Source organism: Aristolochia californica, unplaced genomic scaffold (genome assembly GCF_029961685.1).
Source record: "Aristolochia californica isolate CCGP_79_NKW_82.1479 unplaced genomic scaffold, dmAriCali1.0.hap1 SCAF_11, whole genome shotgun sequence".
NCBI classification, from domain to species: Eukaryota; Viridiplantae; Streptophyta; class Magnoliopsida; order Piperales; family Aristolochiaceae; genus Aristolochia; species Aristolochia californica.
The window spans coordinates 2,501-251,790 of record NW_027181782.1 but is presented as its reverse complement, the minus strand read 5'-3'; the positions used below and the strand labels follow the sequence as shown (position 1 = coordinate 251,790).

The 249,290-nt window shown below is 39.9% G+C and overlaps 12 protein-coding genes and 2 pseudogenes across 20 annotated transcripts; 6 read left to right on the top strand and 8 right to left on the bottom strand.

The window, feature by feature from the left end:
- Positions 1 to 259: 259 nt before the first annotated feature.
- On the bottom strand, positions 260 to 4,894 carry LOC137943911 (clathrin light chain 2-like). Its single transcript, XM_068789352.1, has 3 exons — positions 4,110 to 4,894; positions 1,180 to 1,333; positions 260 to 1,023 (listed from the first exon to the last, which is right to left on the bottom strand). Exons 1-3 carry the CDS (start codon positions 4,568 to 4,570, stop codon positions 535 to 537), a joined length of 1,104 nt encoding a protein of 367 aa, XP_068645453.1. The 5' UTR covers positions 4,571 to 4,894; the 3' UTR covers positions 260 to 534.
- A 50-nt stretch (positions 4,895 to 4,944) lies between these two features.
- On the bottom strand, positions 4,945 to 23,960 carry LOC137943909 (RNA polymerase II C-terminal domain phosphatase-like 1). 4 transcript variants are annotated; one of them, XM_068789345.1, is made up of 17 exons: positions 23,282 to 23,960; positions 22,254 to 22,730; positions 20,935 to 21,145; positions 20,599 to 20,759; positions 20,450 to 20,520; positions 20,191 to 20,296; positions 20,037 to 20,120; positions 19,324 to 19,917; positions 19,189 to 19,240; positions 18,463 to 18,596; positions 18,297 to 18,353; positions 11,199 to 11,295; positions 10,624 to 10,847; positions 10,357 to 10,440; positions 7,762 to 7,827; positions 7,329 to 7,402; positions 4,945 to 6,679 (listed from the first exon to the last, which is right to left on the bottom strand). In XM_068789345.1, exons 1-17 carry the CDS (start codon positions 23,534 to 23,536, stop codon positions 6,571 to 6,573), a joined length of 2,856 nt encoding a protein of 951 aa, XP_068645446.1. In that variant the 5' UTR covers positions 23,537 to 23,960; the 3' UTR covers positions 4,945 to 6,570. The 4 variants fall into 4 exon arrangements, with proteins under 4 accessions (XP_068645446.1, XP_068645448.1, XP_068645447.1 ...); XM_068789347.1 differs by having other exon boundaries at positions 18,297 to 18,350; XM_068789346.1 differs by having other exon boundaries at positions 20,599 to 20,756.
- Positions 23,961 to 26,759: 2,799 nt separating this feature from the next.
- LOC137943921 (wings apart-like protein 2) lies at positions 26,760 to 39,618 on the top strand. Of its 2 annotated transcripts, none has more exons than XM_068789364.1 (13): positions 26,760 to 27,523; positions 31,684 to 31,783; positions 32,040 to 32,379; positions 33,327 to 33,439; positions 34,156 to 34,284; positions 34,503 to 34,596; positions 34,744 to 34,866; positions 35,844 to 36,439; positions 37,125 to 37,369; positions 38,317 to 38,389; positions 38,752 to 38,849; positions 38,937 to 39,018; positions 39,253 to 39,618. In XM_068789364.1, the coding sequence occupies exons 1-13, from the start codon at positions 26,967 to 26,969 to the stop codon at positions 39,334 to 39,336; spliced, it is 2,634 nt and encodes an 877-aa protein (XP_068645465.1). In that variant the 5' UTR covers positions 26,760 to 26,966; the 3' UTR covers positions 39,337 to 39,618. The 2 variants fall into 2 exon arrangements, with proteins under 2 accessions (XP_068645465.1, XP_068645464.1); XM_068789363.1 differs by having other exon boundaries at positions 38,317 to 38,470.
- A 527-nt stretch (positions 39,619 to 40,145) lies between these two features.
- Positions 40,146 to 43,993, top strand: LOC137943923 (lanC-like protein GCR2; annotated as a pseudogene).
- A 1,009-nt stretch (positions 43,994 to 45,002) lies between these two features.
- On the top strand, positions 45,003 to 45,752 carry LOC137944451 (NAC domain-containing protein JA2-like). Its single transcript, XM_068790137.1, has one exon. The coding sequence runs from the start codon at positions 45,003 to 45,005 to the stop codon at positions 45,750 to 45,752; it is 750 nt and encodes a 249-aa protein (XP_068646238.1).
- Positions 45,753 to 52,095: 6,343 nt separating this feature from the next.
- Positions 52,096 to 53,676, top strand: LOC137944450 (uncharacterized protein At4g19900-like). Its single transcript, XM_068790136.1, has one exon. The coding sequence runs from the start codon at positions 52,096 to 52,098 to the stop codon at positions 53,458 to 53,460; it is 1,365 nt and encodes a 454-aa protein (XP_068646237.1). The 3' UTR covers positions 53,461 to 53,676.
- A 7,865-nt stretch (positions 53,677 to 61,541) lies between these two features.
- On the bottom strand, positions 61,542 to 63,008 carry LOC137944757 (uncharacterized). Its single transcript, XM_068790496.1, has 5 exons — positions 62,912 to 63,008; positions 62,608 to 62,825; positions 62,299 to 62,469; positions 61,978 to 62,213; positions 61,542 to 61,891 (listed from the first exon to the last, which is right to left on the bottom strand). Exons 1-5 carry the CDS (start codon positions 62,979 to 62,981, stop codon positions 61,642 to 61,644), a joined length of 945 nt encoding a protein of 314 aa, XP_068646597.1. The 5' UTR covers positions 62,982 to 63,008; the 3' UTR covers positions 61,542 to 61,641.
- A 468-nt stretch (positions 63,009 to 63,476) lies between these two features.
- On the bottom strand, positions 63,477 to 65,745 carry LOC137944180 (protochlorophyllide reductase-like). Its single transcript, XM_068789752.1, has 5 exons — positions 65,626 to 65,745; positions 65,405 to 65,503; positions 64,369 to 64,903; positions 63,913 to 64,271; positions 63,477 to 63,822 (listed from the first exon to the last, which is right to left on the bottom strand). The coding sequence occupies exons 1-5, from the start codon at positions 65,674 to 65,676 to the stop codon at positions 63,667 to 63,669; spliced, it is 1,200 nt and encodes a 399-aa protein (XP_068645853.1). The 5' UTR covers positions 65,677 to 65,745; the 3' UTR covers positions 63,477 to 63,666.
- Positions 65,746 to 74,208: 8,463 nt separating this feature from the next.
- Positions 74,209 to 75,714, top strand: LOC137944675 (dof zinc finger protein DOF3.4-like). 2 transcript variants are annotated; one of them, XM_068790391.1, is made up of 3 exons: positions 74,209 to 74,600; positions 74,700 to 74,803; positions 74,894 to 75,714. In XM_068790391.1, the coding sequence occupies exons 1-3, from the start codon at positions 74,550 to 74,552 to the stop codon at positions 75,516 to 75,518; spliced, it is 780 nt and encodes a 259-aa protein (XP_068646492.1). In that variant the 5' UTR covers positions 74,209 to 74,549; the 3' UTR covers positions 75,519 to 75,714. The 2 variants fall into 2 exon arrangements, with proteins under 2 accessions (XP_068646492.1, XP_068646491.1); XM_068790390.1 differs by having other exon boundaries at positions 74,700 to 75,714.
- Positions 75,715 to 78,499: 2,785 nt separating this feature from the next.
- LOC137943901 (uncharacterized) lies at positions 78,500 to 89,234 on the bottom strand. The gene is made up of 7 exons (XM_068789332.1): positions 86,869 to 89,234; positions 82,563 to 82,653; positions 82,017 to 82,174; positions 81,822 to 81,873; positions 81,236 to 81,318; positions 80,958 to 81,051; positions 78,500 to 79,379 (listed from the first exon to the last, which is right to left on the bottom strand). Exons 1-7 carry the CDS (start codon positions 88,651 to 88,653, stop codon positions 78,811 to 78,813), a joined length of 2,832 nt encoding a protein of 943 aa, XP_068645433.1. The 5' UTR covers positions 88,654 to 89,234; the 3' UTR covers positions 78,500 to 78,810.
- Positions 89,235 to 94,112: 4,878 nt separating this feature from the next.
- Positions 94,113 to 95,903, bottom strand: LOC137944449 (ethylene-responsive transcription factor ERF054-like). The gene has a single exon (XM_068790134.1). The coding sequence runs from the start codon at positions 95,901 to 95,903 to the stop codon at positions 94,602 to 94,604; it is 1,302 nt and encodes a 433-aa protein (XP_068646235.1). The 3' UTR covers positions 94,113 to 94,601.
- A 2,679-nt stretch (positions 95,904 to 98,582) lies between these two features.
- LOC137944612 (uncharacterized) lies at positions 98,583 to 100,308 on the bottom strand. Its single transcript, XM_068790307.1, has 3 exons — positions 99,970 to 100,308; positions 99,195 to 99,400; positions 98,583 to 99,017 (listed from the first exon to the last, which is right to left on the bottom strand). Exons 1-3 carry the CDS (start codon positions 100,057 to 100,059, stop codon positions 98,771 to 98,773), a joined length of 543 nt encoding a protein of 180 aa, XP_068646408.1. The 5' UTR covers positions 100,060 to 100,308; the 3' UTR covers positions 98,583 to 98,770.
- Positions 100,309 to 104,588: 4,280 nt separating this feature from the next.
- Positions 104,589 to 121,259, top strand: LOC137944445 (homoserine kinase-like; annotated as a pseudogene).
- Positions 121,260 to 121,668: 409 nt separating this feature from the next.
- Positions 121,669 to 203,444, bottom strand: LOC137943898 (protein MOR1-like). 4 transcript variants are annotated; one of them, XM_068789326.1, is made up of 55 exons: positions 202,953 to 203,444; positions 202,655 to 202,760; positions 202,392 to 202,515; positions 195,032 to 195,111; positions 194,745 to 194,922; positions 193,316 to 193,380; positions 180,120 to 180,202; positions 179,898 to 179,983; positions 179,672 to 179,785; positions 175,503 to 175,622; positions 174,968 to 175,070; positions 167,494 to 167,630; positions 167,298 to 167,363; positions 167,038 to 167,155; positions 166,908 to 166,945; positions 164,360 to 164,434; positions 164,142 to 164,246; positions 163,834 to 163,939; positions 163,621 to 163,733; positions 163,390 to 163,477; positions 162,701 to 162,801; positions 162,411 to 162,518; positions 161,404 to 161,509; positions 161,247 to 161,326; positions 160,263 to 160,409; positions 160,090 to 160,165; positions 159,799 to 159,923; positions 159,199 to 159,309; positions 158,956 to 159,105; positions 158,761 to 158,835; positions 158,579 to 158,663; positions 158,381 to 158,496; positions 158,202 to 158,297; positions 157,964 to 158,038; positions 147,499 to 147,594; positions 138,123 to 138,224; positions 137,942 to 138,043; positions 129,448 to 129,630; positions 129,187 to 129,298; positions 128,618 to 128,694; positions 128,444 to 128,523; positions 126,698 to 126,763; positions 126,491 to 126,617; positions 125,213 to 125,335; positions 125,045 to 125,122; positions 124,728 to 124,886; positions 123,776 to 123,934; positions 123,588 to 123,685; positions 123,317 to 123,473; positions 123,127 to 123,243; positions 122,876 to 122,971; positions 122,695 to 122,766; positions 122,325 to 122,619; positions 121,911 to 122,211; positions 121,669 to 121,788 (listed from the first exon to the last, which is right to left on the bottom strand). In XM_068789326.1, exons 1-55 carry the CDS (start codon positions 203,113 to 203,115, stop codon positions 121,752 to 121,754), a joined length of 6,156 nt encoding a protein of 2,051 aa, XP_068645427.1. In that variant the 5' UTR covers positions 203,116 to 203,444; the 3' UTR covers positions 121,669 to 121,751. The 4 variants fall into 4 exon arrangements, with proteins under 4 accessions (XP_068645427.1, XP_068645428.1, XP_068645429.1 ...); XM_068789327.1 differs by having other exon boundaries at positions 121,911 to 122,202; XM_068789328.1 differs by having other exon boundaries at positions 121,669 to 122,211.
- Between the last annotated feature and the right edge of the window lie 45,846 nt (positions 203,445 to 249,290).

Here is a 249,290-nt window from a genome sequence, read left to right as displayed (position 1 = left end):
GAAGTAGAAAATTAAATTCCATGCACATTTCAAAATTGGGGTCATAACAAGAGGGATTACTGCCAAAGCCACTAAAATTGTTTTCAGGTGACCAGGATTTTCATACAGATGATCGATCACAACAAGAACGATACCCTCCAGATTATAAAAGAGAAATCAAAACCCACATGAGACCAGGCACTATCAGGATAAAATTAAGATAAGACACATTAATATGATTTTTTTTTTTTTTTTTTGAGAGCAGACACATTAATAAATATATGCATGTCAAACCCATCATATGAATCTCTCACACTAAAAAATCGTCAGTAGGTTGGATTACAAACACATTCAAGAAATAGAACAAGGTAACTACTCTAGTAACAACAAAACAAGTTGGGGCCAAAAGAAAAGTGGGCTGTCAAGAGCCACCTGTGGAGAACCTATAACATGATGTTCTACAGAATCTTATTCCCAGTAAAATGCATTAGAAACAGGAAGAATTAATCAACAGAAGCCAGAGGCATGATAAAGAAGCACCATAACCTCCATGATTTACTCTGCAGCAACCAGCTCAGATGGGGCCTCAGGCTGGTCCTCTGCTGCAGCAGGAGCTGCCTCCTCTTTAGCCTTGGTTGGGCTACCAGCGGCTTCTTTACCTGCTGTTGATGTGGCTTCAGCTGTATCTTTCGTTGCAGCAGCATCTTTATCCTTAGTTGCACCATCTTTATCTTTGGTGGCACCTTCTTTATCCTTTGCTACTGCTCCTTCTTTGTCTTTGGCTGGTGCAGGGGGTGGCGGTGGCTTCATATGAGGTGGGGGATTGTGTTTGAGCTTCACCAATATCTGACGCAGCCTTGAAAGATCAGTTGGTTTCCCAGGCTTTGGCCCCTGAATGACCACAATAGAGGGTTTCTTTTCTTGTTCCTTCTTTCCTCGCCTCCTCTCAATCGCAGGAACCTCATTGGGAACGAGTTCAGCAATTGCTTTCCAATAATTCTTGTCAGCCTCCTCATGGAACTTCTTTTGGCTCGCTAGGTAGAGCTGTTCCAGAAAGCACAGAATCCACCTCAGAATACAAATATGACATAGATTATAATAAATGCCAAACAAGAGAATCAAATGTACATGCACAATGACTCAATTCTCGGTGTAGTAACCAAATAAGGAGATAAAAGAGTTTGTAGCTTTCATTTCTACCTTTTCTCTCTCTCTGTTCTGAGCTATGTTTGTCTCACAGGTGGTTTTCCTCTTCTCATAGAAAGCTCTCTTGTAATCTTCAGCCTCCTCAATGATTTGGTTCAGCATCTCCTTTTCTTTTTTCTCCTTCTCCTCAAGATGAATTGCATTTAGACTGTGCAAGAAAGCAAAATTAGTTTCTTATAACCACTACTGCATACAAATACAAGTCTAAAAAAGAGGTTTTCTTCACAAAGTAGCCTTCCTTCAGAAATATTTTCAACATTTCTGTAACCACAAGCTCATGCATCAGTTCTTTTTCTTTTTTTCTTTTTGTTGAAGGTATCCCAATCTTATGCTCATACGCATCCTATATCACTGGACAGAGCTCAAACAAAATTAGAGATACAAATACATAGTGAATCATTGTTGATGCCAAAGAATCACAAAGAATAAAAAGACATCAAATTTTTTAACATAAAGACATCAAAATAAGAAAAGGCACAATTTTATTAAAATGGCCTGAAAGCAAGAACATCAAGAGAGGGGTTCCCACAATGAAAGATTGAAGGGAGGCTCACAATTGATAGATCTATGGACATGCGTCCATTTACAAATAACAGGATGAGACAAATCCTGAATTTCAAACAAGGTACAACAGTGACGCTAAGGAGGATCTTTGGCACCAAAGCACCAAGTAATGACATCACTGGAGTCCCCTTTGATGTGAAGTTACTCTTGGAATTTTCTCCAGAAGATTAGGAAGGCATGTCTGAGTGCCTGAAGCTCTCCAAGGTCGAGTCAAAAACACTAAGGAGGCCAGCATAAGTTGCCAGAGTCTCCCCCAAGGCATTTCTAAAAACTCCCCCAAAACCAAAGAGACCAGGATTACAAAGCGAGCAACCGCCAAAGTTGATCTTGATGCAGCCCTACTAGGAGGAGTCCAAACAACTAAGAGGAAGGACTTTCGCAGGCCAAGAGAGGACAGCAACCTGCACCAAGTTACTTGTGAGGAAACTGCAATGAATATCATCAAATAGCTCAAGGGAGGTGAGCCAAGAGACAATAAGATTGAAAAGCCGATCCACCACTGCATTCCAGGAGGAAGAAACTTGCTGGAATTGCCACTGGTTCCTCTCATACCAAATGCCGCAAGGAATGAAAACAAGACAAGCCTTGAGCATAGTTTTCCCAAAGACGGGAAAATGAAGATCCATGCCAAGGCTGATTAAGCCACCAAGCGAGCTAGGAAAGCACAACAAGATATCAAAGAGCTTGAAGAAGTATTCGCCAAGAAAATTTGCTGTGGATGAATAGATGATTGATTGTTTCATCAGCATGGCCACCAAATAAGCATGTCAAACAAGGAATGGTGGACCTCGGTGAACAAGGTTGACTCTAAGATCTTGCCATGCAACACACTCCAAAGGAAGAATTTGATTTTTGGGGGGCAGAAAGGGACCAAGAAGAAGCAGCAAGATGAACACTACTGCCATGCAATGATAACAGATTGTAGCAAGAAGCCACTAAGAACTTCCCATCCAGGTCAGGGCACCGGATCATCTGATCAGTACTAGATTGCTTGATTAAATATTGAACAAGGAGGGGAGTAAGTTTACTGATATCAACAGTTTCCGCATCAAGTAGCTCTCTCCGGAAATAAGAGCTCCAATTGATATTCTGCAGACTGTTATTGGTGATGAAGCTAGCCAACAGAGCATTGGAAAAACTATTAGAAGCCAAAATGTGCCACCTGTTTTAGATGATGCTAAAAGTGGCCTCATCCTCCTGATAAGAAATTGGATCTCCACATTTTCTGGTTTTCTCATAATTGTCAACAGGTTATGAAGGGCAATTACAACTAGTACTAAGAACATAGGCCAGTCCATTACTTTCATGCTACAATTTCTAAAGTTTGTGCACCAAAAGCCAAGATAACAGAAGTCTGGGGCATTTGTTCCAGCCATTAACTGATATTTTCTTAAACCATATAACTTTTTTTCCTCTATAACATTGAGAAAGGGAATTTTATTGAGATGAATCCCATAAGGTACCAGTACACAAGGACAAAAAGCACACACTATAAATTAAAAGATTTGATTCCCTTCCACTGTCACATAGCCCTTGCTTAGGAACCTAGGGTTCCATGCTTTCACCAAGCTAGACTCAAGAACAAGCTAGAAAGTACAACTTATAGTTGATAACATTTTAAGCAGAAATCACTCCCAAGGATAATAGTGAAAGAAATCCACAACTAAGGAGAGAACCAAGCAAAGGAAAATATATTCATCAAGAAATCATTTATTTCAGACAGTACATCTATCATAACTTTTTCTTGTGAAGACATAAGATACTTTAAGAAGCACAAATCCTAAAGTATATAGGTTTCAGATCTGAGATTTTATAAGATGCACATGACCAGTGGATTTGCTCAACTTCTCACATTTCCATTTCTTCTTAAAATTCTAATACATCTTCTGAAAGCCAACCATTCAAGACGCAAGCAACTAGAAAACGGGGGGCAAAAAGATTTAAAGAACTGAAAGAAAAATCAACTGTATTGCAGGAAAGATGCGGTGGCTAGAACTATGACATGAGATAAATACCGATTATCACTCTGACGCCTATTTTGTAAGTCCACTTAGATGAAACATGAATGTAAACACCACATTACATTTCATGGACATTTTGCCGTTGGGTCCATAACGACGAGGATCACAGTCAAAGCCATAGAAACTTGTTTTCAGGTTATCAGGAATTTCATATAGCCGACCACGTCTGGGAGTTATCAGATCTATGTATTGCGGAAGGCGAACATGAGTTGAATCGAAAGATCTCGATAAAATAAAGCTGGCATAACAATGCCCCATAAGAAATACATTCATCCTCGGCTCCCGCTCACATTTAATAAGCTACAGCAGGAAGAACGGATCGAGAAAAAAGAAACTCACCGTCGCCATTCGCGGAAAGCAAACCCTTCCTCCGGCTGCATTTCAGTGGGAGGCGGAAGCACCGGGCCATCGGTGGAAAAGATACCCTCGTCGAGCTCCCCGTAATTCCCATTGGTTTGTGGAATGGAGTCAAATGGCGGGGGCGAGTACGCCGGGGTAGGCTCCTCCGGAGCAGAGTTAAAGCCGTACATCTCGGGCGAGGGAGGAACACTGTCGTCCATAGAAGGAGCGGAAACATGGTGGACGGGGATTTCGTCGTCGTTGCCAAAGCCGGAGTGGTAATCCGACTGAGGAAGCTCGTCGAGAACGTCTTGGGGGTCGTCGGGAAAGGCGGAGTAGGACTCGTAGCGCTGAGAGGGAAGGCGAGGATCGTAGCCGATGTAGCCATCGTCGTCGAAAGGACGCGCGGTAGAAGACCGGACGTCGTCGCCGTCATTGCTGAAGGTGTCGAATGACGACATTTTTGGTTTCCCCCGAGATCTGATCGGCACGCTGAACGACCGACCAACGAAGCTTTTCTTCGGAAGAGGGTAAATATGAAGAGCGCGGAGGGTCTCGCACCGAGCAGCGAACGAAAACGAAGGAAAATCCGAAATGAGCACTGAAGAAAAAAGCCATTAAAATGCGCTGATGTGAAATGACCCGAACGTCCCCGTCATTCTCTTACCTCCAAGCTCTGACCAGAAGAAATCTACACTACGAAGATGCAAATTCTCTCAATTCTTGCTGCCTTCAGAGAAGCAGTTTTTTTTTTTTTTTTTTTTTTTTACCAAATGTGTGGTTTTGAAATAATGTTTAATCGAGTTTTCTTTTACGCTTACTAGAATGAAACAGAGATTTCAATCGTCCAAAGTGGAACAAATTACAATCCATATAAAGAATTCGTTAGATTCTGGGTTTTGAATGAGGGATTCAGTTAAATGATAAAGACATGTAAATGCTAGCTTAGTTTTTACTTAATGGTAGTTGTAATCAGATGATTTTTTTTTTTTAAAGAATTCGAATGTTGGCTGCATCACACTCATAGACGACCCTGTGCAATATTTACAATGGCACACAACCCTAATGAACAAAAATTACAAATAGCAGAAGAACATATGTAGCTGCTGGAGCCCCATCCTCCAAAGTCTGCTTCGCACACACTTTCTTGGGTTGCTGTGAATATATCAGCTCGATGCATTTGGCACCACGCAATTGAAGATTAACAAGAGGAGCCAGTGTGAAATCATGCTCGGCATCCCATTACCTGTGGCCGTAACAATGGACAAGGATCTCCCTAGGAATGGTTTCTTCTTCATGGCTACTGCAGACAAATTTGCAATTGAACCATGAAAACTTCCTAAAGGGTTCTCCATTTCAGGAAACTCATGAGCAAGTCTGTTCACAATGCAGAAGGCACTTCAAGAAATTCCACAAGTGTTCTTTCAAGCTTTCACTTCCCAAATCCTTGCAGATCCCATGCACAAATAACTCGCAGAGTTCCAAAAGGATCGATGAAGGGAACTGCTATAAATTGCTTCTTCCAAGCGCCAGATTTCAAAACAACAGCCAACAAGATCCCGGATCTCTAATACAAGATGTTTGCTAGAAACTGCAAAATATGGGTAACTAGTGTCTTGAAAACAATCATCAAGACACATGGTACAGTGTAGTCCAAAAAAAAGATCCACACAAGCTGTGGGCAGTATGTTGTACCTCAAGAAGATCAATTGAAGATACTCCCAGTCCCTAACATCAGGGCTACAAGACATTTTCCCAACATTGGGGAGTTCAGAGAGGATGAGAAACAAGAAAGCTTACACAGAAGTAAAACACACCAAGAAAGTCTCTGCAACATGTGCTTCCAAACATGAACTTCTCCGACTTTTCAATCATTTCATACCTTCACCGAACAGGCTAGCATGAAACAACATTTACCTCAGGCAAATTCTTTTGACTCTTGAGGAAATGCAGACTATAGGCTGTTGCAACCTCCAATCGATTAAGGGCATGAGCAGAAGCTGAGAGACCATATAATTGAAGAAATATTAGAAAAGACAGAAATGAATGTTTCAGGCTTTTGTTCTTCTTTTTTTTCTTCTTCTTCTTCTTCTTCTGCTTCTCCAGACAGAAAGGACAAGCTTGTGATGATCCAGAGAAGATTAAAACTTAGCCAGCTGCTGTTGAAGAGCACTTGCAAAAACATCAGATCCAGCTTCAGGTTTTTAAGGTGTCCAGACATACACACAATTTCTCACTGTCAATAAACTACGAAAATGATCAAGTGAATACTTTCAGGAGAGGGCAGTTCTCTCAGAAGCTAGCGTTGAATCATCCTGCTAGAGAGAACAACAAACACATGTTTTCTGCTGTCTCAGAAAATACTTGTCAAGGAGCCCAATTGTGATGATTGATGCTCCCACCACCCTGCTGGTATTCTATGATACACATGTTTCAGACAAAATGGTCATTGTTCAGTTTGTTAAGGCACAGGTGGTCCGTTTTTGGAATATCTGATAGAGGATGGTAATCGTTGCAATATCAGAGGCAACTCAGATTTCAGCCTTTTGTTTGGATTTGTCTGCAATGACCTGAATGAGAGCAAAGGAGAAGATAGAATGAATATAGAGTCATTATTGACAAGTGACATAGACATTCAGAATAAAACCATAGAGTGCCAAAAAAAAATTCAAAAAGGATGCAACCAATGCAGAAATCTAAACATGAAATGGCAGAAATGGATTCCCAGACAGTTATTTAACTTTTTTATAAAATTAGTGACACATAGGGGATATCCATAGTTTACCAGTAAGATGACAGTCAATTTTTTTGAATTCCCTTAAGTATGTCATTGTCCCATCAATGTGATGGTGGCTAATACTTATCCACCTCCATTCCACCGAATCATTTGCTAGCTTCAATGTTAGATCAGCCTTCCACAAGTGTGTGTTCCTCCATTTCTTTTTTTCTTTTTGAAACAGTGGTAATTCATTAAAAAAAAGGGATTAAACCCCAAGCAGAGTGTTCCTACATTTCTTTGGTCCATGACAAATTTCAGTTTCCAGCTCTTATCAGCTATTGGAACATCTAACAGTGTTCCATCTTCTTTTGACATCAAACATTCTTTTCAGCTTCATGAGAAATAGATTTCATCAAGAAAAAGAGGAATGAACGCTCCGCACAAGGGGGAAGTCAGTATAATGAAAGAAAATGAACGAAAAGCAATAGAAAAGTACTCGCCTTGGAGAGCCTAGTCGTTTTTGACTGAACTGACCAAGCATCAAATTTAAACTCCTAAAAGCCTCCTCAGCAGCCTGGACAATAACATTGATATTCGAATGAGTAAAATGTTTGTCAAACAATTCTTTTAAATTTCTTTAGGCTTACAAGAAAATAAATAATATCAATTGGAACTATTCATGAAGGCATAACCATAAAAAAAAAAAAACATGACAATGGATTACGCATAGAGAACTGGCTGACTGGTTTCTTTTCTACAATTTCCTGTTACCATGTGGTCAAGCAAGAGTGATCATATGCTATGATAACAAAATGCACTTAATTTTATGGTCATAGAACTGAGAAAAGAAAAAGAACCAGAAAATAATGTGCAGATACAAAATTGCAACACAATTATATAATTTGGTAACAACTGGAAAACAAAACAGAGTACCTGCAGCTTAGCTTCATCCCATGTTGATCCAGTTCCCTTCCCTAGAACTTGCCCAGCTACTTCAACCTAAAAATAGCCGCCACAAGCAATAAAAATAAGTACTTTGAACAATCAGTAGCATCAACAGACAAATTTATGTAGAAAAACACCATCTGAAATTTTCAATTTGAATGACAAGAGCAGAAAGACCCGATTACAAAACCAAATTTTCAAATAAAAAGACAAAGGCGAGAGAGGGGGAGTCACCCAGGGTAAGAACTTTCCATGGAGAGAGGGAGAAGGAGAAGATGATGGCAAGAGAGGGTGACAACAGAAGGCAGCAATTAAGGACAACACCAAAGGGCATCGAGAACGTGGGCATCATCTGCTTCGGCAATCAGGGGGTAGAAAGACTGATAGTTTGGAGAGAATGGAGGGCAAGTGGTGGCGAAAAGAAGACAAAAGTCTACACTGAAAGAAATTTGTTCAGGAAGAAAGAAAAAAGGTTTCACTATGAGATAACAGTGGTGAAGATGGAAGAATTGGGTAGGGAGCAAAGACATCACTTAAAGATTTCTGTCATAAACGGTGAGAAACAATCATTCATTTGAATTTCACTTACAATTGGTCATTCCTTCACTTTACAATTTGAGGCTATCACATCAGAAGATACTAATTGAGTTCAAAGTAAAGACATTTGGAAGGATAATTCTCATATTGTCCTTTCCGTTTTCCAATACAGAGGTCGATTGGAATGCAAGATTACTCAAATTTGAGATTCACTTGTATTAGCAAGGATTTATATTCCTCAATGTTCTGCTGATGGATTTGGTTGGTCTGAGTTTTATGATGCTTTGAGATCCTTCTTTCTCACTGCAACTCAACAACATATTCAGCCAGCCACTCTGAAGTTGAAAGCAACTTCATTTGATCCAAAATGCTGGCCAACTATTCAAGAAAATATATCAAAAGATGTTACCAGTCTTCTTCCACCTTGTCTGTTATCGGAAAGAAGGAGAAATTTAGGTTATTCTGTTTTCGCAAAGGTGAAGCAGAAGTTAAAAAAAAAGCAATGAACTTCGTAAATGGATCTCACAGCATAGGGATTTATGTATTTACCACAAATCTCTTTTTTGTTCATTCGGTTGTCATGTGCAGAAGATTGTAGTACACTTCTATCATCCTCGAATACTACTTCCACAATTCCATGTAGCCCAATCTCTGTTTGGAGCAATTCCATTCCAACAGGCCCATTTCGTACTTGGCTACATGTCATTGGTTTACCAGCTGAACTTTGGCAGAGGAGGTCTTTCAGGAAATTGCAGTAAGTTTATCGACAGATGGATGAAAATACAAAGCATTATAGAAGAATGGATTATGCTCGAATTCAGATTCTTCCAGCAAGACAACCTTTGATCAAAATGAAACTGAACCTTTCAATGGGGGAGGAATCATTCACCATCTCTGTTCAACCGGAGGATGAAGATCAATCTTCCATCTCAAAACCTGGCAAGTCAGACATGAATGAGTTACCCAAACTCAGCAACAGGATCTCGCTCAACATAATGAGACTCAGAATAAGTTTATCTCTTCCTTCACTGCCTCATCTTGTTAAGGAAGGTAACAGGCTGGAAGTTCAAATTTTGAATTCTGAATCCCAAAAATCTGCAGGAATCTGATCCATATGGAATGCAATACTTCAATTCTAGATCTTCCCGAGAATGGAGTTACATTGCAAGCTGGGATTGTTGACCAAATTTCTGCTGAAATCTCTTTGGATAACCACCAACTCCAATCTGCCATAAATACCTCAACCAGTTCTCCATCAAACCTTCCACAAAATCACATACCGATAATTGTTCCATCAACTTTTCCAATCAATATTCCACCAAACCATTCAACAAACCACTTTCCCAAACTTTCGCTTTCCTCGAAATCTTATCCAAACCATGTTAAGTTGTAGAATCTAATTAACGCCTCACGCAGAGTCAACACATGGATCGATATATCGTGGTGTTTTTATAGATTCGTTCAAGAGAATCTTGACCTTCTTTCAAGGCCTATTGGTATCTTTGACTCTTCTTCGACAGAGCTTCTAGCTCTTACACAAGGTCTTTGTATTTTGGTGACAAATATCAAAGGCAGCTTCATGTTGAAGGAAATTCTAAAAGTGTGATTAGTTGGTTTGACAGCAAGAAATCTCCTCCCTGGCAACACTGGCTTAGTTTCTATGAGATTCAAGACTTAGCAAGAATTTTTGTTTCTAAATGGATTTTGATTCCTAGATCAGCTTAATAGCTTAGCTGATTCTATAGCTTCAATCTCTGTCCTGGCTTGCCTTTTGGCTTCTTAATATAATTGCACCTTTTCTCAAAAAAAAAAAAAAAAAAAAAAAAAAAAAAGAGTGTGCCTGATTTATCTAAAAGAGATCGCCTAAGTTTTACAACTAATTCAAAACAACTCAGTACAAGAACTTGCTCACCCAAAGAAGTGAACAAATATCAAGTTTCATACCATTCCTACATAGGTCAGGCATGTTTTGAATCCGGCAGAGTTATAATTAGATTGCATTTCACACCTTTGCAATTTATGAACACAAAATGCAGAGTTGCTAACCTCTGCATATACTTCCTCATCATGACTTGACCCTTTGGAAAGTGAAGTCTGTTGAAACTCCAGGCTGAGGCCCTCCACCATGCACTGAAACAAAATATCACCATGTGACTCATGACACCAAGCTTAATTTTAAAAATGAACTATTTTTAGATGTCTATGTGTGAGTTTGAGTGAGTGAGTGAGTGAGTGAGTGAGTGAGTGAGTGAGAGAGAGAGAGAGAGAGAGAGAGAGAGAGAGGAATAAGATGCCAAATTCTGGGTATCTCACTAATTCTTTGAGGGCAGAAACAGAAGAGACTGATGTGTTAGATCGCTCAAGCCTCTGATTGAGAAACCTGGATTGCTCTGATGTACTTGGAATAGGTGAAGCTTCATCCTTAGAAAATCCTGGATGTCTGAGAGAACTAGAATCACCAAGAAAACCATTCTCATTTGCATGGGAAAGCTTGTCGAAATCACCAGGATCGGGTGAAATTTGTGATAGATACGTATCTGCAGAGCATCATCAGGAGTCATGATCATGAAAGAGAGTAAGCATTGGATAGATCACTGCATCCAAGTAAGAGCTAAAGAGTATATTAATGCCTCAGTGTTTTATGATCATAATTTTCCTTTGTGCCTATCTTTATCTCAGACATTTGAGGATGGAAATGAGCAAATCAGACAAGGCTAATCTCACAAGAGATGGAAAGGAAAACAAAAACTACAAGGAGAAATAATACAGAAGTCCAAATGCTGGATAGCAAGTTGATAAAGAAGACATAATTCTTCTTGGATTATCTATAGCATGTTTCTTTTTTAACTACAAGCAGCAGATCATAGGGAAGCTAGGTAGTTTCTTACTAGCCAAATTCTTTAACGAGCTCTCTGCAGCCTTTTGCTGTGCTTCCTTTCTTGTTTTTCCAGTTCCTTCACCTATTTTCTCCCCAATAAACCAGACCTAGAACAAAACAAAGTGAGTATCAAATTTTAGAAGAATGTGATTTCATGAGAAAACAGAACCTGATGAAATATGTTAGCATTATGTGCAGAACATATTTGTAGTATAGAAAATGGAGAAAGATAAATGACACATGATTAAAAGCAAATTTATAATCATCAGCCATCTGAAATAACACGACAAACGGCATATGTGGACAAGATCGAATCAAGTTCAAGAGACAATTTAGTCATACAGTCAAACTAAAAACAGGAGAGAGGCAGACAGACAGACAGACAGACAGACAAACAGATAAGGGTAATGTCTACTCGTTAGAAGTTTAGTTAGATGATTACTACCAATTATCTTGTTAACTGATGAATCACCCAGATAATATAACTTATTGTGAAATTATGAAATAAGAGGGATTGTGAGAGGAAGAAGAGGAGAAGTATTGAATTTATGGAAAAGAGAAAAACTTCATTGACTTGATGTAATCAGAGTACATGAACCCCTATTTATAATATAGGAAAATAGTAGAGTCCAATTACAATTAAACTACCCTTGTCCCAATCACACCCAAACTCTAACATTTAAAGATAAGCCCTAGCATAATTAAATAACTCAACATAAATAGAAGACTAACATAACTAAAACACCTTTAAACTGAAACTCTTCTGTGAGACTTCTGTAAAACTCCACCATATAAGTTCTGGCTATGTGAGACTTCTTACTACGAGAGTCTTGTAAGAACCTTCCATATCTTCTCTTCAACAAGAAGAAAGGAGGAGAGAGAGGGCAGCAGCAAAGAGAGGTCTCTCTTGTGATTAGGGTTTTGGTCAACCCCTAATTACCTTATACAGTATAAAATAGAGTGTAAGGACAATAATGCCCCCACTCAATTAAACTTAATTACACCCTTATATCCCCTTCATTACACCTCCTAATTACATGAAATGTAAACTATATAAACTATCAAACATACTGAATAAGATAAGTCTATTTCTAAGAGGTGCAGACAGTGAGAAATTACCAAACTACCCTTCTATAATTGTTTTCAACACTTATTGTCGAAGAGCAAATATGGAAGAGTCTTACATGACTCTCACAATAAGAAATCTTATAGAGCCAAAATTATTATGGAAGCAGGTCTCACAGAAAAGTTTCAGTTTATAGGTGTTTTAGTTATGTTAATCTTCTATTTATGTTGAGTTATTTAATTATGATAGGACTAATCTTTAAGTGTTAGAGCTTGGGTGTAATTGGGACAAGAGTAGTTTAATTGTAATTGGACTTTACTACTTTCCTCTATTATAAATAGGGGTTCATGTACTCTGATTACATTAAGTCAATGAAGTATTTCTCTTTTCCATAAATTCAACATGGTATCAGAACAAGTTCTGTGAGTTGACTCGGTCAACCCACTGAATAATGTGATCCTTTTCTGATTTATTATCTCTAACAGTTTAGGTTCGTATTTATCTTTTTTCTCTCTTTTCAGTCCCTATACCAGTTATTTGCTTTGCATTTTCACCTCTATACTGAGCTTTTTATATTACATATTATATATTGGTGGAAAGATATTCGAGTCTACTTTCCAAAGAAAAATGAATGTTGGCAATCGGTGTTTTCTACAAAGAGAAATCAGTATTTGAAGCAGCAAAGGTCAGATTGCAAGAGAGGTTCGAGTAGTAGCAGAAGGGTTCAACTTTCGAGCCGGCTTATGCCACCAAGAACAAGACTTTACAGGGAGAATTATATAATCAAAGAAATATTTGTAAGTCTATTTTTTTACTTATTCAAACAATTCTTAGTCTGAGTTTTCTATATGGAGATATCGATATTGGAAGAGTCAATGGTTGCTGGCCAAAGAAGAAAGAGTACTTAGTTCGGCTAGATTATAGATTCCGATATCAATCAGATTATTTTTCTAAAAAGAAGTATATTTTATGAACAAATATTACACCTGGATGAAAGGTATTGAAGTCTAGTTTCAGAAGGAGAAATTTTCATGTCAATTTGATATATATTTAAGGAGATATTCACATTGGAGTCAGCAAGGGTCTTGATACAGAATAAAGAGAATCAAGAGATCATAAAAGATTCAAGAACGAATATTTTTATGTCAAAATTGATATAAAATTAAAGATATTTGAGTCTAGTTTCTTGATCAAGAAACCATTTGTGATTCTACGCTATATTTTTGGAGATATTGATATCAGAAGTATTAAAGCTTCCTTATTCAGGGTTGGACTTACACCAGATTATTTCATGTGTCCTTATTAAGGACTTTCATTATTTGGTACATATTATTTGGGCATTGGCCCATATCTGTTGTTGCTATTGTGTGTCTTTGACTGAGACATTATTATGGAAGAAGAACTCCTTAGTCACTTGCCTTAGGTTCATTATTTGCTGACTTTTGTCGGCATTGGTTCGTTTGATGCGGAATTTGAATTTCTTAGAAAAATAAAGCACATGGTGGCCTCAGCATCTTATCTTCCTCTTTACCCATTACCCATTGGTTATTTGGCAGCCTTTCTCCTACCATCCTTTATTTGACTCTCACATACCCCTTTGAGCCAACCTCTTGTGTGTAGCTTCAGTTGGTTTACCTTTATTTATATATATATATATATGTACCCACGGGTCTTTTATCGCCTTCTTGTGAATGACAGGCATTACCCACTTAACACCCTTTTCTACCCTTTGAGAGTTTGTACCTGGTGTCATACTTATACTTGGAACATCATGATGAAGGAGCTTATTACTACATCTATGTTATTTGGTTCAACCTGGGATCACTGCCATTACCTCTCAGTTTGAGGGGGAGAAGTAGAAGAAGAAGTACAAGAAAGAGGTATTTTATTCCATATGTTGTGGTAATTTTTATGTTACCAAAATATTCAAGAAAGGGAGAGCACAAAAGATGACATTTTTGCATCTATGAAGAATTGTATTTGTGAGGAATTTTTTTCAGCAAAAGAAAATTGAAGACGAAAAATCTTTTTCATTGCAAACTGTAGTTATAAACTCCAGCTTGAGGGGGAGGAGTGTTGAAGAGCAAATATGGAAGAGTCTTACACGACTCTCACAACAAAAAGTCTTACAGAGCCAAAATTATTATGGAAGCAGGTCTTACAGAAAAGTTCCGGTTTAAAGGTGTTTTAGTTATGTTAGTTTTCTATTTATGTTGAGTTATTTAATTATGCTAGGACTTATCTTTAAGTGTTAGTGTTTGGGTGTAATTTAGACAAGGGTAGTTTAATTGTAATTGGACTCTACTACTTTTTTCTGTTATAAATAAGGGTTCATGTACTCTGATTACATTAAGTCAATGAAGTATTTCTATTTTCCATAAACTCAACACTTATAATAGACCCGCTGATAGGCATCACCTCCTGGCCAAGTTGTCTATAATGTACCAACATGGTACCTGCCTCTTTTCTTATAATTTCTTTTTCTGAATGATCTACTAGTCATACTCATAAACATGAAAGGATGGACATTGTACAAAGGTGAGATTGAGGAGAGAAAAGAGAGAAATTGAGATAGAATGGAAGAAGGAGAAGGAAGAGACCTGAATTTGAGTCTCGACCCCCTCTTCTATTTATTAAGTGAGATTTACCAAAGTACAAAAATGCCCTTACATACATAAAATCACTTAAACCCTTATATCTCCCAATTTACATAACCAAATTACATGAAATTAAGCCTAGTAACATAATCAAACAAGTGGTATAAGATAATGTAGATTTTAGAATCATCTGCTTATGTAAAAAGACCAAAAATACTCCTTTGTAGCTTTCCTAACAGACATAAATGTAAACCTTGAACATGTAAATCAGCCTCGCGGTGAAAATGTGATAGACCCCAAATTAGAGGGTGATTAATGGGTCAGGGGCATTTTTGGAATTTAATTAATGGGTCAGGGGTATTTTGGGAATTTAATAATGTTAAGTGTTTTCGGGAGGGAACTTAGGAGGGGGACGAAGGGAGAAGGGGGATCGTCATTTTGAGTATTCAGAGGAGCGTAGCTTAGGGAGAGTACTGGTCTCTCGAATACTAGGGTTATCGGTCACTATTTCCAGCGAGTCTTACATCGATTTCGACAGAAGAGTTCCCGTTCTTATCATGGGTCGTATTCGCATCAGGAGACTATCTATCGGGGAGTATTCTCGTCAATTTGGGTGATTTCGGTAAGGAAGGGAAGGTTCATTGTTATTTCTTTCGTTTTTTTTGGCTTGAACATCTTTATTCCTGCTTTGGGGTATATCATTTGGTATCAGAGCAAGGTTGGGTTCGCATCTGGAGTTCGGCAGTGAAAAGGAGTTTCTGTTTTTTCGATTTGGCACTGTCTGAAATATTAGAGGTTTTCCGGTGCGTCGTCAGCTAGAAGGGGGTTTCTGTACATTTTCGGCAGTAGGGATCGAAGCATATTCTACCGGGAATCGAGAGTGAGTCGAAGGTGATTTTCGACTTCGGAGAATGGTCGGGAAGAAGAAGAAGAATAAAAAAAAATCATGGCGACTACCATAATGGAGTCCAGGGTGGAATAGGTGGAAGGAATCATGAGTTCCGTAAGGGAGGAGGTGAACTCGATGAAGGAAGAGATTCGGAAGATTCCGGCCATGGAACAAGGGTTGACGGTGCTGATAGGGCGTGTTGAGCAACTCCTGCGTACCCAAGAGGAGCTTAACCGAAATCTGAATGCGCAGAGTAGGACGGCGAGACAGGGGCTGGACTCGGCAGTGGGCGATAACTCGATCCAGAGAGGTATCGGACATGGAAGAGATGGTAGCGAGGTTGATCGGAATCGGCAGAGCCGATATGAAGTGCAACCCAGAAAGTTAAGAGTTGCCAGTTTTTTAGGGAGAAAACCCCGATGACTGGATTTACAGAGTTGAACGATATTTTTCGCTTAACCGGGTATCTCACGGTGAAAAACTGGAAGCCGCCATAGTATGTCTGGAAGGGGAGGCATTAAAATGGTTCAAGTATGAAAATAACAAGAGGGAGATCATGAACTAGGAAGAATTTCAGTCCTTATTGCTAAAAAGGTTCCGCAGTTCTGAAGATGACTCTCCTTATGAGAAATTTCTGGCGTTGCAGCAGGAGACCACTGTGAGAGATTACAAAAGGCGATTTGAGGATTTGGCTTCCACGTTGGACGATATTCCAGAAAAGGTGTTGGAGTCCAACTTTGTTAATGGGCTTAAGCTAGAAATTCGGGCCGAGGTGAGGGTGTTGGAGCCCAATGGGTTGGGAAAGACCATGGAGTTGGCCCAAATGTTGGAAGAAAAAAATAAAGTTATTCAGCAGACTCGGTTTGGGCTGGGGACTCCAAACCCAGCGGGGACCATAGTTGGGAGTAATGGGAGTACCATATCCATGGCAGAAACGACGAAACATGGGATGGAGAAGAGGACGCCATTCAGGAAACTCACGGAAACCGAAATCCAATACCGGCTAGAGCGGGGTTTGTGCTACCGTTGTGATGAAAAATTCTCAGTTGGGCATAGATGTAAAAACAAGGATCTACAGGTGATGATTTTACAAGAGCTGAACAACGAAGTTATGGAGGATGGCGATGATGGCAAGTGTGAACAACAGGCCGAAGTGGATAGAGCGGATGCTCACATGGTGGAGGTGTCGTTGAACTCAGTAGTTAGATTAACACTTCCGAAGACTATCAAGATTGCGGGAACCATCGGAGCAACCAATCGTCGTGCTCATTGATGGTGGAGCAACTCATAATTTTATTTCCACTACAGTGGTAAACAAACTGCACCTGCCTTTATCCCCAACAGCCAAGTATGGCGTTCAATTGGGTACAGGTGAGGCAATTCCCAGGGAAGGCATTTGTAAGGGGGTTCGATTAACTCTTCAAGGCATAGAAATCGTGGAGGATTTTTTGCCTTTGGAATTGGGAAGCACCGATGTGATTTTAGGTGTACAGTAGTTGGCGACCTTAGGCGGCACATATACGAATTGGAAAACACTTGTTATGAAGATTCGATTGGGTAATGAAACGGTCGTGTTACAAGGAGATCCCTCCTTGCAAAGAACTTTGGTTTCACTCAAGGCGATGATGCGAACTATTCAGCTTGAGGGACATGGGGTTCTTGTGGAGTTGGGCAGTACAACAGTGGCAACGTCACAACCTGCTGCCATTCTAACTATACGCCAAAAAAAAAAAAACAGACAGGGCGGTAGCAGTTGGAGTTTTTAGTGCAATGGAAGGACCTCCCGGAGTTGCTTGGGCGGATTTTGAGGCAATGAGGCTCCAGTTTCCTGTTTTTCACCTTGAGGACAAGGTGAAAGTTTGGGCGGGGGGTAATGATAGACCCCAAATTAGAGGGTGATTAATGGGTCAGGGGCATTTTGGAAATTTAATTAATGGGTCAGGAGTATTTTGGGAATTTAATAATGTTAAGTGTTTACGGGAGGGAACTTAGGGGGGGACGAAGGGAGAAGGGGGATCGTCGTTTTGAGTATTCAGAGGAGAGTAGCTCAGGGAGAGTATTGGTCTCTCGAATACCAGGGTTATCGGTCTGGTGACTATTTCCGGCGAGTCTTACATCGATTTCGACAGAGGAGTTCCCGTTTCTTGTCGTGGGTCGTATTCGCTTCAGGAGACGTATCTATCGGGGAGTATTCTCGTCGATTTGGGTGATTTCGGTCAAGAAGGGAAGGTTCGTTGTTATTTCTTTCGTTTGTTTTGGCGTAAACATCTTTATTCCTGCTTTGGGGTATATCAAAATGACTACTTGTTGCTGTCTTGGTCTTTTTTCAGGACTCCTTTACACATGTTTACATTGCTAGTCTAGAGATTGGTGGAATTTGCTTGTGAAAGTAGGATAAGAAGAAACAACTATAAAAAAAAATGCTTCAGAATTTTAATGCAAAAGTTTTTTTAAAACATTTTAATAAAAATTGCAATTCATGTTTTGATATGCTACCTAATTTAATGAATTATACAATTCTGGCATAAAATAAGTATTACGAGTTACATTAAATACCTCAATCAAAAATTTCAATTTTGTAGTAGCAGCCAAAGCTGGCCTGAATTCCACCTGCTATTCAAACAGACAAACGACCAAAGAATGACCCCATCAGTCACATAAATGTAAGATACGGAAATATCAACTTCATGCCTTATCTTAAATAAGAACCTTTTATTAGTACCTTGCTTCCACATTTAATTGCAATTTCTTTCAGGGCTCCTGCAGGTGTTTCTGGATATACTGCAGCAGCTCGTCCAGGTTCACGATAAAGATCTCTGCTGCTAGAAGATGTTCGGCCCAGTGGCATTTCATCACCTTCAATGTTCAGATTCTCTCAATTAAACAGTAGAATTGATACCAGGAAGACCAATAAGGACATCATCCTTAATATTCACTCTGAAGCAGAGAAGCATAATGTTTCACCTCATGCCAACTATAGGGCACATTGTATGAGTTGCAATCACAAGAAGAAAAGTTTCTTCCATTTCATCTGGTTTAAGCATCAACATTTAATATCGGGATACTTAAACCTTCCATTGGCCTCTGCAAGGCATTCCAAGACTCAAACATAAACTCATCGTGCATGTGCCTTGCACATTGGTAAAACCAATCTTCAACTTGGGCAGTTGTCAGAAGTTATAAGGGAAAAAAATTCAGGGGGTAGTACATACACACAAGCAACACATAATCCACTATCAAGGGAACATGTGCGCAAGCTACACATATGTATTAAGGGTGCGCAAAGGGTTGTGTTTTATGTGTGTTTTTGAATGTTGCAATGGAGAAAGAGCAATGAAAATTCAGAGGATCAGGTATCAGTACAAAACATGCACGATGAGAATGAAGCACAATATGACATTCCCATGTAAAGTTACAGTTTTACAAGCTTTTCAGGCAAAACAATTACCCGGAAAGGAACGATAATTTGAGAGTGCAAGGTATTGATCATCTCCATGTACCTATAAAGAGAAAAAAGCATTAGGATACCTATATTACTCAAATTCACATCAATACGAAGATTAGAAGTTGGATGAACAATCACCTGTTTAGGCAGTCTCTGATTTTCATGAACTCTTTCGGAAAAAGCTGAATTCTCAAAGCCACGAAAGAAAGGTGGAGGGTGAGGTCTGTGCTTATCAAAATGAAAGGGTTCTGGCTCCAGTTGAAATTCTTTAGGACCTCTAGTGAGTTTTCTTGGGCTCATATCTTCTTCCAATGTAGGGTAATAGCCACCACGTGAGTGTACAGGTGGAACAGGAACCTGTGGTGGAGGACGGACAGAAAAAGGAGGTGGTGGTGGTGGAGGAGGAGGATCACTCTGAGGTTGTTCTCTCATATCCTGTCCATGTTGCAGTATTAACAGCCTTCTTCTAGTATCAGGATCCAATTCAGACTCAGGGACTTCCCCTTCTTCTCTGACAGGAGACCCTTGCATGCTAGGATCTGGATCAGGAACCACCTGCTTAACTGATCCAATAGGATTAAGGAAATGTTTGGTATGCAAAGGGTTGAAAATTTGAGTTCCAAGTGTAGCTGCCCCGCCCGTAGGAGCTACAACAGGCTGAAGAGCGGGAGTCTTAGGCCTAACATCAAGATTGGTTGCAGAATAAACAGGAAGAGACTGGCAATTCGCCTCCTGAAAACAATTGGATTTCAAAGGCTTGTCAATACCATTCTCCGTGGTAGAGCAAAGGCTTCTAAAACCTCATTCTTCCACAACATGTAAAGAGCAACAGGAAGATGAAGAAAAATGACCTTCAATCTCCGTTCCACCTCAGTGTCAACCATACCATCAAAAGCAAGTGGATCTCTGTTTCCATTTGAAATAGAGGCATCACCCTGCACAGTAGATGGGTGATAAGCAAGTATGAAAAAGAAAAATCATCTACTGAGCATTTTCACGCTTTACCTCAGATATTAAATAATTGCTAACATCTGGGGCAGAAGGAAAATCAGACATATTATCTTCATAGAGCACATCAGAAATTTGTTGTAGAAGACCCTCATCAAACTCTCTGTCAAAGAAACTAATGTCATCCACAAAGAGGGGGAAAAAAAGCCACTAACCCTCCATTCATATTAGAGAATTACTTTTCAAGACATGATTAAAGAATCAATATTGGAAACAACAATACCAAAATATATCAGATAGAGGTTTGAAATCTTACTTGAAGAAGATACCTCTAACATTGCATGCAACATTGCGAGCAACACATAAAACTGGCACAGCATTATTAGCCTACAAAGGTGGAGTTAAAGAAGGAACCGGATGGCACAGAATTAATTGACTGCTAAACACTGGTAGGACATGAAATACCTTTGCTTGAGGAGCATAGTAAGGAGCAAATGCAGGAACAACATGGACTCGAGGTTGATCCTTTTCTTCCCACACTTTCAACCGGTCATCAATTACCAATGCCATTTTTGGATGGCATATCCCATTCTGAAAAACATTGAGCAGCGACTTCTTTGAGCCTACTAGGGAAGGTTAAGCTTGTCAGTGCACAGATTAAAGATATTGTGGACTCATACAGCTGGATCAAAGAGTTCATCCAGGTAAATAAATATAGAATCAGGAGAAAAGAATAAACCTAGTTCATATACACAACCACCTAGAATAGAAGGGAGTAGCAATATGCTAAATTCAGCTTACCAGATTTGACACACACAATGCGATCTAATAGTTTTTTAGGATTGATCAAATTAGAATCTGGATCAAGAAGCCTCCACATTTCTAAAGCATAATCTCTTTCAGCCATTGTGCAAACATACACCTCAAAGCGCTTGCGACCTTTAGCAGTTAAGTAGCTTCTGAGATCCTCCCATGCAGGCCTTCGCCTTACAAGAACACTAGTATCACGAATCTACAGAAACAAAACAAACTTATTTTCAAAGGACATCGATGATTGAAGGATAAACAAAACATAACTAAAAGAGGCTTTCTAATGAGTGATACTGCAGTCTTGAATCAACAAACAAATTACTCTTGAATTCCAGTCAACATTGGCATGTGACAAGAATATCTACAGTGAATCATGCATTTTCTCTATCTTCCTAAGTCAGAAAAGATATGGACCAACAAATCCAGGAAATTAAATTCATTGAAGACCAATAGATGAAAAAAAAACCAGATGAAAACCTCTCTTTGATTTTGTCTAAAACCACGAACCTAATGAGATAGTAGGGAACAAATGACAAGTTGATCCTTATATGGAATTCAGATGGCCACCTCTCCCAAAAAAATATAAAAAACAAAAACAATTACAACTGCGAGGAGAAGCTTAGGCAGTGGATTTTTTTGTTTTTTATTGTAGAAATGATTCTCAATAAGCTTGAATACAGTCTCTAGCTAAGCACGTATTATCCTCACATCAATAAAGCAAGGCTATTCCAATGGTATCTGGAATCCTTTCAAATAAGTAAAGCCAGCTAGTAAATGCAAGGATTCCATCCTTAAATTTTTCTTTTTCTTTTTTTTGAGAAGTGACATCATTAATGGCCAAAAGGCCAGCTACAACCAGGGGGGGATCAAAACAATGAGAGATCACTGATCAACACCCTCCTTGGCAAGATTATGAGTCAATCCGTTAGCACACCTGTCTACATTTACAAACTACACTAGTGGACAGATTACAAATCTCAAAAAAAAATCTGGATATGGTGCCAAGGAGATTTGCCGGACTTGGAACACCAGCTTATGACTGCTTGAGAGTCTAATTCAACCTCCGATGGCACAGTCAATTGCTGATGGTAGATCCATAGCCCATGCAAGACTGCATTAAGTTCTGCTGAAATGGAGTGGGAATGTCCCAAAGGACCAGAAAAAGATAGTCAAACTCACTTGTATTTCCTTATATTGTCAAACTGAAAACAAGTTGACTATACCACATTCAGTAAAACTATAATAATGATCATAATAATGAATAATAAATTAAAACTAACACAAAGAATTTGAGATGATAGATTTCTTACCACAGGATTGATTCTGGTTAATATAATGTTCCGCTCGTGTAACCTTATGAGTGGCCGAACAATGGGTTGGTGATTGTCAGATAAGGGTGGAACAATCTCGGATTGGATTTTAATCACCTTTCCATTATCAATGACCTGGTCATTTTCAGCATATTGTTTCAAGATATTTTTGTCATCCTGATAACGCTTGACCTCCGATAACATGCCCGAAATGCGCTGTGGGTCCGTCTCACTACTTATTTTACGTTGTAAAGCATCAATTCTGTCCTCAAATGAGCGTAAAGTGTTGGCAACTATGAGTGTTTCATCGAGGTCAAATACAATCCCAAGGCATCTGAGGTTGAGCATGACGAGACAAGAGTTATAAAGCCCGGGCATGACATTAAAACCCCAAAAACATGAATAAGTTTCAAGATTCTTCCGAGAAGACATCGCCACCAAATGTAGCTCCTCTTCTCCTAGGAGCACGACTGCAGTCTGCAATGGTCAAAGCAACAAATATCAAAATAAGCATATATAAAACTCAACATCTTGAACAAATCATTAGCAGGATTCTTCTAATAGCAATCTTAAGCATCACAAGCTTATAATGCTACCAATTCTTTTCAGGAGGTAAGTGAAGTAGTGGAACAATTTCTCAGTCTTAATGATGAAAATTTTCATGATTTGTAAACACCACATTTTAATAAGTAAAAATAACATTGAACATTTTTGGGGGGCAAGTGCTTGCAATAGATTAAATGTAAGTTAATAGAATAAATTGATACGAAAAATACAGTAAGATGTCCAGGTAAAGATACCAAATAAACGCAATTCTGTTTTAGCATGTAAATATTCAAATTCAAACTTAGAATTAAAATAAATAGTAAATAAATAAAGCTGTTTTAGCATCAAGTTCAGCTCCTGTGATAGACTGTGACGAGTTCACTGGATTTCGGATTCTGAGGTCCCTGTCGAAGCTGCCCAGTCGAATGAAGTATTTCTGTCAGTTCCGTTTCATAGTGTGTCAAGTTGGTTTGTTTGGATACCTTGTTCTCTCTGAGACAAGCTGAGTGCAAACTAAACAACGGCGATTCTTCTGACTGCAACTTGGACTCCATTTTGAAGCAAACGGCGCAGGAGGCGATTGTGTGAAGAACTGCCAAAGGTGGGCATCTCTCGCTTGGCGGAGAGAAATGTGAGATCCGAATTTCCTTGTTCGACATGTCGATGATCGGATTCTGAGGGTATATATCAACTTCCCCCAAAAGGGAATTCCCTTGATAAACCACCGACGTGATCATTTCAGGAGAAAACTCTAGACAAACCTCTGCTCAGTCTCGGATCTGGAGTTTATTGTAATAAAGGGAAAAGACAAAGGCCCTCGACGGATCAGATCAAAAACCCTAACGTTTCTCAACTTTGATTCTTTTCACAGTGATGGGTTCAACTTTAGAAACGAAAAATGGATCCTCTCTTGGAATTTGCGTCTCATCAGTCCGAAAAATAGACTTAGATTGGGAAATTTTGCAATGATTTCGTCCCGATTTCTGACGTTCTGGCGATTTCAAGAATCACAAAGAACGCCGTCCTTCAGCTGCAGTTTTAGCGATTACCCAAAAAAAATAAAAATAAAATTTTTCCTTGCTTTCGTGTTTTTACGAATCTCCGCACCAGCTGAGGAGGTGGTATCAAAGTTTCAGACTTTTCGATCAGTCACGGCGCTAGGGTTCCAGGGAGAAAGGAGAAAAAGAGCAAAATTATAACTCAAAAAACCCAAAAAAAAGAAAACCTATAAGGTCAAGCTTTCCGACTCGGTCGGTACAAACAAGGAAATCGGTCCGATGTCACAAGGAGGAGTTAGTCGTCATTTTCTGAAAAGAGTGGGCCTCTTCTTGTCATTTCACTTAATTTTGCAAGAAAAATCTAAAATCTTTGAGGAAAATATGCGGTGATTTTGCCAACAAAATATAACTAATATGACCTGAGAAACCTTAAACCCTAAACCCTAAACTCTAAAACCAATACACCCGGCCTAGGCCCTAATCGAGACTCTAATTCTACAGCTAGGGTAAGTGTTTGGTTTTTCCGATATATCTTTTAAGTTATTAATATTTTTAGATAATCTTATTAAAATTCAAAATTTTTAAATTATAAAATTGTGAGTTTAACATATTTTTTAAGTATAGTATTTGTATTCTCAAAATCGGAGACATCTCCTAAATTATCGTCTTGCTACTATGCCTACCACTATTTTTAGTGGCATACCAAAATATGTTACATCTTATATATCATGAATGAGTATTATTCATTATACCTTTCAATTGAATATCACAATTTGCATTATCTTTAAGGAGTTTAGATTTACTAGTATATATACTAATAAGAGGGTTATTTCTTTTCAAATATACACAGATAATTATTAGAACCTAATTATATGAAGAAATATATTACATTCACCTTCTTTATGTGATTGAAGATGACCAACCCATTAATAAATAACTAAGTACTAACAAATATGACTCATACTTTTGATTTTAGTTAATCCTTGATTGAGTTGAATCTAAAAAAAAAACATTGCTAGAATGTTAAAGAAATCAACCACAAATCAATCATCCATCTGCCATCTCTTCATGCTCCATTTCGTGCAAATTTTTTTATTTGGACTGCATGCTGGAACAGAGTCCTTACGTCGGACACCTTAATTCGAAGAAGTGCCTATGTCCTATACCATCTTTGCCCCTTTTGCCAAACTTCTATGGAGACTATCTCCCACATCCTTCTACATTGCGTATATGCCTTTTTTTTGTGTAGACCACCCTTTTAAACAAAATCGGTCTCCAATTATGTTCCTGTGATAATTTCCCTTCAACCATCTTCTCGATTACAAATACCAACCTTCCAAAACTCGAAAAAAATATTAATATCTTGTTATGTGGGGCATCTTATATAGGCATTATGGAAATAAAAGAATAACCGAAAATTCAACCTAAAGTTTATTTCTAGATAAATATTTGTTGAAAAATTACTAGGCAAGTTATTTCGTGGATTTTATTGTGAAAGGAATTTTGTGATCATCGAGAAGTTTGCATCGAGGAGCAAACTTCTGAGAAAACTGACATGTTGTAGCTAAAAATCCTTTCTAGCAATGCCCCCTCGTATGGCGAGTTGGTCCCCTCCCCCTATTGGCCATTTTAAGTTAAACTTTGATGGTAGCTCGTACAGATGTTCGGGCCTTGCAGGTTTTGGTGGTGTTGTTCATGATGAAAATGAAATTCTTCTCTTTTCTTATGCCATGCCAATTAGAAAATCGGATTCTACAACGGCTGAATTAACCGAATTATTAAACGGACTTCGGATTTTCAAAAGTCGTGCTTTTGGGCCCCTCTATATTGAAGGTGACTCAAAAGTTGTTATCAATTGGTGTGCAAATAAAGAACGTCCTCCGTGGCGGCATTGGGATATGTATTACGATATATGTAATTTAATTTATTCTTTAAGTTATAAATGGAATTATATTCCTAAATTTGCTAATCATTAGCGTACACCCAAGCTAAATTAGGCGTCTCTCTCCAACACCTTGTTGTGGAAGGAGACACTGTCTAGCAAGGTATTGTAACCTCTTTTTTCTTTTAATTCAGCTCATACATCTCATTTAAAACAAAAAATGTTAAAGAAATAACAATTCCACTAGAAAATTATAATACTTTAATTTCACGACACATCAAATTTTATTCCAACTAAATATATATCACAAATAAATTTTATTTTACTGTCAACAAATAAAATTATCAATCTTTATCGTAACATGATCGATTACTACTGAATAAATCCCTATAATTTTTTCATTAATACATTGTTTTTCAAATTAATCTTCTCATTTTTTACAGTGCTTTTAAGTACATTAAAATGTTTTTTTTTGTCCCTCATATGTGACAATTGACATATTTTTCAAATAAATTCAAATTTATATCTCTCTAGAGTTGGACAATTCTTAAAATTACCATATTAACTTTTAACCTAACTTTAGATATGAACATGATTACTTTCGCATTTCCAATATATATATTTTCCATAAAATTGGAGCTCACATGTAAATAGAATATAAAACTGTACGAAAAGACGACCAAACCTTACATTACTTCACTTTTCTGCTTTAATTAATTAATTAATTAATTAATTTAATCCTCATGTGGGCCCAAAAGGTCCGATATGTTTGTGATTCGCTAAAAGTTATCAATCCAACGGTGCAAAAGGGTTTTCAACCGACTATGGGGCACGGAATAAGACAGTCTCGAGTGGCACGGAATAATTTGTTTATTTATTAAGCATTAAAAAATTCTGGGGCTTCTTCTCTGGTTCGATTGTTCGAAGCTTCCAATCAGATTTGCAGAATATTTTAAATTAAAATAAATAATGTTAATTACGAGAATGACCTCCTGCAGACCCCATAAAAATGAGCCAAAAAACACAGGTACGAAATTTGAAAAACAAAAATACCTTTTTCGGCTACTTTCAATAGGGGCCGAGAGGAGGCGCAGTGAGGAAAAGAAGAGAGTGTGACAGCCTTCAACGGCCACGGCACTCCGTTAATCGGGTCTCCTCTTCTTCGTGCGACGTCTCAGTTGGAGCTGATGTATTTCGTCGCCGAGGAGGGATCGTAGAGTTGTTTCTTTTAGTCCTTGTTTTTTCTTCTTGGGGAAGAATTGGTTGGAGAGATCTTGGCAGCTGAAAATGATCGTCCGGACCTATGCGCGTCGCAATCGGTGCATTACCAGGAGTTTTTCTGAATCGAATTTCAATAGCGGGATGGACAACGGCTTGCACGACTCTCTCTCGCAGGAAAGCTCTGAAGATGTCTTCAGCTTTGCGTTTTCATCTCAGGATTCTTCTCCCTGGTCATTCGATTCTGATATATATGGTTCGTCCTCGAGCCGGGAACCAGAGTCTCAGTCCCTCATCCCTCCTCGCCCTCTTGGAGCTCGTAATGCGTTGCAGGGTAAGAAGATCCGGAAGCCTAAGAAATCGAGAGACGTGACTCGGGAGCCGGGAGCGTTGAAGAACCCTATTTCCGGAGGTTCCAAGTTAGTTAGGACTCTGTCCGTGCCTCCAACTTCAACTTTGATGGAAGCCCAGGAGTTTGGGGAAATGATGGAGCATGTGGATGAGGTTAATTTTGCGTTGGATGGGCTCCGACCTGGACAGCCTTTTCGTGTCTGCCGTGCAAGTCTATTATCTTTGTTGTCAATTAGCACGACTTCTCAGCAGCGTCGTCTTCTGAGAGCACAGGGGTAAGATTGCTTGTCGTCCTTGTACATTTCTCGTTTACTTAAACTGTCCCCTTTCTGTTTAACTATTACTGTTTAGCATTGCCATGAAGAAAGCAATTTCTTCCATATCTATCTGTCTCAAGATAATTGGTTCACCACTTAACCGAAATCTTTTTCAAATAAGATGTTCTTCTTTGGAATTTTTTTACTAATTATTATTTAGGGGTAACTTTGTGATTTACGAAAAAGGGAATTCTTGGTATGAGGATGTTGAGTTTATGGAAAAGAGAAAAACTTCATTGACTTGATGTAATCAGAGTACATGAACATCTACTTGTAATAAATGAAAACAATAGAGTCCAATTACAATTAAACGATCCTTGTCCCAATTACACCTAAACTCTAACACTTAAAGATAAGTCTTATCATAATTAAATAACTCAACATAAATAAATGACTAACATAATTAAAACACCTTTAAACTAAAACTCTTCTGTGAGGACTGCTTCTATAATAATTTTGGCTCTATAAGATTTCTTATTGTGAGAGTCATGTAAAATTTTTTCATATTTGCTCTCAACACTCTCCCTCAAACTGGAGTTTATAAGTTCAGCTTGTAATGAAAAGGATTCTTGGTCTTCAATTTTCTTTTACTGAAAAAAATTGTTCACAAATACAATTATTCATAGATGCAAAAAACTTTGTTTTTTGTGCTCCCCCTTTCTTGAATATTTTAGTCACATAAAAATTACGACAACATATAAAATAAAATACCTTTTCTTGTACTTCTTCTTCTACTTCTCTCCCTCAAGCTGGGAGGTAATGATAATGATCTCAGTTTGAAATAAATAACATAGATGTAGTAATAATCTCCTCCATCATAGTGTCCCAAGGATTGCCAAACGCCTAGCCAAATCAACTCAAAAGACCGGTTTTTTGGGTTGTATTGGCTAGGCATTTGACATGGTATCAGAGCTGGGCACCACGTTCCGCGTTCGAATTCCGGCGGAAGCGGTAGGGAACGGGAACGGTGGGTGTCAGAGCTGGGTGGTTACGTCCACCTGGGTGATTCTGTCCACCACTGATGGGTTAAGTACTCTGCTTTTCGCACTTAACAGACCGGTCTTTTGGGTTGTATTGGCTAGGCGTTTGACAAGGATTTAACCCTAAACTGGACACAAACTCTCAAAAGGTAAAAATGGGTGATAAAACATAAATCGAAACCAACATCAAAAGATTTCGAACAAAAATAGTGACAATAATCACTAAAGTGGGTAGTGCATGTCATTCACAAGATAACACTAAAAAATCCAAGGGTACCAATAAAAAGTCTCAATAGACTTAAAAACACCTATATATATAAAAAAAAAAAGGTAAAACAACCGAAGCAACACACAAGAGGTTGGCCCAAAGGGGTATGTAAGAGTAAAAAAAGGATGGTAGGAGGAAGGTAATTGAAAAAGGGGTAAGTGAGATATTTTCCTGATATTGTTGATCAATAACATTGTTAAGGAATAGTCCCACATGGATTAGTGAGTACAAAGATCTTGAGTTTATTAGTTGGGAAAGAGGTTTCTTAAGTAGGTTAGTCATTTTGGGATGGGTGTGGGACTCAACTTCACAAACAGCAACTCACAAAGTGACGCAAAAAATTCGGCTTAAATTCAGATTTTTCAATGCAACATAATACCAGCATGATCTTTGATTCTTCCAATGCGAATATATCCTTAAATATAGGTCAGGTTGACATGAAATTTTCTCCTTCTAAAACTAGACTTAAATATCTTTCATCCAAGTATAACTTCTCTTCATAAAATATACTTTTTTTTAGATAAATAATCTGATAGATTTCGGTCTCTGTAATCTGGCCGAACTAAGTACTCTTTCTCCTTTTGCTAGCATGACCATTAACTCTTCCAAGATCAATATCTCCATATAAAAAACTCAAATCGAGAATTGGTTGAATAGGTAAGAAAATAGACTTACAGGTTATTTTTTGGATATATAGTTCTCCATATAAAGTCTCGTTCTTGATAGCATAAAATGGCTTGAAAGTTGAGACTTTCTGCTGTGGCTCAAACCTTTATTGCAATCTGACCTTTGCTGCTTCAAATATAGATTTTTCTTTGTAGAAAACTCCGATTGCCAAAATTTGTTTTGCGTTGGAAAGTAGACTCGAATATATTTCCGTAAATATATAATATGCAATATGAAAAACTCAGTATAGAGGTGAAAATGCAAAGCAAACTACGGGTATAGGGGCTGAAAAGAGAAAAAAAATAGATACGAACCTAAACTGCTAGAGATAATAAATCAGAAAAGGACCACATTATCTTTGTGGGTTGACTGAGTCAACTCACAGAACTTGCTCTGATACCACGTGAAGTTGGGTCCAAAGCCTATCCCAAAAGAAGGCTATCCGTTAACATACAACAAAGACCATTCATAAGACCCCATAAAATAAAATGTGTCATGCATGGGCCTGTCCAAGTCTCTGCACCCAAAAATTCTGCATTCTTTCCAAGCAGGACACAAGGGCAAAAAAGGCCAATGCAACAACTTTGCATATCATCACAGCAAGCACCGATTCCTGAGGACCACTGAGTTGGATCATGGCTGACTTGCTGATGAGAGGAAACGGTGCTCCTTGGAACCGTCTCAAGTTCTAAATCTGTTTGATCCAATGGTATATAACGGGGAGTATAACCGCTTTGCCCCTTCATTTTTATCATCTTAAGGATAAAAGTTACAAAGAACTGCAGTCCTTAGTTAATCTGCAAGATTGTCGAAAGGGAAATCAAGGAGCAAAATCAAAAACCCTATTTGTATTGGCTACAACAGCATAGATCAAATATTTGTTGGGACAACTAAGCAAAAAGTTAAAAAAAAAAGAGAGCAACAGAAAAACGAAAGAGCTGTCCTCAATTTTGGCTTTGTTGGTTAAACCACTAATTTGAATCCCGATTTACTTGTTGGTTAAACCTGGCTCTGATACCATGTTGAATTTATGGAAAAGAGAAAAACTACATGGACTTGATGTAATCAGAGTACATGAACCCCTATTTATAATAGAGGAATGTAGTAGAGTCCAATTACAATTAAACTACCTTTGTCCACCTAAACTCTAACACTTAAAGATAAGTCCTAACATAATTAAATAACTCAACATAAATAAAAGACTAACATAACTAAAACACCTTTAAACTGGAACTCTTCCTTGAGACCTGCTTCCATAGTAATTTTGGCTTTATAAGACTTCTTATTGTAAGAGTCATGTAAAACTCTTCCATATTTGCTCTTCAACAGAGGACAACTTTTACATCCTAAAGAGGAAAAGGAGGTATAATTCCTCGTAAAAAAATGGGTTTTTTTCACCGTCTCCATTGGTGAATTTGCTGCATCTCTATGGAATTACTTAGCCTAAGTGGCCTGTTGAAGTTAGCTCATTCCTCCCAAAATGTCTAACAGAAAATTAGATGACCTCTTCCCACCTAATGAATGTAAGACATATCTGAACCCAAAGCAATGTTCCCTCAACAACTTGCGGTCAAAGACCTATATGGACAGCTTGCCTGAGACCTGGAACAAAGGTACAACCACTGAATGGTAGGACTTCTTGCCTAGCAACACTTCTCCTCATGTCTAGACCTATATGGACAAAATGACCTAAAACATGGAGTAGGTATGCACACGGGCCAAAGACAACCCACATATGTGCCTAATAGAAAATAGACATGGTCTTGGGTTGCTTACATGCTAAAGTTAGGTAGTTTTTTCACCAAATGACTTGCGAAGTTTAGAGGGTGTTTTTCCAACTTATACACATAGGATCTTTCCAAACTAAATCGTGTGAGACTATTTTAATGAACATTGGGTGAGACTGTTTACTAAAACAACTCTCATTCCTAGACTACTAGCCTCAGACATGGAGCACAGTTACAACCACTGACCGGTGGGACTTTTACTCACCAACGAGGTCAATCTCTTGTCTTTATCAGAGAGGCTCTTTATCTAGTCCAACTTCTCAGCTCATATGCATCCTTTTGTTAATTTGCATGTTTGTTTTATGTGCTTGTTAAAGTAGCTAAGGATCTTCAAGAATTTTGCCTCTTTTCTTACACTACTATTTGTTTAGATGGATGCTTCTCCTCAATGTATTCTTAACTTAACTATATTTTCAGGATGGCCAAAACAATCATTGACACTATTCTGAATCTCAGTTTTGATGATTCTCCAAGCATTCTTGCTGCGGCAGCTCTTTTCTTTGTTTTGGCTGGTGATGTAAGTCTTCTAATTTTATATGAGCATGGTGATACCTGCTGCATGGTATTCTCTGGTTTACATCCCCGACTTGTTTCATGTTGCATGCATACATTTGTGTAGCTTATGAACTTTCTAAATTTAAATGTAACATAAAATTTAAAGTTTTGTGGGTGAAAATCCTGATAAATTTTTATGCTTGTTCAACTAGTTAGCCTTAGCTACAAAAGAGGTTTCAGTAGCAGTTACTCTAAATGTCGTGGATGTTTTAATTCAGGGCCAAGATGATCATCTGTTAGATTCACCTCCATGTGTACATTTCCTTCTCAAGTTATTGAATCCACCAACTGCTGACTCTATTGATGGTAAAGTGGCAAATATTGGGGGTAAGCTTCTGTCAGTGTGTAGAGATCCTGGCTCGCTCAGAGGTATGGCCAAACGATTGGACTCTAGCTCTGGTGCTATAATTTCGAAAGTTCAGGAAATTCTGCTAAGCTATAAGGAGATAAAGCCACTGACTGGAGATAATGATGGGATCGAGAGGCCAGAGTTGAACTCAAAATGGATAGCTTTGTTGACATTCGAGAAAGCTTGCTTATCTACTGTTTCTCTTGAAGGTACAATGTTAAACATGTTTCTTTATCAGTTGTCTAGATTGTAAAATTATTGGTGATTTTTCCTTTCTTTTTCTGTTGTTCAGGCTGTAAAACTGTTGTCGATTTTTCTAGATTAGACTTCCTCTTTTTAGTGTTGCCATAAGCATTGTCTTTAGACTTGGTGCACAAAACATTTTTCTTTTTTTGATGTTTTTTCTCTTTGCTGTTAATAATGACCATCTTTAATTTGTTGAGGCTGGAATTCATTGTTGATTCCATCTTCTTTGAATAAAAATGTAAACAGAATTTGTTGTTTGGTGTATTTGGGAAAGATCTGTCTGGTTTTTTATTACGCTTCACATGCATTTGGAAAAGATTTAGGAAGTAATTGCATGGTAGCAAAGGTTGTGTTCTTTGCATTACAGCCAAGTGTACTGTAAACGTAATACTCCCCTAACATTACCTCCATGGCCTGGCCTACAGTTTTTCTATGTCTGGTAATTAGGAGATTTCAGTCCTGAACATGTTCAAATATGCCTAGTGATACCTTTGACTGCTAACAAATTGAATCTGTCATGAGCCATTTTGCATTCAGTTTGTCAGGCCAAGGCATCTCTTTTTCATTAAAAGATATGAAACAAGTGTGAATAAGACAAAATTCTCCTTCCTTTCTGTGGAGTCTCTTAAAGACATCTGTAGGTTATCCAGATGGGGAAGCTTTATTTTTACCAATGGAAGTGATTGGTAAAAAAGGAAGTGATTTACTTTAATTTGGATAAATATCTAGATTGAGTTCCGTTGGGTATTTTTTGTATGATGGCTATTTAGAAAAAAAAGAAAAATAAATTGTGGGACAATGTCGGAGCCAGATTTCAATATATCTTGCAAATATCTTCTTCAAATCAAAGATATTTGTTTGTCCGAATGTATGATTTTTTTACGTCTAGTGCTGATCTATAAATTTTCAGATACATCTGGTACAGTGAGGAAGGTTGGAGGTAATTTTAAGGAAAGATTACGAGAACTGGGAGGGCTGGATGCTGTTTTTGGTGTGATTGCTGATTGCCACAGAACTATGGAGGTTAGTGATCTTTTCATTTTCATTTCAGCTGGAATATAAGTCTTGTGGTTAAAGTACAGAATATTTGTACCCTGGAATTTTATGATTTATTATGTAAATAAGGTATAAATCCATCGAATATAATTTGCACTATCATATATCTCCATATTCTTTTGAATAGGAAATTTATGACTGATTACATTGTTGTCGTTTGGATGAGTGAAATGGGGAAAGTAGGTACAAAGCTTTTGTCTGTAATTAGGAAATAGGAGTGTCAGTAGTTGTTTTGCCTGATCAGTAGCATACTTCTTTTTAAAAGCATCATAAAATTTATGTGTGCATCAAGTTATTTGTTGGGATGCTTCTGTGGTTCCTGTATGCTTTATGCTTCCAGCTTTTCTACTTTTATGATGGGAAAATAATTAACTCGAGAGAGGGCATAAATTTATTTAAGAACTATTTCCAGCCTTCTTTTTGATTGATGGTTTCTGATATTATTTGACTGAGTTAGCTCCTTGTCCAGGGCATGATCAACCCAGATTGATTCTGTATCACATGCATGCATCCCTTCAGAGCAGATATGCATATGGAAGAAACATATGTTTTTTCTTGTCCTTCTCTGATACTTGTGATTTTCATTTTTTGGTTTTAAATAATATATTTTTTTAACTAGCTTAAATTGATGTCATTTCTTTTGGAGTTGTTAATTTTGATAAGTTGTAAACGTTTTTCTGCAGGCTCAGTTAAATCACGAATCACCTTCCTCTCGGGATTTAAAAGATGATGCAGCTTGTCAGAGTGTTGTGCTACTTTTAAAGTGTCTGAAGATTATGGAAAATGCCACCTTTCTAAGCAAGGATAATCAGGTATAAGATAGTTATGGAGATTGCTGTTCTAATGGTTGAAAAATGAAGTATCTTGTGCATTCAGAGATAGTCATGGAGATTGCTGTTCTAATGGTTGAAAATTGAAGCATCTTATGCATTCAGAGATAGTCATGGAGATTGCTGTTCTAATGGTTGAAAATTGAAGCATCTTATGCATTCAGAGATGACTTTCTGAGCTGTGTTTCTTTTTCATGTAGAACCATTTGCTAGAGATGAGAGCTAAATTAGGCTCTGAAGGGTCAGCAATGTCTTTTGTTGGACTCATAATAAGCACGACCAAAATCCTATCAGGTTAGTAGAAAAAGCTTTTATTTTTTATTTTTTTTGTTGCATTCTCTGATTAGGTTCCATCTTATTTGGCTGAACCATCTAGAAAAGTAAGTCTTATCTTATCATGCTTTTCAGTGAACTGATCATGATTCTGCCATTGCCTTTTAGGTTTATCTTTGCTTCACAGTTCTTGCTGCATGTCTAGTGACGAGAAGTCCACTAGTATCAGTAATGGGGTGAATGGTCAGTCATGTCATGTTTCTGATGCTAAGGTCAACTCCTGTGGCAAAGGTACTGCATAGTTGAATTTTCTTTAGATCTCTGAAGGTAATTCTTTTACACTTATCATTTAGAGGTACCTGCTTGATCTGTAGAATTTTGATTTTATTCAGCGAAGAGGTTCTTCTTGTGAGAACCTTGAATTGAAATGTTTGAATTATGTCATTATATTGTCAAGGTCCCCCTCTGTAGTTAGTGTTCTATTTGTCTTTGGGCTTTAACGATACTTGCCAATTTGAGGAAACAAAAATTAAGGTAGCCCATTGTTACTGTATTAGGGTTGAGTACATGTAGCCTCCTTTTCATTATTTTTTATCAAATTCTTCCTTCACAAATAGGTGTCATTCTTCAAATCTTCCTTTACTACCTCTATCCCTGTCAGTTTCAGGCTTCTTCCACTACTTCATGGTCCACACTGGCAAAGCCCTTCTCATGGAGGCTCCTAAGGTTTTCATAGAACATGTAAATGCTATTTCCAATAACTTGCTCTTACTGTCGCAATCTATTAGTTTTACTCCTTGTTATTTGTGCCTTCTAGTTTTTGTACACATTATTTCATGTTCTCATTTACACTATCCTTGTATTCCTTGTTTTTGCTACTTCACCGCTGAACATTCTGCTTGCTAAAGCATGGCGGGTTCAACAACTGTCATTTAAAACTGTAGTCACACTTTTCATCTATCACTGGTGTAATTACATTGTTTAGGTATGTTAGAGCAGTTCCTTTCATGCTCATGATAGTTTTGACAAGAGCAGGTATCAATGCAAAATATGTTAGATTGGGCATTGGTTTTTGTCTAGATGGAAGGCCCATCACCAAAAAGTTGCTTACAAATTACAAAGAAAATGATTTTTTTTTCCAACGATAATGCTGTATCCAATGTGGATCTTGTTACTTTGAAACTGGACAATTCTTTTGTGTGTTGGTTTTTAATACTAGTGATATTATGGTTACATAATCTTGCTTGGTTTTCTGCAAAAATCTTCAGGTGAAGTGGATGGGATTTTATTAGATGACTTCATTGGAAATTGCCACACTACAGAGGCATCCTCTTTTCAAATGCTCTCCAAAGTTTCTCAAAAACGTCAAAGGTTGTCTACATCACGGTTGAAAATTTCATCTGGTTCTGTGACTTCGAGTATGTTCCCACTCAATGTTCCTTCAGTAACGAAGGGAACCAATTCTCCTCCAACATGTATGTCTAATGGGATATTGAAGGGCTTGAATGGAGCAAATTCTATTTCTAATGGTTCAAAGGTGGATTCTGTTGGTCTTGGTGAGAGAAACCATGGTTCTGTAGAGAATAAACTTGTAAACCTGGAGGATAGTCAGGATCCATTTGCTTTTGATGAAGATGATATGAAACCCTCGAAGTGGGATTCCTTGAGGACAAATGCATCTGGGACCCAAAAGAGCAAAAAGCTAGGTTCAGCATTGGACCATGGGCGTGTGTGGTGCCTAATAAATAACAAAGAGGAATCATTTGTTGAGGGAAATATATGTTCTTTTGAGAATTCAAGCACATCCGCAATTGAAGCCGAAGATTCTAATCTTTTGGCTGATTGCCTACTTACTGCAGTTAAGGTATCTGATTATATGATTTTAAAATATGCAATTTGTCATAACATTTGTTGTTTCATTCCACAGAGTAGCTATAAAATAGATGTAACCATGCAGTTAACTTCTTTGCCTCTATCAACTTGGTGGAATAGTAAATTTGATATTACATTCAATCAGCAATCACAACATTTCAACAATAACTTTGTGGCTGTTGTTATAGTTAGATTTAGTGTTGTGTAATTATTTTTTAAGTTGAGCCTATTATTACAAAATAACTTGCCAAAGTTAGGAGACCTCTTCTTAACTAAAAGGATATGATCTTCCAAACCCAAAGTTAGGAGACCTCTTCTTAAAAAAAAGATATTGATAATCCAAATGTGGATTAAGTATGGCTTGAAGTTCTTCCATACATCCTTGTTTGGTTAAAGTTGCTCTTTCTGCAGATTATCTTTACACCTGAGTTATTGGCAGGCGACGGCCTTATCTTTTGTTTAAATGATTGCTTTCACAGTTTCTTTACTAGATCTGGAGGTCTGAATCAAAGCTTTCTAGGTGACAACAATTTAATTAAAATAATATCTCTTTTTTTCTTTTTATCTTCTGGTTATATTATTTATTTTATTTTATTTTATTTTTTCTTCTTGATACTCTTTTGCTTCACGCATACTCAAATGTTGGGGTGTCATATTTGTTGCTCAATCCTTGGCAGGTTTTGATGAACTTAACAAATGACAATTCTGTGGGCTGTCAACAAATAGCCTTTTGTGGAGGACTAGATACAATGGTGACCTTGATTATTCGCCATTTCCCAATGTTTGATTCTGTCTCATCTGGCATACATACTACTGTTTTTTATCATTTGGAGAACAAGCATCTGCATGATCAAGAATTAGATTTTCTGGTAGCTATTTTGGGTTTGCTTGTCAACTTGGTGGAGAAGGATGCTCAGAACAGGTTATTTGTCCCCATATTGCTCTCTTTGTATTTATCACTCTACAAACATAACAATATTTGTTTTCTTATTTGGCCGAAAACATTCTTACTTTGTCTCCTTTCCTCTTTACCTTGAGTGAATCGGGACTTTGTCACATAGTTCTGAAAGATTTTTAGTGGGTCTGGACTGTTCAAAGTGTGTATCATGCCTTCGTGCCTTCCTAACGGGAGTGAACAATGTTTTGAAGTTTCTGATTCTCAGCTATATAAAAAAACTTATTGTTCCCTGTTCTTTCCTGTTCTGTGATGTTGCTTTTATTTTCTTAGTTTCATGTCAATACAATAAGTTAAGAAGCAAGATGTCGCACATGGGGTACGAGTAGGAAAATTTACTTTTGCTTGAATCTGGGAGGTCCAGATTCAGAGTTTTAAGGGGAATAATATTTTTTATTTGGTTGGAGTCACTAAGACAAACATAAAACTATTAATAGAAGTTTTTTTTTTTTTTTAAACTTAGAACATAGAGACAGAGAGAAGAATCAAGAAAGAAGAAGAGAAAAGGAAAATCTTCGAGAAGGGAGAGTGCATGAAAAATGAATAGGGGGATTGAGAAATTTCAGCAATTGACACTTCCTCTTAATCACTTTTATATTAGGTTTTTTTCAAAGGAAAACTTGTACACTTGGTTTAACAAAGTACAATAAGAGTAATATACTTCAGCATATAAGTAATATGTTAAACTTGTACACTTGATTACACTTGCTATTTGTCTTTACTTTTTCGGAATTCAAAATGGGTAATCTTTTTTGTTGTCGTTAATCTTACAATACAATTAAAAAATGGGAAATTTATCATTTGTTTATTTTTATCATGATGGTTTTAGTATCTTCATTTTAAAAGAGGTAACTTAGGAAAATATCCTATTGCTATTTCAATAAACACTAACAAGGATGAAATTACTGCTGCAGATCAAGGCTTGCAACAGCCAGTGTGTACTTACCAGGATCCAGAAGAGTTGAAGGCAAGGCAGATCAGATGGATGTAATTTCTTTACTTTGCACAATCTTTTTGGCCAATCAAGGGGCTGGTGAGGCATCTTGTGATGCGAAGCTATTGCCATGGGTTAGTAGCTTGGTCCAAGTGTCATGAATTTTTAAAGAGCATCCATGTGAATTTGTGCTTTCAACCACATTAAATTTGGTCTTGCTATTGGCTGTTAAGTTCCTTTAGACTCTTGGGCATTAATGTGTAATCCTGCTTCTATTTCAGTACCACATTCAGTTGTGGCAGGCTAAATAGGCACCTGCGAATAGCAGGAGGGGGTTTAGCCTGTTATTGATAAGGAGATTTCTCGAAAGGCTTACTTGACTGAAATTTTAATTGCTTCAAATCTTTCTTTACAGAATGATGAAACTGCTCTGTTGCAAGGGGAAAGGGAGGCTGAAAAGATGATCATTGAGGCTTATGCAGCCCTGCTTCTTGCATTCCTATCAACAGAAAGGTATCTTTGAGTGCCTTCAGATTTCTGTGATGTGGCTCTCTTTTCCAATTCTTCTGTAGTTATGTTGGCTTTGTTTTGTTTCAACAGCACAAAAGTCAGGGATGCCATTGCCAACTATCTCCCTGATCACAATTTGGAAGTTCTTGTACCTGTATTGGAGAGATTTGTGGTAAGTATTGTAACCTTTTTGTATCATATTACTGTTCCATGTTACTTTTTCCCTAAATGGTATTTGTTTTGCGTCCATACACTCTGGTTCATGTCAGTGAAGGAAAAAAACATTTGTTGAGGTGATTCCAGCATCCTCATGATAAACCTATTAGGACCCATTTTAAGAAAAAAAAAGCCATATAACTGATGATCTGGTTCATGCCTTGCTGACATGAAATATTGGCATTTTCAGGCGTTTCATTTGACCTTGAACATGATATCACCTGAAACACATGCTGCTGTAACGAAAGTAATCGTATCATGCAGAGGACTCTAAACACTCGGAACAGATTCTGTACATTCTTCCTCGTCTCTTGTGCCCTTTCTCTCAACCTTCTATCTTATGGTCTAATTCATTGTCATTACCGGAGAATGACCAGACCAGTGGGCTGCAGTGCCCCCTGACTGCCATTGTATTTTGTTAATTCTTCAATTTTTTCACTGTATGTTGTTGAGTATCTCCCATTTCAGTTTTGCAATGTACTCTCTTGTATGTCAAAACAGATGGGTTCACGTTTGTATATTAGTGTCTAGTAATAAAGAATCGTGATAGTTTTTCTGCTCTCTTGTCCCTCTATCGTAACAGCTGAGATTCTGCTTGAGCCTCGTTTGTTTCTTAACTGCAAGTCATTGGCTTACATTGACTATTTATGCGAATCCAGTGATTTTTCCTAATTTTAATTAAAATTTGATGAAATAAAAAATTATCAAACTTATAAGACTGGAATTAATAAATTATAATTATTTTACTAACTAAAAAGTTTTTATTGTTTGTATCGTTTTTGGGTTGGATAATAAAACGAGCTCCGTATTGTTTTAATAAAAATTTATGTAAAAAATATAAAAATTATACTTTTTAATTACTTCACTTTTTTTGAAAGTTTATTTTATTATTTATTTATTTCAATAATTTTATAATTAATTATTAGTTATTTTTATATGGTACAAATATTAAAAATTTTATTTTATTATTTATTTATTTCAATAATTTTATAATTATTTTTTCTGTTATTTTTATATGGTACAAACATTAGAAAAAAACGCACCTCCTTCTTCAGTCGGTCTTCGCTTCCATTGTAGAGAGAAATGGCCGAGAGTAGGTACTTTGGGAAGGACATGCCGGAGTTCGTTGCCGAAACTGAGGAAGCCGTACCTGGCGATTCCCTTCTCAAGCTCCTGGCTATGCCTTATATTAAAACGAAGGAGAGGTTCCTCAGAGCGGCTTTAAATCTTAAAGAAACGGTAAGAAACCGTTATTACATCCTCTTCTTCTTGGGATTTCTATTTTTCCTCGTTAGCTGCCTATGATTATCTTCCTTCTGTTCATAAAGTTACCAATTCTTCGACTGATTGAGTTAAATGCTGTACTGATAAAGATACTATAGTGTCTTTCCAACTCTAAAAAACAAGGCATCTTTCCCAACTTTTCCGACGGTGGATGAATCGTTTCAAAGAGTTTGTAGTTCGTTCTCGTAATTATTGTGGGAATAGGTGTACTCTTGCTTTTCGTTGCGAAATTGGTGCTATTGCTTCTTATGCGTACTAGAGATTGTCAACAGCTGGCATAATGAAGTTGTTGGAGTTACTTTGCTATTTGTTCAGGAAAGCTTAAACTTTGTTGTGGTTGAAATTGGTGGAAAGAAAAACTTCCTCTCGTTCAATTTTTTTTTTCTTTCAGATTGTCAAGGAGACCATCAAGTCCACTGGTCGTCGTGTAAAAGATTACACACTTTACACTGGTGCGCTTGGAACCGCTTTCTTACTCTTCAAATCGTACCAAATCACAAAGAACAAAAATGATCTCGAACTGTGTGTTGACATTGTTGGTGCTTGTGAATCTGCTTCGAGAGGATCGGAGTAAGTGCATTCTTAGCGGCTTCCATTGCTTTAGAATATACTTGTTTCCTCTGTGCACCTTGGCGAGATTTGATTCTCATTATATGCATATGTAGTAGTGATTTTGGCTGTATGAGAAGTTTGTTATCTTGGAGCAAACGCCTGTGGTTCCCATGAGACAATGATACCTATTCTTTTGGGTTGAGCATAAATTGTTTGTGGAAATACTGAAAATTACTCACCAATTTGGATTTTCATTGATTGTGTCTTTGCGCGTGTAGCCTTGTCACATTTATCTGTGGGCGAGAGCTGGAGTGTGTGTCCTTGGTGCTGTGGTGGCCAAGCACTTTGGAGATCAGAAATTGCAGGACCATTACTTAAGGCTATTTAAAGAGGTAGCTTTAATCTGTAAGCTCTTGACTCCAATATTTGATCACTTCCACCGCACCAACTGATAACAGGAACTATCCTATTTAGTTTGGATGTGTTGTACTTTATAGCGAGAGTTTCTTTTCTTTTTTAATATTATGGGTTACTGAATAGTGGAAATGTCTAACAACATCAGCTGAGTCACATGCACTAATGGCTGCTGTATCTGATAGTGTAGTGGATGGGCAATGTTATTCTGAAAATGGATTCTTTATTACATTAGCCGTTTTCTTTCTTTTCTTTTCTTTGCTGTTTTTTATTTTATTTTTTTGCCCCTCACGTTTTACCAGCATAACTGCTTCTATTTATAGAGATACATGAATAGACTTTCTGTGGGCTAGTGCCTACAAGAGGGCAGACACATTGTGCTGCTTTCATAACCAAGGGGACTATCTACTTTTATGCGCAGTCATTCTATTGTACGCTGATTGAAAGTTGTAAATGAATAACCCTTTAAGCATAATTTAACATTACTAGCTGGTCTTGATCTCCTCAGTATCAGGCATGGATAGTTTGTCAGTCATGTGTGCAATAGAAAGGCTACATATTGGAAATGACTGATAACATATTGTAACGGTTACTTCCTTGAGGTTAATTACTTGGGTAGTTCATAAAATTTCTTCTTCAGATAGATTCAAATGCCCTATGGTGTTCCAAATGAGCTGCTATATGGGAGAGCTGGCTACCTATGGACGTATTCCTTCCTAAATAAACACATTGGGGATGAAACAGCCACTTCAAAACATATGGTGAGCCTACCTGATGTCCTTGGTTTATTCTCTTACATTCTTAGATTTATAAACATATATATATATATATATATATAAGTATGCACAGGTTGAAAACCTATAGTGTGAACTTGGACTATTTAGGGTGCAATTGTGAAAGACATGCTTAAAGAGGGTAAGTTATTAGCAAAAGATGGGAACTGCCCATTAATGTATGAATGGCATGGAAAGAGATACTGGGGTGCTGCTCATGGGCTTGCAGGAATCATGCATGTGCTTATGGACGCAAAACTGAAGCCTGAAGAGCAGGATCGTGTCCAAGGTGCCCTCTGCTACATGATTCAAAGTTGCTTCCCAAGTGGTAACTACCCATCTAGTGAGGGCTCTGAACAGGATCGCCTAGTGCATTGGTGTCATGGAGCTCCTGGTGTTGCACTTACCCTTACTAAGGCAGCTCAGGTACGATCCTGATGTTATATTGTATACATAGAAATTATGTATGTTACCCTGTCCTGAATTCTAATACCTTCTTGAAAGTCCAGGAAAAGCTTTTATGCTTGTGAGCAAGCAAAAAATTTAATGTAAAAATAGAGCTGGACAGTCTTCAAATCCATTGAAGTTATTTATAAATGCCAACTACTGCAATCTTGAAGAGTATTTTGCTATCCAAAAAAGAAAAGTATCTTCATGATCATGAGTATTAGAAGTTGTAAATTTGACAGTAAGGATTAAAATGGAATGTGAAGGTTAAAATGAACTGAAAACGTTTTAGCTTGTTGGGTGTTTGTTAGACTTCAACAAGTCAGATTCACTCTAGTAAAGTCTGCGGAGTTTTTATTGTCTGTTAAAAATTTGCTAGGAAGGGAAAAAAGTCTAGTCTGATAAAATGTGATATGGTAAATTCATTGAGAAATAGAGTATGCAATCAAGCATACACTAGCAATATTATATAATACTTCCCTTAGTAGGTACAAATTGTTCTCTGTTCCATGTTGATGTGGGTGTGAATCTTGACATAGGCACAAACTCTAAATTAAGAGGGTCAAAATAGAAGCCAAAGTGGACGTTTGATGAAAAACAACTGATGTATGCAAATATGAAAAATAAAAAATAATATAAAAAATAAAAATAATATATAAATTGCAAACTGAAAATGGGTCTTAGGCAACAGGATTTTTTGGGTAGAAGAAAAGAAATAAAAGTTGGATGGGTGGAGGGGATGAACCAACACTAGGAATTCTCAAGCAGAAGGAAAATTTAAATGTAACACCAAGTATTTGTTATTTATTTTGAGTGCAAACTTAGCATATTTTATGATCATAAAGAGCCTTAAAAAGTCAACCCAGCAGATTGCATACTTAATAGTAAAATAATTTTTAAAAATTCTTGAAGATTGAACTATACATGGATGAGTTAAATAATTATTTCTTGTTCCTTACGAAAACTATACCTCAGGTGTTCAAGGATGAAGGATATGAGAAAGGTGCTATAGAAGCTGGTGAAGTGGTGTTAAAGCCAGTTGGAATCTGCCATGGCAGTAGTGGAAACGCGTATGTTTTCCTCTCACTATACCGGTTAACAGGTGAAGTGAAGTATCTATACAGAGCCAAAGCTTTTGGCTGCTTTTCTACTCGACAAAGCTGAGAGTCTGATATCCAAGGGTGTAATGCATGGAGGAGACAGTCCTTATTCATTGTTTGAAGGTTTAGGTGGCATGGCGTATCTTTTCTTTGACAGGCTGAAGGTTGGAGGGGAAAAAAATGAATGTAGTCCTAGACAGAGTGTGTTGTGTGTAAATATTTCTATTGGGGGGAGTAGTTGCTCTTGTGAATGTCCTAACAATGGAAGCTTATGCTGTTTGTATGAAGGTCGTTTACTGTGTAAAGCAAGGATGGTTTGTATTGATTTGCTAGTCGATAGGTTTAGTAATTGATCTGTTAATTAAACTCCCACTATGTATGAAGCAGGGATGGTTTTTATGTCCTCTTACACATAGATGGGACAAGTATTTAATTATTCTATCGTCTCTTTTCTTTCAGTATATTATTAAAATCATTTTTATTTCTTCAATATTTATATTAACTTAACTAAATAATAATAATAATAATAATAAATTATTAAACAAAAACATAACCCCTAATAGTTCAGATTCAACGGGCCCAGCGTGATCTCTCTTTGAATGTCTACTCAACGGACCGATTGTGGGATCTTCATCGCTGCTTCTTCCCTCCAAATCCAATGATAGCTCCTCCAAGTCCTTGTTCTTCAAGCTCAACCCGGAGGAGGGCCCACGCAGCACCAAGGAAGAAGATGATTTGAAGACTGTCTTTGTCTTCTCCACAGCCGGTCCTTCTAATGTCGGACGTCAGTCCCCTTGTCGGACTCGACTGGCAGTTAAACGCCGTTAAAAACCAAATAACAGTAAGTAAATAAGCGGTTAATATGCAGATAACAGAATTTCAAATGATCTAATAAGATGCGGCAGTTATTCACGCATCCAAACCGATTTGGAAATAAAATTCACGGCAGTTGTCAAGGCATCCCAACCGATTCGGAGACGCGTTAACAATTTTTTCTATCTTTCTTATTTTATCCTTTTTCCCATTTTACACGTGGGCCCGACTTCGTCTTCGTCTTCTCCACAGCCGGCACTTCTAATGCGAACACGTCGGACGTCAGTTGCGTATAAATTTTGACTGGTTCAGATAGAAGAGATGACTTCACGGCTTCAGACAGAAATATAACTTCACACTTCAGTCCAACGACAGTTGCAGTACCACTTCCAGCAGCCCCGTCGCCGTCGCCGTCGCCACCACCATCACCTCCATTGCCATTACCAGCAGCCCCGTCGCCACCACGTCAGCTGCCCGTGCAAATTCAGGTGTCGATTGGGTTCGGATTCGACCCAACCAATGTCGAATTGGTTTGTTATTATCTTCGCAAAAAATTGATGAAAGAAGATTTTCCGTTGCGTAAGGTCCTCATCCATGAGGTTAACCTCTGCCTCTTTCATCCCAGTACCTTAGCACGGAACTATCGACCAGCCAGCGACAACCAATGGTACTTCTTCACACCTAGGGAGCATAGGTATATCAATGGAAACTGCCCCAATCGAAAGGCCGCCAACGGTTTTTGGAAGGCCACCGGCTCCTTCGAGAAGATTAAGCACCAGGGTCAAGTTATCGGCCGTAACAGGTCGCTCGTCTTCAATGAGCGAGACTCTAAGAACGGGATTAAGACGAACTGGATAATGCACGAGTACGTCTACGATGGGTTCACCAAAGATAATCAAAAGATGTTCCATTCTTGGGTTTGTTGCGGAATTCACGACAATGGCAAACTCAAGTCTTCGTTCAGTGAGCCAAATAAATCATACTATGCACCAGGACCATCCGCTCATCTACAGATTGGCTCCTCGCACTTGCCCTTGCCAGCTCCAGTAGACACCTTGCCACCTCCAACCTCAGACTCCTTGCTCACCCAAATTCCACAGGCTGTTGCAGATTATTCTAGCTGCTGCCCTGTTACGAGTACCACACCGATGAAGGAAGTCTACCCATCTGATACACATACTGGCACGACGACAATAGATGCCTTGTCAGACTTCTCACAGGTCACTGGCCTCTCCGAGACGGACTCTGGTTTCTTTGACGAGAATTCTGATGATTTCCTACACGACCTCGACTATCTCTTACAATAGAATTTTTTTAGATGGAAGTCGATCATTATTTCATTCATTTTGTACTATTAATATCTTCTTCTCCATGTATAGAATAAAAAATGGTTTATGTGTAAGCATATGAAATTTCTTAATATCAATGAGATAATCTCTTGCTTTTGAAAAACTTAATATGTTTTGGGAGGTCCAGATTCATCATTTTAAGCTCAATCGGCAGTCCGGCCCATGCCCATCGTAACGTCCTTGGCTTCCACAGCCTTCTCAAGAAGGTATTCTTTCGTCTGTCCGGCCGCCTACTAAGTATAATCGGCGGTCTTCTGGCCGGCGCTAACAACCGTCTCCTTAGCGACGTGATAGGCCTCCTTACCCTTTTCCGCAGCGTACTCACACCCTTGGTGACCCTTCTCCAAGGTCGTCTCCTTCAAAGCAGCAGCCTTGTCAGCGGCATAATCAGATGTAACATGGATCCCTTGTGTGGTAGCGTCTTTGGCCTGGACACCAATACGAAAAGAATTTTTTATTAAATTTACGGCTATTTCATCATCAATTACTATCTCAAACATTCAATCAATGACTATTTTAGTCTTTGATCCACGATTAAATGTTTCGTACTAAATAATTTTTCATATTGGATCAATCGTGATAATTACTGATGCTTATAACACAACCAATCCTTCTTGCTTGTCAATTAACTTCAAAGTGGGCATACTTTACCTTGTTGGAATCAGAATTCCAAAAATAAAATTGGTAAGATAGAACTCTGTTTTCAGAATTGGGTGAGTTTGGAAATGACAGAAACGAGGAGTTTGCAAAGAGAAGATTGGGCCATAAGAGCTAGGGGTGGTATTGTGTCGAGCCAAACTCTAACCTGTATATGTTCGAAGTGAACTTGATTTAAATATTTCGAATTTGAGTTCGAGTTGAAAACAGTTCGAACCTAAAATTATATGGGATGGAGCTTTACGAAAATTGAGTCTGTCTCAAGATAAGTATATTGACACTCTTTTGGATTGGTTTCACATGTCCAACTGTATACAAGGTAAAATACCTTATGATAGCACTAAAAAGATGAGCCAGGTGGATTGTCCTTCTCACCTCTAAGATAAGTTGGACGAATCTAAGTATCCATACGCTTCGACTGTGGGGAGTTTTATGTATGCTCTTATATGTACAAGACCTGATTTTGCTTATGTTGTTGGGATTCTTAGCCGGTTTTAGGCTTATCCAGGTTTCACTCACTGGGAAGGGGTAAAATGGGTAATGCACTATCTACAACGAACAAAGTCATATGTTTTGACTTATCAAGCGAACAAGTTGGAATTGGTTGGTTATTCCGACTCAGATTATCAAGGATGTATTGATACTTGAAAGTCTACTTCTGGTTTTATCTTTATGTTTGGCGGATGTGCCATTTCTTGGAAAAACAAGAAGCAAGACTGTGTCGCGCAATTGACCATGGAGGCAGGCTATGAACTTCGCTACAAGGGAGGTTGACTATCTTCGCAAATTCTTGCGAAGTCTTCTAGTGGTAGATTGTGTAGAGCGACCTATTCCTCTCTTTTGTGATAATGCATCTGCTTTTGCTATCATGAAATATCCAAAGTAAACATATCGAAGGAAAATACCACTACATATAATACATGCTGAGGAAGGAGGAAGTTGTTATTTATAAGATATCTTCTCTGGACAACTTAGTTGATCCACTAACCAAGTGTCTTCCCGTGACCAGTTTCACTTTCCATGTGGGGAACATGGGTTTGATTTGTTTATAATTGATGAGACCAAGTGGGAGAACATTGTTTTGTATGCATTGTGGTCTCAATGATTGGTAATACTATGTATGTCATGACATTGTAATTTATATTCCATGGAATGATTTTGAAAGAATACATATGTTTTTGTGTGATAATATGAGTACTCAGTGTATGCCTTGAGATTCAGCTTCCCTATTAGGTATGCACTTGTACATGCATACGTGAGGGTCTCAATAGGGAATGACGGTTGAGTCTCTAAATTGTCCAGGCCAATGGGATTGTATAGGCACAGTTTCCTTTACGGCTAATACTCATGCTGGTATAGAGTTTTACCCTGAGCTCCTTAGGTACTAAGTATGCTATGGATGGTGAGATGCCTTGATGTCCAGCTTTTCTATTAGGTATATACTTATATGTATATACGGAAAGGTCTCAATAGAAAGGTAGGGTTGGATGTCTAAATTATTCAGGCCTATGGTATTGATTAGGCACAGTTACCTTAGTGGCTAATACTCGAACTGGTACAGAGCTTTACCTTGAGTTTAGGTCCGAGTATGCTATGAATGGAGACCGTTGAACTGGCAAATTTGACAAGTATGAATTTGGTTTATTCCCGATCCTTGGATATCTTAGATATATATTGTGTAGGCCCGGGTTAACTACAAATGTATATTAAAGTGTTTAAGGTAATGCCTATAGTCATAGTATGGTTTTATGTGTCAAGATTGATTTTTCATGTTTTTTCGAAAATCGGAATTCGAAATGGATTTGAAACCAAGTCGGAGTTTGTTGGAATTATGGTTTCCAGTATATTATTTATAAGATAAAATTACCATGATATTAGAGGCGTGGGGCCCACTTCTAGATGTTATGTCATTGAATGTTCAGTACAGGAATAATGGCCAGCACATCCCCCTGTAGAGGTAGATTCATTGGGTGCATTGACTGGACACATCCCTTGGGCATAAGGAGATGTATCTCTCTTGAGGGGATGTATCTCTCCTTAGGGGATGTATCTCTCCTTAGAGGATTTATCTCTCCTAAGGGGATGTATCCTTATGAATAGTCATTAGTGCCACACCCTTTGGAAATCTATAAATTCCTCCATGGTCATACAAGTGAGGCTAAGGCTAATTGCACACCCAGTTTGACTGAACGGGAGCAAACTTATCACTTGTAAACGAATTATCAAAGGTTATCTTGCGCACTTCAAGTTCTATTTATATTCTTCAAGATGAAAGGTATGCTCACTTTATTCTTATTATTTCAATTCTATAATATATGTATGGCTCTCATGATAAGGAAAATTATGGAAGAATTTAATATCTATTTCTATGATATTTATTTTATTATTATTAGACATCAAGTCTAACACTTTTCTAATTTAAAAGAGTCTTTGAATGTTAAACATATTAATCTAGCTGATGGGTCTATCTTTTCAGTTCAAGGAGTTGGTACTCTCACTCATGCGTCTTTCTTACCTCCTTAGTCTACGTATTTCTTCAATTCAAGCATTGCTTGTCTCTAAATTTCCTTTGAATCTATTTTTCGTTAGTCAACTAACCAAGTTAATGAATTTTTTTTACCTTTTATCTTACTCATTATGAGTTTTAGGATATGACAACAAAGAAGAGGACTGGTTCCAATCATGAGGGAGGCAAATTGTATTATTTGGAGAGCCACTTGCTAGATAATACTCTATATGCATTATACTCTACAGTCTCACCTCTACAATGACATTTGAGATTAGGTAATCCATTGCTTGCAAATCTGATTCAACTCGTTCATGAAATAAATAAAGAATCAGTTTGCTACTTCAATTCATATTTTGCATAATGATAATGGTCTTGAGTTTATGAATCGAAAGTTTGACCTTTTTTGTCAGAGTCAAGGATTATTCATCGTACATCTTGTGTTTAGTCCTCAACAAAATGGAGTAGTTGGATATAAAAATCATCATTTGTTAGAAGTGACACATACATTGATGTTTCATAAAAATGTACTGTTTTTATTATCTCTTTGTGTCGTCAAGTGTGTCTTCTTAAGTATTCTTGAAAACAAAAATGATACAAATATTTTTCGTCCCTATATTCTCCATGAAAACCTCTAGAGGATAGAGTGTTGTTTCGTTACAAATCATCTACTAGATTTATTTATAATTATATAAGGCATATTATTAAATATAAATTATTAAAAAACGTAAAACATATTATTTATTTACTCAATGATCTTAATCACAAGTCACACTTGGAAATTGCATAAAGTTAGATGGTCTTTTCTATTACATACGAATAATAATCATTCTCTTTTGTATGAATTTTTTATTTTTTCTATACTTTTTAAAGTCTTACCAGGGGTAACTTAATACTCTTTTTCTTTGGAAGGTGTCATAGACTAATAAGGTCCATAAAAGTACGACTATTTAAACTACATAAAATTACAATTTAAAATATTTTATAATTCTTAAAGACCATTTTAATATGAAAAATATTTATTTCTTAAAATTTATGAAAAAAATTAAGACCCTTAAATGAAAAAAAAATACAAAAAATTAAAAATAAGAATAATTAAGTAATTTTAATAATTTTTTTAAGATCCAGTTATGATGCTACCTTAATTGTCCATTAGATTTGAATAGTATTTAGAAAATACCCAAAAATCAGCCCTAATAGAAGTCAATACAAAAAATGAAAAGTAAAAAAAAAAAACTTGAAAAAGGAAACATATCCAATAAAAGGCAAAATGGAGAAAATAATTTCTTATACAAAATAAAGTACATATTACAAGGATAAATATGTCTCATAAAAGGCAAAATAGAGAACTTCCTATACTTGTTGTACATAGGAGGAACTACAAAGTAAGAAAGCTTACTGAACGGAGCAAAAAACTGAAAATGAACGTTGAGACGACTAATAAAAGCTAATATTGTAGCCTCAGTTGTTGAAATTTGCAAAGAGTATATCAAAATCCGCATCAGAAAACGATATCGAGTAAACAAGAAATCGATAAAAAGGAAATAGCTTGCTCTCGCAGAGAATCGGAATAATCTTTGAATGACTATTTGCTTTGAAATAAGAAAACGATTGTAACAGTTGATCAATAATTATGTTATAATAAGCGTACGCGGGATTCTGCTGCTCGATCGTAGTAAGAAGAAACAAACTAATCGCGTAGCAAAGTCAAGCTGATAGACAAATGGAGACGATGACAAAGACGCCGGTACGTGTAGAGATGCGGAATTATAAAAAAATGGGAGATACGTAATCTCACCCCAGTTCCCCAGATTCTGCAATAAAAAAATATGTTAACGTGTCCGGTAGATTAGTCTAGGTAGGCGAAATGGGTTTTTGTTCACGGAAAGGATCGAGAGGAAGAAACCGAAAAGAACCCACGATGGGTGTGTAAAAATGGGGATTGGATAAAGTAAACGATCTTCCAGGTCGAAGTTGCAGAGAAGAGCAGATTTGAGTTTGCCCGTCAGGTATTCGGTGAAATAACGGCGAAGTGGTCCTCTCCTGGGCTTGGTAGCTCCCTCTCCCTTTCTGGACAGGTGAAGAAATCAATCTGTGCGTTGTCCATGTGTCCATCGTGCTTGTCACCTGTAATTATGCCTTATCAATCCCTCTTTTTTATCCTTTCGCCATTAGGAGCAGAGCGTGAAGCGTCGTGGATGGATAAGCAGTTCAGTCATGCGGAGTGTGAGAAAAATAACAGAACCCCACGACGCCACTCCCATGCTTCTTAACAGTAAATCGAGCTCCCTCGATCCTCATTTTCTTCCACATTTGTTTCCCCTCTCAAAATCAGATATAAACTTATCGACTGAGCCCGGACTCTCCATCTAACCTGTAACGGAATCGAATTGATAATCGCGCATGGGGGGACGACGACATTGTAGAAAAGTAGAAACCAACTGTAAAGTTTTTGTTTGTTCTCTTCATTTACATTGATTTGCGTTTGAGCTTGAAATTTAAAAGTTTTAGTTTTCGTTCCAAGGAAAGAGGTTCCGGCGGACAAACGGAAGATCTTCCGAACTCACCGAATTAAGAAATCAGAACGAACGAATCCCTATGTCTCTTCCCATTTTTACCTCAACCAAGAGAAAAATATAAGAATAATAAGTTTTAAAATAAAAAATACAAAAATAACAAAAAATTAAAAATAAAAGAAAATAATTATTTATTTATTTATAATTACGCAAATGCTCCCTTGGAGCATTAAAACACATTTATTCGAGTAAAAAATATCTGATAAGTTAGAATCTAAATTATTTAGAGGCTTATTACCATATTATATTAATAATAAAATCATAAAAAAGAATCTCAATTCGCCGAGCCGAGTCCGGTTCGGTCCGGCCCCGCTCTTTCAGGTTTGCTGTCCACTTTAAAAGCTTGCCTGTCGCGGCCTCGTAAAAAGTTAACTTTCGATTTCAAAAGGACATTTTTTGCCCTTTTTTGCGACTCTCAGGAGTCGCCAGCAGCGAGCGCCGGGCACCCTCCTTCCCTTTTTTTGTTTGATTTTTGCCGCGTTCGTCCGCCATTACCGAAGGCTTCAAATCTTCTCTGCAACTCGTTTTCCTTCGCTGCAACGAACTCAAGACTCGAGTGACAATGGGTAAAAGATCACATCTTTGTCCTGGTCTGGCAGAGAAGGCCAAAAGATCTTTACCTCGGTTCGTCTTCCCGACCTTTCTCCTTCTCTTCGTTCTCGTCTGCAATGTCTTCGGGTTGTACTACTTGCGTCTCCCGTTTCTGGCCAGATTCGATCGTTTTGCGATCTCCCAAGAAGGCGAGCGAAGACCCGTGTCGTCTTTGCCTGCTTCTTCGATTCTGTACGCTGTACAGGAAGAAGAGGTTCCTATTTCGAAGCTGGAGACGCAGGGGAATCTTCAATCTTTGCCCGGTGAAAGGTTTGATTCTTCGGGGGACGGAGATAATGTCCTCGAAGAACAGAGTTTTCGGGTAGAGGAGAAGATAGATGAGAAGCCGGAGTTGCCAGACTCCGTGAACGTTTCTTCGGTTTCGAGGATTAATGGCTTGGCTAAAGCAGCTCATGTTCTAAATCTTCTGGAACCGAAGTCGGAGGCCTTCTCTGCGAGAGTGAAAGAGTTCTTCAATCGGCCGTCCTGCAAAAATCGTTTCTTCCTCACTTGGATTTCCTCGGAAGAATTGTTTGGGGAGCGGGAATTGCTAGCGGTGGAGACCATTTTTAAATCCCACCCAGATGCCTGCGTCCTCATAGTCTCGAACTCCATGGATTCGAGAAGAGGAAAGAAGCAGTTAACACCCTTTCTTTCTCATGGCTTCCGTGTTGCAGCCATTTCTCCCAATTACCGTTTCATTTTCAAGGACACACCTGCAGAAACATGGTTCAATCGGTTGAAAAGAGGGATGATTAATCCCGGTGAAGTTCCTCTAGGACAAAACCTCTCCAATTTGCTGCGACTCGCCCTGTTATACAAATTCGGGGGCATATACGTAGATACTGATGTTATAGTCCTGAAGAGCTTCTCCAGCCTGAGAAACGTCATCGGGGCCCAGACTGTCGACGCAGGTACGGGGAACTGGAGTCGGCTCAATAATGCCGTGATGATCTTTGACAAGAAGCATCCTCTGCTGTACAAATTTATTGAGGAATTCGCTCTGACATTTAATGGAAACAGGTGGGGATATAATGGTCCTTATCTGGTGTCAAGGGTGGTTTCACGGGAAGATGGTTTGAATTTCTCGGTGCTGCAACCGATAGCGTTTTATCCGGTGACTTGGAGCACGATTCAGAGTCTGTTTCATGGCCCCAGAAGTGAAGCTCATACCAGGTGGGCGGCAGGGAAGCTTAATCAGATCCGCAGAGAGAGCTTTGCGATTCATTTGTGGAACAGGCAGAGTCGGACATTGAAGGTGGAGATAGGGAGCGTAATTGGCCGTTTGATGTTGGAAAACTGCGTTTTCTGCAACTTGATGCAGTCAGCTTTGTGAGCAAGTGTGGAAGGAGCAGATGGTGGGTACTTCGTTCCAAATCTTCATGGTGAATTGGTGATGTACCCTTTTACTTGGTTATGGAGATGGAGCATCTCATTCCATTCCATTCAATTGTTCGAGGGAGATCCTTTTTTTTTCTTCTTTTAAATCCATGTACAAGGAGCAGTCTCTTGTGGTTACTTCTGGCAAATTGAAGTAACTCGGCATAATTGAGTATTCTGTACCAAGTCAATAATATATGAGACTGAAATTCTTTATGAAAATTTTGTAGTATTTAGATTTTGGGAGCTTTCCCTGTAAATTTTTCTGCCGTCTGGTAAACGCTAAACTTTTCTTAGATTAATCTGCTAACAAGATGTTATTCCAGTTTTGAATCACTTCCAGAATCAGTAGCAGAGAGTTTAACCCTCTTGAGCTTCTTTCTGGGACAAGCAATTGAGACGGTTTGAGTGACAGAGTTGGTTCCAGATTTCTGTTTTCCTACGAAACAAGAGAATGAGTTAATTAAAACACAAAAAGTTCTGAGTCATAAATTGTTCAAAACTACACTGAGTAGTTCAATGTACACTGCAACATGGTTGCTGTTTTTGTTCAGATAGTCCACATTGGAGGTTTTGATAATTTGATCTTGTATTGGTCTCTGAAAACTGTTTGAATTTTGACCCATCCTGTATCGTTCTTCATGTTTCTAATCTGGTTAATCAGAGTGTACTGTGTTTTTAGTATCATTTAAAGATTATGGAGTTGTGGACCTGGCATCTGATTGAGCAGAACTCAGGAGGACTCGTGTGGTGATCCTCTGCATACTTTTTATTACTATACAAGGACGAAAGAAGTTGCTTTCTAAGAACGGAAGTTATGGTTGCTTCTCACAGAACTCTAATCAACCCAGTTGGAGAGGACCTTATCGCAGTTTCCCAGTAAAATATCCAGACGAAAAATTTTTTCTTCAAAGCTTTTTACATTGTCCTAACATCTGAACTGGTTGCTTATAGAAGATGAGCCTCAGTTTCTTTGCTAGAGGGATCTTCCGTCTCCTGTGACAATGAATTATTGAATGTTTATAATAATGAACCCAGAAACTCATACAATACCAATCTGCTGATTGTGATGCTACCGATATTTCTTGAATCGAATTGGAACTAAAATCTTTAATCGAGGATAGTCAACTTCAATCACAGTCAATAACAGAATCGCTGTTCTTCAGCAATTCTTTGGTTGTCAGTCGTACGCAACGCAATCTGAGAGAAGAGTGACAGTAGGTGTTTAAATTTTGGTTGAATAGCCATATCAAAGCATTCAGAGAACTGTGTTGAGTTTTCTACATGTTGGAATGTATAGCTGTATAACGTGATCGGAGGAAACTGTATAGCGTGATTGTTTCCTCCGATCCCGTGATTATATTTTATTCCTTGATTTTAGGATCTAAATTGATCCTAAAATCACCTTGTAATGTATTATAAATACCTCCTAAACGGAGAAGAATAAATCATCGGAAAACCATTCGTTCAACCTCTGTTCTTATTTTTCGGTTCTCTGTTTTACATGGTATCAGAGCAGGAGTTTTTTCCTCTTTTTTTCCGTCGCAGAAAGTCGGAGCTAAGTGCTCCTGTAATCGCCGAAGGAGGAAGCCGGAGGAAGGAAAAATCCGTCGGAGTTGCAGAACTCTGTTCCGGCTGTCCCGACGCAAAAAGAACGTCGCCGACGCCGACGACGGCACCACCACACTGTTACGACAGAATCCGACGCTCCGCTGCCGTTGCCGAAGACGAAGGTTGCCGTTGCCGACGACGAAGACAGCCGTTGCCGAAGACGAAGGCTGCCGAAGACGAAACGTTTTTTTTTTTTTTTACGTCGTCGGAATCACGTCGCCGACGAGTTCCGACGATCGCCGACGATCGCCGACGAGCACCGACGACGGCATCACCACCCTTTTCCGAACCGAAGGTGACGCTCCGCTGCCGTTGCCGAAGACGAAGACCGTTGCCGAAGACGACGGTATGTTTTTTAAACTTAGGTACTGTTGATTTATTTTGTCGACCCAGACCGGCGGGTCGACCGAATCGGACCGAACCGGTCTAAACCCGAACCGGATCAGACCAGCACTGGAGCGGACCAGAATTGAATCCGCCCTGATCGTACCGAACCGGACCAGATCGAACCGGACCGGACTGAACCAAACCGGACCGGATTAAAAAAAAAAAAAAAAAAATCAGATCGATGGCCACCCCTACGGGCGCATCTACCGACCTTATCCCATCACCACAGATTATAGTCCACCAAGATAATTCTGCGTTTCCAACTGGAATTATCCTCGATGAGACCAATTATTCATTATGGTCCCAACTCATGGAGATGCGAATTGGCGCACGCAACAAAGTTGGATACCTCATCGGCGAAACAAAAAAACCAGCATCTGGTGATGCTAATCTTGGAGTTTGGATTACTGAAAATCAAAGAGTTAAAAGTTGGCTTATTGACTCCATGAGTCCATTACTCATGCAGCGATTTATTCGCCTCTCCACTGCCAAGGAGATATGGGAAGCAGTATCAAAAACATTCTATGATGGATCCGATGAAACTTGTATATTTGAGCTGAACCAGAGATCTTTTTCTACCAAACAAAATGGTAGACCATTATCCACATACTACAATGAACTGGTTGCTATTTTCCAAGAGATTGATCATCGAACTATATCTCAGGAAGGAACAGTCGAAGAGCTAATCCAGTTGCACTCTGCAATGGCTAGGCTTCGGGTTCATATTTTTCTCAGTGGGCTTGACTCCGAATTTGATCAAGTTCGTGGAGAAATTTTGCAAAAAGATCCCAAACTTGATTTGGAAAGTACCTATGCCTATGTCAGACGCGAATATCAACAGAGACAGACAATGGGAAGCTATCGCCCAGTCTCCGAGAACTCGGCGATGTTGGTCAACCAAAGCCGACAAGGATCATCAAACAGTCGGAACCCTCAATCCTCTGGCAAAGGTAACAATCGTGTACGTATTCACTGCGGAAAAAAAGGACATTCACAACACCGGTGTTATGAGATTATTGGCTATCCGGAGTGGTGGGATTTCTCGAAAAATCCCCGTAACAAGACTGCTGGGAAAGCTATGGTGACATCCATGGAAGATAATCAGGAGCTACCTACTGCAAATGTTGCTCATCCAGGTATTCTCGATCATGCATTAGTATTTTCTGTACATTCTAAGAATAAACCTTGGATTATTGATACAGGTGCATCCGATCACATGACAAGGGATCCCAGTCAGTTACAATCCATCCTACCCTCTCCACAATCTGTTATTTCAACAGCCAATGGTAGTACCTCTCCTATTACTGGGGAAGGATCTGTTATCTTATCCAATAATCTGACATTAGATACTGTCCTTGTGGTTCCCTCTCTTGAATATAACCTTTTGTCTGTTAGCCAAATTACTTCCACTCTTGCTTGTACTGTAACTTTTTGGCCCTCATTTTGTGTCTTTCAGGACATTCTAACCCGGAAGATTCTTGGTTATGGTGTTAGACGGGGCAAACTCTACTATTTGGAGTTGCAAGAAAACGGGGGATCGAAAATCAGTCAGACAAATCAAGCTAGTAGTGAAGATAATGCTCAAACAACTGTATGGTTATGGCACCGACGATTAGGCCACCTTTCCTTTGGTTATCTTAAGAAATTGCGACCTCAACTTTTTTCAGGTTTGACTGATGTGCATTTTCATTGTGACACATGTGAATTGGCTAAAAGCCACCGTATTGCTTATTTCCCGAGTTTGAATAAAAGTTTCGAACCTTTTGCGGTTATTCATTCTGATGTTTGGGGTCCAGCCAAGATTCCCTCTATTTCTAGAGCCCGTTACTTTGTGACTTTTATTGATGAATGCACTATAATGACTTGGGTATCTCTGCTTATCCACAAAAGTGATGTGAGTCTAGCATTTCAGAAATTCCATACCATGATACATACTCAATACCAAAAGCAGATTCGTGTTTTGCAATCTGACAATGGTACTGAGTTTGTTAATGCTTCTCTCGAAACTTTTCTGACTACCCATGGAATTCGTCACCAGACTTCTTGCACCTATACTCCCCAACAGAATGGATTGGCAGAAAGAAAGAATAGACAACTTTTGGAAGTAGTACGTGCCTCTCTCTTTGGCATGAACATGCCTCGATTTTATTGGGGTGAAGCTATCACATCTGCTGCCTACCTCATCAATCGCACCCCTTCTAAAGTACTGGATTTTCAAACTCCTCTACATAAGCTGCAATCCCTGATTTCAATTCCCCATCTTCCAAATCTTGAACCCCGAATTTTTGGGTGTACCGCTTATGTTCATATCCCAAAGATCTTGCGAAATAAACTTGATCCATGTGCCAAGCGATGTGTATTTGTTGGCTACTCTGATTTTCAAAAAGGATATCGGTGTTATGATCCACACACCAACAAGCTCCATGCGACTTTAGATGTCTCATTCCATGAATCAGTCCCTTATTATTCAGGGGGAGTTTCTTGGACATCTCTTCAGGGGGAGAGTTCAAATGAAGAGAATGTTCCACATGAAGTTAACGGAGATGTTGAAAGAGGTGCCAAAGTTATTGAGGAGTTAGAAGCGGTGAATGAATTTTTTAAGTGTCATGATGTGCAACAAGACTATGATTCAGTAATTTCACCTGAAGAACCCCTAGAGTTGCCCCCGTCTGCACCAACAACTGAAGAATCAACCCAGAATGTTCCTCCTCAGGTAAATACGAATCCTATGTTTGATGAGTCTACTGAAACATGTCTTCCTACAGAAAACATAACCTCTAGATATCCACAAAGATTGAATAGGGGAGTTCCAAAAAAACAGTATGAACCTGATCTTGAAGCAAAGACCAAATACTCAATCAATAACTATGTGTCCTCCCATAGGTTGACTAAATCATATGCATTTACTGTTGATCAATTATCCAGGGTTTCTATTCCTAGTAATGTGCAGGATGCATTAGCTGATCCAAAATGGAAAAAAGCGATGAACGAAGAGATGGAGGCTCTACAAAAAAATGCCACTTGGGAACTTGTTCCCCAACCTAAAGGAGTAAAAACAATTGGATGTCGATGGGTGTTCACATTGAAACTCAAACCGGATGGAAGCATTGACAGATATAAAGCTCGGCTAGTTGCAAAAGGATATACGCAAAGGTATGGAATAGACTATCAGGATACTTTTGCACCAGTAGCTAAGATCAATACAATTCGTATTCTTATATCTATAGCAGCAAATCGAGACTGGCCTCTGCAACAATTTGACGTTAAAAATGCCTTCCTCAATGGAGACTTAGAAGAAGAAGTCTACATGGAACTACCACCAGGTATAAAAAATGGTTCTTTGTCTCGAGGTAAAGTTTGTAAATTGAAGAAGTCATTGTATGGGCTGAAACAGTCACCTAGAGCATGATTTGGGAGATTCTCGACTACAATGAAGGAGTTTGGTTATAAACAAAGTAACTCAGATCATACTTTGTTTATAAAACACAAAGAAGGAAATGTAACAGCATTAATTGTATATGTTGATGATATGGTCGTGACAGGAGATGACCCAGGTGAAATGCAAGCTTTACAGGAGTATTTAGCTACTAAATTTGAAATGAAGGATCTCGGACAACTTAAATATTTTTTGGGGATTGAAGTTGCAAGATCGAAACATGGAGTCTTCCTTTCACAGCGAAAATATGTGTTGGATCTTCTAGCTGAAACCGGAATGCTTGGCTGTAAACCAATAGAGACGCCGATGGAAATGCATCATAAACTCGGAATTCTTCCAGATCAAATTCCAGCAGACAAAGGGCGTTATCAGCGATTAGTTGGAAGATTAATCTACCTATCCCACACAAGGCCCGATGTAGCATATGCAGTAAGCGTTGTGAGCCAGTTCATGCATGCACCAAGTGAAGAACATATGGAAGCAGTATATCGGATCTTGAGATACTTAAAGAGTGCTCCAGGAAAAGGTTTGTTATTCTCAAAAAATGGTATCTCTAGTATTGAAGGGTATACAGACTCTGATTGGGCAGGTGATCAGACAACCAGAAGATCCACATCGGGTTACTTTACTTTTGTGGAAGGGAATCTTGTCACTTGGAGAAGCAAAAAACAGAAGGTAGTATCCAGATCAAGTGCTGAAGCTGAATTTCGAGGTATGGCTCATGGTGTATGCGAGTTGTTATGGATACGGAATATACTGAGAGACCTAGGGATTGAATACGACAAACCTATGAATCTTCACTGTGATAACAAGGCAGCTATCGCAATTGCACAAAATCCAGTTCAACATGATCGCACTAAACATGTTGAAGTTGATCGTCATTTCATCAAAGAGAACCTCGATGCAAAGATTATACAATTCCCCTTCATTCAATCTGCGAGTCAAATGGCGGATATGCTCACGAAGGCAGTATCAGGGAAAGCATTTCATGGTATAATTGACAAGTTGGGTTTGACTGATATCTATGCACCAACTTGAGGGGGAGTGTTGGAATGTATAGCTGTATAACGTGATCGGAGGAAACTGTATAGCGTGATTGTTTCCTCCGATCCCGTGATTATATTTTATTCCTTGATTTTAGGATCTAAATTGATCCTAAAATCACCTTGTAATGTATTATAAATACCTCCTAAACGGAGAAGAATAAATCATCGGAAAACCATTCGTTCAACCTCTGTTCTTATTTTTCGGTTCTCTGTTTTACACTACAGAGTCCACGACCAGATACGCTAACGGAAGCCGGCGAGGAATGAAGGGGCTCGTCAGAAGAATGAGTTCTTGTTCTAGAGCCTCTTGGTGATGAAGGGGTGCAAGTAGAAAAGTCATCAACAATTTTGGAAAAATCGTAGTGACGCGGGACGAGTGTCGGGCAGTTGCAGCCAAGAAAAAATGGAGAAAATAGAAGAAGGAGAAAAAAGAAAATCAACGAGAGAAGAAATTTTTTTAATTCATTCATTCTCTGACAAAGAAGATTTAGAAATTTTAGGCAGAGAGCAAACTTGACAGTAGCTTTCTGAGCTTCTTTCACAGAATAGTTTAGAAGCTTGCTGTATGATGAACAACAGCATTGGCCAAGAATCCATGATTAGAAGTTTGTTTTGGTTATTCTCATAATGTCAAATTCCATCATTAAGTATGGTTACCATTATGCAGTCTGTCAATGTTCAAAATACTAATTGAATGATTAGAAGTCCTAATTCTAAATTACCGAGAATAATAATAATAAATACAGAAAAAGGAAAAAACAAGCATGAGAATACAAACAAGATTTATACAGGTTCGCCTCAAGGTGAGACTGTATCCTGTCTTCCGCCGTTACATTTATCTACTATAAAGATAAAATAGTTTGTAAGAGAAATCATACACATTTACAGTTGGTTTTTTCTCTAACCTCTCTCGGCCTATGATCTTAGTCCGGGTGATAAAACCTTAACAACGATGCCTCCAAATATAAAAAGAAAATTAGGGCAACTGAATAATGAGGGCAACCGAATTACAAGTAAAAATCCCTAAACTACTCTTATACAAACAATAATCAATATATCGTGAATCATCTAGGTGACGGTTCTGTCTTTTGTTTTATGGTAGGATCCTACATGTAGTTTAGCAAATTTATCATGAGGTGTTTGCAGAGTTTGGTCAGTACTCAAGATAAGGGAAGACGGAAGACTAAAAGGAAGAAAGAAAATAAGGGGAAGAAAGGAAAACGAGGACGGGGTTGTCATGGATTGTGGCATTTTAGAAAACAAGATAAACAATGTTTGCGACGTTTACTGAAGCTTTATTACAAACATTTTAGAACAGACAACGGTGTGCAGCTTCTCTTAAGCTACTGGAAATTCACTTCCAGAAACCAGAGTGTTAGAGCTCCTGACCATATCTGGTTCTCTGACTCTCTGCAAAGCAAAAATATTTCAGTTTGGCTCTGCTTCTGAGATAATATTGTTGTAGGCGGCAAAGAACAAAATGTTCCAGCGTAGGCAACCATCCATCAAACCGCAGGTGAGAACCATTTCAAGAATTAAAAAGATGCAAACACAGAACTGAGTTTTCTTTATACGGAGATCACGTTTTCATAGTAAACAAGCAGCAAATACAAGGTTATGCAATTCAACTTGTTCTGCTTTTCTGCTACAGAGATTTCTACCGGATGTGCTTATCAACGAAGTCGAGGAGGAGCTGGTTGATCTGATCAGGAAACTGTTCCTGAACAAAATGAGTTCCCTCAGGCACGAGTACAATTTCCAAGTCTTGCGCGTACTCCTTTACCTTCCCGCTTCTTATGCTGTCTTCGAAACCTGGGAATTTCATCGCGTAGTCCTTCTCACCCATGATCAGCAATGCAGGAACTTCAATCTTGGGGTCTTTCAATATCGACTCTCTCATCCATGACCTTCAAACAGGCCGCAAGTTGAATAACTTTTAGTTACAGGAAGAATGGAAAATCTTTCAAACAGTGAGTCTAGTTACAGGCGTTACCTATACGGCATTTGCAATGGATAACGAAATCCAGAGTTCTCATACAGGGCGCTGTAGGCTGCGAGGTCCTCCTCAGTGAACCAACTGGGTAAGGGAGTGTCCGGGTCTACCAAGTCCATGATCTCCTGATCGTCTGCTGCAACCTGGAGTTCGCTGCCCGAGAACAAAATGTAGATGTTTCGCACTACAGTCTTCGTGTCAAAACGCCCGAAATCTGCTTCTGCTCTTCCGGGTTCCTGCGTCAACAAGGAAGAGATCAGTTAGGAAAGAATGTAGAGCCGAGGAAAGGAGATTGAAGGAGGGAGACGTAAACGACATCACCTGCCACCTCAGCACGTAGAATCCTCTAGGAAGGAGATCAAATCGGATTGCTGAGGGACCTGGAGGAAACAAGGGAATCCCCAAACTTATCACTCCTGAAACCCTCTCCGGATGCAAGAGGGTAAACAGGTTAGCCGGTAGAACTCCAAAATCCTTGGCCACCAGAAAGGCCTTTCAGTCAAAGATTAAGCTTTTTGTTAGGTTTCGATCAAACGGAATCAATTTACTAGAAAAAGGGGGGATACAGTGAAGAATGACCGAAGCTGATCAAATACTGGGAGGAATGGACGGAGGTGGGCGGCTTCTTACTTTGGGTATGGAGAGGGAGTCGAGGATGGCAAGTAGATCATCCACGAGGTCCAGCTGAGACGCGCCCTCAATCTGTGGGGGCTGCTGGGAAAGACCATAACCTCTCCAATCAGGAGCAATTGCTCGGTGCCCGGCCTTGGCTACGGCGATCATTTGGTACCTCCACGAGTACCATATCTCTGGAAATCCATGCAAGAAGACGACGGCGACAACAGGCCCTACAGTTGTTTTAATGTAAAAACTTAGAGCTTGCAAGGCAGAGGGAGAGCAAAAGGGAGATGGGAGAAAAGGGGAAGGTTATCACCTGCTCCAGTGTCAGCAACATGAAGCTTGAGGCCCCTGATGAGGAGATGTATGTGCTGTATCTGATCCATGGTCACCGAGGGGAGGACGATAGGGTATGAGAATGAAGGGAGAAGAAGAGGAGTTCAGTTCAGAAGACAAACAGTGGGCTTAAATGGAGAAGGTGCTTTCGGGTTTGGGCGGAGATTCAATGGCGAAGAGTGTTCGTCGTTTTCCGCGATTGATTGGGTTTCCAACTAACGACGGTTAGAACAATAAATAACGGTTTTCATCAAACCCGAACCTGACAATCACCATCCTTATAATCCAATTTCCGTCCTATAAACCCAACTTAAACGGCCAACGGCTCAACCCCGTTTTATATTATTATCTCATAGGTCGAATTTGGGTCCGGTTTGATAAAACCAATCCACAACCCAAAACCCGGCGGTTTTTTTTCTGCCCCGTCCGACCCACAGGGTAAAATTATAAACCCAAACCTGGATTTTTTTTGGGTCAACCCAAAACCCGATGCGGACCCGTAGGGCCGTAGCTATATCTGGACCAGTTGTAAACATCCTTGGGGCTCTTGGAATATTTGTAATTAAATGAAGATATTGTCTGTCAAGGAAATCCCGAGTTTTATTTGTGCTCAAAAATTTATTTCCAAAGTGATGAGACCGGACCACACTCTTCTAGATATTTTCTTTTCTTTCTTGTCCGTGACAGGATCTAAGATAAGAAAAAGGGCTTGATTACATGGATGGCTTGTGCTTCCTAAGCAAGGCCACAAAACTTTTCACTCAGCTCCCATACTATGCGAGCTTTATCAGCATCACTGGCTTCTTCTGAGAGCTGGTTCACAAAAGATGCAGAATCCTTGTTCCAGCTCCAGTAAACACCTGATTTCGTTAGGCTAGGGTCACTCACCACCTGAAACAAACAAATAAAAACAAATTTGAGTGATTCATGCAGAGCCTTGGGTGTTCCTGGAGCCACATTATTATTATGGAGATCTCATACCTGGGCCAGTCTTTTGCCAGACTCTTCCTCGGAGACGAAGCCTTTGGTAATGTACTTCTGGAAGGGAGGGAAGAGGAGTCTGAACAAGGGGATGTGCTCTCTAAACAGGCCGGTGGTGGCAATGCAGCCTGGGTACAGAGATGCAAAGGTTATCCCTGTTTCCTCATGGTAACGCCTGTGGAACTCCTGCATTGTCAACATGTTGCAAACTTTGCTGTCCTTGTACGCCTTTGCTCCATCAAATTCCCCTCCATCTATCATGGCCGAGCTATTCAACCCATTCAAACCACCTGCTAATCCTCTCAAGTCTCCCAGATTAGCCTTGGGAGGCACATTCCCTGCTAGGGTGTTCGTGTTTCCTGATAATTATGAGAGCAGACGGACATGTCAGAAGCAAGCGCTAAGCTGTAGAGGAACAGAAATGTCTGTTTCTGCTCAGAATTGTTCTACCATTACCTGTTATTGAGCCCACGATGATTAGCCTCTTCGAGGGGTAGTCAGATTTTTTCAAGTCATCAAGAAGCAATCGGGCAAGAAGGAAGTGCCCCAGATGGTTAGTCCCAACACTCAATTCAAATCCATCAGCTGTGTAAGTGGGCTCCTTGGCTGTTGGAAGATAGACAGCAGCATTGCAGACGAGCACATCAAGGGGCCTCTCAGACCTCCGGAAGTTGTCAACAAACTGTCTGACACTGTCAAGGGATGCAAGGTCAAGGTGCATTACAGTGTAATTCTCCTTGGAAATGCCCACTGATTTGGCTGCCCTCTCAGCCTTTAGGAAGTCTCTGCAGGCCATTATGATGTGCCACTTCCCAGTATCCGCCAGTGCCTTTGCTGTTGCTAGACCTAAACCGGATGATGCACCAGTGACTATAACACTACCCTTTCTTAATGTCTTCTTTCCCTCCGGTGCAGCCCTGTTGACTGATGGAGTTGTAACTGCTGTTTGGGCTCTCACTCCCGCTGCAGTCATCCTTTGGTTGAAATCCCTCTGCAAGTTTGCCATCAAATTCGTGAATATGCCAACTAAAGAGCTCGTTGAATCAAATCTGCGTTATAAGGTTACAGCAGGATAGCAGTCTCAAGTATTTAACAGAAAGCTGTAGATATGCCTTGTTTTTACAGTTTTGTAGCATATATTTCTGCCATCCAGATTGCTTTAGTCACAATGTCATGAAAGATAGACTCATTAAATAGTAATCGAGTTTGGCAAAGCTTCAATTAACTCGATTAGCCGAATTGCTGCCACATAACTGGGATTTGCAGGCTTTCATCGTTGCAGAGGATACCATCTAGAACTGAAGAACACATCTGTGACTAAGTCTCCTTTATGGTAGTGCATTGAAAGTCTCTCCACACCATTAACAAGAAGAAAGAAGACAATTATCTTACTCTTGGTGAATTAACATCAGCTAAGATCCACTTATAGCAAAATGAGAAAACTAAAGAAAGCCATTGCTGAAAGCAGAGGAATGCTAAACATAAGACAGACCTTGCTCTTGATGGCAGGGGTGTTGAACTCGGATTTGAGATGATCAGAGAGGGAAATACCCATGAAGGCCGTATCTTTGGCGGAAGCGTTCAACTTGGCCTACAAACATGAGCAGCAAAACCAAAAGGGTGAGCACACAAACTACACGATAACAAAAGATACCAAAAGAAGGAAAGCAGAACAAAGAATATTGACAACTTGCTAGAAGGAATGCAGCTTACCTCCTTACGTAGCGAGAGAGCAGAAGGTAGAAAAGCAGTTTGAAGCGCCATGCTCTTGCAGTGACTGAGGCTGTTTCCGGTTATGACTAAGAGAGTGAAACCGCTTTGATATTTTTTGAGTCACAGAGGTGTGGCAGTTCGAAAGAGCCATCATACTATATATACAGTTTATTGGGGAGAGAAGAAGATTGAAGAAGATAAGATAAAAGCTGATGCCACGTGGAGTACCAGTGGCCAATGAGAACTTGTACTTAGAGATTTCGTCTGATATTTTTGTCACCCTCATGTCCAGTGTCGGATCTTCAGGGCTCGATCTCCAAAGCTTCGAATCTCCCAACAGTCATGGGCCGAAAAGAAAAGCCAGAGAGAGGAGAAGAGGGCAGTGGTAGAAACGGTAGGCACGGCGAAGTGGAATCCCCATTTCCCAGTTTCAGTGAACAAACGACGCTGGAAAATGGAAATGTCTTCACTAAGCAAGAGGGTGGTGAAAAGTTTTTTAATGGAGGTCCACCTTATCCGCTGTCGGAGTCGTACAACTCAGTAGAGTTTGGTATGATTGTCTTGTTACGGTGCCACACTACATCGCCCGTGATTCTGTTAAAGAAGAGGGCAATTTCAGCTGTTATGGGCGTGCTGTCCATTATTTCTGTCATTATTTTATAGGTTTTTTTACCTAATTACTCATTTTTAAAAATTTAATTCGATAAATGACGTAAATTTTGACTGATTACTTATCGCCACATCATTAGTATTGTGTGAATATAGATAGACACATCGACTGCAACATCACCATTCCGACCCAGCCAAATAAGATGCCACATCATAAAATGACAAAAAATTTGAATATTTCAGCTGTTATGGGTGGGTGTGCTGTCCATTATTTTTGTCATTATTTTATGGGTTTTTTTTTACCTAATTACTCATTTTAAAAAAATTAATTCGATAAATAATGTAAGTTTTGACTGATTACGGGTCGCCATATCATTAGTACTGTGTGAATATAGATAGACACATCGACTGCCACATCACCATTCCGACTCGGCCAAATAAGATGCCACATCATAAAATGACAAAAAATTTGAATAAATTTTTTTTATTTTAAAAACCAAATTTATGAACACACTTTTTTATGAATAATTTTTTTTATTTTAAAAATCAAGTAATAAAAAGTATATTCATAAATTTGTTTTTTAAAATAAAAAAAATTATTCAAATTTTTTGTTATTTAATGACATGGCATCATACATGATAGATACATGTCGGAATAGTGACGTGGCAGTCGATGTGTCTGTCTACTCACACGGTATTGATGACATGGCGATACGTAATCAATCAAAGCTTATGTGTCACCTTTGACTGTACACATGTACATTGGATCGGTCAAAGTTAGGTATTTTTTAAAATAAGTTCAAAGTGATGTCATTTATTGAAATAAATTTTTTAAAATGGATATTTTGGTAAAAAACCCTATTTTATAAGGTATTGTAATATGAAAAAATATTATTATTAAATATAATATTTTTCATACTCAATAACTTTTCCTATTAGATAAGCCATGTTACCCAAAACTCTTATCTATATTTATCATATTTAATTTTTAATTATTTGAGTAACTTATTATGTACATTTGATGTTATCATAGAGTAATTTAATATGTAATATTAATTGGTTTGATAAAAAGAACATAGCTTAATGAGGGTACCCATAAAGAACCCATTAACAAGGTTTCTTAACAATCATGTTCTATCTTAATAAATCATATTAACGCCCTTTAAATCTTCTTTACTCATATAATATAACATCAAATACTCTTTCATTTATTTTATTTATATAAAAATAAATAAATAAAAACAAATATACCATTTTACCTACTTTACTTATATAATATAACATAAAATAATGAAAATGACCATTCTCTACAATTCTACAATAAAATAGAATGACAAAAAATACCCTTTAATATAATTCAAGTATATAATATAACATAAATAATAAATACCCTTTTCTGAGTCACCTTCTCTTTCACCACCGGATTCAAGTCATACCCGATACCTTCTTGATCCCAGTCCAAATTTATGGGTTAGAGACGAATAAGCACAGTGTTTGGTACCTCTGCGTCGTCTCTCATGGGCTTCTATGCCACCACTGTATCTCATAAATTCACCAGAACTTTTAAGGAAAAGACTTGGTTATGTATCGTTGCTAGAGGGGAAGAAAAAACTCGGCTTGTCGTACTTCACCATATAACTTCGGAGAGGAAGAGGTCTACGGCCTCTCTCGTTGAGATTTACTGCACTCAACTACTTGGCTCAACTTTAGTTTAATGATCTTGCAATCATTCATTTATTTTGATGGGTTTTATATTTTTCTGCAGACATGTTGAAGTATGTTCTCACCCTGAATAGAGAGTGTTTTTTAGGAGCTCAAGGAACATCTCCTCTGTCTTGCATGGAATACATACGCAGTTAATCTTCTGAAGAAAATGTTGGAAAATGGTTGGAGAATATAACGATTAGAGAATTCGACAAGAAATTTTTGTGAAAAGCGGCTTTTATGGACAAGAACACGGATAGTGGATAATGTAATTTGTAATTGTGATCTGGTTTTTCCTAATTATTTCACTCAGCCAGCAAGAAACAGTTTGAAGTGTTCATCTCCTCTCTACACGGGCATCTCTTGCTTCCCTTCTTCGACATATGATTGGGTCAATTGTTTGTTCAATATCAAAGTTGGGTATGAGACTGGTTGGTAAATGGTAGCCATTAGTTTACTTTAAAAATCCATTACATTAAGACGTTTTCCATCCTGGAATCCACTTTGCAGCTGTTGAGCTTGCTTTCCAGTTAGGAAATGAGTCTCAAAAGCAAGGGCTTCTGTTGGAATTATATTCTACTGAGCTTCAACTGTTTAAGGACTCGACTACCATGAAAGAGAGCAGGCATTACTTTGAACTTCCTTATTTGGGATTTGTAACTGCTGAATTACGAAAATGATATTTCTGGATGTTTAAATTTTATTCAGAATGTTTACATATTTGTTTTTAGATATGGATTGAAACACTTTGATTTTTTTGTCTACATTTTTTTCATACTGGTGGATGTCATTTCCAAACTTGGGTTGCAGAAAGCTTCAGTTTTGCAGCATATGACCTCTGTAATTCAGTCTATTGTAGAGAAGAGTACTGTGGATCATCTATAATTCATTGTGCTTTAATGGAGTTCCTCACAATTGCTGACAAGGTAACATGAACTTTCTTTTTCCACAAACTCTTGAGTTACTTCAGTGTTGATATCCTTGTCTTGCATGCTGGATTACTCCTTTAACCTCATATTGCATCTTTTGGAAGTCCTCTGCCACAGATGTCCTCCAACATTTGTTAGGTCCATTTCTTGTTCAAATGATCCATACCAGAGAAGGATCACAGCTTGGGATCCTTTGCATAAAAAATGGAGGTGCAAAGGTGTGCACTCAGCTTCAGAAATTTGGTTGTTTCTACTTAGGTTTCCATGGTTATTTGGTTGCAAGAAAGAAAGAAAATTATCAAATGAATGATGGGGAATGTTGGCAAGATAGCACATGATCAATATGACAGCTTGGCTGAGTTTCTTTCTGACCCCTTTTCTATCTTTTTTATTGAAATAACTCTGAAATTTAAAGTAAATCTTTGTCTTTATGATCTCAAAAACAATTTTATAATTTTCTTTCTTACATGCATAACTTCTGTCCAGGTCCATGTTAGTCTTCTTTATGTAGTAGATGATACAAGCTTATAACTTAGGTTAGTGCTTGCAGACAAAACTTACTGTGTATTTCTATTTCCCTATTATAGTTGCTTAAGAACGTTCCATTTATGTTTGAGTTGGTTAAGTACAATTTATAACTTTGCCCCTACTTTAAATGAAAATCCTATTTCTCTATATCGCTTATTCTACGTGTCCCCTTTATATGAAATTTAGTCCATAGACATAGTTTAACATGTAGAATAAGATTACATTAAGAAATATAAATAATGAAAAGTAAAATGACCAAAATACCCTTATTCTTGTTTTTCAATACTCCCCCTCAAACTATTGAGTATATGTCGAACAATCCCATCTTGCCGCAGAAGTTCAGGAATTCACGCTTTCCTTGTACTTTAGTAAGGATATTGCCGAGTTCATCACCAGACCAAACATATTAACAACTGAGTTCAAGTCCGTGTGGAAAAGGAAGCCTTACTTTGATGTTAGGATCTATTAATTAAGTCAAATGGACTGATGGTCCAAAGATTATCCCAAGTCAGATGGTTTTAACTACGTTAAAATTCATTAAATGTGAATGGTTACTCTCTATTTGTAACTTTGAGAAAGCTTGATTCCTGTAATGAAAGGATGCTTGAAATATCTAACTTTTGGTATCCTACTATTTGTATGCCTGTCTGCCCATTCCTATTGTAATGTTTGGCGCACTCAGAATTCTACAGCTACTTCATCCCAATTCTCCACTCTATTTCAGTCTTCACAGCCTGGCTTCCCTTGACTTAACTGTCCCTTGTCTTTGCAACAAGGCCTTCTGTTTACACTTTTACTGTATGTTTCCTTATATTATAGCATTCAAACAAAGTTGTTTCTTAGGTTACAATTTGCTTTATTTTCTTTTTCGTTTCTTTTTTAAGGTTGAAGGGTCAGATGCTGTTACAAAAAATGAGACAGAAAAGCAAAAAGAATCCTCAGAAATTGATGAACCAAGTCATCATGATGAAGCTTGTTGTTCTTTATGTAGATATTGACCGTATTAGTGCAAGACCTTTGCTCTTCAATCATTGCAAGAGCTTAGATGGGACTAAGTGTCGCTTAAATTGCAACTTATTTGCTTATTAACAGTTGAAAGTTTGGAGTTTGCACCTTTTTTTCTTTGAATGGGGTAGAATCATAGAATACGAACTCTGTTTAAGGCAAGAAACGACTCCCACGGCCTGGTTAGGAAGCCTGAGGAAGTAGCAAAAACTGCTTTCTAGTTAGCTGGGGAAGAAAATGTGAAGCCAAGAGTGAGAAAGTTGGGATAACCGGATGTTCTGCTGTTAAATGTATTAGCTCTCAAACGAGAAAGAAGATAAATTTCTCTATTTTTATGGTTATAAAAAGTTGTAGTTTGTAATTATGGGTGATGAATTCGGATTTTTACAAAATAGGAAGGAATTTTTTTTTTGTAAAAGAGTACTATGAGATTGAAATTTGACTACAACTTTCAGGAGGAATGTTAGTTTATCCATCTAGACCCAGTTCTAGTTCAGGTAGGATATATATTCTATTTCTTGAGAAGTAGTTAGATACGATTTGAATTTTGATAGATGAAGATGAGTATAAGAGATTGAACAGAGGAAGTTGCCTATATAGAGAGGTAGAGAGAACACTTTTTGTTTCTATCCAGATCTTTGTAGTTTTTAGTTGTAACTTTATAAAAGAAGGATTGATGTTAATCTCTGCCCAGAGTATTTGAGTCTGGTGCTACCAATCTTGGCAGCAGTGCCTGCTCTTCGATTCTTATTATGTACCAGTCTTACATATGCTAAGCGCTCACAAAAACATGTCCCTAGAGATTAAAATTTGTTTGTGCTGTCTAGTTTTAAAGTTCATGGTTTCACCTTCAGCTAAAAAATTATTCAAATGCCTTCCTTTCACCATTTTTTCTTCTTCTTTTTTCTTAAATTTCTCTCTGCCTTCCATACGACCTCTTTTTTCTGTCTGCTGCTCTCTTCAGCACTAGAAGATAGATAAGAAGCCTGGAAGGTAAATTTCAAGTTAGATATAGACTTCCGAGTTCTGGAAGAAAAAAAATTCAAAACAAAAAAAGCTAGTTCTAATATTTGATAAAATATATAATCATTTATACAAATTTGTTCTAACTTCATTTACTTGCAACAGGAAAAAATGCGAAAGAGGCAAAAGGTTTTCTTCTTAGACCTATGTAGAAAAGAAAAACTAAAAGGACATACAGACATATATACTAAATCTGGACTAGAAAAAGAAAAAGAAAAAAGTATTTGAAGGTTGAAATTGCAGTGGAAATGCCTCAAGGGCCAAAAAGAAAGATTCCAAAGGGCAGAGGAGAAGGAGAGTATTTGTGATTTGATCGTCTCAGCCAACAGCTTCGCCATTAAGAAATCTGATCTAAGTTTCAGACAACACGAACCCGTCATACCATTGGATTCCTTCAAGAGAAAAACTAAAGCAAACCTTATAAAGGGAGGAGCTTCTTCCCTGCCACGGTAAAAGCTCTTCCCAGTTCTCAATCAGAAAAACAGGAAGCTCAGCCATTGAGAAGCAAAGCAGAACCCATGAAAGGGACCACAGCTAGTGCATGCAGCATTTGGCATACATGAGAAACGGAAACCCATTGAAGTAATTCATCAAACGGGGCTGAGAGTTCATTCATTACTTCTCTATCGCTCCATTTCGGAGTCAATTTAGAGAATAGAATAGAGATCACAGTGACTGCTAATGGGGAAATCTGCCCCATGCACATGCCCTGTTCTTTAATTTTAGACTAATGACGTGCTGATTTTAGTTCTACGCATCCAGTCGTTGACTGCTTGCTGCCGGCTACTGCTTCTCCTTAAATCAACCAAATCAAGGTCGGGATTTTAAATAAATGAATTGTCATCTCTCATGAATCGTGGCGTGCCCATGAATCAAATAAACAATTCAGAGAAACCAGGAACTCACCGGACTTGTCCTACAGAATGTTGTATTTTCGTTTGAATGCTAGAATAGGGCCCGTACATCCAGTGACTTGCTTATATCTGAATCAGCTATCAGCTGTACATAGGTTTGGACAAGGAAAATAGTAATTGAAACTGGCTTAGAAAATGAATTTACATTATGAACAATATAATTGCGATGAAAACTAAACAAAGTAAGAACTAAATCCATCTTTAAAATCGACATTAATATATTGGGAATTGTTTGATCTTTCTTTGAGAAATGAAGGAATGGAAATGGAGTAAAAAACAAACACCTGTGACGGAGAGCTGTCAAACAAAAACAGAGAATAATAAGCAGAGATGCTTGATAACTTGAGCTAAATACAAGTGACAAGAGAGGAGACTGATTGATTGATCGATTGATCGAATAGTCAAATGGGCGAGTCAAAAGGATGTTTATTCCATGTTTCGGTAGGGAGAATGATGAAAGAGGTGGACAGGATTAGACTATCTAATCAGGAAATGGAAGTATGAGTTGGAGATGGTTTAGAATAATCTTTATATTAAAGCCACTAAAGATGAGGACAACAAACAATCTTCATCTAAACGTCGGCAACGGCATTGCTTCTCTGATTGCCCATGAACCAAAAGTCTGATTTCAGCCATATAAATGTGAGAAATGCATAACATTCTTGCCAAACTCGCCGCCCGTAGATATTTGATTCTCACCTCCGCGCTCTACTCACCCATCTGATCATATCCAATTAATTTATTTTCTTTGTCCAGTTATCCTACATTTGTGTTTTTTAATTATTTCTGATTGGAACAATAGAAAAATGGTTTTCTTATCTCGAGTAACATTTTCTTTTCTCTTGAGCAAGGGACCTTTATGGAGTAACAACTTCAAATGATTGTTTCCAACTCGAGTGATAAATTTTTTTTTTTTTTTTTCGATTGAGTTGTCTCTCTTGGATGTGAAGGGAAAAAATCTTCCTAGTTTGCCAAGCGCAGCAGCAACTGGAAGCAACACAAACATTTAGGTCCGATGATGGATCCTATGCGAATAGCAACAACATCAACTCCCTTGGCATCAACACGTGATAGCTGACAACAGTGGGCTAAACCATCTGCCCCACAAGCAAGCAGGTAGTTGAATCGAACCCAGGAAGGGAAGGACAGAGAGAGAAAGAAAGGAGAAGCTGTCCCTCCTGCACAGTCCACTATCTTCCACCGACCATCGAGGTTGACCATCGAGGGAACTCTGCTTCATGGCTGAAGCTCTTGCCTCTTTTTTCCTTTGTTCTTGTCCTTTACTCTATACTCAAAACCAGAAACACACCAAAAAGAGTCGTTACTGATATTCTACGCAGCTATCATCAATCAAAAAATAGCATAAGCGTGGACTGTTAGGCCATTGACATTTTCACAAGCACCTTTGGTGCATTAGTAAAGCAGCATGTGGAGGAGGGCTTACCAGACAAAGCGTTGCAGCAGGGCCACGAGAGTGTAGAGGACCCACTTATACGGAAGGTTCCTATGTCATGTGGCTAGTGAAAGGAGAAGGTGGTCCATGATTCCACAAGAGTGAATTAATGAATATTAAATTTTGTGTTTGCTAATGCTGGAATTATCAGAGATTCATTTCCTTCGTCTGCTCCTTCTGGAAATAACAATAATTCTTGCTTTTCTAATCAACCCAGTAGCCTCTTCGACGAAGAGAGAAGCATAAAGATGAGTGGGACGTGTCTCGTCTCTTGCGTTGTAGTTTCTCGTTACTGTGCTCTCCACCTTCGCCTTAACGTCGAAGCATCTCTCTTGCCAATTTCTCCTACTCACCTATACATATTAGCTATAAAACTACGTTTACAGAGTATCAAATTCGCAGCTACCGTCGAAGAATTTTCCTCTCTCGGTCTCTCCATCTCCTCTTCACATCTACCAAACTGAAATAAACCCAGCTCTGCAGCCTTTCTCCCTCTCTCCATCTCTCTGCTTATTCTCTCTTCGATATGCTTGCTTCTCTTCTGGTCTCCAAGTCGACGACAATAGAGAAACCAGAAAGACCAGTGGCTTTTCGTTCGAAGTTGGGACTTGGCGGCCGCTCTGCTGTCTTGGTTAAACGGAACAATCTCATCCTACTCCTATTCTTCTTCAGATTCATCTCTTTGCTCCGCCTCCCTCGTTCCAATGGCTAATTAATCACCCTTTGTTTTCTGGATTAATTTTTAGCCCTAGTTCAGACATGGTGCTCAGCTCGAAACAAGTTTCCTCTGACAGCCTCGACTGGGCGCAGGTAACGGACTTCAATTCGTTGAACATAATTGTTTGTAAATCAGTTGAAGTTCTACGCACTCTAACATAATCGTTTCTCGTTTTCTGGTTTTGGGAGCAGAATCTGTTATTACAAGATGGAGTTACTTTGGAGCTTCCGAAGCCGACTACAACGAGGCAACCGCAGACTGGTAATCAGAACCAGCAGCCGTCGAAGCCGCTAAGGTGCCCGCGCTGCAATTCGACCAACACCAAATTCTGCTACTATAACAACTATAACAGATCACAGCCTCGTCATTTCTGCAAGACTTGCAGGCGTCACTGGACTAAAGGAGGAACTCTCCGAAATGTTCCCGTCGGCGGCGGCCGCAAGAACAAGCGCGTCAAAACTAACAATAATGGTTCCGGCAGCACCGCAAACAGTCACGGAGGTACCAACTCTCAAGTGGATGCTCGGAGCACCCAACCGCAATCCCTTTCCCTTCCAGTTTCTGATCAGAAGAAAACGTCATCTGAGATCCTTAGCAGGACTCTTCTCGACAACCCACCACAACCTCTTCACCGCAGCTTTGTGACCGATAGCATTCACGGGAAGGGCGACAGTAATAACAACAGCAGCAGCAGTTGCAGCAGCGGCGGCGGGCGCTTAGTGGGCACGACGAGATCTCTTCCTCCGATGACTTCCTTTTCTCCTCTCGCAGACATGAACATCAGCCCTTACGAGAACGAACGATCTTTCCCGTCTCTCCTGCCGGACCCTTTGATCGAGTTTGCCAAGGAGACACCCTACAGTCTCCAGTTCAGCGCCCAGTTAGCCCCCTCGACGACTACCCAGATCAATTACAGTCTCCTCGATCCTGGACTTTGGAATTGGGACGATCTCCCCACCATCTCTCCCGATCTCAAGTTCCCTTACGAAGATCCACAGTTAGGAGTTTAGTTTTTTCATTTGTTTTTATTTTTATTTTTTTGTGTTCTCTCTCCCTGGTTCTGATTGTAATTATCTTTCTCTGAAGCTAGGTGTTTTTTTTTTTTTTTTATCAGCTTCAATCCTCCCTCATTTCCATGCTCCTCTTCTCTCCTCTTCTGAAAGACAAATTCTGAATTTCATAGATAATACATTAGAACTTATAGAAGGGTGCAATTAAAGACCAGGAAAATCATTATGAGAGGTTTCAAGCAAACATGAATTTGATTCAATATTATAATATCTGGCCCATGTAGTATTATACTGGTTTGCAGATGAACTGTTGCAATGCAGTGATGATTTTATGTACAAATACGAGAACTGTATTTATATCAGCTAAAATAGTAAATAAGTGTGATGCGTGACTAATGCATGCATTATGTCCTGAAGTTCATCTTTTGATATTAGAGGATGCAGAGTCATTGGCCCCTCAAACAGGAAGGTCTGGCGTGAATTATTAATTTGGTGAACCCACTACAGAGACCAACTTTATTCTGATATGGTCAGATGATCTTTAACCTTTCAATCAGAGAGAAGTTGTCTCTTCATTCTGGAAGACTCCGCAGTAGGGATTGTCTGGCAGAATCATGCACGATTCGTCTGTCCAATGCTATGTGTTCGATGTCACCGATTCTTCACTCTATCACATTCTGTGATGAAGGCTTATACATCGAAAACCAGAAAGATGAGTAGCAGCATATTGCGTAGGGAAGATGAGACCAACATGAGAGATGACTGAGAGTCTGACGTGAAAGGGGGCCTGAGACTCACATGGAGATGATGCCTCGTACTTGGTGAAGGAATGACGATCCCACTGTGGCCTGTAGGTGGTGGGGGGATTCTGAAGTCAGGGCCATACCATTAGGCAACAGGAGAACAGTGACTAGTCATTTCTGATACTCTATTGCAGGGTGAGACTGAGAATGGGGTCATCGATCAGTGGTAATGGCATGGCGTCTCTGTACTTGCCCTTTTGATTTCTGTGCATGAATGCGCCGAGCCTAACCAAATAATCCAAAGCAAGCAAAGTCAGGGAAAAAAAGAAGGGTAGGGATTTGGGAGTCGTAAAACCGAGAATGCAGCCTGCCAATGAAAATACTGTTGGAGGAAAACATAATATCACCGAAGAAGATGAGACAGAGAAAGTGAGACAGGAAAATAGAGCAGACAAGGCCACTACAAGATCAACCTAGTCCACAGAAAATGCTAGTGAAAAATACGCTCCTTACAGTACTAGAAAGACTCAGATATGGGCAACGAGCGAGAGATGTAAAGTTTTTCTTTTTCTTTGTTGTTGGCCGCCATTAAAACTTCGCTTAAGTACGCATGACGAGTTACACTTGTTCAATGGATGCCACATCCTTCTCGTCAACAAACTCGCACACTTTTTCCTAGTTTAGTAAATGGGTTTTTCTTTGATCGAGAAGGTTGTTTTTACTTTAGTGGTGCCTGGAAAATAATTTGATGCGCACTTCCAACTTGTCTTCCAAGTAACCACATGGTAATTCGTTTCTTATTCATTCTGTTCAACCCTAGGACTGACGGCTCTAAAGCCTTTCCATGGACTTGTAAGAGTTATTTGTTCGATTATTTTTATAATCTCCTCTTCTCTCAGATTCAATGACCTGCCAAATGTGAATTACACTGTGAGCTTGGATCTCGTGACTCATACAGAAGGCAGAGAGCTCCGGACTGATTGCAGAATCGAAATTTCTCCGGGAGAAGTCCAACCAGTCAGGAGTCCTCAAAGCACTTGGATGCGGTTCCAGGCTGGAGTCCGGGAGCTAACCGGTAATCTGAATGTTGCGACGGCGTCCGGCAGCCTTGGTAAATATCCGAGCCGAAAGGCATCACGGTGAGACGATTTCCGCGGCAGGAGAACTATCGAGAAGAAAATATTTTAGATGATACATAACGAAGAATGCGTTGATTTTGGGAAAGAAGCTTCCTTGAAGAGTCACAGAGTCGATAACGGAGTCCACCCAGCAATAAACCCAATAAAGCTAGGCGCCTCCTTCCAGCAACAGAAAAAGTCTTAAAAGATACTGTATTTGTATCAGCGAGAGAACCCCGATAAGAATGTCAGCGTTTCATAAAAGAAATAAAATGGAATGTGAATCATGCATGCGTTATGTCGAAATTCTTCTTTTGACAAAAGAGGAGGCAGTAAAGTCTGGTCGGCGTGAATTATTAACCGGGTGAACCCACCGTTGAGAATTTGAGACCAACTTCAGTCTGATATTCTGTCAGATAATCTTAACCTTTCGGTCAGAGAGAGTCGTAAATTCATTCCGGGAGACTCCACAGTTTGGTTTGTCCGCGAGAATCATGCATGATTCGTTTGTCGAATGCAACTTTGGTCTGCGCATTCTTCATCTCACATGAGGAATATCAGTGAAAAAGCCATGATCAGCTTGTAGAATTCATCGAAACCCGGAGTAAGGTTGCAGCGTATTGCATACGGAAGTTTATGAGTGACTGAACTAGGTTTCGACTGTACTGGTCTTCTGGGTGGTGGAGCGATTCTCAAGTCAATGGCACCGGCCATGGCAATTAAGCAACAACAGAACAGTGACCAGTCATAACGAGTCACACTTGTTCTACAGAGGCTACATCCTCTCCCATCAACAAATTCGTACACATTTTCCAGTTTATTAACTGGATTTTTCTTCGAGCATGAGACAAGACTGTTTTGCAATGCCTCCAAATTTTTTTTGTTAGTTAGATGTGTTCTTCCGGCTTGTGCAACCAAGAACTCATCTCTTGCCGGACACCCCTATTTGTAACTACATGGTATTTCGATTCTTATTCACTTTGTTCAACCTAGGACTATGAAGCCTGAAACCGGGCACCATTGCAGTTCCTTTTATATCTTCATGTCTTTATTTGAGGCTGGAAGAGAATCAACCTGATATGCCCTTCTTTGAGTAACTTGGAAAAGGTTTATTCATTGGAAGCCACCATTGGAAAATGAATTTTAAAAGAATCCATTAAATCAAGCTGTTCTGTTTTTTCTTTTTGCATATGCTCTTACTCTACAGTTTTGGATACAAGTGCGCACATGGAAGCAAGGAATGGATTGAATATTACAATCCTCACTAGCCACATATCATTACTATCTATACACAAACTATCAGTGTCGGATTTTCGGAATGCAGATGGACAGATAACTGAAGATGCAGGAACTCGGAGCACCGAGCAAAACCAAAAGAACCAAGTCCCTGGAGCAGTGTTGAACACGTCTTCACCAAACTGAAAGGTCCCCTCAAATCCTTATTGGTAAGCCAAAATTTTGAAACGTTTTGATCTCCCCTCCAAGTCCAGCGGTCACAATTACCATTCCCCAGGCTGATCGTGCACTATGGTGGTAACTGCCATTGCTCTGAGGGATCTTCTTGTCGTTGGTGGTTGCAGACAATAACAGCTTCTCCTCAGGCCATGTCACCGATACCCTGTCGGAGAAATAACTAGTATTTTGATAGGACATGGTGTCAGGAAGTGGCGAGCTACCAGTGCATCCATATCTTAAAGGGCTCCCATGCCCGTTTCCCTCTGCTGGTTCCAAGGGGTCGGATGCAGAACTTCCCCTTCGATGTTGCTCACTGTTACAAAGTTCTTGAGGACGGATGATGCCAGGCCATGGAATAGCCACTGATACATCTCGACAGTGGAAATGTTCATATGACTTAGTAATGTTGATCCCTTTTCCTCTACTTGGCCGGGAATCACTGTCATATCTCCATATATAAACATGAGAATCTTCACTTGCACTGACCACATACTTACCATTTGTAGTCAATGCAGCAGATATTTGGCTGCTGGTGTTGCGAAATCCTGCAGAGAAAAGCACGAGGTGCCCTTTAAAGGAAGAAATAGACGGAAATGACAACATAGCTGAGTTTAACAATTGGGTTCAGCAGGGATTTGGTAAGCCTCTTTTTTACATCACTAGTCTATTATTGGAAAAAACTTGAAAACCCTTGTAGAGACAATGCGAAGCAACAAGTAGCCTAGATATATCAATCCACATGTCGTATTAAAAATCTATTTGTGACACTGTAAATTATAGTGAAAACACAATTAATATCGCTCTTCCAATAGAGTATATATTGTGTTATATTATTAGTTATCTTATCAGTCAAAAAATGACCTACAAAATACAGATGAATGACATTGTCTCAATCAAAAGATGGCCAAGCCACACATACACGAACTAAGCTATATCTTACACACAACTATGTATATCCAGGCAGGCTGAGTATCCAAAACATACAAATACATGGTAATATTGACTTTTGTAGCCAGGAAAACCTTTCTACTCTTATCTCTCACCTCTCACAAATTACTTATGTCACATCAAGTATACAGACTGTCCAACCATGTGCTAAACTCAAAATTCTCACAGAGATCCACTTTTTGGTTGTTTTTAGGTCCAAGATGTTACTGTACAAAGAATACATTCCACCATGAACAGATAAAAGAAGTATAAGCTGATTTCAAATTTTATTTTTTTATTTTTGACTGTTTTCTTCCACATTTTCTGCAATTGATGTGTAAAATCTGCAGAAACGATAGCCCAACCTCTTCAGCATATCAAGGAACCAAATGTAGTAAAATAGAGAGTGAATGTTCAATCAGTAACACCTCATTCTCAGAGGTTATTGTCTCGTTCTCAGAAATAATCACATGGGAGTCAACAAGTGGCTCGTGCATTGCTATTCCAATAGTTGGAGTAATGTTAGATAACTTGATTGGTTTATAGCACTAGTTATTTATTGAAACCCCACTTACTATGTTTACAGGGTATTCTATTTTCGTAAGGACTCCAAGTTATATTATCTATATAAACACAGGAAGAACAGAAACTTGACACTCCTCTCCCTATTACAGCCCCTCTCTCTCTTCACCTACTTCTCTTTTACTTTCCCCCTTTTCTCCTCTCTAATTTCAGAGCCTTCCTCCTTGGCACAAGTCTTGTCCCAGATTTCTCTTTTATCAAATCATGCATCATCAGCCCTAAGAATAAGTTAACAATTAGTATTTTTGGATGGGTCCCATTCCTTGATTTAAAGAGCTCATCCATGACTCTTAAATGCAAATTCGCAAATTTGACAGCTCATTTTTTTTGTTTGAAAAATGCCAGTATGAAATTGAAAGAGATCTTTGGACTAGAAATGTTCTGCAAGTTTTAGTTCTTTCCCAACCAGTAAATTAAGATTATGAAAGCCTATATTCAGTAAAAACAATAGTCTCATTTCTGGCAGAATGCTTTGAATGGAACTCGTGCTGTAGAACAGGCTTTGGTGTGGCTTTATCTTTTTCAAGATTATGACAACCATTGCCCACAGCTGGAAGAGTTTTGTGGAATAAAATACAGCAGACCAGAGAAGCATAGATGACCATAACAGTTACCTTTAAATTTGTGAACAAGATCAACTCCATCTACAACCCTGATCCGTGAATCTGCAGACGTTACCAGCACTTCTGAGGAACTTCCTGGGGCAAACTGTTCAGTAAATGGATCAGCAGCTGAAGATCTCAGATCTAGCAGTGCACGTGAAGAAACTCAACCCAAAAAAGATCATGAATATTTTAAGAATCATTTAGGTCTCTAACTTGCAACATATTATAACCAGCAAGACCAAATAAAATAAACTAACATAAAATAAAATATAACCTAATGTTGCTACCTGAAAACCAGTGATCTTCTTCACATGTGATTTCTTTTTTTTGTTCTGAAGATTTATTTGACTTTTCTGATGAAGCTTATTGTCTGACATACAAGAAAAAATGAAGAGGTAAGTCACACATTTCACAAACATAATCACATTAAAAAAAATCCTAAAAGTAGCAGGTTCACTAAGAGGCAGTGTTTGCAACAGCTCCACTAATAATTAGCAATGGAAGAGTAAATAGGCCAAGAATGTTCAAGCATGCACTCCGACTAGCTTAAACATATGAAAGCTATGATAGCAATACGTAGGCTTAGGATACTAAAGGAATATTATATAATCTTCAAATCAAGTAATTTACTTAGGAGCACATGAAAAGTAACAGAAAAAGTAAAATCCAGCAAGCAGTCATTGTGCCCAAATTCAGAGTGCAGAGACAAGATAAACTCTCAAAATAAGAAATGAATTTAAAGAAGGGCCAACTAATCCTAATTTTCTCAGAAAGTTACTACATTAGTGTGGTGGTAAATTCCTAACAGTTCAAGTAAAAGAACAGCACACTGAAGAATTTTTTTTTTTTTTTTGAGGTGGTTACAGATCATACCTGAAGTGTTGTACAAATGACAACTTCCCTTGTGTGAACCAACGAGTGCCCCCTTCAAAAGCCAACAGATTGAATTCCTTGAGAAATGGGGAACATAACAACGAGCTACATTCAAGAAGAACTATAAGCTTCAGATAGAAGTTATAGTTCTTGAAGAGAAGAAATAAAAAGTTGCCACAGGAACCAAAGGCAGACCTTGCCATCTGGTGTGTAACAAGCTGCAGTCACCATTTCATGAAGATCATTCCAGTCAACCACTTGACGATCTGGAATACTCCATATGCGGACCTTTGCGTCTAGGGAACCACTGATGAAATATCTGTCATCAACAGGATTGAACTGGATGCTAGTGACTGAAAAAGCAAGATAAATTTTAAAAGGTTAATGAGTAGGATTCACAGAACCAAGTCTACCCAAACCCTAAGAGTAGGCTCAAAACAACGTACAGTTCTAAACAGGATTGAACTGGATGCTAGTGACTGAAAAAACAAGATAAATTTTAAAAGGTTAATGAGTAGGATTCATAGAGCCAAGTCTAACCAAACCCTAAGAGTAGGCTCAAAACAACGTACAGTTCTAAGAATCATTAATAAAGTAATGCTGAACATTAACCTACTAAATTCAGGTTTTTAAGGAACTGAATACTTCATATGATTCTTGAACAAGCCAAGTTTCCAACTCGTAAATGTGACAAATATGATCAATTTAGAAAGAGAAGTCACAGAATCATAAAATACATACCATAATCACTGTGGGAAAACACCTTCAAGCAACATCTGCTAGACAAGTGCCAAAGCCTAACTGTCTTGTCCATTGAAGATGAAAGCAGATACTGAATAAATGCAAGAATACAATAGTTCTATTAGGGCCAAGAACTGGCTTTCTGAATGCACATGAAATATCTATTCAGCCTACCAGAATACTAAAAAAGATTACCTAACAAAAAAATAAAGACACGATTGGGAAGAAATATTGAACAGAACAAAGGCAAAACTAATTGGGAATAACAGAAACAATCACACACATCTAGAAAAGGGAAAAAAAAAATAAGATAATGAAGAACCATTCGCCAAACTAAGCAAAATGCACAAAGACTACTCTTTCTTCCAAATAAAGAGACTTGTATGAAGTTGTCACATAATGATAAAATAGCTATGCATTAATATTTAGTACTCTTTGCCCGATTGTGCTCAAGATAAAAATACACAGTAATTGTTAGAGCATTATCAAAACTGTGATTGTGTCATTAGTCAACCACATGAATTCTGATCTATCAATTCTTAGCTACACTGTTGTGTATCCCTTCTTCAAGTCCTTCCTCACTACTTCCATCCATGTCATTTTCTGTCGCAACCATCCCTAAGAATTTCAATTAGTTGTCCCCCTCATTCCAAACAAAAAATCATATTATTATTAATAAAAAATAAATAGAGCTGATAAACTTCCCTTTATACACCATATCTGTCTAAAGAGAAATGAATAGCCAGGTGGTAACTGGAGGTTGTCGTAGCGCCCTTTCCTGGACACAGCACACATGTCCACACAACCACTTAGATACAATGACACATATCTGGATTGAGAGATATCATACATATAAAGGAGAAGGACTAAGCTACCTAGCAGTCAGTCAATTGCTCGTGACTAAACAAGGTCAAGCCATTTTTTGGGGATGCTTCCTATGCCACCATCCTAACTAGCACAATAAATTTAACAACTTTCTATTATCAGAGACTAACCTCCATTATTTTACATCATAGCTAACATAGGTAAGAGCATAATTAAATGTTTGCATTTCTTATTCACGAGTCTTGACGGAAATGATGGAAAGAGAAAGGAATAAAAAGAAACAAAAAGCGAATGGTTAGCATAAAGAGTAAAAATAAAGGAAGATGCAACAAGAAGAATTTGGTGGCACTTGGCTGTGTTCCTGAAACAGCACATCTGCATGAGTCACATCCGGCAAAAGAACCCCGAAAGAAATTCTAAGACATAAAAAGGCTTTTGTGTGGCTGGAACAGCTGACAGCAAACAAACCAAGTAGACAAATCAATAGACTATGACACCAAGTGGGCTCATATCCTACCGGTATTCCTATTTGGGCTTTACAGAGCAATAAACCAAGTGTCATCTTTGTTTACGCTACACCATGGTTTGTCAGTTGTTCCACAAACTTCCTAGATCTGACTTTAAGAAACATCCACTCCATAAGCCGTGGCCAGCAGCAAGAGGAAGAGCACACATATCGTGGCATTCTATACCCTAATTGCTAATCTCTTGTTTTCGCAACAATAGGTTTTATATTCTAGTATATTCTTCTATTTAGTGACAAGGAAACACACCTTGGAGCAGCAGTTGATAATGCATTGCTAAACCCATAATAATTCATCCCTTGACTCAAAGTAGTTCTTCAGGTACATTCGTTTATTTCTACAAGCATTGTCTTGCTTTCAGACTGTTTCCTTTCATAGTTTTCTGGAAACTATGTTTTAATGAACTGTCTGTTTAAACTTCACATATCACTTTGCAACAGGAATTTGATCAAACCCTCCACAAAATCAGTGCATGTTAAATGCTAAATAAGAGAAAGTTAATCTTCTAAAAATTGACTATTCCCATGGCATGTCGTGGTTTAGGCTTCATTCACTTTGTGACTATTGCTGAATCCTCTCCCACAAATTAAGGGTGGGAACAGACACAGCTTGAAAGAAAGTCAATATGTGCAGAATTAGTCAAACAGGATATTTAACTAGCCAGCCAAAGCCTGCTTGCTGTCTAACATTTTATCAAAATCAAGCAATCGATCTCACTTTATCAGGAGGTACAAAATCCTGCTCCTAAAACTGGGCCAGATCCTAAGAAATCCATCATCAATTTCAGTCTGGTTTTTAAAATACTTGTGCAACTGCCATCTACAGTTCATTTTGAAAGGATTACTAGTCATCCACTGGACCACCCATTTTCCCATTCCATCAATAGTATTCTGAACCAAAGAAATCTCCTTCTCAGACCTCAACATTCAAATTCCTCAAGCCTATAAAAGATTCTAGATGCACAACTCAGTGTCCTCTCTATGAGAGGAAAAAATTCCAGTCGAACTAATGAATTCTAATCCCATCTCTCCAAAATTGTATTCCCATAGTTGGCATGATGGTGGAAGCTCCAAAAAATCCATATGATGTATTACTAACGCAAAACAGTAATTTAGATTCAAGAAATAACAAAGTTAAAGGCTTCGTCTAGAGTATAGGTAACCTAGACTTCAGAAACAACTTAGAAAACTATAATCTTGATTCAAGTTTAATGGTAAATCTTGAAGGACAAAAAGTAGAGTTTCTGCAACTATTTAGGAAAAATAGCAATCAGTGAAAAAATTACAAAAGGATAACTTTATCCAAGAGATAACAAAACCAGAACTTTATTTCAATAACAAATCTTTTTTTTTTTTTGTTAAATAGCAGGGCCTTTTATAGGCATACAAATCACAAAACAGGAAACTCATATGTTGTCTATGTTAGGAAGTAGACTCTAATTAGGATTTACTAAATCTATAATTACTTGCTAGAAAAGAAACTCAAAAACATGAAATAGTTTCTAGCTTAAAGATTTTCTAAAAGACTTGTTAACTTTAGGCTACACTAATTTAGAAACAAGGACCCAAACTAAAAGCAGGAAGTTACTTATAGAAAACACTTTCTAATTGGAACTTTTAACCAAAATAACAAGTTGTGCGAGTAATGCTTCCAATAAATTCAGCAAGTTGGTAGTCTAATAAAACTTTCAATTTTAGCAAGCTTGAAATAGGAAATTGCAATTTAGAGAAACTCTCCAATTTAGGACTTTCTATCACTTGAACTTGTCCTACAATAGGATTAGGCCCTTTAAATTGAGTCTCCTTTTTCCTTTTTCTTCCATAAGCATAGAGATTTCTGGTTGATCTCTTGTCTTTTGATGTTCTCCAGCTAGTTCATCCACATTCTAGTGTACGCATCAATTACCTACCCAAAAGGGATTTACTCATCAAAGTCAAGATCATCTTATTCTTCAATGACAAATTTCACATCTATTAATATCTAGAGGAGTAAAACATATCATCTTATCTGAAGCAAAGTCTTCTATCACAAATTTTAAAATCAGTAGCAAAGTATCCTGGAACTCACTTTCAGATAGCTTGAGTTAACCACCAAAGACCATAATCAACTTGCAGCTCTCCATCATTGCCTAGAAGGGTATTATATTTCATAAAAACAGAAACGAAGTCTTCACCATATTTTCTACAACCAGGACAATTCTCCAGAAGCTCTTTCAGAGGGCTTCTAGGCCCAATAACAGCTCCAGTTCTAGTGCTAGTAAAATCTTGTTAACTAGTGCTAAAAATTTATATGCTCACACATGATTCTGTGTAAGAAAAGATTGACCAGATTCTATTTTTCAGAGTTGCAACTATTGCGAGGAACTTAGATTAGAGGTATACAAACACTAGAAAAAGTCAACAGATAGTAGTCCTAAAGAAATATGCAAAAGCAGCCATCATCAAAGCTTATGTGCTACATGGTAGAACTGTTTTATGACTGTAGAAATTTTGCATGGTTTCATGTTAGTCAATTATTATTACGTTCTTGTTTGAGGTTCTTACTCTCACAGCGAGATGAGTACTCCTAATAAACGTAAATGATTCATGCAAAGCAAAAAAGAGAAACAAACAGGGTCAATTGGGCAAATCTGCCACAGAAATCCTTAAAGGTAGTCCAAGTGCATATGGTCGGATTAGATCAAATGTAACTCATTCTCACTTTCATAATTGTGTAACATGTCTCAGACAGTGAAAAATCCTTTGCTATCAATCACCAAGTAAGGAAGCCACCGCTTTTGTAATTCATGTTCAAAGTGAGCACTCTCTCAGTCACCCAAAGTAATTAACTTTTTATATCTAACAATGCAATATGAGATATGTAAGATATGCAGAGAAATTTCATGTAGACATCAATTCCTTTGTCTATATCACTGATTTTAAAGCGTTGTACACAGCATAACAAGTGTTAGAACAAACCTCAGACTTGGACCAAGAAAGGTCGAGCACATCAGCAAGGTGACCTTGAAGAGAGCAGATTGGCTTCTCAGTAAGTGCAAAAACATTTTCCGGCACCATAACATGGTCAAGGCTTGCAGACTTCCTACTATACGATAGCTTCCCTCTTTTCTTCTTCTCCAAATGGTTGGTATCCCCATTGGCAGATAGCAGAGTAGGTTCTGGTGAGCGGCTGACCACTGCAAAAGGATTTGAATTTCCTTCCTCCATTCTTTCTATCAACAAATCACCTCTTCTCTCAGATTCAATGACCTGCCAAATGTGAATTATACGATCTTCCCCAGCACTAGCAAGGTACTGCCCGTCCAAGCTGAACTTAATGCTCCAAATGGATCCCCTATGAGCTTGAATATCTTGACTCATATAGAGGGCAGAGAGCTCTTTATATGACTTCCCATAGTATCTCACTTTCGTTCTCTCAGGCGTGTGCAACAGAACGTCCTGGCTATCATCTGTAGCAGAGCTAGACCTCCTCCCACCTTTTTCAGAGGAAGTGTCTCTCTCGTCACTGCTTCTCCTTTCACGATGGTGCCCAGTCACGGAGCTCGCGACATTCTTTATACTTCTGAACCAACCTCCTTTCTTCCTTGACTTAGTTACCTCGCCATTCGCGTCAACAGTGTTCATGTCATCCTTGTTCCTACCCGAGGATTCTTCCACGTTTTGCCTCCGCATCAGCTCCTGGACGATAGGGGAGTGGCCAACAACGCACATCTCAAATTCCTCTCTAGTGAGCTGGCGACCGGTCCCTACTTCGCGTAGCTTGTTCCACATGCCGTCTGCGCCAATCTCGTTGATAACAAATTCCTCGCCATTGTCTAGATTTTTAATAGTGCATGCCCTGTGATCAAGGTCTCCGCTTGCACTGTCGGAATCATCGACGTCATCCAAGTGCTGATGATTACCGTTAGGAGTTCTGGAAGGGGAATTCGCAATCAAGTGGTCGGACGTTTTAATCTCGTCGAACCTCCGGGAAAACTTGCCGCTTGGAGGTTTACTCGGGGAAGGCGAAGGTCCATCGCTACTTGCCTGTTTGGAGAGAATAGTAAGGAGCTGGCTTTGGGGGTTACTATGTACAAGAGGGGAAGAGGCTTCAGGCTGTGCCGAATTGGGAAGAAGTGAAGAACTAGAGAAGGGGTTACTACTGCAGTGATCAGCGGTAGTGGCACCATCTGAACTGGAGCGAGTAATTCGGCAATTAGAGGAGGTATCTTGCTGTTGTTGGCCTAGTTGGTCGCAGGATGCAGATCGGCGGGCGGTGGCTACGTCTGCGGCGTCTCTTGTAGAGTGGACGTGCTGAGGAGGGGGAGTAGATGCGGAAATAGATGGACCGCAGCGTGAAAGGGTTTTGTCCGAAGCGAGGCCCAACTGAGAGAGAAGTCGCTGGCGGCGCTCCTGAACAGAGGCGGGCTCCGCGATCCAGACATCGTACGTGGAAACAGCGGCCATGGGAAAGCGGATAGGTGGCGGAATTTGGTCGGGAGAAGATGACGCATAATCGAGATTGCGCTGGTGGGATGGGGCGACGGGTCCTTCGTCGTTGTCAGAGGAACACGAAGACGACGAACACGACAAGATCCGGTCGAAAGTCTCGAAGAACTGGTCCTCTTCTTCTTCCTCTTCTTCTTTCCGGTGGGCTTGCTCTTCTTCCTCTTCCTCTTCCTCTTCCTCTTCTTCTTCTTCTTCTTCTTCTTCTTCTTCTTCTTCGTCCGCTTCTTCGTAGTCGTGTCGTCGGGAATTGGTCATCGTTTGGGCAATCCCATCCGAAAAGGCCCCACCGCTGATAATCGAGATCTGCACATGGATGCTCGCTCACACCTATGCGTCGCCCAGATGAAAGAAATGTAAAACAGGGCAATCGCCGTTAAAGTCAATCAAGGAATGCAATTTTGCTCTACTGTATCCAGCGACGATCTTGAATCACCAGTAGAGCGCTGATCAACAAACGATCAAGAAGTCGAAAGGCCAGAGAGACCGGGTTTATGAAGAAGGTTCCCTGCTTTCCTCGCTCCGCGGTTCCGCCGGAACTAATCAAGACGCGACGAAATAATTCACTGTATTTCTTCTCCTCGACGTGGGACTCGGATCCGAAGTCCCGACGCGAGAGAGAGGAAATCCCAAGCCAACAGAGGAACAGAGCCCTATGCGATTCGATTTGTTTTGAATGTAAACAAACAAGAGTAACAGCGGCATCGGCAACGGCACCTACGACGAAATGGAAAGAAATATAAGGCCGCAACAAAATCAATCAAAATGAAAAAATGAAGATTTTCTTCTATTCTTCGGCTGCTTGTTTCTTTTCCTCTCTTTTTGCGCGTTAAGTGGGAGACTAGTGAGGGAGGCGTAGGAGACTATATATAAAATGTCAATGTCTGTGGTCTACGGGTGTTTGAGGTTCCTACACTAAACTGGACTCCACTGAAGGGCCGTCGCCTCACCTCCCTGTGACCATCTACTCTCCGTTTCTTTTCTTGAGATCGATCTCTTTCTCTGACGTCTCACTCAATCGATTCAAATCTACTTCAACCTTGTTTTCAAAAATAAATTATCTGATTTTTTATTTTATTTCTACAAATTAACAAATGACAGCCGTTCCTCACGTCCACTGTTCGATTAAAGTTTAATCCGCTAGCAGTTTTTTTTTTTTTTTTTTTGCTCTCTCTGGTCGCTCAGGGAGACTGGTTCAACTTCAACGAGTAAGTTCAACAAAGGGCAAACCCAGTCTCGCAGGAATTTTCTTTCGGATGGGCGACCTGCAGTGTGCCAATTCGTGCATTTGAGTTCATGAACGATGAAAATGTCAATGGAAGCAGTCGGTACGCATCTACATGTTTGCTCACGTTACCACGTCGGTTCTTAATTCTTCTTAGTGGCCTTGCTTCCTGCTCCGGATGCCCAATGTCTGGGAAGGGTTAGAGAGGAAGAAGGAACGCTTTTGAGGATTAATTGGTGTTAAATGAAGTTGAATCATGAATGTGAGGCGATGCTGCGGTAGTTATGACTAGAAAATGCTCTCTTGACGAAAAAAGGAAAGAGGAAAGGACTGGTAAACCGTTCTGTACCTTGGTTTGGGTGGGCTTTGCTGTGTTCGCTAAATGTACTTTTGACGGTTACATGTCACTCTCTCACATATTACTATTACTATTACCTAACCACTACATCATGAACTTGAATACCTCTCTTCTATTCAGCCGGATCAACTTAATACTCTGATAACGGATAAATATAATCCTTTCAATCGTTCCATGTTGTATCTCATCTGAAAGTTTTATCAGACAAAATGCAAAAGTAATCCATGGAAAGAAGATAGTAAACGGAGACAGACAGACCGCGTGGTTTGATTCCCCACAGCCTGTTCCCGAAAGAAAGGGTGCATTGCCTTTCCATTTTCCTCTCCTCGACTCAAAATTTATTCGCCAGTCCCCATCTTTCTCTGCAAACAAGAAACCACCAATCTCATTTTTAATGCATCTAAACATCGTCTATTTGGATTTCAGAAAGCAGCGACTCGTCTTCTTCTCCCTCGAATTCGATCCAACGACGGAAAAACCACTCTGTTCTATTTCTATGTTTATTCAGACCCACAAGATCAACAGTCTCAATTATTAAACCCCATGTGACACATGGACTCTGGTTGGTGGACTGATTTATTATAAATCCACCATTCGTGGGGTACAGATTACATGCCACTGCTATTGCTCTGTTTTTCATTTTTTTTTCTTTCTAGCGCAGACGCCATGAATTCATGAATTAGATTGATGATGAAGTGAACTGTGAACGTGCAACTGACTTTGAAGCCTCGTCTCTGTTCTGGTGCTGGAAGATGCGATCTCTTTTCTTTTTTTTTTTTCTTTTTTTTTTTCTGTATGATAAGCAAGGGAAGGAATAGGTGGGAGTTGGGATTGATTCTGCTGGCCAAACGAAGTGCCAGTTCCAGTGAAACTTGGAATCTAGTGAGCGGGGAATAAAATGGCAGGGGTAGATTGCATTAGCATATACATCGGAAACAGCCTTTCTGCTGCCTAAAAAAATAACTTTGGGATCCAGAATTCCAGATGTGATAAGCAAAACATTTATCTTTGTTGGAAGAAGTAAAGCAGCAAGCTGCATATGATATTTCCAGGCAACAGCAGAGAAACAGCGAGAGAGATTGAGAAAGCTGAGTTGTTCTGTAATACACGTCGGGAATGAATTGGAAGGTGAAAGAGAGTAGTAGTGAACTCGAAGTAGTGGGAGGAGGGAAAAAGATAGAAAGATCTATCATCATTCATCAATGGCAAATTGCGATTCATGCAGGCTCTGTACAGCAGGGATTCTCTTCCTCCCTACAGTGACTGGGCTGTTCCTTGTACAGCTGATGGAACCGAACCCCAAATTAATATAGAAAAGATGCAGCTTTTCTCTACTCTCTCTCTCTCTCCTCTGTACTTGATTGAAAGGCCGCCGCTGCTTCTGTACTTACTAGCACGCTATCTGTTGAATGTAGCACGGTTTTTTACTATTTATTTTCGTTATTGGTTTTTTAAATCTTGTAAGAACAGGGCTTCAATCTTGATGTGCCCTTTGCGTCTTGACGAAGAACGACTGCTTGCAGAGTTTCTTCTTCCCAGCTTTGTCTAGAATGGACAAATCTTTTCCTTCTCAGAATCGCAGACCGAGGGAAGAAGATACGGAGGCATCTACGTGATCGTACCACACGTGGTAGCTTATCCTGTTTAATTTATACACTGGCATTTTCGTTTCGGTTAAAATTTGAACCAGCAGAGCATCTTCTTCTAGGCTAGGCCCATAGCTGTTTCGATCCTGATGCTACAATTCGCAGAGGAGAGTCCGTAAACTCATTGGGCACAGACGCTTTGAATTTTGATTTTTTAGAGTGGTGGGAGATTTATGAATGCTCCAACAACCAGCTTTTTATATTTATAAATTTGAATCCTGCTCCTGCGACTGCCTTGCATTCGGAAATATTTCTGGTTGAAATTTCAGTGGATAGATTTAAATGGGCATTTACTTCTTTCCTGGCGATTATTTCCTCCTATTTACTCACAGCGAACAACGGATGTGCCAAGCCTGTGCATCAGAACTGATTAAGTTTGATCCTTTCTCAACAAATCTTAATATAGTAACAATAAGATTCTACTTGAACTCGACGGGTCGAAAGCCTCAGAAGGGAGAACGAACAATTGATATCTAGCATATTGAATGAAGACAGTAGAGGGTAGAGAGCTGAATTACCACCCAGATCAGCAGTTGAGGCGAATAACATTCTTCTTAATTTGCCCGATCTAGAGCTTCCTTTCACTGATCTTTTATAGTGTGGAATGGGATCCTTTTTGTCTTCTTGTCTTCTCCTCTGGTCTTGCTTTCCCAGCCAGTGAATACTGCAAATCATTAACCTGTCTTTTCTGCTTTTTTCACTTTACTTTTCCTGTTCCTCTCCCACACTCCCATTCCATTCCTTTTTCTCTTCAAATTGCACGTTATCTTCGAAATCAAGTATCAAATATGCAGCAGCAATGACTTACATAGCCGTCTGGTATTCTGATTTCTCCTTTGGCTCTGTCACTTCTGTCTTACTTTTAATGAAATTTACTTATGCCCGAGCTGTTACAGTTGATCTTCAGTGACAGGCAACCCTTTTTCACGCTGGACAGGGACAGTAAATGGCATACTTCTCTGAAACCAATGTAAATACAGTGCATCTGTGCAGTTGGAGAGACCAGAAAGGATCACATCGACCTGATCCTATGGAGGGGTGGTGAGCTACAAGACAAAAACGAAGAAACAGGATGAGCTTTGCAAAAATACAAAAAGTGTGGACGAAATCAATGCAGAAAGATACTCTCCATCGCAAGGCACCCAATCGTGTTCATGTCTCTGATCTCCGCGCGATGCATATTGCATCTTCAATATGATGGGAAAGGACGAGCAGAGTTCGGCTCTGAGAAAAAAAAAATTAAATACTGTATAAATAGAGGATTCCTGATTGGTCTGCTGCTCTGTTTTTCCCCCACTCTAGCACTTCATTTTTCAGAAAACACTTTCTTGCCCAAATAATTCGGCATTTGAACCATCGACTCCACATCTCAATCTTCTTTCACAAACAAGTTTTCCTTTTTGTCCAAGGGAAGAAAAACACCCTTTCTGAGATTAATATTTCAACACTTCAGCTGTAAATTTCAACATGAGATATGAACCCATCTGAAAGAATCTGTTTTGGGAATTTCTTTGTGAACAATCTAATCAAGGAAGGTTGCTAGGATAAGCAGATAAACAGACCAAAATATTTCTGCAGAACAAGAAACCGTGTTCATCTGCCGTGGCGAAACAGGCTATGAAGATGATGATGGAGATGAAAGCTTCAAACAGAAACCCATTTAACCCAGTTCATGATACAGGCTTGCCAAGAATACTAGGGCGCATGCGTTATACTCGAGGAAATCAAAAGTTGAACTTTGTTATTGAAAGATACAAATGAAGGAGAAAGAAAAATGGAGAGAATTGGACGGCAGGCACCCCGAGACGGATAAGTATGGCTTGAATAGCAGTAATAATCAAAGCAATGGCCGCCCCAAGTCGATATCTATGACTTTTTTATTTGTATTTCAATTACTAACAGACAACTAGGGCAATTCTTTAATAGGAGAAGACTCTTATGTTGCTCAGAATTAAAATTGGTTGTGATGAAATGCTATTAAGAAACCAGTTCTGTGGTGATTTCATACTCCGGCCGCCATGGCCACCCAATCTCAACAACAAACTAACCTTCTCCGTCGTTATTTGAGTGACCCACCTACGCAACAGCTCCCTTTTATTCAAATAAAACTACCCACTTCAGCTTATAGAATTTATTTGGGCGGTGGTGAGGATTACCGTCTCATGCACGTGTTTCTTGGAGAGGAGATATTTTGGGCTCATCAATCATTCAGCGACGAGGTAGGCTGGATTCTTCTTGCAAGATTCTCTTTATCGAGGAAGCAGATAGATGAAAATAAAAAGTGCGTTCAAGCAAACAAAACCGAAGAAACAAATAGATCAACTCGTGTACTGTAACTAAGACATTGGAGTTTTTGATTTGTCTCTTCGCAAATAAAACTGAAAGAGACTATTGATTTCCTCATCAACAGGAAATAAACTTTGACATTGAAACTGTACAAGCAGATTACATCTACTACAGTGAAAGCACGAAAATGGGAAACGCGCAAGTTTCCGGTTGGAGCTGCGGGGGGAGATCACAAAACCGTCTCCAACTCATACTGGATTCAGCCGAACCAGAGTCCCGCTTCTCAACCTCCTACTACAAGCCACTACTGCTTTCCACCATTACAAACATGATAGGATGGACACCCAAACATTCTATTAGTAAGCCTGGACTGGAAGTAACAGCCAGGAAGTAACTAACTCTGTCTAACTAAATAAAAAGAAGACGTCTCCTGAAGCACCCAGTTGGCGAGGCCTGTTGATGTTCTCCAGAAGAAACATCACCACCATTGGGCATTTGTAATGGTTATAGTCACGGGCTGGCTGTAAAAAATCTGCAACCAATGAGCAAGGAGCAAGGGTAGTGTTGGCCACAAAATGCACCACCTGTAAAGGGTATAAAATTCTTAGTCCCCGAGCACGAGATAGTGAGAGGGAGAGACAGAGTGTTAATGACTCTTGACTCCACCGAAAAGGGTCTTCTCTTAATGTTCTCATGAATCCTTCCACGAAGAAGGCGAGAAGAAATTAAACATAGATGAAGAGGATGCAGGGGGAGAAACAGAAGAGGAAACTGTCGAAAGGTCCAGTTGGGGCTGTTGAGGATTAGATGATTCCATCTCTGATATGGGAACGGGGTAGTTTATGGGAAAGTGGGCTCCTTGTAGAAGATTACTGTTTGTATAGAGATCGTCCCAGACAGGACTTCCAGGTCCCCACCCTGCGGAAATTGCATTGAACCACGATTCTTCCATTTCACCCCAAATCATCTCAGAGGATGCAACTAAACCGTCTTTGCTTTCATGGTCCTCAGCCACTTCCCCCTCCACTGTCTGGCCCTCTTTCACTGGAAGCACGTCGCTCGAACCCGATCCATCCGACGGCGAGTTATCCTCTAAAGAGGGTTTGTAAGAATTATCGTCGTCGTCGGGCCCCTTCTCTGGTTCCACCTCATGTGGCGATTCCACATCTGCTGCTTCCTGGGGACGACGAGGAACAGTCGCAGCGGTTGAATCAGTAGACTGAACTCTGTTTTCACGTCCAAGAAAGAGTTCTGGGAAATTGAGGCGCGCGTTCTCGCCCCGAAGCTTGAAAGCTTCCCGGTCATAGGCGAGGGCCGCATCTTCGGCTGTGTCGAAAGTACCGAGCCAGAGGCGGGTCCTGTTCCGTGGGAGACGAATCTCAGCAACCCATTTGCCCCAGTGGCGTTGCCGGACGCCTCTGTAGAGTTTGGTGGTTGTTGTGTTGGGAGGCCCAAGGAGGGGAAAAGCTCTGCGGCCATCTTGTCCCAGCCTGCTCATCATCATCATCTGTCCGCGAGGACTAAGATTTAATGCTTCACTCCAATATCGCAAAAGTTGCTGATGCTGTTGCGAATTCAAAGTTGCAGAAGGTGGATCAGGAGCACCGCTTCTCAGGAAGACTGGGGAGTAGACCATTGGCTGATGCTGGCCAAAGGAAATCATCTGCTGCTGCTGTGGAAGCAGTAGAGGCAAATGCGTTGTTGTTGCTGCTTTGGGACTAGAACCATCATATAAGAAAGGGAAATATGGTCTTGGAGAGGAAGAAGAAGAGAGGGATATGGGAGCATTGGTGATCTTTTGATGGGTACATGACAGGGGAGAACAAGAAGAAGTACAATGATCAGGACTCCTGGTCTTCTTGAGGGGCCTGGGGGATGTGGAGGCTTCTTCAAAAAACGGTCTCCACTGAGGCCCTACCATGAGCTTCAAACTGTTCGAAGCTATGCCCTTTTCTTTCAGCTGCGATTTACTACTACTACTGGACTCTGCCATTGTAAGGAAGGAGATCGAAGACAAGGTAGATAAACGGAAGAAGTGAATGACAGGAGCAATTGTCAGCCGCCCGCTCTACCCGGTGAAAATGGAAAATCAAACGGAGATTGAAAATTGAGGATAAAAAACTCAATTCGGAAAGAAAAATGAAATCAGAGGCATAAGAAAAAACCGAAAGCAAAAGAAAGTGGGAGTCTGAATAAGAAACCCAGAAACCGAATGGATCACAGAGAAATTTTCAAAACCGAAGAAAAAGCAAACCAACTGAAAAACGGTTGCGTCTCCAAAACTACAAAAGATTCAGGCCTGTAAAAATGAAAGATCCAAATAAACTGAAAAGAAAAAAAAGAAAAAAAAAGGAAAGAAAGTCGATGAAAAAAGGGGGAAAAGAAGAAGAAAACAAACTTCACAAGTCTGAATTCGATTTAATAACCGGAACAGACGTAAAACCTCAGCAACTCGTCGAAAGTACAGAGCTTAACCAATACATGGTATACGTGAAAAGGGGGCATTGTATAAAAAATCGAAATGAGATGTGAATAGAAAGAGCGGGCGGCTGCAAGCAGAAGGGAGAGAGGATGAGCAGACGTAGGAGAAGAAGGGTGGTAAGCAATAGCGACCAAGAAAAAGTCTAAAAAAGACTCCCAGGGAAGGGACGAAGAACGAGTATCGCGGGCGTATCCTGTGACAAAAACAGGAAAGAAGGCAAGGTGCGAGTGTTGCGAAGCAGGAGCGATATAAGAGCAGAAAAAGATCGCGGCAAAACGGAGAGAAACGCAAGTGCGGAGGTGGGACCCACGCTCTGCTCACCCTCCTTTACGTTTGTCTCTGCGTTCCTCTGCTTTACTTGGATCTGGCTATTTATTTAAGATCTTCAGACTACAGTATCTAATCATCCTTGGAGCTTCATGAGCAATCGAAGACGTTGTTGACCTGACAAAGAATCCCGAATCAATGGCCATCGTCTGCTACGGCCGGGGCCCTCTTTCTAGCTTCCATTCCACTCCTTAATTCGATTTTCCAAACCTTGAAGAATTGACTACCTCAGTCATGGCTTTTAGTAGTTCTGCTTCTCTACGCAACGCAATTTCCATCGACAGATGCACGTACCGCGAGTTACAATGACACTCGTTCATTTTCTAACCTTATTGAAGGACCCGATTTAATTGAAACTGGCTCCGGTTCCATTTGGTTTGATAATAATCAGAAGATGCTTAACAGCTAAGAAAAATAAAATAAAAATACAAACACGAACACGAACACGAACACGAACACGAACACGAGCAGGGAAGAAAGAAGAAGAAAGGGAGAAGAGAGGGCACGTGGCACGCTTAGTGGAAGCGGAGTTGTCGGTCTGTTGAGTTCCATCACTTTCGGCGGGAACGTACAACCGTTGCGGTGGGTTGTCGTTACCAAAGTCAAAAGACACAAACCGGCGAGTGTACCAAGTCGGTGAATTTTTCGGCACGTGTCGGTGCTCCACCTTCTCTCATTTATTATCTTTCTTCACGTTTGACACCCGTCACTCCTTGACCACCACTACTCGTTTCTCTACTCCATCTCGTCTTCTCCGATATTTTTGTTTGAAAAGCTTCTCCAGGACCCTTCGATCACGACAAAGCCCCTCCTCCACACCCCCCCCCCCCCCCTGCAATTGACTCCGCTTTCGACGCCTCTCACTGTTCGAAAGAAATTCGTCAAACAAACGCTACCAAGTCATGGACGAGACACCGTTTAGGATTGTGCGCCTCGCCGACCACGCTCTGCAGACATAGTAATCATGAACACACCCATAATCTCATACGCAATCTCCGTGTGGACACCATTATACCCTTCGTCCCAACTGCCTGGCTGTTGATATAATAATTTATTATATGCTCGCGGACCCGGAGACGCGGATCGACTACTCTCTGTACGAGCTTTCGGTGCGGGTGAACTCTGATTTGTTCCTGTTACGAAGCTACAAACCTTGATTTAGTTAATGGCGTCTGTGTAATCAAGTTGTGTCGGCTGTCAAACCTCTTTTTAGGTTGAGTGAAAATAAAAATAAAGGGATTTATGTCTATCCCACTATGTAGTGGCCTCTCATTGCTTGTAATCCTGTTACGAGGCTTCGGACTTGCAACAGTAAAGTGGAGCTGGCCAATCGACAAAGATTTCGTCGAGATGGATAAAACTGGGTATCATGCTCTCATCCTCTGACTTTCCCTGGTTTAGTCAAACCGCACTCTCTGTCTTAAAAAATTATCCGTGATCCAAGTGTTCTGCTACTGCTAGATGAGGTGTTTACCTCTACGGCACTTGTAATCGAACACCATTGTTTAAAAGGTTTTAAGGTAGTCGCAACAATCAAGGATCAGCATCCTCCCTTTGCATTCTTTACTTGTGCAAAAGCATAGCAGTCATGTTACAGTTGGGTCCATCACAGTTATCATGGCAAACGCTTCTGATTTGGCTCACCCGGAAAGAATGTTAAGAATAAGGGGGCCAGTGGAACTGAATTCTTTAACAGTAGGGTATGTACAAACAGGCATTATAATGAGGTAGATGATGAAGCTGATGAAGTTATTGGATAAGATCTTATTATATTTATCCCATTGTGTAATTATATCTCCACCACCGGTAAGAGTACGAGAAGAGCCAAATCGTCAACAGGAATTTACTAAAACAAGCAGAAAGTGAAAATGGAAGAATCATTCCCTGGATTTAGAGAGAAAAATTCACAAAAGAATCCCAAACAGAGAGACTATACGAGCACATGGACAAATTTACATCCAAATTGAGACTCCAAACAAGACTAGGGTATCCGTCCTGTACAGAGAAATAGCTATGCGTGTATAGTGTGGTAAGAGATGTGGAATGAATCGCTAGTAGGTGCCCATACCAACTGCAGAGTCTCTTGCATATGAGGACTGAACATCGGCTTTACCATAGCAGACGTAGTACAACTCCGATAAAATGGCCGTGAAGAAGACGAAGGCAGCTCCTGCCCCAAACACACCCTTCCTTATGGTCTCGCATGATAGATTCTCCACGAACACACTGTACTTGGTGTGGTAGGCATTCCTTACGGACCCCGCCAAGAGGCATGCCTCGGCTATCAAAAATGTCAACCTAAAACAGACATATACACAAATCACAATTGGCTTGGGGAACAGGCTAAAACAAACCAACAAGCACAGCAAGATTCCATTACTACGTTTTATCGACTGTCATCTCTGCTTTGAAGTTAAAAAATGGTGCGGATGGAGATCAGAGAGGGGATGTAGGAGAGCAGTTCATAGTTCCTACCAGCAGGTGAGGAAGAGAATGATAGCCCAGGCCCTTGCGCCCCCTGGTCTGAGACCCTTGCCACGGCAAAAGCACTTGCTCGCCAACATTACCAAGGTCTGACTAGCCAATAGAAAGAGGAAGGCTCCGACCCCTAGCCCGGTGGCGATATCGGAATCATATACACAGTACTTGTAATTTACTTCTTTGTCCGTGACGACCCTTGCCTGAAATACAACTCAATAGCACCAGACTCAGATATTACTGATTACCCCAGTAAAATTTATCTGCAAGACTATCTCAAAGAGAAGCTATATATTTTTCTTTTAGAGTTTGCTGGAAAGGGGAAAAAGAAAAATCACCGACTCGACCCAAGTAGCCACACTAAAAAAAAGTAAAACAGAGAAAGCCCAGAATGAACAGTGAACATGGGGGGATTCGAACCCGGAAAACCAACTCTGATACATGTTGAAATCATTCGCGCTAAAAGCTCGAGCAGTTAGTGTGAGGCTGGCAACTGATATAAGAACGGTTCCGGCCGAACGTGGACTTATATCTCATCGAGCCCTTTCATTGACAGATTTAAGTAAAGAGGTAATAATAATATATACAGTATGTGCAGGGTGGGAGAAGAGAGGAATCACTGAGAAAGAAACTAGTACACGAGATTACTTGATTCCCCCGAAGAAACCACCAAAGAGCACAGATAAAGAGGAAACAAATTAAGGAGCAGAAATCAATTCACAGAGAAAGAGCAAAAAAAGAGCAACGAGAGGGACGAGGAAACGGCACGTACCTTGCTTCTGCGCTGCTCGGCAGCCACGGCGAGAGCGAAAGCAATGAGATCAAAGATAAAGATAACGACGAGAACCAAAGTAGAAGCCATGAAGAGCGGAGGGCACCAGATCCAGATCTCAGTTTCAAAGTGGAATGAATTAAAAAAGGGGCTCTCCCTTTCAGAGCCCCACCATCCCCTGCATCCTTCGATCGGTTCGTCTGTTTGGGCTCTCAGCTCTGGCTTCCAGTTTATCAACGATGGGCTGGTCTGGTGAGATTAATTAGCGGGGAAGCAAAACTAGCCCTCTCCAACCGATCGACTGCTCGATCAGAAGACAGAGAGAGAGAGAGAGAGAGAGAGAGAGAAAGAGAGTCGAACTGTATGCAGCTGGCTTTATTTTACCATCAAGTGTATGTATTGGCAATTGGCGTTCTGCATCTGCGAGTAAAGGAGCTCTTACTACTGACAGTTACCTGTAAATTGATTACCGCTTCCCGTTCACCTTCCCCGCTGACAGCTTACAGGGGCTTATTTAAGCTGTAGGTTATAATTACTGCCATGATATTTGTAAATAATTCACGACTCGGGTGAGATTTTTCGTTAATTTATAACAATTGATATTATTTATATGATTACAATTGATATGATTTATATAGGAAAAGAATAATTGGAGCTTAATTCGCTCACGGAAGGAAGGCCCTAAACGGGCAATGATCCTGAATTGATCCTCAATCAATTAGCCTTAATTGATTGAGAATCAGTATCTTCAACAGTATCTTCAACAGCCCCCTCGCAAGCTAAGCTTCGGGTTAGGACAGACATAAAACTTGAAACGAAAAAACTGAAAGAGAGGTCGAGAGACGTTTTTGGTGAAGATATCCGCAATCTGTAAGTGAGAGGGCACATATTGAGTGTGAATCTTTCCGGCAACAACAAGTTCACACAAAAAATAAATGTCTAACTCAACATGTTTGGCCCGCTTGTGGACAACAGGGTTGGAGCTCAAGAAAAGAGCGCTTTTGTTATCGCATAAGAGAAGTGGCCGCTCGGGAATAGAAACTTGGAGATCACGAAGAAGATGGGTGAGCCAAATAAGTTCGGCGGCCGTGAGAGCAAGAGCACGATATTCAGACTCACAACTGGAACGAGAAACTATAGGTTGCTTCTTGGCATTCCAGGAGACTAAATTGTCACCAAGGTAAATAGAGTAACCCGAGGTGGAGCGACGAGTGTTAGGACATCCAGCCCAATCAGCATTAGAATACGCAACTAAAGATCCCGGCGAAGCAAATGGACGAAAGGACAAACCATAATGGAGAGTGCCTTTGACATAACGAAGAATGCGCTTAACCGCAAGGAAGTGATCAGCAGTGGGAGAGTGCAAAAACTGACTTACGGAGTTGACAGCATGAGCAAGATCGGGAAGCGTGATGGTCAGATATTGAAGAGCACCAACCAGGGATCGGTAAAGAGTAGGATCTGAAAATAACTGACCATCAGAAGATAGATGCTGAGAAACCACCATTGGAGTGTGCACAGGCTTGCTGCAAGTAATTGAGCACGAGTAAGAATGTCGCGAGCATATTTCAACTGACTAAGAAAGAGTCCATCAGCGGTTGGTGTAGCTTCAAGACCAAGAAAGTAGTTGAGGGAGCCCAAGTCCTTTGTAGCGAACTCTGAGTGAAGCTTGCTAGAAAAGCTATCAAGAAGAGAGATGTTGTTGCTTGTAATAATGATATCATCTACATATAAGAGCAAATAAAGAGTATCAAAGTGCTGATGAAAGACGAAGAGTGAAGGGTCAGCCCGACTGGGGTGGAAACCAAGATGCGTGAGAAAAGAGCTGAATCGTTGAAACCATGCTCGAGGGGCTTGCTTGAAGCCATAGAGAGCTTTCTGAAGTTTGCAAACATGATCAGGAAAGCGAGGATCAATATACCCCGACGGTTGTTCCATATAGACTTGTTCATTGAGATGACCATTTAGGAAAACATTTATGACATCCAATTGATGGAGGGACCATTGATTAGTGACAGCAATAGAGAGCACAACCCGAATAGTGGTAGCCTCGATGACAGGACTGAAGGTGTCGGTATAGTCGAGACCTGGTACTTGGGTAAATCCTTTTGCAACGAGACGAGCTTTGAACCGCTCAATAGAACCATCAGGCAAATATTTGGTCCGAAAGACCCATTTAGATCCCACAATATTGGTATGAGTCGGGCGAGGTACCAAGACCCAGGTATGATTATTTTGTAGAGATTGAATTTCTTCATCCATAGCGGTAAACCAGGCAGGATTATTGGCAACGGATTTGAATCCGTTGGGCATAGTAGATGTCAAAAGAGCACAAAGAAGACCAAAAGAGCCAGAGTAAGCAAGATCAGCCGAGTGACGAGGTTTGAAAATACCAGCCTTGGCACGTGTGAGCATAGGATGAGATCTCATCAGGAGTGCGGCAACAGGAGTAGTGGATCCAGGCGGACCAGAATTTGTGAGCGACATAGGCAAACCTGTAAGAGAACCAGTGGCCTGCAAGGACTCATCTAGAGGATCAGTACAAATAACATAGGGACGGGGGCCAGATGGAGTAATGTGCGGGGAAGGAGGCGCCTGAGGAGATGGGGACAAGACTGGAGGAGATTGAGCAGGTTCAAGAAAGTTGGAAAATTGGAGAGAGGAGAGGGGTTGAGCTTGAGAAGCGGCCATGGAGGGAAAAAAGGTCTCATCAAATTGAGCGTGTCTAGTGATATATATTCTAGAAGTAAGGAGATCAAGACAACGAAAACCTTTATAAGATGAGCAATACCCCATAAAGATACACGAAAGACTGCATGGGGAAAATTTATTTGGCATGTAATCACGCAAACAAAGATAGACCCGACAACCAAAGGGATGAAAATGCGCATAATTTGGAAAAAGACCATAGAAAAGTTCAAAGGGGGACTTACCTCTAAGAAGCGGTGTGGGCAAGCGGTTGATAATGTAGGCAGCAGTGCTAAAGGTATCAACCCAAAAACGAGGAGAAATATGGGAATGGAAAAGTAGAGCCAAACCAATTTCAGTTATATGACGGTGTGTCCGTTCAGCACGACCGTTTTGAGCAGGAGTATATGGACAAGATAGTTGATGATGGATGCCAGAGTGACGAAGGTGGTTTTTAAAGCGATTGCTTGTAAATTCTACACCACCATCACTCTAGAAAATCTTGATATGAGTAGAATGTTGATTTTTCACAAATTTTTGAAATTGAAGAAAAGTATCATAGAAATCAGATTTCAATTTCAATGAGTAAAGCCAAGTAAATCGAGAGTAATCATCAACAAATAAAACATAGTAAACAAACCCCAAAGTAGAATGTACGGGAGACGGACCCCATATATCATAGTGAATTAATTCTAAGACATGAGACGACTTTTTTTCATTATGAGAAAAAGGTAAGCGATGACTTTTGGAAAGTTGGCATGTGTCACATAATTTAGGGGATGGTAATAAAGAAGTAAGAGAAAGTTGGCCTTGTTTATTTAATAAAAAATAACAAAATGATGGACATGACCTAGACGTGCATGCCATAAGTCATAAGAGGCATGAAAAGTTTTGTTTTTCAAAACAGAAATAAAGGCGGAATTTCCACGCTCTAGCACATATAAGCCTCCATCACGTCTACCGGATGCCACCACCGTTCCCATTTGGCGATTCTAAACAGTAAAAAGGTTATTAGTAAAAGTAACTGATAAAGGAAAATAGCTATTAATTTACTGATAGACAAGAGATTTTTGGTAAGATGGGGAACAACTAAGACATTTAGCAGTTTTAGATTTGGTGAAGGAGAAATATGACTTGTATAGGTAATAGGTAGGGACGCACCATTCCCGACAATTACACGATCCTTACCCGTGTATGAGAAAGACTGATCCAGCGCTGACTGGGCTGGAGTCATGTGGGCCGAGGCGCCTATGTCAACAAACCAGTCAGACGCATTGGTCTAGTCGGACGGAGAGGGCCGAAAAATTTTCGGCGACGTGAGTGGAAGGCTCCTGCTGCACATATCGCTGGCGACAGCAATCGACGTAATGGCCGTCTTGCTGGCAAATTTGACACCGTGGTGGTCGACGACGGTGGTTTTGGTCGGAACGACCTTGTCCGTGAGCAGAGTCGACGATTTTGCCATGGCTGGAGAAGCTGCGCGAGCCTTGACCGAAGTTACGACTATCACGGTGTCCTCGGTCACGATTCGGGCAAGAGGAGTTGCCGAAATGGGAGGAGGAAGCTTGGTTGGCAGTGAATGCGGCGGTGGGGGCGACGGGAAGCTCCATCGACTTTTGAAAAATTTCGAAACTCTCTGCTTTTGAAACCAAATCGGGAAAACAGGGCAAAGGGGTTTGAGCCATCTGCGCAGTGGAGAAACTCGAAAATTCAGGGCCTAATCCGCGAAGGAACCAGTGCACCTTGTCAGTGCCGTCGACAGGCGCCCAATGGCGTGAAGCTGATCGCATAATGCTTTGAAAGCACGAGCGTAGGCAGAGACCGAACGATTTCCGCAATTCATAAGTTGGAGATCGTCCTTGAGACGAATCTCACGGGCTTTGGAGCGATGACTGAAGGAATTTTCGAGGGCAATCCATACCTCACGGGCGATGGTCAGGCCAACGGCTTTTGCCATGGCCTCCTCGGACATAGATGATAGCAGAAGGCTGAGAAGGCGTTGGTCTGTCGCCTTCCATGCCAGAAATTTTGGATTTGTCGTCTGGGAGGTGGGAGGTTCAAACGAAGGTGGTGGCACAAGAGTGTCGTCCACATGACCCAATAAACCTTGGCTGTCAAGGAGGGGAAGAAATTGACTCTTCTAGAGGAGGTAATTTGACGATGAAAGCTTGATGGTGATCATATGAATCAAGGTATTGAAGGGGAGGAGATCGGAAGAAAAATTTGACGCCATTGAGGATCAGGGGATGTTAATCCAGGTAAAACTCTGATACCATCTAAATAATTCACCACTCTTTCTGGGGTGAGATTTCTCATTAATTTATAACAATTACAGAGATATACACGTGATTACAATTGATATGATTTGTATAGGAAATGAATGATTGGAGCTTAATTGGCTCCTGGAAGGAAGACCCTAAACGGGCAATGACCTGAATTGATCCTCAATCAATTAGCCTTAATTGATTGAGAATCAGTATCTTCAACAGTATCTTCAACAATATTGAATTTGCCAAGGATAGGCAACTCTTTGACGACAGGAAATGGAAAATAGGGAAGAGAAAGTAAGCGCTTGCAGGCTTTATCAGTAGGTGGGATACTTGTCTTTACTCTTCCTACTACTGCCAATACCCAAGTCCTTACCTGTTAGTAGTTTGTAACAGCAAGGAGGATCTTCCCTCGACGTGTAAAGGAGGTCTCTGTATAAAGCTGGATTCCAGATTCGAATCTTTTAGGCTTAGGAGAGACAAGGAGAGAGAGAAGTCCAGAGGACCCCATTATACAGAGGTTGGCCGGCTGACGTGGTTTGAAAATGCCAGTTTTACCTCTAGTTACTCCATTTATCTTGGGGACAATTTGATTTTTTTGAGTGCTAAAAAATAGCCAAAAATATCTCGTTCCAGCTGTGAATCTGAGTATGGTGCTCTAACGCACGCTACAACTGAAATTATTTGGCTTACGCATCTTCGTACCGATCTACATGTTTCACTTCCACAACCACCTCTACTCTTATGTAACAACAAAAGTGCAATCTTCCTCAACTCCAATCCACTATCTCACAAACCTGCCAAACATGTTGAGTTAGATTATCATTTCCTTCGAGAATTGTTGTTGTAGACAAACTTTACATACAGTATGTGATCTCACCTACAAATTGCGGATATTTTCACCAAAAGTATTCTACGCCCTCTTTTTGAATTTTTTCGATCTAAACTTCACGTCTGTTCCAATCCGACAATCAGCTTGCAGGGGGTGTGAACGGCAATGCAACGGAAACCTGCAGACCATGCTTCCGTTCGCTAGAACCGACAGATCACAGATCCGGCATCGACGAATCACCAAGCCAGATTTAGCAAATTTTTGTTTTCAATTTTATGTATAAATATGTGATGTAATCTTGTTTCCAAATCATTGTGAATAAAAAGAGTTTTATTAAAGCTTCACAAAGCATACGTCTCACTGACCTTTAGTGAACCACCCGCACAAAAAAAAAAAAAAAAAATGTTCTCTGGGTGATCATGCTTATTTGATACCTCTATTCTAAAAAACTAAAACATATTTTGTGTTTATTTATATTTAATTTTAAATATTAAATACTTAAAATATTCAATATAAGAAAGTTTAAAAGTTTAAATTATGTATTAAATAATTATAAATTTTAAACAATGATCGCATAACACAATTTTTATATGTAATTAAATATGAACTAAATTAATAATTGGTTAATTTACTAAATAAATACTAACATCAGTAATTGTTTGTTCTCTATACCAACAACTTTTTGGTTCAAATGGTAAATAAATTTGCAATAAAGTATTTCAAAGAAAATAAAAAAATAATAGATCTTTTTTAAGGAGAAAGCCCTGGGTTTAGCGGTCGCAGCACATCCGCTGTCGCCGTTGCTGTAAGTGAGATTTTCGGACGGAAGCTTTCGGAATCTGATCTTATTCTGGCTGGATTGGAATCTGAGGCCAAAGTTGGCGCATGCAGATAATGTTGCCCTTGTTATCGCAGGTGGCTTCCTCCTTATTCGCTCGTACAACCCTTCGGAACTAATCCCTCTCAAGTTTCCCGCTCATAAAAATCTTTTCTTTGTATCGGTATCGACCGTCCACGAAAAAAAAAGCGCGTCGGTTTGCCAACTGAAGTCGGGATGAAAGACCTTGCCTGCAAATTTGTAGTCAGGTAGCAGCACTCGTGAAGGCTGCCATAGAAGGCGACGTCAAGCCTTTAGGATCTGCAATGTTTGCGGATGTGGTTCTGGAGCTTAGGAGGATTGTCTTGATCCCGATATGGAGGCGATCAAGAGGGCGACACTGGAGGCCGGAGCATTTGGGTGTACCACGATAGTGGCTGTGACCGACGACGAGGTAGTTGGCATGGTGATTGGGCGACACTGGAGGCCGGAGCTTTTGGGTGTACCACGATAGTGGCTGTGACCGACGACGAGGTAGTTGGCATGGTGATTGGGGCTCATAAGGTGAAGGCATTTTCGAAGGAAGGGAATTTGAAAGCCGCGGCAACAGTGAGGAAGCTGGATAGACAAGGAGCAAGACCATGTAGTAATGGTTCTGGTTGACGATTTGGGATGTGAGTAATCTATCTTTTAGATGATACGGAGCATCGTAGCCTGAATAATCTGTTTTAAATGATATGTAGGAATCTATTTGTGGTTTTCCCTGCTGTGTTTGGAACAGGTGAGAAAAGAAAAGGAAAGAGAAGAGAGAAGAGAAAAAGAAAAAAAAAAGAAAAGAAAAAAAGTTTATTTTCTCTTGTTTGGATGCCCATGGAAAATGAGAGAGAAATACAGTTTCTCTTGTTTGGATACATGTAGAAAATGAAAAATAAAATAAAATTAGTAATATTCTAAATTTTTGATTTTTAAAATTTTCTCCCAAGTTTCTATTTCTTTTCTTTCATCTATAAATTCCATCTTTTTGTTACTTTCTCTCTTATATTATTTTTTCTCAATGATTCTATGCTGTTGAATAACGAAGAATAACTTTCTCTCCCTTTTTATTTTATTTTTATTTTATTTATGTGGGTTCCAAATAGGCCCTTAGGCTGTGTTTGGAACATAGAAAGCGTAGAGAAAAGAAAAGGAAGAGAAAAGGAAAAGAAAGAGAAAAGAAAAGAAGTTTCTTTTCTCTCATTTGGATGTCCATAGAAAATTAGAGAGAAAATGGAAAAGAATATAGTTATCTTGTTTGGATACACGTGGAAAATGAAAAAAAATAGTAATATTTTAAAATTTTCTTTCAGAGTTCTATTTCTTTTCTTTTCTCCCCAAATTCCATCATTTTGTGAGAGAAAATTTATTAACTAAGAGAGAGAGTAATTTTCTCTCAATGTTTCTCTATTGCCAAACAACAACAAATAACACTCCCATTTTCTTTTCTTTTCTTTTCTGTTTTGTGGGTTCTAAACAGCCCTTGTGCTATGTTTGGAACACATAAAGTGGAGAGAAAAAAAAAGGAAGAGAAAAGAAAGGGAAAAAGAAAAGAAAAAAAATGTTTCTTTTTTCTTGTTTGGATGTCCATGGAAAATGAGAGAGAAAATAGAAGAGAAATATAAATTTTTTTTGTTTGGATACTCGTGGTAAATGTAAAAGAAAAGAAAATTAGCAAAATTTTAAAATTTTCTTGATTAAGATATTCATTCAAGTTCTATTTTTTTTCTCCCCAAATTCCATTATTTTGTGAGAGAAATTTTTTTCAATTAAGAGAGAGTATTATCTCTATTATTTTCTTTTATCTCAATGATTCTCTACTATCAAACAACAAAAAATAACTATCTCCACTTTTCTTTTCTTTTCTATGGATTCCAAACAGGCCCTTAATGTGGATAAAATTTTAGAGAAATTGAGTCTACCTAATGAGTTTCTTTTCTCTGAATATTTTTCCCAATTAAAACACTAGATTCCTACCTTTGTTTACAAAAATTTCTCAAAAAATCTCAATTTGATATGTTTATTGGAAAGCTGAATGAACTACAGGTGTGTTGCTGAATTGCTGATCTTCGTCATGGGTATTTGCAACACTTCCGGTCATTTGGGCTCTCCTAACTAACTATAGCTTATCGGCTATTTCTTTTACTGGTTTTGAAAAGTCTTGGGATCTTTACCTTCTTCAGGAACTCTAACAAACCGATCTATGATCTGTACCCTTTCTTTTCCCCACTCCAGCTCTTTGCATTTTGCTCTTTTAGACACCTATGCAAGTCATTTTTACTTCTCAGAGCTAACTATACATTCTTTATTTTCTTTTATAGATTTTTTAGTGACCAATGTTCTATAATCAATGAAACAAGTGTAACTACTCCTAAGTACCATCATGAACGGATTTGAGAGGGACTCAATCAATATGTGGGAATAATATACAAGGAAATGCAGCCAAAGATGATTTTTATCGTTCCAGAACTAGAGCTAAAGGGTCCATGTAACTCCTTTAAGCATCTAGTCACCTATAGAAGCAAGAACAACTGACAAATTATATCAAACTGAGATTTCAAATTTCTGCTAGTGAAGTTTCTGCTGCTTTTCGAACCTTTGATGATTTATCCCAAGTCATAAGCGATTTTTTTTTAATAATGAAACCGAATCCGATGGCGAAAGGACTCTCCAGCAGAAGTAGCAACATCACAGCACGCACGCGAAGCCTACTCCTCAAGATGCTGGTTGGCAAACAATGGTCAGCCGAACATCGTGAAGAAGAATCCGGTTGGCCGCGACTCAGCAATCCGGTGACACTGTTCGAATCCTCTCTTGATTGAGGACAAAGCGCTCCATTGTCACAATACCTATCTCGACGGCCGGTTCGTTCCTTTTTTGGCTTGACAAGGTCCTTTCGGACAAAGCTGGCCATAGTTTTGGATGCATTATGCGAATCCTCTTGATCGATGATCGCTCTAATCTGCCCATTGATCTACACCAAGAAAAGTTTTTCCTCTGGCAAAATCAACTAGTAAGTGGCCTACAAAAACTCAAAATCATCTCAGGCGCATATGCCTTCTGGATACAATTGGAGTTCAACGACATGGAAACCCTTCCCCCCATGATCCCCAACTCGCAAGGTCCCCAACCCAAAAGCCCACGCCTGGACCGTGCCTTGGCTCGCTCTGAGTTGACTAGGGTTCGAGCCCACCAGTCCCCTTGACCTTGCTTTGGCTTGTGTTGAGTTGGATCGGGTTCTCTCCCATCAAAGTCCCCTTGACCCGACAATAACTCAGGCCGAGTTCATCCACACTCTTGTCACATGTCAAATTTTAAATTTCAAACCACTCTCCTCTGTACCCTCGACTGGCCGGCCGGCCCCCTTCGAGTTTGACATCCCCCACTACCCAATCCGACTTCCATCTGAATTAAGGACACCTGGATCTACCCCAGGAGGTCATCGCATCTCGGGATTGCGCTCTGCAGATCTCCTAGCCAAATCCTCCCTGGAAATCACAGAAATCAAAGCTTCCGGCCTTATCTTCTGGAGGCTTCCCTCACTTTGGATAAGACCCCTCCGACACTGATTGATACTTCCGAGCCGCCTGCCCCACAACCCCCCAAAATATCTCCCCTAAGATGACACCTGGCAGCCCCCTGTCCTTCTACCTACCACCTTTTCACCCAGCCTCTCCCGTCTTTTCCACACCTCAGTCAGTCAGTCGCCTGGAAAATCTGCGAAAATCAACTCCCCGTTGCTTTATGTCAGACCTTGGGGGAAGGTCTAAGTGACCGAGGCAGCCTTTCGTTAGGTTACCTAGATTTTGACCAGGTAATTGATGACTGACTGCTCGACATGGACCCACATCTCTTGTGGAATCTCGAGGCACCGGACCTGTCATTCCAAACTCCTCTTCCCAATATTTGGCTCCCGCTCCAATTTCCATCCATTAATCAAACACCCACCATTATATCTACCCACACCCCCTCCATTTTGTGTCCCACCCTGCTCGCCATCATGAAGCCAAACGCAAACCTCCAAGCCGAACTCTTTGATGTCGATTCCTCCAATCAGCCAACATCCACCACGATCAAATACTTGTACGTCCGTCAGCGAAATCAATCCTGGGCCCGAAAAAGTGCCCCGACTGAGTCTTGTGAATCCACCTATCTCCTCGTCGACTCTCAACCCACCCCTGTCCCCTAGTGTGCGCTCCTGACAATTCATTGCGTCCCTCCAACCTGAACGCCACAACTACCCTCCTCACGAGTGGGACAAGATGATGGAACTAGCCGCAACCTTCGGCAAATACTAGAACGGCCAACTGTGCTTCGAAGATGAGTCTACACCATTCTCCCTGGTCCCCTTGATATGATCATCCTTTCTTGGAATATTAGGGGAATCGGGTCGTACTCTAAACGTGCTAGTTAAAGCTTTCCTTTTTGAATGTAAACTGTCTATTGTAATTTTCCTAGAAACCAAACTGCAATCCCTTGATAATTCTGTTATTTGTGATCTTTGGTACTCCTTGGACCCGAAATGGGCTGCTGTGGATGTCGTTGGCCATGCCTGTGGTATCCTCATTATTTGGAACCGTAATACTATTGAAGCCATTCTCATTGCCCCGACCACAAACTCCATTGGTATACATTTTCGGGATAGGTCCTTGGGTTATTCTTGGGCTCTCACGGGCAACTACGGCCCTACTCATCATCAAAATCACGATAATTTATGGGAAGAACTTCTACACTTTATCCAACTCTGGAATCTACCCCGGCTCCTAGCTAGGGATTTCAATGCCACTCCCTTGTGATGTGAAAAATCCCCTCCATCCAAAAAAATTACCTCCACCATGCAGGCTTTCGCTGACCTCATCAGGTGCCTCGAACTTTTGGAAATCCCTCTATCTGGTAAAGAGTTCACCTGGTCCAACGGGTAGTCTCCCCCGATTCTCCAAACTAGATAAAACCTTGCTAACCCTGATTGGCTCCACCTATACGGGAATACCTTTAGGCAAGTCCTCAACCGCGCCTACTCGGACCACTGTTGGATTCAAATAAACACTCACCCCCTGTCCTGGGGCCTCTCCCTTCCGTTTTGAGAACTCTTGGCTTCCTGTCAGTTGTTTTGTTACTAATCTCGTCTGCTAGTAGCAAGAAATCCCAAATAATCCCAACCTTGGTTGGTCTCTCCTGTTAAAGTTTAAAGCTTTGAAAACTATGATCCACAATTGGTCTTGCAACCGCCATGTTGCTGCTGCTCACTGGAAAGACTTTGTTCGCAGCCGGATTTGGTAGCTCGATCTTCTGGAGGAACAAAGGTTACTTTCTTCCCTTGAGTTAATTCTTCAAAATCAATTGACTCTTGATTTTCATGACTTAATGCGCAATAAAACCATTCATTGGAAGTAGTAGGCCAGATTCCGTTGGCTGACTGATGGTGATGGAAATACCAAGTTTTTTCCTTGCCATTGCCTCGGCAAGAAGGAGAACTAACCATATCACCTCCCTAAGCAGTGGAGAGATCACGAATAGTCTCTCTATCTCTAATGCTCTTGTTAAGTATTTATAAGATCTTTATACTGATGAGACTTTCAACAGGCCTGTTCTTCATCAGTTCCAGTATCACTGCATTGCCAGCCTGGATGCTGATTGGCTGGAACTTCCATTTGCCTCCACTAAAATCGACTTGGCTGCTCTCGGGATGCCGAAGGATCATGCCTCGGGGCCTGATGATTTCAACGGGGAGTTCTTTCGGCATCATTGGGAGATCATCCATAATGTTGTCTATGATTTCGTCAACAACTTCCATATGAGTGGAATCACGCATCAAGCCATTGGCGCTTCCTTCATTGCCTTGATTCCGAAGAAGACCAACACGGTGCACCTTCAGAACTTCAGTCCAATTAGTCTCACCACCAGGTCATACAAGATTATCGATCATATTCTTGCCAATCATCTCCTTGCAATCCTCCTGCAAGTCATCAACCATGTCAAAGTGCCTTCATCAAAGGCCGCAACATCCTAGATTCGGCAATGGCAGCTCATGAGCTCATGAATTCCTTCAAGTGAGCCAACCTCCCCAGAATCATCATTAAGCTTGATTTCGAAAAGGCGTTTGACGGTGTTAATTGGAAGCTGCTCGACCACCTCTTTGGCTAAATGGGATTCGGTACTTGCTGGCGCTTGGATGCACAATTGCATTTTTAATGCTTCCTTCTCCCTCCTGCTCAACAGAAAATCTTGTGGGCACTTCAGCACATCACAAGGGATCAGACAAGGTGACCCATTATCCCCCATTTTCTTCACCCTCATTGCCAAATACCTTTCTACCATGGTTCGACATGCTAAAGACTCTGGTTGGATTAAAACCATCTTTGCTGACCCCAACCAAGATATTGCCATTCTCCAATATGTGGATGACACTATCCTCTTTGGTGAAGGCTCGGTGGATCAAGTAACCCACATAAAAAGCTTTACTCAATCTCTTCGAGCTCTCCTCCGGGCAAAAAGTGAGTTGGGCTAAGTCCTCCATCATTGGGTTCAACATTGACCAGAATGTCTTGGCTGCAATGGCCGATTTTCTAGGATGTAAAATTGCTGATCTCCCTTGTACCTATCTTGGCCTTCCGTTGACTTATGACATCCTCCTAAAAACAGTTGGCACGTTGTGATTGAGCGATTGGAGGGGTGTTTGGCCACCTGGCGGGGTAAATTTCTCTCCAAGGCTGGTAAACTCACCCTCATAAAATCATGCCTCCATGGTATCACTAGCTATTTCCTATCCTTTTTTCACTACCTTGCCTTCGTCAGAAACCGGTTAGGTCTCAAAAGGAGATTTCTCTGGGGTGGGCCCAATGGAGAAAGAAAATACCACCTCATAAAGTGGGCTGACGTGTGCCAACCACTGCATCTCGGTGGGTTCGGTGGGTTTGGTATAAAAGACATTGCAAAGACCAACTTTGCCTACCTCATCAAATGGATTTGGCGATTCAACTTTTCAATGAATCTGATCAGGAGAACCCTAGTTGCTGCCATGGTTAACAAGATGGATGGTTGGTGGACCGAAGGTGGTTGCCGCTATCTCCTGTCACCTATCTGGAGGAAAATCTCCCTCTTGCTACCCACTTTCTCTATGGCGGTCAAGTGCTATACGGGGAAAGGGCGTCTTACTAAATTCTGGTCTGATTGGTGGTTGGGGGACAAACCTCTGGACAAATGTTTCGGCCCCATCTCGAGCCTTTCCAGACTCTAAAATGCTCCCATTACAGACTTATGATCTAATTCTGGAGGATGGAACCTCAATATCTATATAGCCCTCACGTACTTTGAAGCTTTATTAGCCTCCAACCTCCTCTTGCCTTGCAAACGTTAAAATTCGGGACCACATTCCGGACACCCTTATTTGGACCCTCTGTCAATGACTCATTCACTATGGCTTTTTCTTACGATCTTCTTCATGGCCTCAACACCTCTCAGCCTCGCCACCCTGCAGCCCTAGCCTGGACTTTGCTTGTTCTTCTTCGAGCCAATTTTTTTACTTGGTGTGCATGCAGAAACAAAATCCTCACTTCCGACACCCTCATTAGGCGGGAAACTCATGTGCCGGATCCATGCCCACTCTGTCGTAGCTCTCCTGAATCCACCATGCATGTCCTCCTCCATTGCCAATTTGCTCAAGCCATATGGGCCAACCTCAATAGAATTGGAATGCAATTATGTGTTCCCCACAATCTGCCATCTATGATCCACTCCATCACCAACTCTCGTCTCCCGAAGCTTGGAAAAATGCTCATCTCCAGTTGCGTGAGTCACATCCCTTGGACTCTCTGGAAAGAGAGAAATAGTTGGAAATTCTAGTTCAAAGCTTCTCCAATTGAGGTGCTTGCTGAGAACATCGCTGGCTAGGTCTCTGCTTGACTCCTGACGAAGAAGGAATTCTTCCACCTCAGCAATTTTGATATCTGGGGGAACTAGCGCCTGATTACTGCCCCTTCTTGCTCCCTGAATATGACAATGTGGTCTCTTCCCTTCATGGTCACTTCAAGTTGAACATCGATGGTAGTGTCTTTGGCTTCCGTAGGCCCACTAGTTTTGGTGGGGTAATCCACGACGAAAATAACTGCCTCCTCTACTCCTTTGCTGGCCCTTTGGGTATCTATGATTCCACAACCGCTGAGCTTGCGGGGTTGCTTCAAGGCCTTGTAATCTTTTGGGATCGTCTCTCTAGGCCCCTTATCATCGAAGGAGACTCCAAGGTTGTCATTGATTAGTGTGCTAAGCGAATCCGCCCCCCTTGGCGGCATTGGGATATTTTTTTTTGAAATCTGTAATATATCTTCTTACCTAAATTGTTATTGGACCCACACCCCCAGATCCCCCAATCACTACCTTGCTAAAAGGGGTTCATCCTTCCAAAGCCTTGTTGTGGAGGATGGCCCATCGTTCTAGGTTTTCTCTTTCCTCTTGTTTTCGAATAAATATTCACACATTTCATAAAAAAAGGATAAATTTGAAAAACATGTGATTTGGTGAAAAAATAGAAGAGGGAAAAGAGTTCTGGAAGAGGAGCAACTTTGCTGCCTTGGAATCCGAGCTAGAAAGAGCCGTCCAACTTCTTTATAATAAGGGTTTAAGTGAAAATTTACAAAAAGACAAAAGTACCCCTTAATACTCAAATAATTACATATCTCCTAAAATATATGTCTAAATTAAATGAAATTTAACTAGAGGTAAAATAAGACATTCTCTATCTATTAGCCATACTATAAGAGAAAAATATAGGAAATAACCAAAATACCTCTGGACTTGTATTTTAACACTCCTTAAGTTGGAGAGTAGATATCAAACAATCCTAACTTGTCACTAATGGATGCATGTTTACGTCTTCCCAAATGCTAGGTAAATATATCTCTCATGTGTTTTGAAGACTTTACATTAGGAGTTACTATGTTCCCAAATGCTAGGTAAATATATCTCCCAAGTGGTTTGAAGACTTTACATTAGGATTTACCATGTTCCCCTGCATAACTGCATCTCTAGTAAAGAGGCATTCAACCTCTATATGTTTCATTCTCTTATGAAATATAGGGTTGTTGATAATAAAAATGGCGGCCTGGTTATCACAATTCATAACCATAGGGTCAGGTCACGTAAAACAAACTCAAGAAACACAAACTTACTAACTGTATGAGTCTTTTGCCAGAAAGAGATATCTCTTCCAATAAAGTCAGCGAAGCTTCTCATGGAGGATGTGATACGCCTTGCTGGTGGTGATTTCTCATTGCAGAAATGAATGGAATTAAAGTCGCTCGCCAATTGGAAAGGAAGCGGTCAATTCTGGACAAGAGTAAGGATTTCCTCCCAAAATAGGTGTCTGTCCTGGTATCCAATGGGATTGTTGATCCCCAACAGATCCCAAACTTTGCCAGAAAGTTTGTCACAGACTTTTAGGCCTATAGAAAAGTCAAGAACCCCAATGTTGTCAGCGTTCCAAACCATCAAGACTCCACCTGAGTGGGCAGCGGCGTTCAGAGCATGCCATTCCAAACTGCAGGAGGGCCATTGATCATGGACGGTAGAATCTTTGAGGTTCTGCATCTTGGTTTCCTTGAGAAGGGCAATAGAGGCCTTTGAAGAGGAGAAGATGTGACGGACAAAAACCCTTTTCCTCGTGAAGTTAATTCCTTAGATGTTCCACGACACGATAATCATTTCTGTTTGTTTTGTTGCACTCTAGAGGGGCCATTGTCTCCAGGAAGATTGTCTGAGTAGACGACTCCCATTAGCTTGGCCAACTTTATCATTCGTTGCCTTGTTTCTTCGTCGTAATTATTTTTCTCAGATTACAATGCAGCGATCAGATTGTATGACCGATAACCTGGTGGAGGGAAGATTAATCTTCCAGTGGTAGGAACTGCAGTGTAATGATTTTGTCCACTTGACTCCCCTTGCAGTAGCTGCATCAGTTGGATCTTCCGACGTCTCTAGTAGGTAGCAAGAAGAGGCGGCGAGAGAGTTGGATGGGTTAAGTGATCTCAGTTGTGGCTTTTTTTGGGAGAAACCAACCTCATAGGATTTCAAACAAAAGTAGTGATAATAATCACTAAGAAGGATAACGCCTGTCAATCAAAAGACGGCGATAAAAACCCACTTAAGGGTACTCATAAAAAAGTCTCAGTGGACTTAAAACACCCATATGTATATAAAAAGAAAAACTAACTGAGGCAATGCACAAGAAGTTGGCCCAAAGGGATTTGGGAGAGTAAAGAAAGGATAGTATGAGAAAGGTAACTGATAAAAAGGGGAATGTAACGAAGGAAAATTAACCATATCGATAGTAAGAAAGAGACTGTAAAGATAGAAAAATAACTTAACAAATTTGACCAAGTATGACCTCAAGATAATTTCATGAGGGTGAGCAAATTTTTTCGGAGTTGACGATGTAGATGATATACAACCAAGCAACAAAACACAAGACTTGAAAACAACATTGATTATGGAAACTCCGATAATTGCAAAACTTAAAACTTACAAGTTTCTGTTTCCAAATTGATCAGTCCATATGAGGGAAGTTTATAATCAATGAATTCCTATCTGGAATACTTTCCATATTCTTCAGAATCAAAACAAAAACTTTGCAATGATAGACTTTCTTGAATTAGCAGTACTTTCCTAAATTAGACTTTCCAAAGATGAAATTTTTGGGATCAAAGAGCCTTAAAAAAAAAGATAATATTGAAGTTAGATCCAAACTCTCTAATTAGTAGACAAATTTGGCTAAAAAACTTGGATTTTAGGAGAAAAGGAAATTCAATTCACGTCAATGCCCGCAGAGATAATAGGAGACAAAATAGGAAAAAAAAGAGATTTTTGGTAGAACTGACCTTTGGTACTTTTGATATCAATATCAGCCAAAATATAGTTCAAAATCACAAACGGTTTGTTGCTAAAAAAGCTAGACTCGAAGAACTTAAATTTGATACCTAATTTGACACACAAAAATTCGTTCTTGAATCTTTTATGACCCCTTAATTCTCTTCGTTTTGTTGCTTGACCAATGCCAATATCTCCTTAAATATAAATCAGATTGACGTGGATTTTTTTTTTTCTAAAACAAGAATTCAATACATTTCATCTAAGCATAAATAATAATCATAAAATATCTTCATTCAAGATAAAGAATCTAATAGATTTTGGACTTTGTAATCTGGCAAAACTGAGTACTCTTTCTTCTTTGGCCAACATTACCATTTACTCTTTCAAGATCGATATCTCCCTCTAGAAAATTCAGATTGAGAATTGGTTGAATAGGTAAGAAAATAAACTGACAAATATTTCTTGTGATATATAATTCTCCATATAAAGTCTCCTTCTTGATGACATAAACGGCTCGAAAGTTGAAGTTTTTTGTTGCTGGTCGAACCTCTCTTGCAGTCTGACCTTTGTTGCTTAAAATATTGATTTCTCTTTGTAGAAAATTCTGATTGCCAAATTTCGTTTTGTGTTGGAAAATAGTCTCGAGTATGTTTCCATCAATATATAATTTACAATATGAAAACCTCAGTATAGAGGTGTGATTGCCAAGAAAACAACGGGTACTGGGACAAAACAAAAATAAAAAAGATAGAATACGAACCTAAACTATTAGAGATGATAGATCAGAAAGGATCACATTAACTCTATGGGTTAACCAAGTCAACTCACAAAACCTGCCCTTAGACCATGTTGAATTTTTGGAAAAGAGAAAAACTTCACTAACTTTTTGCAATATGAGTGTAGGAAAGTAGTAGAGTCCAATTATAATTAAACTACCCTTGTCCCAATTACACCTATAGTCTAACACTTAAAGATAAGTCCTAACATAATTAAATAACTGAACATAAATAAAAGACTATTATAACTAAAACACTTTTTAATTGAAACTCTTCTGTGAGACCTCATTCCATAATGATTCTGTCTCCGTAAGACTTCTTATTGTGAGAGTCATGTAAGATTCTTCCATATCTGCTCTTCAACAAAGATAAAACAAAGCGCCAAATGCACTCGCAATTTTGCAGAAAACAAGATGTTGCCATAGTTCTGCAGGAAGTCCCCATACATGAATCCATTGGCTGAGAGAACCCGTGGGGGGTGATGGTAACCATTCTTTGATACTGGTGATGCTGATGCGGTTGTAGGGGAGAAGTAAGGGCCAAGGATTTTTCTCCTGCAGAGTTGAGGTGAACAAGCCACTGGGAAGGCTCCAGGAAGGAGATATGAGGGGTGCGGTAGAGCTATGTGGTAAGCTAGTCGAGATCATTGATCTGTTGCACTGGGGTTAGCAGTTATAATCGGGGAGAATGGAAGTTCAGCTCATCCGAAGTGGGTGGGGGGTTGTGTGCCAGGATAGCAAGTGGGGAGAAGAGGGAATTGAGCGGTCCGTGATGGCGGGAGCTTGGAGAGCAGCGCTGTCGGTGAGAGCTTCCGCAAGTAGGTGAGGAAGTGTTCCTAGGTGAGTCAAGAGGTAGAGCGCTCTAGTATGAAGAGACGGGCCACAATATTGTTCCCATGACATTGAACAATCTTGCATTCACGTTGGCCTCTAAAGTTTGTAGTTGAGAGGTAAAATTGGAAACAACCTGTCCAAAGCTCCTTGGTGCATCTTCGAGATTCAAACGCAATAGTCACCAGTTTGAACTGAGTGGCAAAAGCTTGCGTCACAGCAATGGGGATGAAGATGAAAGAACATTTGTTTCCATTCTTGACGGTGATACGAATGATGGCCTCGGAGGACTGCTCAAAAGTCACCAAGGTGAGGGAGGTGTTTCCATAGTTAAAACGAAAACCATTGCGGTCCTTGTCTTGTTGCTGTTTTCCTTGCATTGTCATCCATTCACCATTTCTGTCGCAGTTTTCTTCATTTGTCCTCTGAGCATCATCACGTCAAGTCCCCGCTTCCTTCTCAACGGAGCCAACCTGTCTGATGTCATCTGAGAATCGGTGGCCAGGCACAGAGTTGCCAATGAGAGTCGTCCTCTCCAGATTGTCTTGCCGACGACTTGGCAGTGTCGCCGGCCGCCTTTGATCATTGGGAAAATCCGGATCAGCAGGGCTGAGAACTCCATCAGAAACCTTAATGGCTCTTATCCTTCTCTTCTCTTGTCTCATTGGCCTCTAAGACTCAGCTGAAGCAGAAGCTAGGGCCCTCCTTGCAGCGGGCAGGCTGTATGACATCTCTTTTTTGGATCCACTAGTTACTTTGTGAATGTTATTGTCTGGATGTTCAAGACGCTTGAATCTCCATCTAGGCTAAGTTACATTCTTGACAAGATTTCAGAATTTTCCTCAAGGCGAGTCGGTCCCATATCCCAAGATTAGCCAATTCACTGGCAAACCAGCTTGCGAAAGGTCTTTAGGATGTCCTTTCAGATTGGGGGCTCCATCCCTTCGTAATTTTAGGAGACGATTACTGTTTACCTTGAATTTTGTTAATTCCTTGTTATTTTAGATGCTAATCTGCATCCCTTCATAAAAGCATCTCATCATTTTCAGAAAAGAAAATGTTCTTATTCTGCAAGCAGGACTTTCATACTAAATTTTTGGTACTCAACAGGTTTTTGTTCTCTTTTTTCCAAATTTATCATTACCATTACGTGACTTACAAAGCATATAATCATAACAGAGTCATTTTTGTGGTAATCGAGGTTCTTATTTTTATTCTATTTTCACCATTCAAAAACAGGATTCTTTGTTTTTGATTGTTTGGTGGATGCATGAGGTACATTGTGCAATTAGAAATCATCCAATTGCTACACATCAGTCATGTGGATAATAGCTATGGGTTTGGGGAATTTTGTTCACTTATATCCTTCATTTGTGTGTTTTCTTATGCCACTTATTATCTGCCAAAAGTTTGTCCAAATTATATGGCCTTTGTGTTACTTGGCTGTCTCATTATCAGTACCATTAGCAGTTGTCTTCAAATTAGCTTAGATAGATCAACTGATAATAAATATGCAAAATGAATGGCTAAAGTAGTCATTTGTACTTGTGTTTTTTATTATTGTTCTACTTTTACTTGTTTATTTTAATATTGTGCTTGTACTCGTTTGACATTCTCAGACGGTAGAAGGTGAATCTCACTGATCTTGTTCGATCATCGGATTCATGTTATTCCTGTTTCTTCAGGAGACTGAATTGGCACAAGAGTAGCCACTTTACTAGCATTCGGGATATAAAGTAGTAATCAAGTTTGTGAATGTGAAAAAAAATCCAGTCACTTTTCAACGGAAATTCTGCATAGGCAATCTAAATCATCCTGACTGAAGTTCTGACAGCTGCTTCCAAAACTAGTGTGCTGATATGATGAAAATGTGGTGACAAAACTTCTCAGCTACACCTCTCAAGCTCATATTCTATCAGGCCAAATGTCTTTCCATGCTGATACATGACCGTCAACTTCTGTTTATAGCTTGACACTTTTAGACTTTAATGTCTGTCAATTTGATTTATAAATTTTTGTAATCAATCTAGCAACAGTGCTATTAGTTATTGTAGCTCTAACGAATTTAGCAAGCCTGTGTAGTGTCTTAGTTTTATCCAATGAGAGGAGGCTTCCACAAAGTCGATGCTGCAGGAAATAATACTGATGATAATGGAAATTATTCCCTTGCTTTGACAAGGCGCTATACTCTGGATGTTTTGGAACTCATTTAATATATCAAATATTTATGTGATTGATTATTTCCTTAAATAGGAATGGCACGACAATATTATCATAAAATGGCTACCATATTTTCAGATGATGATCTGGCATGTCATTGTCTTGTTAATTTTTTGATAAATTGGGAAATTTGGGTAACCAGGGTCTATTTTCTATTCCCGTCTTCGATTCGTGCATAGTACTAGCCTGCTGTTCTATTTGCTTCTTCTCCCTGTTTGAACATACAGGCACTAAAAACGCACTAAAAATGCAGAACATACAGGCTGTTGTGAAGTACTTCTATGATACAAGTCTCCATGTATTGGATGATGCAACAATGATACAATTGAACCTTAGACCTCAACCTTTCACTCAGAGACAGCGGCCTATAATTAAGTAGAATCAATACCTTGCTATTCATTTATACATTTGCATACAAGAATTTGTTTTTTTTTTTTACTATAGACCACGCCAATAATCTCACGGTATGTATAGCACAAAAGAACTCCCCGCTGACCTGAACAAAATCAAATAGGGGGACCAATAATAAATCACACACAAATCACTATCTACATTCTGCTAAAGTTCCGATTTTACAATAATTATATTAGCACAAGTGCTGATGATGGAGAAGCTTACAATGGTTCAATGGATCCACTCTTTAGCCTCTCCATCCGTGCTTGCAGCCCTGATAGGGCTTTCTCATCCATAGGAAGAATGGCTGTCTGCACTGAATGGTGCTCTATACCAGAATTATCCGTTCCATGTGGGGCAATCTGACTCGCTATTCCATGTGATAGGGGCTGCAGCATGCTGCCATTTCCATTTCCAAATGCTACAGAACGATTTCCTCCATCAGTATTCCCAGCAGCTGCTGCTGCCTGAATGCTTTTCATGCGTTCCCTAATTGCATCCAATGTACCCGTAGTCACTGCAGTAGCTGTACAACATGTCAGACAAGAGTCACCAAATAGTAGTCACAGCAGTAGCTGTACAACATGTCAGACAAGAGTCACCAAATAAATAAATAATCAGAGAGAGAGAGAGAGAGACCAGAAGGAAATCGATCATTCCGATCCTCCCCCATATGATGCTGTCTCATATCTGAATGATAAAAGATAGAACCCTTCCTGGTGGCAACAGGAGGGCCTCCGCTGCTATCATCATCAGGGAACACAGGCTGCATGCTGTTTGAATTTATACTATCGGGCTTTGGACTAATAACAGATTTTGTATGCACAGGTGATAGTGGCGCATATTTTGGAGAAGAAAGAATTGATGCCACAGGAGGAGGAGTTGGCATTGGCAGGCTTGAAGGTGTTCTCCCTGCAGCCGCGTTCTTCTCCATCTGCACTCAGCAAAGGTCAAACAGAGACATTCTTGCGCATGAGAGAGAGAGAGAGAGAGAGATAATGGCTTTTACCTGTGCCAGTCCTTCTCTTATATATGTCCTAAACGCTTCGCTAGCATTCTGGAGCTGAGCAAATATATCTACCTGCAAATGACACCAAATGAGTAGCAATCATGAGCTAAGGTACTCACCATCACAATCGTTAGCTATTTCTCCGTCAGGTTAAAATGAAAGAAATGCATATGTATTTTACCTTGGGATACAGCTGGGTAATGCGGTAGAGCTCATACAAACCAATTGTGCATGTCTGTTTGTCACCAATTTTCTTGAAGACAGCAGCAAGTTCTTGCTGTATAATGTCAAATTTCACATTCCATAAGGAAGTTAGAGAATTACACTAACAATATTGGCAAGCATTGATACAACATAGTATGAAAAAAATAATAGAGTAACAGCAAAAAGACCTAGAAAATATTAAATAAGCAAGCAATGATGACTCGTTACCTTCAGTTGTGCATCTGCAGAATTTGTACCAGTCGATGGACTATTCGAAGCAGAATCACCCCAGTGAGTTTGACCAACTGGGCCAGAAGGAGTTAGCATTCTGGCCGCTGCAAGTGTCTGCTAGAAAAAGTATAATGAAAATGATGGACATATAATTAATCCTCTCTTCTCAAATCAAGCAAAAGTGTACCTGGAGATTAAGGTCAATATAAGCTAGAATGATAGGTTGAGGCTCCATGTCTATAGGAACCATTGAAAGGTGACCTTTTATAGCTGTCCCACGAAGCTTAACAAGTTCATGTAAAACAGTTTTAACCATGCGCAAGGGTTTGTCATCTGCTCCAGCTCTGGTCAGTGGATCAAGGCATAAATTACATAATGTTTTCACAGTAATCATGCATGACAAAAAAAGCCAACAACCTGAAAATGCAAAAACTAAATAACATAATGTAAAAAAATACCTTCTCCGAATTTCTTCCATTCCTAGTTCTTGTAAGTACACGTGAATACTTTGAAGGATACGGTCAAGGTCAACATCAAATAATGTACTCTGAAGAACCTGCAGATTTTTTTTTTTTAAATAGGTAAAAATAACACAAGCAAAAAATGTACAACACAAGAACTGTGATGCCACAAAGAATACACCTACTTTAGTCAGCTTGATGAGACATTTTACAACAAGATCTGAGAACTTCTGGTTTCTTGCCGCTAAGTTCTCATTTGATGTCGGTGATGGCCACCTTGAAGGGTCTAGTGGTTGTAAAAGATTTATCAGCACCACAAAAGATGATGTGCGTTCTGCATTATCCTGTCACATATACATACCAATTAGGATAACTCAAAATGCTTATCAGTTTTCTAATATGTAAGCAAGTAGTCCACTACTATGGGGAAATGTTCACAGGTTTTGATTTTCTAGATTTGTAGAGGTTTTGCTTTTTGATGAATGTTTTATGAAATGTTGAAGTAATCAAAGAAAATTCAACCTTTCCTTAAAGAACAAGTAATCATCAGTTTTGTATATTGACTGATAAATCAATCAGTGGAATATTAGACTTCTGGGTTTAAGGCATAGTTCCTTTCTTTTCCTTTTAATTGCACGTCAAAGGTTAAAAGTCTAGGCAACTTCGGATTCATCCAACTTGATGAGAAGAAGTAAAAGATAAAGAAAGTTGAAAGAATATACAAACATCAAAACATAAATAAAGTAAAAATCAGAAATACATTCGTTTCATAGTAAAACAAAAAGTCCACAAAAAGTGGCAAGCATGACCCAGCAAGTTTTATGAACATATTTTTATGCTTGTTAACTTAATTCAAAACTCACTCAATAGCCTTGGTCTTCAGCAGCCACTTAATTTTCCGACCACACCAATTTTATCCCAGTTTTAGTGGCAAACACATTTGCTAATTCTAGAACTACTGATATGGTCTATGGCAGAGGAAAAAGGGTTCTATTCAGTAAAGGAACATACAACACAAGGATCCAAATGAGGGTAAATTTCAGAATAAAAAGAAAAAGAAAACAGAAGAGGTTGACTACAACAGATGCTGGCCAGTTTCATTTTTCCTCATGTAAGCCATCCAGAGCAAGAACTAACCAAAATCTTAAGCATCAGAACATTAAGCGCTTTCAACAGTTGACTGCCATCATCCATCTGTGGGACCCTCTCATCCAAAAGCCAAAGGAGAAGCTCAGTGATGAGACTGTCAAGGGTGCTTTCTTTCACAGTATGAGCAAGTTTCTTTAACTGAAATGTCTGAAGCAAAGCAAACCTTAAATACATTTTTAGAAAAAAAGACCACTAAAAGATAAGAATGAATTTCTGAAACTAATTCTCAGAAAAGTTACCAGAAACAAACTTTATTCTCTCAGAAACACCTGAAATAGATATTACACAATGAATGAGAACATTACCTGCATTAGAGTGTTAAGAACATATTTACAAGATCGTGATGATGCTCCAGCAAGACTGAAATCAAAGGTCTTCGCCACCTGTTGAAGTAGGATAACTTTTTAGTGGGAAAAGTGGTTTAGGAAAAACAATACTCTTAACTATGACACGAGACTTAGAAGATTGATCACCTTGCTTGCAAGACAAGCTACCAGTTTATCAGCGTCCTTGACAAGGTCATCCATTGCGGTGCTTTCTGGATCATTGGTAGCTTGTGCCAGCTCATGGCAAACCACTTTCATGCCTTCAACCGACTGCATTTGAGCACTCAGTGAATCCAATCCTTTGAAAGTATTTAGATCAAAATGCAAGAAAAAAATAATAACGAGCTACCTTCACTAAGATTACATCAATTAATCATTCAACTCTCAAGGGTAAGACTAGTTAGGAGCCAGTAAAACCTTATGACCCAATGTTAGAAACTAAGCAATAAAAGCAATTGAAGCAAGAAAGAGAATGGGACTTGAACAACTCAGAAGTAAAACAAAGAGAGGTCCCAAAGGAAAATAACAACAAAAGGAAATACAAAAGAACATAAGTATTTTCTTGAAGTGAAGGAACTATGGCATAGAGTTTAAATTGAAAGAAAAATTAATAAGAAACAAAACATACATTACAAGGAAAACAGAACCACCCAACACATATCAGTGTAAAACTAGTATGTACCACAACTTGAAGCAAGAGATACAATTTTGGAAAAAACAACACCCACCCTTTTTTCTTTTTCTTTTTTTTCATTTTCAAAAGACTCGCACCTTATACAGTCAGGATTTTCAAATGTATAGACACAAGCACAAACATGTTCATTAGACACCATCACAGAAAGATTTCACAAGCTGTTCAAGTCACATAGTAACTGATGAGAATTCCAGAAATAAAAACTTAAGGAAAGCTAATCAGGTCAGGGATTCATTTTTTCCAGTTGTAGGAAGTACATTCCAAAAAAAAATAAAAATCCCCAGGCATCATAATTCACACTTAAAAGTGGAAACAAGAAGATCATTCCTTTTTTGTCTGACAAAAGATGATAATGTTACGATGAGAGGAAGACACTACCAAAGTGATCACTTAAATCAACAGTGAGCAGAAAACCAAAAGAAATGCTTTATTACCTCATAGTAGCATCCAAGAAGTCAATTCAGTATTTGATACAAAAGATTTTCAACAGTACTATGAAAAGAAAAAGTCATAAAGCTTGCACTATAAGTGATAATACAATAAAAAGAAGAAAGATTTAGCCTGAGGTCCCGGGTTCTAGTCTCACAGGGGAAATGAAGTGTAGCATGCGTATATAATCAACATTCAGAAAGAAAAAAAATAACAAAAAAACAGAGTTATAGAATGGCAAAAAAAAGAGTAAATTACAGAAAAAAAAAGGAGAGAAGATCCAAGTGCCACAGGTACAAAACCTGTTCAGGGGAGCCCATCACGATAATATCTAGAGCTTCATTCCAGTCTGTTGGACCATTTGCAGAGGCTAGTGTGCGAGGCATCAGATGTCTATCCATGTGAGGCTCAAAATGTCCACTGCTCTCCCTGATGATTATCAGCAATAGCATCATGCTCATTATTTAACACATGATTCCTAGAGGACATCTGTAGTGTCTAAAAAGTACCTCGTCAAAACAGGAACTGGCAAAGAACTTAACATCACCTCTCCACTTTGCTCTGCCACATCTAAACTGTAAATAAAAACAATGAGAAAAAGAGTAGGACGAGGAAAATAAACCTTGGAAATCAATGCCAGATTCCAAGTTAACAGTAATATCTAAGTTCCATCAAAAGAATCCCACATGACAAAGAAACAAGTTGACTGAACATAAATTCTGTCCAGGGGAATAAGAAGGTTTCCAAATGACAGGCCAAAAGCAAGATATATTTCTAAACAAACAGTAACACCACTCAAGACAATTCTGTAAAAGCTACAAAATATCAGCAACAAAATCACTTTAATAATGGTGAATCAGAAGTTTTATGCTCAAGGAACCCATTCATACTACCAACAATTTGATCATGAAAATGATTTCAAATGTTTGATTTTCGGGTATCAAACCTGGCTATAAAAGATCAAATGAGAATGTGAAGGAAGTTCATTGCTAGCACCATCAATTTTCAGCCACAAAAAGTAAAATTAAAAATTAAAGAAATTGAAGACACAGTTATCTGAAGTAACTAAATAAAAACTTTGCATTTCATTTAAAATTGGCCTTTACTTAAGACCTGCCCTAAAATTGTACAAATTGTACGAATACAGGAGTGTTAAGTTTAACTGGGCACTCTTCTCTAGAATTGTACAAATAAGATCCAATAGTCCAAGAAATATTATAAGTTGTATTCAAAAGATTGCTGTATCCTGCTCAAATAGCATACTTCATGTAGAAAGATGATAATACAAGTTGAGGGGTCCAGATAAGATTAGACTGACAACCCTCTTATTTTCTTTTTTCTTCCTTTTTCTCTGTTCGACTTTTCATCCTCATCATACATCTTTGGTTTCACTCAAAACTTCTCATTACTATGAAGAACACATGACTTTCATACAGACATCCATCATGCCATTCTAACAAAGAATTAAGTGCTTCATAGGTAATTGGATTGACTCGGAGATATTCTTCCCCATAAAAGCCACTGTAAACAATTATCCTAGCAAGACACCTGGTCTCAGCCTTCCAGAAAGTTCCATCTACAGCTTGGTTAGCTCAAATTCAAACTGATAGTATCATGAGCATCTGTAGCAAGTTCCATTGTGTTTTTTGGCTATAAAAAATGCTCTCGCAACACAGAAGACTCCCCTGCACTCGGATTTCCCATGAGAAGTTCTAGATTATTCCTAGGATTTCTGCCTTACAATGAAAGACACAAACCAAAGGGCCTTTGTCTAGTGCCCAAAAATCTGAGTTCAACTCTTTCCTACCAGTTGTTTTTCAATCCAGGCCCACTCCACATGGAATAAGTCTCTCTATGCGGTATATCATCTATTACACCCATCTCATCATCAAAACGTTTATCATTATGCCAATCACTTAATCACAGACATACAGCCGTACTTTTCAGTTTCTCTAATAAAAATTGCCCTTTTGAAATATTTCCGAAAAGTGCAATTTATAGAATGCAAACTCTACATTTTTTTTATAGAAAAAGATGAGAGATTCATAAAGAAGAAAATATAATACATACCACTAAGGAAAATGAATGCATTCTCTACTGATAACCATCATTTTAGGATGTATAAAATGATTCTAACTCAATAACAGGAAAAACTAGTTAAAAAAGGCTTAGACCAAATGAAGAAAAACTATTCTGGAGTCAGCATATCATAATAAAAAGAACAAGCAATTCTTTAAGAGTAAAAATCAACGCACCCATTGTCTCTCACTGAACGCCTTGAAGCTGCCCTCGCTTCCCCCGGTTTTCCTTCCTTCCGTTTGTCCATCTCTCTAGCCTAGAGAAAAGTCATATATGGCCCCATATGCATATAGCATAAAGATAACAAATTTGTTCAGAAAAGAAATTATAAGATTAGTAATGTCACCAACCTTCCACTTGAATCTGTCATCAAGCATACTCTTCTGGGCATCTGATAGCTTCCCAACATATTTCCAAACATCATCACCTGTTTCCATAGAAAAATCAAAACATAATGCAACCAAGCATTGAAAGTCCACAATTATTCACCCTTACAAGTACAACAAACGAAGTGTTACACTCATAAGCGAAAAGAAACCATTTTTCTGTTTTGAATAGCAGAGGAACTCAAAATTGCATTGCAAAAAGCGAGGTACAGCGTAAAACTATAATTATAGAAAAAACTAAACTAGCTAAGTACAACCATTGTTATAAAAACCAATCTAAAGAAACTAGAAAGAACACAAGATGAAGAAGGCCGTAGTTGGAATACAAGCAACAATCATTTTCTCTCTCCATTCACTATGTGTAAAGGCATCAGAAGAGAACGATAACTGAAGCATAAGGGGAAAACATAAGACAGCTTTCACTCACAAGACGGTCTAAATGAAAAGTACATTCAATAAGAGGAAAGGTGCTCCGCATAACAAGGTGCTGAACTTTAACACCTTTCTCACTAGAGCATGAGGCCCTAACATACCAAGGTTCTTGTAAGCAGTAGCCATGGTATTTAAAGCTGCTTTTCTAATTTCTCCATCCCGTTCTGATGTCAATCCCGCAACAAGTTGCAAGGACTTGAGCTGTCCACTTATCTGTTAAAAAAAATAATAAAGAAAAATAGGAACAATACAAGGGTAAAAACCTGCCAAATATGAAACCTATAGCTATAATAATTATACTCAACAACAATACAGAAGATAATCAACAGATTTGCCAAATCCATAAACAACACAAAACATACCTCAGTTCCATGGTGATCCATTAAAAATCCAACATGATCCACACACTCTATCCGAGTCCGATTGTTTTTCGATCGAAGTCCCTCCAACATGTATGGGAATAGTTTAGCTGCGGAATAAATGCTAGTAATTTGCTTTGTTAGTTCCCGCATCTTTTCCCTCACTTTCTCAATGTTATGTCCAGACTACAACCACACAAGCACATGTCCATATAAGAAATTAGTAGCTAGATAGTTGCATATAAGCCCAAGACCCTCAAAACTAATAAAAAAAATACTGCAAAAAAATGTTACACGGATATCATCCAGCTTCACATTATAGAATGCTTCCCAGTTACCAGCAAGAATCACCTTGGACACAGATGGATGAATTGGATGAGGGACAAAAACCATACACTGAAACTCGTGTAAGTGATTTAAACATGCTTCAAACTGTATTTCTATGACTACATGATATCACTACTAGAAGCAATGATGAAGAAGATATGAGATAACAATCACAACCAACTAAAACAGCAAAGATTTTGAAAACATGCAGATGAAAAGATAATCGAACAAACAGAGTATAAGTTATGTAATATCATTTCCTTCGATTTCCGAATCCCCAAACCACCCATCTGTTTTGGCAAGCAAACCTCTTCCCATTTGACCAAATGGTATTTAAAGGCATCACTTGATCCTCTCCAAAGAAATCTTCATTTTAACTTATCCATGTCTTTGCATATGGAGGCAGGACGAGGCATAAAAGATATAACATAATTCGGAATGCCTGCAATAGAAGACTTTAGGAGAGTAAATCTTCCAGCTCTCGATCTTTTCCATCACAGGGCTCCACAGACTTTGGTTTATGCGATCATTGAAGAGAGGAAGGCCAAGGTAAGTGGACGGGCTGCTAGATGCTTTACATCCAAAGAGATTTACCATCTCATCAAGAAGATTGGAACTAACATTGAAACCCATGAGGGAAGTTTTTCCCCAATTAACTTTTTGCTCTGAGGCTAGTTCAAATAGTCCCAAGACTGCTTCCATCCTTCTGGTGCCATCCATGTTACCGATCCCAAAAATGATAGTATCATTGTAGAATGAGGACATTAAAAGCCTACTGGTGGATAGTAGGAGGTAGCCACCTAAGAATCACAGCCAAGTAAAACATTGAGGAGAGAAATTCCGCTATAATATTGAAGAGAAGCGGAGAGAGCTGGTCTCCCTGCCTGATACCCCTGGAACCTTTGAAATACCCGCAGACCGAGCCATTGAGAATGAGAGAAAATGAGGCCGAGCCCACGCAACTCCTGATCCAAAACCTCCATTTTGCACCAAAGCCCATTTTCTCCATTAATTCATCAAGGAGTACCCAATTAACACAATTGAAAGCCTTTTCTAGGTCAAGCTTGAGGGCGATTCTTGGATCCTTGCTACGATTGAAATAGTCGATAAGCTCATGAGCTGCCATAGTAGAGTCGAAGATTTCTCTCCCCTTCAGGCAAGCGCCTTGCCCACGGTGGATGACGATCAAGAGCATGGCCTTTAGCCGATGCGCCAGAATTCTTGTAATGATCTTATATGCACTTGTTACTAGGCTGATAGACCGGAAGTCTTCTGGTTTCTCAACATTGGTCTTCTTCAGGATCAAGGTAATGAAAGATGCGCTGATGCTGCGAAAAGTGATACCATTCATGAGAAAAACATGAATCATATCAGAGATGTCCTCCTTGAGCCTTGGCCAAAACCTTTTTAGAAAATTTCCATTGAAACCATTTGGGCCTGGAGCCCTATCACATTCCATACCAAGTACAGCCCTCTCAATTTCTTCAGCTGAGAAAGGGGACTCTAATAGGGAAGTTGCTGCATGGGAGAACAAGGAGAAATATATGTGCTGAACTTTTGGCCTAATTGTACATTCCTCTGAATATAGATTTGAGAAAAACTGAATCAACACATTAGTGATTAAGGTCCGACATGACGTTACCTCATTATCAATACATAATGAGGTAATTCAGTTGCATCTCCTTCTTGCCGATGCGACGGCATGGAAAAACTTTGTGTTGGCATCACCTTCTTTCAGCCATTTAAATCTGGCTCTTTGCTTCCATCGAATTTTCTCTTGATGCAGTATAGTATTGAGTTCAGAATTCAGAGAATTTGGGGAAGAGAACTCGGCAGGAGATAAATACACCTGCCCATTGACATTGCCAAAAAGCTGCAACCAATCAGGGCAGGCCAATAAGTGGTCCAGTTTTGAAGGAATTGGTTGTTGCCGGCTGTTTGACCAGGGTATAGTTCTTTCGAGAGAGATATCTCGTCAAGACAGCAACCACTAATGAAATTCGAGAACCCTCACATTGAAGAAGATATGGAATTTGCCGGAGGCTTCTTCTCATTACAGAATAGGAAAGCGTTAAAATCCCCCGCAAATAGCCAGGGGAATCTCCACAACTGATAGAGCTCAAAGAGCTCTTCCCAAAAAATCCTTCTCTCCCTATATCTTGTAGGCCATAAACTCCCTCCCCCCCCCACACACACACACACCATACTCCCAAGGAGTGGTCCCGAAACTAGATTCCCAAAGAGAAACAGCCTTAAGTAAGAGCATCAAAATAAGTGGAGCCATAGGCAAAGAAAATGTTGCCGGAGTGACCAATAGCGTTGACTGCCACCCACTTTATTGAAGGCCATGCCCATAGTTCCTATGCAATGGCATCAATCATTTCTTGACATTTCGTCTCTTGGAGAATCACAATAAAGGGCTTAAACTGAGAGAGGAAACTAGTAATCATACCGCGCTTCCAGGCTGCACTAATTCCTCTGACATTCCAACATAACAAAATCATTTGTTACCTTTCATTTTGACTTCCAGTGTGGTGTTGTCCCTCGGCAGCGAACCCATATAAACAACTCCCATGAAGTGCGCCAAGTTCATCATTTGCTGCTACGTCTCATCACCATATTTGTGGCGCTCAACTTTCAGTTCCTCCACTAGCCGAGAGACCTTTCATTTGGGGGAGGAAGGAGGTCTCAAGAGGCATAGGTTAGGTCGAACTAGATTCACCATGATGAATAGTGCTTTCCTAGCAGCGCCTTCTTCTTTGGTAGGTTGCTAGGACAGGAGGAGAGGCCGAGTGCAAGGAAGCAGTGGCTTCGGATGTTGATGCAGCATCGAGATGATGAAAAAGAGAGGGGGAGGTGGGAGGCAATGCCATTTCGGTTCTTTGAGGGGTATCTTGTTCGGCACAGTTGTTTTGGTAGTTGAGCTCTGTGTGAATGTTATCTTGTTCGCCATCACCGAAAGATGCAGAACATTTTAGGAGGGGAAAGCTATGGGTAATATCTTCGACCCTCTCAGTGATATTTCCATTTCACTCAGAGTGGATCCCAATGTGGTGTGACTCGACGAGTGGGATCTGAAGAGTGGAACATGTACCAAACATAGACCCGTTGCTAGAGTTTGCCAGCCACGCATGCTGTCCAGCGGTCCTTGGGGAAGACTCCCCATAAGCCTCGAGATGGCGTGTGTCAGGGGGACTGACCTCGATATGTGTTCCTTGCACAGACCCAACACTCCTTCGGGTTGCCGCCCTTAAGGTCTCGATATGATGCATGACAGAGGGACTGACCGCGTGATAAATGCCTTGCGCAGAGCACTCCCCACTTTGCTTGGACTTCTCACCATTTTCCATCTCATGACGGAAGTGGCTTTGAGGGCCCTGCGCTAAGTATCTTGGGAAGAGGGACCAAGGGTAGGGGTACAAGATGTTTCTGGAGGTACTTTTCTGGAAAAGAGGGTTTGACAGAAGATTTATGGCAGGGCTGATCGAAAATTTTGAAAAAAGGGGAAAGGAAATGGGGGATGGAACCACATTGGAGTTCGGGAAGGCAAGATGGGAGAGGGATTATGACGGAGGGGTACATGAAAAGGATAGCTTTTTTGACAAGCTTTGAAAAAAGTTCATGGAAAAATGTGTATCTCCAACATTGGGGTTTGGGAAAGAAGGGGAAGATGGGAGGTCTGAGATGACGCTTGCTTTATTCCACTAAACATTGATGTTTAAATTTGAATTTGAAACTACCAAGGGGACAACCGCGGTAGTCAAGTCCAGGACAGAAGGAGCGTGCCTTGAAAAAAGTGCATGCAAATTTGAATTTGAAGCAGACTCCAAGTCATAACTCGGAAACGAAGTTGACTCGTCCGAATTTGAGTCACCGTATTGAGTTGATTGTGTGTTGACTCGGTATGGTGACTGGTCCTCAAACTCGAAAAAGGAACATCTCTTTCGGCGCCAGTGACTCTCCCGGCGGACTTAGAATACTCAGCTTCCCGAAGGAAGCCTTAGTCCAGACAAAATCCTCCCCACTGACGACCTTCAGGTAAAGAGGATCAATCCATTACGAAATCGAGACTACGAACGCCATTGCTACATCAAGACGAGATTTTTCCATGGTATTTTCCACCCACTCGATTGGAACTCTGAAGGAATTGAAAATGCAGTTCAACACCTCTACCGACCAGAGCTTTATCGGCAGTCCTTTGATCGAGACCCACAGCCCGAGAGGGCAACTCAGTGTGGTCTCCAACCATCTCGACACAAAGACCTCCTTTTCTTGTGTCCATCTTATAGATTCAAGAGCAACTTCAACCTCCTCCTCCGGTCTGAGAAAATTAGCCATTTCTAGGGAGCCAACCATGATTGGAGTTCGGGAGGGGATTGAAAGATGTCGTTTCTTGGGGGGTCAAAATGGGAGGTTGGAGAAGATTTATCAAGAGTTATATGCGTACCTTGCTCTCTAGCGAGGTTTGAGATGATTTCTCGCAACTGTTTCCGACAGAAGGAACCTCCAAAAATTTCAGGGAGATAAACTCGTGCCATTACAAGCATTCCCCTCCTCTGAATGATTTTTATCTCCCGTATCCCCTTCTTCTGAAAAAGAGAGAGAGAGAAAGAGATATCTCCGACCTGTATTTCCCGAAGTCTTGGAGCTTTTGCCATTTCACCATCCTCGAGGCATCGAACAAAATCCGAAGTCGCTACAATTGGAACCGAGATGAAAGATCTTTTCGTCCCATTTATGAGGGTTAGACGAAAAACCTTTTCTATTTGACCTGGCTTTAGTTCCAGCGATATCTCTGAGTCACCACAAGTCCACGAAGATTCCAAACCTTTCCTTTTTCACCAAATTCCTGCTTCTTGCCTTCGTCTAGGGCCCATTGTCATCCTTCGCCAGAGAAAAGATGTTGTTGTCGTGCCTCTGAAGCAGATCCGTGGCAGCATTCACCTCGTTAGTGGAGGATCTGGACTGGATGGGTTAGGGGGAGACACCAAGGGTGGCACTTCTTGTTCAAGTGGAGGAGGGAATTCCTCCGCGGCTGAAGGCTTTGAAAAGGCGACTTCAGAGATTCAAGGAGACTTGCGAAGGTCTCTTCCCTCCCGACCCGCATGCATCAGACCAGGTTCCTCTCTTCTCTTCTCCTAGTTGGATCATTGAAAAAAAAAAAAAAAAAAATCACCTTGTTAGCTGGTCTGAGGTATACCGGCCAAAGGAACTTGGTGGTCTTAGGTATTCGACTGACCAAGGACATGAGCCAAGCCTATCTACTAAAATGGTTTTGGAAGTTTAACTTCACCCATAAAGCTATTTGGAGGTGATTGCAGCCAAATTTGGCTAGACGGACATTTGGTGGATTTCTGGTGGCCAACACCAGCGACTCTCCTCTATGGCATGTCTTTTACCCCCTCCTCAGCATCATTGAGCATGGGGTCATGTTCTTTGCTGGCTATGGTACCTCAAGCTTTTGGTTTGATTGGAGTGATGGTGGCCCACTCAGCAATGCCTACGCTCCTCTTCTACAATTTAGCACCAGAAAGCATGCCACTGTTGCTGATTCTCGGACTCAAGCTTGCTGGAATCTGCACTTCCGAAGGGGGCTGGCAGATGATGAAACTCAGCTGGTTGCGAAGATTCAAGCAACCACTATCAAGCCTACTATCCAAAACAAAATTATTTGACGACCTTACAACAGCAAGCTCTTCTCACTGGCATCAGCATACAAACCCATCATTGGCTGGAATGAAAGCACTACTCGCCATTCTGCTGCCATTGCGGGGAAACTCTCGGCCCCTCCAAAGTGTGCTCTTCTAAAAAAGATCCTGACTGCTGACAATCTAAGAAGGTGTGGAAACACATCCCCATGTAGGCTCTGCCCTTTCTGCAAACAATGTGATGAGATGCTTCCCCACTTTCTGTTCCACTGTCAATTTCTCCTGGCATGTTTGGACCAATATTCTCTGTCGGATTGGACTTCAATTCTGCATCCCCCGGGACTTCTTAGTGCTGGTTTGGTTCATCTTGGTACTCTACTTTCACACCCATATCCTGTGAGCCCTTTGGAAGGAGCAGAACAACAGGTGGTTCAATAAATTTTTTCACAATTCGAAGGTCTCTTATATCACAATTGGCCACGTCTCCTCGTGCCTCCACACCAAGAAGGAATTCATCAATTTCTTTGACACCTCTCTTCGCACTAATTGGTGCATCATTGCAAATTTATATGTCTGCACCTCCTCGTCCTTCCACTTGCATCCCTTGGAACCCCCTTTGCCGGGATCAATTAAACTCAATTTTGATGAAAGTGTCTATGTAAATCTGGGGATGGCTGGTTACAGTGGAGCTTTCAGAGATGCCGATGGAACTATTCTCATCTCCTATGCTGGTCCAATGGAGATTGCTGATTCTACCTTAGCTGAGTTTTTCTCCCTCCTCCAATGGCTCACCATGCCTCAATGGCCTCCTCATCAATGAAGGTGACTCACAGGTGGTTATCAGCCAGTATTCTTCTTTTGTGACCCCGCCTGGGTGCCATTGACCGCATATCTGATATCATTTCCCTTCTTCACTATATGTAGATTCATGTACCTTGTTCAGCTAATTCCTTAGCTAACTCTCTTGCCAAGCAAGGAGCTTCCCTCGAATCCCTTGTTGGAAAGGGAGATCTCCTCTATAGAATTCCATTTTCCATCAGAGAACATATTCTTACTTCTGACAACCATCATAGAAGAGGCTTCACCGCCCTTGATCTTTTTTGTCCCCTTTGTGGTGAGTGCGATGAAACAGTCCAACATGTCCTCTTACACTGGATTTTCGTGACAAATCTGGATGAAGATTTTTCAAAAGATTGGGCTCCAAGTAGGGCTACATCAGGACCGCTTCGGCACCTTTGAGATGGTTCGAGGGATTCACCTTCCTCTGCTGAACAAGTTAATTTTTTCGGCCTGTCTTGCACATATTTCATGGTGCATTTGGCTCGAGCGGAATAACTGGAGATTCAACTCCAAAGCATGCACCCCGGACAACACGGCTTCTCATGCCGTTGACCTCATCTCGAGTTGGCTTAATACAAGGAAAGAATTTGCCGCTCTATCGGGTGTTTCCCTTTTAAAAAATTGGAGCTTGATCGCCAATATATCTGGCCCCTACAGAACTCCGAGTATGGCCATCTGGGATCCTCCCCCTTGCGACTGCATTAAGCTCAATTTAGATCGTAGTACTATTGGCTGTCCTGGGCCGGCAAGAGCAGGCGGTGTGTTAGAGGTCACAATGGAGACCCTATTCTTTCTTATGCTGGTCTAGTGGGCATCCCGATTCTAATACTACTAAAGTTAGTGCTTTGTTGTTCGGCCTCCAATGCTTCAAGGATCTCCATGGCAAGTTAATCATTGAAGGCGACTCGAAGACTATTATTAGTTGGTGTTCCAAAGACAGCTCCCCCCCTTGGCGCCACTGGCTAATCACCGATAGTATTGCTAACATTGTATCTTTTATTCATTGTAATTGGAATCTCATTCCTAGATCAGCCAACTCTTTGGCTAATAAATTGGCTAAATTCGGAACTTCCCAACAATTTCTCATTGTTTGTGAAGGCTTCCCTCCTTTGTAAATTGCTTTTTCGAGTTTTTCTCTCAATAAAAATCAGCATCATTTCAAAAAAAAAAATATATATATATATATAGAATTCCATTTCTCTTTAAAAAAAATTGCCCTTGAACCAGCACCAGTGTCAGATACTAGAGTATGATGTAGACACAGCACAGCAGTGCAATGGTCCCATACAAGGCCAATATACACCCAACCTGCGTTTCAGGAGGTAAGGTACAAACTACAGGAAGGTCTCATTATCCAAATGTGGGCAATAAAACCACCTATCATTTCACCTAACAGCGTTTAAGCAGCTCATTTTCCTTTTTTGAACTATTTGGTGTCACCTTTTTTATCTAACTAAAGAGCTGTCTAAATGAAATCACATATCATTCTCCTTTCAGCTCATAAACAACTCATTTTTCTTCTTTCTACAATTCAGTGTCACTTGCTGTATCTAAATAAACAGTTGTCTAACAGCAGAAAAGAAAATGACAGAATGAAAGCAGATGAAAAGAGTCACTATGGGCCATAAAAAAAAAAAAAAAAAAAAAAAAAAAAAAAGCTAAAACAGTAAGCATCAATGAACCTTCTCTATCCAGCACGGAAGAAATATGGCGGCTTCCGATTCTGTAAGAGCATAACCTTCATCTCTGAATGTTTCAATAAGCTGTGGTAGGAACTCCAAAACCTGTAACTAGCATAGAAAAGGGAATATTACACCACGGTTTCAAACATAACTAAACAACTATAGTAGAAAGAGTTTGCACCTTCAATAAACATGTTGTGTTGGATTCACAGAACCGTAAGACAAACCACCTTAAAAGTACATCGGCGAGCTCAATTATCTCCTTTGCATTTGAAGGCAAAGCCTGAACAATAGACAAAAATATGTCAAAAAAAAAAAGGGACCAAGTATCCAAGTCCTTCGACCCTAGGTACAACCAATTTTTTAACTTGACCATTAAAATTGCATTGAATGACTTAAAATTTGATTTCTTCTTATTCTATGTTTATTACTTACCACATACATTCCTAAATGATGTTCATTGGATTGAAGGTGACTCGAAATTAGTGATTTCCTGATGCTCATAGGGTTCTAACCCTCCTTGAAGATATTTGAAGACCTTTCAACCAATTCCTTGGCTCAAACTTTGGGAAAGTATGAAGTCTCCTTTTAAACACTCAATGTAACAGGGGCTCCCCTTGCCTAGCCCCTTGCTTTGTTTTTTGGCTTCCTGCCTTGAATAAAATCGCCTTTTTCAAGAAAAAAAAGTTTATTTTGGATATATTTTTATGATAAAATGGAGATAATGGCATTGTTTAAATGTAATAAAGTGAATGACTTTTGTAGAGTTATTGTAGGACCTTTTATTCTGTTTTTAAGCTGTAAGGGTATATTTGTCACATAGCTTGAAGTAATTCCAAGGGCAATATTGTCCATGTCTTTTTGTAAATTGTATATTAAGACAGCAAAAGGAGTTTTGTGCCCTAACCAGTTAAATCAATGAAGGACGACAGCCTCATTGCTTTCCCTTAGTTGATCGCTTCATGTTTCTCATCTTGCTTCAACTTTTCAAGATGTTAGAACTGCAAGAGATTTTAAGTGCCATCTAATCCTTCATCTCCTCTTATTCTTTTATTCACTTAAGCAGGTGATAATTACAAGAATGCCCCCACTTACATACATTTCAATTGAACCATTATATCTCCCATAATACACATTCAAATTACATCTAATATATTGTCTATTCTGGAAGATACATCTAATATAAAATGACGAAACTACCCCTTAGCTGATTTTTAACACTCCCCCTCAAATTGGAGTGTATATGTCTATGAGTCTCAACTTCCCACAACATTTACCCAATGATTTAGTAAACATATCTGCCACTTGGTCACCAGATCTAATATAGGAAGTGACAACTTCCTTCTTCATTACAACATCTCAGATGACGTGACAATCCACTTCAATATGCTTAGATCCTTGATGGAACACTTGAGTTCCAGCAATGAATATGGCTGCCTAGTCCAAGCTTTTTTTTTTTTTTTGTGAGAAAGTGATGGATTTATTAAAACCAGAAGCAAAACAAACAAGGCTAGGCAGACCTCCCCCTTACAAGAAGGGCCATGGAGAGAGGCCCCCTGTTCAGCACAACTGTCTACAACAGAATTTGCAGATCTGGCACATGGGGCCAAATATAGGTAAAGTGGGGAAGAATGTCAAGAATGGAATAATATACATCCAAAAGATGCCACGGCAGAGATGAGGGAGAGGAGAACCACACGACAATCACCACAGAGCCTCCCTCAATGTGGAGCGGCCCGGAGAAGTGCTCACAGAAGATCATGAGGCCTCTGAGGAAGGCCTGAAGCTCGACAGTAGTGGAGTAAGAAATGCTCATAGGTCCAAAATAGGAGTTGAGCTGATTACCACCCGAATCATGGAAAACACCAGCATGGCCCACCATGCCAGGATTGCCGAGAGAACTGCCATAAAAATTCATCTTGATGAAGCCCAAATTAGGGGGTTGCCACTCCTGCAACATCTAAGGCCTCGATGGGGCTCCCATCTAAGCAATGATACTCCAGTTATCCCTGGGCGAGAGCCCAGAGAGAGCAAAAAACTCCTTCCTGGAGTGGAGCCAGGAGGAGATGAGGTCAGTAATGGGGGAGATGACCCGATCATGGGAGAGATGCTTGGCATTGAAACGCCTATTGTTGCGCTCCATCCAAATGCCCTAGGGGAAGAAGGCAACACAGGCTGAAATGATCATATTTCCCAATTTAGGGAGGGGAGCCCCTAGAAGCAAGCGCCCAACCAAGGGGATGTCATTCGACAAGCAAAGAAGAAGCCCAGATAGAAGATGCTCATTCACACAGACCAAGAGAAGGGGCAGGACACAAAATGGTGGCAAGTACTCTCCTCCTCAAGGTCACACAGGGGACAAGAGGTGCACACACTTAGGTAACCATGATGATGAAGGTTGATTGCAGTGAGAATTCTATTAAGCTCCTCATGCTTGGGGGTAGTTGAGGTCTCCCTTGATGAGGAGGGAGTAGGCAGAGGAGACAGAGAACATACCACTAGCCTTTGGCCACCAAATCATCCAAAGCATCATGAGGCCTAGAAAAGGAAATCACCTCCAAAAGGCGAGAAGCAAGAAGGGCATCAGCATCATCAAGACCTTGACGTAATTGAAGATCCCATACTCCCAAACCCCAAACACTCGTGACCGACAAGTAGCACTGCATAGAGGCCTGCAAGATGCTACCGAAAGAAGCCTTCAGAGGCCCGAAACTGACCCACCAATCCTCCTAGAAGCGAATCGAGCGACCATTACCAACGTAGAGATGAATGCCTAAGCGGAACAACAGGAGGAGAGGAAAAATAACTCTTCAAAATGGAGATAGGCCTCCCTCCCAAAGGTCCACCATGTCTCATGCCAGTTAAGATTGAACAACACCATTGGTCTCTAAAGATTGTTGCCGGTAGTGTTGAATTTCCAAATCCATTTGAAGGCCATATTCATATCCTTGGTGAGCCTAACACCCAAGCCCCCTTTAGATTAGGAAATGCAAACATCTTTCCAACCCACCAGATGATACTTGAACTCAGTAGAGGTACCTCGCCAAAGGAATCTCCTCATCAAACCGTCAATTTGGTAGCATCGAAATAGGGTAGTGCATAAACGAGAGGAAATAAGTTGTGATTCTAGCCAAACAAGATTTGAGAAGGGTAAGCCTCCTAGCTTTAGAGAAGAGACGACACCTCTAGGTAGCCAAACGAAATTGCAGCCTCTCAATAACTGAGCTCCATATGTCCTTGTTGATGCAAGAGGTGAAGAGAGGGAGATTGAGGCAGAGCAACCCAATAGATCCGCCATGGACCAAAGTTTCTCCGAGTTGATATTAAACCCCAATAAAGTGGTCTTCTACCAATTAACTTTCGGCCCCGAAGCAATCTCAAAAAGGCCTAGCAAGGTCTGGACCTTCATAATATAGTCCAAAGATCCAACCCCAAATAATAGAGTATTATCCACATACTGACGGAGGGAACGTTGAAAACCTCAATGCTATTGATCGGCTCTAGCCAGCCAACCTTCTTAGCCCTGAAGGTCATAGCCGAGAGGAGCTCAACCACAATATTGAATAAGAGGGGGTAAAGCGGTCCCCCTACCGAATTCCGTTGGATCCCTTAAAGAAGCCGCAAAGAATCCCATTGATAAGGAGGGAGAAGGAGGCTGAAGAGACACAGTGTGACGAGGAGCAGCCAGTCGAGTCCAGACGGCACTCCCACATGCCCACCACACAGCTCCAGCCATGATCATAACCTTACCCGAAGCATGCGAGCGCATCCCGGAGAGCGCACGCAAAGCAGCACAATAAGGGATGGCAAGGCGAATACAATAGAGGAAGCGCGTACGACAGCCATATGAGTGTGGGACGCGACATCGGCAAACCTAGCACAACCACAGGTCCTTGGCGCAATGCACACAAGGCTGGGTAACTCGCACAAAGCAGTAGGGGCGCTGCCAGGATGGGGCGCCAGGCCAAAACGGGGTTGGCCAAGATGGGGCGCGCGCCAGGCCGAAATGGGGTTGCGGCCAGACGAGCGCGCGCGTGCGCGGGGACGCCAGAAGACTTCAGAAGGTGCTAGAAGATTCCAGAAGGCACCAGAAGTGCCAGAATTCGGAGACTCGAGAATTGGCGGGTTTCAGAGCATTTCTAGAAATCTCTAAAGGCCAGGGACGGTAGTTGGTAGGTTTCTGAGTATTTCTAGAGCCCTCTAAAGGCCATGGATGGGGCTTATAAATAAGGAGGGCCTCTCCCTTTGGGAGGCATTCTAATTCTTGAGCATTCTTTGCTCTTCAAGTGTATAGAGAGTTTTTAGCCTTCAAGAGTGTTGGGCTTTTCTCTTCCATCTCTTTGGTCTTTCCATTGTCCCTTTGTCTTGCAACATCTAGTGTGGAGGTTGGGTGGAAGATCCGAGGCACAAAGAGGCTGACTAGTTTTTGGAAAGAGCTAGGCCGCACGGGGTTGATATTCTGCTTGGCTAGATGGACATAGCCAAAATCTAACCGCGTGACACAGGTTCTAATCCAAAACCGCCAACAGTCTCTAAATCCCACCTGGCCTAAAAGATCTTCCAAGAGGTCCCAATTAACCCTATCAAAAGCCTTCTCAAAGTCTAGCTTCAGTGCAAAGCAAAGGGTGCTAGAGCGGGAGTAATGAACATGTTAGGAATTAGATGCCCTAATTCCAAACTAACGAGAGCAATAATAATAACCGCGGAAGAAAGGAAAAACAAGCACGAAAAACAACAAGATTTATACAAGTTTGCCTCAAGGTGAGACTACGTCTTGTCTTCTGCCACTGTAGTAATCCACTTTAAAGATGAAATAGCTTACAAGAGAATTCGCACACACTTACAGGTGTTTTCTCTAACCTCTCTCGGGCTACAACTACAACTCCTTCTCGGTGATGATAAAACCCTAATAGCGGCGCCCATCAATTATAAAGAGAAAATTAGGGCAACTGCGATACAAGAGTAAAATTCCCAAACTGCCCTCAATGAAACAATAGTTAATATATCCGCATACTGACTCAACGAAGGGCGTTGATTAGGCTCCACAACTTAACTGATCAAAGAGTTCATGGGCCGCCATGGAGTCGTCCAAAATGTTCCCTCCCCTAAGGAAAGCGTCTTGCCCATTATGAATGACCAAGGGAAGGAAGGTCTTCAAACGCAGACGAGGACACTCCTCAAACTTGACCAAAGCATCAATGATGGAGGATCTATCCGAGGTTACCTCATTGCTAACACATAGTGAGGTAACTCGGTTAGTCCTCCGCCTCGCCGAGGCGATTGCATGAAAAAATTTAGTGTTGGTGTCCCTCGCTTTCAACCAATAAAGCTTCCGAATCCATAAGGGTTCTCCGAAGATTAAGATTCCAACCACTAGGTTCAGACCATAAGTCTGAGATAGAAGGGCTTTTATCTCTGGACAACAAGGAGATAGGACCATGGCTAATATCAAGAATTTTGTCACCCAACCATAAGTCCGACAAAAATTGTGTCTGACCAGCTGGAAGCTCTTGGAGCACTATTCGGGCAAATGGGCTTTGGTACTCACTTGCATTTTTGGATGTGTAGTTGTCTCCTTAGCATCCGACTCCATTATGGTTAATGGCATCTCTTGCGGTCGCTTTCATGGCACCCGAGGGATCAAGCAAAGTAATCCCTTATCGCCCTTCCTCTTCACCATTGTCGCAAAATCTTTCTCCACAATGTTCCGGCACACCAAGAGCATTGGATGGCTCTCCCCCATCTCAAACTACCTTAACCAAGACATCGCTATTCTGCAATATGCCAACGACACCATCCTCTTTGGAGAAGGTACTATGGAGCAAATTGTTAGGCTCAAGGCTTTGGTGAACCTTTTAAAGCTCTCTTCTGGCCAGAAAGTCAGTTAGGCCAAGTCCTTCATCTCGGGTTATAATGTTGATCAAAGCACCCTTTATTCCATGGCCACTTACCTTGACTGCAGAATCGCCATCTCAAACTACCTTAACCAAGACATCGCTATTCTGCAATATGCCAACGACACCATCCTCTTTGGAGAAGGTACTATGGAGCAAATTGTTAGGCTCAAGGCTTTGGTGAACCTTTTAAAGCTCTCTTCTGGCCAGAAAGTCAGTTAGGCCAAGTCCTTCATCTCGGGTTATAATGTTGATCAAAGCACCCTTTATTCCATGGCCACTTACCTTGACTGCAGAATCGCCAACCTCCCCAGCACTTACCTTGGTCTACTGCTGACTAATGGCACCCTGTGCAAGTATTGTTGGCACCTAATGATTGAACGGATGGAGGGCAAATTAACTACTTGGTGAGGCAAGTTCTTTCAAAAGCAGGCAAGCTTACCCTTATAAAATCCTTTCATGGGATCCCGAGCTACTTCCTCTCCTTGTTCCATTGCCCTGTTGCTGTTGCCAATCATTTGGAATTCCTCAAGCAATGCTTTCTTTGGGGTGGGCCCAATGACAAAAGGAAATATCACCTTGAGAAATGGGCTGATGTCTGTCAACCTATGATCCTTGGTGGTCTCGGCATCAAAAGCATTTCGGGCACCAATTCAGCATATTTACTCAAATGGTTATGGCACTTCAACACCTCTCCTTCACTGATTTGGAGCTCACTGGTTGCTGCCAAAGCGGGTAAGCAGGATGGCTGGTGGCTGGATGGAGGCAGGCGATACACTCTCGCCAATTTAGAGAAAAATCTTTCTCCTTCTCCCTCAATTTTCTGGCGTTATCAAGTGTTTCCCTGGCAATGGGTTTCAGACCAAATTTTGGTCAGATTGGTGGTTGGGTGACAAACCGTTGGTGAGCGCCTTCAGCTCCCTCTCGAGCCTCTCTAACCTCCCTTTGGCCTTGATCACTGATATTTGGCAACAATCCGGTGACTGGAATCTGCAATTCCAAAAAGGTCTCACTGACACAAGCTATGGAGGCTTCTAATCTCCTCCATTCCAGACTCTAATCTGGACCCCATGCCCAAAGGGCTCTTTCACTGATGTATCTATCTACAATTGCATTTAGGGCTTCAGCACCTCTCGGGCTCACCATCCAGCTGCATTGGCCTGGTTTCTCCATGCTCCACCTTGGGCTAAATTCTTTGTTTGTTGTGTTTGCAGTAATAAGGTCCTCACTTCGGATGCCATACTCAGGCGTGGGACCCAAGTTCCTGACCCGTCTTGCCCCTCCTGCCATGACTCGCCGGAATGTGCTACTAACGTGTTGCTTCACTGCCACTTCACCCAGTCTATTTGGGCCAGTCTTCTGAACAGAATTGGCATCGAGTATTGTGTCCCTCGAGATCTCCCGTCAATGATCCAGTCCCTCCCTTGCTCTCGGCTCCCTAAGCTCGGCAAAATGCTAATCTCCAGCTGTGCAGGTCATATCCCTTGGGCACTTTGGAAGGAGAGGAACAAAATAACGTTATATCTCAAGTCCTCCACTGTTTCAGAGCTTGCCAAGTCCATTGTTGGTGGCTCCTTATGAAGAAAGAATTCTTCCACCTCAGCAACTGTCATCTCCGGGGAAACTGGCATCTCATTCCTGCAATGACGGGGCCCTCTCATCCTCCCCTCTATGGCAGTCTGGTCACCTCCTCCTCGTGGGTTCCTCAAGTCGAACTTTGATGGCGGCACCTATGGTTGTCCCGAGCATGCAGGGTTTAGTGAAGTTATCCATGATGACAGCGGCAGCCTCCTACTCTCCTTCGCGGGCCTATTGAGCTTTTCAGATTCTACTTCAGCTGTGATTGGGCTGCTTCATGACCTTATGATCTATCGAGACCGGTTTTTTGGCCCCCTCATCATTAAGGGTGACTCCAAAGTGATCATCGATTGGTGCACCAAATCCAAGACCCCACCCTAGCGACATTGGAACATCTTTCAAGATATTTGCAGCATCCTCTCCTCCCTTGATTGTACTTGCACCTTGCGGACTCTCAAGCTAAACAAGGTAAATCCCTCCAAACCATTGTGTTGGGAGGCCCATCCTTACAAGTTGTATCTGTTTATTCTTTTGCCCTATTAAATTCACTGTTCATAAAAAAAAAAAACAAAGGCCGTCTTCATGCTGGAGTTATGTGCATTAATTGTCTTATTCTGCCACGCATTTAGGTAGTTAAGATAGTTCGAGTGTGGAGGGGCATCATTGTAACTTCATCGGGTTACCAATTAAGTGACTGTACAATAGAAAAGGCAGTCATTTTTAGACCCTAATGTGTGCTGAGAATTGCCATACACTCGCCCCCTCTTCTTCTCTTTCATCTTATTAACCTCTAAATTCCACATTCAAAATTAGAAAATCCCTCCAAGTTACAATTTCCTATTTCAAGCCAACTGAAGTTAGAAGTTTTATTGGATAGAAACATGCTCTGTTTTTTTTTTTTTTTTTTTTTTTTTTTTTTTTTGTTTTTGCTACTTTGGTAAATGCTTCAATTAGAAAGCCCTCTTTTAAGAGGAAGTTTCCTGTTTTAAGTCTAAGACTATGTTTCTAACTGGGAAAGCAGAAAGTTTAGCAACTCTATAGATTAGAAGTAGTTTCCTATTTTGAATTTTTCCAGCAAGCTGATGAAGATTTGGAAAGTCCTAATCAGAGTCAATTTCCTTTTTTAGACAGCTAGGAGTTTCCCATTCTGTTTATTTGTATGCCTATAAGGCCTTCATATATAACACAGAAATTAGAATTTTGCTATTGAATAAAGTTCTGATTTTTGTTCTCTCTTGGATAAACTAATTCATTGTGGTTTTTTCTCTGTTTGCTATTTTTTCTAATAGCAACAGAAACACTACTTTATATCTCAAATTTTACCCATTAAATTTGAAAACAGATTGTAGTTTTTTTAGTTGTTGGTAAAATCTAGGTTATGCACACTCTGGAGGAAACTTTCAACTTGTTATTCTTTGACTCTAAACCACAGTGCTGCATCAATCACTTAGCAAATCCACAGGTAAAATGGACAAAAAAGCCATTAAATTTTGAAGCCAGCTCCAATAGGGTGGTATTTTCCACGCCTTTTAAAACCTATGATTACACAAAAGTTGAGTTTTGTGCTTTATTGAGTGGCTTCAAGATCTTTATGCAGTCTTTCGATTATCCTTTGATTAATGAAGAAGATTTTCAGGTAGTTGTACGTTGGTTTCCTTCCAGTATAACTCGGAGGTTTTGGAATCTTTATAGTGACATTTCAGCTCTTTTGTGACATACTTCAGCTTTCGTAGTCTCACACAGTTCAGAATGGAAATGGAATGGCAGACTTTTTCAGCCAAAGTAGGTGTCATAAATTGACTTTGTTTTGCAAGTTTTCTGATTATTCATTTCACATATATTTTGAAAGCTTTTGTATTTTTCTTAGATTACATGATGTCCTAGCTGACTTCTTACCAGCTTTCTTGTTTATACTCCCTCTTTAATGCAATTCTCACTATTAAAAAAAACATTATTTTAAATAAAGTGGCTTTTCTAAAGGAAAAAAAAGTTGGTAATAGCAAAGCAAAGGTGCATGATTCCAGCCTCCTTTCCCTCAAAGAGAAAACTCTAAAAAGAGAGAATTTAAGGAAAAGTGCATCCCACCTTTTGCAACAAATCAAGCCCCTCAACTTGCTTCTTGAAATCAGTGCTAAGAAGACGCCTATGAAGGTCTTCTCTGAAATATTTCATAAGATCATTCTACACCACATTCAAATAAATAATGTTAGCATGAAATAATGAAATATTCAAACTGCAAGAAGAAACAAGAAACAAGAAACACTAAATGAATGCAATCCAACAAACAATTAGATAGGAAATATTTGTTGCTAATTTTTCAAAAAGATATGACTCAAATTATATGAGAAACAAATTTAAAGAAAAAGTTTGCCAAAAAATCAGTTTGACTAGGCCTTTGGCTCAATGTTCACATCAGGGATTTCTAATGTGAGATTTCGGGTTCAAGTCTCACTATGGTAAGGGTGTGTGTGTGTGTGTGTGTAAACAACATTTAAAAAAAATCAGTTTGAACTCTATTCTGCTATACTAAAAATCATATATTTACATGTACAGTACAGCCCAAACGATGGAGAAAGAGTGAGAACCAGATGAAGATGAAGAGAGCTAGTAAAGGTTAGGAACAAGGGTGCGAACAAGAAGAAGAGCAACAACTAGAGAGAAGGAGGTGGAGCAAAGAAAATCAAGTAGCAATAGGGAAATCGGAAAGGCGAGAAGGAGAAAAGAAAAATGGGAGAGCGCAGGATACAACCAGAGAGAAGGAGAAAAACAAGGAGAGTGAGAGAAAGAGCAAAAGAAACAACCACAAAAGATTACACAAAAACAGGGGGACCACCCTCAAGGGACATCAATCGAAGGAACAACTCTGAAAAAGAATGGAGACACCACCTTTCTTTTTTTTTTAGAGAAAGAAATGATAGTTTATTAAAAAAAAAGAGCCAAGATACAGAGATAATCAGAGGAGCCCTCCCTTTACAAGAAGGGATTGGAGGGAGACTCCTCTTTCTTAGCAAGAACATCAGCTAGAGAATTAACTGACCACGGTACATGGATCCTAAGTACAATGAACATTGGAGACTAAATCTGCTATGTGGTGAAAACAAGGCCAGTGGCAACATGAAGGGGTCATGGGGGAGGAGCACCTGGTGAGCACGACCCAGGAATCACCTTCAACAATGAGAGGGCCGGTGAGGCAAGCTGAAGAACACTGGTCCAGATACACGAGGAGAAATGGCAATGCAAGAGGAGATGTGGGACAGCCTCCGAAGGTTATCAGCCGTCAGCATTTTGTTATAAAGTGCACACCAGAAGAAAAACTTGACCTTCGAGCGCGGGGGAGGGAGGGGGAGGCATAGTCTTCCAAGCAATGGCTGCATCATGCCGAGAGGTGCTGCTGTTCCAGCCGGCAATGAGTAAATACGCAGAGGCGGCGAAGAAAGACCCTCGGGCATCAAGATGCCATATAATTTTGTCATTTAGAGCATCTGATATCGACATCATGAAGGTCCGCAAGCAATCTAGTGGCAAGCTGAGATTCTAAGTCCATTAATCCTCTTCTGATATGCAAATTCCAGCAACCCGGAGATGAGCAGCAATCAGCAATGGAGGCAAGTTGCCTGATGCTGATAGGTAGAAGTGAGGCATATGTGTTGCAAAGTGGCTTCCCATTACACCAGCAGTCAAACAAGAAGCTTAGAGATTTCCCATTGCCAGCAAAGAAGCTGATGCCTCGTTGGGAAGTGTTGAGGAAAGGAAAACAAGAATGCCAAAGAGGAGAGAGATGCTGACGCAAACCTCCACTGATATACCATCTATCCATTCAATTCATCTTTTTCGCTACCATAGGTCTCCAGATTGCATTAGGCATGTGGTTGAACCTCCAAAACCATTTTAACAGATAAGCATGATTAATGTTCCTCGTCAACCCAAGACCAAGACCTCCAAACTCCTTGGGTTGGCAGACCTCCAACCAGCTGACTGGATGATATTTGAAAGTGTCGCTAGTATATCTTCCATAGGTAACGCTTCCGAAGTCAGTCAATTTGGTTGCAAACCTCAGCCGGGCAATGGATGAAGGATAAAAGTAGTAGTTGGGTGTGCCATCAATTGCAGCCCGTAATAAAGTAAGTCTACCAGCAGTCGATAGAAAACAACCCCGCCAAGTGGCTAATCTTCGCTCTAATTTCTCAAATGACCTTGGTCCAGAGCTGCTTATGAGGTCTACAATCAAAGAGGGGGGAGGTTGAGATGAGTTACCAACAGAGCGCAGATCTGACAGCCGAGAAGGGAAGCCATTGCAGAGAGGGTACTTTGGTTGATGTGGCATCCGAAAATTCACGTTTTACCCTAGATAATCTTCTAGCCAGAAATGAGCTCAAATAGGCCAAGGAGAGCTTTAAGATGCTTGGCTTCAGATTGAGTACGGGCACCGAAGAAAAAGGTATCGTCAGTGAATTGCAGCAAAGATATCAAATTCTGGTGAGGAGGAAATCGGTTGAATCCATCCAGCATCCTTAACTGAGTGAATCAGACCAGAGAGGTATTCAACCACAATGTTGAATAGCAGCGGTGAGAGTGGATCTCCTTACCTAATTCCCCTAGAGCCCTTGAAGTATCCCAGAACAATGCCATTGAGGATGAGCGAATATGAGATGGATGAGACGCAGCTGTATATCCAAAATCTCCACTTCGGTTTGAAACCCATTCTGGCCAAAAGGTCATCAAGGAGGGTCCAATTAACCCTGTCAAAGGCCTTTTCGACTCGCTTGAAGTGGTCAAGTATCTCATTAGCAGCCTGACACCAAGCAAAAGCCACAACATGGAAGAATAGTTGGTTCCCGTCTCCTTCAAAAATCCATTTGAAATGGGCCATCTATTTCCAACAGATTTGGTGTCACAACATGTGATGTCTTGAAGTTGGAATTGGAGGGTAGTGCAGCTTTGGAATCTATTTGGAGAAAGTAGACGAGATTCCTCAAGAGTGTCTAAGTTGACAAGCATGGCAAGAATAGTGGCTTTGGTAGCTTTTATGTTGGCATGATGGGTAGAGGCCCAGGCATGGATGTGTGGCTTGAGGAGTTGGAGTTTTTTGGGCAAGCTCTAGCCAGCCATACCCAAGGTGCTAAGCATGGGCCAGATATTGGCAACAAGCCCCATAAATGTTGGTTCCCATATCCCAGCGTTTTCAAATCTGAATGGCCTAGGTCCCTAGCTACCCACCTTGGCATCCAGTAAAATGGGTCAATGATCAGAGCAGATACGATAAAGGACCTTCCTGGAAGCATTGTAGTGTAGATGGAACCAATTCCCATTGGCTAGAAATCGGTCAAGCTTGGAGTGGATGAATCGGTGAAGTTGACAATTAGTCCAAGTAAAAGTTTTCCCCAAGAGATTAATATCAACATGCTCACAACTGCCCACGAAGTCCAAAAATTCCTGCAAGGAAGTTGTAAAGCGACTGGATGGAGGGGATTTATCTCTACGAAAACGTATGGCATTCAAATCACGGGCAAGGAGCCACCTTCGTTGCCAACGGACCGAGACATCATATAGCTCCTCCCAGAAAGCGTTGCAGTGACAGTAGCGAGTTGGACCATAAACCCCTGATAACGGCCAGAAATTGCCAGTGGTCTTGTCCTGAATAAGAAGGTTGATTGAGTGGGCACCGAAATACTCGTCAATAACGTCCACTAAGTTAGAATTCCACATTGCAAGGATTCTCCCAACTTGACTGATAGCATTAACCTCAGTCCAAGCAAGGTGAGGGCACTTTCAGGCAGAGCCAATTCCCCTTGTGTTCCATGACAACATGATCATTGATCCAAGTTCTTACATACTCCAGAGTTTTGATTAATCCCAGGGAGTGGACCATAATAAATTACTCCCATCAGCTCAGCAAGCCGCATCATTTGATTCCAGGAGTCTTCATCGTATTGGTGTCTCTCTGATTGCAGCACAGCAATGAAATTTTGGGAGTTCTGTCCAGGAGGTGGGAAGATGAGCCTTCCAATTGAAGGATTAGTACGGAAGTGGATGGGTGGATTGCTAGATTCGCCCTGCAGCAACTCCCTTTCAGGACGAACAGGGGCCCTTCCATGTCACTGATAGGTGGCCAATCTAGGGAGAGAAGGAAATCTAGGGACACCATCTAAGCCATTCTCCGAGCGGAAATTCAGGGACTGTTTACCATGAAGAGGAAGAAAATGAATGGATTTTTTTTCAAAGCAAGGCAAGTCATCAACGACAACGCACCAGATGGCACAAAGAATCTTCCTTCTGCACACTCTTCAAATATGTAGCATGACCTTCTCCATCAACAAAATTGTTGATCACTGTGGATAGATTGTCCAATTGACAGTCAAAACTGGTGATAAATGCTCTTTTATCTCCATCCTGTGATCGCTTGCACAACTTTCACCCAGCAGTTTGAGAGTGCTACAACTGATTGCCAAGTTGGAAACCGAACTAGGGAACTCTAGACTGGAAGACTCATATTCTACTTCTCAGTCTCTCAGTACAATGACATGAATAACTACAAAATAGCACAATGCCGGGAGGGTATGATCATGGCTCGCATCTACATCCCGGAATGCACCAACACTAGGTTTGGCAGGCAAACACTCATGGAAAGACTTCGCAGCCTTTCCCCACCCAGCTCTCAAGTGGGACACCAATCCGAATGGCCATACCACAATCCCCCCCCCCCCCCACCACCACCCACGAGACACTTCGAAGAATCCTCCCAACTAAACCTAACGCCACTTCTGGGCCCATATCGATGATGACAACCACATCACCGACCTTGCTGAAACTGACCCCACCCAACTCACCTTCAGTCTATCTACCCAGTTCTTGAAATAGGGAAGAGAAAAAAACTCCCTTTCCCTAATTGCCACTACAGACAGTAATATGGTTGACAGGTTTGCCATCTCCACCTGGTTTTCTGAAATGCTTCAACTCAGCTACACTCCCGCCCAGTCCTATTTGGGATCTCATGGCTGGCTGGCATCTACATGCCGGAATGCACCAACACTAGGTTTGGCTGGTGAACACTCATGGAAAGACTTCACGGCCTTTCCCCAACCTGCCCTTAAGTGGCACAACCAGTCCGAATGGCCACACCCAATTCCCCCCACTACCAACGGCAAGACACTTCGGAAAATTCTCCCAACTAAACCTGACACAACCTCTTGGCCCTCCAATCCATATCAGTGATAACAACCACAACACCGACCTTGCTGAAAGTGACCCCACCCAACTCACCATCACATTATCTACTCTCTTCTTTTTTTTTTTTATAAAGATGTATTAATAAAACGAAAGAGAACAAAATTTTACAAAATTTGGGGGAGCATATCCCTTACAACCAATGATTGTAGGTAAGGTCCCTGCCTAGCAAGCACATCTGCTACCGAATTAGCGGATCTCGGAATGTGAGTCCAGTACTTGAACGAAAGAAGATACTAATTTTCTCTTTCCCTAATCGCCACTGCAGAGAGTAATATGGTTGATAGCTTTGCCATCTTCACTTGGTTTTCTGAAATGCTTCAACTTGGCTAAACTCCTATCTGGGATCTCGTGACTGGCTCCTCCACTTTCACACTGTGGCAGAAAAAAAAATGAAGCTATCAAGTTAAGGCCAACCCAAAGCTCGGCATCAACAAGATCAGAGAGTGGATACCCTTCGTTCCCAATTTCTTATTTGGCCAATGGCTAAACATCTAGGGGCTACTTGCGGCGCTCTGGCATGACCAAAAATTTACTCAAAGTGCCACTGCTTTTGGCAAGTTGGAGACCCTTGACGAGATTACAAATCAGAAACTCCAGTTTGACTTTGTAAGATTGTTCATCAATACCGAAACAACACCGGAAATGATCCACTTTCCTCAAAATTTATGTTGGAAACAACTTCTTCTGGATCAAAATCATCATCAAGGAACTTTGCCCCAAAGGGAATCAGCTTGTTGTTCACCACAATCTGAGAAGACAACACCGAGTCCACTCAGACGTTTGCGACTGAACCAGGACATGCTGAGTTGACTCTAAATCACACCAAAGCCCCATCCCTGACATCAACATGGAGGTCAGTGATTCATCCATATCTTCCCCGCCATCCCAATCTGTTTCAAATTCAAACTTCGATATTTCAACCCCCCCCCACCATGCCACATTGCCAATTCTGCTATATGTTAGCAAAATTTGACAGCTTTGTCTCGTTGTTCCTACCCTCTCCGTGAGTCATGTGCCCTATGGAATCTCCTTCCAGGCATGGCAAACAATGCCCCCCAAGTTGACCACATACCAATGAAGACACTGATCAAAGCACTTTATCACCACAACATCTCTCAGAGAATGGGAGCCAGTCAGCATCCCAAAATAGCAACACCAACCCCAAATCAACACAGCTACCCTCAACCAAGTGATGTAGTCTCTCCCCTACCCACCTTCTGGACACTGACCATACCTTGGGTGAAGCTTCTCTTAACGCCTGACAAAAGCATTTACCATCTTCAGCTAAGCCCAGACCCCAGTCTCATTTATCACACATAGACACATTAATTTACAAAACATAAACACATTCATTTACAGTACACATACAAAAACCCACAAACACAAATTCATCTACTACACACACACAACCTACTCGCCCACACCCTCACACATTAGTTTACAGAACACAGATACACACATGTGCATTTTACAAACCCACACACAAGTTCATTTACTAGACACACATACACAACAACCCCCCCCTGCCTCACATATTCATTCACTGGACACACATTATTTTAGACAAACACATACAAACATACGGTCATTTACTACACACACGTATCCACACAAATAGACAAACACATATACACATACCCTACTCATATTCACACCAAATAGAGAAACACATATCCCCCCCAACCTTTCACAAAACAGCCTAGCAATCCAAACTGCCCCTCCATTTCTGGAATGTCCATCGCTTTGCCCTCATGCTCCTTCCCCCAGCACGGCCACCTACCCGACATTGAATCCCCCCACCACCAAAGCAACCCAACCGATTTCTTCACCAAGATTGGGCTACAGGGGCCGAAACCCTTCAGATTTGAGAACTCATGGCTTCTTGAGAATGACTTTGAAAGTTTAACCTCTAGTTGGTGGCCAAATTTGAACGCTACCTGTGTTGTTGGATGGTGTCTCCCACAGAAACTCAAGGTCCTACACAATCAACTTAAATCGTGGTTCTCAGCTAACTATGTTGCCGCCATTGCTGAGAAAGTTTCCCTCTTAACTCAGATTGCCATCGTTGACGACATCGAAGAGCAAAGGTCACTCTCTCCCAAAGAATTCAATAGCCAGATTTCACTGCAACATGAATTTCAATCAATCTCCCACAGTTACAAATTTCACTGGACGCAGCAAGCTCGAGTCAAATGGGCATCAATGATGAAGTAATGTCGGATAGGACCTCAATAAGTAACGCTCTTACTAGTTTTTTGGCAGGTTTATACTCGAAGGAATGCATTGAACGACCGATGTTGCAGCGCTTACGCCTATCCAAAATAACATCCAAGCATCCTTACTTGAGCTCTCCACCAAGGAAATTGCTGCTATTACTTTGGGTATGATGAATGATTGCACTCCATTCAATGGAGAACTCTACAAGAGGTGCTATGTTCCAGTCCTACCAACATGGCATAACATACCAAACTATTGGTGCATCCTTTATTGCCCTAGTCCCCAAGAAAGAGATGATGAAACATCCACTTGACTTTGGCCTATAAGCCTTGTAACCAGCGCCTATAAATATTGCATGATGGCTTGCTCACAGACTTAAAGTTGCCCTATCCATGGCGATCCACAATGGTTAGAGTGCCTTTATTAAGGGACATATCCTCAACTCCGCCATAGCTGCTCATGAACTCCTCCATCACTTTAAGAGATCAACAAACTGAGATTTGTGCTCAAACTTTACCTTGAGAAAGCTTTCGACTATGTCAATTAGAAACAACTTGATTACCTACTTGAGAGAATGGGCTTTGGAGATTGATGATGATTTTGGATTCGGAGCTGCGTATCTTCTACTTCCTACTCAATGACACAATATGCAGTTACTTCAGCAACTCGTGTGGGATCTAGCCGGGAGACCCCCCTATCACCTTTACTCTTTGACATCATTGTTGAATTTGTATCATCTCTACTCCATCCAGCAAAAGATGTTGGATGACTCAAGCTTATCGCCTCTAAACCAGAATTTGACATCCCTCTTCTCCAGTTTGCCGATGACACACTCTTCTTTGGAAAAGGCACTTTCAAACAGATTGAGAAAATCAAAACTCTCTTCGGATTATTCAAGCTCACATCATATCAAAAGGTTAATTGGCAAAAGAAAACTCTAACCTGCTACCACATTGATGATGAAGAATTCTGCACTATGGCTTCTTACTTGGGGCGTACACTTACTTCTCTATCCACCACAGACCTGGGTCTCCCCCTATTTGATTGCAGACCACACAAGCACCTTTGGGCTCCAATGATCGAAAAGCTCCAAAGACGCCTAGCCACATAGAGGGGTGTCTTCTCTCAAGGCCGGTCGGCTCGTCCTCCTCAACTCGTGCATTGCTGGAATCCCTAACTACTTTTGATCCTTCATGCTATGCCCAGCTGTTGTTTGCCACCAAATTGAATCACAACGGAGTTGGAGAGGTTTGAGTGGAGATTTTATGTATCACCTAGTCACCTGGAATGAAGTCTGCAAGCCTACATCTCTTACTGGGCAGGGGATTCGGCATGTAAAGACATGAAATGGGCTCTCCTCAAATGGATATGGAAATTCAACTTTGCTCCAAAGACAATTTGGAGACCCATGATTGCTGCCAAGCTAGGATGGGCGAACCTTGGTGGATTGTTGTTGCATGCCGTCAAAGCCCTCTCCCCCCTTTGGTGAGCCCTCCTCCCCCTTCTCCCAACCTTTGAACAAGGAATTCGATTCTATATTGGTGATGGAACTAAGATTCGTTTCTGAAATGATTGGTGGAAGAACAATGGCCCTCTCTGTGATAACCATGACACCTTAATGAGAATAAGTACAAGACATCCGTCACTGTTAAGATTCAGAGGCATGCTGACAGCAGCCACTTTTCAGTTTGCTCAGCCTACTGTCTCATCAATGGTTAGACTGGCACCTCAGAGCTCCATGGAGCTGCAACTACTTGGCATCCCTCTACCCCATCAAAGGTCAGATTCTTCTTCTGGTGTACTCTCCTAAACAGGTCTTTAACAACTGACAATCCAAGGAAGCAGGGCAATCAAACTCCTTGTGCGCTATGCCCTCTGAGCAACGACGCTGAGGAGATTGTCCCCCGCTTGCTCCTCCATTGCTCTTATGCTTGGAAGATGATTCTCAGCACTCACATCCCGAAAATGGGAAAAATCATTCTCTCGACCTGCCTGGCACACATCTCATGGAGCCTTTGGAAGGAGAGGAACAAAAAGCGCTGATGATGTCTCCAGCAGCATCATTGGTCGTGTATCCTCTTGGCTTCATACGCGAAAGAAGTTCACTAGCCTAAGAGACTCTCCCCAGGGCCTACATGTTTGCCTTCACTTGCTGCCCCATCGTCGATGCTTGGAAGCCACCTATACTGGGCACTCTCAAGCTAAATTTTGATGGTAGCATGTGCAGCAACCCAAGCACAGCTGTTATGGAGGAGTCATTCAGAACTCTGTGGGCACTCTGCTCATTACCTACTCCGACCAAATGGGGGTCTCTGATTCTACCTCTGCTCAACTGTTTGCTCTCCTCCAAGGACTTGTCAACTTCATTGAAAGTGTTGAGAATTGTATTAAGCAGAAAAAGTTACATAAGGGGGGGTGGAGAACATTGTACCCTCTTTTCTTTGTGACTAGCTTCATATCTCGATATCCACAAATGCCTTCAGTGACTCTCTAGCAGAGCAAGGAGCCTCCCTCCAATCTCTTGTTGTTAAGAGAGTGCTCCTTTTCATACCTTTCTCGGCCTTTTGGCTAAGATCAAGTGTGAAGAGAGTGTTCTTTTAGCTTGCCACTTATATATTTTTCTGCCAAGATTTTCTTTCAATTTTAGTTCTTGGCCCAAGACAGCCCTGTACAATCAGAAGAGCCTAAATCAAAATTAGTTTGAAGTCTGTCAAAGCCAATCCAAATACAAAATTAGTAGATGGCGAAAGTTAGTGGGAGTTCTTAGGAAGAAGTGGCAACCCTACAACCATGAAGTCAGCCTATGCCAAACACATTAGGTTCAAATTTTGGATATGTTAACATCAAATAAGGTGCTAGAGAGAATACCAGATATCTCAATAAGGGATAGTGCTCTCTCAAACATGACATGATTTTCCAACAGCAGAAAAGGGTTTGGAGTTCTTTAGAAAAAAAATATTTTTTAGTCTACCGAGTTGATTATTGTAACACACAAAACAAGTCCTTCAGCTACCAAACAGAAATCTATGCATGTAAATTGTAGACATAAAACTCTAGTTCTTTCACTTCGATGAAGAATTGACTTCCAAATGAAAATTCAGTAAACCTCAAGATCTTGGATCTGGTCAAACCGCAGCTCCTCAAATTTATATCTCTTGACTGTCAATCTCTCCCTGTCCTCCTGTAAAATAAAATATTTCAGCTATAAGATGTCTTTTTTTAAAAAAAGAGCTATAAGTTATCTTTAAGGAAGAAAATATGCCTTTTTTGTCTAAGAAAAAAAAAATTCATTGACAAAGAAAGACAAACAGACAAGGCAGAATACTGTTTAACACCATTGATACCTTGTTGGAGTCCTTAATGTTGAATAAAGCCTGTGATTGGACTGCAAGGTCTTCCAAAGCCATGCCTTGCCTGGACACTTTTGTCAGTGTAGTTCTCTATACAGAAAGAAAAAAAAATAAAAAAAATAGTATTTGATTTGGTCAGGAAATGAAAAGTTCTAAGGAAGACAACAAACTACCTGTCCTGCTTTTCCACCATGCTTTGAAACACGCTCAGCAGGAGCAATTTTTCCGACCTTTGTGCCAGTTTTAGATGCCATTCCAGTAGATGCGGGCCTTTGAGGATCGAATGCTTCTATATTAATGAAACAAGTGTAAATACTCAAACTACCATCACAAAAGAATTTGAGAGAGAATCAATATGTGGGAGAATATACCAGGGAATGCAGTCAACGAAGGTTTTAATCGTTCCAATGCTAGAGCTAAAGTGGGTCCATGTAACTCCTTTAAGCTTCTAGTCACCTGAAAAAGCAAGACCATTTGACAGATAACAACAAAACCGAGTCAGATTTCAACATATAAGAGAAAAGAAAACTCTTGAGAGCATTAAAAAACTCACGGCTTCTTGCCCACAAACTCTCAGAATTTCTGCTAGTGAAGCTTCTGCTGCCTTTCTAACCTCTGATGATTTATCCTAACATAAAGGAGCACCCCATGGACCAATATAAGTTAACTTCTAAAGAATCTGGAAGCTTTAATTTCTAAGCATTTTCTGAGAAACTTCACAACAAAATCAAGCTATTATAACAGATACCGCAAGAGCAGAAGAAGCTGGCTTCAATAGATGCAAAGCCTCAGAAGAGTCAGTTATATGAGAAAGATGTTTTGACAACCAATCAAAAAGGTCCTTTCGCCCCTCAGCGCCAAGCTTGGTATCAGCCAAAGCTGCTGTAACATATGGGACCTAAAACCATGAAACACAAAAACTAAGGTCCAAGAGAACATATATCATCATGTGATACCGTCGCAAAAACTTTTGAAGACATCAGATAGATACCATCTTATCAAGTTGAACAGCAGCAACCCAAGCATCCAAAGCACTCAGAGTAGATTCCCTCATGTGTTTTTTGTTGTCACCAAGACATTTCAAAATATCCAGCAGAATACCCTGAAAGAATACATATCACATAAGCACATAAATAAATAATAATGCATCTGCACATGCACAGTACACACTTTTTCAGCCAATTGATCTCATACTGAGGGGGAAGCATAATCAGACAGCAAAATAAACCAATGAAGTTTCAGGACATTGCGTCTAAGTTAATCCAAGGCTAGCCATAATAAGAAAAAAATTCCTACTTAAAGGGTTGTAGTTTTCCGTTCTGTTTCTTTTAGCTAGCTTTCCTTGAATTCCTAACGCCTGTTTTTTTCTAAAAAATAGGAATGGTTAGTCGCTTGTTGGTAATTACGTATCTCTTTTTTCACTCAATGAATTGTTCTTCATTCTCCAAAACAGATGAAAAAAACTTAGAGAAGTTTCCAATAGTCATTCATAACTAATTGCATGTAGTTATACATAGTTACAGACAAATTTAATAACATAGAAATGCTGTAACATTCATTGAGACACAACTAACAAATGCTTCTGAGTAACCTTGCTTGCTTTGTCAACTGCTGGACCCATAGCAGTTGCAACTCCACCAATGGTGGTAAGGGTTGCCATTACTAAATTCTTGTTGCTGTCATACAGACGGCCTCTGAGAGCTCCAAATAGTTCACCTGGCAGTCAATAAAAGTTCCTTTTTAAATGCTAAATAACAGTAGATCATGGAGAGTTAAGAACAATGTCTCACAATATCCCAATCACGAAAACTCTAACACCCTTGTAAAAAATCACATGACATAATGCCATTAAATTCAGAAAAGATCTTGACACATGTTATACCAGCCCCTGTGGCCTGAACCCGCTTGTTAGCTTCTTCCAAAATTTTATTGACTGATTCTATGGACTCTAGCCTCACCTGGAAGATCACAAGAAGGTTAAAAATTAAGTCAAAGAAGCACAAATGCTACCTCGAACCAAAAGCTCAAATGAAAAGGTATTGACCACAAGAACACCTTCCAGTCAGGACTTCCAAGGTTCTTGAGCAGAGTAGGTGTAATCTTCCCACTAATATCTTCCCGTGGCAGGCCATCAATTCCACTGGCTGAAGTAGATGTGTTGTCTTCTGCCTTGATAGTTCTTTTTGGGGCCGCAGCTGCACCCTGAGAACATTTTGACCCAATGATCAACACAAATTGCAAATGAGATGACACCAACAATGTGCAGTATGCGGTAATTGGCAAAATATAATTACTTGTCAAAGAATAGTTTCACAAACACGAATTTTTTTTATGAAAGTGCGTATATTGATAAACAAGAAAGGAGAACAAACCTAGCTTTGGGGGCCTGACTCCACAACAAAGTGTTGGAGAGACACACCCGCCTTAGCCTGAGAGTCTGCTAAGTGATTAGCAGAACGTGTAATTTGGTTCCAATTACAGTTTAAGCCAGAAAGCATTTCACAAACATGAATTTATAGAATGATTTTGGGTTTATTAGTTGGGAACAGAGATTATTAGTTTGGCTAGTCATTTAGGGATGAGCCTCGGACCCAAATTTCACATGGTACTAAAGTAAGATCTCTCCCTATTAAGTGCAGTTTGTGCTCAGATGAGTTTCTACCCCATTTGTGTTGTCCAGGTCCAAACTTACACATGAAGATAATGAGCCTAAGACGTGAACAACAAATATGGGGTACACACAAATTGGGCCCAGGTCTAGGCATCTGGTAGCCTCAAAATGGATGGTGCTTAAGAAGGTGACCCAAATTTATTATGGTACTAAGACAAGAGCTCGTACATAGGCCTCCACCCAAACTGTCATGTATAGGAGCCTTATAAAGGGCACTTGAGGGAGAGGGTTAAATTTCCCACATATATGGATTAATAGTATAACCTTGGGTTCTTTAGTTGGGAATGGCATTACCTAACTTTGGCTAGTCATATGGAGATGAGAACTGGACCCAAATTTCACAATATGACTACATAAAACTGATATACCTCAAATAGATTTTTCTCATACTCGGCATCTAGAGCACTAAGTAGTGCAGGTTTTACATCTGCAAGAAATCCTTTAATATCTGCAAGAAAAAAACACCTTAGGAAGGCATATGGCTAAAGAAGTATTCACAAATTGAAAAGCATTCTAAAAAAATACCTGGTCCAACAAACTTGTGTAAAACTCCAAAAAGTTTGATAGTTGCATTCCTTGTGACAGCAGTACTGGACTGCAACCCAGTGTCTTTGCAGAACTCAATCAAATCCTGTAGAAGTAAACAACAATTAGACTTATTTTGAGAAATGGTGTTAATATTAATTAACGAAAATAATCAACTAGAATACAGGATACAAGGTAAAATGATCCCCATTATACAGAGGAAGGGAGATTTCCATTAAAAGATGCTCTCTAGAGACATTCCTAGGCAAGCTAATCAGGTAATCAGTTTGCTTCATGACGGATGTGCTTCAACGTTATTGACTGAGAGGCAGTAATGTCTTATATTTCATCAAAGTAGTCTTGTCTCCATATCGCTAGGGACTTCCTTTTTTTTTTTTAAAGGAGTTCAATTTGACCGAGGGCAAAAGGGACTAGAGACTCCTTGGTAGCCTAATACATGACAGTTATAGAGTCACCTTCCACTAGCAGTGAGAATGAGAACCTTTGAGAAAGGAGCTTCAGGCTTGTTAATAGAGCTCATGTTTTTGCCTCAGTTGAGTCACTGTGCCAATGGGGCCTGAGAAGTAGAGAAGGATACATTGCACTCTCATATGCTGCCAACAACCCCAGAGGGACCAGGATTCCCAACAGAAGAACCATCAAAATAAAGCTTAAGACATCCTAGAGGCAGAGGCTGCCAGCTGGATAGTTTCAAGGGCTTATGAAACTGAGAGTTGCTGATAGTTTTTCCACTGGCTTCTGACAATAGAGCTGGGAATCAGAGGTGTTCGATGAATGGATGATGCACATGATACACTAGAATGAATTGTCAGCCCAACAATGTGCCCCTGTGATCTGTTCTTGTGCTGAAAGGTTCTCATACTTCTTGCCAACAACACTTGGAATTGATATGATGACAAAGTACATAGCTCCACTGAATGATTAAAAATTATTTAAAGATACAAATCAACTAATTTGTTGAAAGCATAATTGTAAACATTAGGCACCTTTAGCTTTATATGTGAGACTCCAAAATCATCCACTGCAGAAACCATCCATGAGAGTCCCTCACTAAGAACTTTTGGATTCTTATGCTCTTTCATCACCTTGTAGAGCTGAAATTATAACCAGACAAAATTGCAGCAGTTATCATACAAAGAAAAACACCGTGAAAAACTACAATAGGAAAAAAGTAATACATTTCTTTTCATTATGAAAAAGCCAATCCCATATTGGTGCATGTAAACAGAAACAGATGAAACATGCCACTAAGACTAGTAATACGAGGACTACTTACTCTTTCAAAGACAAAACCAGGGCCAACTGCCTCGCAGAATGTAGTGAGGCATTTCATGGCATGATTGCGAGTCTTTATATCTGCTACCCGTTCACTTATACCTATAAAGAGCAACATTTTTACAATATACATTGCATAGTTATAATATGTTATAGCTTACAAAAAAAGGGTCATGGTCCACAATTCATAAGCACCCATCTCATGTTTATATCTTTAGCACTTAAAGGAAGCCTAGTTTCAAACAAACATGACCCTTGTCTTAATAAAAATCAGATTCATTTCAAAAAAAAAAAAAAAAAAAAGCATGTCCCTTTCACAGAAAACATTCACCACTTAAATGACTTTACATACCCAATCAGATCTAGGTTCTCTTTTTTTATCTCATTTACTTTTTGTTTCCAAGCTTAGTTGCACGCACTCAGATGCATTTCTCTAGCTGCACTCTTCTCAATTGCAAGCCCCATTTAAAATATGTGGATTGGCACTTTGCCTAACAGGCCACAATGGGGGGTAGGCTGGGAGGTCTTTCTACTGTGAAGTATGATGCAAAAATAAATAAATATTTTAAAATGCAAAAAGAAATAAATAAAAACAAGACAAATATTCAAACCATCAACAATGCCAACTGTGCCTCAGTTCCATACATTTTTTGGAAGAAATACTAGTAGTTTCATACATTGAATACCTACCTAAAAGGCAGAGGACAACGCATCGTTTTGGGAACTTTTTTGAACTAGAAACGATATAAGTAATGACTTCAATAACTTGTTGTTGAACCTGCATTCACTCAAGTAAACAGTAGTCTGACCTTTATAAAATTTACCATTGGTAAGAAGTCAACTTTTAAAACTATTTCAATCCACCAAATATTTAGAAAAAGAATAACAGAGACCAAGCTTTCCCAGACGAGACTGAATTACCTGAACATTTTTCTCACTCCATCCAGGTATACTGCAGAGAAAACGAATCAAGATCTCCACATTTTGATCAATAGTTTTGAGGCCTTCTACTTCCTCTTTTAGCATCATAATAGCTATGGAAAAGAAGAAGCTGATTTAGTCACATCCATAAGATATACCACAGTATTTGCATATATAGCTATGTTCACTAGCTGGCAGAAGTCATTTGACAACCTTCCAACCGTTCTTTCCAAACGCCGCTCTTCAACTGGGATACAGTATCTGCTTTAATAAGGGTACCTAATCTTCCTTCAATCTCTTCAAGACTCATTTCTCCTGGCTGAAAAGAAAATACATGCCATTTCCAAAAAAAAAAAAAAAAAAAAAGAAAAATACATGCAACAAGTTAATAAGAGGTACCTCTAACAAAAACCACACAAACAATAAGAAAATGGAATGCATAAACACAGACAAAGAAATGAGAACAAATATGCAAAAGCTTATATGAGATCAAAGAAGAAATTTGCAAATGCTCATTTAACCTCCACATCTACTGGCTCAGTCTGTCCTAAATTCCTTGCATTTCCAACGCCATCACCTTTCTTTGCAACAGCTGTCTTGGCTGGCCCAGATTTTTTAGTGTTTGCCTGAGAAACACGTAGAAAATATTGAAATAACAGAACACCATGAACTCTCATACCAAAAATGAGGAATTATCTCTCTGAGGATTAAATTGCAGTTTGTAAAAATAATGACCCACCACCACTGGCTGGACTAGCCTCTTTCCACTGAGCATGCTTGCAGCAGATCTTCTCACAAACGAGCTCTCCATAGCCTGCAAATGAAATAGAGAAGCACCATTACTGATCATCAATAAATAAATAAAGTGAACAGATCCTTACTAGAAGGACGAAAAAGAGAATCAGATAAACACAAAAATAAACAACTAAAAAAATCATATGGTCATGGAACAGCATTAAAAGCATCAAAAACAATATCAAACATCAGAATCGCTTGATTCATATCATGTGGGGTCCCATTCCACCTAAAATGACAACTCATCTTAGGAGGCCTATAACCCAACTTACAAACCCAAAAAAATCCAAGTCATACCAGATGTGGGATATGCCCACAATGGCACTCCCTCTCTTGTTTAGGCCTAATAGAATGGACAAACAGACAAGCCTGAGATGTGAATCACACAAAAAAGGAACAGAAAATAAAGACAAACGAGTTATGAGACATGGATTACATGAACATGTCAAGACCTTAAGCCATACTAGATATGGAACTTTCCCACAATAAAAACCCCTCTTGTGTCCAGCCCCCATAGAACAGGCTCCCGACATGAATTATACTAACATGGCATAGAAAAGAAAGACAGACAAGATATGACATATGAACTACGCACAGGTCACACATTAGGCACAGACCAAGCATTTAGGTCATGTTCAGTTGGTTCAGGTTCCATTCCAAAATGGATTAACCATCTGGGGCCTATCAACCAACTTACAAACCCAGCCAGATCCCGAGCAGTACCGAGTATGGGACTTTTACACCCTAATAATTCCCTTTAAAGCTGTTGCCAAAGTTTTTAACGCCAGACAGCATACATGTGGTTGGGAGTCTGTCCTAACAAAAATTTGGAACAATCATATTTGGATGCAGTCAACCCATGGGGTATTTGGATGGAAAGAGACATCGTACTATTAGGGATGAAGCTGAGGAGGTTGGCAAAATGGAAGTACAAGCCTCACCATCTCGTAGCTTCACATGCGAAGAGACTTCTCTTTGTCTCAGAGTTCTAATCACTAGTCCAAAGGTTATTACTACATGGATTCCTTCCTAGGTGGAGCCTATTAAGTTTAACTTTGATGGCAGCACAAGTGGAAACCTAGCCTGGTTTTGGGCCAGTGTTTTTGATAGTGATGAGAAAAAATCACTCTCCCATTGTGGCCCTCTTGGTTTAGTGACTCTCTCCTTGCTGAGATGCAAGCTCTCCTTCACAGCATTTGGATTGCAGATCCGAGATTCAGCGTCTCTTCTCCTTGAAGGGGGACTTTTCTACTATGATTGGCTAGTGTAACAAGAGACAGACCCCCCTGATGCAGACTGTTGTGGAGGAAATATTTTAAAAGCACAGCTCCTTATTACAGCTTGGATTCTTACATCTTCAGTCTGGAAAAGCTTCAGTCGATAGCTGAAAAGATCATCCATCACCTATAATTCATCCATATTTCTAGATGTTTTTCTTTAGCTGTTGTGCAATTGATGCTCTTTCGGCCTCCTCTAATCATGGGGATGGAAACTTGTAGCCTTTCGTTCACTTAGTAAATTTCTAATCAGTTTTAAAACAAAAAACTCTTATACACAATCTTAGGGCCTATCATACTCTTCCATTGTGGGTCTTATCTCTAGTTGGTTGCACACCAAGAAGGAATTTGCCCCCCCCCCCTCATGAGGGAATTTTCCTTCGATGGAATTGCAATCTTCTGGCTCATACGTCGGGACCCCAAACACCTCCTACCACGGCCAAATGGATTCCTCCCAGTGATTGCATCAAACTGAACTTTGGCGGCAATGCTTTGGGGTGCCCGGGCCTGACAAACACTAGGGGCGTTTTCAGAAACCGAAGAGGTGAGGTCATCCTATCCTATGCTGGTCCAACTGGTATTGTGAATTCTAACACCGCTGAGGTGACTACTCTTCATCATGGTGTTAAAATTTTCAAGGAGCGGCTTCATGGAAAGCTCCTTATTAAAGGGTACTTCAGAGTTATTATCAGTTGGTGCTCGGTTTCCACATCTCAGACATTGTATCTACCATTTCTTGTACTTGCCATCATGTTCCTAGATCGGCCGATAGATTAGCTAAGCTTGGGACCTCTCTGTAATCTCTCACTATGTGGGATGATCCTCCTACTATGCAATTCAGCTCTTTGTAGCTCTTTAAAATAAACCGGCACTATTTCAAAAAAAAAAAAAAAAAATTCAAATTCTCAACATGCAGAAAGCATAGATCACAAAGGGTCCTTGAGGAATCAAGGTCAGAGTAACTGTATTTGACTGATATTACCTTCCGACAAAGAATTGTATCACTTAACGTGAAAGAAATAAGATGAGAACTAATGGTCAATTAGACAAAAAAAAAACAAAAGCCACTCCTGTTAGAGTTGGGAATAAATAACATGAAGAGGTCTGTTGACATACAGAAAATTAACCAGGAAGTGCACATGGTTTCCACTTCTTTTAAAATAGAAATTGTCATGCATTAAGAAAAACCCGTAAGTGATAAAGACCAACACTTACCTCTGTACCTGAGACAATTCCATTTGAGGAGACTGGACCTGAACAAGACAAAATTAACTTAGCATTCAAAAAAATTATTCTGATAAAGTTATAGTATGGGTTTCATATGAAACAATAAAAAAAATCATACCTGAGCCATTAGCAGAAGGCATTCCCCCTCCAGCACTGCCAATCATCTCCGAGAGCTTCTTTTTTCTCACCTCATCAAGTTTTTCTAGAGACCTTTCTAATGGTTTCATGCCAACCAACTAAGAAAGAAAACAATGGTTTCATGCCAACCAACTAAGAAAGAAAACAATCTACATCCAGCTTCATAACAACCTCAAAACAAGTATACTCAAAAACTTTCTTAATAGAAAGAACACCCTGACAACAACGACATGACAGTACCTTTGCAATTGCTGCCAAAGCAGAAAACGCGGCATCTCTAACTTCTGGAGTGCCATCATTCAAACACTAGACAGACCAGGAAATTGCATAAGGTCAGTAGGAGATGAGGAAGAATTTTAAGGGGCATTTAAATTTCACATACAGGGAATAAAATAAAATTTAAATATAGAGTAAAAAGAGCTTTGCAGTAACTCACTTCAATACAAATAGGGACATAATCCTTGTGCAACTTAAGGACAGTTGTTTTGTTACTGGTTTCAATACAAAATGTCACCCAGCTTAGAGTTAATGAGCGAACAAGTGGAACTTTATTTTTTACTGCTCCTCTAACATCTGCATAATATGAAGTAGTTACAGCTATGCATGCCAAAAGGTGTTAATTAGCAAAATAAACTTTGAAATATGTGGTAAAATAAGAAGTAACTATTTCCTTGCATACCTCAAACATCATTACATGCTTGTTTGAAATAGTATACATCTACAATACATCATGTATTTTTTTGAACGATGTAGATTCAAAAACATTGATTGGAGTCGTCATTTCCAATGTTAAATGATGTTGAGGCCCTGGATATTAGTGACCTTTTTTTTTTAAACTGATGAGTTTATTAATCAGAAGACAGCAAAATACAAAAAAATCAAGAATGGGGCCCCATTACAAGAAGAGATTGGACGAAGACACCATTCTTAGCAAGGAAGTCGGCCAAAGAATTGGCTGACTATGGAACATGAGCCCAAATACAAGAAAGAAAAGAGGATGAGTACCAAGAGATCACCAATTTGAAATCGCCTTAAAAAAAGTGAAGGCCCGAGATATGATCCCAAAATAGGGCCATGAGCTTCGAAGTCTGAAGTCCTCAAAGGTCCAGAATAGGAGAGGGCAGAGGTATTGTTAGAATTACAGATGAATCCTCCAAAGCCGGCCAGCCCTAGGTTGTAAATAGAACTACCATCAAAACACGGAGGGCTCCAGTCGTGTACAGGGTTGACTAATGCGTACCAATTGTTGTAGGGAGGACATCACCAAGATGAGTGAACTCTTTTCCAGTGTAAATCCATCTGGAGATCTGGCCAATAATGCAAGTAGCAACTTTATCAACGCTTGCAGATTCGAAGCTGAAACAATGGATGCTCCTTTCCCTTTAGAGGCCTAAAGAGATGTGGTTCAAACAAGCTAAAAGAAGAGCTTTCCCCAGGCAAGGGAGGGGGATCCCGAGGAGCTGGTGACAAGTGGAGATGAGATCCTTTTGAAAGCAAAATTGGAGGCTGATGAGTCTGAGCATCTAAGTCCTTATCTCCCAACAAAAAGACAATGAAGATGAATGTGGGAGACACTCTCCTCACCAAGGTTGTAGAGGAAGCAGAGGATAGAGGGCCCCATAGTACCACGCATTCAGAGGTAGTGAAAAGTCAAGATTTTGTTGTGACAGGTGCTCCAAATGAAAAATCTGATCTTGGGAGGGGTTGAGAAGTGTCATGCAAAAGCTATGTGGTGTTGTCCAAGATCAGATGTCTAACCAGAAAGGAAGAGATAACTTGAGGCAATCTAAAATTTACCACTATGGGTGTGTCTTCAAACAAGCTTGTCCTCAAGATGGTTTATGATAGTGATTCATCAAGGTCATCCACGGGGGAGCAAACTTAAGTGGCTTCAACATCATTGAGACCTTGCCTGAGGTGGAGATTCCAGCAAGCATCGGGCCCCCACGAGTCAGCCACAAAGATGGACGGATTGCAACTAAGGGCTGGGAATGAACAGTAGAAATCTTTGAAAGGTGTGAGACCTCACCACCAATCGCTCCAAAAACGAACATGACGGCCATTCCCAACAAAGTATCTCACGGCCACCCCAAAAGTAGGCAAAAGAAAGAATATAGAGAACCAAATAGGAGAGAGTTTTTGGCATGATTACCCACAAGTTCCCCGATTGAGTCTAGCAACAACCATGGGCCTCCAAATTGTGTGTGGGACGGTGTTTAACTTCCAAAGCCACTTGAGGAGGACCAAGCTCATGGTTTCGATGAGACGGATGCTCAAATCACTGAGAATCTTCAGTTTGCTGCTCTCCTTCCAATTCACGAGGCGATACTTGAAGCCGTCGTCCACTCCCCTTCATAGACATCTTCAATTGATGTGATCAAGGTAGTGGTAGATGGACATTGGACATGGGAGGAAGGAGGTATAGTAGTTGGGAAGTCCAGCAATACATGAGTTGAGAAGAGTGAGGCAATCTACCTTTGATAAGAGCCTTCACCGCCAAGTTGCAAGTCAATGCTCCATTTTCATGAGCAAAAGTGTTCATAAATTTTTGTGAGGGCAGCTATCGAAGAAGAGTCCCAAGTATGTTGTGGGTAGAGTAGCAATGGTACATCCAAGGCAAGCAACCATGGACTAGAGCCTCTGAGGTGATGTGGAATCCCATACTAATGGTTTTGTGCCAATTGATTTTCTACCTAGGTGTGATTTCAAACAGCCCAAGAAGGGCCTCAATTATTTTGGCTTGATTGAAGGTGTCGGTGCCAAACCAGAGAGTGTCATCAGGAAACTGATGAATGAGGACGTCAAATTTCTTATGGTCATCAGCCAAGGAGAGCAAACCAGTGGTTTTGGCAAAGTGGACAAGAGAGGAAAGGTATTCCGCAATGAGATTGAAGAAAAGAGGGGAGAGGGGATCCCCCTGGTGAATTCCTCTGGTGCCTCTGAAGTAGCCACATGCAGTTCCATTGAGAAGAATGGAAAGGAGGTCGAGGAGATGCAGCTCCTTATCTAAAATCGCCAACGCTCGCCAAATCCCACTCGGTCAAAGATGTAGTCCAGCAGCTGTCAATTGACCCGATCAAAGGCCTTCTCATGGTCAAGCTTGATAATAATCTTAGATTTCCTTAAGCGCTTGAAGATGTCCACTAGATCGTGGGCAGCCATAGCCGAGTAAAGAATGGAGCAACCTTTAATGAAAGCACTTTGACTGTAGTGGATGACAATGGGGAGGGTAGCTTTGAGACGATGGGCAAGGATCCCAGCAATTAGCTTGTAGGGGCAAGAGACAAGGCTGATGAGCCAGAAATCTCAGGGGTGCTCCATGGCGGATTTTTTAGGGATGAGGGCAATGAAGGATGCTCCCCATAAGTTATGTGCAAGCTTGATGGTATTTATCTCAAAGTCATTCAGATGGATAAAATTGTTAAATAGCATGTTTTCTATTTCATCTTGTTACTATTTGGTTGTTGCTAACTCTATTTCTCAAAATTCAGCTACATCTGCCTAGTCTCTATCAGGGTCTCCTATGGCAAAAAAATTCTTATGGAGTGCTTTGCATGGGACAATTCTCACCCATGACAATCTGATTAGCCGTGGGTCTTTTATCACCAGCTCTTTATGCTTGCTTTGCAAAAATGAGAATGAATCAAACGACCACATGCTTCTTTGTAGCAAATTTTCTTGGTGCATTTGGAACAGATTTTTTGCCTTGATTGGTATGAGCTTTTGTATCCCAGTATCTATTTTTATATTCATTTTTCTCTGTATGGGGATCTGCTTTCCAATGTATGGGAAAGTAATGATGCAAGCTTGTTTAGCCTTCATTCTTGGCTGGTTTGGTCAGAGAGAAATTTTAGATATTTTTAGCAAATATCTTCTTCATAGTAGTCCTTGGCTATGAAGGCATTTTCTCAAACTGTTGTTTGAATGAAGTCTTTGAAATTTTTTAACGAGATTTCTTGTGAAATATTGAGGAACAGTTGGGCTCAGGTTGATTTGAATCATTCAATTTTCTCTTCCTAAGTGGTTGAATGTTCTCCGCCTCATTCTCATCTTATAAAGTTAAATTTAGATGGGTCATCTTTAGGGAATCCTGGTCCTTCAGGTGTTGGCAGTGTCTTTAGAGACTCTTTAGGCCACATTTTGGTCTCATTTTCGGGTCTATTAGTATCTCTGACTATACTTCAATAGAGCTTCTTGCTCTTAGGCAAGCTCTTCACATTTTTCATGACAAATTTCAAGGTCAGATTCATGTTGAGGGAGATTCTAAAAGTGTGATAAGTTGGTGTGATGGCAAAAAATCTCCTACTTGGAGCATTGGCATTATTTCTATAAGATTCTAAATTTAGCTCATCTTTTTGCTAGTAAGTGGACTTTGATTCCTAGATCAACTAATAGTTTGTGGGTGAGAATTTGATTAGTTGGTACTTGCCCCCTCTATGGCATATGTGAGGAGTCAATTCAGTATGTTCTTCTGCACTGTGGCTTTTCGAGAGAGTTTGGATGCCAGTGTTCTAGAAAATTGGCATTCAATTTGCTGGCATTCAAGTGGGCCTCCATCACGATTTATTCAGCACTTTTCAGATGGTGTTGGGGACTCGCCTTCCTAAAATTGGCAAGCTTCTGCTCTCTGCTTGCCTCGCTCACATCGCTTGGTGTTTATGGCTTAAGAGAAATATTTGGATATTCAATTCCAAGTTCAGAAATCTGGATAGTACGGTCTCTTGCACAGAGGGTATGGTTTCCAGCTGACTCCACACCAAAAAGGAATTTGCTCCTCAGGCAGGTGTCCCCCTTTGATGGAATTGGTGTCTTCTAGCCTATATGGCGGGTCCCCAGAAGATTCCGATCATGGGAGAGTGGGAGCCTCCCCCCAGAAGAAATTGTTCTTTCTTATGCAAGGTCAGTTGGTATAGAGGATTCCAACACTGCAGAAGTGAAGATTTTCAAAGACCGTCTTCAAGGGACGTTGCTGATTAAGGGGGACTCTAAAGTGGTCATCAACTGGTGCTCTGGCTCAACCTCCCCCCCTTGGCGGCATTGGCCAATTATTTCATCTATTGTAGATATTGTACCTTCCATTTCTTGTACTTAGAATCACATTCCTAGGTCAGCCAATTCTTTGGCTGATAGGGTAGCTAAATTTGGAATCTCCCAACAATCTCTCATTGTTTGAGACAGTTCCCCCTCCTTGTAATTTTGCTCTTTTGAGCCTATTAATATAACACAACACTATTTAAAATATATAGATCGCAAGCTTGATTTTTTTCAAGCTTCCCAAAATCCAAAATAAAGGAACTTATAAACAAATCCAGTTCCTTGAAAATGATGTATAACCTGTTATGCACTATTATATAAGAAATAATCAGTATACTAAACACCATTTTAATATGTGTAGAGTTGTGTATGACGATAACTAAATAAGGTCTTCAACCAACTCCTTCAAACTCGGAAAGAAGCCAAATAACTTTCTTTTACAACTACAGAACAATCTGTGAAAAGCACTAGAGGGTCAAAATAGACTTCTTCAAAAGAACTAGCGGGTCAAAGGGAGGTTCTAGTGACAAGGTGTCATCCAAAAGCATTCTTATGCCAATTCAGCAGCCATATAAGTTAATGCCCAAGAGCCAAGAGATAGAGAACTCTGAATACGAAAGTTATGATATACAAAAATGGTGCCTCAAAATATATCATTAAGTCTCACATAAACGGGTGACTTGACAACAACTCAGCTGGAAACTGTCTAGGCGATCCCTCTAGTACAAGAAGACCAAAGTGAGAACCCCCTATATAATTTCAACTTGACTAGCAGAACCATGTGCCCAAGCCTCCACAGAGTCTCCACACCTAAGAGGGCCAAAAGAGAAGGACATGATATCACCCCTCATGCTCACAAGTATCCAAGCCTAAACCAGCAGGAGTAGCCGTTAAAAATTACCAATTAGCGGCAGTCAATTTGGGAGGTTTGATGACATCATGTGCTTCCAATGACATCTAATAAAAAATCAAGACTATATGTTTAGCTCCTTAGGCCAATTTCCATTGTTGTTATTATGAACCCATCAATCCACAAGATTTCCAATTTTCATAATAGTTAACATCTTTTTGCCCTTTTTTTTTATAAAGATGTATTAATAAAACAACAGAGATTACAAAATTTGGGGGAGCATTTCCCTTACAACCAACGATTGTAAGGTAGCTCCCAGCCTGGCAAGTACATCAGCCGCCGAATTTGCGGATCTCGGAATGTGAGTCCAACAACAAGAAACAATTGAGGTAATTTCTAAAATTTCCTTAAAAGTATCCCAATGCCTCCACAGAGGAGAAGATGCGTTCTCACACCATCCAATCACCACTTTAGAGTCCCCTTCAACTTGGAGGGGCCCCCTGCATTTATCTTTGAAAACACGAAGACCGGAGTGGAGAGCTTGTAACTCAGCAGATGTAGAGTCTTAAATACCAAGGGGGCCGGCATACATAGAGAGCTGATTTCCGGAATGATCTGAAATTACTCCTCCGAAACCAGAAATACCAGGGTTGCAAAGAGACGAGCCATCAAAATTTAACGAGATAACCAGGATCAGGAGGAGTCCATTCTTGCATGACCGGAGGTTTTTTTCCCAATGTGTATCAATGCCAAGTTTCTCCAGTTTTCACGAATGGAGGAACCCAGATAGGGAGAGAATGATTTCATTGTTAAGAGCCAAGTTGATATATGACCAACCACTCTGTCCGCAACCCGGTCTAAAGATTCACTTTTTACATCAAATTGTCTTCTATTCCACTCATTCCAAAGCCCCGACGGGATGAAACTAGAGCACGCAGAGCGCATCATCTTACCAAGATTCGGCATAGAGGTACCCATGAGTGATTTACTGAACGCGAGGATATCAGCTACCATGCAGAATTATAGCCCAAACTTACCTAGGATGTTGATCCACACCTTCCAAGAGAAACTGCAGTGGAGTAGAATGTGACTAGTAGTTTCGTTCTCAGAATTGCAGAGTGGACACAAGGGATTAACAGAGGGGTGTCCTCTTCTTCTCAATACATCTGCTGAGAGAATTTTGCCTTGACAGGCACTCCACATGAAGAATTTTACCTTTGGAGGGGCACATAAACGCTATACGAAATTGATCCCATTCTCCCTCCAGGCGAGTTACTGCCATTTAAAAATCCGTATGCCGATGAGACCGTGAATGAACCCTTTTTATCCGGCTGGCCACCAAACGAGCTTGTCAGCCTTCAAAGGACGGATTTTAAACGAAGCAACAAGGTCCATCAATCGACTAGCTTCCAAAGCCTCACTATCTAAGAGACCCCTTCTAGGATGGAGGCACATACACCCCCCCCCCCCCCCCTCAAAAGCTTCTACTACTGATATGTCTCTGCGAGTCGTGAGAAGAAAAAGACTTTTGAATGCAGCCTGCAGGAGCTCCGGCCCTATCCACAAGTCTTTCCAAAACTTGAGCGATCTACCATTGCCACCATAGAATCTACTTGCGGAATGAAATTTTGGAAGCAAAAGATACAGCACTCTCCATATTGGGGAAAGGGCTCTACGATTCCCACCAGACATGCACCAATGAGGTTCCCTACCCAGCTTTGTGAGAACCATTTCCTTCCAAAGATTTGAGGAGTGAGTGTTAAACTTCCATAGCCATTTAAACATTTTTTTGCTCTTTTGAGCTTTTAATATAATCCAGCACTAAAAAAAATAATAGTTAACATCTGTGACATCTATTGTTTCCATAATTCCTAAATAAAAGAGATTATGTACCTTCGGTCTAAGAGGATATTTTTCCTTATAATCTAAGAAAGAGATTTCATTGTGTAAGAGTTTCAACGATTCATGAAAGTCACTAAGTTATTAACTTCAATTGTGTTTGAATTCACACGAAGTAAGAACTTGCCCTCTACAATATCCGCTAGAGTCAAACACCAAGACTTGTGCATCGCTTGAAGAGTCAGAGTAAGTGCCTCTGTCAAGGTTGGCTTCTTCTCTTTCAGTTTTTCCTAGAAAAAAAAAGAAAAAACATAAGACACCCATTTTTTTACTTTACTGAAAAGAAAACAATTTAGCATTTTAAGTGACTAAAAAGTAAACATCAAAAAGCTCAATTTTACCTACAATTTCTACAAGCACAAGAAATAAAAAAAATGTGCAAAAAACATAAATTATAAATGTATATGCCAATTTCTTAGATGATTGATGAGAAGATGTTAAATGATGAAAAAACAAAGAACAAAAAAAAAGACTTGCTGCTACTTTAAATAAAGAGAATTTCAATCAAAACATAATTTCCATGCATGAACAAAATAACAAGCATTCCTTAGAAATACTTTTGGATAGACTACTTTTGGACCACTTCCTTATTAGCATAGAACGGCACAAACAAAAACAAATGATAGACAACAGTAAAAGACAGATCATAGTGTCATACTCACAAGTAAAACTGGTAAAAGAAAGCGTGAACTTGCAGAGAAGTGATTTCTAAGACCCTTGGCCAGATTTCCAACAGCTTGGATAGCTTCAACCGCAACAGCTATATTTACATCTGTAATGAGCTGCAGAAATAATATTTATTGAATATAAAAAAACATATTTATATTTATTATACCAATCACAAGATCAACAACAGGAACAAGTAACCAAACCTAACAAAGTCAAAACAAGCTTTTCATGATGATCATTTATATAATAACCCCTTCGGAAAATAACACTCATGAGTTGCAATTAGTAGTGGCATGGGAAGTGCTAAGATAACTGTCGAGATAAGTAGTCTTGATGAAGTAAATTATAGTCAGATAACTAATGTGAGAGATTAGTACGACCACAGAGAAGCTTAATAAGCATTTTTTAAGGAAGACGGGTCGAGTTTTAGACCCTCCTACCTGTTTCCTTTTTTATGCAGAATTCCTCTTGTCCCTCTTTCTTCTCTCTACTCCTAAATTCTCAACTATAACTTAATTCTGCATGGTATCAGAGAAAGGGTGGAAAAAACCTAAGATGATGATTGTGTCAGGGGGAGATTACCAGAAATTATTACAACAAGTAGCACAAGTATCTATTGTGTCTACATGGTTATAAGCATCATTTTCTGTTATTGCTATGACTACTTAGGCACATCCAAGTACTTCTGCTCTCCTGGTCGCATCATCCAACAATTGGATCGTAGACTCAGGAGCTGCTCATCATATGACACCTAATTTGACAAGTACCAAATCATCTATTTGTGGGTCTAGTAGAATAGTTGATGGATTGTGGGCCAACTTTTTTTTTTATAAAAGCGGTAATGTATTAAAAAAGAAGAAGAAAATTACAAACTATGGGGGCTTACTGTTACAACCATTGTGGGAAGGGAGGTCCCATGTTTAGCAAGCCTGTCTGCCAAGGAATTGGCGGCACGGGGAATATGAGACCATGTACAAGAAAGGTTGGCCACAATGTCCAAAACACGATGATAAAAAGGCCAATGTCTCCATGGGGATGTAGAAGCAATAAAGCACCAATGAATAATAACACTGGTCTCCTTCAATAATGAGGGGGTCCTGGAGATGGTCTTTGAAAGTTGTTAAATCATAATATAAGGCCCGGAGCTCTGCAGTGGTGGAATCAAAAATTCAAATTGGCCCTGTGTATGAGAAGAGGTTGTTACCCAGGGAATCCTTGATAACTCCCCCAAAGCCGGCAAGTCCCGGACTACCCCGAGCGCTACCATCAAAATTCAAGGAGGGGGGGACCACGAAATGCATGCAGGAGGCCGCTAGCTTCCCCGCATATGTGCAATACATCGCCAGTTGATCCGCAAAGAGGAGCCACTGAAAGAGCCAAAATCCTTCTTGGTGTGAAGCCAAGCCGAGATCTGACCCACAATCACTTTCGTGATGGCCAGATCTGACCCACAATCATTTCCGTGATGGCCTCAATAGAGAGATGTTGAGAGTTGAAACGTCTATTTGTTTCTCTCCTGCCAAATCAGCCATGAGATGTACCCAAGGCAAGCCGATGCAATCATACGCCCCAACTTGGGTATGTGGATGTGCAGGAGAAACAAACCCACATCCGATAAATGTTGAGGCATACAAAAAGTAATGCCAATGCGATGGAGGATCCGAGTTCATATTTTCCACGAGAACTAGCAATGGAGCAGCAAATGCTGGACCGTTTCATCATCATGGGAGCATAGTGGGCAAAGCCTACAAGGGGCGGTATTGCCTCTCCTTCTAAGATTGTCTGTCGTGAGGATCTTACCATGAAGAGCACTCCAGAGGAAGAATTTAATCTTTGGGGGGACCAACGTCTTCTAGGCAATAGAGCTGATGTGGGGAGGTTGTGACTCGAGTCTATTAGTGATGAGCCGGTAGGCAGATGAGATAGAGAAACAAAAACCGATGTCAAGCACCCACATGAGTTTATCCGAAGTAGTGGGTCTAATGTCTATTTCCTGCAAGTTTGATAAGAGCCGAGACGCAATAATAGCTTCTGAATCTGAAAGGCCCAGTTGAAAAAAAGAGATTCCAACATCCCGGAGAGGTCCAGCAATCAGCAACAACTCCTTCAGCAAGTCAGAAGTAGAGACCACTCCATGGATAGAATCCTATGGCACATTAAAAGTAGTGGAGTATTCTCTGTTTCCTCAACCAATTGCATGATTGGTGGCTGGTCCGAGAACCTTGCTCCCCATGAGTCTGCTATGGCCTGGTCCCTCTCAGCTCCACCGAAAATCAAGTTCTTCTTCTGGTGTGCCATCTATAACAGCATCCTAACAGCTAATGTTCTGAGAAGAAGGGAGAACAATAACGTCACCCAGCAATGCTCATTCTGCAACTCTGATGATGAAACAATCCTGCACCTTCTCCTACACTACTGCTATGCTAGGACTGTTTGATGTACCATCTTGACAAAGTCAACCTCAAGTTCCGCTTTCCAAATAATCTTATTGCGGCTGGTCAATCCATCCTTGGCGCTTGGCTTCCCAAGCTGGGGAAGTTGCTTATTCAAGCCTGCCTTGCCCACATCCCCTAAACCCACAAATCCAAAATTGTTGATGAGCTCTGCTACACCCTCATTGGACAGATCTCCACCTGGCTCCACACCAAGAAGGAATTCGCTTGTTTTATGGGCAATTCCCTCCATAGCAATCGGCACCTCCTGGCCAACCTATTTGCCCCTTCCCGCACCCCCCCTCCCTCCGGGTACAATTAAACTCTACTTTGATGGCAGCCGTGGCTGCCTGTGAGGTTACTCTCATATCCTATGTGGGACCTTTAGCCATTGCTGACTCCACTAAAGCTGAGCTCTTTGCGCTCCTCTAGGGCCTCATTCTTTTCACTGTCCACCTCAGTGGACCCCTACTTATTGAAGGTGACTCCTAGATAGTGATCAGATGGTGTTCCTCCACCTTGGAGGCATTGGCCGACTTATCATCAGATTATGGGCATTGTCTCATTTGTATATGAACTCATGTACCTCGTTGGCTGACTCTTTAGCTAAACAGGGTGCCTCCTTTCAAGCTCCCCTTGTTGAGAGTGAACCCCGTTAAATCTTTTGTTTCCCCACTCTCTTTAATATAATTCTCTTTTTCATCAGAAAAAAAAAAAAAGATGAAAACCGATCCATAATTCCTCCAACATAATTCTTGGAAAAGCCGAGAATGATATTATATTTAGAAAAGTGGACCACTGGTCCCCAAATGGAAGAACTTATAGATAGCATTTTATCAACCCTCTTTTTGGTTGAGAATGATTCAGCATTGGTAGTTGGATGGTTTTCTTTTGGACTCAAGCCACCTTGGCGAATTTGGAGTTTGTATGATGGAGTGTTAGATTTATGTGATAAAAAGCAGTAGTTTCATAATGTGAGAAACACTAATGGATTGGCAAAAGTTCTTCCTAGGATGGGTGTTTCCCTTTCTGGCCTTATGCAGAGTTCTACTTTTTTTTTTTTAAACGATTATGATTTTATTTCAGAGGAAAGCAAGAAAATACATCAAGGGAGGCCTCCCTAACAATAAGAGATTGAAGGGAGGGACCCAATTTAGCAAGAGAGTTAACAGTTGTATTGGAGTTCTAAGTACATGAGACCAAGTACATGTAATAGAGGATACAATATCCATGACATCAAGGAAACGCTGCCAGTGACACCAGGGAGGGAAGGAGTCAAGAGTTCTACTTATCTATTGATATGGGATAATATTTTTACTTTTTGTGCTTTTTTACAGGCTTCAGGTTCATTTTTCATAATTTCAATGGACTTCTTGATTGCAGCCTTCTTTTTAATGGCCTTTAAGACATTTGCCTGTTTGTAACTTGTATTCATTCTTCCTATCTCTTGCAATGAATTTCTCATTTTATTCTCAAAAATACATATATAAAAAAATATGTCTTATAATAACAGAGGCAGATTATTCAACGGCAACATATTGCCCACAACAAGCAATTGCCTAGAAACCCCATTTCTTGTTAAATTATCCGCAGAACTCCTAGCATATAGTCTAACAATATAAATATAAATTTAAGTTAGACAATCAAAACAAAAGAACAATACTGACGGAAATAGACTACCCTCGTAATGAAAGAACATGTTGCACGTTTAATGGCACATTTGGACACACCTTTTTGAGAGCTCGACAAGTTTCTGTGAAATCCCCAGGAGCAATTCTTTTGGTTGAAGCAAGTTTAGTAAGCTCTGCAACTGCATCTCTCCTTTCAGACCATTTGGCAGCTTTCTATTAAACAAATACAACACAACAAACTCAGCATAAACATTTCCATTAGCAGACAATGCGCAGCAATTAACTGTAAATAGTAACTTGTTAAAGTTAAAGACAAAGCACTGACCACCCCATCCCAAAAGCCTGACTTATCAAGAGGAGTCAAAATATCAACAGGATCAACAAGTTCATACTCATCTATTTCCTGGGAAACTGACAAGCAAGATTCCTTTCAGAGTCAAGAAGTTGGTTCATAAAAAACTAATAAAAAGCCTACAATGACTGGCACCAAATATCCCTATCAACCATATTAAGCAAACCCAGGCTATAGAGAAGGTGTACTCCTTACCATCAACTCCAGCTTCATCAGAAGGAACAGATCCTACAACTTCAGAAACAGCTTCTTGCTCTGGCTCTTTATCTTGCTCAGATCTAACAAAAACATCAAACAGCTAAATTCATTAGATCATGTCCCTACATGTATTATACATAATACCATTCTATACCAGTCTTATGATTATTCTTTTCTAATATCAAAATAACTTAGCAACCGAATAATTATGTAGGGTACAAAAGCAGAGTCTCTCAATGGTTTTCTAATAAACCATCAATGGATTATGCATAGTTCCAATCGAAGATGGTTAGCGTGCCCAAGCGCGACTGCGAGAGACTAAGCGCGACCCAGTGGCCCCACCAAGCACAAGCTCAGCGGCCAACACCACCCTACCAGCCGCCGCATCAACGGAAACCCCGCCATCGGCAACTGCGACACTGACCGCCATCGCTCCGAGACCATGCACTGAGCGACTACCAAAAACAGGAAGGTCATCACTTCCAACATCGACCAGAACTCTGGCCGAAGATCGAAAACATCCGACATCCCCGCCGGCGAGCACCAGAAGTCCCCGACGGAAGAAAACAACTCTATTTGGAACATTGTTTCCGCAAAGGCGACAACAACTTTTTTCTACTTCTCCTATGGAAAAAACACGATGATTGTCGCGCAAGTCAACTACATCTATGGCCCGGTCGTCTGTATCAGCTCCGCAAACGGATCTAAGTTGTCCTTCATCGGCGTGCTGCTAGTGGCCATCTCGGCCTTCGTTCACTAGTTTGTGCGCATTACCAATGCTGAGAAGGATGATTCTTGCAAGCTTTGGTCGGGTAACTTTGTCTTTTTCTTCACGGTGACCACGGTAACTTTGTCTTTTTCTTCACAGTGACCACATTTTGTGGTCGCCAAGAATGCCGGATTACCTAGCCGTAGGATAGATGTATTCTGGCCCACCTCTTCATCCCAAAGCTATGAATAGCAGATTCGGATGGAGCGAGCTGGCGGAGGCCTAACACAACGTCTCTCTATCCCCGGCTCCAACGAGCAAGCCGCATCTGTCATGACGCCCCCCACCATCCTTCCCCCCTCTCATCCCCGAGCTCCACATCAAACAACCCCCCCCCCCCCCCCCCCCCCCCCCCCCCCCAACTGCCCTGAGTCAAAGCCTACTGTCCCTCCCGCTGAACACCCAAAAATCATCCGCCTACCTTCAAATCTCCTTCACAACAGGCATCTTGTGCTGGCGCACCTAATCGTCATCAGTACTAGTTTCGAAATTGAAAAATTCACCATCCTCCAACAACTAGGCATTGAATTAAAGTCTCCCATATACCCCCAGAATGTCTTACCTGAGCTCCCAAACTTCGCTCGTTCACTTCTGCACCCAGCCGAACACGGCGGCAGCCCTCGTCCTCCCGCCTCACCACCCCTCTGGAGTCGTTGGGATCTCAGAGTGACTTCCTTCGACACCTTCCAGCCAGTTTGGACAATGGGCGACAACCATCATTGGCTTAACGGTGGAATTATGGCAATCAACGGTCTTCTTCTCGATCATCATCGCCGAATTCGGGTCAATCAGTGTATTAGACCCCCTCACTAAGCACTGGCACCGACTGGATGAGGCCTATATCCTCGTCAACCCCCTTCGCTCTTGCGAAGGACAGCACATCAGGTGCATCATTGTTGACAACGCCCGATTCTGGGTCTGAATCACCTTTAGTACCTTGACGGATTTCCGACACGGGGCGAATCATACTTCTAACGAGTCATCTCGAGATGCCCTGCTCCAGACTGCCAGCTCTCTGAGGACATCACATCTAATTCCACTCCTCTCCAAAAAAACCCGGCCCTCCACATGCAACCCTGGCACGACCAGTGATGTTGCCCCAGTAGCCCCTCAACATGCTTGTCCCCTAGCCTGCCACGCTCGCCTTTTTATCCCCCACACCACATGCAATAAAAGTCTCCTCACCACTCCAAACCTCCCCCCGAAATTAACCCTTCAAACTTCCAGCAGACCCCTATCATTCCCCAACCGACACCCATCCCACCTTTACTTTGGAAATAACCACACCATTATTGTCCTCCCCTCTGGAGCCCTCCGCATGTCCCACGAATGCGCGTTCACCTTCATTAATTTTGAACGCCCCAGTGCCTACACCCTCACGAGCATGGGAACCCCCCCCCCCCCCAACCTATCAATCGAACGTTGAATCCTTCTCTGGGACCAGCGAGCAAATTCCTCAAGGCCGCCTTCAAAATACTCCCCTCCCCCCTAACCACCAACCAACACCGGAACAAAGCCCAACCTTGGCAGTTGCTTCAGGGGAGCCAAGTTGTCACGCGGTTAGATTTAGGCTAAGCCCGTCTAGCCAAGCGGAATATCTACCCCGTGCGGCCTAGCTCTTCCCAAGAACTAGTCAGCCTCCTTGAGCCTCGGATCTTCCCACCGATACTCCAAACAAGAAGTTGCAAGCCAAAAGGGACAACGAAAAGACCAAGATATAGAAGAGAAAACCTACTTGGTATTGAGAATACAAGATTACAAAGGGTGGCCAAACACTCTTGAAGACCAAGGTTAAAAACTCTCTCTGTACACTAAAAGAGTAAAGAAGGCTACGGATTTTTCGACTCCTTTACAATGGGAGAGGCCCCTCTATTTATAGCCTCTCCTTTGGGCTTTAGAAATCACTAAAAACGCCAAGAAATCCGCCAGATCCGAAAAATTCAAATTCTGGTGTTAGAGGCACTTTGGTCGCGCGGGCGCGGGACTCCTGGAAACCCCATTTTGCCCCGCCAGGACTGTCTATTGGCGCGCGCAACCCCATTTCGCCCCGCCTGGACCGTTGGCGCGCGCGCCCCTGGAGTCCTGCTGGCGCCGGACTCCTGAAAACCGCATTTCGCCCCGCCAGGACTCTGTTGGCGCGTGCAACGCCATTTTGCCCCGCCAGGACTCTGTTGGCACGCGCAACCCCATTTCGCCCCGCCAGGACTCTATTGGCGCGCGCAACCCCATTTCGCCCCGCCAGGACTCTATTGGCGCGCGCAACCCCATTTCGCCCAGCCAGGACTCCTGGTCGCGCGCAACCCCATTTTGACCCCCCTCTGCGTGCCTGTTGGCATGCTGCCTGGTGTCTCGGCCAGCTGCCAGGGTTGTTGCGCGCCTTGCTGCTTGGCCATCCATTTGGCAAGCGCAAGTATGTCTTCTTCCTTTGCAGCTAGTTCCAGGCTGGTCATATGCATGCGCCCCTCTGGGCCGTGCCATTGCACTTGGCCTTGACCGCCACTGCTATTGTTGTGCACTGGACTTGCACAGTCTTCGGCCTTGGTGTCTTGCTACACCATGGCTTTCTTCCCCCGTCTCATACTCCCACCGCCATAAGGCAGACGCCCTCTTCTGCAACCCTTGGCGATAGTGGGCCACCTCCTTCTCGGATTGCTACCACTCGGCAGTGTCTTGCCATGTTGCCTAACTTTTCGGTTGACCCCGCCGCTTTGCCAAGTATTGCGTCCTCCGGGGCTTGCCCCTTTGGCGCTCCTCTCGGTCTTTATAAGCTCCATTTGGCCGTCAGTATGAGGATGAAAACTAGTGGAAAAACTTTCAGTAATTCCCAATAGTTTAGATAACTCGGTCCAGAATTTTCTTGTGAATCTGGGGTTACGATCATTGATGATCGTTGTGGGCACGCCCCAATTCTTTACCACTTGTGCCCTGAATGCTCGAGCAGCCTCCTTTGTTGTACAATCACTTGGCACTGTTACGAATGTTCCGTGCTTCGTAACCTGGTCCACCACTACCATGATAAACCCAAGCCCGTCTTTCTTGCGCAAATCAGAAAGGAAGTCCACTGAAATAGACTCCACGGCCGTTTTGGAATGGGCAAAGGCAGTAACAAGCCTCCGAATTTTTTTTGTTTCATCATATCTTGTTGATAGATAAAACATGTGTACACAAACTCCTCCATATCGCTCTCCATGTCTAGCCAATAGTACTAGCCAGAGAGCAAGACCAACATCCGTCTTTGGCCTGGATGTCCTCCCCACAAGGAAGCATGGCATTCCCTCAAGCGGTCATGCCGTAGGTAATCGTACTTAGGCACGCAAAGTCGATTACCTTTGGTCTTGAGCAATCCGTCGTCAAGCCATAGTCTTCTCCTCTCACCCAAAGTTGCAGCTTGCACAATGTTGAAGGTCTGGGCGTCTTGGTGAAGTCTAGTGTGAATCCGGTCTAGCAACGAAGCATTAACATGTGTAATTGCTGCTAAGACTCGTAATCGCCAAGTCGCATTTTCCGTTTCTGCGACAAGATGGTCCTGCATATGCGCAGGCACGCCTTGTACAAAGCGCATGTATCCTGCGTCTATGTGTGCGTCGTGCACCACATCAGGTTCTGCTACTACCATACTGCGCATGGTGCGCGTGAAGCAAGTGCCGACGCATGTGCTGCACGTATATCCGTCTCGCGCAGCCGCTACCGCATCGCGCGTGATGTGCGTGAAGGGTCTGCCGCTTGCTGCCTCACACCTCGAGGTTACTCAGCGTTGTTCGCATAGCGCCACACGCACCTTTGCCTCTGCTGCACGCACGAATTCCGTTTCTGAGCGTGTTCCGGCAATGCAATCTGGTGATGCGTGCTGTATATGTGCCAATACCCTTGTGCCCTTTTCTCCATCAAAAGGCATAGCAGAATCCGTTTTTCTGCTTAAGGCAATTGCAACAGCATAGGCTTTCCCCAATTTGTACCTCATCTCAAAGTCAAACTCGGCCAAGAAAACTTGCCACCGAGCTTGCTTTGGGCTGAGCTTGCTAGCATGGAAGTATCCGTTGTCGAGCCAGAATGTTCTCGTCTCATACTCCCACCGCCATAATGCAGATGTCCTCGTCTGCGCGCCATCACCATACGCCACCCACTCATGGTTGGCTTGCTGCTTCTGCCAGCAGTTTCTGGAACGCAACACTGGATATGGCGCCTTTCTGCTGTCTCTCCCAGCAGCACCGGATCTGGCATCTCCATGCTGCCTCTCCCAGCAGTTCCAGGAAAGCAGCACCGGATCTGGCACCTTGCTGCTGTCTCTCCCAGCCGTACAGGAACTGGCACCTCCTTGCTGCCTTTCCCAGCAGTTTCTGGAAATCAGCACCAGATTTGGCGCCTTGCTGTTGTCTCTCCCAACAGCACTGGAACTGGCACCTCCCTGCTGCCTATCCCAGCAATTTCTGGAAAACAGCACTGGATCGGGCGCCTCTCTTCTGTCTCTCCCAACAGAACAAAAACTGGCGCCTCCTTGCTGCCTATCCCAGCAATTTCTGGAAAACAGCATTGGATCTGGCGCCTTTCTGCTGTCTCTCCTAGCAGCACTGGAACTGGCACCTTCTTGCTGCCTTTCCCAGGAGTTCCTGGAAAGCAGCACCGGATCGGGCGCCTCTCTGCTGTCTCTCCCAGCAGAACCGGTCTAGGCACCTCCTTGCGAACCTTCTCCATTCGCAAGGGCTCTCTCGCATAGGGTGAGTCTTGCCCCCACTCCTTTTTCGATGGTCTTAACATCTCCGTCCACTCTCTGGATTTCAATTCGCATCACTGCCATGGCACTATATACGATGTCCAAAAACCTTTGGGACAAGTTAGGGACAGGGTGTAGGCCATGCGCAATGTCACGTACGAACTCCTCCAGTCTTGAAAGCTGATTTTTCAAGCTAACAAGCTCTGATACCAATTGTCACGTGGTTAGATTTAGGCTAAGTCCGTCTAGCCAAGCGGAATATCTACCTCGTGCAGCCTAGCTCTTCCCAAGAACTAGTCAGCCTCCTTAAACCTCGGATCTTCCCACCAATACTTCACACAAGAAGTTGCAAGCCAAAAGGGACAACGAAAAGACCAAGATATAGAAGAGAAAAGCCTACTTTGTATTGAAAATACAAGATTACAAAGGGTGGCCAAACACTCTTAAAGGCCAAGGCTAAAAACTCTCTCTATACACTAAAAGAGTAAAGAAGGCTAAAGATTTTTCGACTCCTTTACAATGGGAGAGGCCCCTCTATTTATAGCCTCTCCCCTTTGGGCTTTAGAAATCTCTAAAAACGCCAAGAAATCCTCCAGATCCGAAAAATTCGAATTCTGGCATCAGAGGCGCCCTGGTCGCGCGAGCGCTTGGAGTCTTGCTGGCGCCGGACTCCTGGAAACCCAATTTCGCCCCGCCAGGACAGTCTGTTAGCGCACGCAACCCCATTTCGCCCCGCCAGGACTCTGTTGGGGCGCGCAACCCCATTTCGCCCCGCCAGGACTCTGTTGGCGTGCGCAACCCCCTTTCGCCTCGCCAGGACTCTGCTGGCGCGCGCAACCCCATTTTGACCCGCCTCTGCGTGCCTGTTGGCGTGCTGCCTTGTGTCTCGGCCAGCTGTCGGGGTTGTTGCGCGCCTTGCTGCTTGGCCATCCGTTTGGCAAGCGCAAGTATGTCTTCTTCCTTTGCAGCTGGTTCCGGGTTGGCCATATGTGTGCGCCCCTCTGGGCCGTGCCATTGAACTTGGTCTTGACCGCCACCGCTATTGCTGTGCACTAGACTTGCACAGTCTTCGGCCTTGGTGTCTGGCTACACCATGGCCTCTTCCTCCGTCTCACAAGTGCTCAAACTTGCTTCCCCTATGAGCCAACAACGGATCTATTTGTATTTCCAGAACAAAGTGAACAATCACAACGCTTTCTGGAGGCATTACAATCCGAACAACACAAGTTTGACCCAAAAACTTGGGCGCAGATGATGGAATTAGCTAAAGTGATGGGCGTTGTTTTCTCAGGGCGTCTTCTTGAGCATAACCATCCCTCTGAGAAGTCAAAGAAACAAAGAAATGATCAATGATTGTACTCTCGTGGAACGTTCATAAAATTGGATCATTGTGGCGCCATGCATCTATTCAGAGCCTCCTTGCCTCTACCAAGTCCAACATTGTTGTGCTTCAAGAGACTAAGGTCGCTTCTCTCCCCCTTAGTTTGGTTCGAGACAGTTGGCCTCTGAAGGAACCCAACTAGATTACTGTTGACATCATGAGCTCGGTGGGATGTATCCTCCTTATTTGGAACACTGGCACTATAGAGGTGATGGAGAGCTTCCGGGGTAATTACTCTCTCGGCTTCAAGCTGTGAAACAAGTGTTCAGGCAACACCTGGTAACTTGTCGGAATCTACAGTCCCACTAGACACAATGTGAGACACCTTTTTTGGGACGACCTTCTCTTGATCTGTCAGAGATGGGCAATACCTTTGCTGCTTGTTAGGAACTTTAACATGACTCGGTTTTGCCATGAGAAGTCTTCGCCGTCTCGAAGGATCACTACCTCCATGAGACTTTTTGCCAATTTCATTGGGTGTTGGGATCTTGATGAAATCGCCTTATTTGGGAAGACTTTCACTTGGTCCACTGATAGACAACCCCTTATCATGTCAAAGTTTGACCGATTCCTCGCCAACGAGGATTGGCTTCGGCTCTATAGTAATGCAACTGGCAAAGTTCTTGGTCATGCAGTTTTGGATCATTGGCCAATCATAATGGATACTCACTTCGGCAATTGGGAACCCCCACCTTTCAGATTCAACAATGTTTGGCTTAAAGATGACACCTTTGATTCTTCTTTCCAATCCTTTAGGAAGAAGATTGTTGTTGTCGGCCCGAGTGGGTGATCCCTCCTGGTGAAACTCAGGCTTCTCAAGCACCCTTTTGCGCTCATGGTCCATGGAGCGTCAATCCTCTCGTTCCGCTGAAAAAGCCTTCGTCCTTTCCCAGGTGGCCACCCTTGACTCTGATGAGGAGTCCAATCTCGGACCCCCTCTGAAACAGCTAAGCGCTATGCCCTTCAAGGTCAATTGCAAGCCTTCACTCACAGTGATCTCGTGCACTAGAAGTAGTGCGCCCTTATCAAGTGGCTTTGGAAGGGGATGCGAACACAAAATTCTTGCATGTCATTGCCACAGCCAAGAGGAGAGCCAACCGGATAACCTCGCTTTGTATCAATGGTGAGTTTACCTTGAACCGATCTCTTATTTCTAACACTTTAATGAGCTTTTTTGCAGGTCTTTGTACTGAATGCCAGCATATTCGATCTATCTTCCAAAGTGTTAATATTTTGGCTATCCCCGCGGCGGCCACCGATCTTATTGAGCTTCCTTTCTCCAGCCAAGAAATTGAGAAAGCTGTTATGGGCCTCCCTTTGGACCGAGCCCCGGGTCCGGATGGGTACAATGGCGAATTTTATCGTCATTGTTGGCCCTTCATTGGCGAAGGCATCACTGACATGGACCATTCATTCTACCACCGTGGCATCGCTTTCAGGAGTATTGGAGATGCATTTGTTGCCTTTATTCCCAAGAAATATAGGGCAGAGCAACCTTCAGATTTTTGGCCTATTAGCCTCACCACCAGCACATATAAGGTGATTGCTCATCTTCTCGCCAACCATCTCCAGGCGGTGCTTCCAATTGTTAGACATCGGGAGCAGAGTGCTTTCATAAAGGGGAGGAATATTGTAGATTCGGCAATGGCATGCCATGAGCTCCTTCACCACTTCAACGCCTTGAAGCTCCCTAGGTTTATCCTCAAACTTGACTTTGAGAAGGCCTTTGACAGTGTTAATTGGAAGTTGTTGGACACTCTTCTGGAAAAAATGCGGTTTGAAGACAAGTGGCGGTTTTGGATCCAAAATTGTATCTCCTCAGCCAACTATTCAATGCTTCTTAATGGGACAGTGTGTAGTTACTTTAAGGAAACTCGTGGCATCCGTTATGGAGACCCTTGTCCCTATTGCTCTTCAACGTGGTGGCTGAATATCTTTCCTCCCTGATATACTCAACCAAAGAATTGGGGTGGCTCCTCCCTAGCGCAAACTTTGAGGTGTTTGACATTTCAATTCTTCAGTTTGCGTATGACACCATTTGCTTTGGTGAGGACAACATGGATTAGAACAGGAATCTGAGGGTTGTCCTTGGTCACTTCGAGTTGGCTTCGGGGCAGAATATTAATTGGAAGAAAACCACTCTACTTGGGTACTATATTGACAGTGGAATTCTTCGAGATATGGCTGATTTCTCGGGATGCTTTCTTGACAGCACACCAGCTACATACCTAGACCTCCCTCTATTTGATTGTCGCCCCACGGCTACGCTTTGGTCCCCCCCTTATTGAGAAGTTCGAGAATAGGAGCGAGCTCCTATCCGCAGCGGAAGACATATTCTGTAAAAGTCACGCTTGGCGGGCTGCCAAATTATCTCAAGTCCTTCATTCACTGTCCGGCCTCGGTGTGTTCTAAGATTGATGTTATCCGTTGGCGTTTTCTTTAGAGAAGTTCCAAAGACACTTTTAGATATCATTTAGTCAATTGGAAGCAGATTTGCCTACCTCGGATTAGGGGTGGTCCAGGCATCCGGCTTATGAAAAACATTAAGGGGGGGTTATAGTCCGCAATGAACTTGAAATGAAGTGAAAAATTCAATTAATCTTAAATAAATTGATTCAACTTCAACTCATCCTTGGGTGTTAGTGTCGACGAATTCAAGTGCACTGGAAAACATATTCCAATGTTAGTGCCTCCAATTGAAAAGTATGATATAAACAAGAGAATGAGTAACCTTTTATAATATACTTAAATAGAACGTATACCTAAACAGATAATTAACCAAAATAAACATGGTTACTACACTTATAAGTGATTTAACGTGTAGTATAAGAATATTTTAATATCCTAATTAATGTAAAACTATATTATATTACTTAAATTATAGTTTATTATAAATTAATACAATAATTAAGTGTGTCTAGAATAAATTATTAAAAATAAATAAATAAAAATAAAAAATAACATAAGCGATAATAATAAATAAATAACTTATTTTTTAATAACATAAGATATGTTTTAACATTAAAAACAACTAATACAATACAATAATAAAAAATTAATATAATAAATAAATATATATTTATCAATAACATAATATATATTTTTATGTATTATTAATTAATAGTATATTGTCACAAAATTTGAAGCCATTAGTTTAATTAATTATAGCAATGGGATAATAAAACCAAACAATTTATCAAATATTTATTTTAATAATATTTTAATTATGACTATTAAATCACTAATTTAATATAGTAATTATAAAATGAATATATTAAATAAATAAAAATAATTAATCCATCGTCTTCCTCAGAGGCAGGAGACTATGGCGGGCCAGCGGAGGCAGTGCTGCGACGGTACGCCGAGAGGAAGGAAGGCCGACGGGGGGAAGGGGAGGGAGAAGACAAAAAAAATTGGCTGAGCAGGAGGAAATTTTTTCGCGGGGGGGGGGGGGGGGGGGGGGGGGGGGCGCGCAAGTGATTGGTCCGAATCTAAATTTGCCGATTTTGCCAGAGTGAATGAATTGACGTGATTCACTTGAAGTGTAATTCATTCTACACTAATCCCTTAATCTAATGAACTAAGTAATACGGGAGTAATTCATCTCACTTCATTTTAAACTAACCCCCCCTAACAATGCCCTCCTCCTTAAGTGGATCTGGAATCTCAATTTCAAGCATAACGGCTTGTGGAGGGAGATAGTGAGATTCTCACTTCAGCTCTCGGGCCGTTGGTGGAGAGAGGGAGGCGCTCCCCGATGTTTGTCCCCAATATGGAAATTCATGTACAAGTTGCTCCCCACTTTCAAGGCCACGACTTCTTTCTATCCAAAGAATAGGAGAACTCTTCTCTTCTAGACTAATGAGTGGTGTGGTCCCCGCCCCCTTATCAAGGATTACCCAATGCCATCTAGGGTTGCTATGGATTTGTCATGTTTGATGACCGATTCATGGAATAATCAATCTTCAGTCAAGGTTTGAATGATGAAGAAGTCGTAGCCTTCTACTCGGTTGTATCCAACCTCAGCATTGTCATCATTCAAGACCGGGTGGACAATAAGTTGATCTGGAAGCCTAGTATCAACGGTATCTTCTCGATTGCCTCAGCTTATTCCCACATTAGAGAGGATGACCCCAGCATGCCTGAGCACAAGGCCAATCTTACCTGGAAACTCTCCGCGCCAAATAAGATAAAAATCTCATATGGACAACCATTAGGGAACAAATCCTCATTGAAGAAAACCTCCACAAGCAGAGTTTTACTGCCCCTGATAGTACCTGCCCTCTATACGGCATTTGTGAGGAATTCGTTCAACATTTACTCTTTCACTGTTGCTACTGAGACTTTGGATGGAGATCTTTCGGAAAATTGACATTCGGTTGGGCCTTCATCAGGACCTTTTCGGCACTTTCCAGATGGTTTTGGGGACTCGACTGCCTAGAATCAGCAAATTACTTCTCTCTGGTTGCCTTGCCCATATCCAGTGGTGTCTATGGTGAGAGAGAAACAACCGGTGATTCAACCTCAAACTCAGCAACCTAGAAAGCATTGTCTATTGCGCACTGGGTATGATCCCCCTAGGTAGGCATATCCCTTCTTTGGAATTGGAGTTTCTTGGCTCATATGGCGGGTCACCAAAAGGTGCCTTCGATGCAAGAATGGGAGCCTCCTCCTATCAACTGCATCAAGTTGAATTTTGACAGGAGAGCTTTGGGTTGCCCGGGGCCAACGGGTGCGGGTGGAGGCTTCAAAAACCACAGAGGAGAGATTGTTCTTTCATATGAAAGGCCGGTTGGTATTGCTGACTCCAACATTGCTTAAGTGACTACCTTTCTCCATGGGTTAAAAATTTTCAAGGACCGTCTTCATGGAAAACTGCTTATTGAAGGGAACTCTAGAGTTGTTATTAGTTGGTGCTCTGGCACGGCCTCCCTCCCTTTCATTGGCCCACCATTTCATCTATAACAAACATTGTATCTACTATTTCATGTACATGGAATCATATTCCTAGATCAGCCAATTCCTCAGCTAATAGATTAGCTAAAATTGGAACATCCCTGCAATCTCTCATTGTTTGGGATGGTTCCCCCTCCATGTAATTTTGCTCTTTTGAGCCTTTTAATATAACTCAGCACTATTTCAAAAAAATAAAATAAATAAGCCATCAATGCATAGAAAATTTTCTAGGGATCTAAAAAAAGATAAACAATCCCACTTTACTTGATCGAGGAAATCAGCACCTTAAGTTTCAAAGTAGTTTCTCTCCAATATGGAATACACCACAATAGGAGAAGCAAAAAAACAAAAAGGAAAAGAAAAAAACTATTGAAATGTAGCCAATAGTTAACTAAGCTCTAGCAAAACGGAGCTACCACCACAAGGCAATGATGAGCAGAACCCTCCCTAGCTAAAGAATCCTGAACAGCATTGTCAGACACACTCATACACCAAGATCAATCTTGGTGATATGGTTACACTAGCAGTTCCTAATGAAACTAACCAGAGAAACAAACATCAAGCTAAGGAAAAATGTTATCTCATTTACTGACATACATCACAGACACAAATTTACAGCAAGGTTCCATGCATGAAATAATAATAGCATATATCATATTGTCATTCTTGAGCAACATCAATTGTTTTCTCCATTTTTGCATGTCATGAAATACTGTTAATGCTTTGATCATGAGCAAAGCAATATATAACTATTCAGTTGATGGCTTCAAAGTCATTACCCTTGGAAGACCCAATATTCTGGCATGCTTCACATTTCAAGCTTCGGATGCCATCATTTATATTTCCAGTAATTTCTTATTTCATTCAAAAGCTCATCAAAATTAAATGCAAATGATAAATCTGAATCTTTGTAAAACAGTATTTTTCAGTTAAAGCAACACATCATAAAAGGCATTCGACACTCAGCAGTCACAGACTTCTTAGACTTCAAAAGTGTCATCAGCAAAGCAGCCATAGTTTCTAACACTGGATAAATCACTGTAAAAGGTCAGATATATCTTATCTAGCATGATGATAAGGTGATGTTCAGCAAGTTTAACAACCAAAACAAAGCTAGCTAGGCATGCTTCGCATACAATTTGCTATTATGCTACTGAAACATCAATGATGACAAAGCACATGAACCTTGAGAACCAGTAACCTAAACAGTAAATAAAGGTTGTCTCACTCCAAGAAATATTCAAGAATGGTGTTGCTCGTAAAACCAAAAACAATAGGATTATTAATGGGTCAATGCAGGCCTGTGGAAACTCACAACCATAACAAGATAAAAAATTAAAAGAATGGCATATAAAGCAAAAGGGAACAAAATTTACCGTATCTTACGTGATGGCTTAGCTGTGCCAGAGACATTCACAAGTTCTGCCTCAAGCTCTTTTTTCTTCATATAGAGAAAAACTCAATGAGTACTCGTTTAAAACATTAAAATTTTCAGAAATAAGAAAAGTTATAGCTTACAAGAGCTGGTAACTAATAAAGCTAAATGAATGTAATCAAACGCATGATCTAAAGAGGCAAGATCTAAAGACATGAGGAAAATGATAACTCCCTCCTTCGGTTTCAAAAAAATAAAGACATGAGGAAGAAACAGGAAAACAATAAATGCCAATACACACACATGTACAGATATAGAGACAGCCACACACACACGCATGCACACACAGCGTGCGAAAGAGTAAAGACATTGTGCACATCAAATATATCAGAGCATGGTAATTCAATCAAAGAAAGTTGTCAAAGTTATTTCAACAAAAAACTATTCAACAAAAAAAACTTACAAAGACTACACAAAAGAATCAAAACAGACACCCAATCCTCTTAGAGATGAACAAATGTTATCAAAAGGAAAAAGCTTTTAGTAGAACATGATACAGGAAATATGCTCAAAAAAAAAAAAAAAAAAAAAAGAACATGATACAGAAAAGGTTATGGCGCCAGACAACTTCCCAACTAAGACAAGGAAAGACAGAAGTTGGTTTTTGATGGTTTGCAGTGCCATTCACAAAATCCTGAAGATAATGAATGAACCAACGTAAAAAGGAATAGTCCGAGAGCGAATTCTAAGAAACAAAAGAGACACTGAAAGCTGCTTATCAAGGGATTAAACTAATCAATCAAAGTTTAATTTATTGGAAGGGTAATAAAAAAGGTGAAGATAGGCTACAATGATAAGGCACAAACAAGTTCTACTGCGTAGGAATTAGTTATAGATGCACTCTCTCTCGTAGACAACTGGAGAAGCATCAAGTGGAAAACAGTACAACATGTACCTCAGAAACATTCCTTTGAAATGGTTGCATATCACAACCTTAGAGAAACATATGATGTAGTATAAACATATTGGTTTGGTGGTTATCAAGGAGAGAGCATGTATCAAGAGGAAAAGTAGATATCATTAAGGATTATATCCTAGACACTAGTGCATGGAAGGTGGCAAGACCACTAAGAGCGTCTCCATCCATGACAGATTGTACCCAGGATCAGCTTTAAGACCACACCTTTTGCACTTATGGATGCAATTTATTTTATCTTAAATACTGGAAATGTTAATAGATTGAAATAAACTTACACAACAGAAGGGAGACCGGAAGCTTCAAACCTCAGAAAAACATCTTACATGAGTGAATTACAAACAACCAGATCAGCTGTCCCTCTTAGTCTTACAGCTCATATACAAGAGAATTATCATAATTCGAAAAATGAATGAAAATAAAATTACATTGAAATATATAGTATTGAGCTCACCATGGTGTCTCGCATCTTTTCAAATAAAATTGACTTCACAGGGTCCTTTCCTATCCAGCGACAAAGTTCAAGAGTCAACCCTTTCGATGATGCTCGAACATTCTGATCTTGATGATCAAAAAGCTCAGGAAGCATTTTCAAGATTCTTTTTGGTGGGACAACCTTTGATCCAAATTCACTTACATACAAAGAATAAGAATAGTCACATTGCTTGTAATCAGTTCACGACTGCTGAAAGTTAAAGATAAGAAAAACCATAAATGCAGGTGTGATCACCAAGTAGAAACCTGAGAGCTTGAAACATCACATCAATAGCCGGAACAACCGCTTTGGCAACCTTATTCTTGATTGCTTTCTCCATTGAATCCTGTAAACCTGAGTTTAGAAATGCTTTTTCTAATAGTGGGGATTTTATCTAGGAGCACAAAACCAGTGCAGGTGGAATCAAACAACTAGATAGTGGTGGGAAGCAAAATACCATCTATAAGAAGAGAAAATTGGAGGGGCAGTGTCGTAAACCCAACATAAGAAAGGTTACTTACAACTCAAATAAAAATAAAAAAATAAAAAATAAAGAAAGATTCATATACAAAACAGAGAAAGTGGAAAAGTCAAAGAAACAAGTAATTATCACTGAATCACATTGGACAACCATAAGAATAACAAATGATACTAAGTATGAACCCAGCAGCCTTATGACTCAGAGAGCAGGCATAAAGAAAACTAGCAGCAAAAATATAAAATTAAGTGAAAATGAGCAAATATAGATTTGCATTGGGGGAATTCTCATATTAGCAGTTTTTAGCAATCACACAAAGTCTAGAAATTTCATCATTCTTTCTCTTTTGAGAATAGTCATTCTTTCTTTTATATTTCAAAAATTGGAAATTATATTAAACTATCTGTTGTACAAAAGAATGATGAATTTTTTTAATCCATGCCTTTATATTTCAAAAAAAAAAAAAAAAAAGCAAATCCACATTCCTTAATATACAAGAATTAGTTAAATAAATTATCCAAAATTTCTAAAATCAATGATGTGTTTACAGTAAAGCAAGATTCTAAGTCTCTCGCATGTTAAAGAAATTAAGGAGATAGGTAATCATCTATCATATACTATTAGAAAAAGAGACCATACATGAACCTTAATTTTCCCGTGGCACTTTCTAGTTCAGTTTTTCTTTCCTGTCTTCACATTCCTTCAATGAACAGGCGTATTGATTCAAGGGTTTTTTTTCAAATGTTGAGAACTTAACAAAGAAGCAGAAAATTGACAAAGATATGAAGACAAGATTGCCCCTTAAGCTGCTGTTAAAATTTAATTCAGCCCAATTACATTGAGATATGAAGACATTCCATGGAGAACAAAAACTAGCTGCACCCATCCAATACCCTTATAACACCACACTGACTATAAGCTTAAAGAAAGGGAACTTACTAATCCAACACAGAGTATAGTGGACCTTACACTCTACCAACCTATGGATTGGCATTTATTTCTAGAATCTCTACAATTCCATTCTTCCTACAAGACCCACACACTGAAAAACTTGTGCTCCTCAAAACCATTCTAGGATCTAATAAAGGACTTTTAAAAGCCTGTGCCACAAAATCTGGGAAATATGCAGGGAAACAACAATGCAAACCAAATTTCCACAATATAACGCCCAAATACTCAGATGCTTGGGCTCATTACTCCACAATATAACCTCTACAAATAAGTTGGTCTATTGTTAAAATTGTACCTCTAAAAGCATACCAGAGAAAGTATTGCGGGTGGAGGGAGGGGGAGTCACGAGTGGAACATGTACTAACCCAAAACATTCAAACTAACAGACCAACTAGTCATCAATAAACATGCACTAACTTTCATAGAACAAAATGCAACAGGGTTTTCCAACTTAGACTCGGGCTTCGACTTGAATACAATAAAATCCAAGTTGGATTGAGACTTACCGGTCCCATGATCGGACTAAGGGTGAGTTGGAAGGGATTCGGCCAGAACAAAAGAGCCAAGTCCCTCCCTACAACTCAACTCACCCAGTACAAAATCCAATCCGACTCGCTTGAGTAACGAATCAACTTGGCGAGTCGGAAAACCATGATCCCTAAAACTTCAATGTCCATCCACAAAAGAATAAAAAAACATGAATGTAATGGTTCCTGCATTGAAAAGCAAAGGACAACCCAGCTGCTAAAACCAATCACTAATCCACTCATCAAACAAATATTTTATCGAACGACCACTTCTAAAATGACATCCAAGACTCCTATTCAAAAGATTGAGCCAATTGAGTGCTTCCATAAATTGAGGCATTGTAAGGGACAGGATCAGTAGGGACCCAAAAATCAAGAGAATACTTGTATTTAATAGAAATTAAATTTCAACAATGCATTTTCTACCTTCCAAATTATCTATTTAAACATCTAAATTTGTAACCAAGAAAACAAAAAACAGGAATATTAACCTTTTCCCCTTGTTATTGTTTTCTATTTCCATTGAAATTTAACAAAAAAAAATACAGGACTACTTGTACTTTACTAGGGAAAATTAATTTTTTTTCAAGCATAATGAGAAAGAGATTCCATTGAGGGGAAGATCCTTGTTAACAAATCAGCATTCAATTTACTCACGCCAATTTGTTGACATCAAAAAGAATGAATTTTTCCTCCCATTTTAGAGATTCAGAAAAGTTGATATTTACTTTTGCAATGTTGTTTAGTATATAAATATTCAATCCATAATTCATCGAATTGATAGACTAACAATTGGTTCTTAAAATTAGCAATTCTTACGTACATAAGTTGGCCAAATGAACTGTCATAAATAAATTATTCTTGCTACTAATCTCACCAGTTGGTAACAAGAAATCCCAAATAATCCCACCCCTAGTTGATCTCTACTTGTTAAGTTAAAAGCTCTGAAAGCTAACATCTGCAATTGGTCTAGCAACCGTCGTGCTGCTGCTGCTCACTGAAAAGACTTTGTTCGCAACCAGATTTTGGAGGTCAATCTTCTAGAGGAACAAAGGTCTCTTTCTTCCCCTGAGTTAATTCTTCGAAATTAATTGAATCGTGATTTTCATGACTTAATGCGCAATGAAACTATTAATTGGAAGCAACAGGCCAGATTTCGTTGACTGACCGATGTGATGGAAACACCATGTCTTTCCATGCCATCGCCTTGGCTGGAAGGAGAGCTAACATGAGATGTATTAATAAAACATGAGAAATTACAAAATTGGATAAAGATGTATTAATAAAACATGAGAAATTACAAAAATTTGGGGGCGCATATCCCTTACAACCAGCGATTGTAAGGTAGCTCCCTGCCTGGCAAGCACATCTGCCGCCGAATTTGCAAGTCTCGGAATGTGAGTCCAAATGCAAGAAACAATTGAGGTAATTTCTAAAATTTCCTTAAAAGTATCCCAATGCCTCCATGGAGGAGAAGACGCATTCTCCCACCATCCTATCACCACTTTTGAGTCCCCTTCAATATGGAGGGCCCTGCTATATTTATCTCTGAAGACACGAAGACCGGAGAGGAGACCATGTAGCTCAACAGTCGTAGAGTTGGATATACCAAGGAGGTTGGCATAAGTGAAGAGCTGATTTTCCGGAATTATCTGAAATAAGTCCTCTGAAACCAGAGATACCAGGGTTACCAAGGGACAAGCCATCAAAGTTTAACTTGAGATAACCAAGATCAGAGGGGGTCCATTCTTGCATGACCGGAGGCTTTTTCCCAATGTGCATCAAAGCCAAATTTCTCCAGTTTTCACGAATGTAGGAACCCAGATAGGTAGAGAATGCTTTCTTTTTTAAAAGCCCAAGTTGATATATGACCTACCACTCTGTCCGCAACCCGGTCTGAAGATTCGCTTTTTGCATCAAATCGTCTTCTATTGCACTCATTCCAAAGCCCCCACGGGATGAAACTGGAACAGGCAGAGAGCATCATCTTTCCAAAGTAGTGGAGATCAGATGATCACAAATAGGCTCTCTATATCTAACACTCTTGTTAAGTATTTTAAAGATTTGTATATATAGGAGACTTTCAACCGACCTGTTCTTCACCAACTCCCGCCGCATTGCCAGATTTGTTTGTTGATCGGCTGGAACTCCTATTTACCTCCACTGAAATCAACCTGGCTGATCTAGGGATGCTGAAGGATCGTGCCCCAGGGCTAGATGGCTTCAACAGGAAGTACTTTAGACGCCATTGGGAGATCATCCGAAATGATGTCTATGCATTCATCAACAACTTCCATATGAGTGGAATCACGCATCGGGTCATTGGCACGTCCTTCATTGCCTTGAATCCCAAGAAAACCAACACGGTGCACCCTCAAGACTTCAAGCCAATTACCCTCACCACCAATTCATACAATATTATCGTCCGTATTCTTGCCAATCGTCTTTGTGCGATCCTCCCACAAGTCATCAACCCATATTAAAGTGCCTTCATCAAAGGCCGCAACATCCTGGATTCGGCAATGGCAGCTCATGAGCTCTTGGACTCCTTCAACCGAGACAACCTCCTCAAAATCGTCATTAAGCTCGATTTCAATAAGGCGTTTGACCGGGTTAATTGTAAGATGCTTGACCACCTCTTTGGCCAAATGGGATTTGGCACTCGCTAGTGCTTCTAGATGCGCGGCTGCATTTCGAACCAGCTCCTGGTTTCTGCTTGGCTCAGAGCCATCTCTGTTGATCCCAACAAAGATATTGTCATTCTGCAATATGCAGACGACACCATCCTCTTTGGTGAGGGCACGATGGACCAAGTAACCCACATAAAAGGTACTACTTAATCTCTTCAAACTTTCCTCCAGGTAAAAAGTGAGTTGGGCTAAGTCCTCCATCTTTGGGTTCAACATTGACCAGAATGTCCCTGTTGCAATGGCCGAATATCTAGGATGTAAAATTGTTAATCCCCGCTACACCTATCTAGGCCTTTCATTGACTTCAGGCAGTCCCCCTAAAAGCAGTTGGCAGCATGTGATTGAACGTCTGGAGGGGCGTCTGGCCACCTGGCAGGGTAGATTCCTCTCCAAGGTTGATAAACTCACCCTCATAAAATCCCGCCTCCACGGTATCCCCAACTATTTCCTATCCCTCTTTCACTATTTTGCCTCTGACAGAAACCGTTTAGGTCTCAAAAGGAGTTTTTCTTTGGGGTGGACCAATGGAGAAAGAAAATATCACCTCGTAAAGTGGGCTGACGTGTGCCAACTACATCTCGACGAGTTCGGTATAAAAGACATTGCAAAGACCAACCCAGCCTACCACATCAAATGGATCTAGTGATTCAACTAATCACCAGATCTGATTTGGAGGGCCCTTGTTGCTGCCAAGGCTAACAAGATGAATGGTTGGTGGATTGAAGATGGTCACCGCCATCTCTTGTCACCTATCTAGAGGAAAATCTCCCTCATGCTTCCCACATTCTCTATGGCAATCAACTGCTATCCGGGGAATGGGCATCTTACTAAATTCTGGTCTAACTGGTGCCTGAGGGACAAACCTCTAGACAAATGTTTCGGCACCATCTCAAACCTTTCCAGACTCCAAAATGCCCCCATTGCAGACTTATGGTCTGATTCTGGAAGACGGAAACTTAAACTCCGCTAAAACTCTCACGGATTCTAAAGCTTTATTGGCCTCCAACCTCCTCTCTTGCCTTGCAAACATTAAAATTCGTGACCATATTCCGAACACCCTTATTTGGATCCCTTGTTCTAAAGGCTCATTCACTACGGCTTCTGCCTACAATCTTCTTCATGGCCTCAATACCTCTCAGCCTCGCTACCCTATGGCCCTAGCCTGGTCTTTGCTCACTCCTCCCCATGCCAAATTTTTTACATGGTGTGCATGTAAAAACAAAATTCTCACGTCTGACACCCTCATTAGGCGGGGAACTCATCTGCTGGATGCAAATCTCCTAAATCCACCACCCATGTCCTCCTCCATTGCCAATTTTCTCAAGCCATACAGGCTAACCTCCTCAACCAAATTGGAATACAATTTTGCGTTCCCAACAACCTGCCATCCATGATCCACTCCATCACCAACTCTCGTCTCCCGAAGCTTGGAAAAATACTCATCTCCAGTTGTATGGGTCAAATCACTTGGGCTTTCTGGAAAGAGAGAAATAACCAGAAATTCCAGATCAAAGCTTCTCCAATTGAGGTGTTTGCTGAGAATATCACTAGGCAGGTCTCTGCCTAGCTTCTGACGAATAAGGAATTCCTCCACCTCAACAGCTTTGATTTTCGGGAGAATTGGCGCCTGATTGCCGCCATGGCTGGGCCTTCTCGCACCCCAAATATGACAATGTCGTCTCCCCCCTCCTCAACTCCTTTGCTGGCCCTTTGAGTATCTCTGATTCCACAACCGCTGAGCTTGTGAGGTTGATTCAGGTCCTCTTGATCTTCCGGGCCATCTCTTTGGGCACCTTATCATCGAAAGAGACTCCAAGGTTGTCATTGATTTGTGTGCAAAGCAAATTCCCACCCCCTGCAACACTAGGATACTTTTTTTCGAAATTTGTAATATATCTTCTTACCTAAATTGTAAATGGACCAACACACCCAGATCCACCAATCACTTGGTGGACTATCATGCTAAAAGAGGTTCATTTCCAAAGCCTCTTGTGGAGAATGGCACATCACGTTAGGTTGTCTCTCTCCTCTTGTTTTTTAATAAATATTCACACATTCCATCAAAAAACAAATAAATAAATTATTCTAAATGCAACTGGCTATTTTGTATCAACACCTTGCAGCTTACATTTCCTATTTTCACTTTGTTTGTTTGACTACCTTTTGGAAAATAATGAATATGGAGAAAAATGCATGACTTTAACAAAAGAAAACCAATGCACTATGCACAAATAATTTTTCTTAGCAGTTTAGAGTCAACATTTGTCCCCAACAGTTGAATCAGCTTCAGCCAAACACTAGATTTGCCATGGCTACGAACTAGGACTATGCACATTGCTTGCAGACTGACATAAAATCTCATTGTTCAAGCAGCAAAAAATTAATCATTTGGGAATTGAGCAATATCAATTTCCTCAATCTAGTACCTTCAGTAACAAGGACATGGAGTGGATTGTACATTTCAGATGAAAAACTGCATGAACTCTTATCAGAAGAATGCACTTTGTTCTTAAGTGCTCAACGATGTCATGGACATTAGAATGTTAAAGTCAAATCTTTATCTTTCCGAACCAACTGAGCCTCTCGGTTTTGTTTTAAAGTAAGAGATATTTGATCCCTCTTTACGGCTTGAAAAGAGAAATGGCTTCAAATGCATTGTTTTGGTTTCTCCTTTCCATTTGCTAAGCTCGGATTAAGTGCAGAATGCCTGTCAGAAGTATAGCCACAAAGGCCTAAAAAAGTGTCAAAAGCCTACAGGTACACGGACTAAGCCTTTACATCATAACAAAAGCCATTCCCTTCGTAAAAAATAAGAAAGTTCAAACTGAACTGCCACAGAAGAAAAGGAGCGTCGCGGGAGTAACGGAACCAGAACCGAGAAAGCATAGCGGCATGCAAATTGGACGAAGAAAGACAAAATGCCTTCAAGGGCAACAATGTTATCTACTGAAAATAAAATTCATTTCAGAGGAGAACATACCAAAAAAACATCGGTGGCTTCCAGTTCCACCCATAGAAGAAAGGCAGCTTGAGCCTTTTCAACCGTCTTGGGCCTACCGGTGAGGCACTTTGCCACAATGGCGTCGCAAACTTCTTTCGCGTACCTAAACAAAAAACAAAAACAACAAAAAAAACGCAGATAAAATCGTTGTCAGAGAGTTGCAAATTCCGAATCAAATTGAAGCATAGCGGATCCTCAATACGAAGATTCAAAGAACATGAGAAGAATGAACGTGTATAAACCTTCCGGCATCGGCATCGGCTGCACGCAGAAATGTAATTAGGGCATCGAGGGCCTTCTCCTGTACAGGAGCGTTGGAATCCGCGACCGTCTTTTTAAAAATGTGACCTAGTACCGATAATGGAAGAGCGAGGAGCGAGAGTTAGGTTGGATCTGAAGTATTTGGGAACTAACCACCAGCACCAGAGATTAACCAGGGAAAAGAATACGACAAGATAAAAACCGAAGGAAAGTCGTCTACTTGAATTGAACGAGAGCACCGACCGAGAGATCGGATCGAGAGGGGAAAAGAAACGTTACCAAAGTCCCTGAGGCGGGGATCTTTCGGATCGGTAATAGAGTCTAAGAGAGCGGCGAGGTCAATGTTGGCGTCATTTCGCACCTTCCAGTTCTTGTGAAGCAATCGTTCTTCCCATGGTAATTTCTTAGCCTCCTTCAGCAATTTCTCGTCCTCGGACGACATTTTTTCCTACTCAAAGACTCCGTCCCTCCCACTGTGAAGTCGTTTTTCCGGCCTCTATCTTCTGACGTAACTACGAAATGCAGGCAGAGACAAAGCGAGGAAGCCTCCTCTCTTTTGGGTCTGGATTCTGGATTGGTGCCGCTCCGCCGGCAACGAATAAACACAGAAAATATTGTTGAATTTGTTGTCTCACCTCTCACGAGTCAAAAAATCACGACACTAAACACAAATGGGGGCTTATTCTATTTCTTCTCCTTTTTTAGATTTCCGGAAATTTATGTTGCACGCTACAGCAATACGGCACACGGTACCGACTCGCCATCTTTTGGATTTATTTCCACTCTAAAACTAAAAAGAGCCTTTTGGTGACTGTAACGATGGTTTGATTTTTTAAACAAACCAAAACAAATGAAACGAGTATGTCATGGATATATAAGTGGCTCGCGGGACTAGCTTACAAGCCATTTCGAAATTCAAACGAAGGCGTCTCTCCAATTGGCCAGACCCGAAACCGACGGACGAGCTTGATTTTGAACCCTGAGCGCGTAGGACCGAAAGGTGCGTTGCTTTTTCTTAGCTCCACCCTTTTTTTGGGGTTGGTGATCCCTGGAGTCTGATACGCATCTAATATTACATCTAAAATCATATCACATTTGTATATATATGACTTTTTTGGTATATTATTTTATCTGTTTCTTTTAAGCTGATTATTATCTCATTTGTATGCTCATAAGCAGTTCGCTGGATGCAGACTTCTTTTTCTTTTTATGCTCATTATAGGAGTTTACACTAATTTTGCTTTTTGCAAGATGTTCCAAACTTTCAAGTTCTGTCCCGAGAGAAAATGTTTCCAAACCTGCAAGTTCTATCCCGAGAGAAAATGCCATCAAGGTCTTGGAACCTGGCAAGCGCAGTAAAGCAGTAGAGTACTCGTAAAATGAGCTTGAGACTGTTAGTCCAATTTTCCTTTTATATATTATTTATATACTATCTGTTGAACAATAAAAAAGATTATTAGTAAAAAAATAGAATAAAAATAAAAATTATATGAAAATTTTAAATTTATAACAATATCACAATCTGAAAGATCGAGCTTATATTAAATAAATACAAAAAACACTGTTCTTTGGAGGTTGAACAACAGAAATACAAGAAACAGTAAGTAAAGAGGAGATCATAATCAATATGTCTGCATTGTATTAGCTTCATGACAACCCTACAAAATAATTTGTGTGAGTCATCTTCCTCGATTTGCGCTATCATTAACTAACTCAATTATCAAGTTACCCTTCTTCAACTTTTCCTAACTACTTTCATCCACGCTCTATATGCAGGTAGCATAATAGTCACTCATAGTCATGCCAAAATCTGATCAATCCCACAAAACATAAACGACTTTGCTAGAAAATCGAACCCATATTCTCCAATTAAACCAGTGGCTTATCCATTAGGCCACAAAGTCTTATGTAATGAGTTATAAAAGGTTTGATATTTACTCGAGACAAAGATAAAATAAGGTTCCATAACATATGAACTATGCCCAATGTATTATTCTAAGCTCAAAAGATAAACCACAATTTGATTAATTCTTTGCCAGAATCAGATAGTACACAATCAGATTAATTCTTCACCATAATTTACAATTGCGACCAAGAGATTCTAGTTCTATAGAATTTTTAGTTATCTAAAAATATTTGATTCAGCTTCTCAAAAATGTTGGTAGAGAACGTATCCAGTTCAAGAGAAACTAATCCTAGTTAAGGATTACCTCAATATCCAACAAATACATAATAGCCGGTTCAAGAAGATCAAATCCGTGGATTGTGGAGCAAACTAAAGTTTTGGAGAAGTTACATCAGCTCACATGAACTTAACATTTTTAAAGTGTCCATTGATGCTTTCAATAGCATCAAGACCAAATGTATTATCCACTCAGCATTCAGAAGACAAGACCAACCCTAAACATGATATTGACTAAGATTTCCTCTTTATTGCTTATGGCCTCCACAACAAGCATCAATTTTTCTTGCTCACATTTCATATCCTGCAGTCCTAGAAAACGCCACATTACCATAAAATAGTGGATAGTTTTTTGTTCTTCTTTCCTTATTGACACTAGATCGAACAACTACCTATAACTACTTATCAGGAACAACCTTCTTGCAACAAGCAGCATCGGATAAATTTCTATAAAAGCTATGTTTAATCATTTTCATTAAAAGTCAGATGTTGCCACTAGTGTTACAGTTGAATTTGATGCATTTGAAAGATACATCAACAGGTTATTCCTCAGATGTTTGCTTCAGAAAAGTTAAAGTCACCTCCTCAAGATAAAAAACTAGAGTCTCCAATTGTAGAGTGGTCACTGCAAAGTAATAACTGGCATCATCACATATGTAACTTCAGCATGAAAGAAGTAAAGCAAATCTTCATGACTTAAAAAGACCTCAGTATTTTATTAGAAAGAAATAAACTTTATATAGTTAATTCTTATATTGTTCTTAGGTAATACTATTTCTGTTATCCTTTGCCTTTTCTCCTAATCATTTAATTCATCTCATATAAGCTTGATTTATTCATGATGAAGGTATTTTGATTTTGGTGGCACATAATCTACTTCTCTAGTGACATTCAAACTGTATTTGATGTCTGAACAGAGGCAACATTCGTGTCCACATTATAAGTGTAACCATGAAGTCATCATTAAAAACTCTAAAGTCAATTCCCTTGATCTAAAATTACGCAATTGACAAAATCAGCCTATAGTTAGTACCTGGTTAAAAATAGTATATTCCTTCAAATACTTCCATAGTATATCAATACACCCATGGTAAAATCGTAATTGAGCATATTAATGATATATAACATTATAGAATATAGACCATCAATTTAATTGTATTTCAAGAGTAACAAAGCATATGATAGTTTAAAACTAAAAAATATAGATTGCAAATTGACAAATTTTAGAAGATTAACACAATTCTCCAAACAGAAATGACTACAGATATTGGCCACAAAACCTACACAATTTGTTGCTCACTGAAATCCTACTCTGGTTTATGAGGATGTTGCTATTGTTATCTAACAAATTAAGTGGCTTGTAAATAAGATGGGGGAAGAGAAATACGGGCATCCTCCAGGGAATTCAATCTTTGAATTTGGTATGGAGGGTGTATCTGAAACAGCTAAGTGTCTTCAAGCTATCCACCTGGAATTTTTTTTCATACTTCTCTAGGACATACTTGCCAACTCTCCTATAGACACAACCATACATTCGAGCAATTTTATAAATCTCCACACATCGAGATTCCATTGGTAGAAGCAGTGGATGCAACAGACCCTGGGAAATTGACAGCCCAGTTCTTAAAAGATAAGGTTGCATACCGAGTTATATCACCCACAATGACACAGGAAAAACGGTTTCATTTGAGCCTCTCCAAGATAAATATACAGAAAGGAGAAAGCTATGAAAATCAATCAATAAGAACCCATCACTTTGATCTCCTTCCTGCACACTGCCGGAGGAATGCAGACTTGGGTTGACACTATTTTAAAAACTGAAATCCTTTGTAAAAAAAAAAAAAAATTGCACTCACTAATGAAATTAATCAAAAACAAAAGAAGATGAAGAGGAAAAAAACCCAAATAATCAGACAACAATGGGAATGAAGCTAGGCGAGTTTGACTAAACGTCGTTCGTACCTTGCGATGGAATGGCAACCAGACAGTGACGGCAACACCGGCAAACATAATGAAAGAAGGGAATGAGGCGAGGTGAGGTAAGACTACAAGGTTAGGCGTCGGCGGTGGCGGAATGGGTTAGGCGTGCAACGCGAAATGAGTAGAGAGGGAAAGAATGGGGAACGAGTGGCGAGCGGGTGAGTCGAGCGCAGCAGTGTGTTGCTCGGGTAGCTGATCTGGTCGTCGCCTCAGGTGATGTCAAAGCAGAAAGAGGGAGAGTCAGAGAGACGTATAAAGCGGGCTAACTCAATCGTGACTCGGTCAAGTTAGATACCGTTACGCGGCCGATTGGAACAGACCGGGTCAAGTAAGGGTGTAGCTCTGTTCAAAAAATCATTTTAGAAAGCAAAAGGACAAAAACTCGCAACATGCAATAGGTGAAACACACCACGCCAACTCAACTCAATCAGAGTTAACCGAGTCAACTCAAAATTGACTCAAAAAGATTTCAAACCATTATGCAACAAAAACCTATTACATGACTGTTACAAGGACTTCGTAACATCAAATAGGGTTTGTAACGATTGATAAGTGGTTTTTAACGGACTACATATGATACGTAATGGCTGAAACTTTCTAAATTTTAGACCCGATATATCAGATATCAAAACATATCGCCAAGGACATAACGTATCGGCCGATATCCACATGTGGCAAACACGTGCTGCTAGCGTCGTGCAAGAGTGGTTAATGTGTGGCAAACGGTTGGCGAAAGCGTGATGCAAGCGAGGTGTATCCCATCGTTGTTGATTCATCTCCTTCGTCATCTCACTCTCATGAAACTTCCGAACAACCGCGACGCAGGCCAAGCCACCGCTCAACCTTTCATCAAACAACACCAACCCAAACAATGCAAAAGACAAAGCTGCACCATCTCCAGGAAGAAGACGAAGGTACAAGAAAAACAATCCGCTTAAACTTAGCTCCCATTTTTTTATTATTTTTGCCGAGTGACCCAAACTCGGACCGGACCGAAATCAGAGACCCAAACCGGGTCAACCTAGTGAACAAAAAACGAACCAAACTAGTTCTCGGACTGGACCAACATCAGAGACCCAAACCAGGTCAACCCAGTGGCAGGAATTGGACCAGACCAATATTTTTGGGTGATTTTATTCCGATCACCGCCGATCTTCTTTCATCATGTCGAAATAATGGACACCGATTATTCTTGTTCAATCCAAAAACTCTGGTTTTACAACCAACGTCAATCTTACAGAAGTAAACTATGATGTATGGTCCCAGATCATGGAGAAGCAAATTACAGGACGCGAGAAGCTCAAATATATTATGGGAAAACACCACTCCCACAAGAAACTGATGCCTCCTATGGGAAGTGGTATGCTGAAAATCAAAAGGTCAAGGGGTGGTTGCTAACCTCTATGTCACCAGATATTATGAAGCTCTATATTGGGCTGCGCACCGCATGCAAAATATGGAATGCTCTCGCAAAAGCTTCCAATGATGGGTTAGATGAATCGCAATTATTTTCATTGAATGAGAGAGTTTTCTCCACCAAACAGACTAGTGGCCCTCTGTCAAAGTATTATCGTGATCTTGTGGAAATTTTTCAAGAACTTGATCATCGTGACAAGATTATAATGAAAGATCCTAATGATGTTAGCGCCTATAGATAATCAATTGAAAGATTGTGTGTATACATTTTCTTAAAAGGATTGGATGCGGAATTCGAACAAATCCATGGAAAAATTCTCAAAAAGGACTTGATATTGGATTTTGAAGAAGCCAATGCTTACATACATCGTGACTTTGTTCACATGACCACTTTAAATATTGAAGTTGATCGTGTTGAGTCATCTGCAATGGTGGCACGTCTAGCTAAGCCTAAAACAGTTCGACCAATTGGTCCTCCCAGTGATCAAAATTGAACATCAGGATCTCAGAATTGCAGCAATGAGGCTGGAACAGCAAAATGAGAGCGCATTTGTACTCACCGTGGTGAGACTGGGCACACAAAGTCACAATGTTATGAACTTATGGGGTATCCAAAATGGTGGGATCCTACCAAAGCGCCTCGCAAACAGAACTCCAAACTAAATAATCATGCTACTGTTGCAGTAGCAAAACCTTCCACCTCTCACTCAACTTAGGATGCATCAGTTTTAATTGCTACATCTGGTAAGGTTCTTAATACTTCCGCTCTTAGTAGAAATAATGAATGGATAATTGATTCTGGTGCTACTCATCATATGACCTTTGACTATCATCATGTTAAAAGTATGCAACCATGTGAACAACATATTGTATCTAAAACAAATGGTACTCCCTCTCACGTTATTGGAGAAGGTTCTATCACCCGTACTGAAAATTTGAGTCTTGATTTTGTACTAGTTGTTCCAACCCTCAATCATAATTTATTATCAGTTGTTCAAATAACTCGTACTCGGCATTGTATTGTGATTTTTTACCTAACCTTTATTTTTTTAAGGACATTCAAACTCAGAAAACAATTGGTTATGGTATTAGAAAGGGGAAACTCTATTACCTTGATCTAAAGCCAGAGAGTTCTCATGAGTTAGCCCAAACATTCTCCATGAAGAATAAATCTTCAGATTCTGAAATTTGGTTATGGCATAAACGGTTGGGTCACTTATCCTTTGGTTATTTAAAGAAATTATTTCCAAAAATCTTTTCAAAATTATCTGTTTCAGATTTTAAGTGTGATGTATGTGAATTGGCGAAAAGCCATCGCGTTTCATTTAAAAAAATCATGAATAGGAGTCAAGCACCCTTCATGATTATCCACTCTTATGTATGAGGTCTAGCAAATATAAACTCCCTTAGTGATAAACGGTGGTTTGTTTCTTTTATTGATGATCACACCCGTATGACTTGGATTTGCTTAATGAAGTCAAAAAGTGAAGTTAGTTTGATGTTCAAACAATTTCATAGAATGATAATCACTCAGTATCATTCTACAATACAAACTCTTCGAAGTTACAATGGCGGAGGATTTGTGAATCAAAGTTTGAAAGAATACCTAGATGATCATGGTATTACTTATCAAACTACTTATTCGCACACCCCTCAGAAAAATAGGGTTGCAGAGTAAAAGAACAGCCACCTTCTTGAGGTTGTTCGTGCTTTCCTTGTTTGAAGCTCATATGTCAGCTAATTACTAGGGTGAAGCCATCATAATTTCAGCTTATCTTATCAACCGAATACCCTCAAGTGTGTTAAAATTTCAAACTCCTGTGAGTGTTCTTCATAAAACCATAAGTTCACCTGTTGTGCCGAATTTGCCACCTAGAGTTTTTGGGTGTGTAGCCTTTGTTCACCTCCATAAGCCATTGAGAAATAAATTGGAACCCCGAGCTCTCAAGTGTATTTTTGTTTGTTATGCTCAACATCAGAACGTTATCATTGTTATCATCCTTCCTCTCGCAAATTGTATGTCACTTTTGATGTGGTATTTCACGAAGATAACATGTATTATTCTACTCCCGACTCTTCAATACAGGAAGATAATAGGATTGAATTGAAGACCTTTGATCTTCATTTGGAAACCTTGGATACTACAATTTGTGAGTATTCAAATTACAACAATGAACATCAAAATGATACAAATGAGCATGATTCACAGGATGGAGACAAACAAGTCCAGATGGAAGTGTTGCAACCAGAGTGTCAGTTGACATCTTCCCCCTTTCATAGTGTACCAGTGGATCAATTGATCTCTGAGTTCGAGTCCATGTCTGAGCCTCAGGTAAGTTCCGAAACTCAACTAAGAGTGCTAACTCATCACAACAGGAAAACCTAGAGTCAATTATGAACCTCTTGTCACCTCTAAATCTCATTATCCCATGCATAATTTTGTGTCTTATCATAGATTGTCAAAGGCAAATGAAGTATTTGTGAATCAATTATCTGCTATATGTATTCCTAATAGTGTGCAGGAAGCCTTGAAAGATCGTAAGTCGAAAGAGGCTTTGAATGAAGAAATGAGGTCCCTCCAAAAGAATTCAACATGGGAAGTAGTTGACCTACCTATTGGAAAGAAACCAGTTGGTTGCAGGTGGGTATTTACCATCAAATATAAAGCCGATGGCACCATTGAAAGGTTCAAAGCAAGGCTTATCGCCAAAGGATATACTCAAACCTACGGGATAAATTATATGGAGACAGTTGCACCAGTGAAATCAATATTGTTCTGGTTCTACTATCTCTGGCTGTGAATCTTGACAGACTCTTATATTAGTTAGATGTTAAAAATACATTTTTGTACGGAGATATCCAAGAAGAAGTATATATGGAATTACCTCCTGGATGTATTATGCAAACCAAAGGATGCAAACAAGTTTGTTAACTAAGGAAATCCCTATATGGTTAGAAGCAGTCCCCGAGGGCGTGGTTGGATGGTTCACAAAGTTTATGAAAGCTATGAGATACAAGCAAACCAACTCAGATCACATTCTCTTCGTGAAATCTAAAAAGGAGGTAATCACATCTCTTATTGTATATGTTGATGATATGATAGTAAATGAAAATGATCCAAAAGAAAATAAGGCATTGCAAAGTCATCTTACCAAAGAGTTTGAAATGAAAGATTTTTGTTACTTAAAATATTTTCTTGGTATTGAAGAGTCAAGATCAAAGGAAGGAATTTTTTTATCTCAACGAAAATATGTTTTGGATTTGTTGAAATTAAATTGTATGACAACATGTTGTCAAGTTAGTACTCCCATGGAACAAAATCTAAAACTGGGAACACATTCAAATCAAGTTCCAGCTAACAATGAATGTTATCAAAGACTAGTTGGGAGGTTAATGCATCTTACACATACCAAACCAGATTAGTTTATGTACTAAGTGTGGTTAGTCAATTTATGCACTCTTCAAGTGAAGAACATATGAATGCCATCAACCGTATTCTGCGCTACTTGAAATCATCCAAGGAAAGGAATTTTATTTAAAAAGGGAGGCGACTTGAAAATTGAAGGTTATACCGATGCCGATTGGGCTGGGTTAACAGAGGATCGACGATCTACATCTGGATACTTTACATTTGTAGGTAGAAATTTGGTCACTTGGAGAAGTAAGAAACAATAAGTGGTGGTTAGATCGTCAGCTAAAGCCGAATACAAGGGAATGGCCAAGGCATTATGTGAATTATTATGGATAAAAAATCTGATACAAGAACTACATATTGAGCAGACAAGTCCTATGAAATTATACTATGACAGTAAGGCAACATGTGATATTGCCCACAACCCAATCCAGTATGATAGAACTAAACATGTTGAACTTTGTAAACACTTTATTAGGGAAAAGTTAGAAGCAAGAATCATTGAAGTCCCTCATGTCCGGGCTCAGGATCAACTTGCCGATGTACTGACCAAGGTAGTGTCTTACTGAACCTTTAACAATTGTCTCGACAAGTTGGGCATGAGTGATATCTATGCACCAACTTGAGGGTGTGAATTGAGATTTACTCTGAGATTTCTTACCTTCAGAAGAAATCCAATAAATATTTTGTAAATCCGATAATTGTTCATACTGCCTGTAATTCCCTTAGTCATTCATAATTCTTCCCTGTATATTATGTAAAATGCCTATTTAAGCGGACGATGTGAATGAGAAAATAACATTGAAATTGAAGTATTATTTTTGTTTAGAGTGATTATAAACTTATCCTTATCATTAGTTATTATTATTAGCTATTATGATATGTGATTATTGCTCTGATTTATTGATTAGTAAAAATAATACATTGTAATCTACATTACCAATATTTTCTTATCAATTAGTAATCATTATCGTGCCTCTATTATTACTTAATACTTATTAGTCACTGCATATATTAATTACTTATTTATATATATTATTAGTTATTATTATTAGTTATTGCTATTATCAACAATTAGTACTATAAATTACCGAACTTATTGATTATTTTTAGATTATATTTCTGATATTTTTTAATAATTATTGTTAAATTTCATACTTAAAATTTAATCTATACTTATTAGTTATTAGTTCTATTAATTATAGATATAGAATAATTATTATTATTTATTATTAACTATTATTATAAAAATTATTACTCCAAAAATTAATTATATGTAAAAAATAATTATATCTATATTAAAAATATTGATTATAATAATTCCAATAAGAGGCCCAATCTAGTTAAAAGTTGGCTTCATAAAAAATGGTGCCATTTTTAAAAAAATGCTCTTAACGATATGTCGGTCTTTTTTTTTTTTTTATAATTCTAAGCTCTACTTTTTTAACACGATTTTTTCTTGTCTCCTGACTTTATTTTTAGTTTATCCTACCTACAGAAAAGCTACATGGGGCACCAAATGTTCAACCTCTGTGCAAAGTAGTCTTGTGTGGTAACGTTCTGATACTTCTTATGCTAGTTTGATGCATTTTATCGCTCATTACCAATAGTACAACCTTTGCCGTTGCGACAAGAATTGTTTAAAATATGCAGGTTAATCTTTATGAGATTTTCGGTTAATAGGGTTTGAGGATTCCCTCAAAGCCTTATGTAACATGTTGGGTTTGCTTATTTTTGTTAGATTTGAATCGAGTTTTAAAATGATACCTGATTATATACAGATTTGTTTGCCTACTTGTTGGTTTGATATGTGACTGGTTGAACGGAGATGTAGACGTTCTATCGCTCCTTGTGTGGTGGCGAGCCTTTTTTGGTGCGACGAGAAATGTATAAGGTAAGCGGTTTATTTTTTTTAGATTTCCGATTAATCTGGTTTATAGATTCCCTTAGAGCCTAACATAGCGTGTTGGATTTGCTTCTCTATCTGAAATTTAACTGAATTTTAAAATATTAGCTGGTCCTATCCAGATTTGTAAGTCTAAACCATCAAACCTTAGTCTACGTGTTGATTTTGATATGTGCTTTGTTTCAACTATCAACCGAAGTTCGCAGGTATTTCTAGAGATTTATGTTCTATTTTCAAGATTAGATCTAAAAGAAGAGTGTTTGTCAAAACGTATCGGCAACTGATTAATAGGCTAGGGTTCGAAATCCTCTCCAGTTTAAGCCATTTCCTCTTTCAACGATTCTTCTCCTCCTCCTTATTTTTCTCCCTCAAAGTCATACTTTGAGCAAAAAAAGATTTTGATTTTCTGATAGCAGATAGATCCGAGTGTAGAAGAGAACTCCTTCCTTCGGTCTTTATCCTTCTCTTTGTCCTTGCTCTTCTTAATGTGACATTAAAGCTTTTATAAACTCTTCTCAGTAGAGTGGTTAACGAGTTCCCCTGTGAAATCAAGGCTTTTATCCATGTAGATTTTGAACTCCCTTAGGTTTTTCTTCTAGAGTGGGATATACAATATATTGACTTATTTTGGTGTAGTTTTTTTATTTTTTTATAATCGAGTTAATCACTGCTAGAACACCACAAAATTCGGTGTCGATAGTTACTAGTTACCAACTCCTTGTAACATAATCTCTCACTTTTTTGCATCTTCACATGACGTCTTTGCTCATAATGTTGTGACTTTATTTATTAGGAACCATGTTGGTGTTCATCAAGTCCACAAGAAACAACAACCCCTTTACAATTTCAATCATTTTTTGAGTCGCTCAAAACCCCCTAAACCCCTAAACCCAAATCCCCGTTTTGTCTTAACCTATAGTTTGGTTATGTGGTTTTGCTTTAGGGAGAAGATAGATTATTGTTTGCTATTAGTACTCAATAGTTATTAAATTAATAGTTTTTAGTTATGACTTCTATTAATAAAAAAGAATAAATTTATTATATTTATTAGTAGTTATTATTTTTAACTATTACTATAAAAAACTATTATTGTAAAAAATCAATTAGTTATTCATTTCCTAATAAATAATAACATAATTATTTTATTAATAAATAAATTAGTAATTATGGTACCACATTAGCTATACTTAGATGCCCCAAATTGGGGCATATTATCCCCTTAAAAGTAACCAGAAGGGTCAATAGAGAAGTGACAATCTTAATTTGATCTTGTTGTCTCCAATTGGGTAATGATGTTGAAGGGGTCCAAGAAAATAGCAGCCACATTGTGTTCTTATTTTTGGTTCATCACTTACAAGCTACTAGTAGCACCTGCTCAACTAATTTTTTCTTAGCATTTCTACTTCAGGATGAATCGTTCAATGAAAAATTTGTTGAAGAAGCGCAAATGTAGAGGCAACTATGCCCAAGAATCATCACATCACTGGACTTTAAAGATTCTGTTGAATGTTTGAGCTATTTATTTCTTGCTGTATCAATCTCATGACCTAAACCTGTAGATGATTTTGACTTAAAATGTCCCCATTGTTGGAAGACAAATAATATTTATCTAAGAGAATGACCAATTCAGCTTGTAAAAGCTTTTTGCTATTACTCATTACTCGCCGTCCCATTACCGTATTTTTTCAATTTTCTATATGATTCTAGAGAACTTTTTTAAATATGAAAAAATTCTTGAGAATTCTTATTATAATGTATTACAACTAAAATTTCATCAGTTAGTACCTTAATAAAAATAGTATGTTCTTTATAAGATGGTATTTTGAGGACAAAGACTTGACTTTGCTCTTTAGTTGTTTAAATTTTTGAAAGAGAGATCAGCCATCATAGTTGGTGCCCCAATGGTTCCCCACCAAGAGTGGATTCGGTCAAGAAATTGATTGTCAAAAAACCAAGAATTGTCTAACCGAAACGGAGTTGGGCTCCATTTGTCGATTTTTGTGTCAATTTGAGATTATAATATTCTCCCTGAGATTGATCAAGGAGTTATTCGCTAGATAAATGAAGAATTATGTATATTATTTCAAACTAAAGACCTTGTGTTATTGAAGTATTACAATCTTGACATGGCATTATTTTATCTCAATGAAAATGTGTTGGATCTATTACAAGAAACTGGAATGCTTGGATGTAGGCCACTGGATACTCTCATGGACTCGAACGTAAAACTGTGTTCAGGTTCTAGACATGAGGTAGATGTTGTTAAGTTTAAAACGTTGGTTAGTAGCAAATTTATACATAAACCTCATTAGTCCCATTGGCATGCTCTTGATAGAATTTTGAGATATCTGGTTTAGGACTTGTACATAAGAAACACTCTCATTTAAATTTTGAAAGATTTGCACCTTGGTTGGTGAAAAATTAGTTACTTTGTGTAGTGAGAAACAAAATATGGTTGTTAGATCTAATGTTGAGGCGGATTATAGAGTAATAGCACAAACAATTAGTGAAATATTATTGTTACATTCATCGCTCACAGAACTGGGTTTCATTGCAAAATCTCCTATACAACTCCATTGTGATAATCAAAAAGCTATTCATATTGCTAAAAACCTAGTGCTCCATGAGAGACGAAGCACATTGAGATTGATTGTCTCTTTATTCGGGAAAAAATAAAAAGCTAGAATATGATAGTAATATTCTGATTCCTAACTTGAGACTTTTCAATTCAAATCTAGATATTCAAATATGATTTGGAAGATCTGAAATTTTGGATATAATCTAACATGTCAGATGTAGATCCAAATCAGATACGGGAAAATTCTGGATCTATTTAAGGCCCTAAGATTGAACCTTGTTCAAGTTTATCCAAAGTAGAGGTGAAGTGTTAATCAGAGTTGTTGCAAGAGTTAGGTTTTTTCAAGATATCCAAGCAAGGGGAGAGTGGATAATGGGCAAAAAAGAAATGGTGGAATGGCTGTGTAAGAAAAATTGGAAGATCAAGTTGAAGTTGAAGATTGGCGAACTATTCACTTTATTGAAGACATGCAAGACCTCAGCATTGATTTTTTTTTTTGTTTTGTATTGATTTTGTTTTTTTACATTGATACTTTTGTAACAAACTGACATTGTAAAGTCTAGTTTGAGGAGTGCGAAAACAATATGGTAGTGAAGTAATATTTTTGGAAATTGCATTTGTTTATGTTTCCTAGTTTAGTTTCCTATCTTACTAGCTTTCCTATGTAGTTAAGGTTGGAGAATTAGGTTGAATTTGTGTCCATATGAGTTGTGGAAATTTTTTATAACGTTTTCTATTATAATATAAAGTTACGCAAAGAGAGTAAATTCCATTTTTTTTCTCCCACTTGTCCGACTTCTCTCTCTCTCTCTCTCTCTCTCTCTCTCTCTCTCACGTTCCCACTCTTTCATCTTGAACTCATGCATTTTTTCTCACACCTTATTGAGATAATGAATCACCCATACGAACAAGTATAAAAACAAACTTTATTTCTATAAGAGCATTTTTTGTCTTCACATACCAAATTCAGAGTTAATGGTGTGTACTTAACAGTAAGAGTGTGTAGATAGTTATCCCATAATTCAGGGAAATTATGCAGTGAGCCCTTTTATTGCATAATAATTCAAATTGAAATTGTCTACCAATTTGTTTAGATGATTAGTCCAGTTTTGATGAAATTGATGCTGATACAGATGGATAGCTTTAGCGAGTTGTTTTGTTTCCTAATTTTCCTTGTGTTGGCACTTGATTCCTTCTTTTATCACAATTTCAATCTTAAAATTTAGCACTAATTGTCCATCTAACAAGCTTATTTGCAACCAGAAATTGTGAATATTCATTTTCGTAAATGAACCATTTGGCTTAATCGTAGCTTTTCTGAACGCGAATTTTCTAAGAGATGCCTAGAAAATGCTCCTCTTCATTTCTAAACATGAAAAGTGGTTGTAGTGAATTCAAGAGTCTTCAAGAGATTCAATTACAAATGTTTCATACAACAAAGATTATGCTTGTCTTTGGGTAACACCGTATCATTCTTTGCTTGTCTATGTGATGTTTATTATACAGAGCAGCAAAAGTAAAAGAAAAAAAAGAAAAAGTGAAAAAAGAAAAGCTCACCACTACCAGTGCCATTGTTCTTCCACATTTCTTCACCAGACAATGCGATTGCATCTGCCCCAATTGCTATAGTGCCACTGCTCTTCGACTGGATGATGCGTTCTCTCCAACTCCGTCCTCCCCAATTGCTACCCGGGACGCTACTCTTCTCATCCTTTAGCTTCCTGTTAAGCATATAACAAATACTTCCCAAAAGACTGGCCTATTAGGAGCAGAAGGCATAAGTACTTAACCCAGGACCACAACAATACACCCACCTTCACGAGCCGACGCCCACAATGGCCCACACTAGCGGCAACCCATTCTCGCAACGGCCAACTCTAGTTTCTGCTAGGTCGCCCCCTATGCTCAGGACTCTTTAAGCGCCGCCCAGGACTCTATAAGCGCCGCAGGGATTCAAACTCGCGACGTAGCGCTTGCTCTGATACTAGATGTTAAGCACCTAGCCAATACCACCGAAAAGACCGGCTTGTTAGGAGTGGAAGGCATAGGTACTTAGCCCAGGACCATAATGTGTTGTGAGGAGTGGAAGGCATAGACCTCGTCACTCGACGGAGGGAAGGATCGCCAAGGGGATTAGGGGTGAACCAGGCCGAGCGGACTTGGCTAGTCGACCTATGCCACCGTGAATGAGAGTAGATAGAGAAGGGAGTGGAGATCGAAGTCAGGTTCGTCGAAGGGAGACCTGAACCTTGGGTTCATCAAGGAGAACGCCGATCCTTGGGTTCCTTAAAGAGAACACCGATCCTTGGGTTCCTTAAAGAGAACACCGATCCTGTTAAGGGTAAAATCATTCTTACCTCTTTCATTTTGTGAGCTCCCTAAAAACAAATCACTCTAAGGGCTCAAGTGACTGTTTTTACAACTATGCCATCATGGCTTACATGCTAACTAATTATGAATTAAAGTAAACATATAATCCTACGGTAATTGTTGTTCCACTGAGTCACCAACTCACCCGCGTCGCCTCTGGATGACTCGTCCCGCTATGGAGTCCATAACATCACTCCCCCCTTGGAGAAAGAGCTTGTCCGCAAGCTCGAATGTAGTGTAGATGTGCCGGAATACTTCTAGGTCCTCCCAAGTTGCTTCAATGGCATCTGTGTGTGTCCACTAATCGAGTACTTCTCTACATTCCTCATTTTTTCGAGCATTTAAAATTTCGAAAGGAGTGAGAGAAACTTTACCGTCTTCAATCGGTGGTATGGCGGGAATAGATGGGGGCGCAACGCCTCTGAGTGGCTTGAGTTGGAAAACATGAAAAACATCATGTAGCTTGGACTTTGGAGGAAACTGTAACCTATATGCTACCTGCCCAATACGCTGGATAATTTTGTAGGGGCCAAAATATTTGGGAGACAGCTTATGGCGAGTGCCCGCAATTGAATGTTGACGGTACAGTTGGAGACAGAGTCACACAAAGTCATACTAACTGTACTGAACATCGCGGTGACCCTGATCATAGTAGTCCTTAATGTGTGCTTGAGCTTGGCGAAGACGTTGGACAACAAATTCCAACAATTGATCGTGAGTGAGAAGAGCTTGGTCCATGGCATCCACTCGAGTAGTTCCCTTAGTATAGGAAAGCAAGCGAGGGGGATCCCTTCCATATAGTATTTTGAATGGTGTTGCCTAGCAGTACTCTGCCCAGGGAAGGCAATCCACCCACTTTTTTGGATTGTCCCCCACCAAACACAGCAAGTACATCTCAATGGTGCGGTTGATCACCTCAGTTTGGCCGTCGGTTTGAGGGTTATATGCGGATGAGCATTTGAGTTTGGTACACATAACTTGAAAATGTTCTTCCAAAAGATACTAGTAAAGACCACATCTCGATTACTTACAATGGATTCCAGAATACCATGGAGACGGACAATGTTGGCGAAGAAAACTTGGGCTACCTTGGCTGCTGTATAAGGATGCTCCTTCGGGATAAAGTGTGCATATTTAGAAAAATGGTCTACTAGCACTGAAAGAACAGATTTGGCCGAAGTTTTAGGTAGCCCTTCAATGAGATCCATGGAAATGTCTGCCCCAACCTGTGTGGGAAGTTTGAGTGGTTGTAGGATGCCGACTGGACTCAAATGATCGGCTTTGTTCCGTTGACACACCAGACACTCAGCCACATATTTTGCCACTGTGAATTTCATCCATGTCCAATAAAAATCTTCCCTGATGTGCTAGAGAGTTTTCTGAAGCCCTTCATGAGTGTTGTCATGATAAGAAGAGACAACCACTGCTACCAAAGGTGAAGTGGAAGATAAATAGATGCGCTGCTTATAGAGGATAATGTGGTCATGCACGGACCAGTGGGCTGACTTCGTGCCCACAACAATTTGTTGTGACAGCTCCCTTAATTCTGGTGTGCGCTGGTGTTCCTCCCTGATGGAATCTAGTAAGAGAAGAGTAGGTTGATTGACGGCAGACATATGAAGTTGATCTTTAGTCTGACGGGAGAGGGCATCAACAACCTTATTCAAAGTACCCGACTTATGTTCCACCTGAAAATCAAACCCCATTAACTTGCTAATCCAGTGTTGTTGGGGAGAAGTGGAGATGCATTGAGGCAACAAAAACTTCAAACTGTATTGGTCTGTGTAGATAAGAAAAAATCTTCCCCATAGATAAGGTCTCCAATGGCGGACGGCCTTGGCTAGCCATATGAGTTCATGTTTGTAGGTTGGTAACTTATGATGATGAAGGGCGTGTTGACAGCTGAAATAGGCAACAGGGTGCTGAGATTGTTGAAGCACCGCCACAATCCCGCCTCCCGAGGCATCACATTCTTCCACAGATACATCGTTGAAATCTAGTAATTGTAGAACTGGAGCGGAGGCTAAAGATTGCTAAGTGCGTGGAAGAATTTTTCAATGTTGTCATTCCACTAGAAGGCATTGTGGCGGAGGAGGTTGAACAAAGGAGCAGCTAGTGGAGCATAGTTGTGGATGAACTTTCTGTAATACCCTGCTAAGCCCAGAAATCCTTTCAATGTTGAATAATGTCTCGGTTGTGGCCACTGTATAATGGTGTCAATCTTCACCAGATCTACTATGACCCCTGTGGCTGTAATAACGTGACCAAAATAGGCCACCTGATTTGTACCAAATGAGCACTTGGAACGTTTTAAGTATAAATGATGTGTTCGAAGAAGTTGGACCACCAATTGTAAGTCTCTTAAATGGTGAGTCCATGACTTGCTGTAAATCAAGATATCATCAAAGAATGTTAAAACAAATTTTCGGAGAAAGTCATGAAATACCTTGTTCATTAGTGCCTGAAATGTAGAAGGGGCGTTGGAGAGACTGAAAGGCCTCACGATGAACTCAAAGTGACCATGGTGAGTACGGAAGGCGGTCTTCTTGATATCCGGAGGTTAAACCCTGAGCGCTTGTTTAACTTGGTGAATATTTTTGCCCCATCCAATTTGTCTAATAACTCATCCACCACTGGAATAGGGAACTTGTCCTTAATGGTCTTGGCATTTAACTCCAGGTAGTCCACGCAAAACCGCCAAGTACTGTCATGTTTCTTTACCAATAGAACTAGGGAGGAGAAAGGGGACTTACTCGGTCGGATGAGGCCTTGTTTGAGCATGATATGGCATTGACGTTCAATTTCATCCTTTTGGAGGTGGAGGTACCTATATGGTTGCACAACCACCACTTCGGACCCAACCTTCAAACTAATCCTATGGTCACAATGTCGCAATGGCGGTAGAGTGATTGGTTCTTGAAAGAGGTCCTAGAAGTGCTCCAACAGGTTGTCTAAATCGTTATCCACCGAGGGTGGGTTGCTGCAGCCCATGTAGATGCACTAGCCCCTCAGTTTTACAGCCCCGTAAAGTAACCTTATTGTTGGCAATTGCAAAGCTCATCGTCAAGGCTGGAAAGTCCCACAAGATGGGCCCCAAAGTTTGGAGCCACTTAACTCCTCCCAAGACCATATCGAATCCCGCAAGTGGAATGATAAAAAAATCCGCTGAAAAGAGATGATTATTAATAGTAAACATGACTGTCTTACTGACCCAAAAACTTGGAACCTTTTTCCGATTTGAAACAGATACTGAAGTTACTGGCCGCAGTTGAATTGGAAGCTATAAATACTTGGCTGTGGTGAAACTCAAAAAATTATGAGTACTGCTAGAGTCCACCAGACTTAAAGGGGTTTGATCATTGACTAAGGCCAAGACTTGCATTGTGGTGGTGGACTGGAGGCCGGTGATCACGTGCAAGAAAATGGCAGGCTCTTCGACCTCGAGCTGTTCCACTTCTGAGTTTTCTGTTTCTTCCTCATCTTCCTGTCCTAACCAGAATAATTTCTTGCACTGGTGGCCGAATGTGTACTGCTCATGACAATTATAACATTACGCCTTCGACCTACGTTTTTCCATTTCAGACCTGTTTAATTTCCGGATGAATGCTGGAGTGGATGGAGGAGGTTTGGGTGCTATAGACGGGTTGGGAGCAGCATTAATTCTCCATAGTGGTGCACTGGTAGGCATTGGCAGCCTATTCCTCCCCCCTTGCCAGACTGGTCTTCGAGTTTGAAATTTCTGTTTGGCTTCCAAAGCACTAGCCAAATTCATCGCTCTGGACAAATTCGTAGGCCGAAGTAGTTCCACTTCCAAACGGAGGGACTCAGTGAGGGCAACCATGAACAAATTGACATGCTGGTCCACCCGTACTACCTTGATTGCTCGTGCTAATTTCTCTTGAAATTGCTTCTGGTACTGTGCTACACTACTCGTTTATCATAACAGCACTAAATCACCCATCGGATTGTTGTGACCCGGCGGTCCAAACCGTATGGTGCACAGTTCCTTAAATTCCTCCAAATCAATGCCCGGATGCTCCAATTCAAGTTGATGTCCTCACAGTTGCGCTTCATCAAGCATGTGGAAGGCGGCCAACCCAACTTTGTCTATTTCAGCTGTTCGTTGATTGTAATTTTTTTTTCACAACGATATAACCAAATTAAATGGTCGTCTGTCCCATTAAAAATTGGAAAATCGAGTTTAGTATACCTTGGGGGACCATCCCACTGCCTGGACTGAAATGTCCCCCGTATTCATGGTGCTTTGTGCATACAACTTGAGGTGTCCCTTGTCCATTTGAAGGTGCTCTGTGCCCTTCTCTCGGAGTGGGTGTTCGTCCTGAGAGCCTCCCATAAACCCGATTCGTGACCTCTTCTACCTGTCGAGATACCGTTTGAGAGAGTCGGCTATCGAACAGTGCTGCTAAGCGGCCCTTTGTTTCTTCCTCTCTGGCATAAACTATTTGGGTGAACTTTGCCCGCAATTCCTCCTGGCTCAAAGACTCCCCCATATTTACCTGCTCTGATACCAACGTGTTGTGGTCTTTGACCATAGACCTCGTCACTCGACAGAGGGAAGGATCCCCAAAGGGAGGAGGGGGATGAACCAAGTCGAGCGAACTTGCCTGGTCGACCTATGTTGAAGTGAATTAGAGTAGATGGAGACGGGAGTGGAGATCGAAGTCAGGCTCATCAAAGGGAGACCTGAACCTTGGGTTCATCAAGGAGAACGCCGATCCTTGGGTTCCTTAAGGAGAATGTCGATCCTATTAAGGGTAAAATCGTTCTTGCCACTTTCATTTCGTGAGCTCCCTTAAAACAAATCACGCTAAGGGCTCAATTGACTGTTTTTAAAACTTTGCGATTGTGGCTGACATGCTAACTAATTATGAATTAAAGTAAACATAAAATCCTACGGTAGTTGCTGTTCCACTAAGTCACCGACTCACCCGCATCGCCTCTGGATGACTCGTCCTGCTATGGTGTCCATAACACTTCCACAAACACTTTTCCCCTTCTTGAAAACCAAGATATGATTCTTCTCTTGTAGCTCCATCTTACAGGAACATGATGGAGATAAGGATAAAAATTGAAATACAAAGTATCAAATACACTCAAAGTCAAACTCTGAAGAGTTGTAAACTCTACAGTCATTGTTGTAATTCTATAAATACCAATTTGCTCATCAATGAAAATCAAGACAAATAGGGTTTAGGATTTTAGGGTTTAGAGTAGCAGAAAACGAGACCAAAAGGGCTCAAGTCGTGGTAGAGGCAGAGGCAGAGGTTATCAAAGGTGTCTCCATTGTGACATACCAACCATATTTTAGGAAATTGTTGGAAGAAGTTTGGAAGTATTGGCAAACTTTAGTGTATTTAGGAGTAGTGAGATCTGTGTCACTCATGTAGGTGATATTGTGCACTGTACTTTAAATGAAATGAAACAATTAGTTCAAAAGATGACCTTATTGGCTTCAACTTCTATATCTGTCTCAATCAACTCTTACTACTAGGGGTGGCATCGAATCTAGCCGAGCTCGAACCTACCTATGTTCGAGCTGGGTTTGGTTTAAATATATTGAACTCGAGTTCAAGACGAGTCCAACTTTGAGCCTAAAATTGTAATCGAGCTTGAACCCTATAAGTTTAACCACGTTTGAGGTCCAACATACATTTAAAACTTCACAAAAAATATATGTCCAATAAGTTACATATAAAATTATGCATACATTTTACATAAAATTGGGCCTGGCCTCTACCTAAAATTGGGCATAACTTATGTACGTAATACCTGCATAAAATTGTCCATACATTCTACATAAATTTATTCATAAAGATTGGATAATATTATGCATAAATTTTATACAATAATCAAATACAAAAAAAAATGAAATATCAATACCTATTTACAATCACCCAAATAAAAACTATAAATATAGTATAAAATTATAAACTATACTATTGACATTATCGTTTTCAAGATGAGCAAATATTTGTGGCGTTTTCTATGTTACCAACATCTTGGAATATTTTTGTGCAATTCCTTTACAAATTTATTTTTGTTTATTAGTGTCTTCCATGGCATGAATTCTTGCAAAGGTTTAATCTATTTGTACCAGTAGCTTTGTACCCTTGTGTTAGAATCAATTATATGGTATTGTTTTTTGTAGATGATCATGTGGAGTTAATCTGTTTTTGTTTCAAGTTATTCAAAGAGATCACATAGCTATTCAAAGTTATTCATGTGGGGGTTAGTGAACAAACTGGAAATTTGATCTTGATTTTCATTTTTATCTCATGCATCTACATGATCTTCATCTTCGAAATGGGTGTTAGTGTGGACAAGTTCATGTCCACTGGAAAACAATTTCCAGTGTTAGTACCCGCAAATGAGGAAAACACAGAAACTAAGAGTATTAGTAACTTGTAAAGTATACTTAATTAAAATATAATACTTAAACATCAAATTAGGTAAAATAAACATTATTACTACGTGAATAACTAATTTAATGTATAACTAAAATATATTAATGTACTAATTAATTAAATTATATATTATATTACTTAAAGATTACTGTTTATTGTACATTAATATTGTAATTACGTGAGTGAATTAACTGTGCACATGATTAATCATAAAAGTAAATAAATGACGTTAAAAATAACATAAACGAATATAATACATTTAAGTTGTTAATTTATTGATAATATATGGTGTTCTTTAACTTAAAAAAGTCATGATTAAATAGGAAAAATCTATCAAATACTAACTTACACACTATTTATTTTTACATATTATTAATTAAAAATAATTTTCCATTAAATATAAAACCATTGATTTTATTAATTATAAAAATGAGTTAATAAAACCAAGTACTTGAGTTAACAATAATTTAATTACCACTATTAAATCACTAATACAATAGAGTAAATGGGGAAATCGAAGAAAATGGGGAAATCAAAATCGAAATGGGGAAATCAAACAAAATCGGAAGGTCTTTTGGGGGAAAGGAGAATAGCGAGAGAGAGAAGGGAGTGGGAGGCTGAAAGGGAGATGAGAGGGAGAAAAGAGAGAAGTAAGGGAGGTCGAGAGGGAGAAACGAGAGAGAAAAACGGAGAGCGAGTTCGTGAGAAGAGAGGGAGGCACGGAGACGAGAGAGGGAGTGCGAGAGAGAGGGCGAATCCGTGAGAAGATCGAGAGACGGAGGCCGGAGATGAGAGGGAGCAGAGATGGAGGCCGAAGAGGAGAGTCCGAGAGAAGAGAGGGACCAAAGACGTCAGAGGCGCAGGGAGACGAGAGAAGGGGTGCGGGAGAGAGGGAGGAAAAAATGAAAATGAGGACGCATGATAGAGGGGGTGCGAGGAGAGAGCGCTGAAAAAAAATGTTGCGGGTTTGAACCCTCGCGCGTCCTTCATCTGGATGAATGGCAAAAAGGGTTGGAAAACACTTGAATTTTTTTATAACATGGAGATGAAGGACCATTTCATCCTCAGCATCCAGATGAAATGTTATATGCGCTCCACTAACGACTTCAACTGATGAAGGGCGTAATGCGGTTGATCTTCATCTCGGACTTGAAGTTGACTAACCCCCCTATACACCACACTTACCTTCTCATTTGTTCATTGAAGGAAACTTAAACTGATGGAGTTAAATGGTGGGTCAAGTGGGAAAAGTGCAATAGTTCTATGCTCTTGTGTACTATTTTCCTATTGTGCTTATGAGGATATCAACCATTCTTAATGCTCTTTTTTAAAGGATATAGTCTAACCAATCTTGTGAATTGTCAAGGGATATGTATATTGTTCCCTAAGGTTTTGAAGTTATAAATATCACTTTTGAAAATAAACATTAGAAATACATGCCACTGAATAGTGTTGAGATTTTATACTTGTACTCTATTGCAAAATTACGTTCTCTGAAGAAGAAGTTATGGCGCAAATGTCAGCTTAAGTAAGTATAATGTTTAAGGCAACATTTTTTTATTATATACTGGATTTTTTAATATTAATGTTCATCTATAAAGATGTGGCACCTTCATTTTGCCATCTCCAACTCAAAATGTGAGTTGTTGCTCTTGAGCATCAATAATTTGGGATGAGTCTTGAATATCTGTCTTTTCTAAGTGAAATCAGAATGCTAGTATAAAGTTTGTCAGCAAAAAGAGCAATGCAATTGCGAAAAGATGACAAAACAGTGAAAAATAATGGAAAGCTCGAATCTAATAACAGGTGAAAAGTTTTTTAAGGACTCGGAAAACTAACACGTTTTGTATGCTTCTATTTTTTTTATATAGTGAGAGTCCAATGTAAGTGCGAGATTCGTTCCCAAAATACAAAGAGAGATGAACACAAAGCTCTGAGGGCATCCGTGGATGTCGGCTTTCTTTTCCTGCAATCCTATGACCTGTATTTGTATAGTTATATTCTAATGAGAATCATCACATATTTGCAGTGTATTTGGTTGTCTTCTAAAAACAACAGTTCACTAAAGTGAATTGCAAAACACCTGTCTTGGGCATTTACCGCTACATTTCTTTTGTTCTTTTTATTGGTCTCATCACCAACATTACGTTTTTCTGGTGTCATCTATTTTATTCAGCCCTTGATAATCAGCAATAGGAAAAGATTTTTGTGGACATTTGCAGCATAATCTTGTACTCTTGAGACAAGTGTGACATCAAAACTCTTTTTTTTCTTGAAGCAACAATTTTTTTGGCATTATGCTTCAAGTGTTTCATGAACACTTATTCTTTTAAAACTACTTTCTCATTTTTTTTTCTGCAGAAGTCCTCTTTGCATGCCGACTTATCTGTATGAATCTTGCAAGGTATAAAATAATCTTATACAGACCTAAAAGACTCGCAATAATTCACAAAAATCAAACTCTAAAACCACCATTAAAAATAAAAAAGGGCAATAATTCACAAAAAAATGTGGGGTGGGCTGATCTAATCCGCGGGTTGCTCGTTTACCCTTCACTCGTCACTAGCTTGGTTTTGAAAGGCTTAGCTCACCTCTAGCGCTGGTCTGCAAGCACTTCAGGTCTCCGATCTAATGGCCGCAAACACCACTAATCAAGAGAGTGAAAGGGGAGAGAGGGGGCAAATGAGCTCCCTTCTATCCCGTAACTTTTAAACAGGCTGCTCACTTCTGTAATTTTTCCTCGGTTATAAAGAAATTGAGGAAGAAATCGTAGAAATAGAGAACGAAATCGACTAAAAACAAAAAAATACCTAAAGGATCAGAGTGCAAACCTCTTCATTCTCTGTTTAGGCTTGGAAAAGATCCGACTAAGGGAACTTCACATATTCCATAAGGGATTTCCTTTTGATTTTCATTTTGTTAACACTCTTGAATCCTTGATTCGCTACTCGTCGAAATAGAAGCCGAAGACAAAATAGAGAGTTGAAGAGAGGAAAGGAAGGTTTGCCAAAAATATTAAGGCTCGGACCCGAAATTGCTCATTAAGTAATGAGCCGATTCGCGAGTTGCCGAACCGAATTGCGGTTCTCTCGAACCTCCTCTTGAAACTCGTTTTGTATTTGGGATTGTTTGAGCCGAACCGAGCCGAGACTGAGCTGTTCACGAATTGGCTCGGTTCGATGCCACCCCTACTTGCTACAACTACTCTGGCTAAGTCAGAAAATTCTGCTTTACACGTGCATCCAGTGTCTACATGGGTTATTGATTCTAGTGTGTCGTCCCATATGTCAGATATGTTTACATTGTTGCTAAATCTGAGTCAATCTTTGCCATGTAAACAAGTTATACATATAGATCGTTGGTTAGTGGAGTAGGATCTATTAACTTCAATTCTTTTTTTTTTGCTTGATTTAGTTTTATTATTTCCAAAATTTCCTGTCAATCTTCTCTTAGTAAGCAAAATCATTGAATTGTTCAATAACATTCTATCTTATTCATTGTGTGTTTTAGAACCTGTAGATGAGGAAGATGATTAATTTAGAGTGTGAGAGAGATGGATTGTATCCCTTGGAGGGATCATCATCATATGCATCTTCTGCACCTAAGTTCATGGTAAACCATTTAATTGCATCTTTGACTAGGTTATCCTTCTCCAACAAATTTATCCCAGTTATTTCCTGCATAGTGAGATTTGTCTAATTTTCAGTGCGAGTCCTATCAACTTGGTGAGCATCGACAAACATTATTTTCTCCCAATCAATCTTCTAATCAATAGTCTTTTTTATAGTCTATTTTGATATACAGGATCATATCCTGTTGTAGTACCTCTGGTTATAAGTATTTTATGTCATTTATTGATGGTTTTAGTCGATCTAAATGGGTGTATCTCCTATAGAAGAAATATGAAGTCTTTGATGTATTTCAAAAAATTTATAATGAAATACTTTACAACAAAATGGTGTTGCGGAAAGGAAAAACCGACATTTTCTTGATGTTGCACGTACACTATTGTTCATATATATCTCTCTAAATATTTATGGGGTGATTCAGTTTGTGTGGTTTCTTATTAACATGATGTATTCTTCAGTGCTTGGTGGAGCACTTCCATTTCATACTCTCAAGCTTGATGTTGAGTTATTTCCTTTGTGTTCTCAAGTGTTTTGGTTATGTCTATTTTGTGTATTTCTTTGGTGGATAAACTATCTTCTAAAGTTATGAAATGCATTTTCTTTGGGTTCTTCTGAACACAAAAGGGGTATAAATGTTATTATCCGTCTACCAGAAAAAACTTTGTCTTCTCTTAAGTTACATTTTTAAATATATTCTAATATGGTGGTCTTAATGAGGAAGTGTATAAGAAACAACCACCTGGATATGTTGCTAAGCGGGAGATTGAGAATGTAAGTTGAATAAAGCCATGTATGGTCTCAAACAGTCTCCAAGGCATGATTTGACAAGTTTAGAAAGGTAATCATAGCGATGAGTTTCTTTAGAAGTCACTTTATATCATTCCTTATTCATTGTGAAAAGAAATATTGGAATTGTAGTTATCAGGTTGCAATAAACAATGAATTGAAGAAGTTGATCTTGTTAAATATTTTCATACTAAAGACTTAGAGTTACTGAGCACATTGTTCCCCAAGCTAAGAAGTAAGTCTTCAACCAACAACAAAGAGAAGTGAAATTTAAATTAAGAAAATTTAATTAGGCTTGTTGATTTCTAGGGTCAACATATAAACACAAAAGATATCAAGAGAGGGAAAACAGAGAGGAACTCTAGCTCTAGGGAGAGAGGAGAGAAGAAACCAAGGGAGAGAAAGAAGAGTACAAGAGAGAGGCGTAAGGACGAATTTGAGCTCAGAGGAAGAGGCTTGAATACTCTACCCCATACCTTGAGGGTGTGTTTATATTTTTGTAAAGGTATTTACAATGACTAAAATGCCTTAGGGATGCATGCTTCAAAAAGGAAAAAGACATAAGAGGATATACACCAACTTGCATAATTATAATTTTATGCTATCTCTATAGAAGTCTTCTTTATTTACTAGCCATGCCACCCTTACACATGTAGGTGTCTTTTAACACTCCCCCTCAAGCTGGTTTTTGTAACTTCACTTTGCAAATAATCTTGGCTAAAAAACTTGTGTGCTTCAAAAGAAATTCTAATCTTATGTCACTTGAAAATTTTTTTTTTTGATTGCCTTGCTTTGATTCATCTTTTTCTTGTTCACATCCTGCATGCAACATTCATATTGTTCTTCGCTTTACTTGGATATTCTAGTAACATCAAATTTGATTACCATAACACATGGAATTCTTCATTACAAAATATACTTATTATTCTCAAATTATACCAATACCCATATTTCAATTCGGAAGGAGGCGCAACCACTGCAACACTCAACTTTCAATCTGAATTCTTACACATAAAAAATAAGGAGGTGTACATCAAACCAATAGAATAATGAATATGATTAAACTTGATTAAACTTGTAGAATCCATCGTGGTAGATTCTGTCACCTACCTCATCCTTCATACTTCTCTTTCTATTCTCTCCCTCAAGCTAGGAGGTAATGACAACGCCAGTTTGAAACAAAAAAATAGTTGTAGTAATTATTTCTTCCATCATGGTGTCCTAAGGATAAATACTCAATCAAACACATCTTCTCAAAAAGTAAAAATATGGGTGAGAATGTTAGAGTCAAAACCAAATTTGTGATGTTAATTAGTAAACAAGGTAATGCTAAAAACTCACTTAAGGATACTAATAAAAAATATTCAATAGACAACCCATATATTAAAAGTGGACCAACCAAAGCAACACACCAAAGAGTTAGCCTAAGAGGGTAAACAAGAGTAAAAAAGGATAGTATGAGAAAGGCAACTGAGTAAAAGGGTAATGGGGGATTAAAGAACAAGAAATGACCACTACCGTAATAAGAGAGAGACTGTAACGGTAATATTGAAATAATTTAATAAATTTGACCAAGTATGACCCAAGAGGTAGATAAAAAAATAGTCCTTGTATTATTATGATGATTGAGGAAACTTAACAAAAATTTCCAATAGCTTCTAAATCAAAAAACTTATTATCAACAAGCTTTAGCCGGTAAGTTCCCACGCCTTCCACAACGGCCTTTTCATCATTTCTCATGTAAATAAAGCTTGTTTTGTCCTCAATCTTTCTAAGCTCCTTGAAGTCCTGCAACTCATTCGATACATGAACAGTTGTACCAGAATCAGGCTACCAACTAAAAAGTTTGATATAAATAGTACAAGTTTCAAGAGATAAGGACTCACTGGTGTTCTCCTGTTGCCCTTCTTGCATGGTTTTTAAAGCCCTATAATACTTGTTTATAGGTCCTGGCTTATTACAGAAGAATCAAACACGTTGATTTGCATGTACTTCAACCCTTTGTTGATTGACCTTTTTGTCCTTGAAGTTTTGAAACCGAAAGTTCTTTCCCTACTTCTTAAAATTCTTTTTCTTCGGCTTCAAAACTACATTAGCACTAGGTGAAGGTTTATCTAACTCAATACTTGGATTGAGTCTTTCAGACTAGTGGTCGATCATAATAACCAAATCTTGAATATATTTGAGAGATTTGGGTAAAGAGTTGATAATGGTGACCACTTTAGTTTCTTCATCTATTGGTCAACCATGTTATTGTAACTCATATGCCATGACAAACATATCATTTACATGTTTTCTCACATCAGCATTTTCTTCACATTTGGCACGAGTGGACTTTTGTCATAAGTTATTGATGTGAGTAGACGACTTTTTACCATATAGCCTCGATCAATTTGGTCGAGAATCTCTTTTGTAGTGGGGATATGAAAATAAGTCATCAAGAGAGTCTTACTAAGAGCCCCAAGAATATGTGAGCTAGAAATTTCATTAGCATTATCCCATTCCTTGAATTTTCTAAGGTCCTTCTTATACTGTTTTAGATTATCCGGGTAGTTTATTCGGGAAGGTCTTTGAGGAGGAGTATCCACTTTGATAATCTTATCAAACCTATAGCCTCGTAGCATTAAGCCAACCCGTTGTGACCAGTTCACATAATTAGTCCCATCAAGTACATTTTTCTTTAGGGACTCAGCAAAATTATGTCCACTAGTGGATATTCCTGTCATCCATAAAATATTTGAATATTTGGGAGAATATACATAATTATACAATCATTTTAGCCATCTAGTACTCCCATTTACCCTTTGGGGATTCATAAGAGTTAGTAAGCAAATCATTCCACACATGATAAACAACCAACAATATCACAAACCAACAAACAAATAAATTAATTCATACTTACCCTTTGGGGTTCATATGAATTAATTTACAACATACTACTCTAATTATACAATTCGCATTACCCTTTGTGGATTTTGCTAATCGTATAATAAAATTAGTATAACTTATAAAACAAAGTATACTCAAAATAAATACACATAAAATTAATTTAATTTATACAAAATGCATTACCCTTTGGGGATTTTGTAAATTATATAATTAAGTTAATTTTCACATACAAATACATAAATATAAAACAAGGTATGCAATAACACAAATTATAAATACTTCAAATAGCCAAATAACATGGAAATTCTATTCAAAATACAATTCTGGGTAAAAATAAATCCTTAAAACACATTCTGGCTCATTATATTAGCAAAACCCAGTTTGGTTCATGGTTTTGGGTCATTACTGACCCGTACCGCACAAGCCTGCACCAACAGGCCGACGGACAGCATCCCGCACTAGCAGGCCCGCACAGTAGCCCGCACGTAGTAGCCCGTGCACAGTAGCCCGCACTAGCAGGCCCTCACATTGGCAGGCCCACCTGCAGCGCTAGAACCCAATAAGCCTAAATTAGGCTTATTTCCAATCCACAAATAAATAACCAAAAAATCCAAAAACAATATGGAAAAATATAGAAAATTAGAATCTATCTCTATGATACAATTAGAGGCATTATTCATTTGTATTTGTTAGACTTGATGTCTAATAATAATAAAATAAACATCATAGAAATAAATATTAAATCCTCCATAATTTTTCTTATAATGAGAGCCATAAATATATCATAGAATTGAAATAATAACAATAAAAAGAGCGCACCTTTCATCTTGAAGAATATAAATAGAACTTGAAGTACACAAGATGACCTTTAATAATTCATTTACAAGTGATAAGCTTGCTCCCGTTCAGCCAGACTGGGTGTCCAAATAGCCTTAGCCTCACTTGTAAGACCATGGAGGAATTTATAAATTTCCAAAGGGTGTGACACTGATGATTATTCATAAGGATACATCCCCTTAGGAGAGATACATTTTCTAAGGAGAGATACATCCCTTCAAGATAGACACATCTCCTTATGCCCAAGGGATGTGTCCAGTCAATGTACCCAATGAATCTACCTCTACAAGGGGATGTGTTGGCCATTATTCCCTGTACTGAATATTCAATGACAAAACATCTAGAAGTGGGCCCCACAACTCTAATATCATGGTATTTTTATTTTATAAATAATATATTTGAAACCATAATTCCAACAAACTCCCACTTGGTTTCAAATTCATTTCAAATTCTGATTTTCAAAAAAAAAAAAAATGAAAAATCAATCTTGACACATAAAACTATACCATGACCATAGGCATTACCTTAAACACTTTAACCTGGACCTACACAATATATATATTAGATATCCAAGGCTGGGGAATAAACCAAATCCATACTTGTCAAATTTGCCAGTTCAGCGGTCTCTATTCATAGCATACTCGGACCTGAACTCAGGGTAAAGCTCTATACCAATTCGATTATTAGCTACTAAGGTAATTGTGCCTAATCAGTACTATAAGCCTGAATAATTTAGACATCCAACCCTATCTTCCTATTGAGACCCTTTCGTATATACATACAAGTATATACCTAATAGAAAAGCTGGATATCAAGGCATCTCACTGTCCATAGCATACTCAGTACCTGAAGAGCTCAGGGTAAAGCTCTATACCAACATGAGTATTAGTCGTTAAGGAAACAGTGCCTATGTAGTTCCATTGGCCTGGACAATTTAGAGGCTCAACCGTCATTCCCTATTGAGACCCTCACATATACACATACAAGTGCATACCTAATAGGGAAGCTGAATCTCAAGGCATATACTGAGTACTCATATTATCACACAAAAACATATGCATTCTTTCAAAATCATTCCATGGAATATAAATTATAATGTCATGACATACATAGTATTACAAATCATTGAGACCACAATGCATACAAAAACAATGTTTTCCCACTTGGTCTCATCAATTATAAACAAATCAAACCCATGTTCCCCACATGGAAAGTGAAACTGGTCACGGGAAGATGGTTAGTGGATCAACTAAGTTATCCGGAGAAGATATCTTATAAATAACAACTTCCTCCTTCCTCAGCATATCTCGTATGTAGTGGTATTTCATTTCGATATGTTTAGCCTTGGAGTGACACTTCAGAGCTTTTGTGATAGTAATAGCAGATGCATTATCACAAAAGAGAGGAATATGTCGCTCCAAGTTCAGAGCCACATATTCTGCCTCCATTGTTGATTGCCCGACACAATCTTGTTTCTCGCTTTTCCAAGAAATGGCTCCTCCGCCAAACATAAAGATAAAACCAGAAGTAGACTTTCGGGTATCAATACATCCTTGATAATCTGAATCGGAATAACCAACCAATTCCAACTTGTTTGCTTGATAAGTCAAAGCATATGACTTTGTTCGTTTTAGATAGCGCATTACCCATTTTACCCCTTCCTAGTGAGTGAAACCTGAATTAGCCTGAAACCGGCTAAGAATCCCAACAACAAAAGCAAGATGAAGTCTTGTACATATAAGAGCATACATAAAACTCCCCATAGCAGAAGCGTATGGATACTTAGATTCGTCCAACTTATCTTTGAGGCGAGAAGGACAATCCACCTGGCTCATCTTTTAGTGCTATCATAAGGTACTTTACCTTGTATACAGTTAGACATGTGAAACAGATCCAGAAGAATGTCGATATACTTCTCTTGAGACAAACTCAATTTTCGAAAAGATCTATCCCGTAAAATTTTAATGCCAATAATATAAGAAGCTTCATCAAGGTCTTTCATATCAAATTTTTGATACAACCATGTCTTTATACCTTGGAGTAACTGAATATCATTCCCGGCTAATAAAATATCATCTACGTATAAAGTAAGAAAAGCAATGCGATCTCCCGCTGTTTTTATATAAAAACAGTGATCTTCTGGATTCTGAGTAAAACCATACGCTGTAATTGCTTCATTGAACTTGATATTTCATAATCTTGAGGTTTGTTTCAAACCGTAAATAGACTTGTCCAACTTACACACTTTTGCTTCAGTTCCAGGTTTAACAAATCCACATGGTTGTTCCATATAAATTTTCTCATCCAAATTTTTATTTAGAAAAGCGGTTTTAACATCCATTTGGAACAACTCATAGTCATAATATGCAACCAATGTCAGGATAACTCGAATAGACTGTATTCTTGCAACAGGAGAAAATGTTTCATCATAATCAATCCCGTATTGTTGAGTAAAACCCTTGGCAACAAGATGAGCTTTGAATCTTTCAAGTTTACCTTGAACATTTCTCTTCCTTGTAAAAATCCACTTGCACTTAATGGGTTTAACCGATGTAGGAGGATCAACAAGTTTCCAAACTTCATTTTTATACATAAATTCCATCTCTTCTTCCATTGCCGACTTCCACTTGTCGGAATCCACATCAAGGAGTGCTTCCTCGTAAGTGACAGGATTAGTAACATCTTCATTCAACCTTGTTCTTTCATAAGTTTCTCCAGCTTAGGTATAAAAATCTGAAGATTATAGGAGTTGACTAGGTTTTCTTTCTCTAGTCCCTCTTCGAGTATCCATTTGGGTGAAATTCTCTATATTAGAAGGAGATTTAGAAGAAGACATTTCAACACATTCTTCCAAGTGAGACTTTGTACCTAAATCTTCATCACAATCAAATCTATCCTCAATGAATTTTACATGTCTATTTTCAATAATCACCTTCTCCTTGGGATCATATAGCCTATATCCTTTCGAATGTTCAGAGTACCCAACGAATAAACATCTTCGAGTCTTAGACTTTAATTTGTCCTTAGGATCAAGTTTTAAAACATGAACAACACATCCCCATACTTTAAAATGGTTAAGACTAGGAGTTTTGTCTGACCATACCTCATAAGGTGTTTCTCAACCGACTTTGAAAGCGCTCTATTTGAGATATAGGTAGCTGTCAATAGTGCTTCGCCCCAAAAGGATATTGGTAAATTTGCAAGTGCCATCATAGATCTTACCATCTCTAGTAAGGTTCAATTTTTCCTTTCAGCAATACCATTTAGTTCAGGTGTATAAGGCATGCTAAACATATGGATAATCCTGTTTGACTTGCAAAATTCAGAGAATAACTCTGAACAATACTCTCCACCTCTGTCGGTGTGCAATATTTTGATCTTCTTTCCTGTGACATTTTCTACCTCCAATTTGAAGGTTTTGAAATAATCTAAGGCTTCATTTTTTCTATGCAGTAAATATACTCTTCCATATCTTGAGAAATCATCTATAAATGTGATAAAATACGAATGACCATTACGAATATTCACATTCATAGGTCCACAAATATCAGAATGAATAATATCCAAAATATGAGAACTTCTTGAGCCTTTGGATGGAAAGGGTATCTTTGTCATTTTCCTATATACACAAAACTCACAAATAGGAAAATCATTATGTGAAAGATTTTTCAATAATCCTTGTGTCACAAGTCTAGTAATTTTATCCTTGTTTATATGCCCTAGTCGTAAATGCCACAAATACAATTCATTTTATTTAATATCCAAATAAGTAGAAACATTGAACACCATATTTCCACTAAGTTGCAATTGATATAGACCAGAATTTCGAAAAACTCTCAAAATAACTTTATCATCTTGTTACATAAGAAACTTTCCATTTCCAAAGTAAAAATGTAAATCCAACTTTCTCAAGACAAGATATAGATAATAGACTTCTTCTCATAGAAGAACAAGAAAGATAATTTTTTAAATAAAAAAACTTATTATTAACAAGTTTTAGCCGGTAAGTTCCCACGCCTTCCACAATGGCTTTTTCATCATTTCCCATGTGAATAAAACTTGTTTTGTCCTCAATCTTTCTTAGCTCCTTGAAGCCCTGCAACTCAATCGATACATGAACAGTTGCACCAGAATCAGCCCACCAACTAAAAGGCTTGATATAAATAGTACAAGTTTCAAGAGATAAAGACTCACTGGTGTTCTCCTGTTGCCCTTCTTGCATGGTTTTCAAAACCCTACAATACTTCTTTATATGTCCTGGCTTATTATAGAAGAAGCAAATACGTTGATTTGCATGTACTTCAACCCTTTGTTAATTGACCTTTTTGTCTTTGAAGTTTTGAAATCGAAAGTTCTTTCCCTTCTTAAAATTCTTTTTCTTCGGCTTCAAAACTACGTTAGCACTAGGTGAAGGTTTATCTAACTCAATACTTGGATTGAGTCTTTCGGACAGGTGGTCGATCATATTAACACAATCAAATATAGTCTACTTTGTCTTGGACAAAGAATAAAAATCTTGAATATATTTGAGAGATTTGGGTAAAGAGTTAATAATGGTGACCACTTTAGTTTCTTCATCCATTGGTCTACCATGATATTGTAACTCATCTGCCATGGCAAGCATGTCATTTACATGTTTTCTCACATCAGCATTTTCTTCGCATTTGACACGAGTAAACTTTTGCAATAAATTATTGATGTGAGTAGACGACTTTTTACCATATTTTGCCTCAATCTGGCCGAGAATCTCTTTTGTAGTGGGGACATGAAAATAAGTCATCAAGAGAGTCTCACTTAAAGCTCCAAGAATATGTGACCTAGAAATTTCATTAGCATTATCCCATTCCTTGAATTTTCTAAGGTCCTTCTTATACTGTTTCAGATTATCCGGGTAGTTTATTCGGGAAGGTCTTTGAGGAGAAGTATCCACTTTGATAATCTTATTAAACCTATAGCCTCGTAATATTAAGTCAACCCGTTGTGACCAGTTCACATAATTAGTCCTATCAAGTACATTTTTCTTTAGGGACTCAGCAAAATTATGTCCACTACTAGATATTCCTGTCATCCAGAAAATATTTCAATATTTAGGAGAACATACATAATTATATAATCATTTCAGCCATCTAGTACTCCCATTTACCCTTTGGAGATTCATAAGAGTTACTAGGCAAATCATTCCACACATGATAAACAACCAACAATATCACAAACCAACAAAGAAACAAATAAATTAATTCATACTTACCCTTTGGGAATTTTGCTAATCATATAATAAAATTAGTATAACTCAGAAAACAAATTATACTCAAAATAAACACACATAAAATTAATTTAATCATACAAAATGCATTACCCTTCGGGGATTTTGCAAATTATATAATTAAGTTAATTTTCACATACAAATACATAAATATATAACAAGGCATGCAATAATACAAACTATAAATACTTCAAATAGCCAAATAAATTCCAAATAACATGGAAATTCTATTCAAAAGCCTGCACATTGGTGCAGGCCTGCGGACAGCAGCCCGCCTACGGCGCCCGAACCCAATAAGTCTAAACTAAGTTTATTTCCATTCACAAATAAATAGCCAAAAAATCCAAAAAAATATATGGAAAAATATAGAAACTTAAAATCTATCTCTATGATACCAGCAGAGGCATTATTCACTTGTATTTGTTAGACTTGATGTCTAATAATAATAAAATAAATATCATAGAAATAGATATTAAATCCTCTATAATTCCATTTATCATGAAAGTCATACATATATCAAAGAATTGAAATAAGAAGAATAAAGAGAGCGTACTTTTCATATTGAAGAATATAAATAGAACTTGAAGTGCACAAAATAACTTTTGATAATTCGTTTACAAGTGATAAGCTTGCTCCAGTTCAGCCAGATTGGGTGTGCAAAATAGCCTTAGCCTCACTTGTAAGACCATGGAGGAATTTATAGATTTCCAAAGGGTGTGGTACTTATGACTATTCATAAGGATTCAAAAATCTTGAATATATTTGAGAGATTTGGGTAAAGAGTTAATAATGGTGACCACTTTAGTTTCTTTATCCATTGGTCTACCATGATATTGTAACTCATCTGCCCTGGCAAGCATGTCATTTTCATGTTTTCTCACATCAGCATTTTCTGCGCATTTGGCACGAGTGAACTTTTGCCATAAATTATTGATGTGAGTAGACAACTTTTTACCATATTTAGCCTCAATCTGGTCGAGAATCTCTTTTGTAGTGGGGACATGATAATAAGTCATCAAGAGAGTCTCACTTAGAGCCTCAAGAATATGTGACCTAGAAATTTCATTAGCATTATCCCATTCCTTGAATTTTCTAAGGTATTTCTTATAATGTGTCAAATTATCGGGGTAGTTTATTTGGGAAGGTCTTTGAGGAGGAGTATCCACTTTGATAATCTTATCAAACCTATAGCCTCGTGGTACGGTCCCGGATCTGACACGTGGATTCTTTGGGAGGATCTGCAATCTGCCACGGGTTACGGGTCTTCCAGGCATTACCATAGGGGTAGTAGGAAGACATGGAGAAGACGAAAACGAAGATCAAGCCTAAGGGAAGCTTGATAACCCTAGAGCTCGTTGAGTAGAACTCTAAGCCTCTTTACGCTAAATTTAACCTAATTCTTAATACTTCAATGCTTTTCTTTTTCATTACTCTTACCCCTTAAATAGGGTTCACCCGGTTAGGGTTTACAATAAAATATTCCAAAAATACCCCTATAAATAAAATATTCCAAAAATACCCCTATGACCTAAAACTGAAATAAAATAAAGTAAATTAAAGAAAACACTAAAATAATAATGTTATTGCGTGCATAACACCTCGTAGCATTAAGTCAACCCGTAATCTAGAAAATATTTCAATATATGAGAGAACATACGTAATTATACAACCATTTAAGCCATCTAGTACTCTCACTTACCTTTTGGGGATTCATGAGAGTTACTAAGCAAATCATTCCACACATAATAAACAAACAACAATATCACAAACAAACAAACAAACAAATAAGTTAATTCATACTTACCCTTTGGGGATTCATATGAATTAATTTACAATATACTAATCTGATTATACAACTCGCATTACCCTTTGGGGATTTTGAAAATTATATAATTAAATTAATTTTCACATAAAATGCATAAATATATAACAAGACATGCAATAAGACAAATTATAAATACTTCAAGAAATTATAACAAAAAAATAATTACACAACAACAACTAAACCAATTAGATGTGAACTATTATAAAATATCAACATATAGATCTTCATACTTATAGTCTTGGATCTCAAATAGCCAAATAAATTCTAAATAACATGGAAATTCCATTAAAAATAAAATTTTGGGTCAAAACTACTCTTAAAACACATTCTGGCTCATTATATTAGCAAAATCCGGTTTGGTTCATGGTTATGGGTCATTATCGACTCAGACCGCATAAGCCTGCACCAGCAGGCCCGCGCACAACATCCCGCACCAGCAGGACCGCCTACGGCACCATAACCAAATAAGCCTAAACTAGGCTTATTTCCATTAATAAATAAATAGCCAAAAAATCCAAAAAAAAAGAACAAATATAGAAAATTCGAATCTATCTCTATGATACCAGTAAAGGCATTATTCACTTTTATTTGTTAGACTTGATGTCTAATAATAATAAAATAAACATCATAGAAATAGATATTAAGTCCTCCATAAGTCCATTATCATGAAAGCCATACATATATCATAGAATTGTAATAAGAAGAATAAAGAGAACGTACCTTTCATCTTAAAGAATATAAATAGAACTTGAAGTGCACAAGATAACCTTTGATAATTCGATTACAAGTGATAAGCTTGCTCCCATTTAGCCAGACTGGGTGTGCAAATAGCCTTAACCTCACTTGTAAGACTATGGAGGAATTTATAGATTTTCAAAAGGTGTGACACTAATGACTATTCAGAAAGATACATCCCCTTAGGAGAGATACATCTCCTTATACCCAAGGGATGTGTCCAATCAATGCACCCAATGAATCTACCTCTACGAGGGGGATGTGCTGACCTTTATTCCCTGTACTGAACATCCAATAACAAAACTTTTAGAAGTGGGCCCCATGCCATTAAAATCATGGTAATTTTATTTTATAAATAATATATTTGAAACCATAATTCCATATAGATTGCAAATTGACATATTTTAGAAGATTAAAACACAATTCTCACAATAGAAATGACTACAGATATTGGCCACAGAACGTACACAATTTGAGCAATTTTATATAAATCTCTATACATCGAGATTCCATTGGCAGAAGCAGCGGATGCAACAGACCCCGGGAAATTGACAGGCAACTTCTGAAAAGATAAGGCTCCATACCAAGTTCAATCACCCACAATGACACTGGAATAATGGTTTCATTTGAGCCTCTCCAAGATAAATATACAGAACGGAGAAAGCTATGAAAATCAACCAATAAGAACCCATCACTTTGATCTGCTTCCTGCACACTGCTGGAGGAATGCAGACTTGGGTTGACAGTCTATTAAAAACTGGAATCCTTTTAAAAAAACTGCACTCACTCACGAAATTAATCAAAAACAAAAGCAGATGAAGCAAAAAAAAAACCAAAGCCGAATAATCAGACAGCAATGGGAATGAGTCTAGGCGAGTTTGATTAAGCGTCGTGCGTACCTTGCGATGGAATGGCAACCAGACGGCGACGGCGTCACCGGAGACGGTGGAAGAGGGCAAACAGAATGAAAGAAGGGACAAAGGATGAGGCGCCTCTGGGAATGAGTGGTGACGGCGAGGAAGAGGAAGAGAGGCGAGGCGAGACTACAAGGTTAGGCGTCGGCGGCGGCGTCCGAAGGGGTTAGGTGAGCGATTAGGCGAGCGGGGCGAAATGAGAAGAGAGGGAAAGAATGGGGAACGAGTGGCGAGCGTGAGAGTCGAGCGCAGCAGTGTGTAGCTCTGGTAGCCGATCTCGTCGTCGCCTCCGGCGATGTCGAAGCAGAAAGGGGGAGAGCCGCAGAGACGTATAAAGCGAGCTAACTCAATCGTGACTCGGTCAATAAGGTACTCTTCGCGGACGATTGGAACCGACCGGGTCAAATAAGGGTGTAGCTCGGGTCAAAAAACAATTTTAGGAAGCAAAAGGACAAAAACTCGTTGCAGGCCGTTGGTGAAACACACCCCGCTCAAAAATAGTAAACCGGGTCAACTCAAAACAGACTCGTCGAGAAAACAAACCGTTACGCAGCAAAAACCCGTTACATGACCGTTACAAGGAATTCGTAACGTCCGATACGCCGTTATTAAGAGTTTGTAACGGCCGATAAGTGATTTGTAACGGACTACTTTAGATACGTAACGGCCGAAACTTTCTAAATTTTAAACCCGATAAATTACAGACATATCGGATATCGTAACATATCGGGAGGATCGTAACGTATCGGTCACATGTGGCAAACGTGTGCCGCCAGTGTCACGCCAGAGTGGCAAACGCGTGGCGATCGCGTGAAAAAAGTGTGGCCTATGCGTGGAGAACGCGTGGCGTACGCGTTCTACGCGTGGTAACCACGTGTAGAACGCGTGACTTAGGCGTGTCGAGCGCGTGGCGTTGGCGTGTTGAACACGTGGCGTAGGCGTGGTGACGTGTGTCACACACGTAGCACCCTCTTTTCAGATACTTATTATAATTATTGGTTTTTATAATTATTATAATTATAAATTTATCCTAATCTTTAGTTATTATTATTAGCTATTATAATCAGTAATTATTGCTCTAATTTATTGATTAATAAAAATAATATTTGTAATCTATATTACCAATATTATATTATTAATTAGTAATCATAATCGTGCGTCTAAACCCTAAATTATCTTGCGTCTATTATTACTTAATACTTATTAGTCACTGCATATATTAATTAGTTATTTATATAAATCATTTGTTATTGTTATTATGTATTACTATTATCAACAATTATTAGTATAAATTACTGAACTTATTAATTATTTTAGATTATATTACTAATATTTTTAATAATAATTATTATACGTCATACTTACAATTACTCTATACTTATTAATTATTAGTTCTATTAAGTATAGATATAGAATAATTATTATTTATTATTATTTATTATTATTAACTATTATTATAAAAATTATTACTCCAAAAATAGATTAAATGTAAAAAATAATTATATCTATATTAAAAATATTGATTGTAATAATTTCATACTGAATAATTATTATTATTCTATTAATATATTTTGTATTAGTTATTATTTTTAACTATTACTGTAAAAAACAATTATTTATTTATTTCCTTATAAATAATAGCATAATTATTTAATAATTAATCAATTAATATGCAATAAATTAGTAATTATGGTACTACATTGGCTAAACTTAGATGCCCTAAATTGGGGCATATTATCCCCTTAAAAGGAACTAGAATGGTCAATAAAAAAGTGACGGTCTTAATTTGATTTTGTCGTCTCCAATTGGGTATTGGTGGTTCAACTCAGAAACAATTGAAGGGGTCAAAGAAAATAGCCGAAATGGTCTGGTGCGACTCGACCCGGCAAGCCATCGGTCCACTAAAAAGCTGAATCTAGTTAAAAGTCAACTTCATAAAAAATGATGCCATTTTGAAACAATGCTCTTAACAATTTTCCATCTTTTTTAACACGATTACGTCTTTTTTTGTCTCTTCAATTTCTTCTTAATTTTTCACAAAGTGGTCTTGTGTGGTGACGTTCTAATACTTCTTGTGCCAATGTGAAGTTTTTTATCTCTTCTTACCAATAGTACAACCTTTGCCTTTGCCACGAGAATTGTATAAAATATGCAAGTTAGTCTTTTTTAGATTTTCGGTTAATAGGATTTGAAGATTTCATCAAAGCCGAACGCAACATGCTGGGTTTGCATATATTTATTAAATTTGAGTCTTAAAATGATATCCAATCATATACACATTTGTAAGCCTACTTGTTGGTTTTGATATGTGACTTGTTGAACAAAGATGTAAATGTTCTATCACTCCTTGTGTGGTGATGAACCTTTGTCGGTGAGACAAGAAATGTATAAGGTAAGCTGTTTAGTGTTTTTTAGATTTCATGTTAATAGGGTTTTTGGATTTCCTCAAAGTCTAACATAGCGTGTTGGATTTACTTCTCTATTTGAAATTTGAACTGAATTTTGAAATATTAGCCGGTCCTATCCAGATCTGTAAATCTAAATCATAAACCCTAAGTCTGCCTGTTGATTTTTATATGTCCCTTGTTTCAACTATCAACCGAAGCTCGCAAGTCTTATCACCCTGGATGTTTGAGAGCCTCCTAATAGGATTATGGTACATGTTCGGAGGAAATAGCCAATAGAAATTGACAACAAACAAGGGATAGATGATGATGAGACACAAAGTTTGTTATGGGATGAGAAGTAGAAGGCATGGTGCATGATTAAGGCTTTTTCCTAATATCAATAGGATGTGTATCATATTCTGGGCCAAACATCCCTTGTTATTATATAGTCGTATCACTTCCGCTCACTGATATCCATTTCGTTCCTACTTTGCTTTTGAATTTTTTATTGGTTAGTTAGCTCACCAAACATTTTAATTGCTGTATCACTTTCTCACCCTCTTCATATGTGTTTCAGGATCTTACAACGAAGCGAGTGATTGGTGGAGGTCGTGAACAAGGAGAGCTCTACTATCTGGATGTGCCACAAATAAATACTGCATCCATCTGCGACACTGAAACCAGGTTATGACACAACTGGTTAGGACATTCGTCTACCCAATCTCTTCATCTTATTTTTTCCTAAAGTGCGATCGAACCTTCATTGTGAATCATGTCAAATTAGTAAACATCAAAGGTTTACATACTCTCCTCATCTAGAAATTAAAAGTGTCTCTCCTTTTTCGTTAATTCATACTAATGTATGCTCCAACATTTCTCACGTGAAATATTTTATTAAATTCATTGATGACTTCACTCATACCAGTTAGTTATTTTTTGTTTAAAGAGCGTTATGAAATACCATTGATATTTAAATATTTTTATGCAATTGTACTCACTCAGTTTGGGCAGCAAATTAAAGTCTTTTGGTCGGATAATGCCAAAGAATACACATCTAAAGATTTTGACTCATTTTGTTAAGAAAATGACATTATTCAGCAGACGTCATGTGCCTACATCCCTCAACAAAATGGTGTAGACAAACGGAAGAAATTCTTCAAACAACTCTCATTACATTTTTTTTTTTTTTGTTTTGTGAAAACTACTCTTTACCTTATTTTAAAGGATTTTTCACCCATAATATAGAAGGGTGCTTTGTCCTTAGGCCTCCACTTGTGCAAGACAATTAATTTCATATTGTTGCAATTGGGGTTAAGTAATAGAATCTAATGGGAGGGTTGTCTCTATAATTTTGTTAGTATTGTGTCCTCTTCTGATGCGGATTATCTAGAACGCCCTTTCAATACTGAAGAAATGGATCTGGCCTCTCTTGGCCTTCCTAAGGGCAAATCCCCTTGTCCAAATGGTTACAATGGTGAGTTCTATCACAAATTATGGGAAGTAGTAAAAAATGATATATATGTATTTGTTAAAAAATGATGAATACCTTATAGTTTCTCTGGATTACACTTTAGAAACTAGTCTTCATTATATAAGTATGTTTTTTTAGTAATTGTAATCTGACTTGATCCCTTAACAAGTCTTAGCTCATTTGGATCAAACTGAATGGACCAATTCTGGTTTACTCTTCCCTAAACCAACCCCAATTCTGGTTTATGCTTTTACTGAGCTTCTACTTTCACATCCTTATTCACATAGTATCTTTTGTGATAGAGAAATTGATCTTATACTTGGACATCAACATAATCACTTTAATATTTGATTTTGATACGTCATTTACATAGTTATTAGAATTTGGGGGAAGAGTTTCAAAAATCCAAGTTCTTAAATATTTTAAGTTTGAAATTAACTTAAGATTTACACTCAGCCTATATAACAACAAAAAAACCGGTTCTACCATTAAAAAAACTAGACAAAGAATTTAATTATAGTGGAAGAACAATTCAAAGATTCGCTGGGAAAATTTAGAGTTTTACGGTTTAGAGTTTGGGGCTTTAGGAGGTTTTGGACGGTTTTTTCGGGGGGTTTAGTGGTTATGGTTGGGGTTTGGGGGTGTAGGTTTAAAAAAATATGAAAAAGGTACCTCATAATTAGAGAGTCATTAACCCTAAAAAATAGGGGTACTCTAGGTATTTTCTTTTTTTGGTGAAGGCCATCCGGATTGGATTTCCGAGGCACATGTACTTCCTGGTCAAGAGATTGTGAAACATAAAACGTTGTTATATTTCATTTTGTGGAGAATGGAATAAGATAAAAAGAGAGGGGTATTTTCGTACTTATAAATAAATAATTTTAAAAAATATAAAAAGGAATATAAATATTAAAGAAGAAAAAATTATATCTTTTTGGGAAACGGGCAATTGGATTTCCGAGGCACGGAGCGCTCTTCCTTTGGATTTCGAGGCATCTCATTGAACCCCGAATGGCAGGTGAGTTGGGTGTAGGGTTTAAAGAGGCTCGGGTAGGAGAAGATAGCGAAGAGGAGTGTAAGAGGGTAGGGTATTCGATTCTCCCACTCGCATCTCGTTCCCCATTCTTTCCCTCTCTTCTCGTTTTTCCCCGCTCACCTAACCCATTTCGACTTCCCCGCCGATGTCTCTAGCCCTGTAGCCTCGCATTATTCCCTTCCGGATCTCCTCGCTGTCGTCCTCTTCTTCTTCCTCTTATCGCTGTCACCACTCTTGCCACGCCTCATCCTTCTTTTTTCCCTCTTCCTCATCTCCGGTGACGCAGTCACCCTCTGGTTGCCATTCCGCCGCAAGGTACGAAAGTCTGGCTTTGTTTTTTTTTTTGTTTTTTTTGCTTATTCTTCTTAAATTTTTGATTAATTTAGTCATGGAGTGCACTTTTATTTTTATTTACATTTTGAATATTTTCTATAGTCTCCTTCGCTTTCTGGTTGAGGGTTTCAGTTTTTAAAATACTGTAAAGCGATGTCTGTATTCCTCCCGCTGTGATGGTTTCCTATTGTTAGTTTTAGGGTTTAAGGTGTCCTAGGAGACAGATCCTTGCTATTCTCCTGAAACTCTTGGCTTTCTGAACTATGTCAGTGCACACAGCATGGCTGTTTCTAGGTTCCAGATATTTCACCTGCTTGAATTCTAGCTTTGCAATCTGGCCGTGCCTTGTGCACTAACAGACCTCTTGTTCCTCATTTATTTCTATTATATCCGGCTTTTGGCCCTCCAAAAAATCCAAATTCGTCTTTTTACTCTCCCAAGTCTTATGAACTTATCATCTTGTATTGCCATATGCTCCAACACGTAATCCTTGAATTTCCTTGTCAACATTTGTGCCTTTTGCTTCTACTCCCTTGTTTTCTTTTCTTGTTTGGTGTCAGTCACACATTGTTTCCAGCATTAAAATTTAATTTTTCCAAATATTAAAAAGTTTATTTATTTTTTCAAAATCTCCCGTTTGGAAGACTTTGATGGAACATCTTGCTCGAGTACTGTGCTTTTTTCTCCTCACCATTGATGTCTAATCACTCTACTACCGCTTTTCTGTATCTTAGAGGCACTCTTGAGTTTTTACCAAAGATCCTTGCCCTGTGCACCATGCTTCTCCTCGATCTGGTGTGCTCTAATTTTGGCCGTCTCCTATCCTCTTCTCACCATGCTTCTCCTCGATCTGGTGTGCTCTAATTTTGGCCGTCTCCTATCCTCTTCTTAGTCCTTGATTTTCTTCCAAATTCGTTCCAAAGTTCGCCACTTGTGTCCTACAACTTCCACTTATCACTAGTACATGGAAATTTTTGGGAACATCTAGAATGTCTGTTTGAAAGTGCTCTCTGCTGGGAAATGAGTCACTCTCCTTCTAAAGCACAAACTTCGAGAAGCAAATAATCTTTAACCCTAGCAAATCCAAGAAATAAATTACATCTACTTACCTACTTTAATCATATTTTAATGCTTTGGCATTATCTTTTTGTTGCAGGTTGTTCAAACAACTAGGTGCTACCTATTCTGGTGCTCCCTCATTTACACTTAACATTCTTTTGCTCTCCCCTTGATCTGGTCTCTTCTGGAACTTGTTACCTCAGACCAATCTGGATTTAACTGCAGTTCCATTTGATACTCTATTGACCACTTACCTTTTACTAGTTACTTCATTTATGATCTGACTATGAACTCATATAGTGGATCCTATCTTCAACAAATGGAGTTTTATTTTTTATTTTTTAAAAACTTTTTGAAATTCTTATACACTGATATACCATATTATCTGCTCTAGGGTTTTGGGTTTAAGGGGTTAAAGGTTTACGGGTTTTTAGGGTTTAGGGTTTAGGGTTTGGGTTTAGATGTTCATTGTGGCAAAAGATGAGTTAAACTGTGAATCTTTTTACTGATTCAGTTGCATCTGAAGGAGGCATACATTCTTCTTCTTATTTTTTTTTCTTGTTTTTTTGAAATTGGGGCATTTATTTATTTGGTTTTTGGACATATTTTTCATCAGTTTTGATAGATTTTTTTTTCGAGGATTGAATTCAATAGTTTTCATACGATAGTTTTGATATTATTGTTTATCAAACTAATCTGTAATAAACAGTTGCTTTGAGGTCTTATGGTTTCAATAATTTTGCATCCTCTTTAGGGTTTTAGGGTTTTTTAGGGTTTAGGGTATTAGGGTATAGGGGTATTAGGGTATAGGGGTATAGGGTATTAGGGGTATTAGGGGTATTAGGGGTATTAGGGGTATAGGTATTAGGGGTATAGGGGTATTAGGGGTATAGGGTTTGGGGTATTAGGGTTTGGGGTTTGGGGTTTGGGGTATAGGGGTATAGCGGTATAGGTGTTTAGGGTATTAGGGGTTTGGGGGTATTAGGGGTTTGGGGTATTAGGGTATAGGGGTTTAGGGTTTAGGGTTTAGGGTTTAGGGGTTTAGGGGTTTAGGGGTTAGGGGTTAGGGGTTAGGGGTTAGGGGTTTAGGGTTTAAGGGTTTAAGGGTTTAGGGGTTTAGGGGTTTAGGGTTTTAGGGTTTAGGGTTTAGGGTTTTTAGGGTTTTTAGGGGTTAGGGTTTTAGG

What these genes read in the sequence shown, in the direction of transcription:
- LOC137944451 (XM_068790137.1), top strand. Translation starts at nt 45,003, where the DNA reads ATGAAAGAAGATTTTCCGTTGCGTAAGGTCCTCATCCATGAGGTTAAC.
- LOC137944180 (XM_068789752.1), bottom strand. Translation starts at nt 65,676, where the DNA reads ATGGCGCTTCAAACTGCTTTTCTACCTTCTGCTCTCTCGCTACGTAAG. An exon ending in CCCCTGCCATCAAGAGCAAG is followed by an intron (nt 64,904 to 65,404) that starts GTCTGTCTTATG and finishes GCAAACTTGCAG; the next exon opens with AGGGATTTCAACCAAAGGAT. An exon ending in CTGGCAAAAGACTGGCCCAG is followed by an intron (nt 63,823 to 63,912) that starts GTATGAGATCTC and finishes TGTTTGTTTCAG; the next exon opens with GTGGTGAGTGACCCTAGCCT.
- LOC137943898 (XM_068789326.1), bottom strand. Translation starts at nt 203,115, where the DNA reads ATGTCGTCCGAGGACGAGAAATTGCTGAAGGAGGCTAAGAAATTACCA. An exon ending in TTCTTTTACCAGTTTTACTT is followed by an intron (nt 175,071 to 175,502) that starts GTGAGTATGACA and finishes TTTTTTTTCTAG; the next exon opens with GAAAAACTGAAAGAGAAGAA. An exon ending in TTGGAAAGAACGGTTGGAAG is followed by an intron (nt 163,734 to 163,833) that starts GTTGTCAAATGA and finishes TCTTTTCCATAG; the next exon opens with CTATTATGATGCTAAAAGAG.
- LOC137943911 (XM_068789352.1), bottom strand. Translation starts at nt 4,570, where the DNA reads ATGTCGTCATTCGACACCTTCAGCAATGACGGCGACGACGTCCGGTCT. An exon ending in GCTTTCCGCGAATGGCGACG is followed by an intron (nt 1,334 to 4,109) that starts GTGAGTTTCTTT and finishes TTTCTTGCACAG; the next exon opens with TCTAAATGCAATTCATCTTG. An exon ending in AGAACAGAGAGAGAGAAAAG is followed by an intron (nt 1,024 to 1,179) that starts GTAGAAATGAAA and finishes TTTCTGGAACAG; the next exon opens with CTCTACCTAGCGAGCCAAAA.
- LOC137943909 (XM_068789345.1), bottom strand. Translation starts at nt 23,536, where the DNA reads ATGATCACGTCGGTGGTTTATCAAGGGAATTCCCTTTTGGGGGAAGTT. An exon ending in CATTGTGTGTGTCAAATCTG is followed by an intron (nt 20,760 to 20,934) that starts GTAAGCTGAATT and finishes AACCTTCCCTAG; the next exon opens with TAGGCTCAAAGAAGTCGCTG. An exon ending in TTTCTGCCCTCAAAGAATTA is followed by an intron (nt 10,441 to 10,623) that starts GTGAGATACCCA and finishes ATTTTGTTTCAG; the next exon opens with TGCATGGTGGAGGGCCTCAG.
- LOC137944757 (XM_068790496.1), bottom strand. Translation starts at nt 62,981, where the DNA reads ATGGATCAGATACAGCACATACATCTCCTCATCAGGGGCCTCAAGCTT. An exon ending in TGTTGCTGACACTGGAGCAG is followed by an intron (nt 62,826 to 62,911) that starts GTGATAACCTTC and finishes AAACAACTGTAG; the next exon opens with GGCCTGTTGTCGCCGTCGTC. An exon ending in TCTACGTGCTGAGGTGGCAG is followed by an intron (nt 62,214 to 62,298) that starts GTGATGTCGTTT and finishes TTGTTGACGCAG; the next exon opens with GAACCCGGAAGAGCAGAAGC.
- LOC137944449 (XM_068790134.1), bottom strand. Translation starts at nt 95,903, where the DNA reads ATGGCAGAGTCCAGTAGTAGTAGTAAATCGCAGCTGAAAGAAAAGGGC.
- LOC137944450 (XM_068790136.1), top strand. Translation starts at nt 52,096, where the DNA reads ATGGGTAAAAGATCACATCTTTGTCCTGGTCTGGCAGAGAAGGCCAAA.
- LOC137944675 (XM_068790390.1), top strand. Translation starts at nt 74,550, where the DNA reads ATGGTGCTCAGCTCGAAACAAGTTTCCTCTGACAGCCTCGACTGGGCG. An exon ending in ACAGCCTCGACTGGGCGCAG is followed by an intron (nt 74,601 to 74,699) that starts GTAACGGACTTC and finishes TTTTGGGAGCAG; the next exon opens with AATCTGTTATTACAAGATGG.
- LOC137943901 (XM_068789332.1), bottom strand. Translation starts at nt 88,653, where the DNA reads ATGACCAATTCCCGACGACACGACTACGAAGAAGCGGACGAAGAAGAA. An exon ending in TTTCTTGGTCCAAGTCTGAG is followed by an intron (nt 82,654 to 86,868) that starts GTTTGTTCTAAC and finishes GCATTTATTCAG; the next exon opens with TATCTGCTTTCATCTTCAAT. An exon ending in GTTTTCCCACAGTGATTATG is followed by an intron (nt 82,175 to 82,562) that starts GTATGTATTTTA and finishes TTGCTTTTTCAG; the next exon opens with TCACTAGCATCCAGTTCAAT.
- LOC137943921 (XM_068789363.1), top strand. Translation starts at nt 26,967, where the DNA reads ATGATCGTCCGGACCTATGCGCGTCGCAATCGGTGCATTACCAGGAGT. An exon ending in ATCTACTGTTTCTCTTGAAG is followed by an intron (nt 32,380 to 33,326) that starts GTACAATGTTAA and finishes ATAAATTTTCAG; the next exon opens with ATACATCTGGTACAGTGAGG. An exon ending in ATGCGAAGCTATTGCCATGG is followed by an intron (nt 38,471 to 38,751) that starts GTTAGTAGCTTG and finishes CTTTCTTTACAG; the next exon opens with AATGATGAAACTGCTCTGTT.
- LOC137944612 (XM_068790307.1), bottom strand. Translation starts at nt 100,059, where the DNA reads ATGGCTTCTACTTTGGTTCTCGTCGTTATCTTTATCTTTGATCTCATT. An exon ending in CCGAGCAGCGCAGAAGCAAG is followed by an intron (nt 99,401 to 99,969) that starts GTACGTGCCGTT and finishes GTTGTATTTCAG; the next exon opens with GCAAGGGTCGTCACGGACAA. An exon ending in ATTCTCTTCCTCACCTGCTG is followed by an intron (nt 99,018 to 99,194) that starts GTAGGAACTATG and finishes TGTCTGTTTTAG; the next exon opens with GTTGACATTTTTGATAGCCG.